The 288,358-nt window shown below is 37.9% G+C and overlaps 7 protein-coding genes across 12 annotated transcripts; 3 read left to right on the forward strand and 4 right to left on the reverse strand.

Moving 5' to 3' along the window:
- Positions 1 to 13,247: 13,247 nt before the first annotated feature.
- RFX6 (regulatory factor X6) lies at positions 13,248 to 136,570 on the reverse strand. Of its 3 annotated transcripts, none has more exons than XM_061427481.1 (19): positions 136,455 to 136,570; positions 65,682 to 65,838; positions 62,850 to 62,973; positions 61,058 to 61,119; positions 47,397 to 47,474; positions 46,301 to 46,328; positions 36,218 to 36,325; positions 32,383 to 32,460; positions 32,152 to 32,265; positions 30,015 to 30,064; positions 27,506 to 27,665; positions 26,208 to 26,352; positions 24,804 to 24,913; positions 23,720 to 23,837; positions 22,151 to 22,273; positions 21,134 to 21,340; positions 19,213 to 19,725; positions 17,707 to 17,919; positions 13,248 to 14,672 (listed from the first exon to the last, which is right to left on the reverse strand). In XM_061427481.1, the coding sequence occupies exons 2-19, from the start codon at positions 65,834 to 65,836 to the stop codon at positions 14,497 to 14,499; spliced, it is 2,562 nt and encodes an 853-aa protein (XP_061283465.1). In that variant the 5' UTR covers positions 65,837 to 65,838; positions 136,455 to 136,570; the 3' UTR covers positions 13,248 to 14,496. The 3 variants fall into 3 exon arrangements, with proteins under 3 accessions (XP_061283465.1, XP_061283468.1, XP_061283467.1); XM_061427484.1 differs by lacking the exon at positions 136,455 to 136,570 and adding an exon at positions 66,101 to 66,609; XM_061427483.1 differs by lacking the exon at positions 32,383 to 32,460.
- Positions 109,546 to 132,726, forward strand: GPRC6A (G protein-coupled receptor class C group 6 member A). Its single transcript, XM_061428712.1, is given in 16 exon segments — positions 109,546 to 109,615; positions 112,649 to 112,879; positions 112,882 to 112,915; positions 115,575 to 115,878; positions 118,724 to 118,850; positions 118,853 to 118,885; positions 118,888 to 119,027; positions 126,834 to 126,873; positions 127,602 to 127,688; positions 127,691 to 127,773; positions 130,601 to 130,724; positions 131,550 to 131,866; positions 131,868 to 131,934; positions 131,937 to 132,005; positions 132,008 to 132,275; positions 132,277 to 132,726. Coding segments are annotated over 16 exon segments (2,343 nt in total). The 3' UTR covers positions 132,626 to 132,726.
- Positions 136,571 to 154,159: 17,589 nt separating the features above from the next.
- FAM162B (family with sequence similarity 162 member B) lies at positions 154,160 to 165,114 on the forward strand. The gene is made up of 4 exons (XM_061427492.1): positions 154,160 to 154,411; positions 154,548 to 154,659; positions 157,004 to 157,112; positions 164,928 to 165,114. Exons 1-4 carry the CDS (start codon positions 154,240 to 154,242, stop codon positions 165,024 to 165,026), a joined length of 492 nt encoding a protein of 163 aa, XP_061283476.1. The 5' UTR covers positions 154,160 to 154,239; the 3' UTR covers positions 165,027 to 165,114.
- Positions 165,115 to 167,077: 1,963 nt separating this feature from the next.
- KPNA5 (karyopherin subunit alpha 5) lies at positions 167,078 to 217,888 on the reverse strand. Its single transcript, XM_061427490.1, has 14 exons — positions 217,253 to 217,888; positions 212,498 to 212,631; positions 211,062 to 211,163; positions 210,852 to 210,951; positions 209,391 to 209,485; positions 204,519 to 204,650; positions 202,541 to 202,629; positions 186,560 to 186,659; positions 181,630 to 181,793; positions 179,268 to 179,346; positions 177,171 to 177,296; positions 176,232 to 176,359; positions 173,044 to 173,222; positions 167,078 to 170,523 (listed from the first exon to the last, which is right to left on the reverse strand). The coding sequence occupies exons 1-14, from the start codon at positions 217,254 to 217,256 to the stop codon at positions 170,336 to 170,338; spliced, it is 1,620 nt and encodes a 539-aa protein (XP_061283474.1). The 5' UTR covers positions 217,257 to 217,888; the 3' UTR covers positions 167,078 to 170,335.
- Positions 217,889 to 218,468: 580 nt separating this feature from the next.
- Positions 218,469 to 243,435, forward strand: ZUP1 (zinc finger containing ubiquitin peptidase 1). 2 transcript variants are annotated; one of them, XM_061427489.1, is made up of 10 exons: positions 218,469 to 218,844; positions 220,811 to 221,386; positions 225,513 to 225,623; positions 227,550 to 227,671; positions 229,527 to 229,695; positions 234,101 to 234,289; positions 234,578 to 234,743; positions 238,331 to 238,482; positions 239,277 to 239,497; positions 243,194 to 243,435. In XM_061427489.1, exons 2-10 carry the CDS (start codon positions 220,825 to 220,827, stop codon positions 243,239 to 243,241), a joined length of 1,740 nt encoding a protein of 579 aa, XP_061283473.1. In that variant the 5' UTR covers positions 218,469 to 218,844; positions 220,811 to 220,824; the 3' UTR covers positions 243,242 to 243,435. The 2 variants fall into 2 exon arrangements, with proteins under 2 accessions (XP_061283473.1, XP_061283472.1); XM_061427488.1 differs by having other exon boundaries at positions 218,567 to 218,896.
- A 2,356-nt stretch (positions 243,436 to 245,791) lies between these two features.
- RSPH4A (radial spoke head component 4A) lies at positions 245,792 to 259,120 on the reverse strand. Of its 3 annotated transcripts, XR_009738438.1 has the most exons (7): positions 258,298 to 259,118; positions 254,174 to 254,408; positions 251,560 to 252,300; positions 250,145 to 250,295; positions 248,061 to 248,178; positions 247,287 to 247,578; positions 246,075 to 246,161 (listed from the first exon to the last, which is right to left on the reverse strand). XR_009738438.1 is itself a non-coding variant. In XM_061427486.1 (6 exons), exons 1-6 carry the CDS (start codon positions 258,981 to 258,983, stop codon positions 245,924 to 245,926), a joined length of 2,169 nt encoding a protein of 722 aa, XP_061283470.1. In that variant the 5' UTR covers positions 258,984 to 259,116; the 3' UTR covers positions 245,792 to 245,923. The 3 variants fall into 3 exon arrangements, 2 of the variants coding, with proteins under 2 accessions (XP_061283470.1, XP_061283471.1); XM_061427486.1 differs by lacking the exon at positions 247,287 to 247,578 and having other exon boundaries at positions 245,792 to 246,161; positions 258,298 to 259,116; XM_061427487.1 differs by lacking the exons at positions 247,287 to 247,578; positions 250,145 to 250,295 and having other exon boundaries at positions 246,139 to 246,161; positions 258,298 to 259,120.
- Positions 259,121 to 270,594: 11,474 nt separating this feature from the next.
- On the reverse strand, positions 270,595 to 274,910 carry LOC133253799 (transmembrane protein 230-like). The gene is made up of 2 exons (XM_061427485.1): positions 274,325 to 274,910; positions 270,595 to 271,640 (listed from the first exon to the last, which is right to left on the reverse strand). The coding sequence occupies exon 1, from the start codon at positions 274,748 to 274,750 to the stop codon at positions 274,352 to 274,354; it is 399 nt and encodes a 132-aa protein (XP_061283469.1). The 5' UTR covers positions 274,751 to 274,910; the 3' UTR covers positions 270,595 to 271,640; positions 274,325 to 274,351.
- Positions 274,911 to 288,358: the final 13,448 nt, after the last annotated feature.

Consider the following 288,358-nt stretch of genomic DNA (forward strand, 5'->3'; position numbering starts at 1 on the left):
ATAAAGGAAATCTCAGTACCTACACAGTGATTATTTTTGACATCTAAAAATCCTCTGAAGCTTCCAGTTGCAGACAAAGTTCCAAAGAGCATATACGTTATATTGATTAACATTAGGTACAAGCAGGAAAAGCCAAAAAAAAAAAAAAAAAAAGCGTTAGAGCCATGCTGATGAGTTTGGGCCCTGTTCCAAGGTCAGAAAGGAGCCAGAGACGACGATCTTGAGTAGTGCAGATTGTGTTGAAGGAAACTCTGTCTGGAAGTGATGGAGAACTGATCAAGTTGGAGCTAATACCATAATCCTATTAAGGATGTAATCTGCTCTGGGATCTTGTCTCTGAGGATGAGAAGATGAGAACTCAGGAAGATAACCAGAAGGAATACAGGGACTGAAAGGGAATTTGGAATGTTTTCTAGGTTTTTGGCTTGCTTTTCTCTATAATGATGAGAGGGAAAACTTGGAGAGAATACAATGACGCCAATGGCGTACATGCTGAGCCTTGGGTTCCCGCAGAACATCTTTGAGGAAATGTTCAATAATTAACAACTGGATGTTCAGCTTAGTAGCTTGGGAGAGTTCTTTTGGCTGGGGTAAAAGTTCTGCTTACAATAATAATACAGACAAGAGAAAGCTTATCCCTAACTTTGCAGTTCTGAAGGTATTAAAAACATTTAACACTTTAATAATTTCTGATTATAAATTTAGCTATTTACATTTTAAAAATACTAATTTAACTGACTTTTAATGTAGAATCAAATTAATCAGTGAAACTATTTTCTTCCTAATAGAAATTTTCACAGAAAAATCTCATTTTTTTATGGCTGCATATTATAGGTCTGAAAACAATCAGACTGAAATATTGACATTGAAAGTGTCCTCCCAGAATTATTGATCAATAGAGGAAGAATCTGCATCATTGTATGAAACTACCAAAATATGTATAAACAAATTATTTTGAAATATTTCTTGTAATCATGTTTTCATATCCAACAATCAGACCATATTGCATTCTGTGGATGTCATTTCTATAAAACCATATTGGAGTAGTTAATGATTTACCACATTTTGCTTTTTTCCTTTACTTTTAGGTACTAAATTCTTATTTAATCACACCATGCTAGGTTATCTTGCTGAACAGCTCTAGCAATAGAGCAGTCTACATTACCGATAAGGACACACAGGAACAACTTGCCTTGCTTTCAATAATACTACTGATTCTATGTGATTTGAATAATAATGACAATTAACCTCAGTTACCATTTACTGAGTCTGTGTAATGTGTCAGAAACCATCATGTTAAATATTTCATAAACATTAGCTGAGTTAATCTTCACAAAAGCCTTTTTGTGGTAGATAATATAATTAAACCTATTTTACAGATGAGAAAAAAAAACTTTTTTAAAAAAACTTTTTACTATGTATTAGGGTATAGCTAGTTAACAAACAATGTTGTTTCAGGTGAACAGCAAAGGGATTCAGCCCTACATACACATGTATCTATTCTCCCCCAAACTCCCTTCCATTCAGGCTGCCATATAACACTGAGCAGAGTTCCATGCGTTACACAGTAGGTCCTTGTTAGTTATCCATTTTAAACATAGCAGTGTGTACATGTTCATCCCCAAATCCCTAACTATCCTTTCCCCCCATCCTTCCCTGCAGCAACCATAAGTTTGTTCTCAAAGTCTGTGAGTCTCTTTCTGTTTTGTAAGTCAGTTCCTTTGTATCAGGGGAAAATGAGTCTTGGAGATGTTATTTAACATCATACATAGCACAGTTGAGCTCTGTGCCTTCAAATACAGATTTGTCTGACTCTGTAGAAAGTGTTTTAAATTGCTACATATTTTCTCTCAACTTTATCTTCATAGTTTAATGAAAACTTGAACAACCAGGTCAAGATAACTCTGTGGTTCCTGGGTTGGTGCCTTTCCTAGGATAATTCAGATCTATCCCACGTTATCCTGATCCTTCTGAGTCCCTGCTGGACTCTCTGAATCTTTGATGGTCATATGTGTTCAAATGTAAGGAGCTCACAAGAAGCTCTACAGGAGTTTCACTAGGGTGAGTCACTTAGCATGGAAGCATGTGCCAAAGACAAGCTATTCTTTTTGGTTTCCAGGATTCACTAGTTACTTCTTGGCCAGTGTGCCCTTATATTCTCTGGGGAGCATCAGGTTGTGAGAGAACGCTGATATGCCAAGGAGTTCTCTTTTACTGAATGATCAGTGTACCCTCAGAGGGGGTTTCTCTGCTAGTTTGATGTCCAAGTGCCTCCAACTTCTTAGGCAACTGAATTCTCAGCTTTCTGTGAAAACACATCAGGAACGATCTTTAGGTACATATTCTAGGTGAAGTTTCTTTGCAGAGTGGAGAGTTAAAATGAATATTATAAATGGTAGCGATACTCAGGCAGTAGTTCATTGGGGTGGCGGGGGGAGGCAAATAATACAAACAAATAATACAACAATTGGGAGGGGAGGTGGAAAATAATACAAAACATTACCTCCAAAATTCAAGACAAGAAATCTTGCCATTTTACGATACAAAATGTGGAAAGAGTTCTGTTTTCCATAAAGGTCATGTATAAAGCATTAATAAGCTAAAGTACACAAAGCCAAATGACAAATCTTGATTAACTAACTGCCCATGGAGCTCATATTTGCCTCGGTGTGTTTAAAGATGCTTGAGGGCTATAAATCTCTGACCCTCATTCTATTGATTGGTAAGAACACCATCCTTGTTTTTAACTAATAAAAACAATGGTTTCTCTTTACTTTAGAGCAGGTATCATATTGAGTAGTTAATTTTTCACCTTTGTAAGTGTGTTCCTCAATTCTTACTCGAAGACTCTACATCTCTTTTAAGAAAAGTCTCCACACCACAGTGAGAAATCTTGGTTTTGACCTTCTCGTCACCTTTAGTTCCCTTCAACTTTAAGGTTAAAATTAATCACATCAGCAATACAGAAAAATGCTACTTAGAAGCATTAACATAGTTTACTTTTCCATGAGATTTAAATATTTCCCTGATAGTTCAAGGGAAGAAGTCTGGGATTGAATTTGTAGAAAAAGAATAGTGAGTTCTGTTAAAACTTGTTTTATTGGCTGAGATTATCATTTTTTAAAAAGAGACCCTCATGAAAACCCTCATGAAGAAAACCAAAATCTAAACCTAATACAATGTTATATGTCAAACATGTTCCAATAGAAAACCATAAGGTTAAGTTCTTTAATTATGTGTTGTTATGGAACACATAGAAGGGGCTAAAGGTTATTTTTAGTAGTGGACTCTAGGAAAGCAATGCTGTTCTCATTGTGAAAATATTTTAGCACTTCAGAGTTTATAAACATCGCAGCTTGACATTCTTACCAGCCTCTTCTTATATTTTATAGATTTTTACAATTTTATGTCTCTCATGCTTTATCAACAAACCACCACAGTCATGAAAGCCTCAGGAGTGCCTTTCTAGCCACTCCTCCAAGCTCTCCATGCTCTGCCACACCTTTTCACCTTTTGCTTCCAGGTTCCTTATGAGCTGGACCTTGTCCTGTCCCGAACTTGTTCTGACTGCTCATCCCTTCCCCACCACAATGTCCTTCCTCAGCATCCCTTCTCACTTTTTCTTCAATCTCAGTATATCACTTTTTTCAAGAAGTTTCCCTGACCAGGTCTTCCCATCATATCCCTGCACTGTATGCATCTCCAGGAGCTCAATTCTTGTTTGAATTTCTCTGAGATCCTTCACTTCTTTTCACAATTTCAGCTAATTACTTCTTAACTGTAACCCGTTGTATAAGTTCCTTGAGGGACGGATCTTGTCTATTCTTGTTACCACCAGTGTGAGCAGACATATTTATCAAAACGTGGGATAAAATGGAGTATCTCTTGCCACTTTCAACACATTATTGCATTAACAAAACCTAACAAAGACTGAGAACACTACCAAGACATTTCATTAAAAACACTTAGTTCAGTTCAGTTCAGTTCAGTCGCTCAGTCGTGTCCGATTCTTTGCAACCCCATGAATTGCAGCACGCCAGGCCTCCCTGTCCGTCACCAACTCCTGGAGTTCACTCAAACTCACATCCATCAAGTCGGTGATGCCATCCAGCCATCTCATCCTCTGTCATCCTCTTTTCCTCCTGCCCCCAACCCCTCCCAGCATCAGTCTTTTCCAATAAGTCAACTCTTTGTATGAGGTGGCCAAAGTATTGGAGTTTCAGCTTTAGCATCATTCCTTCCAAAGAACACCCAGGACTGATCTCCTTTAGAATGGACTGGTTGGATCTCCTTGCAGTCCAAGGGACTCTCAAAAGTCTTCTCCAGCACCACAGTTCAAAAGCATCAATTCTTCAGTGCTCAGCCTCCTTCACAGTCCAACTTTCACATCCATACATGACCACTGGAAAAACCATAGCCTTGACTAGACGGACCTTTGTTGACAAAGTAATGTCTCTGCTTTTCAATATGCTATCTAGGTTGGTCATAACTTTCCTTCCAAGGAGTAAGCGTCTTTTAATTTCATGGCTGCAATCACCATCTGCAGTGATTTTGGAGCCCAAAAAAGTAAAGTCTGACACTGTTTCCACTGTTTCCCCACCTATTTCCCATGAAGTGATGGGACCAGATGCCATGATCTTCATCTTCTGAATGTTGAGCTTTAAGCCAACTTTTTCACACTCCACTTTCACTTTCATCAAGAGGCTTTTTAGTTCCTCTTCACTTTCTGCCATAAGGATGGTGTCATCTGCATATCTGAGGTTACTGATATTTCTCCCGGCAATCTTGATTCCAGCTTGTGCTTCTTCCAGCCCAGCATTTCTCATGATGTACTCTGCATAGAAGTTAAATAAGCAGGGTGACAATATACAGCCTTGATGTACTCCTTTTCCTATTTGGAACCAGTCTGTGGTTCCATGTCCAGTTCTAACTGTTGCTTCCTGACCTGCATACAGGTTTCTTAAGAGGCAGGTCAGGTGCTCTGTTCCCATCTCTTTCAGAATTTTCCACAGTTGATTGTGATCCACACAGTCAAAGGCTTTGGCATAGTCAATAAAGCAGAAATAGATGTTTTTCTGGAACTCTCTCGCTTTTTTCATGATCCAGTGGATGTTGGCAATTTGCAATAAGTAAATTAAAAAAAATTTTTTTCCCTGTAGATTTAATTGATGTTTTAGCTTATGCTATCACTTATAATTTTTATGTATATACTTTTATTTATTTATTTATTTATCACTGTTGATTGGTCACTAAGTTGTGTCCAACTCTTTTGCGACCCCATAGGCTGTCCATGGGATTTTCCAGGCAAGAATACTGGAGTGGGTTGCCATTTCCTTCTCCAGAGGATCTTCCCAACCCAGGGATCAAACTCGCAGTTCTTGCCATGTCTTCTGCATTGCAGGCGGGTTCGTTACTGCTGAGCCACCAGAGAAGCCCAATTTTTTTATTATTGGAGTGTAATTCTGTATGTTTCCTTAGTTTCTGCTGTACAACAAAGACATACAGATGGCCACGGGGCACATGAAAAAATACTGATCATCACCAATTATTAGAGAAATACAAATCAAAACTACAATGAGGCATTACCTTACACTGATCAGAATGGCCATCAACAAAAAATCTACAAACAATAAATGCTGGAAAGGATGTGAAGAAAAGGGAACCCTCTTGCACTGCTTGTGGGAAAGTAAATTGGTATAGTCACTGTGGAGATTAGTGACTGTGGAGAACAGTATGGAAGTCCCTTAAAATACTAAAATTAGACCTACGATATGACCCAGAAATCTCACTATGGGGCATATACAGTGAGAAAACCATAACTCAAAAAAGACACATGTACCCCATGTTAATTGATGCAATAAGTAAATTTTAAGTCTTTAGTGTAAATGAAATATTTGTAAATGTTGAGATAAAGTTTTAATAGGAGCTGGAATCTATAAGTATGTTGTTAGTTGTGCTATTTAGAAATATAACAGTATTATGCTCTTCATGTTTTGATTTTCTTTGATTAGTGAATAACTGTTATTATTTTCCAGAGAAGTAAATAATATGGTATTCTCAAAAAAAAAAAAAAACTTCCCATGCTACTGAATGAGCAGAGAGTCTTTTACCCTGATGTGATAAGTAAAAAAAGGTCAAACTAATGACTGGTCAATTTTATCTTCCTAAACATCTGCATGAATATGATTGAAATTATAGACATTAGAAGAGAAATTTGGGGGAAAATCAGAGATCTCTCCAACTAGATTAGATTCTATAAAAAAAAAACTAAATAAATTATCTTGCTCATTCTGGAAATAGACTATTTTTAAAATAGGAAACATTTCTACCATAGTATTATGTAGCCAAGATCAATGAAAATGGAACAACACTATTTATAAGATTTTGATACTAGAAAACTAACCACAGACATTTTTTACCAATCAGAACAGAGACAAGACCTTATTTTGTAGTCAGAGATCTCAAAATTTAGCAAATAGATTGTTCACTGGAGTCTACTTAAAACTATCAGTCTTTCCCAGCCATTGCTAATGTCTATATCACAGAGTAACTGAAATTTATTTTCTTTTCATTTAATCAGTGTGCTTTTGGAACAGACAGGTTGTGTTCTCTGCCATTTACAAACTCAAGGATTTAATTTAGAATTCAATAATTGAATGAGATAATATAATGACCTTTTATATAAATTCATCATTTCTTATCTTTTCCAAAGCACAAAATGTCCTGTATGCCATTATCATTATTGTTTACTTTTCTGGAAGGTTTTTGTTTAAATTTCTATAACTCACCTAGGATTATAAATCTGCCTTTAAAATACAGTATAAACAGTTTACTCCTCCAGGCCTTATAAGATCTCATAGCTGTTATTATGAGACTTGTATGACAATTAATTTCACTCCCTTTATACTCAGGTTTATAAAGAAATCTGAGTACCTGTAATATCCCTTTCCAGGAAGTTTGAGCATACTCTCATCTGCCTCCTTCTTTTTTGAAAAGGTAGAACTCTGGGTTTGGATTTTAGAATTCATTTATCTCAAAGTTGTTTTCTTTCTTCCTTTTTTTTTTTTTTTCTTGAGGGAGGGAGGTAGAGGGAAAGAGAATGTATCATCTGGGCTGACTTTCAAGGAGTGGCATGATTCTTTGTCCTTTTTTGGTGGACTGCATTTGTACGAGCATGAATTAGTGGTTCAAAAGCACAATCGGTAAGCTTGTAATGTGTTGCCTATCAAATTTTTCTGAAGAAGAGGAAACACGCTGTTGTGGATTTGGTGGTGTGGTCAGAGCAGCTATACTCTGGATGGCTAAATGCAGCCCGTGTCCATTAATAGCTCCCAGCAAATTGAATGGAGAGAGGAGGATTTGGCATTGTTCCCTGGTGGTCAGGATGGCACGGTCACAGAGCCGGGGTTCTACATCAGGTCTGAGGACCTGCCACCTCGATGTCCCATTAGAGGGATCCGCCTATTACTGCCTTCTGAACTCCTGTACCAGCTCAGCTGCTTTCTCTTTTTTTCCTCTGCTTTTAGCTCTACTCCTCTGCCTGTTTGTTTCTGTAGATTAAGTGTATGAGTTTCCCAGTCACTGTTCCTTAAGAGATGATCTGATTGGGTTAAATAACATTTAATGTGCTTAGTTGCTTCAGTTGTATCTGACTCTTTGTGACCCTAGGGACTATAGCCTGCCAGGCTCTTCTGTCCTGGTGGGTCAGATGGTAAAGGATCTGCCTGCAATGCAGGAGACCTGGGTTTGATCCCTGGGTCTGGAAGATCTCCTGGAGAAGGGAATGGCTACCACTCCAGTATCCTTGCCTGGAGAATTTCATGGACATAGGAACATTTAATACCGATTGCCATTATTGGTAAAAGTTTTGGGACAATCCCCTCATAGCCTACTGGTTTACCTCTATTTCTCCACAGTTTGGCTTTTGAAGTAGGACGGTTCTTCAGATCTCTCCCATACATTGCAGAGTATTCATATCCCTGGTCCTGATACTACATGCCAGAGGACCGGCCCTCTTTAAGCATCATGCCAATGAAAAATATTCCCCTCACCATTTCCAAACTATGACCTGGGCTACCTTGAGTGTCTTATGGACTTCTTTTTTGCAAAGGAGAAAGAAAGAGAAAGATTCTATATCACAACTGTAATTGAAATTTAGCTTAAATTATTAAACAAAAAAATTCCTTCTGACCTGAAAGTGTACTTGTATGCATGCTAAGTTGCTTTTGTCATGTCCTACTCTGTGCAACCCTATGGACTGCAGCCAGCCAGGCTCCTCTGTCCATGGGATTCTCCAGGCAAGAATACTGGAGTGGGTTGCCATTTCCTCCTCCAGGAGATCTTCCCAACCCAGGGATCAAACCCAGGTCTCTTAAGTCTCTTGCGTTGGCACGCAGGTTCTTTACCACTAGTGCAACCTGGAAAGTGTACTAGGGAACATATAACTGATGATAGTTCTGACTTTTCTTATGGCAGTGCCACCTGGAGAGAAGATAAACCAGATCCCTTCTAAACCAGACCCCTTCTGATCTGTGGGTCTATGTTAATGATTCAGCTGGGTTTTAGTTTTTCTTCAAGTTGTTACAAAACAGGCCTTTGGTCTCTGAATTGTAAAAGGATCCAGAAAATTAACTAAAACATAAAATTTTATGTTATGTATATGTAGTAACCACCTTAAGACTTCAAAGACAGTACCCCCAAAATTCAGTTATCAGTTCAGTTCAGTTCACTTCAGTTGCTCAGTCGTGTCCAACTCTTTGCGACCCCATGAACTGCAGCACGCCAGGCCTCCCTGTCCATCACCAACTCCTGGAGTTCACTCAGACTCATGTCCATCGAGTCAGTGATGCCATCCAGCTATCTCATCCTCTGTCGTCCCCTTTTCCTTCTGCCCCCAGTCCCTCCCAGCATCAGAGTCTTTTCCAATAAGTCAACTCTTCGCATGAGGTGGCCAAAGTACTGGAGTTTCAGCTTTAGCATCATTCCTTCCAAAGAAATCCCAGGGCTGATCTCCTTCAGAATGGACTGGTTGGATCTCCTTGCAGTCCAAGGGACTCTCAAGAGTCTTCTCCAACACCACAGTTCAAAAGCATCAATTCTTCGGCGCTCAGCCTTCTTCACAGTCCAACTCTCACATCCATACATGACCACAGGAAAAACCATAGCCTTCACTAGACTGACCTTTGTTGGCAAAGTAATGTCTCTGCTTTTCAATATGCTATCTAGGTTGGTCATAACTTTTCTTCCAAGGAGTAAGCGTCTTTTAATTTCATGGCTGCAATCACCATCTGCAGTGATTTTGGAGTCCAAAAAATAAAATCTGACACTGTTTCCACTGTTTCCCCATCTATTTCCCATGAAGTGATAGGACCAGATGCCATGATCTTCGTCTTCTGAATGTTGAGCTTTAAGCCAACTTTTTCACACTCCACTTTCACTTTCATCAAGAGGCTTTTGAGTTCCTCTTCACTTTCTGCCATAAGGGTGGTATCATCTGCATATCTGAGCTTATTGATATTTCTCCTGGTAATCTTGATTCCAGCTTGTGCTTCTTCCAGCCCAGCATTTCTCATGATGTACTCTGCATAGAAGTTAAATAAGCAGGGTGACAATATACAGCCTTGATGTACTCCTTTTCCTATTTGGAACCAGTCTGTTGTTCCATGTCCAGTTCTAACTGTTGCTTCCTGACCTGAATATAGGTTTCTCAAGAGGCAGGTCAGGTGCTCTGGTATTCCCATCTCTTTCAGAAGTTTCCACAGTTTCTGGTGATCCACACAGTCAAAGGCTTTGGCATAGTCAATAAAGCAGAAATAGATGTTTTTCTGGAACTCTCTTGCTTTTTCCATGATCCAGCAGATGTTGGCAATTTGATCTCTGGTTCCTCTGCCTTTTCTAAAACCAGCTTGAACATCAGGAAGTTCACGGTTCACATATTGCTGAAGCCTGACTTGGAGAATTTTGAGCATTACTTTACTAGCGTGTGAGATGAGTGCAATTGTGTAGTAGTTTGAGCATTCTTTGGCATTGCCTTTCTTTGGGATTGGAATGAAAACCGACATTTTCCAGTCCTGTGGCCACTGCTGACTTTTCCAAATTTGCTGGCATATTGAGTGCAGCACTTTCACAGCATCATCTTTCAGGATTTGGAATAGCTCAACTGGAATACCGTCACCTCCACTAGCTTTGTTCGTAGTGATGCTTTCTAAGGCCCACTTGACTTCACATTCCAGGATGTCTGGCTCTAGGTGAGTGATCACACCATCGTGATTATCTGGGTCGTGAAGATCTTTTTTGTACAGTTCTTCTGTGTATTCTTGCCACCTCTTCTTAATATCTTCTGCTTCTGTTAGGTCCATACCATTTCTGTCCTTTATCGAGCCCATCTTTGCATGAAATAGTACCCCCAAAATTGAGTTATAAACCTACCATTTAAAAATTTTAACCTTAATTTTGTAATTCACATAAGCATTAGCTTGAACAGATCACCTCTTTATAATTGATATTCCACAATTTCTAACAGGTTTTGAAGAATAATTTACTTTCATAAACATAAAAATCTAGGCAAGATTCTCTTAACTATGTTAAAATTAGTTAACTACATTAAAATCAGTTCTTTAATGGATCTAAAGTTTAGCTGCTTAAGGCATTTTGTGTGGAAAACAGCCAAACTTTAGATCCATGAAGGATAAAAGTCTTTTTTAAAAAGTTTTTTTTTTAGTTTAATAGGAAGACATTTTTATTGATGGCTTATGAAAATGTAGGAAACTGATGAATACAGACTGACACAAAGCAGAAGTAATGTAGGTTACTGAATTACTACAGACAGGTATTAACATCTGTATTATCCTTAGCCATGCACTTGCTAATGGATTTTGTGATAGCATTTTTATACAACATTTTTAAAATTAATTTATTTTTGGCTGCACTGGGTCTTTGTTGTCGCACACAGGCTTCAGTAGTTGCAGCACACGGGATCTAGAGCTTGGGCTCAGTAGCTATGGCACACGTGCTTCCTTGCCCCATGGCATGTGAAATCTTCCTGGACCAGGGATCGAACCTGTGTCTCCTCCATTGGCAGGCATCCTTAACCACTGGACCACCAGGGAAGTCCCAGGAAACAATTCTTAAACAATAGAGGTAGCTGATGGTATTAAACGTCTCAAGCTCCTTTTGGTAAAATTAAGATGCTGTCACCTGTAATTCATGCTGGAATGCCACTGCCTCTCCAGAGGCATGTGGAGATATGGGAGATGTTTCTGTTTGTCACAAGGCTGTGTTGGGGGAGTGCATTGGTATTTAGTGTTTGAGGTCAGGAATGATAAATCTTAGTAAGATGCAGAATAGTCCTACAAAACCAAGAACTGTCCTGCCTGAAAGCCAACGGTGCTTGCATCAAGAAATACAATTGGGCTTGTAATAGTGATAAGCCTAAGTCCACTACCTAGGGGAAACAGCAAGTTAGTCTTCTTCTTGTCAAAATTTAGCACCTTTTTGATGCACCTGAAACCCAGACACTGTTCCCTTGCTTCTGAACTTCTCCTTGCTCCGATCATTTTCTGTCACCTTAAGAGGACAGTATCACTATACGGTCAACTATTTACACTGGGGGCTTCCCTGGTGGCTCAGACAGTAAAGAATACCCCTGCAATGTGGGAGACCTGGGTTCGATCCCTGGGCTGGGAAGATTCCCCTGGAGAAGGGAATGGCTACCTACTCCAGTATTCTTGCCTGGAGAATTCCATGGCCAGAGGAACCTGGTGGGCTACACTCAGACAGGACTAAGCAACTTTCACTTCAGTTTCATTTACACTGATGTTCTCTGCAAAGTGTTAAGGAAAACTTTAGAGCTGCTAGTGACATAATCCTTTTTATTCCTTCTATCTAGTCAATCACCAACCCTTCAATGCAGTCTTTGAAATGATGTTCATGTTTCTTTGAAATGGTGCTTATACTTCTGTCTCTCCCTCATTATTCTTCCCCACTGCCTTTGCACTTACCAGCTGGGCGTCTGGATGAAAGAAACAGCCTTCTAAGTGGCCCATTCTTACGCTAATTCCTTTCCTAAATCCACTTCCTCCCTGCAACTAAGGCTAGGCTCAGTCTTGTCCAACTCTTTGTGACCATGAATCACAGATGCCAGGCCTCCCTGCCCATCACCAACTCCCGGAGCTCACTCAAACTCACTTCCATCGAGTCGGTGATGCCATCCAGCCATCTCATCCTCTGTCATCCCCTTCTCCTCCTGCCCCCAATCCCTCCCAGCATCAGAGTCTTTTCCAATGAGTCAACTCTTCGCATGAGGTGGCCAAAGTGTTGGAGTTTCAGCTTCAGCATCAGTCTTTCCAAAGAACACCCAGGACTGATCTCCTTTAGGATGGACTGGTTGGATCTCCTTGCAGTCCAAAGGACTCTCAAGAGTCTTCTCCAACACCACAGTTCAAAAGCATCAAGTCTTCAGTGCTCAGCCTTCTTCACAGTCCAACTCTCACATCCATACATGACCACAGGAAAAACCATAGCCTTGACTAGATGGGCCTTTGTTGCCAAAGTAATGTCTCTGCTTTTCAATATGCTATCTAGGTTGGTCATAACTTTCCTTCCAATGAGTAAGCATCTTTTAATTTCATGGCTTGCAGTCACCATCTGCAGTGATTTTGGAGCCCAAAAAATAAAGTCTGACACTGTTTCCCCATCTATTTGCCATGAAGTGATGGGACCGGATGCCATGATCTTAGTTTTCTGAATGTTGAGTTTTAAGCCAAGTTTTCACTCTCCTCTTTCACTTTCATCAAGAGGCTTTTTAGTTCCTCTTCACTAGGCTAGATGTTCCCTAAACATCGTTTCCCCACCTTGCTTTTTAATCAAAAATCTTCAGTTGAGATTTTACTTATCTTTCCTTTCTCATTACATCAGAACTTACTAAAGATATTGGCACTGTCTTTTTCATCTTTGTATTTTCATTGTGTCTGACACACAACAAGATGCTGAAAATATATTTAATTACTATACAGTGGAAATTTGGTTTTAAGTTTTAATATTCATGGCCAAATACTTCTTAAAGCTGTTTTGTTTTCTCTTTCAGTCCAAGCCCTTATTAATTTTATTTCCTTTGTACTCATGATACTACCATAGCAAAGAATAGGACACTTAGATTTCTCATGATTTGTTATTGTTGCAAAATATTTCTGCTAATTAACTAGCTCATAACTACATACTAGCAAATGGTAGCAACACCCCAACAAGTCCACAGATAATTGTTTATTGCTTGCTGAAAACAATTCCACAGTTGGTCTTTACCAAATTACATCATGATGTAAAATGGGTGTTTAGGGCTTACAGATCCTTTTATAATGATGTACCTAGGACCTACAGTATAACCCTATGCTTAATAAAAATAATAGAACACCTGTCATAAGATTATAGGAAAAACCTGTAAAGTTGATAGAAGTTTCGCATTACTATAGGCCACAAGTCTTAACAACAGACTTTTCCAGTTAAGACATATGAAAAGATTCAGCTAGATAAATGGTGTATCAAATTGTATTGGTTTATACTTAATGAATCCTTCATTTCTGTGTTTGTTTTTGCATCTAGATGATCCTTAAATACTCATTCACTCTCAGTTTCTAAGCAAAGTACTCAGTTAAAGACTGCTTCCATAACTGTAGAAGTTCAAACAGTCTACAAGTCCCAATTTCTTTGTATTTATATGCGTGGATCTGATATGCAAATATTCTAGAATTACTGTTTTTAATTTGATATACCAAGGAACTTTGCCTGCAAATCCCAAGAATTCTTTAGAAACAGTACCAGCCCTGAGAGCAACCAAGCCTTTAAAAATATTTCTATACTTTATTTCTTCCTATCTTTTTTAAATAAAGAAGGAAAGCATTTTTAATCTCCATTCAGTTACATAGAATCAGAATACTGCTATGTAACATAAATCTTCATACTAATGCACAGGAATTGAAAGTCAAGCATCTTTGGTTGAGGCTGAATTGAACTAAGTCTTGATCCTGTAAACATTTCCATAGGAGGTAGCCATACACATTTGACTGTTGTCAAATAAGGGATAGTAAACAATGATTCTGTGATCCTAATAAATTAAAAGTATTTTAAAAGCATTAAATAAATGTTTCTCTTTTTATAAAACCAAAAATGAAACAGCACACAGATTTTCAATAAATTAAGAAGAGAAATATTAAATCTTCATGGTTGAAATGTCTGCATCTTCAAACCTCCACTGGTTCATTTGATAATGTTTGATGCTATAATTAATAATGAGACCACATACATTCTAAACAAATTGTTTGCAAGGCAAATTCCACAAGTATTTCCATTCACTATGGAGTTGTCCATAGTTTTATGCCAGTGACCTGCAAAACAATATCCTGCCACTGGATAGTCCATTTTCTTTCTCTGATGGCAGTCTGAGTAGATAGGATGTGAATGGTAGAGATTTTTTAGTTTCACACCCCACCCAACACTGTTGCTTTAAGTGCCTCCAGCCGCTGTTCCCATGAACACAGTGTTGATTGGTGGTAGAGAGGACACCATTTCTCTTCCATTTGCTCCATGGGAGTCCAGGGGTTCTTGAGCTGGATATTGATTGGAAGTTCCGTACATACACTGGGAGGAGGAGGAAGGAATTGGGGTTTGCAGGCTGGATGCTGTAAGGGAAAATATAAATAGCAACTGAAAAAAGACGGACATTTTCTTTTTTCTGTGCCACTCACTTTAAGCCTTCATACTTACTTGTGCATTTAGCATATATATTTGTACTAAATTTGAGTGTGTATGGTTTCTCAGAGCAATTCTTATCTTTTCTATTTCTCCCCTTGCATTTTCCTTCTTCAACATCTTTCACAAAGAAAACTCAATTTCAAACGTAAATTCAGACAACTTTATCATCAAAATATACCCCCAGTCTACTTCCTCTTTCCATCTGCATCTCCACAATTGGAGTTCAAACCACCATCTTCTCTTTACCTGGACTAACACAGAGGCCTCCTAACTAGTCTCAGGACTCTCGCCTTTGTTTGCTTCACTTTTTACCCTGTAGAGAGTGGCTAGGATAATCTTGCCGAAGTGGACATCAAATTGTCCCTCTTCTTAAATGCTACAATGACTTTCCATTACTCTTAGAACAAAATCCAAGCTCCTTGCTCTAGTTCATAATACCCTAGGTGAACTGGCCTCTGTCTTCTGATTTATTTTACTCCCCTCTCTTCATTCACCATGCTCAAAACACATGAGCCTTCTTTCTACCCATTGAAGCCAAAGAATTCTCATTTCAGAGGCTATCCAACTTGCCATTCCTTCTGACTAGAACTTGCACCATCAGATTTTCACATTTCCTCCTCCTCGTCATTCAGCTTTCAACTCAAATGTTTCTGCCTCAGGATTCCTTTCCCAACTATTTTAGCTAAAACAGCTCATCCATTACTGTCTGTCATTTACCTTAGTATTTAATTGACCTGAGAGTATCTGAAATTATCTTTTTTAATGCATTTAAAAAATATTTTCATTGCTTGATCTTTCCCTACTAGAATGTAGACTTCTTACAAGCAGGAACTCTAACCTGATCACTGCTGTAACTGCACATCTAAAATGAGGATTGGCACATCACAGTAGGTTCTCAAAATTGTTCACTAACTGGCTCACTAGCACTACATTTCCTGCATTTTTGGTTGCTGCTTTCTTAGTACTGTTTTTCTTCTTTTTCTAAGTACCATCATCTCTGTCACTAAAAAGCAGGTTCATAACTAAGGACATTTAATTATAGGTCCTAACTCCCCTTGTCGGAGAAGGCAATGGCACCCCACTCCAGTGCTCTTGCCTGGAAAATCCCATGGATGGAGGAGCCTGGAAGACTGCAGTCCATGGGGTCGCTGAGGGTCAGACACGACTGAGCAACTTCACTTTCACTTTTCACTTTCATGCATTGGAGAAGGAAATGGCAACCCACTCCAGTGTTCTTGCCTGGAGAATCCCAGGGACGGGGAGCCTGGTGGGCTGCCGTCTCTGGGGTTGCACAGAGTCGGACACAACTGAAGTGACTTAGTAGCAGCAGTAACTCCTTTGTGGTGCTTCCCGGGTGGCTCAGTGGTAAAGAATCTGCCTGCCAGTGCAGGAGACTCAGGTTCAATCCCTCGGTGGGGAGGATCTCCTGGAGAAGGAAATGGCAACCCTCTCTAGTACTCTTGCCTGGAAAACACCATGGACAGAGGAGCCTGGTGGGCTACAGTCCATGGGGTCACAAAGAGTCAGACACGACTGAGCAACTGAGCACGCACACACACACACTCCTTGTGGTACTCACTCAGCTTACTCTATTCCCTCTTTTCACCTTGAAGTCTTCTTTGCAATTCACTTATAAGCCAGCTCAGACAACTAAAGCTTAGAGTCTCTCCTATATCCAAACTATGTTCCATCAAGGTGTCTACTATCTCTGTAAGTAAACAGAACTAATAGTAACAACAGCAACACGGTCCTTTTAGTCTCACAGCAAGGAAACTTCCTGAAGTGGAATTTTCTGCTTCATTAGAGTAACACAGACGCAATGACCATATGCAGATAGCATGAGATGAGCTGGCAGACTCTGCTCAGGAGCATCTGTAATGGTCATAGGAAGGGAAGAAGTGCTTCCTATTGAATTATTGGAAAAACACACTGAGAGAGGAGAATGGACTTTATTCAGTTTTCCCTTATGCTCTGTTTGGGTGTTGATACCCTCTGCCGCTGCTGCTAAGTCGCTTCAGCCGTGTCCAACTCTGTGCGACCCCATAGACGGCAGCCCACCAGGCTCCCTCATCCCTAGGATTCTCCAGGCAAGAACACTGGAGTGGGTTGCCATTTCCTTCTCTACTTAACACTAATCTGAAATCAATTCCATTGGAAGATTTCAATCATCTCATATAAACATTAACACTGCACCTGCCCTGATACTTACATGGATATATACTTTGCCTGTGTTACATTATTAGTGGGTTTAGAGACTAAATCTATGCCTTTTTTTCTGTTCCCTTTTTTCATTTCACTGCTATATGGAGATCCTACTCCATGGCAGACACTTTGCTGGGGCTGGCGAATCATCTAGTAAAAGTCGTGGTATTTTCTCAGGGACAGCAACTTTGTTGGAATAAGATGCTAGGGGACTTCACGGAAAACATACAGTTTTGCTCATTTTTACTTAAAATGTACATTATAGACTAAGAAAACAACATTTTCTACAGGTTGTCTAATCATATTTTATTTACAAATGAGAAAGTGATAGTAACCTTCCTCACAAGTCACCATTTTTAAAAACCTGGAGTGGTTTTATGATACTGATGGAGATTATGGTGTCCAAAGACAGTTCTTGTCACTGGCCCTGCTTCCAACGGCGAATAAGAAAAAGTGAGAAAAAGATATCATTATTGCCCTTACAGTTTTTTAGACTACTTTTGATAGGTTATATGAAATATTTTCATACAAAATTAGATGCCAGCGATTCTTTTTGGAAAGAATAACAGATCTAGCAGTAGGTTGCATGGTGACATATAAATTGAAAAATGGTAAGACTGTTCCTAACAGATTCAAAAACATAACTTCAGATCTAAACTGATAAACCAAAGGTTGGGAACATGAGTGCCCAGTTAATACTGTATACCTGAGGTTAACAACATTTTAAAAATATTTTCAAAAACTATTAATATATTTTACCTACTACGGGAGTTCGACATGCAACAGAAGGTGGTGTGTCTGCATAAAAGGAGCTGGTCTGCTTTCTGCTACCATCGTCTAAAATGTTGAGCGGATCATGAATGTCGCCATATGGAGGCAGGGAGCGCACACTACTGATGACGGAAACGTGTTGATTCACCAAGGATCCAAGTCTATGAGACTCTGGGTAGTTGACGTTGCTCCCATAGTACCCTATGACAGAAAGTGTTGAGAAAGTAGAGTTAACTTATCGCAAATAATATTCAGGAAGAAAAATGAAAGAACAAGGTAATAGGAGAGATCCCTCAAGATACCCTACTGTAAATACTACATTGACATCAACATTTACAATACAGTTGGATGTGCTTATATATGGATATGGTTCAGTTCAGTTCAGTCACTCAGTCGTGTCTGACTCTTTGCAACCCCATGAACCAGAGCACGCCAGGCCTCCGTGTGCATCAACAACTCCCGGAGTCCACCCAAACCCATGGATATGGTTCACTTGTTGTTTTTTGTTTTTAAAATACGTAGGAGTTATCATATTATTAATTTTGAGATATAAGACTACACCTCTCTCATATTTCCCTTCTCTAAATTAATAAGATCTTATGATGCCTATGAAGAAAAAAAGCACTATTAGCCTTTCACAAAGATTACTTATCAAGTACCAGTTTTATTTACAGATTGATGTTTCTGGGAGGAGGACTGGTCTTTGCTGAGGAGAGGGGGAACAGAGCAGCCACTCTGGTGGCTGAATAAGTCCACAGAGCTTTACGTGTTTTACCAGACCAACAGGAAGCACTGTCTGGGTCCTAATCTTTAAGATCTGCTGCTAGCTCTCTGGAAGAAACATTATTCACTAAAAATATCTTCAAAGGACACAACGTTCTTCTCTGGGGCTAACATACGGTTTGACAATGTTTTCACCCTGTGTGGCATTTAGAAGGACAGCTGTAATAAAGCCACAAGAATTAGGGATATGTTTGTGTTGTGCTGTGCTTACTCACTCAGTCGTGTCTGGCTCTTTGTGACCCCCATAGACTGTAGCCTGCCAGGCTCCTCTGTCCATGGGGATTCTCCAGGCAAGAATACTGGAGTGAGTTGCCATGCCCTCTTCCAGGGGATACTCCCAACCCAGGGATCAAACCCAGATTCTGCAAATGCAGAATCTGCATTGCAGGCAGATTCTTTACCATCTGAGTCACCAGGGAAGCTCAAGAATACTGGAGTGGGCAGCCTATCCCTTCTCCAGGGGAACTTCCTGACTCAGGAATCGAACTGGGGTCTCCTGCATTGCAGGTGGATTCTTTACCAGCTGGGCTACCCAGGAAGCCCAGGGATATGCTTGTACATGGCTGAAATTAGCTCCAAATGTCTAAGATTCCACAATCTTGAGGAAGTTCTACACAGGATGACGTGCTGTTCACCAGAGGTGGAACTCAATGTCTGGTTTTGCCTAACTGTCATCTTAGGAAAGGAAAAATTCTTTAAAAATTTCAATACCATTAGGTGAATTAGGAGGCAACGTTGCTCCTTGGCAGCTGGCAGCCCCTGCATTGCTCAGGAAATTGAAGCCTCCTGTATTTAAAAACTGCAGACTATGTGGATCTTGGCCATGTGGGGATGGTCCATAGCTGGAAGGTGGCCGAGAATTATATGGGGACCCAGCACAGCTGCCACTGAAGAAGTCTCTAGAAAGCTGCTGATCACTCCAGACCATGCATCGACTATGCTCTGGGCGATGAGGATAGAGTCCTGATGGGGTGTGAGGCTGTGTCCTAAACACAGTCTGATAGTTAGAGTTGGTCCCATAAAAGTCATGGCTGGCTTGAGGGAAAGTCGGATAAATAGGCTCTGAGTATGCTGAGCAGTGTGATGGGGCTGACAGTACTGGGCCCACACTCGGGGGTCTCCCTGCCATTGGCCCCTGGTTAATGACGCTTCCTCGGCTCGCCATAGCTGGAGAAATAGGTGGTGTCATCAGATGTCCAGAACTCTGGGAAAGCTCCATTTGACCTGGAAAAAAGTTACCGGAGCATTCACTAGTGGCAGATTAAAAACAGATGGGCTCACAACATTTAAAATTATGCAAAAGATTTATTAATATATCTTTTTTCCAACTTAGATCATTTCTAACCTCCAAAAATAACAGGACTGGGGAAACAACAAAACTCTAGGCTTAAAAATATCATTGTAACATGTATGTATTTCACAACAGTGGCAACTTTTGGAGTTACTGACCATGGAGAAGAGCCTGGGATGGCTTCATCCTTCCATCTGTATAAAGATGATTAGAGCTCAAGCTTGGGAAGGGCAAAGGGTCTGCTGTTTACCTTTCTCTGTAATTAAAAAAACGCACTGAATGCTAAATGATTTGATGTATAGAAGGGACATTGTAGATCCCATCGCTTCAGTCATGTCCAACTCTTTGTGACCCTATAGACTATAGCCCACCAGGCTCCTCTGTCCATGATATTCTTCTCCAGGCAAGAATACTGGAGTGGATTGCCATGCCCTCCTCCAGGGTATCTTCCCAACCCAGGGATCAAACCTGCAACTCTCTCCTGCACTGGCAGGCAGGTTCTTACCACTAGTATCACCTGGGAAGCCAATGTATAGTGTGAAAGAAAAACACAATAATGTCAAAAAGACCATGGCTTCAAAGCAGCCAATTCAAAACTCCATGCAAACCCCACTGGTGAGCAATGAGCTATGAAAGCTACCAAATCCCTGGGCCTCTAGCTTTCCATTGTTGGAATTAGGCCCCTGAACTATAAGGCCCTTCCAGGGTTAAAATTCTGTGTATCCAACAAATAAGGTCTATAGAAGGATTTCAAGGAAGACATAAGGCAAAAAGTGGAGTTAAAGTATTATCTAGTAGCTAGTTTAAGCCATAAACATTCAGACCAACAGGGAACCACAGACCAAAGAGAAAAATTTTTGTGATGGTTATCCTAAAATAGCTGAATCTTAAAAAAATTTTTTTATTTATTTGGCTGCATCACGTCTTAGTTGCAGGTCCCCTGAATCTATTTTATAATGGAGGACAAATAAAGTCTCCTCAAAATCCATAAATAAGTAAGTAGCTCATATTTTTTGACTTTCAAAGCATCTTAAGGATTTTGTGGACACCTAATCTATTTCTTTCTTCCACCAAGTGAGAATAACCAAGTATTTGGACTTCTGATATAACTAGAAGAGTATGTTAAAGTGTGATGTCTATCTTTAAAATAGTGTTGATAAAAATATGAATGACAAATGTTGAAAATCACAAAATATTATAAAGCTTTATTAGAAGTCATTGGAGATAAGCCTTTTTATTCTTGGAACACCTGGAGGTTATTAGCTTTAAGAAAACAAAGGAATAGGTTCCTGTGAGACATATTGAAGCCTAAGTGATGTTCCTGGTTGTCTCACAGCCTACCTGGAAGCGGCATGTTGTCTGTATTCCCAGCAGGGAACGGGTGCAGAGCAGAGGTTAAGCCTCCAGGTTGACTAGATGACAGAGGAAGATACGTTGTCTCCACATGGCTTTCATTCTTCACAGTATCACTGGGAACAGTGCTCCCTTTATTACGGTTGGCCAGAAAGCACGAACTTGGAGAAGCAGTGAAGGCAGCTTTACTTGCATCTGGAAAGTTTTTTTTAAAATACGAACGCTAACATCATTGCCACATTCCTAGTAGATAAGCCCAAGTGAAAAACAAAACACACTGTAAATGTTCCAGGGCTGTGTCATAAATCTGGAAATTTTTGAGAAATGTTTTCCATGGGAAATAAGACAGGCAGACCTTTGGTCTTGGCAGAGGTGCTGGGTTTTGCTAACTATATACTTGTGGGTATAGGTATTTTCTTGTTGTTTTTGTTCAGTCGCCCAGTCATGTTCAACTCTTTGTGACCCCATGGACTGCAGCATGCCAGGCCTTGCTGTCCCTCACCATCTCCCAAAGTTTGCTCAAGTTCATGTCTGTTGCATCAGTGATGCCATCCAGCCATCCAGGTGTTTTCTTAGGGGCACTAAATAATCCACTCTGTAGTGAATAGCCTTCAAAATGCAAATAATCACATGCCAAATAGATGACTTTCCTTCCCTCTCTAATCCCTATAGAACTCATCTCTGCACCATTTATAAGACATGTTATCTTGAATTACAGTTATTTTTGTGTTACAGTCATTTCTCCAATTTTATCTAAGTTCTCGGAAGTTAAGAATATCGATTTTATTCTTCAGAGTTTCCAGTTGACTACTTGACTACTCTATGTACCAATGGAGGAAAGACGAAATAGGGCTCTCTTAGTGTTAGTATCCTGTATCAGTAGTGACAATTTGGTGGGGAAAAATCTGAGTCTACTATCAATCCACTTAACAGGTGTGCTTACAAATTCCTGAAATTAGGTTTCCACAAAGAAAGATGCAAAATAAGATGTACATTTTAAATTACCTGAATTCTTCATATACTTGTCCAATAAATTCTGTAACTCCTGCTCTTTGTCATTATTAAACTGGGTCTCCATGGCGAGCAGAATGTATTCATCAAGAAGCATTCGGATCAAATGGAAAGAACCTTGTTTATGGATGAGGAATGAGCAGAGGGCATTGCGAGATGAAATAAGGGAAAGAAAGAGACGGAAAGAAAAAAGAGAGACGTCTAAGTTATCTTTGTGACCATCTCGCAGCACTTTACAAGGAGCAACTGAAATAAACAAATACTTGTTGGACTTTAAATGACCTGCTAAGACCAACATGCTTAACTGGGGTCTCTAATCTTTTTGTGCACCGCCTGCCCAGCTCCCTGTGTGTACTGTCCTGCCAGCTCTTTGGCCACTAATTACATCAAAGGAAAATACGGATGAAAGTGAGACATGCTTTATGCTTTAAGAGGGCATACACTGGAGTGTGATAAGCTTTAACCCAGGGAGAATGAGCTCTACTCTCCGTATTTCTGTTTACTTTGGACTAAATAATTAGACAATAGCCAACATGGTCTGAAAAAAGTATCAAGTGAGAAGATGTCTTTTTCTCCTGAAACAAAATGTTCTTTCATTAAAAAAAAGAAAAAGTAATTTTCATGTGGAAGATATCCTGGAAAACCTTAAACTTTTATTCAACAGATTTCCCAATGAGTCTTTTTTCATAATAAAGTCAGGATTAAGTATTATATAATTTAAGAAACCTTAAGCATAAGCAACAAATTTCAGACAATAGACAATATGTTTTGTTCATGCCTCAATACAGGTTCACTAATTTAATCTAATTCTGTTGGAAATTAAATGAAGACAATTTACTTAATTGTAACCTATTTTATATGTGAAGATTTTGCAAAATGCAATTACAAAGTACAGAAGTACTGTCCAGTAGATAGCATTATAACTACCAACAAAGAACCTGAGAAATTTTAGGAAAAAGAAGGTATTCAACTTTGAAATAAGGTAACTTGACTCAATTTTTTCATAAGTCATATGGATCAGGAAAGATGGTTCAGAAACATGATAGCATGTCTTCTAATCAGCTCTTTGACTTTTGGAATACAGCTATGTGGGTTCCTGGAAAAGATGCAGACATTTACCATACTGTAATGAATAGTGCCTTTGGAAAGTAATGTATGGATTATTGTTTATTTGCTTGTTTAACAAAGGAAATTTATCCTAGCACTGATGGAACGTAATGGTTACAGCTGCTATTTACTCTGTATGCCAACTGCTGGCAATGTATTTTTATATATATCACCTCACTCAATTGCCCATGTAACCCAATGAAAGAAGTATTCTCCCGTTTCTACAATGAGCAGGTTAGCTTGGGTAAAAGCAAACTCAAAGAAAAGGAGTGTAAGGATTTAACTCTGCAAGTGGTCTGACTCTAATACCCAGGCTAATAACAATCATTGTCCACTGGTTTAATAGTCAGATTGGAGAAGTGACAGTGCCACACGTTTAATAATTGATAGGAAATATGACTCAGGAATGAGTGATGTAATTCATCTAAGAAGAGTTTTATAAAGCACATAAGATACCAAAACTGGATGCATTGTTCAAGGTGAGATTATGCATTACTCGAGCACCAAAAAAGCTCCACTTCAGCAGGAAGTCTTGAGCCCTCTTCTTTAATGATCTCCCATTTTGCTTGCTGGTCTATAAGTAAAGCAACAAAAACGAAAATATAAAATCTCTTATCTCATCACCACATGCTTCGTACATAAGATCAAGAGGTAGATAAACTGACAGATGGACAGATGGCATAGCATGCCTTTTATGTCATCAAATAAAATGATCTGTCCAGGGATTTTACTTTCCATCTGTCTTTGCTGTCATTTCTCAGGCTCATAGATCTTTATTGTGTATGGTTTTGTTACCTAACAGAGTTGGACAACAAAATGAAATAATTTACAAAATATTTTCTCTCAATTTTCCTTTGACAGAGCTTTTAAAAAGAGCAGAAGCAAAGTATGAAGAAAGGGTTATATATTTCTGTGAATGATTAACTGACTTCTCTGGTCCTGAATGTTAATCTGTTTTCCTTCCAGGAGAAAAAAAAGTTCCTCACTATAACTAGTTTCCTTGATATGGAATGGTTAACACCAATTGGTGATGGATATATTTGTTCTTATGGCCTTGTGTGATGGATGACTTGAAGGTTAACTGAAAGAGTTGAAGAAACCACATACAAAACACAAAATACTGAGCTCCTGGAATTAAAAAATGCAAATTACTTAAAACTATATCTTCTGTCACCTTTTATGAAAACATGCTTTTTAAGAAAAGGGCCAAAAAAAAAAGAAAAGAAAAGGGCCAGATCTTTCCAGTTTTATCTTTCACTACTGATGTTACTCAGTTGTAAACTTATTGACTGATAGCGAAGGCACAGTGGCTTGTAGTCTGTCAGAAAACAATAAATAAAATCCAATTCATGTCCAATGCTCTCAAATCTGCTGTATTTCTAATATTGATATTTGATTTAACTTATTGGTAGGGTTTCAAAAGCTTTTCAAAGCATTATTACACATATCCTATCACCACTCCCCACCACTCAAGAAATTATAGTCAGTTTAGCATTTTCTATTAACAAAATCTTATTTTCTGAATATATCTGAAAAATACCTTAATAACTCTCTGCTCCACCACAGTATCCAACCATTCAATGAAAGCCTCCACAGTGGCATTCTTCTTAAGGAGATCTTTCAGTTCTTGAAACACTGTGATAGAATCATCTACCATGGAAAAAGAAAAAAAAAAAAAGAAAGCCTAATATTGTATTCTATTTTGAACCCAAGATAAAACCTAAAACTAGAATAACTGGTAATTTTATAGTATAAAAGGGAAAGACAGGTAGATTAAATTAAATGTGTTAAAGAAATGAATTTCATATCCTGGAAACTAACAAAAAGTCCTTAGTTCTTGACTCTTCAAAATTTTAGTCACAAGTGTATATGTCTTGGTATATACTGAAATGCAGGTTTATATATTATACACTAGGGAGGAATAAGTTGTCAATAGAGATGATAATTCGTTTTGGATGCAATGCTTTCATTAAATGCAATGGATTAGTTGAAAGTTAATGAATGAACTAAGCTAGACTTGTTGATTTCCTGCTTTCTGAAATACCCTTTATCTTTAGCAAAAATTAAATTCTGCCCTGCAGAAATGAGCCACTTAAATGAATAATCTTTTATCATGTAAAAGTTAAAGGGGCAGTTTAGGACTATCATTTTATTAAACAGTTTGAGGTTTACTGAATCCCAAAGGGTAATATAATTTTATTAGGAAACATAAAGCAGGACTAAGGTTGGCCTGTCCCGAGAGAGCAGTGAGTTATAGCCTATAGGAGGCTGCATTTTTTTGGTGTTTTCAGAGAGAAATGGTAGGAAAAACAGTTGGTTGTTATCCCTGGGAAATGGAGCTTGGCTGTGTGGTCACATATACTGGCTTGGTAAATGTCAGACTGTCCAAACCTAAGCAGGGCACGTCTGCTTTGTAAAACATGATTGCGTTGAGATACCATTTTGATATGCATTATACCCCATGTAATGCCAAGAGTGGAAAACATGGAAATGCATATGTGTGTAATATAAAACTGGAAGAAAACTCAAAACCATTTTGATTATTCCTAGGATTTTTTCCATTTGGGTTATTTCTAGACAATGAGATTATAGATGGCTTTTATTTTCCTCTTAACATTTTCTATATTTTCCAGGTTTTTCACAATCAGTAAGTACAACTGTTTTAAAATAGAGAACAATTTTTTCAAATTAAAAGTATTTCTATAAACTAAGGTTTCTCAATGATTGTGTAGTCCAAGGGGACACTTGGGAATGTCTGGAGACATATTTGGTTGTCACAACTTGGGGTGGCTGCTACTGGCATGCAGGGGATAGTGCCCAGGATGCTGCTAAACATCCTTCAATACACAAGACAGTCTCTGCCCCATCAAACAGTTATGCAGTCTAAGACATGGATAGCACTGAGATTGAGAGACCCTGCTCTAAATAGAGAGAGAAGGCTTACATTCAGTGTAGATATCAGATTCAGTGTCTGTGCTGCCCGAAATGGTGAGAAGGGCCTGAGATCCGATGCTATTCAAGTCAACCTTTTCAATATCAGATACCATAGAATTCACAACATGCTGGTCAAAGAGAGCTGGTCTGGCAATCTGCATAAAGAAAGTAAAAAGGATACTAAGTTATGTCATTGATCTTCCATCTAAAGAAAAATTTAGCTTCTAGAGAAATAATTCTCTGAGAGAAATGTATTCTAAATAACTCATTTCTTATTTTAAAACTAAAAGCAGTAGCTGAGACTCATGGTCATCTCTGTTAAAGGTTTGAAAACTATTTTTGGAATAAGAAAATATATTTTTTTTAACCCATGGTCATAAAATAAGAGTTTCACAATGTTATATTTCTTATCTGAAACTATCCTAAGCAAGTCTTTCAAAATTTCAGAGGCTGATGACCTTCATAAAACAAAGGAAAATTTGAGGAGAAGGGAAGTATATTTTAACAATATACAAACACATAACTCTAATTTAGGAATTACTTTTTCCTCCTATTTAAGAGAACTAAATTAGAAGTAGTTTAAAATGACTTCCCTGGTGGCTCAGATGGTAAAGCATTTGCTTACAATGTGGGAGACCTGGGTTTGATCCCTGGGTCAGGAAGATCCTTTGGAGAAGGAAATGGCACCCCACTCCAGTACTCTTGCCTGGAAAATCCCATGGACAGAGGAGCCTGGTAGGCTACAGTTCATGGGGTTGCAAAGAGTCGGACATGACTGAGCGACTTCACTTTCTTTCACGTAAAGTGTGTTGTGGGTTTCAAAATATCAGATGGTCTCATTCCCCACAATCTATTAATTTTATTAATTGGATTTATTTATTAATAGAATTCATGTGGCAAATAAGAGTTTTACATTTTACATTATATTCAAAAGGTTTTTTCTCTTTTTACTTTCTATTTTAAAATAATTTTAAATTTGCAAAAAAGTTGCAAAAAATAGTGTAGAGTATTTCCATATACTCTCTACCCAGCTTCTCCTTATGTCATCATTTTACATTACCATTGTATATTACCAAAATCAGAAAACCAACGTGAGTACAATACTAGTAACTAAACTACAGACATAATTCAAATTTCATCAATTTTCCCACTAATGTCCTTTCTCTGTTCTAGCATTCACTGTAGGATCTCACATTGGATTTAATTGCTGTCCACTTTGTCCTCAGTCTCTTAAAGTTCCTCAGTCTTTGCTAACAAATGATTTAATTTTGATTTGGTGACTCAGATACCCTTGGCTGACTGACGTACCTGTGCAAGATGTAAGAAAGATGTTTGCCGTTTCAGAGATGATACAAATCTTCTCACAATAGGTATTTTCTTGTCAGTTAGAGCTTCTGGCAAATTTTCCAAGGATGAAACAACCCATTGTTCCCAATTCTTAGCAAAATTTCTTATGTCTGCTAATAAGCTATAAAAATTCCCAAAGAACAAAAAACTCTGTATTAAATACTAAATAGTTCACAATGCATTAAATAAATGCAGTTTGATAGAGGTATAGTATTATTCTGTGATTCTAAGAACATGACTGAAGTCAGCCTAGGTCTGCCATTTATCATCTTGATCAAAATACTCAATCTCCTGAAACTCTAATTTCCTCATCTGTTAAGTGGGAATAAGAATAGTATTCATGTCACAGGATTATAATGAGGACTACATGAAATGATTCATGGAAAGTGTTTGGGTTAAAACTTGGACGGCAGAAAGTGATCAATAAAGATATACTTTATTATTAATATTGATAATTCAATCATCTTCTGTAAAATAGTTCTGGGAAAAGGTAAGTGTGCACTTGATTGTACATATCTTGGCTTCTTGAGAGACATGCATTGGGATCACAATGCATTTCAGGTATTTAATATTTGTTTCTAGTAATATATTCCTATAATTCTACATGATTCCTATATTTCAAATTCCTAATAATTCCTATAATTCAAATATAACTATAGAATAAATTACCACAAATTATAGGACCTCATTTAGAAAATTGCAAATGTTGGTTGTATAAATATATTATGAGAATATACAAAAATTTATGTCAGTCAACAACCTACATATGACATCGTAATGAAACTGATCTAAATATATTTAGGATGGGGCATATGTTGGGGAGCAGTGACATGGTAAAGGAATAAAAATAGGCAGAGTTTAGAGTTAAACAGACCTTAATTAAAATCTAGGTTCTGCTTCCTACTAATTTGGGCAAATAAATTAACTTCTTTGTACTCCAGGTTCCTCTTTGTGACTTTGGGATCATAACAGTTTGGAATACTGTAACAGGTTGTTTTTCAAAAAAAAATCCAATTGTTCAATGAAAAGGAATTGATTAAATATAGTATTTTTCAGATGCTGGATGTCTATCCAATCATTTAAAAAATGCTCATCTGTATTTGTTGATATGGGAAGATTTTCACAGTATACTGCAATAGTATGTGTACTATAACTCCATTTTTTAACATTCCTAGAAAAAAGTTTGTGAGATAATAACCTGACATTCAAAATCTAAGATTATCAGTGATTTTTTAAGTGCACTTATGCATGTTTTTCATTTTCTAAATGAATACAAACTACTTGCATACTTAAGAGAGAAATACATAAATAGTACTTTTCAGGTTGGTTGTAGGAATTAGGTGAAATAATTTGGGTAAGATTAAACTCCCACACTATGTTTAATAAAATTCAGCTGTTACTACTTGTTAGCTACATGGCTGAATGGCTCCCCAGGTGGCTCAGTGGTAAAAGATCTGCCTGCCAGTGCAGTAGATGCAGGAGGCTTAGGTTCGATCCCTGGATCAGGAAGATCCCTTGGAAAAGGAAATGGCAACCCATTCCAGTATTCTTGTTGGGAAAATCCCATGGAGCCTAGTAGGCTACAGTCCATGGGGTCACATTGGACACGGCTTAGTGGCTGAGCACAGCACACACAGCCCATGACTGAATGCCTGTCACTAGGTAAGCATAGCCGTTTTGCTGTGACACAGAAGTGTTGTCTACCTAACTCAGAGCTCAGATTAGATGTTTAAAGACTATATAACAATAATTACAAGAAACTATTGACAGACCAACTACTATTTAAATAAACAAACCAGTCTAGAGGAAAAGGTAAATAAAAAATAAAGATTGTTTTATCAATCATCATGTATTTATTGAGAACCTATTATCCCCGCCTATGTATATCTGTATCCCCAAATACTAAAATAAATTTCATTACTTTATTAGAATTTATTGTTTTTTAAATTGGCTTTGTTTTAAGTTTCTATTGTTCTTACATCAGAAAAGACTTTGTGAAAAATCTTCAAGCATCATTTCCATTTGAGATCTTACTCCTTTGTTAAAAAGAAGGTAATAATTCCATTATGTTCCTTTCTGATTTTCAAAATTAAGACTAAAGTATAATAAATATAAAACAATTTTCCTTATGTTTTTATTATTGTGGTTATTTTCCACAAATTATCCCATTTATCTCCCTCTAGCCAGTTTCCATTGAAGAACTTCCTCAAGTATCTTAAAAGTCAACTATACTTAAATATTTATTTTTCACTTGGGCAGCTCTCAAAGGGATTTCAGGATTGTCCCATCAAATTTTGTTCATTGAGGTTTGAATATAAAGATTGGGGCACATCTCTTCAGCTAATACAAACGGGCAGGAGCAGGAAAATAACACTGGTGAATGAATGAATTTCTACTGAATGTTTTGCTTTACTATAATGTATAAGGTTAAACCCTTTACAAGCAAGTATATTTTATTGACTGAACCTACCTTTCAGGCATTTCTTGCATTGTGGCAGGAATAAGTACATCTGTAAGAACCTTAATCACAGCAAAAGAGAGTTAACATAAAACCTTACTCAATATTTCTATAGACACACTTACTCTTTGTCAGCTACTTTTTATTCTGAGCTTTCCAGAGAATAATATATTAACTCGTTTCTGAAAGTTGTACTTTTATCTCTAAAATGAATGTATATGTGAGCTGTGTATGTGTGTTTGTGTGTGTGTAAAAGGCAAGGGGAAGGGTCTATAGAAATATTGCAATGCCAGTTAAGCAGGTGACATGAATATACTGAGTACAGAGTGCTAGTTTTCAGAACATAAGGAACACTGAAAGGAAAGGGCTAGGCTGACTGCACCTTAAACATGGGTGAGATGGGTTCTCATCAAGGATGACCTTGATGAGAACAAGTGGAAAGAAAAAATTAGTGCTAACTGATACCAGCTCAGGAAAAATGGATAAATCAAGGAGATGGGGAATCAGAAGGGTTATGAATAGTACGGACCCCTTGGGCTGGCTCATAAACTGAGTGGGCCAGCCTGGGGACGAGGACCAAGAGGGCTTCAGGAGATATTTCAAAATGAGAGTAAACTACTCATCTGCAAAGGCCTGTGTAGCCTACTAGCAAAACGCACATGTAGTCCACGTATACGAAACACTAAAGCCAGACTGTTGTAGATGCCCAGTATGCTCGTCACCAGTGAACTGGCCTTGGTAATTATGCACAGTTTTAAGGACTAAAAGCTGACCAATCTCTAGAGGTGGGATGAAGGTCTTGCCAAAGCTCATGTTACAATACACTACTCTCTTTACAGTGCTCACTGTGGGAAAAACTTTGTGTATGGAAAGGTACTTAAACTCTGGACTTTTGTGCTGAAGGCAAAGAAATAGACCATTTGGCAATGGGGAAAGCCACGCTTTACGGATATTTTTTGGAGGTCTGAAAGACAGTCGGAACAGCTTTTCCTTGCTGCTGGTAAATGTGCGTGTATGAGCCCAGGTCTCATACCTACTTTTGGAACCACCTGCTTTCACCTTTCCGATTACTTCCTCATGTCTTAAACGTTGCAGATAATCACTTAGTGCAAACTGAACCATTTCTCTCTGGATGATGATATTCTTATTTGATCCAGAGAAATGAGACAATCCTTGCCCTCCTTTGTTTTTCTTCAACTTTAATTAAAGCTAGAGAATATACAGCACTACTCTATTCTCTTATCCTGAAGTAAGGAAGAATGGGACAGAGGATGAAAATATGGACTCCCTCATCCTAGGTCAAGCCCGCCTACTGGTTCTCGACGTGCAAAGTTGCTTCTGGACTGTTCAGTGTTTGCTTCACTTCTCTGCAAAGTTGAAAATGTAATAGCAGCAACTAACTAAGACGGATTTTTCCTCCAAAATACTTAACAGGGCTCCAGCTTGGGTTTTCTTGCTTACCCAAATTATTAATATGTTTTAAAAGGAAAGCTTTTGTTTTTCCTTATGACAATTTAACAGGTTAATGCAGATAGACTCAATTCAAAATACCCAAATTGTAGCACAGTTTTCTCCCTCAGCTTGGACCTGTATCTACTCTAACTTGGGAACAGATTCCTGGGGGAATTAGCTTTACCCTCTTTCCAGCTGAATGGCTGGTTCTGTGGCCAACCATCTCCTCTTTGCTTTCAATATCCTTCCTGATCCTTCTATAGACACTTAGGGACTCTTGTTTGGCTTAAGAACAAAATTCATCATTAATGCATTAACATTAGAGATTTCCAGATTTTTCAAGTTATTAGTCCTATAAGAGTGCTTAATTCTGCTTTTCCCCAAACTCTGATACTGTGAAAAAGCCACTATTTATTCTGAAAACATCTTAGACAGTTAATAAAATTATGTAAGTTTTTATGGAAGTGTGTCACATTTAGAATCATTCTTAGCTGTAAACAGAAACTGATTTTTGTTTTACTTAATATAAATTTACATTAAAATACATTCACTATTACATACTATTAAGCTGATTGCTTTCTAATCAGAAAAAATTAATAGTGCATCTCCAGCTAGAAATAACAAGTTTTACTGAAAACATATTGAAAAGTTTAGATGGAATGAGAAATACATGTTTAAGTCATCCTAAAGAGCTTACCTTATAAAGAATTGAGTCACAAACACAGAAAATGTCAATTATAACTGGGTTTTCAAGCAGGGGAAGAAGATGATCAGGCATTCCTTGCCAAAAGTGTAATAAGAAATGCTGAATCTAGTTGAGAACAAAGAGTATGTACATTAACATTTTTCCTTAACATGAACTTGTATGAAAAACAAGAAAAGAATGTTTATATAATACAGTCAGCAAAGCGTTCTTTGTTACTCTTACCTCCTCAAAGTTCCCATTTATTGCATTGTCCAAGATGCACTGGCAGTGAGTTTTGTACATCATTATTAGGGTATCAACCTATATTGAGGAAGACAAATCTTAACAAAAGCACCCTTTCAATGCTGCCTTCATTTTGTTCATGCATACATTTGTTCATATATTCAAGCACATGGTTAAAATTCCTGTTATGTACCAAGCACTGTGCTCAATGCTGAGGAAACAAAGGTGAAGGTGTAATTCTTATTTTAAGGCGCACACTGCCTTGTGAAGGGACAAAGGCGAGCAAATGGATAGTTGCAGGACAGTGTGATAAGAAAAACAAAAAAAGTGATTGTTTAGGGAACTATCAGTCAAAGTGACATTGTAATTTTCTGCTTAATAAGGAAATCTCCTTTGATTGGAGAAATAAATGTAAAATGATAACATACATGAACTCTTCCCACAGTTTTATTAAGCAGGTGCTTGGGCAGCGTGGTGCAGGGGTTTCCAGTTTCGGCTATGGAGTCAGCTAACACTGAACAGGCTCCACTGCACTGTTTTGCACAGGTTGCTTTGTCTCTGATCCCAAGCTTTATATCTTCAAGTAGTAATAACATATTACTTATAAGGTGTTGAAGAAGATAAAACAAGACATGCTGCACATGGAACCATTTTCCTCATGCAAAGTATAAGATCTGACTGTATTACCTCAAATTACTAATAATATTAAATGACTCGTTGGCCAAAAAAGATTTCAACATTAAATGTCTGTTACAAAAATTCTCTGTTTCCATGTATACACTAATACTTGTATCCACAGATAGAAAATCTTAAACATCTTACAATTTGCAGAAGGTTAGAACTTGTTGGAGAAGGCACTGGTGACCCACTCCAGTACTCTTGCCTGGAAAATCCCATGGACAGAGGAGCCTGGTAGGCTGCAGTCCATGGGGTAGCTAAGAGTCGGACACGACTAAGCGACTTCACTTTGACTTTTCACTTTCATGCATCGGAGAAGGAAATGGCAACCCACTCCAGTGTTCTTGCCTGGAGAATCCCAGGGACGGCGGAGCCTGGTGGGCTGCCGTCTATGGGGTCCAACAGAGTCGGACACAACTGAAGCGACTTAGCAGCAGCAGCAGCAGCAGCAGAACTTGTTAATCTTCTGGGAAACTAGGAACACCCATGTTCAAAACATTTTTATTTTATAAGCTAGAAATATTGCTACCTGTTACAGGTTGTGTGTTCTATGTGAACAGAGGAACAGGCTTAGATGTTAGAGGTGTGAACTCTGCCTGCAGGATACCTGGATTTGAATGCTAGCTCTCATCTGCCACTTAGTAGCTATGTGATGTCGGGCAAAGTACTTAACATTTATGTGTTTTAATTTCCTCATCTATAAAATGGAGATCATAAAAACAGTAAATATCTAATCGGGTTGTTATGAGGACTAAATAAATTAACACATGAAAGTGGCTGGAGTAATCCATAATACAATACTATGGTTAACTATTTTTATCTTTATAGTATCTAGGTGATGATGGTGACAGGGATGTCCTACTCCAATTCTTTGCTCTCCAACCTTTATCCCTGCAGCCCACCGACATCAGACATCTTTGTGGTTTAGTGTAAAGCTGTATAATGATGGCATGCAAATTACCAATCTACCTCTAAGGAGGTATGCTGACTACACACCTCTGCCAGGATATGTCACCACTGATGCAAATGAAATATGCTCTTTACTTTAAGCAACAATTTTCAGATGGGCCGCAAGACATAGTTTCAAATGAAGATAAGAACAGCATGAATGATAGAAAGGAAATAATAACTGTTGTCAAAAATTAACCCTTTGACCCCTGAAAGCCACTAAAGAACAAGTGAACTTTTATCTTCACAAGTGTTTCCATTTATTTGTGTCAATTTTGTTTTCTTCTATACAGAAAGCATCAAAAATTGTAAATCTTATCATTGGTACTTTGCTTATTTAATAGTTACACAGTCTTAGGGTAAGAACTTTTCACTGTAGAATACTTTGCAGTCTTTATAAACATAATTTTGCTCAATTTCCTGAGAACATACATCACATTATAGAGGGTAGAATCAGAGGCAAGTCTTCGCTCTAGTAAAGTCAGTGAGCAAGAGAGGGGGTAGCACCTGTCTTGAGTGACGCTCTGATGGGGGCAAAAAGCAGGTCCCTCAGCTTCAGCAAACACCGTTCACTGGGGTCAGCTTCCCACTAGGCAGCCTCCATCATATCTGCCTCAAGAAAGTAGGTGCTTAAAAGTGTTCCGCTTCAGCCACACCCCTCTTTCTATGAACTGACACGTTGCCTGGGGAACTTGGCTACTGTCTAGGTAGGTAAAAGGCAGGGCCCAGCTGTCCTCAAAGGACAAAGGGAAGTATGGGGCTCATGATGGGGGCCACTGGGAATGAATTTAGAAACCAGAGCTTATTTAAGCATCTTGAATACTGAGTGAGAAATGATCTACAGACCAGTTTTTCAAGTTGACAGATAAGGAATTCCTTGGAGGTTAGAGAAGGCTGAAATAAACTACTGGAACATGTTCCTCACTTCTTTTTTTCTTTGTTACTCTCTCCGTCTACCCTCCTCACCTGGTATATTTACATAGTAAACATCTTCTTGATATGTTTGCATGTGAGCCATCCTCTCCACAAAGGTGAGCCAATAATACCCTCCCCCAAAGAACTGTGTTCCCCAAGGTCCCGCAGATTTCCACAAGTTCCCCCACAAATTGTCACATGTTAACATTTACTGGAAGTGTCTCCAATCTGAAGTGATAATATCATATTATTTCCATAAGGTTAAAAGATGATGTGATGACCTTGAGAAATGTGATGGGAGAGGAGCATAGTAGGAAGTGGACATACTTCAGGAGGCTTGCCTGGATCTGGGAACTACCTTCAATATTTTGCCTGTTCCTAACTGGGAAATAAGTCTGTCAGTATTATGAATTAGAACGAAGTTACTGTGCATCTCTACTTATCTATGAATAGACCTTTTTAACAGCATGTCATTTTTATTTCCAGTTTCTACAAATGCCCATTACTAAACACAGCTGGACATTGTTAATCATATTCATCTGTCTTTGCACCTTAAAAATATGAACTGACTTAAATATACTCTGAAAGATATTTTCTCAAATGCTAATAGAAAATGAACTTTAGTTGAAAAGAATGTAGAAATCTTTATGCTCTGATATAATAGTGGATCCTGCTATTAGTCAGCCAGCAGATACCCAGCAAATGCCTCTAGAAGTTTAGAAATAGGGGAGCATTTAGCTTTAGACTTTAATACATAAGCAATGCAATTTATTTTATAAACTGAATTTCAGGAAACTGTTTCTTCTTTAACTTTCAAAAAATTTTGCAACAGAGCACAAAGTTTCATAATTGAGAAGAATCTTTGGAATCTTCGAGTAAGGTATCACCCCCTCAATGATAGGAAAAAATTCTGTCCTAGAGAAGTGGTTGATGACTAATTACTGAAATGAAATGGTGCTAGTAGAAAATATCACACTTAAAATGAAAGAAATTGCATATGATAGGCACATTCTAGGATTTTCTTCCTTGATACTGAGTTTTAAATAAAAAATAAACTTTAGTCTTTTGAGGTTTATTTTACCACCTTCTGATAATATACTATCAGGGAGATGGTAAATAATTAATTGGAAAGTCCTGAATCAATGTTAGTAAACATTTGTCCCTCCTATAAATCAGTCAATTATGTTTGATTATGCAGATTTCTGTTTCCCACGAGTGCCATGAGATTCCCAGCAAATTGAGATATGGAACCAACATATCAGAAAATCAATAGAGAAGTATCTTTAATTGATACCTTGTCCTTAGAAAGGCATCCTTGGTACACAAGGTGTTGAGCGCTGGGGAATTCTGGAAGAAGTGTTCCAGTTTTTGAGCTAAGTGAATATTTACGAGTGAAGCCACCCTATAATTTAAAAAATGAAAAGAAATAAATCATTATCAACTATTTGATAATGACAGAGAATTCTACAATATACAATTCTAACAATATAGAAACCTACAAAATTTCATTCTTCTTTATCTTTCAAACCATAACAAGTCAGGAGGTTTGAGTAAACTGTTTATTAGATCAAATACCTGGATAAACTAATATTTCAGCAGAATTACTGTTGCCAAATCATACATAGTTTCATAGTTGGGGCCTTTTTCTTTTACTTCGGATTTTAGTTTTAAACACTTTTTCAGTTTTCACAACTTTTAGAAATTTTAGTTCACAAGTTTACATGTGTTAATGACATGTTTTAAAGAGCTACTTTTAGGCTACTGAAATTACTTTACTATGAAAGGGTCAGAAATTGCCAAATTCATCTATGAATTACCAAATCATTTATGGATTAAATAAATGAGATGGTAAGAAGTTTTAATTTATTATGCCTCAGAGATAATTAGTGGTAAAATTGTGATTGAAGCCTACCTCTTCAGATTCCCAAACTAGTACTCAGGATTTTCCCATCTCAACCTCCCTCCCTCTGCCAAATTCAGGTACTTGTTTTATTTTGAATCCTTTGGAAAGCACCCTTCAAAGGTTGGAGAAGGAAATAGCAACCTACTCCAGTATTCCTGCCTGGAAAATCCCATGAACAGAGGAGCCTGGTGGGCTATATAGTCCAAATGGTTGCAAAGAGTCAGACATGACTGAGCCACAAAGCACCCTCTGGTAGTTTCCCGAAAATCAGAAAAAGTGACAAATAAGTAACATATAATACTGCAATTCTAATGTACCTACAAGAAACCCACACATAGAGAGAAAGAATACATAGTCATGGTGGAACCAGAGCCTTAGCAAAGGCTTCCCAGATGGCTCAGTGTTAAAGAATCTGCCTTTAGCACTGTTAGGAGGTGTAGGAGACGCAGGTTGGATCCCTGGGTTGAGACGATGCCCTGGTGGAGGAAATGGCAACCCACTTCAATATTCTTGCCTAGGAAATCCCATGGACAGAAGAGCCTAGCAGGCTACAATCCACGGGGTTGCAAAGGGTCAGATGACTGAACATGCACGCACACACTCATAGGTCGCAACTGATTGTTGCTTTTGTTTGTGGAGAATGCCTACATATACTAACATTGATGAATTACAAAACCTAATGTTGAATGGGCTTCCTTGGTGGCTCAGAGGTTAAAGTGTCTGCCTGCAATGCGGGAGACTTGGGTTCGATCCCTGGGTTGGGAAGATCCGCTGGAGAAGGAAATGGCAACCCACTCCAGTATTCTTGCCTGGAGAATCCCATGGACGGAGGAGCCTGGTGGGCTACAGTCCACGGGGTTGCAGAGAGTCGGACACGACTGAGCGACTTCACTCACTCAATGTTGAATGAAACCAGAAAGTCATAGAAAAAGTGAATCCATTTTTATGTAGGAACAATAATAAATAATGCATTGGTGGTAAATTGGACAATGATAATATATAATATTAACTATTTTAATCATTTTAAAAGATACAGTTCAGTGGTACTAAGTACAATCATCACTACATTGTTTAATAATGATGGTATACACTCATAAGTGATAAACTTCAATGAATGACAAAGGAGTAATTAGCACCAAATTCTGTGAGCAGTAATGTTTGGTAGGGACAGGAAGTGATTATGGTGAGGGCACAAAGAGGACTTTTCTCTTTTAAACAATGAGGTAGGTTATGAGTTTTTATCTTAGGCTTATTTTAAAAACTCCGTGTGTGTGCATGTGTTACAATAATACATTTCCCAATAAAAATGTTGGAGTGCTATGGAAACACATATTAAGGAACAGAGTATATGTCTTTTGACTATTATTTAAAATTCTCATGTTGATAAATAATAGTTTTGTGATAGAAGCCAGCAACACATATGAAACATCAACAGGGGGAAGAGTGCCTAAAGAAAAAAAGTCAAAAATTAAATTTGTCTGGATATGTTAACAAGTGTGTACAAAGCTGGTATAAATCAAATGATAATATTCTGTCTAGAACCTATAACACAAAAAGAAAGGAGAGATTGATAAACTGGGAAAAATTAGATGTTCATTTTAATTCCACTAGTAGGCTTTCTATTTTAATTGCACTAAATGAGGTGCCAAATCTTAGACCAGCTATGGAGGTCTGTTTCTTTTTCTTTTCTTTTTCTCTCAACTGATGACTTCACTACTCTTGAACGATTAGGAATCTTTTTTCCAAAAGAAAACAAGAAGGAACCTACAGAAAAGAAACAATATGATTAGAAGCAAGAGGGTCTGATTTATGAGGAAAGATTAAAGGATTTAAGCTGCACAGTTTGGTTAAGTGATGACTAAAAGAGAGCATGATAACAGTCTACAAATATTTGAAAAGCATATTCCAAGGAGGGAGGATTTGCTATTTATCTTGGTACAAAGTTGTTAAACTGGTCATGAATGGTTGATATTAAGGAGAAGGCTATCAGGGAAACTTCCTGGTTGAAATGTATGAAATCAAGGGACTATTCCCTAGGAAATAATGGCAACTTCATTACCAGAGCCACTGAAAACAAAATTGGACCCACACTGGAAGATTCACAGGAAAAGTTTTCTTCGACCAGGACAAAGTATTAAAACTAGGTTTCATTTGTTTGTTTATTCCTGGCAATTAAAGGGTTCTGAGACTTTCTCTAAGATATTTTTGAAATGTGAACCACTATATTTATGAATAAAACATTTTAAACAATCAAAATTCATACTGCTGGTTGATAATGACTCTTAATTTTCTCTCCATGTTTTGTTTTGCTTTTGTTGCCATTGATTTTGTTCACTTTTAAATTATGAGCCATTTAAAACTTAAAAGAAGGTATATATAAAAAGTAATAAATACTCATACTTACCGTCTTGAGACATCAGACATTTGAAATACTATCGTGGCCTCTTTCGCCCTCTCTAATTTCATTCCCATCCCCCTCATAAGGAATAATTAATGTTCTGGATTTGGTTTATATCATTACTATACAAACCTTTAAAAATTTACCTCTTATGTAAATGCTTTTAAATAACATATACTATTGCTTTAAAACTGGTACCATATAGTATGTATTTTTCTACATGCAATGAGCTTTTTTGCACACTTTACGTATTCAAGATGAACCTAATTTGATTCTTAAGGCTATAGTTCACTCATTTCCAAAGCAGTGTAGTATTTTCTTAAATATATAAAATTTTGTTTTCCTACTATATCATAATGGAATTTTTATTTTTTGGTATTCTGAAATTATAAACAATACTGCAGTGAACATCCACACACATGCCTTCTTGTGCACAGTGTGAAGGTTTCTCTAGGAAGGCAGTCGTAATGTGTGTGAACTTTCTGTTTTATTAGGTATTGCCCCTTCTACCATTTAGAAAAGCTTCTTAGCTCCCATTCTTAACAAGGCTATATTTTAATAGTTTTAATTGCTGCTAGTTCAGTAATAGTAAAATGATTACTCATTAAGGTTTTAATGTTCATTTTCATTTTAAAAATAGATATATTTATTGGCAGGGTGGTATTCAAAATATTTATTGACTACACATTATAAAGGGCTTCCCCAGTGGCTCAGTGGTAAAGACTCTGCTTGCAATGCGGGAGCTGCAGGAGACACGGGTTCGATCCTTGGGTCAGGAAGATCCCCTGAGGAAGGGCATGGCAACCCACTCCAGTATTCTTGCCTGGAGAATCCCATGGACAGAGGAGCCTGGCGGGCTACTGTCCATGGGGTCACACAGAGTCAGACACGACTGAAGCGACTTAGCACGCACGCACGCACGCATTATAGAGCCTGGTCTATCAGAACAGGCACCGTGAGCACCGACACTGTGTGTGTCATTCTTTTTCACCTTGGTGACTTGCCTGTTCACACACTTTACTGTATTTCTATTGGGTGGTCTTTTTATCGGGCTTCTCTGGTGGCTCAGACAATTTTTATTGTTGAGTTGAACACACTCTAAGTGCCATATGATAGAACTTTCTGGGATGATGAAAATGTTTTATTATCTGCACTGTTCAAACACAATATTCACTAGCCAGCACTTGAAATGTAAATAATGTGACAAAGAAACTGAATGTTTTAGGTAATTAATAGTCATTTGTGGCTAGTGGCTGCCATACTGCATAGCATAGTATTTGTAGCTATTAATCCTCTATCACTTATATATGATATATCCCAGATTTATGTTATACATTTTACATATTTGAAGCCATATTTGTTTTTGCATCCTGTTTTACTTCCTAACACTTCTCCATGTCATTAAAAGTCTTTAATAAATGATATGATATTCAGTCCTGTAAACGTCTTACAAATTATGTGACCATTTTTTATTATTAGTCATTTAGATTGATATGTTTCACACCATAGTCAATAACAATTTTGTACATAATATTTTGTTTGCATTTTCTATTTTTTCTTTATGTGAGATTCATACAAAGGTGAAATTAGTGGGAGAAAGAGTATGAACACGTCTAAGATTTGAACATGGATCTTGCAATGATCTTCCAGAAAATTTGTTCTGTCTTCACCAGCAGGATATGAAAGAGCTTATCTCACCATACTTTTACCAGCTTAATAATAATTTTTATATTTGACAATTTCATTATTTAAAATCTAATTTAAATGTATTTGGTAGTTCATTTTCATGCATTTATTGGCCTTTTCTTCCTCGTGTGTTTTGTCTATTCATGTCTTTTTAAAAAACTGTTATTGAGGTCCTCCTATTTTTTAAATAAATTGCTAGTATTTCTTCACGTAGTAGAGATGTTATCCTATTGTCATATTTGCATGTGACAATGGACTAATATCTTCCCATTGTCTTTTTTTGACTTCAGATTTTGTATATGATACTTTGATTTAAAGAATTTTTCATGTTTTCATTTTTTTCCCTTTGAAATCTCTTAAATTGTTTTCATGCTTAAAAAGTTATTCTCCCTTCAGAAAGGAGGTAGATATATTTCCTTCTAATTATTATTTTTTATTTAATAACTTATATGAACTTCATACAGATATAAACTTTAGAATTTTTTTTTTCCAAAATAGAATATTTTTCTAACATTAAGCCCTGAAGAATTTTATTTATTTACTTGGTACTCTCTCTTCTTCCATAAAGGAATTATGACAATTCATTGAAAAATACTTCTTCCTTCATTGGGTATAATGTGTCCTTTCTTACACACTAAATTATTACATACACTTGGGCCTTTTTTCAGGTATCTAATCTCTGCTGTAGATTTGTTCTACCTACATTTGAGTTAGTATAATAGTGTCATAATTTTGATATCTGCCAGACACGGCTCCTTTGAATATTCTTCTTTATACTTCCCTCAACTATTACTTCCTATACACCCTTTGTGCAGGCGTGCATGCTCAGTCACTGAGTCGTGTTATACTCATTGTGACCGCAGGGACTGTAGCCTGCCAGGCTCCTTTGCCCATGGAATTTTCCAGGCAAGAACACTACAGTGACTTGCCATTTCCTACTGCCAGGAATCTTCCCCATCCAGAGACTGAACGCGTGTCCTTGCGTCTCCTGCATTGGCAGGTGGATTCTTTACCACTGAGCAACCTGGGAAACCCCATATATCCTTTTAGATCAAGTTAATTTCCAAAAATAACTGCTCATTCAAATTTTTTTAATATAAATTTTTTTTTAATTGGAGGCTAATTACTTTACAATATTGTATTGGTTTTGCCATATATGCATCAACATGAATCCGCCATGGGTGTACATGTGTTCCCCATCCTGAATCCCCCTCCCACCTCCCTCTCAAATTTTTAAATAGAGTATTAAATGTCTAAATTTAAGGAAGAATTGACACAGGGTAGCCATTCCCCTTTTCAGAGGATCTTCCCAACCCAGGGATTGAACCTGGGTCTCCTGCTTTGCAGGCAGATTTTTTACCATGTGAGCCACCAGGGATGGCTTTTCTTTTGATTACTCCCAAATATTTTGCATTTCTGCTGTTTCCTGAAATTTACATTTTACAATGTTCTACCTTTCCTGTCTTCCCCAGAAACTGTTCCCACCTCTCTCACCCGGGAATCTGTAAGAAAAGTTCTGTAGAAAACAATTTGAATGACCATTTTCTCAGTTCTCCCAAGGAAAGCACTTGGCTAGTACAATTCCAGATGCATAAAAGTACTCATTCCCTACATACAATGGATGCCTTGGGGCATTGAGACTATATTCTGTCTGGAAATCCTGACTAAGAAGAGCTGGGACTTCAAAGTTCTTCAGACTTCTATGACCCCCTACCAAGATTTCACTCACAGAAAATGACCTGACTGCTGGTACCTCAGAGAGGAAACGAAACCCACCAAACTATCTCAATTTCCTGCCACAAAATCTACAAACCTACTCCATCTGAACTAAGCCATTCCTCTTTTCAGTTTTAATGAAATAAATGTCCTTCTCTCTAGGGCCACTTCCTCCACTCCAAAGCTCTTCCTTGCCCATCTCTTCAGTGACCCTGTACTCTCAATTCTCTTTCACATCTTCAGTCTCTACTCTTTACTGACTATGTTTTATCAACGTCAGAACCACAGTTCAATCTTCCTTCTGAACTAATGGTCAAGCCCACCCCTATCCTAAGTTTTCTACATTCAATTCCACTGCCCACTCATTTCACAAATCAGTCAAACCCTAGCTCTCTCACAAATCAATCAAACCCTAGCACTGAAAATGCTCTCCCTGAAGTTATTGTCTGTACTTAACTCATTCCATAGACCTTTTCCAATCCGTGTCTTGATGGCCCTTTAGCTCCATTTGATAGCAGCAAGCATTCCCTTCCCTTGGAAGCACTCTTTTCTCCTGGCTTCTGTGTCACTATGTTCTCCTTTGTCTTCCCTCTCTGGATTCTCCTCTCTTGTTCTTCTTTCCCACTTTTCACAACTCTTTTCTCATAATGTTTTTTTCTTCTCATTTATTTTCTCCCTTTATGTGTTTACCCTTTACCATGACTTCAGTCACCACCAAACTAAATACCTAAATCCTCTCATCCAGTCATATATATCCAACTGCTCACTTCAAGTATACACTGGATATTTTATAAACACATCAAATATTTGTTGTTGTTCAGCCACTATGTCATGTCCAGCTCTTTGCAACCCCACAGACTGCAGCAAATCAGACTTCCCTGTTCTTCACTATCTCTCAGAGTTGGCTCAAACTCATGTTTGTTGAGTTGGTGATGCTATACAACCATCTCATCCTCTGTCACCCTCTCCTCCTCTCACCTCAATCTTTCTCAGGATCAGGGTCTTTTCCTTGGTGGCTTCCCTGGTGGCTCAGACAGTAAAGAATCTGCTTGCAATGCAAGAGATTTGGGTTCATTCCCTGGGTCGGGAAGATCCCCTGGAGAAGGGAATGGCTACCCACTTCAGTATTCTTGCCTGGAGAATTCTGTGGACAGAGGAACCTGGCAGGCCACAGTCCATGAGGTCACAAAGAGTCGGACACAACATAAAATATAGCAAGTTCCAAACTGAGCCCTTCATCTTTCTATTCTTTCTACCCGTTTCTCTTCCAGTACTTCCTGGCTAAAATCAGTCATTTCTCTCCATCCTTTGGGCTTTTATCCTTATTTGGATATTTTCTTATCCAGACTATCCATGTATCTATAGCATGATGCTCCTTTTGTTTGCCTTCCTGTTTGCTGGTTTTTAATATTTGACAACATCAGAGACATTTTTGGTTTTCACAGTGAGGTGGAGGGAGAGCTATTGGATCTGATGGATAGAAACCAGAGACTCTGTGATGTTGAAATATCCTACAAATGCACAGGACATCTCCCACTACACAGAATTATCTGGCCTAAAATGTCAATGGTACTAAGGCTGAGAAATCCTAATCTATGTTCCATCTGTCTGGACCACTCTTCTCCTCCTCCAAAATCCTACTTATCTCAGTTCTGTCTTTAAATGTTACTTCCTGTAGGAAATGTCCTTAATCACTTATACTAGGTTAACCCTCAAGACACTCTTTATGATTAGTTATGATTACTTGCTCAAGGTACATTTTTCTGCTACACTATATAGGATCAAACTTATCCATTCACAATTTTGTTCCCACATACCTATAATACCACATATCTATTAATTAACATTTCAACCATGGGTTTAAAAAATAGAATTTTATTTTGAATTTGTAAGAAAACAAATACATCTCAGTTTCCTTAGCTGTAAATTGGCAATATTATTACCTATTTTCCCTACCTCACCATTCTTAATGCTTAAATGACCTGAAGGATATGAAGATTTGCACTGAAAGTCTCACATCCTAAGCAAACTGATGGTTGGTCACTCCAAATACAAAACAATTTAAAAAATTTTCAACTTTGTTAAACACATATCTTATCATAATTTTTTTAAAGTATTTAGACTCATTGGAAAAGACCCTGATGCTGGGAAAGATTGAGGGCAAGAGGAGAAGGGGGCAACAGAGGATGAGATGGTTGGATGACATCACTGACTCAATAAACATAAGTTTGAGCAACCAGGAGATAGTGAGGGACAGGGAAGTCTGGCACGCTGCAGTCCATGGGGTCACAAAAAGTCAGACATGACTTAGTGACTGAACAACAAAAAGAATATTTTCGAGCTTTTAGACAGCCCTTAACTGTGCTCATTTATATAATAATCACAATAATTATACTCTATTATTGCTTCAGGTAGCTTTAGAAAAATAGGCTGTATAGGCTAATTGAAAAATTATTTTTACTTTATTAACAAAATCTATACCTGAGTTTTTATTGTGCTCTTCTAAGGAGGAAGAAGTAGACATGAGAAAAAATTTTCTTTTACTTGATAAAGCGAGGCTTGCCACCTGCATGCTGTACCAGCTAATGGACTGATGGTACCACCAGCTCTTCAAAACAGTAGAAGGAACACCTGAGAGAAATGATTTAAACTCCCTATTGACATAAACTTCAGTCAACTGAAGTGTATTTCTAAGTCAATATTTTTGCACTTTCACAACTGTTTATCTAATAAAGAGCTATTATTTCATTGATAAAAAAGCAATCTGGAGGATTTTATTATGTAATTAGCCATTAACTGTATTAAAAGCACTTGTGGGAAGAAATTGGCCATTTCAGAAGATTGGGGGTTTTTATATTATTTCTTAATATGTTTGCATCATTTCACCAAACTAATGGAGTTACAATTTACCTCAGGTCCAGATGGACCACACAACACATTGTCATGGGCCCAGGGTTCTGTGGCACCTCCTTTAATGATTAGTTAACTTGAGGATAATGAAGACGTGATCATGTGCCTAATTAGCCATGCAGTCTCTAATGGTAGTTTAAGTCATTTAGATAAAGTCAGTTTGTTGACCTGTTCTTTGGTTGGGAGTGAGAAGGGGGAGGGGAGTCTACAGAGAAAGTGTGTGTTGGGTGAGAAAGTGTGTGCTGTGTGTGTGGTGGGCCCTTTCTCCTTACCTCCCACCTCTGCCACACCCTGCCATCACCCCCAGTGCAGAAGAGAGAAGCAACATCACACACATACACGGTAAAACATCACAGCATAACATTTGGGTTCTTGACAACTATTAAAGGTTTTGTCTAAATAGGTATATATACTCCAAACACCAGTTTTTTCCATATCCTCAGCTTTAGGCTTTTTAAAATTTAAATAAAAATTTTTTGGATCAATGGTGGTCTTTTAAAAAATACTCTTTCTAGTATCTAATACTAGGTGAGAATAATTGAAAAATTCCCCCTGCTAGGTTAATTGGAGGTTCAGTAGGTCCATGTAAAGAATCGTTAATTGCCCCAAATCTAATTTAACTCTGTCTGAAGTGCTCAGCCATTCAAGGGACTCTTAATAAATAACATTTATTTCTATATTTGCTAATAAGGATGAATAACCCTATTGTTAAGCTTGTAATACATGTTATAGCGATATATAATATAAATGAAAATAATTCTTACCTCATTCTTCAGCTTGCTTCCAGAAAACCTTAAAAATAAGAACATTTTTCAGTAATTAAAAATACATATACAGTTATAGCTATCAAGGAAATGCAGAGGACCTACAAAAGTAGTAACTACACCACGACTAGTGAAATAAATCTAGAGAAATGTGTTTGATTTTCAAAGGGACCCAAGCCTCTAAGGGAAAGCAGAATAAAGGATATTGAGCAGTCAGGTAAGAATTGAGACAAGGAAGGCACATAATACGAAGCATTTGTGTGTTCTAGCCTGTATTTTCACTTCACAGCAAGCAGTGGTTAATAAGCTGCCATAATGTTCTCTATAGTATCTGAGTTTCATCTTAGTATGACTTAGGTGACTAAAGTTATTTGCTTTTCCACAAGATATCTTACTTTTAAAAATAAATCATTCTTTTAAGAGTTAAGAGCAGTTCTTGGTAAATCATACCATAAAGAAATTTCGGATGCAGATCTAATCGTTTGGAGTTCTAATTTTTAAAAAATAATAATTGCATATTATCACTGGTTTCATTCAATGCCACCTTACTTGTCAATAACATCCTCCTGAGAGTTGATGGCAGATTAGAGCAACATGTTCTTTATATTCATTTGTATTTTTTCCTTCATAGAGACTCAGTAGCTGGGGTCAGAAGCTTTATCACACTAAAGTAAGCTGGTATATCAGAGCATATGTGACTAGAGATGAATAAGCTTTTCATTCTCATAAGATACTGGCCAAAGCATCTTTAAAGCAGGTTATCACATAGAAAAAAATACATTTTCTGCCTTTATTTTATTGAATCTAGCTTGAAAATCAATTTAGCCTTAGAAGCAAATATTAATTTAAAAGTAATTCTGCTTCCCTGGTTTCTCTTTTACATCTCTCTGGGACACCTGGCTCACCAGTAATTTCTCATTAATGACTGCAAATTATATAAATTGCCCAGTCATTGTAAGTGTCCGTACAAAGTTAAAATTAAGGTCTGATGCTTAAAGGAAAACATTTCAATAAGCAAAGTTAGCAAGTCATTTTATTCAATATATATTATTTAAAGACATTCAGAGAACTTGTCTTGAAGATAGCAGGACTCTACCTTGTCAGGCCTTTTCCAGAATAAACGGAGTGGTAATATGCACTACTCTCTTTGATGCCAATCCCATAATAATGATACCTAGAACAAGAACCAGCTCTGTGTTAATATAGTTTTTTGAAGTGGAAAACTAAAGTAGAATTGAAGTGAATCACAGATAAGAACTGCAGTCGCTTGATCATCATCTTCCTCTCCTGACTTTTTTCAAGTAACATCTTAATGTGTTTAATCCTTCTTTAACAGTAACTATCAGGAAGCAACTGTTAGAACTGGACATGGAACAACAGACTGGTTCTAAATAGAAAGAGGAGTACATCACCCTGCTTATTTAACTTCTATGCAGAGTACATCATGAGAAATGCTGGGCTGGAAGAAGCACAAGCTGGAATCAAGACTGCCGGGAGAAATATCAATAACCTCAGATACGTAGATGACACTACCCTTATGGCAGAAAGTGAAGAGGAACTAAAAAGCCTCTTGATGAAAGTGAAAGAGGAGAGTGAAAAAGTTGGCTTAAAGCTCAACATTCAGAAAATGAAGATCATGGCATCTGGCCCCATCACTTCATGGGAAATAGATGGGGAAACAGTGGAAACAGTGTCAGACTTTATTTTGGGGGCTCCAAAATCACTGCAGATGGTGATTGCAGCCATGATTATTATAAAACGCTTACTCCTTGGAAGGAAAGTTATTTCCAACCTAGATAGCATATTGAAAAGCAGAGACATTACTTTGCCAACAAAGGTCCGTCTAGTCAAGGCTATGGTTTTTCCAGTGGTCATGTATGGATATAAGAGTTGGACTGTGAAGAAAGTTGAGTGCTGAAGAATTGATGCTTTTGAACTGTGGTGTTGGAGAGGACTCTTGAGAGTCCCTTGGACTGCAAGGAGACCCAACCAGTCCATCCTAAAGGAGATCAGTCCTGGGTGTTCACTGAAAGGACTGATGCTGAGAGCTGAAACTCCAGTACTTTGGCCACCTCATGCGAAGAGTTGACTCATTGGAAAGGACCCTGATGCTGGGAGGGATTGGGGGCAGAAGGAGAAGGGGACGACAGAGGATGAGATGGCTGGATGGCATCGCTGACTTGATGGACATGAGTTTGAGTGAACTCCGGGAGTTGGTGATGGGGCCTGGCGTGCTGTGATTCATAGGGTTGCAAAGAGTTGGACATGACTGAGTGACTGAACTGAACTGAACTGAACTGAACCCAACTTATGGTCCTATTTCTGGCTCTAAGCTTGAAAAAGAAGGAAAATCATCTACTGCCAATCCCCTCAAACCTCTAAAAAATTAGGTTTCAAAAGGCATAAAAAGAAAAAAAAATGTAATTGCAGGCATTTAACTGTAGGCACTTAAATTTGTAAATGTAGACACTGGCTCTAAGTATATCCAGTGTAACGATCTACAAATTGCTTGGTTCAATTTGAATGTGGTCAACTGAAACAGAAAACAGTGGGTCCTCTTCGTAGTACATTTATTGAATGGAGAAGAATATGACTTTATGTGTGGGGAAGACAATGATGTCATGTATAAGAATATGTACAAAAGCATATGACCCTTTAAAAGTTATTTTCCTCAGGAGGAGTGAAAAGCCCAATTCACTGTCATTTTCACTTCAAGTTTTTGTGCAACAATGGGGAGAAAACAACTATGTGATGAATCAGTGGAAATATGAAACATGGAATTAACAGTGTGAACAGTTTGTTATCAGTGTCTCTATGGAACCGGCTGCTGCTGCTGCTAAGTCGCTTCAGTCGTGTCCGACTCTGTGCGACCCCATAGACGGCAGCCCAACAGGCTCCACCATCCCTGGGATTCTCCAGGCAAGAACACTGGAGTGGGTTGCCATTTCCTTCTCCAATGCATGAAAGTGAAAAGTGAAAGTGAAGTCGCTCAGTCGTGTGTGACTCTTAGCGACCTCATGGACTGCAGTGCACCAGGCTCCTCCATCCATGGGATTTTCCAGGCAAGAGTACTGGACTGGGGTGCCATTGCCTTCTCCATGGAACTGGAGACACAGGCAAATGTAGCATCCCATGGAATCTCAAGTTGTACCCCATTCTCCTCAACTGCAGAATCCTGACTTACTTTACACTCAAGTACAAATGCTACACACGGGCCACAAACACCATTCGGACAGTGGGTATTTAGTGAGGGTGGCCAAAGTCTGCTCATTTCTGCCTTCACTTTCCCTTCCCTTCTCTGCCTACCATATAGCACCATCAAATATTTGGTTATCTACCATTTCAATTTGCATTCATCTAAAATTAGGGAAGGAATGAAATAAAAGGATAAGGGGGCTTCCAGTAGACTTCAGTGTAATCATATTTAAAAAATTCATTTCTTAGCATTGCCATCTGAGTTTGAAGTGGAGAAGACAATGGAGGATCTATGCTTCAAGGCCCCTTTGCTGACCTCAATAATAAAGATGGGACTTGGCAGAGCAACTCTAACCCTAAATGTTTTCAAGTCTCAGGACAAGAGTACAAATGGAGGCCCACAGGCCTTATACCTAATTACTTAAAATAGATAAATCGAGTGAACACACTGTGAAACAAAATGTCCCTGTCCTGTCGTGACAGCATACCGCCATAATGATCTGGCAGGTAGGTCTGAACGTAGAATGCCTGGCCTCCTGAAGTTCCATGAGGAAACATGGTGGTGTGAGAAGAGCCATCCCCACCTCACTTCTCCCCCAGCCTCTGCTCCTCTGTTCACTGTGAGGGGCTGCTCGAGACCACTCCAACCTCCACATCCAAGTTCCACCCTCACACACACCTGAACAGGTGCCCCCGAGCAGCCCAGTAGGTCTATGTCTCTTGAGGATGGATGAAGGAAGAGGCCTACATAGGCCCAGGAGGCAGGCCTGAGGCGGTTTGGAGTTCTTGGGCCCCATGGACTTAAAATATGGGCTGGAAGGGGCATGTGGTCTCCAGGTGGGCACATCCATGTGGGCTGTGAATTCCTTGTCTCCTGAGGAGACCAGCTGAAAGAGGGCAGAAACAGAGCCCTCTGTAAATGTGAGTCCCAGAGATGGCTTCTCACCCATTAGGTTTCAAGGGCAGTATAATGGTAGAGAAGATGCCTCTCATGACGCTGGGCCATTTGAGATGAAAAAGAAAGTGTTTCTAAATATGAAAAAAATACATAATTATAATAAGAAATGCTTCAGAAAGAGCTGTTCTATTTGATCACGGTAGTGAAGATATTTTATGAGTGTAGCAGACTTGGAATAAGTGTTCAAGCCTTCAGTTTTGGAAGAAAAACAAAATCAGTCTATTAACCTAAAGAGAATAAGCTCCATTTTTACAGTAAGAAAATAACCCTCTGGTAGATAAGGGAAAAGCACCTCTATGGTATATTGGGACAAAGAGAGAAATGAAGGAAATATGAAACAAGCAAACTCCAAAATTTTGAGTTCGTTTGTCTCTAATTAGAAGCTAAAAGAAGAAAACTATTTAAATCATAGATAAAGACATTGCCAAAATCAGCTATAGTAATAGAAAATAATAAGGTAAATACCTAAAAACCATAACAAATGGACATATTTAGATGACATTCAGCCAAGCATATTAGGATTAGTGAACATAAGTCTGAAATAATTATAACTATTTTTCTTTTATTAGGTTTTAGAACTAAGATACCAAAAGAAAATGACTTTGTATTGGGTTAAATAAAGCAAGAGATGCCTGAGAACAAGAGAAACTATTACAGTGAAAATAAACTGCAATTTCACGATCTTTTGCAAAGCTTACTCTTTGCTCTATAGATGCCACAGTTCAAATAACTTCACTAACACAGCATTGTAAATCAATTGTACTCCAATTAAAAATGAATTAATACAAACATCATTGTAGCCACTGTCTGAAGCAATACATAGTAAGCATTGGTTTAAAGCTGATTGATCTTCCAGGTGGTGCTAGTGGTAAAAAAAAATCCCCCTGTCAATGCAGGAGACTAAGAGACATGGGTTCAGTCCCCGGGTTAGGAAGATGCCCTGGAGAAGAACATAGCAACCCACTCTAGTTAGTAGTCTTGCTTAGAGAATCCCATGGACAGGGAACCTGGGATGCTACAGTCCATAGGGTCACAAAGAATCAGACATAATGGAAGCAACTTAGCACTCAGCACTCATTCTTTTATATAATTTGATCTTCTTGTTTCTCATTTATAATCCTTTTTTCAACATGTAAGTAATATTACACCATGATGAAATGTTTTGCCATGTAAACTGAGAAGAAACTACTTGCCTTCACATGTGGTAGACAACATTTGTAAGACAAATCAAAGGGATAACCATGAGTTCAGCAAATATTAGCTGGCACACTGTATCCTGACCACCGTGTGAGCTGTCAACACAATGATTAAAAACCAGACCTGGATAATCAACCAGGAACCTATATGTTTCTGCATTTCACCCTGGTTCATGGCTTCTTGAGCCCAGCTGCCTGCCAGTCACAGAGCAGCGACCACACTGAAAAACCCTTAGGCAAACTTTACTTCCATTTAAAAATATCACTTGATGATCACTTTTTGTAAAAATTGCAACATCCTTTAGGACCCCCCAAAATACTAACGGATTTGTAATTCTTTTTTTACTTTATATTTTTAAGGAAAGGATATTTTTATTACACAATTCATTTGTTCCTTATTTTTATAAAACAGCTATTATTTTGCTTCCTCCCTTCTCATCATTAAGACAGAATATCTTTAAAAATGGGTTTCCCTGGTTGCTCAGATGGTAAAAAATCCACCTGCAATGCGGGAGACCTGGGTTCGATCCCTGGGTCAGGAAGATCTCCTGGAAGAGGGCATGGCAACTCACTCCAGTATTCTTGCCTGGAGAATCCCCATGGACAGAGGAGCCTGGCTCACTACAGTCCATGGGGTCGCAAAGAGTCGGACACAACTGAGCAACTAAGCACACACACATCCTTAAAAATAGAAGTATTTAATACCTCCACCTACAATGAGAATCAAGATGTTATATCTAAAAAAAAATCTTTTAAGTAATGTATTTTATTCATAGGTCACATATAAATGACACCATCAACCAGATATACATTGACACCTGAAGAAGGTAATTGGTCAGCAATTTTCCACTCTAGAAGGGAGAAGCAGCCAGCCCTTTTCTCATTAGCAATGTCTCATAATTGAGACATGTTGATGTACTTGAGCATGTTACATGAGCACAACCTTATAAATATGCTGGCCAACAAGGAACTAGTGAAAGAGTGAACACTCTTTCAAACATATATCCAAGGCTTACTGTGTGCTAGGAGCTAACGATTCAAAAAGATACTGATGAGGGTTTCCGCCCTGGGGGAATTGGGTAGTCTTGTGGGGCGGGGGGAAGCATGCAAAGAAAGAATTGCAAACTAACGTGTTAAAACTGAAGCAGGTGATAGTCAATACGAGTATAAACAGTTACCACTTATTGAGCAACTATTACATGTAAAGAATTTTACCTATACTTCACCTCAAAATTCCACAGCAGCCTGCAGGTAAAGTAATATTTCCATTTCAAAGCAAAGTTCAAAAAGGTTATGTGATTTTTCTGAATAAGTTGTGTGAAAGGTTATGAGTTTGAAGACAAAATTCAAACCCGAAGCTCCACAGAGCACTCTCTGTGAGATCATGTTCCCTCCATACTCATGATACAAAATTACACTGCATCTTAATTTAATTTATAGTTAGAAATTCTTAGATGAAATATAGTTCAAACATGCTTGCACTCAGCAGACACATTCCCTCTCCAACTTCAGCATTAATCATTAAGAATTAATAGCTAACTTGAATCATTAAGAACAATACCATTGGTCTGAATGTTTCATATTTGAAATTCTATATGTAAACAAACATACCCTCTAGAATATAAGCTCCCTATAAAGGTAATAAACACTTGTTGAATAAATAAATTCATCACATGAAAAAAGTTAAAAATAACAATATATCATAAAGAAAATGTTAAAAACAAGAATTTGTTAATAAAGGGCATGCATACAGTATCATACACTTAAAAACACAGCACAATTTAAAATTTGATAGAGATTTTAAAATCTCTTGTCTAATGTGACGTGAGGAAATTGACTAATTCCTTTAACTCTACCACAAGTACTGAATGATTTAGGGAGACCCGGGTTCAATCCCTGGGTCGGGAAGATCTCTTGGAGAAGGAAATGGCAGCCCACTCTAGTATTCTTGCCTGGAGAATCCCATGGATGGAGGAGCCTCGTAGACTACAGTCCATGGGGTCGCAAAGAGTCAGACACAACTGAGAGGCTTCACTTTCACTTTTGTGAATAATAATAATAATAAACTATTACATTTATTGAATATATAGTTTACCTATAAAGTAAAGTAAAATAAATATTACTTTACTTGCAGGCTGCTGTGGAAATTCAAGGTGAAGTATACATAAAGTTCTTTACATGTAATAGTCGCTTAATAGGTGGTAACTATTTATACTGAATAATAATAAAGACAATTTCTCTCTTTCTGAGTTCCTTGCTTTCCTTAAACAATGTGTGCTTTCCTCCCTTCGTGCTTTTATCTTGTTGAGCTCTGCTCTGGGAATGCCTTCTTCCTACACATCCTCACTTGTTATCCATGATTCAAGCAAGTTTTGCACGGTATCTTAGGTAAAATTAATTTCTCTGTCCTTCGAACTCTTGGTCAGTTGTCCCATGTAGCTTTGTATCTCGTACTACTGGTATGAGCACACACAGCTTCTCTCTCCTACTGACCAGTAAGATTTAGAGGAAGGGAATTTTATCTTTCCCTTCATTGTATTCCCCTTTAGAAATTAATGTATAGAAAAATCCTCATTTATTGGACCAGTCAATGTGTTCTGCTAGAAATCTAGAAACTGATAAAACACACATTTTCTTAAAGCCAATAGTTTTCAATAACTGCTTTCTAAGACTGTGCCTTTTCAGGTTACTGGTAAAATACTGGAGTTGAACAAAAGTTGTATATCTGAACAATGTATATAAAGGACATGGCAGTCAGTGTATTTAGGTGAAAAGGCTAGAAATTGCTAGAAATATAAATCTCAATATTTTGCAATGACCATTGTAATGCTTTAGCACACTTCATATCCAGTTTCTTCTAGTGCCAGTAAAATAATCTTTCCCCTTTAATCTTCCTTTTAGTCTAACTAGGAACGTATTATCATCTGAGTGATGATTTAGTGTCTTTGAAAGAGATAATTGAGCAGCTCTCTGTCTTCCTAACAGCTGAAGATAAAACTCATAAACAAGGGAGAGTAATTTCAAACAAAACATATGTGAATTTTTTCATCTCACTTGCAACATTTTATATCATTATTTGTTGTTAAAATATTACCCTAAAATAAATCTTGCTAGGAAATATTTGCCAGAAATATTCTAACATAATCAGAATACATACAGGTAAATGTTGAATAAAAAAGTGAGGTTTGCCTCACTATGGGATAAATAGTTTTTTTAACTTATATACCAATAGACAATGCCTATCCTGTAGGTTACTCTATTTCCAAATATTTCACAGTTCTTTCTCCCTATATGATTTTTATCCATTTTTATCCTAAAAGATATATGATGACTGCTTAAGAATCCTGGGTATGATTACCTAATTTAGCTAATAAAACATTTGCATAATACAAGTAGTCCTTGTGATTAACAAAATTGTGTTCATTCATTAGCATCAACTGTCCTTTGCCTTGTATCAGGTGACAGACATCATTTACATTTTAGGAATGGTGAAAAATTATTCATTAATTTTTATGTCCACATTTTAAAGTGAGTGCGTTATATTTTAATAGGACAAATGAAATTATTGCTCCTCTTTTTAGTACTAAAATATTTACTTTGTGTCCAATACTTTCCTTCATTTGATGATCAGTTTATACCTACACCTATAAGTCTTCTTTTCCATTTTGTCATTATATAGAATTCCTGAAACATATGTTCCCACTGAGCTAGTAGCCCTGATGTTAGTTTACATTAGACAAATGATAACTGATAAGGAAATGATGGGATTAAGCTGTTCAGGGCCTTGCAATAACTTACTATGATAAGAGCAGCTGCCATATCAGTTTTATTAACCCACTAAATCACTACTAATAAATAAGATAATAGCTTTTATCTGTCATGTCTGAAAACCGAGATTTGACTGATCAAAGTCTACAAGAAATTAAAATGTAACTTCAAATCAAACAGTTTACTGTGTGCATGAAGTCTCATGAAATCTGCTCAGTGGGCTCCCCTGTCTTTTCCCTTATCCTGCTGAGCGGTTTTGAGCAAGGGTGGGACACAGACTCTTTTGCTAATCATTGTATCTCTAGGGCTTAGTCAGCACCAGGACACACAGTAAAATGTTTACTGAATACATGAATATTAATAGTGAAAGTTTTTTGACAGTATGTACCCTATTTTACTATTGTCTAAAACTCTTTAGCACCATGCTTTGTAATCAATAAAAATCCATAATATACTATATTCAAAATAATACTTTCATGATATAAAATAGGCAGAAATTACTTTTCATTAAACATTCTTTGTACCTATAGAATTTTGATCCATTTCTATTTATTCAAAATCTAAATTTAAAAATTTTGCACAGGAAAGAAAATCAAAGTATATTATTGACATTGGTGGTGAATCAAAGAGAAGAGAGAAAAAAACCTCAAAAGCGAAGTCAGTTTTTATACTGGTATTGAGAACATGCAGAAACTGCCATTGGGATTGTTAGTTTCCTTGGCAGGAAGGAGATGGTGAGAGTGAATGGAAGGATGGAGGACTGTGTTTATTATTTATTTACTTATAAATAAATTAATACTAAATTTATTCATATGTTAGAAATAATTTAATAGATATTTAGTGATTATACATTCTGGGCACTATTATAAAAATGACAACAAAAAGTTTTCCAAAATTACTAGTAAAATTGGGAGAAATTATAAATCTTGTTTCTCCAAAACATGCTTACTTCTTCATTTATATTTGTTTCATCAATTTTTCACATTTCCAAACACATAAAAATATTTTTTCATAAAAGGCAAATTTTTGAAATATTAAACAGCCAGTAGAAACGATGATTGTAAAGATAATATGCCAACATAGAGAAATTTTGGACAAAAATTCAAAGCATAATGTAAAACTGTTTGTGCTACAAATTTGCTTTTATAGAAAACAAAAATATGTCTAAATAAATATAAAATAATTTTAAATGCCTTATGTTGATGCTTGAGAAATGTTGTTAGCTCTTTGAAGAAGAGTCTAATATATTAATGAACATTTACAACTGCTATATTAGAAAAAATAAATAAAATGTATACCTCAAAATCTCAAAAGTTCAATTATACAACTTTTTGATATGACATATTGGAGAGAAGAAATTTTATCAGTTGTTAAAGCACAAACTTTAGAGCCAAATAAACCTTGATTTAAATGCCAACATTTTTATGTTATAGTACCTACATGGCCTTGGGCAAGTCAGTGATCTTTGAACTGCAGTTTCCTCCTTTGCAAAACACAGTAATTCCAATCTTGTATTGTCATCGTAAAGATTAGAGAGTGAGTGTGTATGTGTGCATGTGTGTGTAGTGCTCGATAAGTAATAACTTTTAGTTGCATTGCTTATTTTTGGATGCACTGTGAATAATATATTATTAATTTCATATTACTATTAATAATAATTCTTTACTATTAAGGATAGCAAGGTTGAAAGCATATTCATGTCTCCATTCATTTCTATACTTTTTTCATTTAATTCTCATACCAAATCCAATAGCTAATGGCATAGCCAATTTCTTGATAAAAAGCTGAACAACTCACCCAGTTATATATGGGAATATGGGATTAAAGCTCAGATTTGTTCAACTTTAAACCTCATAATCCTGACCACTAGGTGACTCTACCTCTTGATATATTATCTTCTAAGATTAAAAAAAAGTCTAAGAGTATTTCTTGGGAATGAAAAAGTCAGGAAAATCATCTCACTAAGAATAATTACATCAAAATATGAACAATGACAAAATATACAAACTCTACAGCTTGCCATATCTTTCAACATACTTAGCTGATACAAAGAAAAAAATGTCCCCATGATATCAAGTACCAAAAGTATAATATGCAATTTATAAAAAGCAAATGGCATATCAGCAAAGTAGGAACAAATTCAAATTGTTAATGCTATGCTCTTGGGCATCAGCTGTTAGATACCAAACAAACTCCCTGAAGTCACTACATATTGTTTTACAACATAAACCTACACACGGGAGCCTCACTGTCACAATGGACAAGGTTAATGATTCATTCCTAATCCTAAAGGCTCCTTCTAGGATTAATTGACTTTCTCTGCAGCCTGCCTGCTTGTCCTCTTGTAGACCCCGTGAAGAGGATTTCTCTGCATTGCTTAGCCTCTTTTTCCACTGTCTATTTACCTCAAACACTATTTAATCTTTTATCTCCCTACACAGTTCAGCAGGAATCAAATTCAGTAGAAATTAGCCAGTTAAACTGATTCAACTTTGAAAAAAAGCTGATTTGGTTAGAAGGAATGAGCCAACTTTGTCTTTTTCAATCTGGCATTTCATTTCTCAGGTCACAATACTATTAACATTAACAGGAATCAGTGAAATAGATATTAATTGATAATCTATTATATTGTTTTTGTTTTGTTGCTAAGTTGTGTCCGACTCTTCTGCTACCCCTTCAACTGTAGCCCACCAGACTCCTCTGTCCATGGGATTTCCCAGGAAAGTATACTCAAGTGGGTCACTATTTCCTTCTCTGAGGGGTCTACCCAACCCAGGGATCAAACCCACATCTCCTGCGTTGGCCAGTGGATTCCTTACCACTGATCCAGCAAGGAAATCCTGGGCTTCTCTTGTGGCTCAGCTGGTAAGGAATCCACCTACAATGCGGAAGATCTGGGTTCAATCCCAGGCTTGAAGATCCCCTGAAGAAGGAGAATACTACCAATTCCAGTATTCTGGCCTGGAGAATTCCATGGACCGAATAGTCCATGGGGTTGCAAAGAGTCGGACACGACTGAGCAACTTTCACTTTCACCAGGGGAGTCCAATCTATTACATAGCAGACCACAGGAAGAATACAAGAATGGGTGAGACAAAGTCTCTATCTTCAAAACACTATCTTTTGAGAGGAGGAGATAAGTTAATTTCCCACTAGGATAGGTATCAAAAACTGCTGCTGCTGCTGCTACTAAATCACTTCAGTTGTGTCCGACTCTGTGCAACCCCATAGATGGCAGCCCACCAGGCTCCCCTGTCCCTGGGATTCTCCAGGCAAGAATACTGGAGTGGGTTGCCATTTCCTTCTCCAATGCATGAAAGTGAAAAGTGAAAGTCAAGTCACTCAGTCATGTCCGACTCTTAGCGACTTCATGGGCTGCAGCCCACCAGGCTCCTCCATCCATGGGATTTTCCAGGCAAGAGTACTGGAGTGGGGTGCCATTGCCTTCTCTCATGAGGGTGCAAAGAAAAAGCCTACAAAATGTCAAGAGGCAAAGAAAAGATTCAAAAGAAGAGGAAGTTCAGGAGACATTCTTTTAAACGGATAGGGGTTCCGTTCCCTTCTAGGGAAAAGGAGATCTTCCATGGAGGAAGACAGCAAGAACAAAACAGTGGCAGTTGAGAGGGAAGCAAAGGGAACTAAGTGATCAATAAACTGGTGAGAGCACAGGCTGCATGCTGAAAAGTGAGGAGCAGATAATAAGGTAAGAAAATGGTTTGGCACTAAATCGTAATGGGCCTTTAATGTCGAGGTTAGAAAAGTTTGTCAAGAGCAGGTGAAAGTGCCTGAGGATGACAGAAGATTGAATCTGAACTTCACAAGGTCAAGATGAGAACTGTACTGAACAGACTAGAAAGACAGGGTCAAGGTCAGGTTTTGAAAGTATGAATGGAGAGAGACACAGATTCAAGAGAATTCATAATAAAATAAGATCTATTTTTTCGGCAAATGACTAAGGCTGAGCTAGCCAAGAGAATAGCCACAGATCACATGTCTATTACTGAGCCATCTGAAATGTGACTAGTCTGAATTGCTATGTAGTGTAGCTATAAAATACACATGGGATCTCAAACACTGGTAGAAAAGAAAGAATGTAAAATATCTCATCAATAATTTTATTTTTTATATGGTCAAATTATCATGTTTTGGATATGTTGGCTTAAAAAAATATTAAAATCAATCTCATCTGTCTCATCTTACTTTTTTAACGTGGCTTCTAGAAAATTTTGAATTAAATATGTGGTCGCATTATATTTTTTTGGACTATGCTGGACTAGATGTTAGGGCAGAAAGAGACACTGGATAAACTGGAAAATAAACGGCAGAAGAGGGAAAAAGACTTGATAGTGGTGTGACAGAAAGGCCATAGAGGAAGCTTTATGCATTTATTTATTTTAAGAGGACATTATCAGTGGATTCAAACTCTAGACAGGTGCCTAGGAAGATCAGCAACAGTAAAAACGAGCCATTGAGTTTTTGTCCAGGTAAAGAAATGGACGAGACAGAGGTATGTGATCAGTGGTAAGGTAAGTGAACAGATAGCTACTCTCAAGAAATAGCAAAGAGAAGAAAAATAACAGCAATATTGAAGAGTATAGCAGGTTTGAGATAATTTTATTTTTATCAACACAGAAGAGATCTGAATATGTTTGTAGACATTAGGAAAGGAAAAACTAAAAAAAAATGGTGGACAAAAGAAATAATGGATGAACAGGAACCTGTAGCTGAAGGTTCTGCAGAGATTGTCACGAGAGATAAGCAAAAGCTAACGTTATCAACAGAGAGAAAACGTGACTGTTCGTTTTATATTTATATTTCCATTGAGTCATTTGTGCCTGTCATTTGTCTTGAATGGAAAACAGGGCGATATAAATAAATTATTCTCTGGGAAAAAAAAAAACAGAGGAAGAACCTGGACCATGTTCAATCCCTCCCTCCCCTTCCTGATCTTTGGAAGTGTGTGGATTCCACCCAGTCACTTAGGCATCCATTTGCATTTCCTTTTCATGATGCTGGTACCTTCAGCCATGGCTTTAAGGTTGTAAAAATGATTCATTTAGATTATTCCACCAGAGGACTTCCCTGGTGGCTCAGTGGTATAGAGTCCGCCTGCCCATGCAGGAGACACAAGTTCGATTCCTGGTCTGAGAAGATCCCACATGACATGGAGCAACAGCCTGTGCACTACACCTATTGAGTCTGTGCTTTAGAGCCCAGGAACCACAGCTACTGAAGCCCATGCACCCTCGAGTCTGTGTTCTGCAACAAGTGAGCCCACTGCAATGAGAAGCCTCTGCACCACAGCTGCAGAGTAGCCCCCACTCGCTAGAGAAAAGCCCGAGAGCAACAAAGATCCTGTACAGCCAAAATTAAATAATAATGTAAAATAAAATAAAGATTATTTCACCAGAAAAAAATGATTTTTCTGTGTAAATTTAGCTTTTTAAACATTATTCTAAAATCCATTTATTTTTTTCTTTTTAGGTCTTAATAGTTAGTAAAGCAGTTCTCTGCTTTATCAAGAAGAGAATACCTAGTTCTATTCACCGATAAAGACAATCCTTGTTTCACACTGTGTTAGTGCTCATGTATAAGGTACCATGTGTACAGATCTGAAATGTGCTTATTCATGTGCCTTACTTTGAATGGCCTCTTGTTCCGAGCCGCCGAGTCGTCAAGAGGGGAAATTTTTGACGAATTGTCTGAAAAGAAAGTCAATTACTTTAGTTTTTAGAAGGTGTGGGGTTCTATTGCAAGCCTCCCATGATCAATTAATTCTAGAAAACAAATGTTGAGCTTTGAGTAAATATTTAGTCTGGAAAAAATAATGTCATACACATATTGATACATAATGACACATCTGCACAGGGAGAGAGGTATTTTTTTTTGATGATATTGTTCCATTGCCCTTTTCTCAATTTCCAAAGCAGATTATACCAATATGTGCTCTTGCTTGATATTATTACTAGAACAATTATTACTTTATTTATATAGTTTGTGGGAAATTTTGAGTTTCTTTATAGTAATTCTTTGCAGAGATTCACCCAAATTAAATATCTATCTCCAGCTCTGAAAGGACATGGAAATTTTCTTTGTCTTACCAGATCTCCACAGCAGTGTTTTAAATTTTTTCTTTTCTTTGGTTTCAAATTTCAGTGTTTTAAATTCTTTTTCTCTAAACTGACTAAAAATTAGCGCTTAAGTCATGAACAAAAATCTTTTCTGCATAAAACAGCACTTTTAACCTGAATCTTAGGAGATCTAGACATGATCTTCTAAAGACTCCATGGCAGACTTTATGCATTAATGTGCATCAATTTCTTGAGGACTGGTTCTGTAGTTCTTATCATATCTTCAGTGTTTCATGGCGCCCCAAACAGTTAAGAATTACTATCATAAGGAGGCCTAGTAAAATATTACAGCTAAAATGGATATTAGAAGTCGTCTTATGCAACCTCCTCATTTTATAGAATGAGTGAACTGAGTTTTCAGGAGGTTAAGTGCTTTTCAGGTCTCCCAACAAATTAGAGCCTAGGCTGGAACCAAAATCACTGGATTACCATGCCCTTATCATACTGTGTGCTATAAACAGATAAGTTTTCAAAATAAATTCATAAATTATTTTATTAAAAAAAAAAAACTGAGAAGCCAGACGATAGTCATCATTATTTTCTAATACAATGAGTCCCTCTACAGGTTAGAATTTGGATTTCAGTTGATAAGAGATGTAATAGTTGAGATCTAAAGTTCCAATTTTTCTGGGATATCTGAGATTTTTTAAGACAATAGAGCAGGACAAGAATCTCAAAAAACAAGACTTTCTCAAGAGATAGATACTGTTTCCAAATTCTTAAAATGAGTCCCATGTATGTAAATACAGTAGCAATCAGTTATAGCGATTCCCATCCTAACCACACAGGTTCAGTAAAAAGGAATGTTTTTAAAGGAGAGAAATTTAACCAATCCTGTCACAACATCTCGGGAGTTTGGGGTATAAATATACATAAGAGCAAATGGAGAATTAAGAGAACTGTTTATGAGATAGAATAAATGCAATCACCAATTATATTAACAAGATACTTGTCATTTCCACTTAATTTTGCTTCTCAGTACAGGCCATATCATTCTTTTTAATGTATCCCTCTTTGAAGGGAATGGAACTTATCTGAAGCTTCTTTTAAGGTCACATTAAATCTGGTAGCCAGGGTTCTAATATTTAAAACATATAGAATTACAGTTCAAGGTAAAACAAATAGTAGGTAAAATCTACATTAAACATAGAGTAGTTCCAAATGCAGTCCTTAAGAGATTTCATTTACAAACAGATTTCTTAATATTCTGTAAGAAAACTTGAACAGTTAAGTTTGTTTCCATACTGTCTGCCTCATATGACTTTAGTTGTAAGGCAGTATAGTCAAAATGTGTTATTTACCTTTCCAAAGGTGGCCGCGCAGGCTGGCTCTAATTTCTCTTTCCTGCAGAAATCTAAATAGTGTGCATAAAGGATGCACCGTGGTAAGCAAACTCCTTCACATACAATGTAATTCTCTTCAAGCCTAAGAAAAAGGGCAAAGAATTAGTTCAAACCTTTTCTTTATTTCTTCTTTCCTTCCCCCTCACATTGTTTTAATGCTCCTTTTGAACACAGACTCTATATAAATGTGTTCATGAGCAGACATAAGTAGACTTCTTTTATTCTGGATAATATTGAAAATATAATCACAAGGATTAAAGTTAGAAGAACAAGAACCTCAATGAACACCTGTTAGTGCAGTTAAAACACCCATGGCTAAGACAAAATCACTTCTGCCTGGTCCACGTGCCCAAATAAGCCTTACTTCTGAGTAAATCTTCACTGTTCATCAGGCTTTGCTCTGTGATAACCAAATATGAATAGTGAAATTGAAGGTGATGGATTTTTCAAATAACATTCTTGAGAGGCTTCAGGTTGGCAAATGCCTACAATCTCTTACTCACTCACAAACTGGCTCTGAACGTTGAATAGTTGGGGAAGTATGGTGACACATTTATTTGCAAAATACATAAGAATACATTAACTTTAAGTTTGAAATAGTACCGATTTATTTCTATCTACCCTTTTTTGCTGTAATCAGTACTTATAATTACCTAAAAGATCCTGTACTCACAAAACATAATGTTATTCTCTATAGATGCCACCAAACATGACACTAAATTCAGTTCTATATTATAAACATAATCATATAATCTTTGAAAATTTAGAAATAATTCCACTTAATTTGGATACCAGCAATTGCAACTGCACACAATTTATATAAATGTAATAACATATATTTAAGCGTTACAAATACCTGAACAGCCATCAAGAAATCAGAACTTGTGGATTCTACTCTCAATTCTTCTACCCTTTCAGTAGATAATAATGGCTAAAATTTACTTACATTCTTTTTATGTACAGTAAAATCATAATTACTACTATACAAGAGCAATGCAATATAGAATATACATTTAGGTTAAAACTGAGTGAAACTCTTCAAGATCTCTGATTTAACATGTTCCCAAGTGCGTGAGGTGAAAGCTACAAGATGAGTTTCCTGGGATTTGGTTCCTTTTATCCTTTGTCACAGAAAGATGGAAATCCAAGTAAAATCTGCATACATAAAACCAAACACCTAGCTAAGAGTGAAAATTGAAGCTACTCAGGCAGATTTTTTCACTTTAATTTTTAATTCTAATTTTTAACATCCCCACTATAATCTATAATCGTAAGGGAAAATTATCAAAAGGTGAATAACTCCACTAGGTTTTTTAAAAACTATATATCTCTTTGGGAGGGGGTGAGAGTATGGAAAGTTCAAACAAAAATGATGACATTTTATAGCCTCAAAACATATGAAAATTACTGAGAAATACTCAACTATTTAAACTATATTTAAATGACACATATAATGTCCACTTTTTCACCCGGTGTTGGCATTGTTTTTGTCTTCAAAATACTGACTAATCCTAGACATAAATACAATCTTAATTTTGGATATGACTTTTTTCTTTAATTGTAATGTATTTATATTTATAAAATAAAAACCCAAATTTGTTTCCATTCACTCAAATTGAATGGAAGTGATCATTCAAAAAACCTTCATAATATATCTGAAGTCAAAACCTTTTTGCCCCAATTAACCTAAAGAAAATAGCTGTTTCCTAAATATTTAAGATAGTTAGCTCAATTATTTATTGCTCTAGTATATTCTTAACTAATAAATGAGATATCAACTTCAATAGATTAGCCGTAATTTTAGAAGGATATTAAGGTTGTACTTCAAATGTTTGGAAGAATTAAGGACACAATCACAAACATTTAGTATATGCAAATTGTAATTCAATGTTTAAATGAAATAAAATGTACTAGTTTTTATTAAGATACTGATTTTTCTATTGTATTTTTCTAAGATTTAGATCACATTTTACATATAAACAGATTGTGTAACTTATCAGCAAATAGACATTTTAACTTATTTGCATCCTATTTGGAATTTGGGAGGAAATTTCTTTACCCTACATAGGGAAGTTTAATATTATGTTTCTACTTTAGATTCCTCCTCCTTTTGAAACAATATTATAAAAGGTTCTGTAGGACCTTAGAGAGCCTATTGATAAACTCTTGGTTTTAGAAGATTTTCCACAAAATCTAATTAGTGATATTCACTGTAATAAATCATATATAAAAGCTACTTTTAAAATAGTTGAATATTTATTTAAGTTAATAGCACCATTTTAACTGATTGATCTATGTCTTCTAGTTCAAACATATTTCATCATATGGCTGAACTGATACACAATTGATACACAATTTTGAATTTGCGCTCTATAGTAAAAGGTAATGTTAAGATCCTTCCTCTTTTTAAGTTATTTTTAAGATTCATGTTTTATAAACATAAAAGTTTATGAGTTGATTGCATGTTGAACAAATAAGTTATTAAAAATTCATTATTGCTTACATTCAAAGAAATTACAATAATGAAACTACAACAAAGAAATTACAAAGAAGTTAGCCAATAGTGAACAAAGTGATGATTTTTATTTGCATTGCAGATCATTTTTCACCCGTACCAGGATATGTCTCTATACGAAACATTCAGTGAAAACAATTTTTGGATGAATTTCTAATTGGTCTTTTAAACTCCTCCAAGAAAGTTTGAAAACCAAATGGAGAAAAGCAAAGAATCTGAATATACTGACTTTAAAAATGCAACAGGTGTTATAGGTACCCTTGAGGGAGCCTTACCACTGCAGGGTGAGCTGGGTCTGCTTCTTTTTATCCTTCATAATCTGCGTGATGGTTTTCTTCTGTGAGAGGTGTGGATCGGTTGCTTTAGTTTTGCTGTCTGGATTATCCGCATCCTCTTCTTCGGAGGAAAAGTTACCATTGCTTAAATGCATTTCTGATTGCCAGTTGAAAAGACGATAAAGGAAAACAGCATATAAAATCAATTAATTAGCTCTAAATGTATCTTGGGGTCAAACGGGGTGGCCTATGGGGGTTCGGAGGAGTTATACAAAATCCCTTTGACTTAATTTCTATTCGACCAGCATTTTCCTAGGGGAAACACATGTACGTTTGCGATGTGTTTATCTTTATTATTGGAGGCCCTTTTAAAACTACATCCGAGTCCCAGTCACGTCCCGGGAGGGCAGAGCACTCACCGGATTTAACTCCCCCGGGCAGCTCCGGGTCGTCCGCTTTCTCCCCGCTGCCCAGCGCGCGCCCCGGCTGCGCTTCGGCCGCCAGGTACACCCGTTCTTCGGGGTAAACGAGCAAACCCTTGCCCAGGAGCTGCACACAACACTCCTGGACTTCGGGAGAAACCGGGGGAGAAGCCTGCGCCTGCAGGAAGGCGTCTTCCAGCTCCGGGAGCTTGGCCATCCTCCTGGCCGCCGAGACTTGGGCGCCCGGCGCTCGACCGGCGCCCAGCGGAGCCGGGAGGCCGGGGCGGGGCGGGGCGGGGCGGGGCTGCGGACCCGGGGCCGCTGGGGCGGAGACGGAGGCCGCGGCTCGGGATCCCCCGGGCGTCGCGGAGAAGGAAGGCCCGGCCCAGGTGCAGCTCTGACCGCCCAGGGAACCGGGTGGGCCGAGGCGGGACTGCCTGTCTCCACCTGTCTGCCATCCTGACAGATGCTCTGCTCAGAACTCACTTCCTCACCTGCGCGAGTCAAGCCTGAGCAATGAAGTCCCTTTCCCCACATCTCCTTCCCTCTGTTTCCTCTTCTCCCATCTTGAGCTGGGACTGAGGACACTTTTCACACCCAAAGCTCTCCAAAGAACCAAGAAAGCGACACTGTCATCTCGGGGGGGCGGGGAGGATGCCGAGGGAGGGGAGAAGCAACTCTCCCCACCTCTATTCTCAGATGACATCAAGGATGCTTCAGGGGACAGCCCTGAATCTGCACGCCCAGGCCGGAAGACGGGGACCTCAGAGCACCGCTCAGTCTTTGCATAACATGGCCTGGGTTGATTTATTCCCAGAGTAATCCTGGGCTGTGGGGGGCGGGGGGTGGTGAGGGGTCTTCTCAGTGACCGGGACAGACGCCATCTCGGCCCACAAGTGGCAAGACTGCCTTGCTCCCCAGCGCAGAATGCCTGCCTCTCTGCCCTCTGGGGATCTGGCTCTGAGCTTAGAGGAAAAGATGCATCCAGTCTCTACATATTTTGTCATTTAAACGCGTCCCTGACGATTCCTCACCCCTCGTACCTGGTGGTAGTGCAATGGACCATTGCGGAAATGAAAAAATGAGATTGCCACATTTCATTTCCAATCTAAAATGCCGAGATAGTCGCGTATGGGGGAAAATATCTTGTTCTCTCTTTAAGAAGAAATCAGTAGACTTGGGCTATGTGTTGCCCCATTGACACAGAATCCTTCCTTCCTTCCATCTTCTGTTCTTTTGACAGATATTGCCCTGTGCTTACTATCTATATGTTTGGTGCTCTCCAGAGAGAGCAAATATCTTGCTTTCATTCACACTTTTTCACCACAACCTGCAGCCTGCCATCCTCGTTTAAAACATTAGTAAGATAGATCACTCCTGAAATTTAACAATATTAAACTATATTATATCCAAATATAACATGGAAAAAGCAAAATGGGACCCAAAGTGGTGGATGGCTGAAGGGTGGATTATAGGTAGGAGTAAAACAATCTAAGAGTATTACTTTGTCAAAGTGGCTAAGATTATGAGTGTATTTGACCCTTACCCATTTTTCAGCATAACTTATGGGAAAGTCACCACTTCTGTGTCAGATATTTTCTTCTGGTACCTCCAGAGCCTGGATCTAGGTTGGGGCAATCCATCTATCCAGGCACCCAAAGCTTTAAGTCTATACCACCATCACTCCCTACAACCTTCAGTATCAGTCTCCTCTACCCAGTACCCCCTCTCTGCAAAGCCTCAGAGTTTTCTCAGTCCATGGGGCTCAGCCCTACAATGCTAAAGTTTAGAATGTCCCTTCTTTACAGAAACACCCTCAGACTCACTCTATAAAGGAAGTCCTAGTGGTTAAGTGTACACAGAAAGACTCTGTCCACTTGTATCACATAATCAGAAGAAAAACATTCAAGGAAAATTACTAGGATTTAAAAATAGCTTTTTAAAAATATCACTTGATGGCCAGGTTGTATGTGTGTGTGTATGTCATACGGACACTAAGTGAATATCTGGCAATTATCCAGTTGAATTGATCAGCGAAACACAAACCATTTAAGGCCCCAAGTGAATTTTTTGCTTTATTTTTAAGTAAACTCTTTCCCCCTAACAAAATAATATGTAAGTTCTGTGTGCTACTGGTCAGAAATAAAAACCTGAAAGACTTATCATAAGTAAAGAAATTGAATCAGTAATAAAAACATTTCCAACAATAAAAGCCTAAGACAAGAGGACTTGAATGCTGAATTATATCAAATGTTTAAAAAAGAGTTCATACCAATCCCTCTCAGATGCAATAAGAGTGGTGCTCTGAGAAGGGAAATAAAAAGCTTTATCATCCTAAATTGCCATTTGTGATTATCATAATTTGAGCTCCTAAGAACAATGATTTAGAGACATAAGACTGATAAGCAAGTAAAAAAAAAAATCCTAGGCAGGAAAATAGGTAAATACAGAAAATGATCTTTTAAAATAATGCTTCTAAACATTTTGTTTTTTATATTCCTTTAAGAAACTTGCATAAGCCATAGATTCTCTTCCCAGAAGATAAAAGCACATGCATACACTCACATACACACACATACAGAATTCTGTATGCATTACAGATCTCAAAGAATACCTGAAAAAGTTTACTGTTTGAATAAAACAGCCCAGCGATATACGAGAAAGAAGATTCTTGGAAGTTCCCAAATGAGAGTATCTTCATAACTGGAGGTACCACATTAAAGGGGAAAGGAATTTGGAGTCAGATACACTGGTACTCATTCTCCTAGTGACTCTGGGCACTTAACCTTTCTGTTCCTTTCTCTCTAAACTGGAAGAAATAGTAACTATCTGTAGCAGACCCATGGGTGCTTTCTCAGATCCTCTTGGGTCCCCCTTACATTTTTGAACCACCCTTTCTCCAGCTTCAACTTCCTTTTGTTTCCAGTAACCAGCTCTACCACCCACCACCTGAGACTCTTCTCTGGAGGAACTGCCCTTGGCTACCAGACCACCTTTGCCCATAGGCAGAGCCCCAGTACCTCAGTGTTTATACATCCCCTGGATAGCCCTTAGCCAATGACTGATGATTAAGGAAAATAAAAGCCTAGCTCATTGACCTCGTGGTGGATAAATACGAGCTGCAGTTTACAATCCAAAGTTCCTCTGTGGGATCAGGCTGAAGCATCATCTGCTGGACTATTTCTGGAAGCCTGTTTTTTTTTTTCCTTTTTTTTATTAGCTTTTTAAATTAAAGGATAATCAGTTTACAATATTATGATGGTTTTTGCCATACTTCAACATGAATCTGCATTAGGTATCCATATGCCCCCTCCCTCTTGAAAGCCTCCCACTTTCCTCCCCATCCCACCCCTCTAAGTTGTCAGAGAGCACTGGCTTTGGGTTCCCTGCATCATCCATCGAACTCCCACTGTCTTCTCTTTTGCATATGGTGATGTATATGTTTCAATGCTATTCTCTCATATCATCCCACCCTCTCCTTCCCCCAACTGTGTCCAAAATGTCCATGTCTTCTTTCCTGCCCTGCAAGTAGGATCGCCAGTACTATCTAGATTCCATATACATGTGTTAATACATGATATTTGTCTTTTTCTGACTTAACTTCACTTTGTATAATAGGCTCTAGGTTCTTCCACCTCATTAGAACTAACTCAAATGCATTCCTTTTTATAGTTGAGTAATATTCCATTGTGTATATGTACCACAACTTCCTTATCCATTCATCTGTTGATGGACATCTAGGTTGTGGAAACACATTCTTATTTGGCTTCTTCCTCTTCTCTGTCCTGCCCCATCCCTTGTTTCTTCTCAAAACTGTGTCTTAAAAATCACATTTATAGATGACTGCTTGACTCATGTTCTGCCAACATAAGATACCACACTATAGCACAGATGTAAGAATTAAATAAAATATCGTGAAAAAGAACCTAGGTGTGTTCTTTATTATGACAGTGACTGGAACAGTTAAGCACAATAAAAGGTATCTAATAGTTTTTTTTCTGAAACTTTAGATCTTTTTTAGCACCATAGGCAAAAAAGAAAAAGAAATTTTCTCTTTCATTGCAGAATGATTCTGAGAAACATTTTGCTCCTTGCCCAGACTCTTTCTGGGCTTTGAATTTGATGCTCTTCTTCACACTTTTAATATATACAAAAATTAACTCAAAATGAATCAGAGACCTAAATATAAGAGCTAAAACTGTACAACTCTTAAAAGGAAATCTAAGTGTAAATCTTCATGACCTTAGAGTAAGCATATATTTCTTAAATAGAATACCAAAAGCACAGCAACAAACAGAAAAAGATGAACTGCACTAAAATGTGTACATCAAGGAACACACTATCAAGAAAGTGAAAACACATGGAATGACAAAACGTTTAAAATCACTTACCTCATAAAGATCTAGTACCCAAAATGTCTGAATAATTGTTATAACTCAACAATGAAAAGATAGTAGCCCAATTTATAGACGGACCAAAGATTTGAATAGACATTTCTCCAAAGAAAGTAAACCAATGTCCAATAAGCACATGAAAGGATGTTCAACATCATTATCCTTAGGGAAATGCAAATCAAAACCACAATGAGATAGCACTTTACTCCCATTAGGATGGTTATAATTTTTTAAAGGAAAAGGAAAGTAAGATATAGAGAAACTGAAAGTCTCATACATTGCTGGTGAGCATGTAAAATGCAGCCATTGTAGAAAACAGTTTGGCAGTCCCTCTAATATTTAAACATGAAGCTACTCTTCGTGGTTGTTCAGTTGCTAAGTCACGCCCAACTCTTTGTGACCCCGTGGACTGCAGCACACCAGGTTTTCCTGTCGTTATCTCCCAGAGTTTGCTCAAACTCATGTCATGTCATATCATGGAGCTACTATATGACCCAATAATTCCATTCTTATATATTTACCCAAAAGAACAGAAAACAGAAAACACCAAAACATAAATACAAATGTTTGTAGCAAAATTATGCATAATAGTCAAAGCAGATACCACCCAGTGTCTATCACTATGGAGTAGATTAATAAAATGTGGCATATTCATTCAAAGGAATCATACTTAGCTATAAAAATAACGAAGAACTTATATATACTACAATATGGGTGAAAATTGAAAATCTAATGGTAAATGAATGAAGTCAAATATAAAGGCCACATATTGTATGAGTCCATCTATATGAAATGTCCAGAATAAACAATTCCATAAAGACAGAAAGTAGATTAGTGATTGTGAGTGACTGGAGGTGGGGTATTGGGAAGTGACTGCTTAACGTATATAGGGTTTCCTTTGTGGGTAATGAAAACATTCTGGAATTAGTAGAGTTGGTTGCACAACATTGTGAATATGTTAAAAAAAAAAAAACAAAACACTGAATCATATACTTCAAAATGGTTAAAATGGTGGATTTTATCTCAATAAAGAAAAAAATTTAAATAGGCAAGTTCAGTGTTATAAGGATACCTTACCAGATAACAATGACTATTTAATCCAATATTTGCTATGAAGAAAACTGAAAGTTTGGAAAAACTTCCCAGGCTTATTCTTAAAATATGAGCTATTTCTTTAGCTACCGTCCTATAGATTTCAATCAATTATGTCTACATATTTCTTCAAGTCTAATTCCTTTGTCCTTCAGTCTTGATTATGCCAGGTTAATCTTATTTCTTCTTTCCTTCCTACCTTCCTTTTTCCCTTCCTTCCCGCCTTCCTTCATCACTTCCTCTCTCTCTTTCTTTCTTGTCCTTATTGCATGTAGGATGAGAAAGAAGTACTAGAAAACAAAGAACATGGAGGAGAGAAAGAAAGAAAAAGAAGGGTCAAGAAATGGTTGAGAGGATTGAGGGAGTCAGTAAAAACAACAAAGAGATAATATGTCCCATTGAGGGCATATACTCTGAGAAAACCATAATCAAAAGACACATGTGCCTCACTGACCATAGCAGCATTGCTTACAATAGCCAGGACATGGAAGCAACCTAAATGTCCATCAACAGATGAGTGGATAAGGAAGATGTGGTACATATAGACAGTGGAATGTTAGCCATAAAAAAGAATGAATTTGAGTCAGCTCTAGTGAAGTGGATGGACCTAGAGCCTGTTAAACAGTGAGGTGTGTCAGAAAGGGAAAAACAATTATAGTATATTAACACTGCTGATGCTGCTGCTAAGTCACTTCAGTCGTGTCCGACTCTGTGTGACCCCATAGACGGCAGCCACCAGGCTCCCCCATCCCTGGGATTCTCCAGGCAAGAACACTGGAGTGGGTTGCCATTTCCTTCTCCAATGCATGAAAGTGAAAAGTGAAAGTGAAGTTGCTCAGTCGTGTCCGACTCCCAGTGACCCCATGGACTGCAGCCCACCAGGCTCCTCCATCCATGGGATTTTCCAGGCAAAGCACTGGAGTGGGGTGCCATTGACTTCTGTATGGAATTTAGAGAAGCAATATTGATGAATCTATTTGCAGGGAAAGGATGGAGACAGAGATGTGGAGAATGGACTTGTAGACACAATAGGGGAGGGAGAGAGTGGGATGAATGAAGGAGGTAGCATCAACATATATACACTATCAGAAATAAGATGGATAGCTGGTGAGAAGTTGCTGTGCAGCACGGAAAGTCCAGTCTGGGGCTCTGTGATAACCTAGAGGGATGCGCTGGGGGAGAGGGGAGGGAGGCTACAGAGGAAGGGGATGTATGTGTAATTACGGCTGATTTGCATTGTTATATGGCAGAAACTGGAGAAGGCGATGGCACCCCACTCCAGTACTCTTGCCTGGAGAATCCCATGGATGGAGGATCCTGGTGGGCTGCAGTCCATGGGGTTGCGAAGAGTCAGACACCAACACAACAGTGTAAAAATTTTTTTTCAATATTTAAATAAAAAATAGAAAAAAAAAGAAAAAGGATATGTACAGTTGGTTAGAACATTGTAGATTACTCCTCTTTACATGTAGGCAGAACCACTTTTTTTTTTCACAATTGCAAATCAATATAAGATGCCAATTAATTGGGAAAAATCCAAGTAAGGGGGTTCAAGAAAACTATAATGAGATTTCATCTGAGCAGTGATCAGGACTGGGAAAGGGAATGTGCCCTTGGAAATAAGGTAAATGGCAGATACTAATGTTATCAAATTGCCAACATCCATTGGATTATAGAGAAAGCAAGAGAATTCCAGAAAAAAACATCTACTCTGCTTCATTGACTATGCTAAAGCTTTTTACTGTGTGGAACACAACAAACTGGGAATTCTTAAAGAGATGGGAATACCAGACCACTTTACCTGCCTCCTGCAAAACCTGTATGCAGGTCAAGAAGCAACAGTTAGAACTGGACATGGAACAACACGCTGGTTCCAAATTAGGAAAGGAGTACGTCAAGGCAATATATTGTCATCCTGCTTATTTAACTTATATGCAGAGTACATCATGCGAAATGCTGGGCTGGATGAAGCACAAGCTGGAATCAATATTGCCGGGAGAAATATCAATAACGTCAGATACGCAGATAACACCACCTTTATGGCAGAAAGTGAAGAGGAACTAAAGAGCCTCTTGATGAAAGTGAAAGAGAAGAGTGAAAAAACTGGCTTGAAACTCAATATTCAAAAAACCAAGATCATGGCATTTGCATTTCAAGGCAAATAGATGGGGAAACAATGGAAACCATGACAGACTTTATTTTCTTGGGCTCCAAAATCACCTCAGATGGCGACTATAGCCATAAAATTAAAAGACGCTTGCTCCTTGGAAGAAAAGCTATGGCCAACCTAGACAGCATATTAAAATGCAGAGACATCACTTTGCTGAAAATGTTCATGTAGTCAAAGCTAAGGTTTTTCCAATAGTCATGTATGGAAGTGAGAGTTGGACCATAAAGAAGGCTGAGGATGCTTTTGAACTGTGGTGCTGGAGAAAGCTCTTGAGAGTTCCTTGCAGAATTACCATAAGGAGATCAAACCAGTCAATCCTAAACGAAATCAATCCTGTATATACATTGGAAGGACTGATGCTGGAGCTGAAGCTCCAAAACTCTGGCCACCTGATGCAACTCATTAGAAAAGACACTTTTGCTGGGAAACAATGAAGGCAGGAGAAAGGGACGCCAGAGGACGAAATGGTTGGATGGCATCACTGACTCAATGGACATGAGTTTGAGCAAGCTTAGGGAGATGGTGAAGGACAGGGAAGCCTGGCATGCTGCAGTCCATGTGGCAAAGAGTTGAACATGACTAAGTGACTGAACAACAACAACAAAATGTTATTTGATCTCCATTTAATTTATTTAATGTCTCCAGGTAGTGGTAGTCATAAAGAACCCACCTGCCAATGCAGAAGACATGAGACATCAGTTCCATTCCTGGGTTGGGAAGAGCCCCAGAAGAGGAAATGGCAACCCACTTCAGTATCTTTGCCTGGAGAATCCCATGGACAGAGGAGCCTAGTGGGCTACAGTCCATGGGGTCACAAAGAGTCAGACATAACTGAAGCAACTTGGCATGCACACACTACTTATTTAAGGGCTTCCCTGGGGGCTCAGTCCATGAAGAATCCTCCTGCAATGCAGGAGACCTCCCACAGTGCGATAGACCAGGGTTCAATCCCTGGATTGGAAAGATGCCCAGGAGAAGGGCATAGCAACCCACTCCAGTATTCTTGCTTGGAGAATCCTGTGGAGAGAGGAGCCTGGTGGGCTACAGTCCATAGGGTTGCAAAGAGTTGGACACGACTGAAGTGACTTAGCACGCAATATTATTTAAAGGAAGGATTAACATTGCCTCGTGACAGGTCTTGCATGAAAAAGAAATGTTATTTTCCTGGTTGCAGTTTTTAGGAACTATGAAGGAAAATAAAAGGTATTTTCTATGTAAAATAGTCACTCAGCTTCTTGTTTGACTCTGAGCCAGAACTCACTGTAGCTACTGCCAAAGACAGTTACCAGACAATTTTGTAAATAACAGTTAACTCTTTTACCACTATCATTCCAAAGATGTGATTAAGCTTGAATTGAGGTCAAGAGCTAATAACTCAGTCCTGAACCAGAAGTGACTCTACTGAGAGAGTGCTTCTCAACCACATTCAAGTGTCTAGACATGTCCCTAGATTTTCCTTAGGGTTGTTCTTCTTGCCTTGTAACTCTCCATACTATAAACCCTGCAAATATGCTTATTTCTTATTCAATATGTAGTTTGGAAAGGTAAAAATGCCAGGATAGACAGTACATAGATACATGTTACGTTACTCTATTTTTTTCTAGATCAAAACTGTTTCAAAAAAAACTTTTTTGAAGCAGGGTAAATTTTATCTTTAGTAAAAGTTGACCTATGTTTTAAAAAAATTTTATTTATTTTTATTGAAGGATAATTACTTTACAGAATTTTGTTGTTTTCTGTCAAGCCTCAACATGAATCAGCCATCAGTTCAGTTCAGTTGCTCAGTCGTGTCCGACTCTTGGCGACCCCGTGAATCGCAGCACACCAGGCCTTCCTGTTTATCACCAACTCCCGGAGTTTACTCAGACTCACGTCCATCGAGTCAGTGATGCCATCCAGCCATCTCATCCTCTGGTGTCCCCTTCTCCTCCTGCCCCCAATCCCTCCCAGTATCAGGGTCTTTTCCAATGAGTCAACTCTTCACATGAGGTGGCCAAAGTACTGGAGTTTCAGCTTTAGCATCATTCCTTCCAAAGAAATCCCAGGGCTGATCTCCTTCAGAATGGACTGGTTGGATCTCCTTGCAGTCCAAGGGACTCTCAAGAGCCTTCTCCAACACCACAGTTCAAAAGCATCAATTCTTCAGCACTCAGCCTTCTTCACAGTCCAACTCTCACATCCATACATGACCACAGGAAAAACCATAGCCTTCACTAGATGGACCTTTGTTGGCAAAGTAATGTCTCTGCTTTTGAATATGCTGTCTAGGTTGGTCATAACTTTCCTTCCAAGGAGTAAGTGTCTTTTAATTTCATGGCTTCAGTCACCATCTGCAGTGATTTTGGAGCCCCAAAAATAAAGTCTGACACTGTTTCCACTGTTTCCCCATCTATTTCCCATGAAGTGATGGGAATCAGCCATAGATATACATATATCCCCTCCCTTTTGAACCTCCCTCCCAACTCTCACCCCAACCCACTCCTCTAGGTTGATACAGAGCCCCTGTTTGAGTTTCCTGAGCCACACAGCAAATGCCGGTTGTCTATCCATTTTACATACAGTAATGTAAGTTTCCATGTTACTCTTTCCATACATCTCACCCTCTCCTCCCCTCTCCCCCTGTCCTTAAGTCTATTCTCTATGTCTGTTTCTCCATTGTTGCCCTGTAAATAAATGCTTCAGTACCATTTTTCTAGATTCCATATATATACATTAGAATATGATATTTATCTTTCTCTTTCTGACTTACTTCACTCTGTATAATAGATTCTAGTTTCAGCCACCTCATTAGAACTGACTCAAATGTGTTCATTTTTATGGCTGAGTAATATTCCATTGTGTATATGGACCACAACTTCTTTATCCATTCATCTGTTGATGGACATCTAGGTTGCTTCCATGTTCTAGCTGTTGTAAATAGTGCTGCAATAAACAATGGGATACGTGTGTCTTTTTCAATTTTGGTTTCCTCAGGTGTATGCCTAGGAGTGGGATTCCTGGGTCATATGGTGATTTTATTACTAGTTTTTAAGGAATCTCCATACCATCTTCCATAGTGGCTGTATCAATTTACATTCCCACCAACAATCTAAGAGTATTCCCTATTCTCCACACCCTCTCCAGCATTTATTGTGTGTAGACTTTTTGATGATGGCCATTCTGACCGGTGTGAGGTGATATCTCATTGTAGTTTTGATTTGCATTTCTCTAATAGTTGGGGGCAGGAGAAGGGGACACCAGAGGATGAGATGGCTGGATGGCATCACTGACTCGATGGATGTGAGTCTGAGTGAACTCCGGGAGTTGGTGATGGACAGGGAGGCATGGCGTGCTGCGATTCATGGGGTCACAAAGAGTCGGACACGACTGAGTGACTGAACTGAACTGAACTGAATAGTGAGCAATGTTGAGCATCTTTTCATGGGTCTGTTAGCCATCTGTATGTCTTCTTTGGAGAAATGTCTGTTTAGGTCTTTTTCCCACTTTTTGATTGGGTTGTTTGTTTTTCTGGTATTGAGTTGTATGAGCTGCTTGTATATTTTGGAAATTAATCCTTTGTCAGTTGTTTCATTTGCTACTATTTTCTCCCATTCTGAGGGTTGTCTTTTCACCTTGCTTAGTTTCCTTTGCTGTGCAAAAGCTTTTAGGTTTAATCAGGTCCCATTTGTTTACTTTTGTTTTTATTTCTGTTACCCTAGGAGGTGGGTCATGGAGGATCTTGCTTTGATTTATGTCATTGAGTGTTCTGCCTGTGTTTTCCTCTAAGAGTTTTATAGTTTCTGGTCTTTAGGTCTTTAATCCATTTTGAGTTTGTCTTTGTGTATGGTGTTAGGAAGTGTTCTAATTTCATTCTTTTACATGTAGCTGTCCAGTTTTCCCAGCACCATTTATTGAAGAGGCTGTCTTTGCCCCATTGTATATTCTTGCCTCCTTAATAAAAAATAAGGTACCCATAGGTGCATGGGTTTATTTCTTGGCTTTCTGTCTTGTTCCTTTGGTCTATATTTCTGTTTTTGTGCCATACCATACTGTCTTGATGACTGTAGCTTTGTAGTATAATCTGAAGTCAGGAAGGTTGATTCCTCCAGTTCCATGCTTCTTTCTCAAAACTGCTTTGGCTATTCGGGGTCTTTTGTGTTTCCATAAGAATTGTGAAACTTTTTGTTCTAGTTCTGTGAAAAATGCCATTGGTAATTTGATAGGGATCTCATTGAACCAGCAGATTGTATTTGGTTGGATAGTCATTTTCTCAATATTGATTCTTCCTACCCAGGAACATGGAATGTCTCTCCATCTGTTTATGTCATCTTTTATTTCTTTCATTAGTGTCTTATAATTGTATACAGTTCTTTTGTCTCCTTAGGTAAGTTTATTCCTAGATCTTTTAATTCTTTTTGTTGTAATAGTGAATGGGATCAATTCCTTAATTTCTCTTTCTGATTTTTCATTATTAGTATATAGAAATGCAATTGATTTGTGTATTGATTTTGTATCCTGAAACTTTGCTAAATTCACTGATTAGCTCTAATAATTTTCTGATACTATCTTTAGGGTTTCTTATGTACAGTATCATGTCATCTGCAAAGAGTGAGAGCTTTACTTCTTTTCCTATCTGGATTCCTTTTATTTCTTTTTCTTCTCTGATTGCTGTAGCTAGGACTTCCAGAACTATGTTGAATAATAGTGGCAAAAGTGGACACTCTTGTCTTGTTCCTGATCTTAAGTGGAATGCTTTCAGTTTTTCACCATTGAGAATAATGTTTGCTGTAGGCTTATCATATATGGCCTTAACTATGTTGAGGTAGGTTCCTTATATGCCCATTTTTTGAAGAGTTTTGATCATAAATGGGTGCTGAATTTTGTCAATGGCTTTTTCTGTATCCATTGAGATTATCATATGGTTTTTATATTTCAATTTGTTAATATGGTGTATAACATTGATTTGTGTATATTGAAGAATCCTTGCATCCCTGGATGAAAGGATGCAACCCAACTTGATCATGGTGTATGAGCTTCTTGATGTTTTGCTGAATTCTGTTTGCTAAAATTTTGATGAGGATTTTTGCATCTATGTTAATCAGTGATATTGGGCTGTAGTTTTCTTTTTTTGTGTTGTCTTTGTCTGATTTTCATATCAGGGTGATGGTGGCCTCATAGGGTGAGTTTGGAAGTGTTCCTTCCTCTGCAATTTTTTGAAAGAGTTTTACAAGGATAGGCATTAGCTCTTCTCTAAATGTTCGATAGAATTCTCCTGTGAAGCCATCTGGTCCTGGGCTTTTGTTTTTTGGGAGATTTTTGATCACAGTTTCAATTTCAGTGCTTGCAATTGGGTTGTTCATAATTTCTATTTATTCCTGGTTCAGTCTTGGAAAATTGAACTTTTCTAAGAATCTGTCCATTCTTTCAGTTTATCAATTTTATTGCCATATGGTTGTTCATAATAGTCTCTTATAATCCTTTGTATTTCTGCATTGTCTATTGTAACCTCTCCTTCTTCATTTCTAATTTTGTTGATTTGATTCTTCTCTCTTTTTTTCTTGATGAGTCTGGCTAAAGGTTTGTCAATTTTGTTTATCTTCTCAAAGAACCAGCTTTTGGTTTTATTAATCTTTGCTATTGTTTCTTTCATTTCTTTTTTGTTTATTTCTGCTCAGACCTTCATGATTTCTTTCCTTATACTAATTTTGGCTTTTGTTGTTGTTGTTCTTTTTCCACTTGTTTTAGATATGAAGTTAGGTTGTCTATTTGATGTTTTTCTTGTTTCGTGAAGTAGGATTGTATTGCTATAAACTTCCCTTTTAGAACTGCTTTCACTGTACTCAAAGGTTTTAAGTTGTCATGTTTTCATTGTCATTTGTTTCTAGGAGTTTTTTGATTTCCCTTTTGAGTTCTTCATTAACTTGTTGGTTATTTAGAAACATGTTGTTTAATCACCATGTATTTGTGTTTCTTACAGTTTTTTTCTTGTAATTGATATCTAGTCCCATAGCACTGTGGTCAGAGAAGATGCATGATACGATTTCAATTTTCTTAAATCTACTGAGGTTTGATTTGTAACCCAAGATGTGGTCTATCCTGGAGAATATTCCATGTGCACTTGAGAAGAAGGTGTATTCTCCTGCATTTGGATGGAATGTCCTGAAGATATCAATGAGATCCATCTCATCTAATGTGTCATTTAAGACTTGTGTTTCCTTATTAATTTTCTGTTTTGATGATCTGTCCATTGGTGTGAGTGGGTGTTAAAATCTCCTACTATTATTGTATTACTGTCAGTTTCTCCTTTTATGTCTGTTAGTGTTTGTCTTATGTATTGAGGTGCTCCTATGTTGGGTGCATAGATATTTACAATTGTTATGTCTTCCTCTTGGAAGAGGAAGACATAACATGTCTTCCCCTTGATCATTACGTAGTGCCCTTCCTTATCTCTTGTAATATTCTTTATTTTAAGGTCTATTTTGTCGGAAATGAGGATTGCTACTCCAGGTGATAAAACAAAGGTCTGGACTAGGAAAATGGCAGTGAAAACAGAAAAGAAAGGAGTGATTCAAGAACATATTGAGGATGCATACATGGTGATGGTGATAGAATTTTTACGGTATTAGCTCCTAATGATTCATGAATTCTCCATCCATGCCTTTGGGAAATCCCCTCCTATGTTGAGTCTGAACATATCTATTAGCAAACATGCAAACAGAGTCTTGAAAAGCACTTAATATATATTGAATCTCCACTTCTCCTGATGATGCTGGAAACCTTAAAACAACACTACATGGCCAAGCCCAGGCTAGCCTGCTGGAGACACGTCAGACCCATCACTCCAGTGACACCCAGAATTAATTAATAACAAGAACCAACTGCTAGACATGTAAGTGATCCAAAAGAAGCCATTCTGAGGTAACTAGTCTCCAGCTAACTTGCCAGTTGAGTGAAGCTTCATGAGTGAGTCTCAATGAAGTCCAGCCCAGCTGAGCTCAACCCAAATAGCTGACCTATAAATTTGTGCACTAATAAACGATTGTGGCTTTAAGCCAGTAAAGTTTGGGGTGGTTTGTTACACATCAAAAACTCGCTGATTTAATGATGGATTGGTTATAGCTTTGCATATCGCCAAAAGTTGGTTGAACTTTTAGATACTTTAGAAGTAGCAGTAGCGCATGGGAAAAGCGATTTGGCTAGTATATGTGGACCAATTTTTATTATTTGGTTTTCATGGGGTTTTGGTTTGTGTGTATTCTTTTTAAGATAGGGAAGAATAGAACTCAAAGGTGAGGGAGATTTTGAGTAATAAAACTTACTTCAAAAAGTTCAAATAAAGATTAAATTCAAAAATATACACAAAAACATCAAATGAAAAATAACCATTACAAGTCTACATATGCAAACTATACATATTTTATTTTTTTACTTGACTTTTTAAGGAAATTCACACTAAACACACAGAGAGATCTACATATGCATCCCATTTTCCAGAGAAACAATATGGAGTGCCCAGTACAGTAAAACAGCTCTGTAAAGTTTCTGGCTACAAGTGGAATATAATTTTCAGAGGCACATCTCCTTCCATCCCCAAAACCAGCAAATTCTGCACTTGCTTCTTCAAAGTGAACAGTCTGTACAGAGACACACTCTATGGATATATGCAGAAAAATATAAGTGTGCACACTAAACCCTCTGAATAAATTAAGCACGTTTGAGGGCTAAACAAACTCTATTCATTTGAAAACTTTTTGTTACAGTATTATACTTACCACACATTTTCCTAGTGGCCTTGCGGCTGAAGTGCCTATTATTTCAGATAAATAAATTATGTAAAAATATGTTATTTAGTCAACATTTACTTTCAAAATATAATGTGTAGTAAATAAAATGAAGACAATAAAGTGCCCCAGGGCAAAAAAATAAATAAAAGCAAAAATAAACAAATGGGACCTAATCAAACTTATAAGCTTTTGCACAGCCAAATAAACCATAAACGAAAAAGACACTCTACAGAAAGGAAGAAAAAATTCACAAACAACGTGAAAGACAGGGGCTTAATTTCCAAAATATACAAACAGCCCATAGAGCTCAATAACAAGAAAACCAAGTAACCCAATCAAAAAATGGGCAGAAAACCTAAATAGACATTTCTCTGAAGAAGATATACAGATGGACAATGGGTACATGAAAAGATGCTCAAAATTGCTATTATAATTGGAGACATGCAAATCAAAACTACAATGAGGTATCACCTCACATTAGTCAGAATCAGTTCAGTTTAGTTCAGTTGCTCAGTTGTATCTGACTCTTTGCGACCCCATGAATTGCAGCACGCCAGTCTCCCTGTCCATCACCAACTCCCGGAGTCCACTCAAACTCATGTCCATAGAGTTGGTGATGCCATCCAGCTTTCTCATCTTCTGTCGTCCCCTTCTCCTCCTGCCCCAATCCCTCCCAGCATCAGGGTCTTTTCCAATGAGTCAACCCTTTGCATGAGGTGGCCAAAGTACTGGAGTTTCAGCTTTAGCATCAGTCCTTCCAATGAACACCCAGGACTGATCTCCTTTAGGATGGACTGGTTGGACCTCTTTGCAGTCCAAGGGACTCTCAAGAGTCTTCTCCAACACCACAGTTCAAAAGCATCAATTCTTTGGCTCTCAGCTTTCTTCACAGTCCAACTCTCACATCCATACATGACCACTGGAAAAACTATAGTCCTGACTAGACAGACCTTTGTTGGCAAAGTAATATCTCTGCTTTTGAATATGCTATCTAGGTTGGTCATCACTTTCCTTCCAAGGAGTAAGCATCTTTTAATCTCATGGCTGCAGTCACCATCTGCAGTGATTTTGGAGCCCCCAAAAATAAAGTCTGACACTGTTTCCACTGTTTCCCCATCTATTTCCCATGAAGTGATGGGACCTGATGCCATGACCTTTGTTTTCTGAATGTTGAGTTTTAAGCCAACTTTTTCACTCTCCTCTTTCACTTTCATCAAGAGGCTTTTGAGTTCCTCTTCACTTTCTGCCATAAGGGTGGTGTCATCTGCATATCTGAGGTTATTGATATTTCTCCCGGCAATCTTGATTCCAGCTTGTGCTTCCTCCAGCCCAGTGTTTCTCATGATGTACTCTGCATAGAAGTTAAATAAGCAGGGTGACAATATACAGCCTTGAAGTACTCCTTTTCCTATTTGGAACCAGTCTGTTGTTCCATGTCCAGTTCTAACTGTTGCTTCCTGACCCGCATATAGGTTTCTCAAGAGGCAGGTCAGGTGGTCTGGTATTCCCATCTCTTTCAGAATTTTCCACAGTTTATTGTGATCCACACAGTCAAAGGCTTCGTTATAGTCAATAAAGCAGAAATAGATGCTTTTCTGGAACTCCCTTGCTTTTTTCATGATCCAGCGGATGTTGGCAATTTGATCTCTGGTTCCTCTGCCTTTTCTAAAACCAGCTTGAACATCTGAAAGTTCATGGTTCACGTATTGCTGAAGCCTGGCTTGGAGAATTTTGAGCATTACTTTACTAGTGTGTGAGATGAGTGCAATTGTGCGGTAGTTTGAGCATTCTTTGGCATTGCCTTTCTTCGAGATTGGAATAAAAACTGACCTTTTCCAGTCCTGTGGCCACTGCTGAGTTTTCCAAATTTGCTGGCATATTGAGTGCAGCACTTTCACAGCATCATCTTTCAGGATTTGGAATAGCTCAACTGGAATTCCATCACCTTCACTAGCTTTGTTCGTAGTGATGCTTTCTAAGGCCCACTTGACTTCACATTCCAGAATGTCTGGCTCTAGGTCAGTGATCACACCATCGTGATTATCTGTGTCATGAAGATCTTTTTTGTACAGTTCTTCTGTGTATTCTTGTCACCTCTTCTTAACATCTTCTGCTTCTGCTTCTTCTATGAAGACCTACAAAACTTTTAGAATTAACACCCCAAAAAGATGTCCTTTTCATTATTGGGAACTGGAATGCAAAAGTAGGAAGTCAAGAAACACCTGGAGTAACAGGCAAATTTGGCCTTGGAGTACAGAATGAAGCAGGGCAAAAGCTAATAGAGTTTTGCCAAGAGAACGAACTGGTCATAGCAAACACCCTCTTCCAACAACACGAGAAGACTCTACACATGGAACTCACCAGATGGTCAACATCAAAATCAGATTGATTATATTCTTTGCAGCCAAAGATGGAGAAGCTCTATACAGTCAGCAAAAACAAGACCGGGAGGTGACTGTGGCTCAGATCATGAACTCCTTATTGCCAAATTCAGACTTAAATTGAAGAAAGTAGGGAAAACCACTAGACCATTCAGGTACGACCTAAATCAAATCCCTTATGATTATCCAGTGGAAGTAAGAAATAGATTTAAGGGACCAGATCTGATAGACAGAGTGCCTGATGAACTATGGACAGAAGTTCGTTACATTGTACAGGAGGCAGGGATCAAGACCATCCCCATGGAAAAAAAATGCAAAAAAGCAAAATGGCTGTCTGGGGAGGCTTTACAGATAGCTGTGAAAAGAAGAGAAGTGAAAAACAAAGGAGAAAAGGAAAGATATAAGCATTTGAATGCAGAGTTCCAAAGAATAGCAAGGAGAGATAAGAAAGCCTTCCTCAGGGATCAATGCAAAGAAATAGAGGAAAACAACAGAATGGGAAAGACTAGAGATCTCTTCAACAAAATTAGAGATACCAAGGGAACATTTCATGCAAAGATGGGCTTGATAAAGAACAGAAATTGTATGGACCTAACAGAAGCAGAAGATATTAAGAAGAGGTGTATTCTTATACATAGAACAACTGTACAAAAAAGAGCTTCACGACCCAGATAATCAGTCAGAATAGGCATTATCAAAAAGTCTACAAATAATAAACACTGGGGAAGGTGTGGAGAAAAGGGAAACCTTTTACACTGTTGGTGGGAAAGTAAGTTGGTGAAGCGAGTATGGAGAACAGCGCATGTTCCTTAAAAAACTTAATAATAGAGTTACCATATATGATCCAATAATCTCACTCCTGGGCCTGTATCCAGAGAAGATGAAAATTAATTCAAAAAGATAATGTACCCCAATGTTAACAGCAGTATTATTTACTAATAGCCCAGGCATGGAAACAACCTAAGCACCCATCAACAGATGAATGGATAAAGAAGATGTGTTATGTGTATGTATGTGTGTGTATATGTATATGTAGTGGAATATCACTAACCATAAAAAAAGAATAAAATAATGCCATTTGCAGCAACATGGATGGACTTAGAGATGATCACATAAGAGAAATATGTTGGGCAGAGAAAGGTAAGTATCACTTATATGTGGAATCTTCAAAAAAAAAAATGATACAAAAGACCTTATTTACAAAACAGAAACAGACTCACAGACACACAGAACAAACTTATAATTACCAGAAGGGAAAAGGGAGAAGGACAGATAAATTAGGAGCTTGGGATTAACAGATACAAACTACTATATATAAAATGGATAAACAAGGACCTACTGTATATCACAGGGAGGTATATTCAATATCTTGTAATAACCTATATGGAAAAGAATTTGAAAAATATATGTGTTCAGATATATATATATATTCAGATATATATATAAAATATACGTATTCAGATACATATATATCTGAATTGCTTTGCTGTACACCTGAAACTAACACAGCATTGGGAATCAACTATACTTTAATTCAAAAAAATCCAAAAATGAAGACAGTAAACAACTTCATGTCATATCAGTGTTTACTTGGGAGAAATGGGCAAAACCAGAAATGCTTTTTAGTCCTAATATTCTCATCAAAACAAGACAAATAATTAAAAGATTACATTGTAAGTATGAATTTTCAGTCATGTTATATATACTGTCATGGACAATTTTGAAGAAATTAAATGATCTAAAATTTAAGGTAGGATACATGATATATCATAATTTTGTCCTTATATTTTTTTAAAAAATCAATAGTATACTTAGTTCAATAGTATACTTAGTATTGGAGAAGGCAATGGCACCCCACTCCAGTACTCTTGCCTGGAAAATCCCATGGATGGAGGAGCCTGCTAGGCTAGAGTCCATGGGGTCTCGAAGAGTCGGACACGACTGAGCGACTTCACTGTCACTTTTCACTTTCATGCATTGGAGAAGGAAATGGCAACCCACTCCAGTGTTCTTGCCTGGAGAATCCCAAGGATGGGGGAGCCTCGTGAGCCGCACAGAGACATGACTGAAGCACCTTAGCAGCAGCAGCAGCAGCAGCAGCAGCAGCAGCATGCTTAGTATACTAGGTATACTTTCTGTTTATCATTGCCCAGTTGTGACATACAAACTAAATGATTCCTTTACTTAGAATTTCTGTTCCATGAATATTGAAGATTGAGGCTTTTATTTTTTCTCAACCTTTCCATTTTTGTATTTTATAAAATTAACATGTGAATATATTGATTACAATAACTTTATTGTATATCATCATTTGACTAACAATCACTAGTACTTTTGATGAAATACATTGCTGTTTAATGTAATACTGAAATCAATAACTCTTTTCAGAACTCATGTAATTTCCTCAAGTTAAACAAGATTAGTTTTGCTTAAATCACTAATTTTGTAACTTGTCACTGAGTGGAGTGGATACTATGCCTACTAACTGCAAGTTGTGGTTCTAAGACTGTGTGTACAATATATTTATTCCTCATCCCTCATTCTGTTTGAAAGCTTTTGAGACCAATACATCATCTTTACGGAACAATCTATCAATTGGAGGAGCTGAGTAAATGTTGCTCTTTCCATGACACATTGCTTTTGGGTGCCAGTAAAGGATAAATAACAATGGGATAACGTAATAAGTAAGTAAACATTAGGCCAAAAGAAGAGATAGGTTGTTAGATCTAATGTAAGGTTTAAAATGGCACTTCTTGAAGTTGGACCATCTGCACCAGGATTACCTGAAGTATATGTGAAATATACAGATAACTGGGGAATCACTGCATGAAATAGATTTATCGACATACTGTCATAAATTTCTCACATCAAGACAAGGAAGATTTGCTTTGTGAAGATATGAGGGAGGAAAATATCTCTCAGCCTAAGCCACAGTCTAAAACCTTAGAGACATAACAAAGGATCTGTGAACTGGATTTGATTTAGCACCAGCTCATTTAGAATGGCAATAGGGAGGAGAGAGTTGGAGAAAGGAGACGGGAACACATATGGAGGAATAATAATATAATAATAACACATATGGAGGCTGAAGAATAAGAAGGTGATCACAATCTCTCAATAGTCTCAACAGTGCTTTCCTGTTTTTTTCACACCATGGTACATGTAGAAAATGATAATGTTATATCCAACACTCTAGGGTAAACAGGTGAATCTTCTCACAGACAGAAGTAAGCAGACAAGACACTCTGAATGCCCTAAAAGAGACTGAGGGGAATCAATACTTTCCCTTGGGGACACTCTGTTGGAAACAGTCTGTCTGTTAGCATGTATATCACTATACACTGTTACCAATGCCTGGCACCGCCTGCATGTTCTCTGCTTTGAAGAATAGAAAAGTTAGTACCAAGAAGTTGCTAGATCTTTCTCTAGCTCCTTATGAAGTCATGGGATAATTTCTTCATTTCCATAGTCAACTAGTGAATGCTATTAAATGAATAGAATACTACATGTGGAGTATTTTTGATTATTATAAGACATAATTTAAATTTGAATGAAATAATTTAATAATTATTATACAAACCTGGAAGAAATGGAAAAGTTCTTAGAAAAGTACAACCTTCTAAAACTGAACAAGGAAGAAACAGAAATCATGAACAGGCCAATCATAAGCACTTAAATCAAAACTGATAAAAAATCTTCCAACAAAGAAAAGTCCAGAACCAGATGGCTTCACAGGCAAATTCTACCAAGTTTTGAGATGAACTAATACCTATCCTGCTCAAACTCTTCCAGAAAATTGCAGAGGAAGGAAAACTCCAAACTCATTCTATAAGGCCACCATCACCCTGATACTGCCATGCTCCTCTGTCATGGAATTCTCCAGGCAAGAATACTGGAGTGGGTAGCCATTCCCTTCTCCAGAGAATATTCCTGACCCAAGGATTGAACCTGAGTCTCCTGCATTGCAGACAGATTCTTTACTGTCTGAGCCACCAGAGAAAACATATCATCAAAAAAGAAAATTACAGGCCAATATCCCTGATGAACATAGATGCAAAAATCCTCAACAAAATTCTAGTAAACAGAATCCAACAACACATTAAAGGGATCATACACCATGATCAAGTGGGATTTATCCCAGGGATACAAGGATTCTTCAATATGTGCAAATCAATCCCATCAACAAACTGAAAGATAAAAACTATATGATCATCTCAAAAGATGCAGAGAAAGCCTTCACAAAATTCAAAGCCCATTTATGATAAAAACTCTTCAGAAAGTAGGCATAGAAGGAACCTACCTCAACATAATAAAGGCCATATAAGACAAACTCACAGCAAACTTTATTCTTTATGGTGAAAAACTGAAAGCATTTCCTCTAAAATCAGGAATAAGACAAGGGTGCCCACTCTTGCCACTATTATTTAACATAGTTTTGGAAGTCCTAGCCATGGCAATCAGAGAAGAAAAAGAAATAAAAGGAATCCAGATTGGAAAAGAAGTAGTAAAACTCTCGCTATTAGCAGATGACATGATACTATACATCAGATCAGATCAGTCACTCAGTCGTGTCCGACTCTTTGCGACCCCATGAATCGCAGCACGCCAGGCCTCCCTGTCCATCACCAACTCCCGGAGTTCACTCAGACTCACGTCCTTCGAGTCAGTGAAGCCATCCAGCCATCTCATCCCTTGTTGTCCCCTTCTCCTCCTGCCCCAAATCCCTCCCAGCATCAGGGTCTTTTCCAATGAGTCAACTCTTTGCATGAGGTGGCCAAAGTACTGGAGTTTCAGCTTTAGCATCATTCCTTCCAAAGAAATCCCAGGGCTGATCCCCTTCAGAATGGACTGGTTGGACCTCCTTGCAGTCCAAGGGACTCTCAAGAGTCTTCTCCAACACCACAGTTCAAAAGCATCAATTACTATACATAGAAAATCCTAAATGTTCCACCAGAAAATTACTGCTGCTGCTGCTGCTAAGTCACTTCAGTCGTGTCCGACTCTGTGCGACCTCATAGACGGCAGCCCACCAGGCACCCCCGTCCCTGGGATTCTCCAGGCAAGAACACTGGAGTGGGTTGCCATTTCCTTTTCCAATCATGAAAGTGAAAAGTGAAAGTGAAGTCGCTCAGTCGTTTCCTACTCTTAGCGACCCCATGGACTGCAGCCTACCAGGTCCCTCCGTCCATGGGATTTTCCAGGCAAGAGTACTGGAGTGGGGTGCCATTGCCTTCTCCGAGAAAACTACTAGTTATTCAATGAAAATAGTGAAGTCACAGGATATAAAATTAACATACAGAAATCCCGTGCACTCTTATACAATAACAATGAAAACTTGGAAAGAGAAGGAAACAATTCCATTCACCATTGAAACAAAAAAGAATAAAATACCTAGGAATAAACCTACCTAAAGAGATGAAAGACCTATATGCAGAAAACTCTAAGACATTGATGAAAGAAATCAAAGATGACACAGCACATGGAGAGACATGCAATGTCCTTGGATTGAAAGACTCAGTATTGTGAAAATCACTATATTACCCAAAGCAATCTACAGATTCAAGGCAATCTCTATCAAACTATCAATAGTATTTTTCACAGAATTAGAACAAAATTTTCACAATTTTCATGGAAACACATAAGACCTCAAATAGCCAAAGCAATCTTGACAAAGAAAAAAATGGAGCTGAAGGAATCAACCTTCCTGACTTCAGACTGTACTACAAAGTTACAGCCATCAAGAGAGTATGGTATTGGCACAGAAAGAGAAATGTAGACCGACGGGATGAGAGAGAAGGTCCAGAGATAAACTTATACACCTATGGGTGCTTTATCTTTGACAAAGGAGTCAAGAATATACAATGGAGAAAAGATTGCCTCTTCAATAAATAAGTGGTGCTGGAAAAACTGGACAACTACATGCAAAAGACGGAAACTAGAACACTTCTAACACCATACACAAAAATAAACTCAAATGGATTAAAGACTTAAGTGTAATGTCAGACACTATAAAGCTCTTAGAGGAAAACACAAGCAGTATGCTTCTCATCACAAATCACAGCAATTCCCTGTGACCCACCTCCTAGAGTAATGGAAATAAAAACAAAAATCAACAAATGGACCTAATTAAACTTAAAAGCTTTTTCACAGCAAAGGAAACAATCAGTTCAGTTCAGTCGCTCAGTTGTGTCTGACTCTTTGCAACCCCCTGGACTGCAGCACGCCAGGCCTCCCTGTCCATCACCAACCCCCAGAGTTTACTCAAACTCATGTCCATTGAGTCAGTGATGCCATCCAGCCATCTCATCCTCTGTCCTCCCTTTCTCCTCCCGCCCTCAATCTTTCCCAGGATCAGGATCTTTTCCAATAAGTCAGTTCTTCCCATCAGGTGGCCAAAATATTGGAGTTTCACCTTCAGCATCAGTCCTTCCAAGGAATATTCAGGGCTGATCTCCTTTAGGATGGACTGGTTGGATCTCCTTGCAGTCCAAGAGATTCTCAAGAGTCTACTCCAACACCACAGTTCAAAAGCATCAATTCTTCGGTGCTCAGCTTCTTTATAGTCTAACTCTCACATCCATACATGACTACTGGAAAAACCATAGCTTTGACTAGATAGACCTTTGTTGAGAAAATAATGTTTCTGTTTTTTAAAATGCTGTCTAGGCTGGTCATAACTTTCCTTCCAAGGACTAAGCATCTTTTAATTTCATGGCTGCAGTCATCATCTGCAGTGATTTTGGAGGCCCCCAAAATAAAGTCTGTCACTGTTCCTACTGTTTCCCCGTCTATTTGTCATGAAGTGATGGGACCAGATGCCATGATCTTAGGTTTCTGAATGTTGAGTTTTAAGCCAACTTTTTCTTTTTCACTCTCCTCTTTTATTTTCATCAAGAGGCTCTTTAGTTCCTCTTCACTTTCTGCCATAAGGGTGGTGTCATCTGCATATCTGAGGTTATTGATATTTCTCCCAGCAATCTTGATTCCAGCTTGTGCTTCCTCCAGCCCAGCGTTTCTCATCATGTACTCTGCATAGAAGTTAAATAAGCAGGGTGACAATATACAGCCTTGACGTACTCCTTTGCCTATTTGGAACCAGTCTGTTGTTCCATGTCCAGTTCTAACTGTTGCTTCCTGACCTGCATACACAGTTCTCAAGAGACAGGTCAGGTGGTCTGGTATTCCCATCTCTTTCAGAATTTTCCACAGTTTGTTGTGATCCACACAGTCAAAGGCTTTGACGTAGTCAATAAAGCAGAAATAGATGTTTTTCTGGAATTCTCTTGCTTTTCGATGATCCAGAGGATGCTGGCAATTTGATCTCTGGTTCCTCTGCCTTTTCTAAATCCAGCTTGAACATCTGGAAGTTCACAATTCACGTACTGTTGTTCACCCCACGTCCAAGGTCAGAGAAGCCCCAGCAAGATGGTAAATGCTGGAGTGGTGGCTGCGCAGGGCTGGAGCAACTTTGAGGAGATATCCCACTTCCAGGGGCTAAGGAGATGCCCCAGTAAGATGGTAGGAGGGGTGAATCTGTGTTTAAAATCAAACCCCATTCCCACCAGAAATGCTCAGAGAGCTCAAACAAACCTTGCACACACCAGGACCCAGAGACCCCACAGAGACAGACAGAACTGCATTTGAGCATCTGTGTGGGGGTACAGGTCAGCAGTAGACTGCCACAGGGGCAGGGGCTCTGGGTGCAGCAGACTTGGGTATGGCATAAGCCCTCTTGGAGGAGGTTGCCATTAATCCCACCATGGAGCTGCCAGAACTTACACAGGACTGGGGAAATAGACTCTTGGAGGGCACAAACAGAACCCTGGACCCAGAGTGCACCAGGACCCAGGAGAAAGGAGCAGTGGCCCCACAAGAGACTGACCCAGACTTGCCCAGGAGTGTCCAGGAGTCTCCAGTGGAGGCGTGGGTTGGTGGTGGCCTGCTGCAGGGTTGGGGGCAGTGAGTGTAGTAGTACATGCATGGGATCTTTTGAAGGAGGTCCCGATTATCTTCACTACCTCCACCATAGTTTGGCCCCAGGTAAATAACAGGGAGGAAACAAAGCCCCACCCACCAACAGAAAATTGGGTTAAAGACTTACTGAGCATGGCCCCACCCATCAGAACAAGACCCAGTTTCACCCTTAGTCAGTCTCTCCCATCAGGAAGCTTCCATAAGCCTCTTATCCTTATCCATCAGAGGGCAGTTACAGTTCAGTGTGTCCAACTCTGCGACCCCATGAATCACAGCACACCAGGCCTCCCTGTCCATCACCAACTCCTGGAGTTCACTCAGACTCACGTCCATCAAGTCAGTGATGCCATCCAGCCATCGCATCCTCTGGCGTCCCCTTCTCCTCCTGCCCCCAATCCCTCCCAGCATCAGAGTCTTTTCCAATGAGTCAACTCTTTGCATGAGGTGGCCAAAGTACTGGAGTTTCAGCTTTAGCATCATTCCTTCCAAAGAAATCCCAGGGCTGATCTCCTTCAGAATGGACTGGTTGGATCTCCTTGCAGTCCAAGGGACTCTCAAGAGTCTTCTCCAACACCACAGTTCAAAAGCATCAATTCTTCGGTGCTCAGCTTTCTTCACAGTCCAACTCTCACATCCATACATGACCACAGGAAAAACCATAGCCTTGACTAGATGGACCTTTGTTGGCAAAGTAATGTCTCTGCTTTTCAACATGTTATCTAGGTTGGTCATAACTTTTCTTCCAAGGAGTAAGTGTCTTTTAATTTCATGACTGCAGTCACGGTCAGCAGTGATTTTGGAGCCCCCGGAAATAAAGTCTGACACTGTTTCCACTATTTCCCCATCTATTTCCCATGAAGTGATGGGAACAGATGCCATGATCTTCATTTTCTGAATGTTGAGCTTTAAGCCAACTTTTTCACTCTCTTGTTTCACTTTCATCAAGAGGCTCTTCACTTTCTGCCATAAGGGTGGTGTCATCTGCATATCTGAGGTTATTGATATTTCTCCCGGCAATCTTGATTCCAGCTTGTGCTTCATCCAGCCCAGAGTTTCCCATGATGTACTCTGCATATAAGTTAAATACACAGGGTGACAATGTACAGCCTTGACGTACTCCTTTTCCTATTTGGAACCAGTTCCATGTCCAGTTCTAACTGTTGCTTCCTGACCTGCATATAGGTTTCTCAAGAGACAGGTCAGATGGTCTGGTATTCCCATCTATTTCAGAATTTTTCAGTTTATTGGGATCCACATAGTCAAAGGCTTTGACATAGTCAATAAAGCAGAAATAGACGTTTTTCTGGAACTCTCTTGCTTTTTTCACAATCCAGCAGATGTTGGCGATTTGATCTCTGGTTCCTCTGCCTTTTCTAAAACCAGCTTGAACATCTGGCAGACAGACTGAAAACCACAATCACAGAAGACTACCAATCTGACCACATGGACCACAGCCTTATCTAACTCAATGAAACTATGAGCCATGCCGTGTGGGGCCACCCAAGATGGGTGGGTCATGGTGGAGAGGTCTGACAGAATGTGGTCCACTGGAGAAGGGAATGGCAAACCACTTCAGTATTCTTGCCTTGAGAACCCCATGAAGAGTATAAAAAGGCAAAAACATAGGACACTGAAAGGTGAACTCACCAGGTCAGTAGATGTCCAATATGCTACTGGAGATCAGTGGAGAAATAACTCCAGAAAGAATGAAGAGATGGAGCCAAAGCAAAAACAACACCCAGTTGTGGATGTGACTGGTGATAGAAGTAAAGTCTGATGCTGTAAAGAGCAATATTGTATAGGAACCAGGAATGTTATGTCACAGATCAAGGCAAATTGAAAGTGGCCAAACAGGAGATGGCAAGAGTGAATGTCGACATTTTAGGAATCAGTGAACTAAAATGGACTGGAATGGGTGAATTTAATTCAGATGACCATTATATCTACTACTGTGGGCAAGAATCCCTTAGAAGAAGTGGAGTAGCCATTGTAGTCAACAAAAGAGTCCGAAATGCAGTACTTGGATGCAATCTCAAAAACTACAGAACAATCTCTGTTCTTTTCCAAGGCAAACTATTCAGTGTCACAGTAATCCAAGTCTATGCCCTGACCAGTAACGCTGAAGAAGCTGAAGTTGAACGGTGCTATGAAGACCTACAAGACCTTCTAGAACTTACACCCCCAAAAGATGTCCTTTTCATTACAGGGAACTGGAATGCAAAAGTAGGAAGTCAAGGAAATAATAAACAAAATTAAAAGCCCTCAGAATGTGAGAAAATAATTGCAAATGAAACAACTGACAAAGGATTAATCTCTAGAATATATAAGCAGCTCATACAGCTCAATATTAGGAAAACAGCAGGATCACAAAATGGGCAGAAGAGCTAAACAGACATTTCTCCAAAGAAGACATACAGATGACTAACAAACATATAAAAAGACATTCAACATCACTAATTATTAGGGAAATGCAAATCAAAACTACAATGATGTATCATCTCACACCAGTCAGAAAGGCCATCATCAAAAAAATCTGCAAACAATAAATGCTGGAAAGGATGTGGAGGAAAGGTAACCCTCCTATACTGTTGGTGGGAATGCAAACTGATACAGCCATTATGGAGAAGAGTATGGAGATTCCTTTAAAAAAAACCTAGGAATAAATCAACCATATGACCCAGCAACCCTACTACTAGGCATATACCCTGAGAAAACCATAATCACAGAAGACACATGTACCTCAATGTTTATAATAACATTGTTTACCATAGCCAGAACATGGAAGCAACCAAGATGTCTGTCAACAGATGAATGGATAAAGAAGATATGGTACATATATATATAATAGAACATTACTCAGCCATAAAAAAGAATGAATTTGAGCCCATTCTAATGAGGTGGATGAACCTAGAGCTTGTTATAAAGAGTGAAGTAAATCAGAAACAGAAAAACAAAAAATATAGTATGCTGCTAAGTCACTTCAGTCGTGTACGACTCTGTGCGACCCCATAGACGGCAGCCCACCAGGCTCCCCCGTCCCTGGGATTCTCCAGGCAAGAACACTGGAGTGGGTTGCCATTTCCTTCTCCAGTGCATGAAAGTGAAAAGTGAAAGTGAAGTCGCTCAGTCGTGTCCAACTCTTAGCGACCCCATGGACTGCAGCCTACCAGGCTCCTCTGTCCATGGGATTTTCCAGGCAAGAGCCGGAGTGGGGTGCCATTGCCTTCTCCAAATATAGTATACTAACACATATATATGAAATCTAGAAAGATGGTACTGATCAATCTATTTGCAGGGAAGAAATGGAGACACACATGTAGACAATGGATTTGTGGACACAGTCAGGGAGGGAGAGAGTGGGACAAATGGAGAAAGTAGCATCTCTCTCTCTCTCTCTCTCTCTCTCTCTATATATATATATATATACACACACACACACACACACATTATCAGATGTAAGATGGAAACGTGGAAAGCTGGTGAGATGTTGCTGTATAGCACAGGAAGCCCAAGTCTGGCTCTCTGTGATGACCTGGAGGGATGGGATGCGGGGAGAGGAGGGAAGCTAAGGAGGGAGGAGATGTATGTATAATTACGGCTGATTTGCTTTGTTGTATGGCAGAAACCAACACAACATTGTAAAAAATTTTTGTAATATTTAAATAAAAGATAGAAAAAAATTATTGTATCAGAAAGCATGTTACATATGTTATCTTTTTGATAAGCCATATATAGATGATTTGAGGGTTTCCCAGGTGGCACTAACGGTAAACAACCCACCTGCCAATGCAGGAGATGTAAGAGACACAAATTTGATCCCTGGGTTGAGAAGATCCCCTGGAGGAGAAAACGGAAACCCACTCTAGTATTCTTGCCTGGAGAATCCCATGGACAGAGGAGTCCATGCACACATGCACAGATGATGTGAAGTGAAATTTCAAGAGAATTTTTACTTTCTACATAAAATAAAGAAGTATAAACTATAGCGTTAAAAATGCAAGATTCATATAAAGGTGATAGAACCCATTTTTATCCTTGGATGAAAACTGCTAATCATGTTGGCAAACAAACAAAGAATCATGCATTTCAGGTTAAAATAAATAAATAAAGGTGAAGGGGAGGAGGAATTAATCAGAGAAAGAGAAGCAAAAAAGTGGCTTTGATATTAACTTTATAAAATCAAAACAGCTAAAAACATCAAGTGATTAATGTTTCAAATACAAAGCCTTATGGATCATTTTCCTAAACTCTGTAGTACTAAAAATGTATATCTATATACACGGTAAGTCAACTATGTTGAATTTTAACAATATGTCTTTCAACATAAATTGTATGCATAAAAGTAAATCAGAAAATCTACCACTTTGAAAATAATACAACTTAAAAAATTAAATGGCACAGTAGTAAAGTACACTACAGTAACATTTACACTAACACGGAAAACACACAATTACATACCATTACACATCTTAGGTTGATCTATCTGTAATTTCTGTTTGTTCACATCTCTAGAAACTTAATTCATTAACAAGTAAGGCAACATAAAATCTGACGTAAAAGCAAAGTGTATATTAAACCTAGTCACAAACTTAGAGTAAATGTGAAATAAGCGTCACTTTTATGAACAGAATAAATAGCCACTTCATCCTCACAGCATAGCTACTGTAACTACTAAAAAGGTGGTTGATTATCTGTTTCTAATCATGAGTTAATTCTGAAGGGAGACATAGGAGACATAAAAGTCAATTGGTCCCTCCAGAAATTCTAGGCAAATCGTCAAGGTCATTATATGACTTGGTGGAGGATCACGTAAGGAGAATTAAACTAATGGAAAATTCTCCTGCAAAGAGTTTCCATTAAATAATCTATGAATTACCAGCTGCCTTCAGCATTCACTTAGTTAGAAATAAAAGGATCAAATAAGACCATAAATAAAAAAAGAAATACCAATAGTTGAGACAGGAAGTGATTAAGGTAAAAAGATGGACTTGAGTAGAGTCAGGGTCATAGTAAGGATGATTTCTGTTTTGACCCTGTTCCGGTATGTTGATAATTACAAGCCTATAGAGTGAAAAAGTAATTCCATGGTGCCAACTGCAGGCATATGTTAGACTTTCAATTATTTTATCATCCACTTTGATGGGAATGAACCCAAATTTTTAAGCTAGAAAATGAAAATCTGTAGGGATATGAATACATGTCCTGGATAATGTAATCCTGAGTTTAACTTAAAAGTTAAGATTGTGAAGTCATTTTTTTCAAATTCATGACATTCTGAAGTTTTCAGATTAATTGTGCCAGAGAATGGAAGGATATGATGTTTTCCCTGCTTCATTCTATGAGCAGCAGGCATGAAGCCCTCTCTGTAGGGGTAGCTTTGTGAAAAACCCTACCCTTTTGTAGGAAGCAAGGCTCCCTCCTTCTCAGGGATGCACTTTGATTCTTGCCTTAAGAGGACACACCCAGACTTGCTGAGGAAGCAGGCTGCCTAGCCTCACACAACAGAGTGATCTCTTCTGTGCACAGACTGATGACATAGAGAGCTGAACCTCACATTCACCTGTGTGTAGTCCTGATGTCCAGCAGGGAAATAAGAGATGCTAATGAGACTATGGAGAATGAGAGAAAAGGAAATACAAAAAAATCCCCAAACTAAGATTTTGATATATTTGAATGCAAATTCAAGATCCAGAAGAAATAACTAGGATAAACTGAAAGGGGTAGAATTGTTTGTACTTGGAAAAAAAACAGACAGTAGAAGGACAGCACGTTGAATCCTTTAAGCCAGAATGGAGACACAGGTTCCTCGGGAATGAAAGAATAAATACAAAACATTTGTCAATATCTGTATCATTAACAGTACATAGCATTTTGCTTATAATTGGTATTCAGTATTCATTATAGGGATTAATAAACTTTGGGAGTTTTAATAATACTACATTGTATACCAGGGCTTCCCTTGTGGCTCAGTGGTGAAGAATCCGTCTGAGACGCAGAAGACTCAGGAAAGCTGGATTCAATCCCTGGGTCGGGAAGATTCCCTGGAAGAGGACACGGCAACCCACTCCAGTATCCTTGCCTAGAGAATCCCATGGATTGAGGATGCTGGGGGGCTACAGTGCATAGAGTCTCGAAGAATTGGACCCAATGAAGCAACTTAGCACACACAAACATGCATACCAAACACGAATGTGGTGACCACTGTGTTAAGTACTTTGTTACATGGTTTTATCCTCACTGATCCTATGAGATAGAGGAAAACATGAGTTTTTTACAGATGAAAAAACTGATATTCAAAGAATTTAAGTTACTTGCCTGAGGTCTCATGGTTAGTAAATGAGGAATCAGGATCGAATCCAGCCTGGCTTGATTTAAAGGTTCACAGTCTTATCAATACAATAGCAAGCTTGCTAGACCTCCTACCAGCAAAGGGTCTGTGTTGTACACACTTGTACCAGTGGCTCTCAGCCCTATGAACCCATACCTCCACATCCCATTGTTATAAGAAATATTTTGTAATACTCACTTTACTAGAGAAGTTCAGAGATAAGTACACACATATTTAAAAGAAAGATAATTAATAATGTATTTCAAACTAGATATTCAACAGATACGCTAAAATGCTTTGTTAAGAAATCTGGTGCTTGTATCGAACCATAGAATCACCATGAAAAGAACAATTATACATATAGGGTAATATTGGTGTGAGAGTCTTACATGGAGCCTCAGAGCTCCCTGACTATTCCAAGAATCAAGAAGTGCCCATTTCTAAAGACTTGGGCCTGGAAATTTGCATTGTGTCACTTCTGTGATATTGTATCAATCAAAAAAATTCTAGAACCAGCCAAGATTCAAGGAGAGGGGCCATGGATCTCACATGCCATCTCTTGGTGACAAGTGTCAAAAAATGTATGACAAGCACTACAGTCCATTCTGTGACCAGAGATTACTTACATGCCTCTCACTTGTAAAATACACTCCCTCTCTTCCCAGATTCCAAAATGTATCATCCCCTTACAGCACCAGGCTCAGGCTAAGTTCCAGGGTCTCATTATCTGCATCACAATCTTTCCCTATCTCCCATTTCCCCCAGTCTATGAGCTCTTATTCTAATCAGGATGGAATGCTGCTGCTGCTGAAAGTGTCTATCCAGTAGCTTTTTTCCTTTGTTTTTAATCTGTATGAGAAAATACATGTCACAGTACAGCATGGATACACCTGGGGAAAAAACTGGAGGCTGAGAGGTCATTTAGGAGGCTGTGTGGTTTTGCACACATAAGATGATGTGGACCCAAAATCCTGCTTTGGATTGAGTCCGTGATTTGTCCTCTTGCCTAATGATAATGTTGAAAATTATTATTTCTTCCTTAGGTTATATTGACTCAATCCAAAAAATAGTTTATTATTCTATCACTTGCCCTTTCATAAAATTCTTGATAAGTTCTCCACGACCTTACAGCGCTTAGTATATGTTAATCATTATTATTAGTAGTAGTACTTTATATCTTTAAAAGTAAGAATTTTCAGTTTTCACTAATTGAATAACATTATTTAGAGTTACCAGCAGGTGGGGATGTTGAACAATATTTTTCTAGGATGTCACAAGCCTTGTTCCTGACTTAAAAAAAAAAAAAAAAGCCTACGAATAAAGAACTTCCCTACTGTATTACAAAATCTCTTATTAATGGAAAATTTTTTTTCAAAATTTACAAATAACTTTTTTTAAGTATTCAAAATAACCATTAAAAAAAAAAAAGATTGGGTTCAGCTTAGAATATGAACTTTAGAGCTCCAGGAGGAAGGTACAGTCACTGGAAGGTCAGTGTCTTGCCTCTGGGCTGCTTAGTGGACTTTAACTCAATGTCTCATCTCAATTTTGGACCCAGTACTTTGACAGTGGATTACAAAATAGAAATAAAGAAAAAGTGCCTGTGTCTGATCCACATGTCAAAAATACGATAGAATCTGACTCTACTTCTTTCACTAATAGTAGCTATTTAGCAACTACAGGCGGAGAAGGCAATGGCACCCTACTCTTGCCTGGAAAATCCCACGGACGGAGGAGCCTGGTGGGCTGCAGTCCATGGGGTCACTAAGAGTCGGACACGACTGAGCGACTTCACTTTCACTTTTCACTTTCATGCACTGGAAAAGGAAATGGCAACCCACTCCAGTGTTCTTGCCTGGAGAATCCCAGGGACGGGGGAGCCTGGTAGGCTACCATCTATGGGGTTGCACAGAGTCGGACACGACTGTAGTGACTTAGCAGCGGCAGCAGCAGCAACTACAAGTGCCAGGTGCTAAATTAGGTGCTCTTCAAATTTGGTAAGAAGGCTGAGCGTTAAAGAATTGATGCTTTTGAATTGTGGTGTTGGAGAAGACTCTTTAGAGTCCCTTGGACTGCAAGGAGATCAGTCATAAAGGAAATCAGTCCTGAATATTCATTGGAAAGACTGATGCTGAAGCTGAAGCTCCAATACTTTGGCCACCTGATGTGAAGAGCTGACTCATTAGAAAAGACCCGGATGCTTGGAAAATTTGAAGGCAGGGGAAGAAGGGGACGACAGAGGATGAAATGGTTGGATGGCATCACTGACTCAATGGACATGAGTTTGAGCAAGCTCTGGGAGATGGTGAAGGACAGGGAAGCCTGGCATGCTGCAGTCCATGAGGTTGCAAAGAATCAGAAACAACTGAGCGAGTGAACAACAACAACAAATTCTCATAGCAACCCTCAGTTCATTTCAGTTCAGTTGCCCAGTCGTGTCCGACTCTGCTGCCCCATGAATCCCACCACACCAGGCCTCAACTCTTCTCATGAGGTGGCCAAAGTACTGGAGTTTCAGCTTCAGCATCATTCCCTCCAAAGAAATCCCAGGGCTGATCTCCTTCAGAATGGACTGGTTGGATCTCCTTGCAGTCCAAGGGACTCTCAAGAGTCTTCTCCAACACCACAGTTCAAAAGCATCAATTCTTCGGCACTCAGCTTTCTTCACAGTCCAACTCTCACATCCATACATGACCACAGGAAAAACCATAGCCTTGACTAGACAGATCTTTGTTGGCAAAGTAATGTCTCTGCTTTTGAATATGCTATCTAGGTTGGTCATAACTTTCCTTCCAAGGAGTAAGCGTCTTTTAATTTCATGGCTGCAGTCACCATCTGCAGTGATTTTGGAGCCCCCAAAAATAAAGTCTGACACTGTTTCCACTGTTTCCCCATCTATTTCCTATGAAGTGATGGGAACAGATGCCATGATCCTCGTTTTCTGAATGTTGAGCTTTAAGCCAACTTTTTCACTCTCCACTTTCACTTTCATCAAGAGGATTTTTAGTTCCTCTTCACTTTCTGCCATAAGGGTGGTATCATCTGCATATCTGAGGTTATTGATATTTCTCCCGGCAATCTTGATTCCAGCTTGTGCTTCCTCCAGCCCAGCGTTTCTCATGATGTACTCTGCATAGAAGTTAAATAAGCAGGGTGACAATATACAGCCTTGACATACTCCTTTGCCTATTTGGAACCAGTCTGTTGTTCCATGTCCAGTTCTAACTGTTGCTTCCTGACCTGCATATAGGTTTCTCAAGAGGCAAGTCAGGTGCTCTGGTATTAGGTCGATATTATTAGCTCTGTTTACAGATAAGAGAAGTGAGGAATTAAGTTACTTAGCTAGTTTCATTCAACTATTAGATGGTGGAGACAGAATTTCATCTCTGCCTTCGTTGATTCTTATGTTTTGCTTGCAAGCCTGTGTGTGTGCTAAGTTGCTTCACTTGTGTCCTACTTTTCCACTCTTTTTGACGCTATGGACTATAGCCCTCCAGGCTCCTCTGTTCATGGGATTTTCCAGGCAAAAATAATGAAGAAGATCCCTTCTTCCCCACCCAGGGATTGAACCTGTGTCTCTAACATCTCCTGCATTGACAACTGATGGTCTATGTTTTATCCTAGGAGTCAATTCTGACTAAATATCCTAAAGATGAAGTGAAACCAGCAAATATCTAACCCAGTGCCAAACTACAGCGTTCAAATAAATCTGCAGCTTCAGTCTCATTGTGGCATTTATGGAAAATGAGACTTCATTTTTGAAGTTGGTATCTATGGAAACTTCAGTTTAGCAACAAAAGAACCATCTTTTCCTGACTTACCCATGAAGTTGTTTCCTTGAACTCATCATTCTAACCTAAATGGGACATTATTTTTCTCCAATATTCTAGAGACTAACAACAGAGAGAGGTTTGAGAAGACAAGATATAGAGTGTTATAAAATAATTTTAACTCATATATGTAGCAGAATTTATAAAGAAACCTTAAGAAAAAGAACAACCCTATTTTCAAATGGACAAAGTACTTAGCAGGTGTGTTTTATAAATGATATCTCTGTATGTCTGTACCTCTCTAGGGTAAAGGCTGAGAAATCAGAGAACTTGGCTGGGGCAAGGGAGGAGAAAAGGAAAGATATAAGCATCTGAATGCAGAGTTCCAAAGAACAGCAAGAAGAGATAAGAAAGCCTTCTCCACCGATCAATGCAAAGAAATAGAGGAAAACAACAGAATGGGAAAGACTAGAGATCTCTTCAAGAAAATTAGAGATACCAAGGGAACATTTCATGCAAAGATGGGCTCGATAAAGGACAGAAATGGTATGGACCTGACAGAAGCAGAAGATATTAAGAAGAGATGTCAAGAATACACAGAAGAACTGTACAAAAAAAGATCTTCACGACCCAGATAATCACGATGGTGTGATCACTGACCTAGAGCCAGACACCCTGGAATGTGAAGTCAAGTGGGCCTTAGAAAGCATCACTACGAACAAAGCTAGTGAAGGTGATGGAATTCCAGTTGAGCTATTCCAAATCCTGAAAGACGATGCTGTGAAAGTGCTGCACTCAATATGCCAGCAAATTTGGAAAACTCAGCAGTGGCCACAGGACTGGAAAAGGTCAGTTTTCATTCCAATCCGAAAGAAAGGCAACGCCAAAGAATGCTCAAACTACTGCACAATTGCACTCATCTCACAAGCTAGTAAAGTAATGCTCCAAATTCTCCAAACCAGGCTTCAGCAATATGTGAACTGTGAACTTCTTGATGTTCAAGCTGGTTTTAGAAAGGGCAGAGGAACCAGAGATCAAATTGCCAACATCCGCTGGATCATGGAAAAAGCAAGAGAGTTCCAGAAAAACATCTATTTCTGCTTTATTGACTATGCCAAAGCCTTTGACTGTGTGGATCACAATAAACTGTGGAAAATTCTGAAAGAGATGGGAATACCAGACCACCTGATCTGCTTCTTGAGAAATTTGTATGCAGGTCAGGAAGCAACAGTTAGAACTGGACATGGAACAATAGACTGGTTCCAAATAGGCAAAGGAGTATGTCAAGGCTGTATATTGTCACCCTGCTTATTTAACTTATATGCAGAGTACATCATGAGAAACGCTGGGCTGGAAGAAACACAAGCTGGAATCAAGATTGCCAGGAGAAATATCAATAACCTCAGATATGCAGATGATACCACCCTTATGGCAGAAAGTGAAGAGGAACTAAAAATCCTCTTGATGAAAGTGAAAGTGGAGAGTGAAAAAGTTGGCTTACAATTATGTAAAGTTTAAGAATAAAATAAAATTAAAAAAAATAATAAATAAAATAAAATAAAAAAGTAAATGAAAAAAAAAAAGTTGGCTTAAAGCTCAACATTCAGAAAACGAGGATCATGGCATCTGTTCCCATCACTTCATAGGAAATAGATGAGGAAACAGTGGAAACAGTGTCAGACTTTATTTTTGGGGGCTCCAAAATCACTGCAGATGGTGATCGCAGCCATGAAATTAAAAGACGCTTACTCCTTGGAAGGAAAGTTATGACCAACCTAGATAGCATATTGAAAAGCAGAGACATTACTTTGCCAACAAAGGTCCGTCTAGTCAAGGCTATGGTTTTTCCTGTGGTCATGTATGGATGTGAGAGTTGGACTGTGAAGAAGGCTGAGTGCTGAAGAATTGATGCTTTTGAACTGTGGTGTTGGAGAAGACTCTTGAGAGTGCCTTGGACTGCAAGGAGATCCAACCAGTCCATTCTGAAGGAGATCAGCCCTGGGATTTCTTTGGAAGGAATGATGCTGAAGCTGAAACTCCAGTACTTTGGCCACCTCATGCGAAGAGTTGACTCATTGGAAAAGACTCTGATGCTGGGAGGGATTGGGGGCAAGAGGAGAAGGGGGCGACAGAGGATGAGATGGCTGGATGGCATCACTGACTCGATGGACGTGAGTCTGAGTGAACTCCAGGAGTTGGTGATGGACAGGAAGGCCTGGCGTGCTGCGATTCATGGGGTCACAAAGAGTCGGACACGACTGAGTGACTGAAATGAACTGAACTGAACTGAACTGATGCTTACTTAGTCTAACTCAAAGTTTCCCATTTAATTAAATAAAAATCCTTTTATCAAAGGACAACTATTAACATCTTAAGTAAGTTTGGGAAGCATTGACCTGGAGATTTTATTTTTTCTCTTCCTCTGCTGCTGCTGCTGCTGCTGCTAAGTCACTTCAGTCGTGTCCGACTCTGTGAGACCCCATAGACAGCAGCCCACTAGGCTCCCCCGTCCCTGGGATTCTCCAGGCTCTAGTTGCTCACATAAAATTCTCCTCCCGATCTTCCTAGTACTTGAACTAGGAAGTCATCAGACACCTCTCTTGCTAGCATTCTATTATTCGTTGAAACTGTAACTCATAAGCATTTTGTTTTTCTTGTATCTCCTGGAAGATAATTTTCTTAAGTGGAGTTTAAATTTTTGGTTTACTTCATAATCAAAAGAAAATGCTTTTATCATGTCTTGTTTACTAAAGCAAGTTCTAGTAGTTTTAAACTAAGCATGAAAGTGATGTGTGGAAACACACCAAGTAAGAGAGAGTGACAGAGTTCAAAAGTTGCAAACTGTCAATGATTGTTCTTTTCCTGTTTGTCCTTTACTGTCTTTGAAGCCAAATGTTTGATCTTTTGCATTTTCCAAGATGGACATATTATGCTATTGTTAGGTAAACACCAAGACAGAACCATGAAGCTCAAAATAAATGTTTCAGCTACACTTCATTAAAAATAATATTTACCACATACTTAGTGGTGGTAAGAGAAAAATACAAACTGTGTTTTATCTTTTATCTCATTTTATCGAATATTTTAGGAAAAATAGTGATAGTACAAAATATAGAGAAATATTATGTAGTTTTTCTTGAACATTTACCTATTTCAATATATAGGTTCTATAGCCAAATAATTTGACTTCCTGAATCTATACCCACATCCTTAGTGTAGTTGTAATAGAAATTGAAAAAAGAAAAAAAATTGAATTTTAGAGCTGGCAATTTTTCTAAGTAAGTCAGCAACTTCTGTTGGCTGTGGTTTTTAAATACATCTAAAACTTGACTACTTCTGACTTTCTCTGCTACTACTAGGCTCACCAGAGCCACCATCATCTTGCCTAAATTATTGTAATGACTACTAACTCTCTTCCGATCTACTCTCAACACAGAAACAAACTGACCCTTTAAAAACTTAAATCAGGTAACACAACTTTGTAAACCAACTATACGCCAATAAAAGCTTTTGAAAAAGAACATGAAAAAGCAATGAAGTGATCTAAAAAATGTAAATTAAGATATATATCACTCTACTATTCACAACCTTTCAATAACTTCTCATTTAAAGTCAAAGTCCTTACAATGATCTACAAGGCCCTCATATATGGTCCCCAGTCATTTCTTTAATTCATCTCTTACTGCCCCCCTCCTTACTCCCTTTACTCCAAATGCTACTCTTTGCTATTCTGGATGCTCTCTATTCAACTTTTTTTTTTTAAGTCTTTATTGCTTCTGTTTCATGTTTTGGTTTTTTGACCACAAATCATGTGGGATCTTAGTTCCCCAAGCAAGGATCAGACTACATGCACTGCAAGGCGAAGTCTTAACCACTAGGCTGCCACGGAAATCTCCCTCGTCAAGCCTTTGTAACTGGATCACTCTTTCCTCCCATATCCACAGGCTCCTCTCCCTCACCTTTTTAAAATCTTTGTTCAAATGTCTCATCTTCTCAGCAAGCCTTTGAACGACCAACTTGCCTTACCAACTCTGGAACTTCTATCTCCCTTTTTGCTTCTTTATTCTTTACAACCTTCTTATACCTTCTAATATATTATAAAACATACATTTTCTGTAATTATTGGCCTTCTCCATTACAGTGTAAGCCTCACGAGAGATGGATTTATTTTTCTGTTTTGTTCACTTTTGTTTCTCCAGCCCCTATGCTAGAGACATAGAAGACACTTAAGTATTTATTGAATACAAATATAGTGTGCTGCTGCTGCTAAGTCACTTCAGTCGTGTCCAACTCTGTGCGACCCCATAGACGGAAGCCCATCAGGCTCCCCCATCCCTGGGATTCTCCAGGCAAGAACACTGGAGTGGGTTGCCATTTCCTTCTCCAATGCATGAAAGTGAAAAGTGAAAGTGAAGGCGCTCAGTCATGTCCGACTCTTAGCGACCCCATGGACTGGAGCCTACCAGGCTCCTCGGTCCACGGGATTTTCCAGGCAAGAGTACTGGAGTGGGGTGCCATTGCCTTCTCTGACAAATATAGCATAGGCACAGTTTAATATGCCTTTTAACCAAGAAAGGAAAGAATGTATAAACAAATGAAAAGTAACTTTGATCAATGGCCAGGCAACTGAGACTATTTCAGATAAATTATACCTGAGAATAGAATTGTAAGTATAACTGACCCAAGTTCTCTCTACATTTCTCCTAAAGCATTGAGTTGCTACATGATCAGTTTTCCTTTTATAGAAATGGATAGTAGTCTATCAGCACACGAATGTTTATGTTTCAATTTTATTCTTGTTTCCAACTCTCATTTTCCACTTTATACATTTAAAGAATTATATACATTTATTTCTACAATACTTGAGGACAAATTGAATGGATTCAGAGCTAAACAATGCTGGTCAATCTAACCAACTAGGATTCTATATAGTAGTCATAAGTATAATTATTATCTTTCTTAGTAAGATATCTGTTTTACTGTCTTTTGTAATCATAACAGAGAAGATTTTTACCTGTTTGTTTTCAATAGTTCTGTTATCTCTTTCTATAAGTAAACTTTGAAAAAACCCTTCAGTGATTGCTTGCCAACAGAAGCAGCTAGATCTGCAATAATTCACCAACCTGGTTTAACCAAATTTGTCTGCCTTTGTTTGAGGGATTAAATCTGTTGATTATCTGAAATCTCAAGGGCAGAAAAGTTGAGCTTGTCTCTTACACTGGGTCCTATTTCCCACTCAAACTCACAACATCTTTACTTCTGCCTATGTTGATGGGAACCTATAAAGGGAAATACCCCCATTCCTGAGCAACTTTGCTGTTTTTCCACTGATGAGCTGTTCATATGACAGAGTTCTGAGTTTCTTGTCTACTTATCACTTACTTCGGCCTGTTCCTGTTAGTGATTTGAATTGAACAGCTGTATGTGTAGCACATATAAAAAGTTATTTATCCTTAAAACACTCACATGTGACATTCACAATGTGAACTGTGAACCTCATGGAGTATGTTGAAAACAAATAACAGGTCAGTAGTGAACAGTCTGTTGGGGCTACAATCAGCCAGGTGCTCACTATTTAGCTCATTAGGAGTGGAAGGTGGAGAATGAATAAATAGGGGAGCAAGTATCATTGACTTCAATACAAATCTTCCTTCTGCGATCACAAACCAGAGAAAACCAATGTGAACTTGGGAGTTTCTCTTTTTAGCTTTTTAGCTGCTGTTTTTTGGTGGGATTCACCAATATTCAGCTTTCAGAGTTTCTATGGGTGTTGTAGATTCCCAAAGCTATGTGCACCCAGTCAAGAACAGCAGTCTAAACTGTAGCCATTCATTTTTGTCCTGTTTCAAAGTATTCATTCACTTGTCCAACAGCTTATTATTGAGTGTCTACCATGTGCTGGGCCCTGTATGAGATACTGGATACAGTCAAGTAACCTTATGGACATAATCTCTATCCTTGCAGAGTTTTAAAATATAATAGAGGAGGTGGACAGTAAACAAAAAATTAATGGTGAGAGATATTAATAAGCGCTGTGAAGAAAATGAATAAGTTCTCTAAGGAACTTACACATTTAAAACCCAAACCAAATACAAACAGGTTGAAAATACTCTAGTATCAACATCAGTAGGGTAACATAAAGTGATCTTTAGACTTTTTCAACTTTGGGCTCAACAGAGTAACCCAGGTAAGAAGGAACAGGCTTGTCACTAACATAAGCATTGTGTGCAGAATGTTTACTAGGGAATGTGGGGATACAGGAACACAGTTTAGAAATTTCTGAAGAAAGTTTATTTTATAAATTAAGCATTACTTATTCATCATTGAGAAAAGAAAGCTTAGCGCTTGTCTTGGACTATATATGTGTACATCAAAAAACTGAAAAGTGAAACATTCAATCAGCCAATTGTATCAACAACTTGAAAATAGTGATTCAGCAGATTTGTTTTTTCAAGGAATTTATAATTTAGCTTGATACTGAAAATGGCTTTCAAGTATGTGCAACTTAGACAAAAGATGAAAGCCTTATAACTTTTTTATAACTCCACTGAAGATAAGTGTGGGAGATTCAATTAATACATAAAAAGAAGGCTGAGACAATGATTGGATACTGAGGTTAATCCTTTGGGATTTTTATTTCCTTGCCTAATTTACAATTAGGACTGAGCTGGGCAAAAGAAGTATTTGTATAACTGGAACAGTATATCAGAGTTAAAAGAGAAGATGATGAAATGCTATATTACCATTCCATGTGAGACTGTGAAAGGTAGATCTCAATGGCAACCTAAATTACTAAAGTTCTCCTCTTAGAGAGGGGAACACACACACACACCCTCAAATTATAACAAAGTATTTATTTTAATAACAGCATTTTTGCATGACTGGCAAAAAAAAAAAAAAGAGAAAATGAAAATAGCTTTGCAACATGAATACTTGGTCTGTTCTGTTTTGAACTAATGAAACAGTATAGACTGTTTCTGCTGCTTAACTTCACTGGGAAACAGCAATCCTTCCCTTCATTTTATGGTCAGTAAGGTAAGTAGGTTTTCTTAGAGTGGTGATCTAGTTGTGATCTGCTTTGCAAGTGATGAGAAGTACTTTGTGGGTCTTTTGACTGGTGGCTTTAAATGACGACTGGATATCAAGCAAATGATGAAGTTGTTAGTGGAAGATTAGTGAGAATGATTGGAGGTACAAATGGATAACAAAGGCAGTATCATTATCTTGGAAAACATTCCCTTGTTTCCTGGGAAGCAAGGCTCCAATCAGTTCTAATAGACAGTAGTGCTTAACTTCTCTGTGGGAAACAGACTCTGAGAATCTGATAAAAAGCACTGCCTGCTCTCCCCCCCAAAAACACACACATGCATGTCCACTCAAAATTGTTATACAATTTTAAGGGATTCACAGACTTTCATGGGTATACTAGGGTGGCCTGAGTAGGATAATGTCCCCTATGTTGAACATTCAAGAACACTAACTTTCAAATGCTAAATCTATATATTACACACAAACAAAATGCTAGGAGAGAACTTTCCATTACAGGCAGGAGTACAGCAGATGGTGTATGATGGGGCAGAAGTGTTGCAGTGATAACCGACAATTCAGCGAGGAGTACACAATGATGGAAGACAGACAAGGTGAGTAGACAAAGAGGAACAAAGGAACTGGCAGATGAAAAATTGCAAGAACACCAAAATTTGACTCAATTATTTTATAATCTTCTTAAGAACCAACTCTAAAATTACTTACATATTTGAAATCCAACTACTTTCAAAATTTGAAATTCAAATACTTACATATCTGAAACCGCTCAGTCTTGTCCAACTCTTAGCGACCCCATGGACTGTAGTCCATGGATTATACAGTCCATGGAATTCTCCAGGCCAGAATACTGGAAAGGGTAGCCCTTCCTTTCTCCAGGGGATCTTCCCAACCCAGGGATCAAACCCAGGTATCCTGCATTGCAGGCAGATTCTTTACCAGCTGAGCCACAAGGGAAGCCAAGGATACTGGGGTGGGTGGTCTATCCCTTCTCCAGTGGATCTTCCCAATCCAGAAATCCAACCAGGATCTCCCGCATTGCAGGTGGATTCTATACCAACTGAGCTATCAGGGAAGCCCAGAAATCCAACTAAATGAAATCAATTACTTAGCTTTGCAGCTAACTAGTTCCATTGGTGATTTGGGCCTCGGCCATCTAATTTTACCTCTGCTAAGTCGCTTCAGTCGTGTCCGACTCTGTGCAGGCTCCCCTGTCCCTGGGATTCTCCAGGCAAGAACACTGGAGTGGGTTGCCATTTCCTTCTCCAATGCATGAAAGTGAAAAGTGAAGGTGAAGTCGCTCAGTCGTGTCCGACTCTTCGTGACCCCATGGACTGCAGCCTACCAGGCTCCTCTGTCCATGGGATTTTCCAGGCAAGAGTACTGGAGTGGGGTGCCATCGCCTTCTCCAAGCTGAAGTTTGCTGTACTTTGTGATGTATGATACAGTGGTATCCCTCTAGCATCCAATGCTGCTTAAACATCATATGCATTGATAATTTGATTATTGCAAGTGGGCAATAGTAGTAATAGCCCATTTGAGATGCTGATCATATCTAGGAACCACTGTAGCTCAGATTAGCTCACTGGGCTGCAGCAACTCACCCTACCAAAGTGCTGTAAACTAATGATAGTGCAAAGCACACTTACTCATTGATTTTACATCCCTTACTGTACTTGTCCAAGCAGGGTAATGGTGTCTGTATGAGAATTACTTGGCTAGTGCTATCACTTCTGTGCTATCACTTTTAAATGATACTAGCCAGATATGTCTTCACATAAAGAAAATTTCAAAGAAATATAGAACCTTGAGATCAGAGGAGGAGCAAGCTAGTGCCATCAGTAATTCATCTCACTGGAAATTTTTTTCCAATTTTTATCTTTCAGAAGCAGTTAATTAAAAAAAATTTTTTTGAAATAGCAATTATTATTGTAATTTTTAAGTCTTTTAAAATTGCATAAAATGTATAGTAATTTTAGATTCAAAATGATGGCTAAAACTTTTGTCCCTGGTCCAAAATTAAATCTTGATAGTAATAGAAACTACAACAGTGAAGATAACATGCCCAGTGAAATTCCAAAGTAATTAATATACATTTATCTTTCCTTATGCTGAACTTAGTAATGGATTTACATTGTAGGGAGACTATAGCCAGCTAATGGTTCTATCACAAACATCATCATTTCCACCAGGCAAGCATTTAAGATGTTTGAGAAAGAGGTTTGAACAATGATTTACTTAGCCAATTGTGGAAAACACTCCACATTTAGGAATTAATAACTTTCAGTTTGGTTTTAGGAAAGAACAGGAGGGAACTACTATGTTCTGAATGTTTATATCCTCCCAAAATTCAGATATTAAAGTGAAGTGAAGTGAAGTGGCTCAGTCGTGTCCGACTCTTAGCGACCCCATGGACTGTAGCCTACCAGGCTCCTCTGTCCATGGGATTTTTCAGGCAATAGTACTGGAGTGGATTGCCATTTCCTCCTCCAGGGGATCTTCCCGACCCAGGGATCAAACCTGGGTCTCCTGCATTGTAGACAGATGCTTTACTGTCTGAGCCACCAGGGAAGTACCTATCAGATGTTAAAACCTAAGCCTAAAGGTGATGGTATTAGGAGGTGGGGCCTTCCGGAGGTGATTAGGTCATGAGAGCAGGGCCCTCCAAGTTGGGTTAGTGGCTATATGAAAGCAGCCTTGGGAAAGTTCCCTTGCCCTTTCTGCCATGTGAGGTTTATAGCAGGCTCTCAGTAGACACTGAGTCTGCCAGCTCCATGATCTTGGACTTCACAGCCTTCAGTCCTGTGAGAAATGAGTGTTTGTTGATTCTAGGCCTACCAGTTTACAGTATTTCTGGGACAGCAGCCCTGATCAATTTAGACAGGAGCCGATTACTGAGTGCCTACTAAAATTTAGGAGCTTTACAAATCGATTCAGCTCAAGTTTCAGAACATATCCATGAGACAGAGTATCTTACCTATTTTATATATGAGAAAATTATTGTCCAGAAAAGTTCAGTAATTCGTTCGTGGTCATATGCTAAGTGGTAGGCAGAGTCAACCAATCTGTCAGTTTGCAAAGTCTGAGCACTTCCTGCCACATGACACTGAGTTTTATAGCACAAAGTCTTTTGAAACTTTGTTTTTCTACCTTTGTAAGGCTCCTTAATAGTAATAGATTTTCCAACTTAGATTAAACTGAAAATCACAAATATCGAAATTTAACTGAATTTCATTTTTTACATAGAGTTTTTCTGGGAAAATAAATTTGGGATGCTATTTTTTATAAACTGCTTTGCAGCTTTTGTGCTTGAATTTGATACCTTTGAAAATGCATAACTGTCCATTTCCAAAGTGAGAAAATGTTCCCAAACTGCCCCCTCTTAAAGATTCTATATCCCACTTCAAAAGAAATACCAACATGACTCAAAGCCTTTGACATGTCAGAAGAGTAAAAGATGCTATCACAGTGAGGAGCTGTATTTAAACACACATCACACATCAACAATGGGGTGTGAGAGGGTCTGATATGTTCGTATTGGTGAAGAACTGTTTTGACCATCATCAGCTATCTGAACACTGGGTGTTTCTGGCCCTTGACAGTGTCCCATGCTGTATATGTGTTTACAGGTGAAATAGGAATCATGTTCCTGCCACCTGTGAGCTCAGAGATTCCTAAGAACTCTCAAGAAGTGAGCAAATTAGACAGAAACATGGCACTACTGATGACCTGTTTTGTGATTGTTTTTGCTGCTTCTCAGCCTTGCCAGACCCCTGATGACTTAGTGGCTGCCGATTCTCCAGGACACATCATGATTGGAGGTTTGTTTGCCATTCATGAAAAAATTCTGTCCTCAGAAGAATACCCAGAAGGCCAGAAATCCAGAAGTGTGCCAGGTGTGTAAAGCCTCAGAGAACACATTTAGATTTCAAACTTATACTGTGAGACTAGGGCATGTAAATGTTTACTTGTATTAACATCTAAATCATTTTAATAAAATTTAAACTCATACACTTTTAAGTTGCATATAATTACATCTTGCTATTCTTCCTTAAAAGAAAACCATATTAGTACTATATGTATAATCAGCCTCCAAGTACAGAGGCTATGAATGCTTCCCATTAATGTATTTATTTGGATTTTGCCTAAAAAGAATGACCCCAGAAGTTACACGAGAAAACCAATGAGAAGGCACAGTAGTAGCCTGTCCACTACATGCATGCATAGCACATTTATATTTCTATCACCCACAAATGCAGGTTGTTCCAAACATGAATTTAATTCTTCAAAATAGACTGCACTTAAAATTTTTCTCTACACTAATGTTTTTGTCAACACTGTACTTATTTCATTCTTGAAATAATCTAATTCTTTCATAATAAATTAAGATCCCACTTCAACTCAGAGTGTTCATTTGTGAACACTTTACATTGTGAAAGCTGGACTATAGAACAGACATTTGTCATGGTGTATTATAGAAAAGTTAAGCTGAATGGAGGATATTGCAGATAGCTTTCTTTAATGAGAGCAGACTATTTGAATTCCAATTTAAGTTTGGGGACAGTGATTTTGTAGATTTAGGCACATCATTTAAACTCTTTGAGTTCCAGCTTCTGATTTTTCTCTTCTGTAAAACAAGGATCTGGATAACTTTTAAAGGCAGACAGCATCAGCTTCTGCTGCTCTGGCAATGTGATTCCAGTGCTTCCTGCTAACTCTCAAATCTTGCTTTTTTTATCTTGATATTTTTGGATGCAAATTTAATCTCATCTTTTCAACTCCTTTTTTTAAAAAAAAAAAAGCTTTTTATTTTGTATTGGGGTGTAGCCCATTAACAATGTTGTGGTAGTTTCAGGTGAACAGCAAAGGGACTCAGCCATGCATACACATGTATCCATTCTCCCCCAAACTCCTGTCCCATCCAGGCTGCCACATAACACTGAACAGAGTTCCATGTGCTGTACAGTGGGTCCTTGTTGTTCATCCATTTTAAATATACCAGTGTGTACGCGTCCATCCCAAACTCCCTAACCATCCCTCTTCTTCCATCCTTCCCCAGCAATTATCCGTTTTTTTAAAATCAAAAGTATTTAGCATGTCCTATATGAATGCTTTCAGGTAAAATGTGTTCCCATGTCACTCTAATATTCCTTCCTATCATTCTCTCCAGAAACTAGATATTTTGAGCTACTGTCATCTTAATCATTGATTATCAGTAATACCAGTGAACACTGCAAAAACCATTAATGAGGATTTTTCAGAGCACTAAGCTGGCACCCAAAGAATGACTATAGATTTAAGGCCACAATCATAGGCCAACTAATAAGGATGGAAAATGTTTAAAAAAGAAGTCATCTTGTCTAAAAAAATTTATTACCCAAAAAGGTCACTGAACATCCTTTGGTCTTATTGTCACTCCTTGAGAGAAAACGGTATTCACTCAACACTGAACAACTCTTATTAAATGCCTACATTACCTCGTCCCTATTCTAGGCATGGGTGATACTGAGGTGAACAAAAGAGATTCAGACTCCCATGGAGCTAACGTGTAGGGGACTCTGAAAATAGTATGCATTTTATTTGCCAGACAACTCATTACTTTAACCTCTCTCTCTCTTTTGTATCTTTCTTTAAGTTAAAAACTTAAAGCTCATTGCCAAACTTCACATTTAGATAGCTGCAGTGACAAACAGCATTATCCAAATATTATTCAATTTATGTTAACTAATGAATTAAAAGAAACCTGAAAATATCAAAACCCTGAAAAAATCCCCTTTTATTCATTCAAAAAATGTCTTGAATTCTTACTATATATTAGGCACTGTTTATAACCTTTTGTATATAGTGGCGGGTGAAGTAAACATAACAGTATGTCAGTAATCAAACAATTCAGTGCTCTGGAATAACTACAAGTCCCAAAGTCAACTGGAAAAACCCACTAAATGAGGAAATACCCATGCCTCAGAACTAAAATATTGCACTTTATCTAGGAGAAAGCTTCTGGGCTTTTACCCAGAGCCTGTTTTGTAAGTAATTCTTAAGACTCTTATTCATCTGTTTTCCAACCACAATAGCTTAGCATCACAAAATTAAAAAATGGGAAGTGAGTCAATAAGAGCAGATTCTTGAACAGCAATAAAATGCTGACATCTAACTACAAAAAGGAACAGATATCAGATATCAGATACATCTTCACACTGTAGAATACTAAATTGAGTATTCAAAATCATCCTGAATAATCAAGAAAAGATTAAATCCTGTTATACAGACTCCATTAGAGAAACTATGGGTTCCTATATACATTAAAAACATTTTTTTTGGCTGTGCCATGCAGCATTGGAAACACTGGACTGCCAGGGTAATCCCACTATATACTCTTGAGAAAGGTGTCCATCAAAACCTGTTTTTAAATAAAGAAAGTTTAGATCCTCCGAAAGGTAAACTTCAGTGATTCAGGAATTGTCTGTCATAAGGCAGAAATTAGGATAAAATTGGATATTACCATGTCTGAAGAAGAGCTATGTTCTAATTTCAAAAACACTTGCTTCTCAACAGCTTTGAAATACCAACTTTTCTTCAAACTCTTGCCATGATACACAGCATTGAGATGATCAATAATTCAACACTATTGTCTGGAGTCAAACTAGGGTACGAAATCTATGACACGTGTACAGACATCACAGTGGCAATGGCAGCTGCTCTGAGGTGTGTTTCTAAGTTCAACAGCTCCAGAGAAATCGTGGAGTTTAAGTGCGACTATTCCAACTACGTGCCAAGGGTTAAGGCTGTCATAGGTGCTGGCTACTCAGAAATATCCATGGCTGTCTCCCGGACGTTGAGTTTACAGCTCATGCCACAGGTGGTTTTGTTCTACTACCATTGGGTGGGTGTGATCATATTCTTCATCCTAAATGGATCAGGGTAATCTAGGAAACTAGTTGAGGAGATACCTCTACTTTAACTTTTCTTTCTCTTCAGTAAAAAATAAAGGATGTGCCCTAATATGGATAGTATAGTGATCAAAGCACTAAGGAGTAGTCACCCCCCAATCTGTCAGGTCTAGTTTCTGACAGCTTTTAGCATGATTTACATAAGACAGATGCCTCTAAGCAACTCGACTGTCTTGTTTCTAAAGTTACATCAGTTAGATGCCATGAAGAAAACTGAAAAGGAGGTGAGAGGTAGATAGGCCCAGAAGTCAAGGAATACTCTCAAGGAAATGACGATTAGCCTGAAACTTGAATGAGAAGAGACAGCCTCTTGGGCGGTGGCGGGGGGAGGGGAGTGGAAAGCATCTAGGCTGAGAAAACAGTAAGTGCGAAGATAAAATGTCCAAACAAAAGCAAAAGATCAACAGGGCTAGATCAGTCTGAGCAGAAAGGTACAGAGTAAGAGATGCATTCCCAGAGATGTGTAGGGGCCGGGCATGTAGCATCCTGTAAGCTACGGTGTGCTTGGTATTTCATTTTGAGTATTACGGAAGGGCTTTGAGCACAGACTGGAATTACTGAGCTTCCTATGATGTAAGCCCTTACCAGGAAGTAAGCAAATGGTCTCTGAAAGACCAAAGCACGTGTTTGAGAGCCCTGCACTAAGTTCCTGTGCATTACTCAAACAAGTACCCCCAACTTCAATTTTGAACTAACTAACCTTCATATGGAGAAGGCAATGGCACCCCACTCCGGTACTCTTGTCTGGAGAATCCCATGGATGGAGGATCCTGGTGGGCTGTAGTCCATGGGGTCGCTGAGAGTCGGACACGACTGAGCGACTTCACTTTTCCTTTTCAGTTTCATGCATTGGAGAAGGAAATGGCAACCCACTCCACTGTTCTTGCCTGGAGAATCCCAGGGACGGGGGAGCCTGGTGGGCTGCCGTCTATGGGGTTGCACAGAGTCGGACACGACTGAAGCGACTTAGCAACCTTCGTATGACATCACTTTATACCTCAGTAGATCACTGCTTTCTAAGCTCAAGGAAGATCAGAAGCCAAAAGTTAGACAATGCTTATGGTCAGATTATCAAGAAGTGACCATCTGATAGAAGTGAACAGATAAAAACATATATGAATAATATAATAAATATGCATAAGAATTCAAATTATATAACTTTCTGGAGCCAGACTAAATAAGTGTGTATATCCCTTAAGACTCTGGAGAATCCCAGGGACGGGGGAGCCTGGTGGGCTGCCGTCTATGGGGTTGCACAGAGTCGGACACGACTGAAGCGACTTAGCAACCTTCATATGACATCACTTTATACCTCAGTAGATCACTGCTTTCTAAGCTCAAGGAAGATTAGAAGCCATTATATATATATATAATATATATATAATGGAACTCTGAGAGTTCCATTATATTGTAACCTAGTACAGTCGATAATGAAAAGTTTAGATTAAAAAAATAAAAAAGAACAGTTCCCCCAAATATCTCAGAGATAAGGCTTTGGCCCAACATTTCTAGACTATGTATAAAACTAGTTAGGTGACAAGTAAGAAAAGCAGAATATTTTTAACAATGGATGTTTAATGTAAAAATGTAATTTCCATGATAGCACAACAGTAGAGAGGACTCTCCATGGTAACACAGATTTCACAGAAGCCCAGGTAGCAGAGTGAAGCTGAGCATAGCAATGTCTCCTGAGGCAATTAAGGTTTAGTGAATGAATGTCCACTGTGTGCCAATACCCATTTAAATGATTTACATTTTCTCCTTCAGTCTTCACAAGAATCCTGTCATTTCACAGTGAAAGAAATGTTAACTAACTTTGTTAAATTTATTGCAGTCAGGATTCTAACAGTTTGTTTGACTTTAAAGTGAATTGTCTTTCCCTGCATACCAGTAGCTGCTATAAATAGTAAAAAGAAAAGAAAAAAATTCACTGAGCAAGTGGCATGGTGCAATGGCCGCTGTGGAAGGTAACCACTCTCCCTAGAATAAAATCAACAAAGCTGTAAATTAGGCAAAACTTTGCACACAGTAGGGAGATTTTCCAAAATGCTACTGCTCATTTGAGTAGATTAGGAGTCAGAAATCTATATAGCCTGTAGATCAAATGTGGCTCTCAAGGTCTTGAGTTCTCAAACTAAGAACGATTTTTACATATTTTTTTGAAAGGTTGTTACAAAAAAATACAAACATAATATATGACAGAGACAATATGTGACCAACAAAGGTTAAAATATTTTACATTTGGTCCTTTACAGAAAAAAGTTTGCTGACCCCTGGACAGATGATTCTTTGTCTTGATGATTTATCTAGAATAAAAGTCATCAAAGTTGCCATTTATACAAATTTTGAACAAACAAGGAGTCCCAAAAGTCATGGTGCTTATTTGACTGGTTGCGTTTTCCCATATTTATTTCTAAGGATTTAAATCATATACACTGGTAGCCCTGACCTGAGATATAAGATAGATATAAATAAATACAGGCATGTAGACAGAGTTATAATGTAGAGCCTGAACCCTTGCTTATACTATACACAGACAAAAAAGTGAGACGCAATGACTCAACAATCATCAGCTCCTAACTATCATGATTTAAGCTATTTATAAAGTAGTTCATTGAAGGGGAAGGATAGAAAGGATCAAAGAATTTAGAAAACTTTATGGAAACTCATAGTAATCAAAGAGAAGAACATCTACTATGAATAGCCACCTGCAGCTCATCAACACCATAACTAAAATATTCTGTCCATTTCCAGGTGAGTTATGAATCTACTGCAGAAACCCTAAGTGACAAAATTCAGTTTCCTTCATTTTTATGCTCAGTGTCCAGTGACTTCTACCAAACTAAAGCAATGGCCCACCTGATTCAGAAATCTGGGTGGATTAGATTGGCATCCTAACCACAGATGACGACTATGGACTCTCAACACTCTTGCAGTTCAAACAGCAGCAAATAATGTGTGCATAGCCTTCAGAGAAGCTCTCCCAGCCTTCCGCTCAGATATTACCATCGAAGTCAGGATCAATCAGACACTTGAGAGAACCATAGCAGAAGCCAAGGTTAATGTCATTGTGGTATTTCTGAGTCAATTCCATGTTTTCAATCTCTTCAGTAAAGCCATTGAAAGGAATATAAATAAGATCTGGATTGTTAGCTAGAGCTGGTCAACATCCACCTAGATTGCTACCATTCCTGATGTTAAAAGGATTGGCAAAGTTGTGGGGTTTACCTTTAGAAGAGGGAATGTGTCCTCTTTCCAGTCCTTTCTTCAAAATCTGTGTGTGTTTCCCAGTGATAACAACAAACCCTTAAATGAACATGCCATGCTCTAATCTGCTTGTGCACATGCTAAAGACAGTGATCTGAGTCAATGTGTCTCCAACTGTTCTCAGGGCACTTTGGCCACTAAGGACTCAGAAAGGAACTTCTTCCTGAGAACTGACTTCCTGTGGGATTACACTGAACTGGGACTTGTTCACAGTATTCAGCTAGCAGTGCTGGCCCTCAGTTATGCCATTCAGGATCTGTGACAAGCTTGAGACTTTCAACCATGGGAGGTAGTAGCTCACACATACAAGAAAATTCCCCTACCATCATTTCTTTCTTTCCTTTAATTTGCAATATTGCTATAAGCTGCTCTAAATTTTATTTATTTTGTAAGTAGATACTGTCAGTGTTGAATAACCTTCATTTCTATTATTAGTTCTTTGTTCTTAAGCATAAGAGTTGTTTTACCTTCACCTTCTATTCTTTTCCACCAAAGTTGTATTCTCTTATTTTCCAAGAAGATTCTGCTGATAGTGTTATTTTCCTTTAGCTTGTGGATTTATATCTGATCTTGCAGTTTTTCAAAATTTCATACGAATTTATCTCTTTTGATGCTTTTAACAACACAAGACCAGGTATGTTTAATGATCCCTTTTATTATCGCTAAATATTGTGGGTAAGGAAACTAAAGCCAAAAGTACTAGACTCCAGTCTGGGTCTTCTGATTCCATACCCTTTGCGTGATTACAGCCCAACACCTCCAGTTGGGACTCTTTCTTAGGGCAGTCTTTCTAGGACTCCTGTCTTCTTCAAAAGAATGTTACTAGGTCAATCATAACAAGTCCTGTTATCTCAGGTTTAAATGAACCATTATTTGTGTAAAAGAAGTCTTTCTCTTTCTTCTCTTCGATTAGTTTGTAGAAACTCTAATTAGAGTGGCCCTATTTAGTGAAGATTATCCACTTGTGTCTTTGAAATGTCCATAAACAAGGCATTTAAAAGCAAACTGCTGCTTTATATGATAAATTTAACTCATCAAAAACAAATTTCTCAGCATTCAAACTTGTCTGTCTTAAGGAAGAATCATGTTCCAAAAATTTATTTCTTTTAAATTTGTTAGGGGAAAAAGGTAAAAGGGAATAAGACCCAGTATTTTCTGATCACATAAGTGATCAGAACAGGGCTGGATCAGTCCAGGGCTGTTTCCACTTGTGTCATTTTACTTTAAACACCCCCAACCACAAGCTCCGAGGTTTGAGGTGATCAGCTTACATTTGGGTGAATCATGTGATGGTCAGAGGGTGTTTTAGGTTGCTCATATTAAAACTAGTTTTCACTTTGTAAATGCAAGGCAAAATTAAAAACAAAAACTAATGAAGAGGTATGACTAGAGATTAGGGTTTTTATTTTTAACTAAAAGTCTCTTTAAAATATACATTACTACACACACACACACATGCATATTTATATGTCTAGTTATGTTAAGGTGGCTATTTGAAAGCATACTCTTTGTAGTGAAAAATTTTAATGATGGATTGGTTTTTTAAAAGAAACCCCTATACGTTAAGTGGACCAACATAATAAAACATACTAGATGAAATTTTAAGAGTGAGAGCTAGTAATGGAAAGAAAACAGACAATCAGAGACAGATGGGATAAAGGGGAGGAGCTATAAAGAGACCCATAAGAAAAAAGAAACACAAATAGCAATAGTTACTTATCTTCTGGGAAAGTATTTAAAATCAGGAATAAGTCTCAAACATTCTGAGGAAAGCTCTTGAGAAAGTATAATCGAAGCAGCTCTTCTAAAATGTTTTATTTAAACACTGGGAGCCTGGGGTCATTCTTTATTCACCCTCTGGGACATGGTTATCCAGAAACAGACAGAAACAGCCTGGAAATGAGGAGTAGAGGAGTGTCTTGTTCCTTTGATCACCAGTGAGCCATGTCCCTGCCAGATCCAATAGGACAAATACAATAATGCAAACGATTGTCTTTTTAGGAAAAAATCTCCACATAGATATTAAATTGAAAAGATCAGCAATATTTAGGGTCACTAATCAAGGATATATTCCTCAAAATTATTTTGTCCCCTGGAAAAATTCACTAATACTTAAATAATACTTTCTGAGTGATTTTAGATTCAAATAACTTCAAAAGAGTTAGTTTTCTCCAGTGTTTGAGGATAATCCTTACTCTGGCTCCATATTTGGTGATATCTGTGAACAGTATTCAGGGAGAGTGCAATCATATTTGTTTTACTGCAACAGATTATTTTATATTCCTCAAATGTGTGTGAGGACTATTTACCTCCTTGTCCCGAATAGTGATTATGGTTTCCTTGTTTATTTTCCTTTATTCTGGATCAGGTACAAGGTAGTGAGTGATGTATGTGGGACAAGAGAATGTATAAGAGTCAAACTACTATTCACACAATCATTTGCCAAATATTTATTGGATGTCTCAGTATTCCGGCCATGGTGTTGAATTTTGAAAATATCATGGGCAACGAGATAATTCTCTTGCTGAAGGAGTCATGTGTCTAGAGGAGTAAACAGTCAAAGAATTAAGGAGCTGATTACAGTGAAGAATAATGCATTACAATGTTTCATATAAATACAAGATGGCAGAGAATATTCTCCAGAGATCATGACATCCCTGGTGAATATGATAGATGAGTGAGAGCTAGGCAGGACAGAAACACTCCAGCAAAGTCACAGAGAGAGAAAGTGTGGCATCTTCAGGGATCAGAAAGTAGCACCACAGAATTGGAGTCTTCTGTGGAAATTACAAAGTGGAGGATTAGTGAAGTATCCATCATTAGGGCTTGACAATCAGAGCATCTCAAACTCTGCTGGAGTGTTAATTACCTGGTAATCTTATTACCATGTTGATGCTAATTCAGTAGTTCCAGTAAGGGGGACCTGAAAGACTGCACTTCTAACAGCCTCTCAGATGATTCTGATTATTGCTGGTACAAAGGCCACCCTTTCAATGAAAAGTCTGCAAGCTATGTTTAAAGGTTTGGACTTGAGAGAGCAAAAGGGAACCAATTAGAGCTATTTTTAGACAGGAGAGTGATGTGACCTACCATTGTAAAAATGGTATTTCTACTGCAATGTGCATTGATTAGATGAACACAGCACTAGACAGAGAAACTTTGTTAATCCAGGCATACAATAAGTATGCCTTATACGTCAGGTATAAGTACTATAGGCACTAAGAATGTGACAATGAGGATGGAGCGATATACGCTTGAGAAGAAAGATGAAGAGTCTTTGGAGATAGATTGGATGTAAAGAATGACAGGGAAAAGCAAAGATGCTGCAAATGATTCTAAATTTTGGCAACTGGTGCCATTTATTGAGTTGAAAATGCAAAGAAAAGTGAAGGTCTGGTAGAGAGAAGAAATATTAAGCATTCCATTTTGGACACGTTGGGTTTGAAGAACTTGGAGAAGGAAACGGCAACCCACAGCAGTGTTCTTGCCTGGAGAATCCCAGGGACGGGGGAGCCTGGTGGGCTGCTGTCTATGGGGTCACACAGAGTCGGAAACGACTGAATCGACTTATCAGCATAAGACATTCAAGTGCAATGGTCTGGAAGTTAGAGGAGACATTGGGACTAAGGGAAAGATTGTGAAGTGATGAGGCCAATAATAACTAATAATATTTAAGGCTTACTAAACTAAGCCTTGGGGCTTCCCTCACAGCTCAATTGGTAAAGAATCCGCCTGCAATGCAGGAGACCCCAGTTCAATTCCTAGGTTGGGAAGAAGGGATAGGCTACCCACTCCAGTATTCTTGGGCTTCCCTTGTGGCTCAGCTGGTAAAGAATCTGCCTGCAATGTGGGAGACCTGGGTTCGATCCCTGGGTTGGGAAGATCCCCTGGAGAAGGGAAAGGCTACCCACCCCGGTATTCTGGCCTGGAGAATTCCATGGACTATACAGTCCATGGGGTCACAAAGAGTCAAACACGACTGAGCGACTTTCACTTCATTTCACAAACTAAGCATTAACATACCTCATCTCTAATCTTTAAATATTATGATAGATCCACAGATTCATGTTCACTACACTTCATCCTAAAGAACTGGCAAGAGGAGGTTTTACTGGTGACTGAGACTTGCAGCAGTTTAGAGATGGAGGGACCTCAATTGTAAGGATCTGGGGCCCATCAGTAGCCATAGAGTTAGCAGCAAAACTCTCCTAGTCTTAGTCATGTGCTTTTGCTACACCATGGAAAACTTTACACAAGTAAAAGACATAGGTTGGGTACCAGATAGAGATGCAAGGGTGCTTCCTCGGCAATTCTCTGCTTGACATACATAGATATCTCTTTTCCCAAGCACAGCTCACTTACAGAGTTGCAGTGGACAGCAGAGCGGCTGAGGACACGGAAAACAACATCAACCACAGCAGCTTAATGGGAGTGGCCTCCTGACCTTGTGTTCTCAAAAATAGGTCATTACCATACTGAGGTGAATTATATAATCATGGAAATGCAAATCCTACTCTCTAAATATTTTTGGGTCAACTTATCATGAGGGTCAGAGTCTTGATGAAAAACAAATGAATAATGGATGGAAGAAGTCTTTAACAGCTTAATAATCGTAGCATTAGTGTTCAGAATTTAATTCAGAGCAAACATTCAAAAGAATATTTAACAAGTAATGAATGCACTGGTTTGGTTCCATCCTCTTTCCTGTAAGAACAAATGTGGAATTGTGCCATTTTATTTACATCATACAATGTTATCATTATTTACGGAACATATATGTGTCAGAAATTTACCCTGTAAAACCTAATTAAATACAGGAAAAAAGCTCGTGGAAATTATAGTTCAAACAAGAGAATGGAAGAGAATTTATGAAATAAGAAACTAAGGCTTACATGTGTATATTGCTTAAGGAACGAATGGAAGAAAAATCAATACACAGGTAGAGTTGGGAACACTGAAAGCTTTTTTTTGCCCATTTTTGTTTCCTCCATATATTTTTTTTTCTTCCAGGCAACTGCTGCAATAAGACTTTTTTGGTTAATTCCACCATGTTAGATCTGATACTCTGCTTCTTTAAAGTAATACTAATTAAAATTTGAATTAATTAAAAGAACTAGAAGTCTGTGAAGACATATAATAAAATCAATACACATGCTTAAAGATTTTGCTAAAGTTATATTTGGTCATTGACCTGACTATTGTAGCTAATATATTCACTTAAAATACAACTTGATTTTCTTACACTGTATTTGCCAAAGGGGGAAATAACTGAAGGAAGGAAACATTCATGAAAGATTAAATGAGAAAAAACAGAGGAAGAATAACTGTATTCAAGTAGAATAACTTCTGCCTTGTTCCATAGATTATATATCACATTAACGGTGGAGCCAGAACTCAAATGTTCTCCTCCTTCTCAGTCTAGTATTCTCTCCTGCACCACAAGTTCAATATGGCTGCCTCATGTGTCAGTAAAACATTTTCTGTTCTAGCTGTACTGCGTACAAGTTCTCACTGTACAAACTGAGTAGTAAGAAGAGTAATTTTTCATTACATTTCTTTCTTCTCAGGTTAAAAAAATCATTTTCTGAACTAAATTGGAAATAGAATTTAGAGGTCTCTTTATTATATCCTGGGGCTTCCCAAGTGGTTCTGTGGTAAAGAATTCACCTGCAATGCAGGAGACATGGGTTTGATCCCTGGGTTGGGAAGATCCTCTGGAGGAGGAAATGGCAACCCACTCTGGTATTCTTGCCTGGGAAATTCCATGGACAGAGGAGCTTGGCTGGCTATAGTCCATATGGTTGCAAAAGAGTCAGACACAACTTAGCAGCTAAACAACAATTACTATACCCTCTGTTACTGAAACAGACTTAAAAACCATTAGTGATAGTAAGATTCCCCACCTCCCACCCAATGAGTATGGACTCAGAGGGAGGTCACTAGCAGTTACTCTGTGCTCAGTTGTGTCGGACACTTCTGTGACCCCATGGACTGTAACCTGCCTGACTCCCCCGTCCATGGGATTTCTCAGGCAAGAATGGAGCAGGTTGCCATTTCCTTCTTCAAGGGCTCTTTCTGACCCAGGGACTGAACCCATGTCTCCTGCTTTGCAGGTAGATTCTTTACCATGAAGACATCTGGGGAGCCCTAGAAGTTACATTAGGTCCACCAGTTAAACTTCTCAGGTAGGGATGCACTCAAGAACAGGGTGCATTTGTTACTGAACCCTCTCTGGGTTTGCAGCTCTGTCGCTTCAGCCTTCATTTTTGGGGCTGGTGAGCATGACAATTCCTGGCTTGGATCACCTGCTGAAACTTGGGTCAAAGACCCAGGCTGAGTGTGACTCTAGAAGGAAAGGATGAATTTTCCTGCTTCCAAATGGCACCTTGATTATGGCTTTGAGTCAGAAGAAAAAAAAAAAGAAAAACACAGTGAGGATAATTTAAACTAATATATCATTAGGTGCAACAGAAAGACCCCATAATGAAAGTCAAGATGTGTATCTTCAGAGAAGGTCTTTCACTCCTTGGCTGGGGTCCTCCTCTGAGAAAAGAGGACGATGATCCCTGCTAAGTGTGCTTCGCTGAGTTGTTATGGAATAAAAGGGCATCACAGATTTGAGTATTAGAAAGTAGCATATGAATGTCAGGTGACTTTATTACTTGATAGACTCAAAGCATTTTCATTTATTTGCACATCATCCCTGTCAGCTAATTATAGGTATTTAAAAGTATTAAGCTAATCTTTATTAACCCTTAATCTGTTCCTGCTGCTGCTAAGTCGCTTCAGTCGTGTCCGACTCTGTGCGACCCCATAGACCGCAGCCCACCAGGCTCCCCCATCCCTGGGATTCTCCAGGCAAGAACACTGGAGTGGGCTGCCATTTCCTTCTCCGAATCTGTTTCTGATGCTAGGCTAAAGTGTTCATATACATGTGTTTGCTCAGTCGTGTCCAACTCTTTTGTGACCCTATGGACTGTAGCCTGCCAGGCTCCTCTGTCCATGGGATTTTCCAGGCAAGAATATTGGAGTGGGTTTCCATCTCCTTCTCCAGGGGAACCACCCAATCCAGGGATCGAACCCACATCTCTTATATCTCCTGCATTGGCAGGCAGACTCCTTATGCTGCAGCCACCTAGAAATAATTACATTTAATTCTTACAATAGTCCTATTAAGTATAATAGGTTTCATTTATCTCAACTGAGGCCTAGAAAGAAGTTGTAAATGTCAAGATCACACCACTAATGAAATTTGGAACCAGGATTAGAGTGGCATCTGCTCTAGAGGACCCATTCTGAAATTATGCAAAGTGGAAAACATAAGGGTGCTCAGATTTCAGTTCTGTAAGTAAGAGAATCTATCTCCATAAACATTAACTTACTTTCTCAAATTCACAGAGCAAGACATCAGAAATTCTCAACAGTTCTCAAATTGTTGCCTAGTAGTTAAGAACTACTAGTCCTTAAGTAGTTCTCACACTCATTGATCCAGAATATCCTTTTTTCTCATTTTTAAGTGATATTCCTTGCAAGGGTAGTGTTATAATTGGGATAATGGATACACTTAAAATATTTCTATCAGTCTTATTTTTCATAGTTACTTGCTGTACTGAAAAATGTCACATTCATGGAGGGCTGCTGCTGCTAAGTTGCTTCAGTCATGTCCGACTCTGTGCAACCCCATAGACAGAAGCCCACCAGGCTCCCCTGTCCCTGGGATTCTCCAGGCAAGAACACTGGAATGGGTTCCCATTTCCTTCTCCAATGTTTCCAGTGGTCATGTATGGATGTGAGAGTTGGACTATAAAGAAAGCTGAGCACCAAAAAACTGATGCTTTTGAACTGTGGTGTTGGAGAAGACTCTTGAGGGTCCCTTGGACTGCAAGGAGATCCAACCAGTCCATCCTAAAGGAGATTAGTTCTGGGTGTTCATTGGAAGGACTGATGTTGAAGCTGAAACTCCAATACTTTGGCCACCTGATGTGAAGAGCTGACTCATTTGAAGAGACTCTGATGCTGGGAAAGATTGAGGGCAGGAGGAAAAGGGGACGACAGAGGAAGAAATCTTTGGATGGCATCATTGACTCGATGGACATAGGTTTGGGTGGACTCCGGGAGTTGGTGATGGACAAGGAGGCCTGACATGCTGCGGTTCATGGGGTCACAAAGAGTCAGACACGGCTGAGCAACTAAATTGAACTGAACTGAATGCATGAAAGTGAAAAGTGAAAGCGAAGTCGCTCAGTTGTGTCTGACTCTTAGCAACCCCATGGACTGCAGCCTACCAGACTCCTCTGTCCATGGGATTTTCCAGGCAAGAGTACTGGAGTGGGTTGCCATTGCCTTCTCCGATTCATGGATGGAGGGAGTTCATTTCATTTTTATGCCCATGGAGCTATGAATACTGGATACAATATTGTGCTCTGGAGGGAGATCAACGGCCACATGTCTATCACAAGATGGCACAATATGACCTGAAGAATGATGTCTTCATTGTCACAAATCAAGAAACAAAAAATGAGCACAGGAATCTTAAGGTAATTTTGTATTGGCTGCTTTGTAGCATTCAAATCAATTGATACTTCAACTGCAAAAGTCCTTGTCCCCACCAGACCCCTCAGTGGCCCTACTGCCTGTTCAATGTTCCCAACTTCCCTCCTTAAATTCCATGGTCAACTTGTATATTACTGCCTTGTACACACCCTCAGTTTCCATGCCCAGCTCTCTATCCATCATTTATTGGACCAAAGTATAATCCTGATTATATTAAACTTTGTCTAACCAATACAGCTGATCTTGGCAAAAACAAACAAACAAAAAACCCCACCTACTTTGCTAACTGTTCTCACTTAAAATTCATGATCTCTAACTTCCACTGGGTTCTAAATGCTGTTGGGAAATCAGACGAGTATCCCAGCGCATTCGTTTGTCTACCACCCTAGATGGTTATTTATACTTTCTTGTCTGTCCTTTTACTCCAGCACACCTTTCCCATCTTCACTTTCAGTGGACCCTGCTTTCTATTTGACTGACAAAACTGAGACAATCGCAAGGGACTGACTGCCTCCACCACATCTATGCTGTGTCGCTGCTTTCCATCTGGCACTGTGCGTGGGCTGTCCATGCTTCAAGCCAAGGTCAGCTCCTCTGAATCCCAGCGCCTTTTACTTGCTCAAAGATGTTTCTCTGGCAATTCTCCACTCTCTTCTGCACCCTCAAGTATTTTCTCTTCTATGTTTTCTAAATAGTGATACAAATAAGTTGTTCTTCCTTCCATTTTAAGAAAAAAAAATCCAAAGAACTGTATTGATCCCCATCTTCCTCCTTTGTATACTGACCATTCCTGTTTCCCTTTACAGCAAAACTCCTTGAAAAAGTTGAATATATTCACTGGCCTCAGTTTCTCTCCTCCCATAATTCTTTTAAATTCTTTTCAGTCCATCAAAATTATTTGTCTCTGGTTAATAAATACAAACATCATCTTACTTCGCTTACTGGCTAATTATTCTCCCCTCCATGAAACGCTTTCTATATTTGCTTCCATGACACCACACTCCCTGGGTTTTCTTCTTCTGTCTCTAGCCACAACTTCTCAGTCTCCTTTGCCCTTTCCTTACCATTCCTGCTCCCTCTGAATATTGATAGACCCAGAACTCCGAACTGCTCCTTTTTAAATTTTTTTTTTTTATTATTTTGGCCACACCCTGTGGCATTTGGGATCTTAGTTCCCAGACCAAGGATCAAACCTGTGCCCTATAAACTCAAAGTGCAGAGTCTTAACCACTGGACCACCGGGGAAGTTCCCTGCTCTTCTTTTCTATCTGCACTTTTCCTTAGTGATCTCATCCATGCACTTAGACAATGTCATTATATAGAAGGCCGATGATGCCAACATTTTTATCTTGTGAATTTCAACTCAAGTAAATATACAATTGTCTATCTGACATCTCTACCTGGGTGCCTAATAGTTTTTCATCTTAGCTGATTATCTCCAAGACCGACCTCCAAAACCTACCTTCATCCCAATAAATGGTAACTCATTTCTCCTAGCTGCTTATGAAAAAATCCTAGTGGGATTCTTGTCACTTCTCTTTCTGTCACACTTCATAGCCATTCTAGGTTACACTTTCAAAATACACAGTCTACACTTTTGTCCTCTACTCCATTGCTACCACCACCCTGATCCAAGCTCCAGTCACCTCTCACCCAGATTCATTTTCTTATTTCTATCTTTTATGTGGGGAAAGAGAAAAAACTGTACAGCTGGGAAGAAAGGTTTCACTTTTATCCCCATAATGATGTTCAGCTTTATCTCATAGTTCAATCCTTTTGTGTCTTCTGAGCATCCTTTAGGAGTATGGATACTCTGGACTAAGTTTTCCCTGGGGAATCTACAGGGCAGATATCCTGCCTGCTGAAAACCCAGATCAGACATAGCTGTAGTGAAGACAAGAAAGCCAGCATCTGTGAACACAGAGCTACTAACCTTGGCTACTTTTCTTTCTCACTCAGATCATTTTCATGTCCCAAAGAAAAGACTAGTTAGCTAAGGGCTTAATTTTCCAGGCTAGGAATAGCTGTTAAGACACTCTAGAGAAAGTCTTATTTACTTGTTCAGCTTTGGCTTCCCAAGGTAAGAGTGAGACAAAAAAAAAATTTATCTCACAAGATGTGCCATGAGAAAGGGATTAGGAATGAAAAAAAAAAAAAATAGCTGAAATGCAAAGAGTTACTAGCTATATTGAAAAGAGATGGTTCCATAAAAGTAGAGTAGTATGTGTGACTCACATCATGACATGCAGAATTAAAACTGAAATTCTCAAGATGAATTAAATATAAAATTTTATTTATGTATCAAGGGTTATCTTTTTAACTAATACTTTAATGGGTTTAAATTATAATTTTCAATTATTTTGTTTTTCAAGATTAGATACGGCATGCTCCTTGGACGCCATGATTAATAACCTTCATCTAAAGTATATAAAAGTCCAATGATTCTTATATAGTTGAACTCTTCATATAGCACAGGATTGAAATTTTCCAAAACATCATTTCCTCCATTAGTTCCACCACTATACACTTTTATGTCTGCTAGTGACTTTTTAAAAGAGTTAATTTCCTTATTTGCTTACAAAATTTATTAATGTGACAAAAACTGTATTCTTCCTGAGCAGTTTCACTATCTGAAATACTTTCTATTTAAGTTGTTGAAATTCCTCCAGATAACAAAAGAATTCTTTTACACTATGAAGAAAAAAAGACCAAAATACTATTTTGTAAATAAATCTTTAAATTAAATCAGAGATATTATAGTTAGGATAAATCTTTTTAAAAACTTATTTGGAATTTCTTTTCACTTTGCAGAAAATTCAATCTAAATTCTTCAAGGAATGCAGTCCTGGGCAAATGAAGAAAACCACAAAAAGTCAACACACTTGCTGCTATGAATGTGTGACCTGTCCTGAAAATCACTATAGTAATCAGACAGGTAATTAATTACACTCCCTACAACATACATAGTGATACACCTGAACCATTTCTCTTTAAGCTGATTTTTTAACATGGATTCTATTTGGTTTATTTTTTTCATTTCAAAAAATAAAAAGTGTTTTATGCTTCTGCAGCAGATGAATACTCAATACCTAACAGATGTAAAAGTAACTTCACTTCCAAGGGAAGCTGTTGTTCCTCTACTGGACTTCCTCTCCCAGCACCTCTTAAAATAATGCAAGTTCTCTGTGAATTTTTGTCTATGTATCCCACACAGACATGTCTGATTTGTAACTGAGGCACAATAACTATAGATAAATAAATGCTGAATTAACTAAACTGAGTATGATGAAAACCCAGAGGTGTGCATACTCTAGAGATCTCGTTATTCCTACCAAGAGGCACTAGTTCAATCAGCTTGTTCAAGATTACAGGACCCATAAGGGATAAAGAAAGGGCTTGAAATATGTCTGGTACCAAAGTTCTTATTCTTGACAGTCCCTGAACTGCCGCCTATCATAGCAAGTTCATAAGAGGCTAGCATCTATCTTGAGTATATTAATTTTCTAAAGACTCATGGCCCAGATGAATTTTTCTCTTTTTCTTTTTTTCTCTTCCACTCTTACTGTTCCCTCACTGTCACTCTTTCTTTCTCACCTTCCTGGGTCATGTGCATGCTTTATTTTAATAAGTAACCAATGTGACAATTATCTATATCCATTTTCCAGTCAGAACTCTCACTGAGGAGTCTCATTTGTAGCATTTGGGGACAATCACCTGGTTTAAATATTTGCAATGTAACCAAATCTGCTGTGTCTTTTAGATACGGATCATTGCCTTTTATACAACAACGAAACTCACTGGGCCCCTGTAGGGAGCACAATGTGCTTTGAAAAGGAAATGGAGTACCTTGACTCCTTGGCTATCTTGCTCCTGGCCCTCTCTCTGCTGGGAATTCTGTTTGTTCTGGCCATTGGCATAATGTTTACAAGAAACCTGAACACACCCGTTGTGAAATCATCCAGGGAATTGATGGTCCGCTACGTAATCCTCTTCTGTCATTTCCTCAACTTCGCTGGCACAGCCTTTTTCATTAGAGAACCACAAAGCTTCACGTGTAAAACCCAGCAGACACTAATCTTGCATGAGCTTTACTCTCTGCATCTCCTACATTCTGATGAAGTCCCTGAAAATTCTGCTGGCCTTCAACTGTCCAAGCTGCAGAACTTCCTGAAGTGCTTCTATAAACCCATCCCCATCATTTTCACTTGCACGGGCATCTGGTTGTCGTTTGCACCCTCTAGCTCATCTTTGCAGCCCCTGCTGTGGGACAGAATGTCTCCTTGCCCAGAGTCATTATCTTCGAATGTGAGGAGGGGTCCATTCTTGCATTTGGCTCCATGCTGGGCTATGCTGCCATCCTGGCCTTCATGTGCTTCATTTGTGCCTTCAAAGGCAGGAAATTCCCTGAGAATTACAATGAGGCCAAATTCATAACATTTGGCATGCTCATTTACTTCATAGCTTGGATCACCTTCATCCCCATCTACCACGTTTGGCAAATATATGCTGGTTGTGGAGATCATCATTATTTTAATATCTAACTACGGGATCCGATGTTGCATGTTCTTCCCCAAATGCTATGTTATACTTTCCAAGCAAGAGACTAACACAAAATCTGTCTTTCTCAAGAGGATTTACAGTTACTCTCCCCACAGTGCAGGCTGCCTTGCCATGAGCCACAGCAACATCACAGTAACCAGCCGCACCTCTGCTGGTGGGTCTGCAGTCCAGCAGAAAAGCAGAGATCTTCAGGTATAAGGCTTTGCACACATATGCAGAGAAAATGCTACGTGCAGACCTAAAGCTTTGCCTCCAAAAAGAATCTCAAGTATATGAATGAGTCCTTAAGACATGGTATGTTTCAGAATGAAATGTTTTCTAGGGTCTTTGCATTTAAGATGTGCATTTACTTCCTGAACAAACATACACTATGTGACTTCACTACTACTACCTGCACCAAATTTCCCCCTGTTCAACCACCTGTGTAACAAAGTAAATAGAGCCCTCAGCCTGAAACTCCTTTCATTCCTTAGCCACCCCCATCAGCCTCCATCTTTACCTCCTTCTTTTTCGGCACAGAGCCAAAGGTATCTTTTCTATTGAAATCAACCCGTAATGCATCATCCTTATTCCATTCTCTATAACCTCTTCTCAAACCTCTTTGTATGGGTTCTCCTCCTCTCTTGAGCATCTTTACCTTCTAGCCTTGTCTGCTGAACAGACAGTTGATCAATTAAGGTCAGTTAAATAAGAAGTTGAGCAGTTACCATGTTCGGGTGATATGCTAAATACAAAGGAACAAAAAGGATTGAGGCATCATTTCAGACTTTAAAGAGCTCAAAATCCTGGGGAAAACAGTCACATAATCATTGTTCAGTCACTCAGTTGTGTCTGACTCTTTGTGACCCCATGGACTGCACCATGCCAGGCTTCCCTGTCCTTCACCATCTCCTGGAGCTTGCTCAAACTCATGTCCATTGAGTTGGTGATGCCATACAACCATCTTGTCCTCTGTCGACCCCTTCTCTTCCTGCCTTCAATCTTTCCCAGCATCAGAGAAAGATTCATTTCCCTGATTCATTCATTCATTCATTTCTAATGAATAGGCTCTTTGCATCAGGAGGCCAAAGTAGTGGAGCTTCAGCTTCAGCATCAGTCCTTCCAATGAATATTCAGAGTTCAATTCCTTTAGGACTGACTGGTTTACACTCCTTGCATCCAAGGGACTCTCAAGAGTCTTTTTGAAAGCATCAATCAATTCAGAGCAGTTGTGATTGATGGTTGTAATGTGAGTAGGGCACTATAATCATATAGTGAAGTAGCACTTAGCCACCGGGGGAATAATGGGAGGGTTTTAAAGAAGGTTAAATAAAGAATGTGATATTTAGTTGAAATCCTAAAAAATGAGTAAGAGTCATGGCTAATCAAAGAAAGTAGAGAAAGCTGTTCCAGATAAAGGGGGAAAACAGCAGCAGAAAATGTATCAAGAGTATGTACCCAGGGAAGGAGAGTCATTTCGTATGACTAGAGAGAAGTCATCAGCCATATGTAAAGATGAAATTATAAATGAATGTCACAGACCAGAGTTCTTTTATGAAAACCTTAGGTCTTTATCTTGTGGGTAGAAGGTGATCATCAAAGAAAGATAACAGGTTCAAAGTCCTGTTCTAGCAATTTGAATGTACTTCATGCCACTGAATAGTGTACTTAAAATGGTCAAAACAGTAAATTTATGTTTGTGGTTTAGTCATAAAGTCGTGTCTAATTCTTTGTGATCTCATGGACTGTAGCCCGCCAGGCTCCTCTGTCCTTGGAATTCTCCAGGCAAAATTACTGGAGTGGGTTGCCATTTCCTTCTTCAGGGGATCTTCCCAACCCAGGGCTCAAACCTGGGTCTCCTGGATTGCAGACAGATTCCTTACTGATTGAGCCTCCAGGGAAGCTCAAATTTATGTTATACATATTTTATCACAATAGAAAAAAAGTATGCAAAAAGAGTCCTGTTTAAGGCAGATCACTCTGACACAAGGCGATGGATGGAGTCTAGTTAACAGAGGATTAAGATCTATGACAGGGAATAGAAAGAAGGATGTGGTGTGTGTGTGTGTGTGTTTATGTGTGTGTTTGTGTCTGTGTGTGTGTATTCAAGCTACATAGGAGGTGGAAATTTATTTTGAAGTAGTTGTTGAAGGTTAAGGTAATAGGCTTCTAGCTTGGTTCATTGAAGGGTGGCATAGAATACAGGAGAAAGACTAGTTTAAAGTAAACGAAGACTATTGGACTTGCCTGGAGCCTAATATTGGAGGTGCCTGGAGTCTTCTCAAGATGTAACAGGCATTAACATGGATATAAGACTCTGAGCTCAGGGAATAGGTCAGGCTGGTGATAAGGATTTGGATGCATGTTCATATCATTTCCATCCTTATACAATAGATAAATGTACAAAATAATATCTCCCTCCTTTTCCTAACTGAATGCTTGAGGGAATAGTGTCATAAATGACTTGTGATCCATTAACTCTGAGACCACTAAAATCTGGCTTCTAGTTGCACCACTCTGCAAAAAAGATCTCAGAAAAATGAAGCTTTTTAATCTATCAAATTCAATGGTCATTTTTAAGCATCTCCTTTGAATCTTAATGGCCTTTGTGGTATAATTCCTCCTCCTTGAAATTCTCTTTCTTCATAGTTTTTTTTTAAAGCTTTCCATTATTCCTCAATCTAATGCAAAGGCTCTTTTGGTTCTACTCTGACATCCCTGATCATTCAGATTTGGTCTCCATTGCTGATATGTCTTCCTCCTTTTGACTCTAAATGTGGTCATTCCCCAGAGTTCCTCCCTCAGTATCAATCTCGCTTCTTCCAACACCCTTTCTCACTACAATATTATCTCATCTTCATGTCTTAACTCTGATGCAGATAACTCGCCAACTCTCTGGTCCAGGTCATTCTTTAATCAAACTACCTGCTTGCTGCTCTAACACTTCAAAGTCAGGATGCCTAAAATTTATTCCATTATTTCCTTCTCCTCACTCCTCCTCCTGCTGTTTTCCATTTCTCAGCTTGTTGTACTACCACTGGACTACGTGGAACCCTGGAATTCATCCGAGTCACCTTTAATTTCACTATTTCCTTCATTCTTCTCCATTTTTAATTCATCATCTATATATTTTTAAGTCTTTATTGAATTTGTTACAATATCATTTCTGTTTTATGTTTTGGTTTTTTGGCTCTGAAGCAGGTGGGACTATTATCTCCACGACCAGGGAATGAACCCACACACCCTGCATTAGAAGTAAGTAAGTGTTAGCTGTTCAGTTGTGCCCGACTCGTTGCCACCCCACGGACTGTGACCCACCAGGCTGCTCTGTCCATGGAATTCACCACGCGAGAATACAGGAGTGGGTTGCCATTCCCTTCTCCAGGGGAATCTTCCTGGCTCAGGGATCGAACCCGGGTCTTCTGCATTACAGGCAGATTCTTTACTGTCTGAGCCACCAGAAGGCAAAGTCTTAACTACTGGATAACCAGGGAAGTTCCTGGCTTTTATTTTCTAATTCCTGCATTTTCTCAAAATCTTGCCAAGATCTCTACCCCTGTCTTTAGTTCCTTAACCTAGGCCTTCATCACTTCTTACTTAGGTTATTACAATAGGCTTCAAATTGACTCTGGTCTCTCAATGTTTTATTCTAAACATAGAGAAGGACTCACTAAACTTTCCACTCATTTATGATATACATATTTCTATATTAAAGACCTCTTTGCTTTACTCATTTGTTTTTAAACCTGCAATTAGTCAAAACTCCTTATCCAGATGCTCAAATTCTGCAAGTCCAGCTCCAGCATGTAGGTAATGTCTACTGCCTCACCCTTGGGAAATGGCCAACTGCTGGAGATTGTCTGTTCCCACACCTCAGAGCCCACCTCTTCCCCCTGCCTTAATGCCTTCTGTCCTCCTCACTGGTCCATCAGATACAATTCAACCATCTCCTCTTCTACCAAGATTTTCTTTCTGCTTCTGTCAAAGCACATATTACATTTTACTGCATTTATCTGTTTTTATTCTAATTTATTCTACTGACATTTATCAAATGTTTTACTATACACAGGCATACCACTCTATGCAAGGGGAATATAGAAATGATAAAAGACAAACAAGTTCTCACCTCTTGAGGAGTTTACATTCTAGTGTTTTCATCATTTTGCAGTGAGCAGTCAATTCTTCTTTAGAAAGAGCTCTTTCAACTGCCCTTTCCTCTCTGTCATTATTACTGTTGTCATCACAATTTAAGCCCTTATGACTTTATCTGTCTCTTGTTGGAAAATTCCATACTAGTTACCTACCCCAAGATTCCCCTTCTGATGCACAGAATGCATCATTACAGATGAACCTCTAACAAGTTTGTTCCAATATTATCATTTTCCTATTCAGAAAATTGAATAACCTCCTATTGCCTTCAGAATTAAATTCCCCCACCTTGCTAAGCAAGACCTTCCACAGTCTTATCTCAGCATGGACTAAATAGTAAGATAAATAAATAAATAAGCAAATGAAAAGAACAAAGATATTAATCTTAGGCGACTGCTTAGCTTAAATGTATTTACATACAATATGGTGATAATATCTCATAAACTTGTTAAGGGTATAAAATATTCTGATGTACATGAAACTGTTAAGAAATGAATATTCTGTCATTTCATTGACTCATTGTGCTGTTGACATGAAAACAGCTTCTCCTGTTGACATGGGAGCAAAGCTGTGGGAACGCTTTCAGATTCTCAAGTGTAATCACACAAAACAGAAATCCCAGCACTGCTGTGCCAACAGAACGATTAAAGAAATATTGTTTCATAGGAGTTGTGAGTTTTACTTCAGTTACAAAGCTTTCAACAGTTATTCCACAAGAAAATGCTATTCAACCTATGAAATTAAGTTCTGAATCCTTTAAACCCAAAGCTATCTCCTTGCTTCCATGTAAAACGAACAACTAAATGAATGATTATTGTACCTTTCATTTTGCTGTTAACTTTTGAGGTTTCTGAATTCAACTGGGTATAAATTCAATGATTTTCTTACTATTTTGTCATAAAGGGCTTATTTTTTATTATAAAGACAGTATACAATATTATAAAAATTATAAAATAAATTTATTATTTCTTCCCTGGTAGCTTGGACTGTAAAGACTCTGCCTGCAATGCAAGAGACCTGGGTTTGATCCCTGGGTTGGAAAGATTCCCCTGGAGAAGGGAATGGCTCCCCACTCCAGTATTCTAGCCTGGAGAATCCCATGGACAGGGGAGCTGGGTGGGCTACAGTTTTGGGGGTTGGAAAGAGTTGGACATGACTCAGCAACTACTACTACTAAGAAAATAAAAATAAGCAAATGAACACTCAAAAAAGGACCCATATAGTCATCTCTTTACTCTGTTTGTGGAGACACACTAATAGATTTTATTGCTAAAATGCAGGGGTGGGGAAATAATACACATCGTACCACCACTTTTATTGGCAGGATGAAATCAGAAGCCTATCAGCCCAGGTTGTGAGGATCTCAAGAGCAAGGTCCAAGTGTAATTGTGCATTCTGGGCTTTGTATAAGGCCACCTCAGAAACTGGCATTCAATAAATGTTAAATGAGCGAATTTAATGTTCTCACCAATTTTCCTTATATCTTGGTCAGCACAATAACTCAATGTTTGTGTTCCCAGCTTTCTCCACAGTTCTTGAGCTATCTTTAAACCAGTCCTTCAGATAGGCCCTTCACTGCCATGGTCAACAAAATTAGACTTTCAGAGCAGAAATTATGAATTGCATAACCTTCAAAAGATGGCCTAAAATAAGGTGGCGTATAAGCATGTGAACAATGAAATATGGAAGTAAGTGGCACTTCCACTGTGATATTAAAAGGAAAGGATATGCCTCTCCCAGCTTCTTTTCCCTTCTTGATGCTTCTATGGAACAACGGAGCTATGATCTCAGACCATGAGATAGAATCTGCAAGTTGAAGACAGTAAAGCAACAAGCCTGAGGAAGACTTGGTCCCCAACACTCTAGCACTGTTTTTTCAGCCCTGGATTACTTATGCTTAGAGAATGTGTAAGAAACACCAACAGTCTGATAAATTCATGTATGGGCTACTTGTCTGCTTTAATGAGTGGCCAACTACAAAATTGATGTCAAGTACTGGAAGACAAAACACACAAACAGATGTATACATCAAAAGCTCTTTGGAGGAAAATCTCAATTGACATTTCTTGCATTTCATAATTTCTGCTGTTATATAATTTTTCTAGTATTATATTTCCAGCCAAAATCAGATTATAGGAAAATAAAATTTTGAGAATGCCAGACCTAAAACAAATTAATCAAAGATCTTCTCATTTTTGCAAATAGCTATTCCTTCACATCTATAAATATGTGAACTTGATCAGTTTCTTGCTTGTTTGAAATAGAAGGCAGGACTATAAGATGTACAAGCTGACAGTGTGAAATCTAGTCAGCAGTTAACCAGTGGGCCTGTGTTAGATATTTCCCATCTAAAGAGCTATCAACTGTAAATACTTTAGATAAACAAAACCTGGAGGTCAAATTCTGCAAGTTACCAATGTAAAACTAATGGAATCCAGGATATTAGTCCTTACATGCCACTCTATAGACATAAGAACTGATAGTAAGAGATGCCCATGTTGGTAAAAAGCACAAGAAAAGTGAAGTGTTGAAGGGTGTGAGTTATTTATTATATTTGCAACCACCTATTTCCAAAAAGAGATCTGAAGTGTATTTTTTAAAAGGAAAATATATATAATAGAATTCTTAGACATTCTAGAAGGCAAATAATAGAAAGGCATTCTAGAAAGGCAAATAATAACTGAAATTGAAGTGAGGAGTAGTGATTGCTTTTGTGCTAAACTTAGCTCTGGGCATCTTGGCAGACAAGGGAAGTGGACACCAGCGCCCTCAAGCAGGCATAACCTGCAGTGCCGTTGGGAAGTTCATTGTCTCCAAGGCTTGTTTTCTGGTCTCAGCTCCTTCTGCATTTGCTGTGTTCCAAGTCTCCATCCCTCTTTATAATTCTTTGAGGAACTGTCTACTCCATGCGACACTGAAAGGACTGTCAATCCTGGAGCACTACAAGGGTGGAAAGCATCCGTGACTGAGCCAGCCACAAGAGTCCTGGGTCCTCTCTGCACTGGGAAGGAGACAGAAGACCCTCCTTGATTTCAGTTTGTGAACCATAGGGCTATCAACCTTCACCTTTCTTGAAGGAAACTTATTTGAGACAGAAGATAATGAGTTCAAAATGAAAAGGAAAACTGAGCCAAGTAATACAGAAGAGGGAAGCGGGTAGAGGGGAAGAAGAAGAGGAGAGGGAAACCAACATTTGAACACACAGCAGTAACTAAAGCTAAACTTTCTTTAGACTATTGGCTATGAAAGCAAATAATTTTCCCGTTTTCTTCAGTTTATTTTTCTTGGATGTCTACTAATTGAAATTAAAGAAGCATGACTAAAACACTTGTGTCTCACATCACTGGTTACATGTTCTCATCTGTAAAATGAAAGACATGGAATAAGTTGATTTCAAACTTTCCTTTCCAATCTAAAATTCTATAGTTCTGACTAGATTAATATGTGAATTCCTTCAGCACAAGGATATTATCTCATCAACTTTGGTATCAAGAATTTGTGCCACTTAGAAGACTCTCAATAGCTATGTCTGGGAATCAATTGAAAAAAAAAAATAAGTGAGCCACTTTTCAAACCTATTCTATAATTATTTATCTCTAATTTTGCTTACTTATTCCCCATCTGTATCCCCAAATAAAGCAGTATCAGATATATGCTCATAGGTTCTCTTTCCTGGAAAAAGAGCTAAATAATGTAGCTAAATAACTGAATGTGTTTACAACCCAAGTGAGAAATACACATTGAACTATAAGTCTGATTTCATGGGAAATATAATATTCCAAGAGAGTTATATATTAGTGACATAGTTCAAGTTAGGGAGAAAAATTATTAATCATTCCACTCATAATGAACTTTTAAGATTTGAATCAGGGGGAGTATAAAAGCATTTACTGGATCAGTCGTTTTAAAAAGTAGGAGCCAAATTTTGGAACTCTAGCTCATGAATCTGTTAATGTCAAGACTTTCTTTTCTTTCAAGTATCTACTCCTACTCCTCAGAAAGAAATAAAAATGCATATTTACATACACGTCCTCCAGGATGGGGAAGAAGATGACAAATCTCTGCTAAGCCACATGAGAGAGGGTCCCTTTCTGGTTCACCTCTAAGAGCCTGTGTGTATTTTGTTCTGGGGCTATTCCTAATAACCTAGCGTGTGGAAGGCTGCAAATCAGTGCTTGTAATGAAGCTCTAGTGGAAGCTGAGAAAACAGTAGGCGCAAATTAAATGCAGAACCAAGGCTTCCAGGGGTGGAAGAAACAAGAGGAAACTTGCCTATTCTACTTCCAGTGGGCATAGGTGAGTGAATTGCTATACAAAAGCAATGGCTGTCTAATAATTCATAGTATTTTTATCACATACACATTTACAAATCACACACACACATTTCTATTTTTTAGTAATTAAACTTTTCTCCATAACTATATTCAAAGAGTTTTGGCGGGAAAAGCAGAGGGAGACCTGTTGGTCACAGACTGGTCTTCCCATAGTAAACATCCTTAGGAACATTGGAAGAAATGCCATACACACACAGGAGCCCCTGAAACGCTTTGCTAGGAATATTTATGTAAGTGTCCTTGTCCTTGGTATTAACTTTGTGGAGTAAGATTAGCTTCTCAAAGAAACATTCCCTGATACTGTTACCACATCTTAACTGTGCCTTACTTTTCTTATGTGAAAAAATGATGATCAAAATGCATATTCCACCTGCCATATAGGGTTACTATAAAGATCTTCCCTGGCAGCTCAGCTGGTAAAGACTCTGACTGCAGTTCAGGAGACCCTGGTTCGATCCCTGGGTTGGGAAGTTCCCCTGGGGAAGTGATAGGCTACCCATTCCAGTATTTTGGGGCTTTTCTGGTGGCTCAGATGGTACAGAATCCACCTGCAATGTGGGAGACCTGGGTTCGATCCCTGGGTTGGGAAGATCCCCTGGAGGAGGCCATTGCAACCCACTCCAGTATTCTTGCCTGGAGAGTCCCCATGGACAGAGGAGCATGGTGGGCTACAGTCCATGAGGTTGCAAAGAGTTGGACATGACTGAGAGACTAAGCACAGCACAGCATAAAGATCTAAAGAGATAAGGCACCATTAATGTGTTTTGAAAGCTACAAATCACTATTCAAAAATATTATTATTATCCTCATCACTGTCATTACTAGTTTTCACAACAATCTTGTGAAGCTGGTAACTATTACCAAGGAGGAAATTATGGAACAATAAGATTAAGCATCTTGCCTGAAGTCTACAGCTATTTAATGTCCAAACAGATGTGAATTCAGACACTTCAACTTGCTGCTAGACCATACAAATGTACTCTGCAAATTTCAACCAGAAAAGGCTTCCAGAGTCATGTATCAACACTTTTTTCATGCCTTTGACCTAAAAATGTTTAAACTTTTAAGGAGATACATTAGATGAATCTACCGACATCCAAGTATCAGGTTAGAATCATAAACCTGTTTCTCCAGTGAGTCAATCAAAACCAGATACAGAACAAGAGGGAAGCATGTGTTGAACAGTGTTTACTCAACCAGGAAAAGATATTCTTGGAACCTTCAAATTGTGTTAAATTTACTAGTTTGGAAATAGGAATTATTATATACTGTAGATGAAACAGTAATTCAAGACAACTTTTTGAAGGTCTATTTGTCAGTATTTATCACAATTAAAGAACAGTCTCTGACTTAGCAATTCTCCCGCTAGAACATTCATATCTCAGAAATAAATTCTCAACTACACAGAAATATATTTATTTACAAGATATTCCTTGTAAAAAATCATATAAGGATAAATTTATTTTAAATACATCAATTTAATAGCAAAACAGAAAATAAACTTTTTTTAAATTTCAAATAAGTTAAATGTCTATAAAGAATTCACTAAATAAATTACGGCACATTTGTTCAATAAATGACTGTTCAGCCACTTGAAAAAGTGAAGTAAGTTTATATGAGCAGGTATTGAAAGCCCTGGCTTCCATTCTGAATGTTGAAAATCAGTTGCAGAATAGTAAATTTTTTGCGTATATAATATATATAAAGATTGGAAAGATAAGAATCTAACAGAAAACACTAGTTTTCCCTAAAGAATACTTGATCGAGTAGACTCATTTCCTATGCTTCATTACTATTTGAATTTTCATTACAATAAGCATGTTTCATTTCAGAATAAAAATTTTAATAAAAATAATTTCTCAATTTAGCCCATTCACTTTTTTTGTGTCATTGCAATGAAAATCATAAAAAGCTGTTTTATATAATAAAAATGGAAAATAAATGGCAAAGAATATTCTAAAAGAGAATAAGAATGATAAAGGTGGGAGAAGTACCAGGAGTCAGTAGTGCTTCCAGATAAAGTAACATAATTAAATGATGCAATATTGAAACAAAAACAAACATAAGTAAAACAGAACTTTAAAATCCAAATTAACCCATTTATATATTATAGTTAAGCAGTCAGTAAAATAAGAATCACATAATTCCAGGAAAGTGATTATTATGTAACAAACAGAGAGGGATATTGAAGTACAGTTTAGAGAAAATTGATTTAGATCTAAAACTTACACCCTGAACAAACTCTCTGTCAATTATTTAATCATAGAAAAGTGAAAAAAAAGTAAAGCATTACTTACAAAAAACAAAGTTATGATAAAATTCACAGAATTTAAGTGAAGTCTGAAGAAATATCATAACATTGTATTACTTGGACATTTTTGTTTGTGTGAACTGTTTCCTTAAAACTTCCCAGAGTAAAACTGTTGGTGCACGCACACATGCACACACACACACACATGATTCTTGACATGTGTTGGGAATCAAATTCAGAATATATGTTTTGAAAAATATGAGAGTACATATTTATAGACAGAATTATACAAAATATCTGAACTAAAGCCCATCCAGGACAACATATATTCTATAATTAATTACAATAGGTAAAGTTAGAAACCAGTGGCTGACTATTTTTTTGGGCTCCAAAATCACTGCAGATGGTGACTGCAGCCATGAAATTAAAAGACGCTTACTCCTTGGAAGGAGAGTTATGACCAACCTAGACAGCATATTCAAAAGCAGAAACAATATTTTCTCAAAAAAAGGTCCGTCTAGTCAAGGCTGTGGTTTTTCCAGTAGTCATGTATGGATGTGAGATTTGGACTGTGAAGAAAGCTGAGTGCCGAAGAACTGATGCTTTTGAACTGTGGTGATGGAGAAGACTCTTGAGAGTCCCTTGGACTGCAAGGAGATCCAACCAGTCCATCCTAAAGGAGATCAGTCCTGGGTGTTCATTGGAAGGACTGATGCTGAGGCTGAAACTCCAGTAATTTGGCCACCTCATGCAAAGAGTTGACTCACTGGAAAAGACCCTGATGCTGGGAGGGATTGGGGGGCAGGAGGAGAAGGGGATGACAGGGAATGAAATGGTTGGATGGCATCACTGACTCAGTGGACATGAGTTTGGGTGAACTCTGTGTTGGTGATGGACAGGGAGGCCTGATGGGGTGAGTCTCAGTGACCTCCAGGAGTTGGTGATGGACAGGAGGCCTGGCGTGCTGCAATTCATGGGGTTGCAAAGAGTCGGACACGACTGAGCGACTGATCTGATCTGATCTGATAGCTAAATATTAAGATGCTGCATAAAAAGATAAATATAAAGATTAAGCTGCAAAATGGAAATGATTTATCATCTAATAAGTGAAACATTTTAAGATATTATGGATACTCTAATTAGAACTCTATATAAATGTAGATATGCTTGCTGATGCAGGAGACATAAGAGACACGGTTTCAATCTCTGGGTCAGGAAGATCCCCTGGAAAGAGAAAATGGCAACCCACTCCAATATTCTTGCCTGGAGAATCCTATGGACCAAGGAGCCTGGCAGGCTATGGTCCATGGGGTTACAAAGAGCCAGATATAACTAAGCGGCTGAGCACAGTACTTTAAGAAAGCATAAGAAATAGAAAATATTTGTGTTCAGGATGTGAGAATATGGAAATTTTATGTTACCTTTAATATGACTTTCAGTTCAGTTCAGTTTAGTCGCCCAGTCGTGTCTGACTCTTTGCGACCCCATGAATCGCAGCACGTCAGGCCTCCCTGTCCATCACCAACTCCCGGAGTTCACTCAGACTCACGTCCATTGAGTCAGTGATGCCATCCAGCCATCTCATCCTCTGTCGTCCCCTTCTCCTCTTGCCCCCAGTCCCTCCCAGCATCAGAGTCTTTTCCAGTGAGTCAACTCTTCGCATGAGGTGGCCAAAGTACTGGAGTTTCAGCTTTAGCATCATTCCTTCCAAAGAAATCCCAGGGCTGATCTCCTTCAGAATGGACTGGTTGGATCTCCTTGCAGTCCAAGGGACTCTCATGTAAATAATGTAATGGAGTACAGTGAAATATGGAGATGAAAAGAATGGGATTGTTCCCATCAATTTGCAATTCTATTGCCACTAGTTAGAGCAAAAGTAGACTATGAAGTAAATATAATAATCGTGAACTGAATGCCCTAAAGCACAGCTGGTTTCTAATCATAAATACTAGTTTTAATTGTCTGGAGGCTGAGAAAAATCATGAAAAAAAAGCAATGCCTGAAACCAAATCCATTTTAGTGGAAAAACTGTCAAAGAATGTCTATTAGGTTAACCTTTAGGGAGCTGGGTTTATAGCACACAAATCTCATATTTTCTTCCAAGCACCTCACATAACCACTTGGTTGCTCAGAATCCACACTGGCAAAAAAAAAGACTACAGTAAACTCAGTTTCTTTTCTGATATTTGAGAATAGTCTGTATATAGAATTTTTAGCTACAAAAAGGGAAAAGGAAAAAAACAGAAGGTACACATAGAGCTGTGGAAGTCAGACTGTGAGCTAGCTGAGGGCAGGGACAGAACTCATCCTTTTCATACCTATCATGAGAATTTAGGAAGACTCTATTTTGTAGGTGTGTATTCCTAGAACCTGAGAAGGCAATGGCAACCCACTCCAGTACTCTTCCCTGGAAAATCCCATGGACAGAGGAGCCTGGAGCAATTTGGAATTCCGCTGCCACCTAGTGGGCAATCATATTTTTTACTATTTATAGCCAATAGCATAATAGGAACTAGGACCGTTATGGAACGATTTTAGAACGACTTCATGATAAAAACTTATATTTATGTTTCTGTTTAATTCAATACTAACAAGCATTAAATGAAAATATATATTTTGTTAGTTTACAAGATAAAGTATTTAAGAAATGGCAATGGCTAATAGAGTTTTGCCAGGAGAACACACTGGTCATAGCAAACATACACTTCCAACAACACAAGAGAAGACTCTACACATGGACATCACCAGATGGTCAAGACCGAAATCAGACTGATTACATTCTTTGCAGCCAAAGATAGAGAAGCTCTATACATAAGTCAGCGAAAAGAGACTGGGAGTTGACTGTGGCTCAGATCATGAACTCCTTATTGCCAAATTCAGACTTAAATTGAAGAAAGTAGGGAAAACCACTAGGCCATTCAGGTATGACCTAAATCAAATCCCTTATGATTATACAGTGGAAGTGAGAAATAGATTTAAGGGACTAGATCTGATAGACAGAGTGCTTAATGAACTATGGACAGAATTTCGTGACATTGTACAGAAGACAGGGATCAAGACCATCCCCATGGAAAAGAAATGCAAAAAGCAAAATGGCTCTCTGAAGAGGCCTTACAAATAGCTGTGAAAAGAAGAGAAGCGAAAAACAAATGAGAATAGGAAAGATATTCCTATTTGAATGCAGAGTTCCAAAGCATAGCAAGGAGAGATAAGAAAGCCTTCCTCAGCAATCAGTGGAAAGAAAGAGAGGAAAACAACAGAATGGGAAAGACTAGAGATCTTTTCAAGAAAATTAGAGATACCAAGGGAACATTTCATGCTAAGATGGGCTCGATAAAGGACAGAAATGGTAGGGACCTGACAGAAGTAGAAGATATGAAGAAGAGGTGGCAAGAATACACAGGAGAACTGTACAAAAAAGATATTCACGACCCAGATAATCACAATGGTGTGATCACTGACCTAGAGCTAGACATCCTGGAATGCGAAGTCAAGTGGGCCTTAGAAAGCATCACTACGAACAAAGCTGGTGGAGGTGATGGAATTCCAGTTGAGCTATTTCAAATCCTGAAAGATGATGCTGTGAAAGTGCTGCACTCAATATGCCAGCAAATTTGGAAAACTCAGCAGTGGCCACAGGACTGGAAAAGGTCAGTTTTCATTCCAATCCCAAAGAAAGGCAATGCCAAAGAATGCTCAAACTACCGCATAATTGCACTTATCTCACACGCTAGGACAGTAATGCTCAAAATTCTCCAAGCCAGGCTTCAGCAGTACATGAACCGTGAACTTCCAGATGTTCAAGCTAGATTTTGAAAAGGCAGAGGAACCAGAGATCAAACATCTCTGGATGTTGCCAACATCTGCTGGATCATGGAAAAAGCAAGAGAGTTCCATAAAAACATCTATTTCTGCTTTATTGACTATGCCAAAGCCTTTGACTGTGTGGATCACAAGAAACTGTGGAGAATTCTGAAAGAGATGGGAATACCAGACCACCTGACCTGCCTCTTGAGAAACCTATATGCATGTCAGGAAGCAACAGTTAGAACTGGACATGGAAAAACAGACTGGTTCCAAATAGGAAAAGGAGTACATCAAGGTTGTACATTGTCACCCTGCTTATTTAACTTATATGCAGAGTACATCGTGAGAAATGCTGGGCTGGAGGAAGCCCAAGCTGGAATCAAGACTGCCAGGAGGAATATTAATAACCTCAGATATGCAGATGACACCACCCTTATGGCAGAAAGTGAAGAAGAACTAAAGAGCCTCTTGATGAAAGTGAAAGAGGAGAGTGAAAAAGTTGTCTTAAAGCTCAACATTCAGAAAACTAAGATCATGGCATCTAGTCCCATCACTTCATGGGAAATAGATGGGGAAACAGTGGAAACAGTGTCAGACTTTATTTGTGGGGGCTCCAAAATCACTGCAGATGGTGATTGCAGCCATGAAATTAAAAGACACTTACTCCTTGGAAGGAAAGTTATGACCAACCTAGATAGCATATTCAAAAGCAGAGACATTACTTTGCCAACAAAGGCGCATCTAGTCAAGGCTATGGTTTTTCCAGTGGTTATATATGGATGTGAGAATCGGAGTATAAAGAAAGCTGAGTGCTGAAGAATTGATGCTTTTGAACTGTGGTGTTGGTGAAGACTCTTGAGAGTCCCTTGGACTGCAAGGAGATCCAACCAGTCCATTCTAAAGGAGACCAGTCCTGGGTATTCATTGGAAGGACTGATGCTGAGGCTAAGACTCCAATACTTTGGCCACCTCATGCAAAGAGTTGACTCATTGGAAAAGACCCTGATGCTGGGAGGTATTGGGAGCAGGAGGAGAAGGGGATGACAGAGGATGAGATGGCTGGATGGCATCACTGACTCGATGCACATGAGTTTGGGTGAACTCCAGGAGTTGGTGATGAACAGGGAAGCAAAGAGTTGGACATGACTGATCGACTGAACTGAACTGAACTGAACTGAATGTAAAGATATATCCTTAGGAGCAAAGAATTTGCTTTTAAACTGACTCAAAAAAATTACAAGTTTTCATTTTGTCAGGGCAATGATCCCTTATTTTCAACTTTTAAACATTTTTTTCTTTGGGGATAACTGGTTATAGAAATTGCTTTTTTTCCCTAAAAAGTCAAACTATAACACATATGAACAAAATCTTCACAATTTTTTTTTAAAGTTTCCCACCATTTATTCATTCACTCAGCATTTCTTGTTGTAGCCTTTCTTTTTGTATTTAAAGAAGCTCTTTTTTAACGCTTCTATAAAGTTGGTTCAGGATTGATGAACACTCAGTTTTTTCTGCCTGAGAAGCTTTCTCTCCCCTTCAATTCTGAATTACAACCATCCTGGGTAAAGTATCCTGTATCATAGGATTATAGTTTGTTTGGTTTTTTTTTTTCCCCCTTGAGTACTTTAAATATATCATGCCACTCCCTTCTGGCCTTATAACTCAATTTTTAAATACAATGCTTACACAACTAGTAAGTACTTTAATGGCCTCTTAGAGCAGTCTAGCTTTTTATGAACCAGCTTTCAAGATTTTAGATGACTACTAGAGGAAGCCTGGAGAAGGCGATGGCACCCCACTCTAGTACTCTTGCCTGGAAAATCCCATGGACGGAGGAGCCTGATGGGCTGCAGTCCATGGGGTCTCGAAGAGTCAGACGCGACTGGGCAACTTCACTTTCACTTTTCACTTTCATTCATTGGAGAAAGAAATGGCAACCTACTCCAGTGTTCTTGCCTGGAGAATCCCAGGGACAGGGGAGCCTGGTGAGCTGCCATCTATGGGGTCACACAGAGTCAGACACGACTGAAGTGACTTAGCAGAGGAAGCCAGGAAACCTTTCAAACTCAGAACATGATGTTTGTAATAGAAGTAAAGAGTATTTAACATTCAGGTACCTCTGTCTCTGCTTCCATTTAACTTTTTTTTTTTTTTTTGCATGATCTAAACAAAACTTTGTTATTGAATCAATATATTTCAGCCTCTCAGTGTCATAATTTTTTTTGTTTTAGAACTTCCATTTAGTCAAAATACACATGGAAATTCCAATAACAAGTATGTATTCAAGGAGATAGCTTTTTTAATATTATTAATGTTTTATTTTTGGATAGTCTAGTAGGGTTGACTCTCGGATGTTTAGTAGTATTAAGCTTTTGAGAATAGATGTTTAATCTATACTTTTTGGTTGAGTGAAAGAATGAAGGAATAATAAACAAATAATAGCTGATTTTTAACCTATATAACATTCTGTATCCTGGGCCATCTAGTTTTGACCTTAAAATATTTCCCTAGATTTTGATTTTTTTACCTAGCTCTCTTGTAGGAGAGCTCTGATAATTTAAATGACTTGTGGTATTAGTGTCCTGTCAATTACCTTTAACAAATTCTGTTGTTAATCTTCATTATCACAATCATAAATAGTAAATAATAATTTAGTGTGAATTTGTAGATGGTGGTGTAAGGAGAAATATGAAAAAAAAAAACAAAACTCTTGAGACTCTACCCTTTTAAAAATTAGCTGTGCCTGGATATTATTAGACTTCACATTGGAAATTAGAAATCGGTATGAGTAGCCCCAAGAAAAAAGATTCACAATAGCAAAATGAAAATTATTCTGTTAAGCTGATCTCTTTATCCCTGAATAGGGAAAACATTCAAATAGGCCAATTCCCCATTTCCTAGAAAATATGATCACATGAACCAAGAGAGAGAAAAGCAGCTGAGAGAAGCTGAAGAACTGAATAGATGCATGTAGGGAAACAGGCAGTTGTTTTAAGAGAACGTGAGATGGCATCATTCACATCATGATTATGAAGAAAAATCAAACACCTTCTTCAATTGTAACTGTATAAGTAAGGTATTATATCATACATTTATAATGGACATCATTAACTTTTGCAAGAAGAGGTTGATGTGGGGCTCGGAGCTGGAGACGTACTGGCAAGTCATTATAAATTTCTATTGCAAGATACAGATTTGAACCACATAAAGGCATGACTGTGCCTCAAGGGTGTGAAGTCTATAGCAAATTCAGGGTAGGGGACCATAAAATCCTCATTTTTGTCATAAAAGATTGTTACTAGGAATTCTGGAGTTTGAAATTGATCATGGGTGCCAGAGGCTGCTCCGCCAAAAATGATTAGCAATTACATAAAATCTGACATTTATGTGTCTTTATAGACATTCAAGTAGGCTACAAAAATAACCTTTCAGCCAAAGAAAGTGAGAGACATGACCACTACAGATGCCTCTTCACTGCCCTAGGGGACAGTTTGCATAAATAGTACTTCATAAATATGCTTATATCTCAGACTTGCTATTTCTAGAAAAAAATGCAGGCTATGTATTACTGAAAATATAAAAGGCTTTGATTGGTGCAGAAGCAGCTAATGCAGCCTGGTTTCTTCTGAATGTATTTCTCAGACTAATGTTTAGAACAATGGGACAACAAGCAACTCAGCCAGTCAGAACTCAGCCGTGCCCTGATGAGTACTGCGCCTACCCAGCTATATAAGCCAGAACTAAACCGTGATGTTAGTTGATTGCTGTTGTGCATCACTATTAGCACAGAGTAATTCAATGTAATCTACCTACCTGTGCTTAGTAACATTTTAAATGTCTAGGAATATGACAAGGGCATAGATTTGAATCAAACTAGGCAAAATATCAAAGCAGAAGACTTTAAAAGAGTCCTCCCTGCCTCGCTATAAGTTTTTTCAGGGTCCTTTTTGTAGTCTGGGGATCGGGATGTGGGGAGCAGGATTAGAAAAGGAATAGGGAAGAGACTGGCACCATGAAAGTTTTACACGATAACATCCATGTTTTAGAAAACTATTTCCGGCAACTAGGCAGAGAAAGGACTGGAGATGGAACTGACCAGAGATGGGGAAGATACTTTGGAGGTCCTTACAATAGGATGATTGAAAGAGAATAAAAGACTGAACTGCAGCAATGAAAATGGAAATTAAAAGGAATAACATGAAGAGAAGTACATAGATCTTTTTGGTTTTCGAGATCTCATTTTGAACTTTGGCTGGTGTCCTCAGCACACACGTAGTACAGAGCAGGTAATCCGACACTTTACCACCGACTTGGCAAGGCTGTGTGAACCAGTGGAGACCACTGTAACCTGGGCCTGCCAGGAAACTGTCACTTTAGAACTTTCCCTACAGAGGGACTAGTAGGGGATTGGAAACAGATTAAAGTCCCTCCCAGCTCCTCCTTTGGGAGCAAGGCATTTCCTGATGAGGGAATATCATCCCAGCCAAACTGGGAACTTCTGGGACTGTGGCAGTCTTTGCATTTCCTGCCTTAGCCCTGTACTGAGCACACACTAGCTTTTAATAATAAAAAAATGATAATAAGTTAAAATTACCCACACTTTCCACTTACTTTATGTAATAACTTTATTCTAAAAAGTTATATATCTATAACACAAGTAAATTAACTGTAGGAAATGGGAAAGTAAACTATACTAATTCAAACAAGCTTTGAAGGAGCAAAACTGAAAACAGTACATGCAAATTAGATGAACCATTGGACTGAGAAATAATATTGTATGGAATGGGTAAACTGAAAGCACCACGGATGAATAATAAGCTCTATGAGAAACAAAAATTGTGTATATTTACCTGCTATGCAATGACCTCAAAGCCCAGAACAGTACTCAGCGCACAGGAGACACTCAATGAACATCTGTGGAATGAAGAAATGAACTGTCCTGGTTTAGAAGAAAGAAAGAAATATAATTGGCATTTTTTTTCTATTAGGAGTTGATTTGAGTTTGTTTGTTTATGTTTTTGTTTGGTTGCCCCAATTCTAGAGCTAAAGAAAATATCTCTCATGCAGCTGTAACTTTTTAAAAATGGAGAACACTGCCAAATAGTGGTATTTTAATCCCATCAGTAACAGAGAACAGAATGCAAACTGTTCTCTCATGACATAAGCCACGATTCTCTTGCCCTATGGTTCTGCAATGCTAGAGAAGCCTGAGATAGAAAACCATGTGTCGATGCCTGACATTTGGTTCTCTCCAGGGAAATAAATTTATATAACTAGTTTAATATTTCTTGGTGAACTATTAATGACCGGCTGATTCACAGAGATGTTTTTCTCTAGCTCTATGGATATTCTCGGTGACGTGAAGAAAAATAAAATAATAAAGGAAGAAACACATTTGAATAATGGGAGAATTTTCAACTGGCATATACTTGCAACCATCAAATATTACCTATGGCAACATAATTTTTCAGGTAGGAATTCATTCTGTTTGTCATGCAGCATGTCCTAAGTATCCAGTCTCTTCTTAAACTAGCCCAGATGCAATCCATTTTATTATTGAAGATTCACATTAATTTTTTCATTTGTGTAAGATTAAAATTAAGTATCTATTAAAAGCCAGTGTTTGGGCTATACCCTCAGAGAGCTCATAGCCTCCTACAGTTCCCTAAAAGGGATTTCATGAATTAAAACGCACTTGTGCTTGGGAACTAGTTAAAGAATGTGAAGGGAAGGAAACATCTTTGAAAGGTTATTAACATGCCAGGGACATTTAGAAGGGTATCCTTAACCATCCTCTCTAAATAGTTTCTACCTCATGTCTTCTTACTTTTTCTCATCCTGGTCTTTTTATCCCTCTTCATATGCTAATCCTCACTGGACATTGTTCACTGCTCTAAGTCCAGCTCTGAGGAGTAGCTGGCATAGATAGAGCAGGGTTGTTTTTTTTTTTTTTTTTTTATAGCTGTTGCATGAATGAACTTGAAAGGAAGCCATTCTTATTTTACAAATGAGACCAAGACTAATGACTTAAATGATTTGCTAATAATCGTGCAACTCTTAAATCACAAATTAGGGGTTTAAACCTTGGTGTGAAAGCAAAGCTCATGGTTCATTCCATTATCACATCTCTCAATGCATGTTTCTTTAGGGAGATATGAATGTTTTCTTTTGTTGAACATACTACACGAAAGATGCAAAGTTACAGAGATATTGCCCTCAAGAGCTGGACACTTCTAGTTAGGAAGGAAAGAAGTATCTGGAGACCCAACTAAAAGTAGCTCAGTGTCTGGGTTCAGAAAAACCTCAGAGACAGAAAAAGCCAGAGGGTGAACTGGCCTGGGGCTCCCCCCAGGGGAGCACTTTAACTTGGATGAGGTCTGTGGTCCCTTGAATCTGAGGAAGTTGTGTTGTTAGTGGCTCAGTCCTGCTGGCTCTTTGCAATCCCATGAACTGTAGCCCTCCAGGCTCCTCTATCCATGGAATTCTCCAGGCAAGAATTCTGTAGTGGGTTGCCATTCCCTTCTCCAGGGGCTCTCCCCACCCAGGGAACCCAGGTCTCCTCATAGCAGGCAGATTCTTTATCCTCTGAGCCACCAGGGAATATGAGGACATAGAATAAGTATATTTCTTTAGAGTTGACAGTTTTCCTACAAGCCCTTTTTTTTCTGAGTTCCTATCCTCATTTAGATGCCAAAGAATAGAGGATTCTCCCCTCTTTTTGAGAGGGAAGATGGTAGAAATGTAGAAAAGCTCATTTTGAAGAGTGTTTGGAGAGTTTGCGATCTAAGAAATGAAGAGGTGGACAAAAACTGTGGGAACTGAGGTTGTTTTGTCTGGAGAAGACGAAAATATGGGAGTGGAGGGTGAGGTGAAGAGCTAACTTCAAAAAATCGCCTGATGGGAAAGTCAGAAGTTTGTTGAAAGCCCTTACTCTCGCTTGGTAAACAACTGAAACGACCTGCTCTTGAAGGTCTGATTGTTGGCTTCCCCTGGAAGAGAGAGCGGTTAAATTTATTCTCTTAAGCACCAAACAGTGAAATTAAAAAAAAAACAAAAACAAAAACATGTATATATATATGTGATGGAAACACATTTCTATTCAATACCAAGAATTGCCTTTAAAAGGCATGGAGCTGTTTCGGGAGGAAATTCGTCCGCGGCGCGCCAGGGGACCGACTCTGCCCCAGGGTCGAGACTCCCCGGGTCGGGGGTCGCCGGCTGGGGGCGGGGACCCGGAGCCCAGGGGTGCGCACGTCAGACTCCAGCTGCGCATCCCGGGCTCCCCTGGGAGCGGCGCGGGGCGGGGCGGCAGGGGTCCAGGGAGCTCCGGCCCTGGCTGGGCTGAGGGCGCTGGACCAGGGCTCAGCAGCATGCTGGCCACGGTCGGGAGCCTCCTGCGCCTCCGCCTAGGGCGCATCCCCTGCTGCGCCCCGGGAGCGCCCCCAGAAGTCGAGCGGCGGCCGGTCGCGTCTCTCTGGCCCCGGGGTCACCCCCAGTACTCCAGTGGCGGGAGCCCCGGCAGCTCGGAGCCCCCAGGTTCTGGTGAGCAGGGGCTGGGAACGACCCGGGAGGGACGGGTCCGTTGAGTGCTGAGGCTGGGGGATGGAGGCGTGAGTGCGCCCCGATCACTGGGCCGTCGGTCTCTCCGTCACTATGTATGTCCCTGTCGCTTTCGCAGCCGAGAAGGTCCATAGGGTCCCCGCCGAGCACAAGCCGTCGCAATTTGACAAGAGAATCCTGCTGTGGACCGGGCGTTTCAAAGCAATGGAGGATATCCCGCCTCGGATTCCGTAAGTGTGGCCCGTGCCGGGACGGGTTGAGGGAGCCCTCGAGGGTCCGCTCCAGGCCTGGAAGGCTCGGGGTCCACCGACTTCCCGACCTGGGCGCACAGAGGTCGGGAGAGGTGTGCAGAGCCACACGGGTCTTCACAGTACTACTTACCACTCTATAGGGAATTACTCACGCGCCCCTAGTGCGGTTAAATGCCAAGCTCCTTCACTGGACTGTGAGAGACAAGCTAAGCTTATGGGGAGATTGTTGAAGTCGGGTGAAAATCCCCAAGTTCAATGGATACTTCCACGGTCGCTCAGATAACCGCCCCTGGCGAGCTCAGGGGCCGGGAGGCAGTGGAACCCTTAAGCCAACCAAACAAAAACTAGGGTCCTCGCATATGCCCGGCTGGCTGAGAGGCGGAGGGGCCCTGGCCTGGGCTGGGGAGGGGAGGAGTTGCGGCTCCCTAATCCACCCAAGGAAGGATCATAACTCATGGTGTGGCCGAAGAGTCTCTGGGAAGAAGCCACATCCATGTGACCTCCTCTTCTGGGGCAGGAGATGCCTGGTGTACGCGGTTCTGCAGCCCTCTGAGCGCGGGTTTTCTAGGACTAGGAGCCAGGGCGCATCTGTGTCTCTGGCCTCCTCATCCCATATCCATGACAGACGTTCGCTTGATAAAACCTAAACTGACAACTTCAACTCCAGGGTAAATGTAATCTTTTACGAAAATAAAAATAAAGTAAAGGTCACCCGTAAAAAACATTTTTTTACAGCTTCAGTTTATGCAAAGCCCAGAAATCTTCCCAGCACTTTACAAGGGAGTGGTTAAAAGGGGAAGGAAGGAAACTAAAGACAAAACCAATCTACCACTTTTTAAACTGATGTCAAAAAAAAAAAGTGAGACTAGAACTATAAAATCAAATAAGGATTTCAGATGTTCAAATATTATTTTATATGATGTGATCGATGCCTGTTAGAATGGATGATGGAAACTGGGTCTACACCTTGTTCTGTGCATATTGTGCACACTTTTTATTGATTGTCAACTTATTAGTCATCAAAAGCATTTCAAATGGGAAAAATATGGGAAAATGTTCAGTAATGAATTCTCAAACATTTTTATTCCTTTCTTGGATTAAATGATTTAATGAGGAATGGACATGGAATTTGAACTCTGTTTTCAGCACTTATTCACCATGGAGATTTTTTTTCTAATATTACAAAACAAATTTTGTTTTCCTTGAGATCTATAATTTAGCCCAGAGCAGAAATTAGCCCCAGAAAAGCTTAAAAAGACCACCCTCAGTGTTTTTGGATTTTGAATTCTAGGGCTATATGACAGAGTAATCAAAAATGTAAAGAACCTGCATTATTGTAAATTAACGCATGTCTAGAGATTCTAGACCCAATATTATAGCAATATAGCTGTATATGTGAAGAGACCCATTTTACAGAAATAATTCTTCCCCACGATCACAAAGAAATATCGTAAAAAGGAGAAATTCTGTTAAATTAACTTTGAGCAAGGTGCCTAGGAAAAGTATTATAGTTTGGGGTTGGAGACATGAAAGTATTTGAATATTTTTTATTGTTTTCTATAATTTTCAAATCATTGCTATTTAGGAGAGATATGCCTCCTAAGCTAAGTGTTAGATTTACAATGTAAACAGCTTTCACTTTTATGCTTTTAATGGACATATAATGAACAACTGACCTATAATTTTTGTACCATACACTAATGATATTTAATAATGACTGTACTTTTTCCTTTCTTTTCAGTGTTAAACTAATTTGGTATAGCAGTTCAAAGCCAGATGGATGGGTAAAAAAGATCAGATCTTTCAGGTTCCATCTGGAACAAAAATTAACAAGTGTAATCTAATAATGTGCTAATATTCACCTGTTTGCAACTAATATCTTAAAACTTACTTTAATCTGCCTAAAACCTGAGGAAAACAGGCTAGATATTGGTTTTCTGTGTTCTTTCAACTAGTGTAAAGTTAAAGATACATTTTTTAATTTTTAAGAGGAATTACTTCCTAGAATTATTTTTTTATGTTACTGCATTCTATTCAAATAACATAGATAAGAAAAAATACTGCTGAATACTTTCTCAAAAATCATTCTTTACTTATATCTATTTATAAGCTGCCACTTCATATTACTGCAGTAATATAAATAATAAATACCTGTTAATTTGAAATTAGTGAGATAATGTACTAGAATTTGTAAGGCTTTCACATCTGCTAATTGCATTCAGGGCAATTTTTTGAATATTTACATAAAAAATCATTGTCTATTATGCCAGTCAGGAAATCATATTGCTTTAATGTAATTAATAGAATACACATCTTGGTTTAGGCCAGAAATGATAGATGCTGCAAGAAACAAAGCTCGGGTGAAAGCTTGTTACATAATGATTGGACTCACAATCATCGCCTGCTTTGCAGTGATAGCATCAGCCAAAAGGGTGAGTACCTCTTAAAAGTAAAAATAGACTTGTGAATTTTAAGAAAGATTATAGCTTTGTTCTCATTTGGGGGATTATTGCTGGTTTTCCAACGTAAGAACAGTCTCATCTCAGACATCTTGAGCCATCCGCATATATCAATTGTACTGAAAACAACACTGTTCATGGAAATTTGAGTCAACAAATTAACTATCTGGACAGAAGGGACAGAAGCTTGTTTCCATTTATAAGACAAAGAAAAATGAGAAATTACAGTTTATAACCTGGTTAAAATTGGCAAAGGAAGAACTTTTTTGTATGAAAGTTATCCAAACTACACCCTTCCTTAAATCATGAACTGTTTAGCTATGGCATCAGTTCAGTTCAGTTGCCCAGTCGTGTCCGACTCTTTGCGACCCCATGAACCACAGCACACCAGGCTTCCCTGTCCATCACCAACTCCTGGAGCTTACTCACACTCATGTCCATCGAGTCAGTGATGCCATCCAATCATCTCACCCTCTGTCGTTCCATTCTCCTCCCACCTTCAATCTTTCCCAACATCAGGGTCTTTTCCAATGAGTCAGTCCTTCGCATCAGGTGGCTAAAGTATTGGAGTTTCAGCTTCAGCATCAGTCCTTCCAATGAATATTCAGGACTGATCTCCTTTAGGATGGACTGGTTGTATCACCTTGCAGTCCAAGGGACTCTCAAGAGTCTTCTCCAACACCACAGTTCAAAAGCATCAATTCTTTGGCGCTCAGATTTCTTTATAGTCCAACTCTCACATCCATACGCGACTACTGGAAAAACCATAGCCTTGAGACTATGTAAAAGATATTGCAATAAACTAGGCAACAGATTATCTCAGACAAGGGTGATATCAGGAGAGATGATGTGGAGTGGTCCAACCGGGATATATTTTTAAGCAGAGCCAACAGGATTGCTGGTGTATAGTGACTTACTTATGAGTAGCTCGGAAGATAATAAAATAGTACCTGAGTGAGAGTGTTTCAGATGTGGTGGTCAGGGAAGCTCACTCTGAGAAGAATGAGAATAAGTCATTTAGGGTAAGGCCAAGATAAGTGAGGAAAACCTATAGAGAGTAAAGTGTCTAGTATATTAAAAAAAAAAAAAAAACAACGAACTAATGTGGCTGAAGTATAAAGGGAAGACAGTTTGAAACACGAAGCGTCCAGGCAATATCAGAATCCAATCTGTCATTTAGGAGCTAGAGAATCACCAACTGGATAGGCAGGTTACTAAGGTAGGTTAAAAACTAGAGATGACTGAATTTCTTTATTTCTATGTTTAAGTGTTCATTCCAATAAACATTTACTAAAATTTCCATTTGATAAGAATAATTTCAAAGCCTAAGTTCTTTGCCAAGCCAACAGAAAGAAATAGATATGTATAGGGACTTCCCTGGTGGTCTGGTGGTTAAGACCATGCTTCCACTGCAGGGGCAAGGCTTCACTCCCTGGTCTGAGAACTAAGATCCCCATATGCCACGTGGCATGGCCAAAATAATAGACATATAGATAACATTAGAGCTTCCTAGATGGCACTAGTGGTAAAGAACCTGCATGAGAGTTCAGGAGACCTAAGAGACATGTAGGAGACAGGATACAAGGGTTCAGTCCTTGGGTTGGGAAGATCCCCTAGAGGAGGGCATGGTAACTCACTCCTGTATTCTTTCCTGGAGAATCCCAGGGACAGAGGAGCCTGGCAGGCTACAGTCCATAGCATCACAGAGAGTCAAAGATGCTTAGTTGGTTCCAGGCAAACTATTCTGTGTGATGAGGCTACCAAAATCCAGTTCCACCCCTGGCTATGTTACTAAAACATAGTTCTAAAACAAAGAAGTTATAATCACACTCAAATGGGCTCAGTTGTAGGTACCACCATGAGAAAGTACACCGATAAACTGGAGTGTGTCCAGAGGAGAGTTCAACACAGAGGAAAGTTGTTAGGGATGGAGAAATTCAGACTAGAGAAAATTTTCACAGAGATATCAATATTTGTGGGGCTGCATTTCATGGTAAAAACTGATCAGCAGATGCAAGAATTGGGGAAAAGCAAGAAGCAAAATTAGGAAGTTATTACCTCATAATTTCCCTTCAGAAACTACATATTAGAGATGGCAAGGAAAAGGGCTCATATACAGGACACAGGCAAACTAGCCTCTGTGGTCATCACTTCCAAATTTTGCACTTCTAACTATTTCGTGATTCTATGTCATAGACGGAGAAGGCAATGGCAACCCACTCCAGTACTCTTGCCTGGAAAATCCCATGGACAGAGGAGCCTGGTAGGCTGCAGTCCATGGGGTCGCTAAGAGTCGGACACGACTGAGCGCCTTCACTTTCACTTTTCACTTTCATGCATTGGAGAAGGAAATGGCAACCCACTCCAGTGTTCTTGCCTGGAGAATCCCAGGGACGGGGAGCCTGGTGGGCTGCCGTCTATGGGGTCGCACAGGGTCGGACACGACTGAAGCGACTTAGCAGAAGCAGCAGCAGCATGCCACAGACATCTTGGAATATGAAGTCAGGTGGGCCTTAAGAAGCATCACTATGAACAAAGCTAGTGGAGGTAATGGAATTCCAGTTGAGCTATTTCAAATCCTGAAAGATGATGCTGTGAAAGTGCTCCACTCAATATGTCAGCAAATTTGGAAAATTCAGCAGTGTAACAGGACTGGAAAAGATCAGTTTTCATTCCAATCCCAAAGAAAGGCAATGCCAAAGAATGCTCAAACTACCACACAATTGCACTCATCTCACACGCTAGTAATGTTCAAAATTCTCCAAGCCAGGCTTGACAAATATATGAACCATGAACTTCTAGATGTTCAAGCTGGTTTTTGAAAAAGCAGAGGAAGAGATCAAATTGCCAACATCTGCTGGACCATCGAAAAAGCAAGAGAGTTCCAGAAAAACATCTATTTCTGCTTTATTGACTATAATGAAGCCTTTGACTGTGTGGATCACAATAAACTGTGGGAAATTCTGAGAGATGGGAATACTAGACCACCTCTTGAGAAACCTATATGCAGGTCAGGAAGCAACAGTTAGAACTGGACATGGAACAACAGACTGGCTCCAAATTGGAAAAGGAGTACGTCAAGGCTATATATTGTCACCATGCTTATCTAACTTATATGCAGAGTACATCATGAGAAATGCTGGGCTGGAGGAAGAACAAACTGGAATCAAGATTGTCAGGAGAAATATCAATAACCTCAGATATGCAGATGACACCACCCTTATGGCAGAAAGTGAAAAACTAAAGAGCCTCTTGATGAAAGTGAAAGAAGAGAGTGAAAAAGTTGGCTTAAAGCTCAACATTCAGAAAACTAAGATCATGGCATCTGGTCCCACCACTTCATGGCAAATAGATGGGGGATCAGTGGAAACAGTGGCTGACTTTTTCTGGGCTCCAAAATCGCTGCGGATGGTGATTGCAGCCATGAAATTGAAAGATGCTTGCTTCTTGGAAGAAAAGTTATGACCAACCTAGACAGCATATTAAAAGGCAGAGACATTACTTTGTCAACAAAGGTCCGTCTAGTCAGTTCAGTTCAGTTCAGTTGCTCAGCTGTGTCCCACTCTTTGTGACACCATGAACTGCAGCATGCCAGGCTTCCCTGTCCATCACCAACTCCCGGAGCCACCCAAGGCCATGAGTTGGTGATGCCATCCAACCATCTCATCCTCTGTCATCCCCTTCTCCTCCTGACCTCAATCTTTCCCAGCATCAGGATCTTTTCAAATGAGTCAGCTCTTCACATCAGGTGGCCAAAGTATTGGGGTTTCAGCTTTAGCATCAGTCCTTCCAATGAACACCCAGGACTGATCTCCTTTAGGATGAACTGGTTGGATCTCCTTGCAGTCCAAAGGACTCTGAAGAGTCTTCTCCAACACCACAGTTCAAAAGCATCAATTCTTCAGTGCTCAGCTTTCTTAAGAGTCCAACTCTCACATCCACACATGACCACTGGAAAAACCATAGCCTTCACTAGACGGACCTTTGTTGACAAAGTAATGTCTCTGCTTTTTAATACGCTGTCTAGGTTGGTCATAACTTTCCTTCCAAGGAGTGTCTTTTAATTTCATGGCTGCAGTCACCATCTGCATTGATTTTGGAACCCAGAAAAATAGTCAACCACTGTTTCCACTGATTCCCCATCTATTTGCTGTGAAGTGATGGGACCGGATGCCATGATCTTCATTTTCTGAATGTTGAGCTTTAAGACAACTTTTTCACTCTCTTCTTTCACTTTCATCAAGAGGCTCTTTAGTTCTTCTTCACTTTCTGACATAAGGGTGGTGTCACCTGCATATCTGAGGTTATTGATATTTCTCCTGACAATCTTGATTCCAGCTTGTGCTTCCTCCAGCTCAGCATTTCTCATGATGTGCTTTGCATATAAGTTAAATAAGCAGGGTGACAATATACAACCTTGACGTACTCCCTTTCCCATTTGGAGCCAGTCTGTTGTTCCATGTCCAGTTCTAACTGTTGCTTCCTGACCTGCATATAGGTTTCTCAAGAGGTGGTCTGGTATTCCCATCTCTTTCAGATTTTTCCACAGTTTATTGTGATCCACACAGTCAAAGGCTTCATTATAGTCAATAAAGCAGAAATAGATGTTTTTCTGGAACTCTCTTGCTTTTTCGATGATCCAGCAGATGTTGGCAATTTGATCTCTTCCTCTGCTTTTTCAAAAACCAGCTTGAACATCTGGAAGTTCACAGTTCACATATTGCTGAAGCTTGGCTTGGAGAATTTTGAGCCGTACTTTACTAGCGTGTAAGATGAGTGCAATTGTATGGTAGTTTGAGCATCTTTGGCGTTGCCTTTCTTTGGGATTGGAATGAAAACTGACCTTTTCCAGTCCTGTGGCCACTGCTGAGTTTTCCAAATTTGCTAACATATTGAGTGGAGCACTTTCACAGCATCATCTTTTACGATTTGAAATAGCTCAACTGGAATTCCATCATCTCCACTAGCTTTGTTCGTAGTGATGCTTCCTAAGGCCCACTTGACTTCACATTCCAGGATGTCTGGCTCTAGGTGAGTGATCACACCATTGTGATTATCTGGGTCGTGAAGATCTTTTTGTACAGTTCTTCTGTGTATTCTTGCCACCTCTTCTTTGTATCTTCTGCTTCTGTTAAGTCCATACCATTTCTGTCCTTTACTGAGCCCATCTTTGCATGAAATGTTCCCTTGGTATCTCTAATTTTCTTGAAGAGATCGCTAGTCTTTTCCATTCTATTGTTTTCCTTTATTTCTTTGCACTGATCACTGAGGAAGGCTTTCTTCTCTCTCCTTGCTATGCTTTGGAACTCTGCATTCAAATGGGAATATCTTTCCTTTTCGCCTTTGCTTTTCGCTTCCCTTCTTTTCACAGCTATTTGTAAGCCCTCCTCAGACAGCCAATTTGCTTTTTTGCATTTCTTTTTCCTGGGGATGGTCTTGATCCCTGTCTCCTGTACAATGTCACGAACCTCCATCCATAGGTCATCAGGCACTGTCTATCAGATCTAGCCTCTTAAATCTATTTCTCACTTCCACTGTATAGTCATAAGGGATTTGATTTAGGTCATACCTGAATGGTCTAGTGGTTTTCTCCACTTTCTTCAATTTCAGTCTGAATTTGGCAATAAGGAGTTCATTATCTGAGCCACAGTCAGCTCCCGGTCTTGTTTTTGCTGACTGTATAGAGCTTCTCCATCTTTGGCTGCAAAGAATATAATCAATCTGATTTTGGTGTTGACCATCTGGTGATGTCCATGTGTAGAGTCTTCTCTTGTGTTGTTGGAAGAGGGTGTTTGCTATGACCAGTGCATTCTCTTGGCAAAACACTATTAGCCTTTCCCCTTCTTCATTCTGTATTCCAAGGCCAAACTTGCCTGTTACTCCAGGTGTTTCTTGACTTCCTACTTTTGCATTCCAGTCCCCTATAAAGAAAAGGACATCTTTTTTGGGGTGTTATTTCTAGAAGGTCTTGCAGGTCTTCATAGAACTGTTCAACTTCAGCTTCTTCAGTGTTACTGGTCAGGGCATAGACTTGGATTACTGTGATATTTAACGGTTTGCCTTGGAAACGAACAAAGATCATTCTGTTGTTTTTGAGATTGCATCCAAGTACTGCATTTGGGACTCTCTTGTTGACCATGATGGCTACTCCATTTCTTCTAAGGGATTCCTAGGGTATGGTTTTTCCAGTAGTCACGTATAGATGTGAGAGTTGGACTATAAAGAAAGCTGAGCTCCGAAGAATTTATGCTTTTGAACTGTGGTGTTGGAGAAGACTCTTGAGAGTCCCTTGGACTGCAAGGAAATCTAACCAGTCCATCCTAAAGGAGATCAGTCCTGGGTGTTCATTGGAAGGTCTGATGTTGAAACTGAAACTCCAATACTTTGGCCACCTGATGCAAAGAGCTAACTCATTTGAAAAGACCCTGATGCTGGGAAAGATTGATGGCAGGAGGAGAGCATGGGATCACCAACCCAATGGACATGAGTTTGGGTAGGCTCTGGGAGTTGGTGATGGACAGGGAGACCTGGCGTGCTGTGGTTCATGGGGTCGCAGACTGAACGACTGAACTGAACTGTATCCATCTTCCTTCTCTCCAATTCATCTGTCACTTTGAATAATTAATATGTTACCTTATCTAAGATGCTGTCAGATAGAGATGGAGAAATGGGTAGCAATTTGAGATGTGTTTGGAAAGGTAAAAAGGATAGACCTTTATGGTAAGTTCAGTGTGGGAGGAGGAAACAAAATGGAAGAACGACATCAAAAAAGCCTGGATTTCTGCTTGAGAATCTACGATGGATGGTGTTGCCATTCCCCATGTTTATGGCTAGGGAAAGAACTGGTAGCCCTGACAGACAAAATATATCAAGTCCTCTATTTTGGATATGTTAAATGTGAAATGCGTATTAGGCTTCCATCAGTATCTATTAGATTTTTATTTTTTTCCTGCAAATGACTTTGTATGTTCTTCAGTCTGAGGGACCTATAGCTTTGCTCACTTCTGAAAAAGTGTAAGCTGTTATTACTTCAAATATGACCTCTCCCCTCATTCTAATAACTCACCTGTTGGGAATATATGTTGGAATTTCTAATTCTATTCTCCAAGTCTCTTCTCTATTTTTTTGTACTTATATCTCTGTGGCACATTTAGATTATTTCCTCTGATCCATTTTCTAGCTAGAGTTCTTTCCTCCTGATCACAATGCTAATTGTCTTCTCTTTTTACAAGTAATTTTTTCTCCCCCAGGTAAATGCCTAGTGTCCTTGCCAGTTCTCAGGCTGGTAAGAGTTTTAGTTATTCCACAGGAATACCTCAGCTCCATGCCCATGATCTAAATCCTGAACTTGCCTATTGGTATAGCGATTCAACTTCTAGCCCACAGCTGTTAAAGCCATTATTTTCCCCTAATAAAGCCACTTCCATCTATCCTGGCTTTTGTCCTTCTCATTCCCCATTAACTTATGCCTTTTGCATTCTTTTCATAAAAGGTACCTGAGGATTTCCCTTTCTTGATTTTAACTATTTGAAAGTGATTTATGTTTTGTCCAACAACTGTATCTTTTGTGTGCCAAGAGGAGGTGGGGGCAGATTTCTGATATAGCGGTACTGTTGTCTAGAAGTCTAATGACTTAGGCCGATTTTTTCTGTATCAAAGGATCGTTTATCTTAAATGCTACATGTGATTGACGCTTTGTTATTTTTCTTCTTTCATGGAGTCTGCTGTGTATCTCTAAAACACAAATTTTTCCAGAGCGTCAAAATGCTTTGCCTTTTGCTTCTGCAGGCTGCAGAACGACATGAATCTTTAACAAGTTGGAACCTGGCAAAGAAGGCAAAATGGCGTGAAGAAGCGGCACTGGCTGCACAGGCCAAGGCTAAATGATATTCTAACTGACAAAGTATTCATCGGAATATCATCACTATGACCAGCAACAATAAATGATAGGTAAAAGAGAATATTTGACAAAGTACTTGTCAAGGCTTTATTTGGTAACAAGAATGGCGAAGTCTTTTTTTATTTCTACTTTTAGTAAATTTTTGCTGAAGTAGAACATACATTTAGAAAGTGCACAAAAGTGTACACGGTTTGATAGAATTTTAGTGAACACAACCGTATAACTGTTCAGATCAAGAAGTAAAACATCTCCTTTCTGCCTCATTTCTGCCCTCAGTCAGTCATTACCACACAGATAAAAAAACATGTTGTTTTATCACCGTAGACTAGTTTTGCCTGTTTTAACTTTATATACATAAGATTATATAATATACACTTGTATAAATTCTTATACTCAGTATTATACTGTGAGATTCATCCACAGACTGTGAGTAGCAGGAAGTCATTCATTTTCATTGTTATAGTATTCCATTGTATGAATATGCCAGTTTATCTCATTATTTGGTCCAGTTTTTGGCCACTAGAGATGATGCTAAAATGAGCATTCTGGGGACTACCTTGGCGGGCCAGGGGTTGAGACTCTGCGCTTCCACCGCACGGGGCACAGTTTTCATCCCTGGTTGGGAAACTAAGATCCCACATGCCTCGGGAACAAAAGTAAAACAAACTTCCCCTACCAGACATCACGATGTAGTCACAAAACAGAATAGTAAACAGCAAAGAGAATGAGCAAACCACACATATATGCATCAACATGAATCTCAAAAAATGTTAACATTGAGCCAAAACCCCAGATTCCCAGATACAGAAAATATATGTAAACTTCCAGTTTATACATTTAGAAAACAGATAAGTAAGGCTATATTTCTTAGGGATATATATACACATGAGATGAAACAATGAAGCAAAGCACAAGGATTATTAATAACATCCAGAGTAATAGTTACAAGGGACTGATAATAATTAAATTGGATGGTGAATACACAGGTGTTTTATTATTCAACTGTCTTCTTACACATTATTCTCTTTGTGTATTTTATAGTAAAACAATTTAGAAGGTGGAATGCTCAGAAAATAATGAGTCATGTTAAACCCCTAAAATTTTGCCATACTTTTTTAGACAGCAGTTTAAAAAAAACAACCATGACTGAAAGGGAACAAGAGGGATCCCTCAAAAGTAAAGCTGTCCAAAGTTTAGAACTCCCAATTTTTAAATAACAGGTACTTTTGAGCATTACACATTAAATTCCCCAAACTGCCTACTGCTTCCAAATTTAAGTGTTTATGCAAAAGCTAGTGAGCATTTTAAGCTCTTTACTTGGTGGGGTTGCTCCCAACCAACATTTTAGTTCTGGTGGTGCTGTACAGCAATGCTTGCAAGTGCAACTATTTGAAAATTTTATTTCATAAGAATGGAAAATTGAAATGTTAAAGTGACTAATAATGATATGATGTACATGTCTCTTAAAATTGCAGACTGCTTTACTGGGAGCAAGAAACCCTAAAAATAACTGACATAACTACTTTTACTACTCTGTGATTAACAAAGTTTCAAATACTGAAGGAAATGAGGCCAGATGAAGCAAAAAAAAAAAAGGTAGTAGAATAAGAAAATAAAAACACTAAACTAGGGGGGGAGGCTAAGCTTGGCTACTGTGTGATTTTGTGTTTCAGAGCACACTAAGAAAGTTAAATCAGATATTCCCTTCTATTTCCAAAACTCTAAGCCTTAAATAAATGCACTGTATTGCATTAAAATAATAGAAAAGGAAAAATAATCTCAGCTGAACATGTGAATGTTCCATTAATTGCCAAGGCATGAGATACAAACATAAATTAGATACATCCTCCATTACAGTTGAATATATGTTCTAAAATAAAAGCAACATACTACTTTATCAGATAGTCCTACCAACGAAATCGAAATCGTACTGGTTCTAGAAAGGGGATGGAATTTTAATCATTGAGGGCATCTATTTTTGCTGTTAGGAATACACAATCCTAAGTGAGAACAAATGATACAGACACACTTATATAAATGCAATTGTAAAATAGGATTTTATTGTTTTTAATATAGTGCTGTAACATTTCATAATATTGCATATTACTCAAATGTTGATTTTTTTTTAGTTAGTCAAGAACATCTTCCCCATCCCACTTCCCAACTTAAAGACACATTATCCTTCTAGAGCTCTATCATATGGGCTCCTAATATGTTACATTCTATAAAACAGTAATGCTATGAACTAAAATGAGTAAAGGTTAACAATTACTTTGATTTCACAGTTTCACAAAGCAGCAAGTAGACTGCTGAATTTAGAACAGCAACAAAAATCCACTAAGACTTTGTATTTTAATTACTTTTTCCATAATGCTCCTTCTTAAGAGAAGAAAAAATATGAAGGCAAAGGTAATGTTTTGTCCAACAAAAGTCCTTTATCAACAAATCAATCTTTATCTGCAAATAGGTTTTACAGTTACCGAATGATATGCTGTTTCTGTGCCAGCAGATTTTATTACATTTTTTTTGTTTTTATTTTTTGCTTTCCTGTTCTAGTGCTACCAATAAGTGAACAAAACGACACTAAAAATTAAATTCTAAAAACAGTTTTCAAAATAAAACTGATAGTAAAAACACCCAGGTCATTGAGTCAAGTACTTACAAATATAAAACAAGTAAGCATAATTGCATAGGTTAGCTGGTAAAAATTCAAATTCAGACAAAACTAAAACACCAAATTTAATTAAACGTAAAGGACTCTTTCAAGTATTTTTTTTTTTATTTCTGCATTAATGTTGCATGCATTGCCCTTTAGAACATGTTTTCTTTTCTTTTTTTTGGCACAGTTTCTCTCGGATTTAAATATAATAAATCTTAGGAAAGCAAGTTGAAAAAAGAAAAAAATTTCGCACAAGGGCCAATGAAGATTAAGGAAAATACATTTTGGAGCATTTAAAATAGTACATTTGAAAAGAGTAGTCATATTAAGAAAAATTTTAGAAACAAAGTATTTGCTAGTATTGGTTCAATAAAGTTATTACCACACCAATAGCTGGTCCCAACAATTAATTATATATTGCCCCTTGCATTCAAATCTAATCAAATCAATTATCCTAGTAACAGATCCAATGAATTAAATATAATTTTTGTATATAAATGCCTAAAATATGGTCAAATTCTATACTTAGAAGTATAATGCTTGCTTTACTGGCAAAAATTTAAAATTAAAGGCCATTCTATTATTTCCATTATTTTTCCTTCTGTAAGAACTATTTTGTTTGAAAGACGTGGCTTAGAGATTTATTAATCTAAATCTCCTAAACTGACTACAGGGTCCTCAAAATAAAAGCAGGCACAGCTGGTTAGTTTATGAATTATGCTGCATTATCAAGTTCAACTGATTAGAAAGAGTGGAATACCCTGTCACCTGATACTTAGACTATCAGCATCACAAAAAAGTGTTGATCTGATAAATTCACCATCAGTTTGGTAATCTTTAATATAACTACCCTGTTCTTTTGAATATACATATACTGAACTTCATAACTTCTACTAAAATAAAAAGGGCACAGATACAATACTCTACTTAACAATATAAAGAGGTTTGGCAGATGCAGTCAGCATTACAGACACCATTTAAACCTGTAGTCTATAGCCTGTAGGTTTTAAGTGTCTTGCCAAAAGCTTAGTTTCATGATATATAATTTTACAAAGTGTCATACTATTTAAAAGTACCTCTGTTTACATTTTCTTCTTGTTAACATGCCTCTGATTTCCAGCAGAAACATTATAAATGATACCATAAATGAAATCTTTCTTTACAGAATAGACTATGAGTCATATCAAAAATGCTTTTAGTTTCTATCTTAAAACAGCAATAAACTAATTTTTAAATAAGTATTTTAGATATATAACTGGAAATGTAAATAGCCTGTATATAACTATAAATGAAAAGACTGAGCTCAACAGTACCATATCTGCTTAGAAAACTACTGAATATAGTACCGTGAAAAAAAACACATAAGACACATGCATATATATGGATCTATAAATAAATATATATATAATTCTCTATTGAAACTTTTTTAAAAGTTTCACAATATGAAGAGGTTTTTGCTGTTAATACATAAACACTTACATTATATTAACCAATCTGATACAAATGTAATCTAATACAATGGTACATTGACAAGCAGCAGTATGACCCTCTGAGTATTACCAAAGGGAAAAAAAAATCCTAATATAGGTTTCAACCAATTAAAGAATCCTTAGTAATTTTCATTAATATCATCCTTTTGTGTCCAAACATTAAGTACATTTAATAAAATTTAATACATAACAAGGTGATTTCTTCAGGACAATTTTGCCATTCAAATACCTAAGTTCATTATTACACAGAAAGTGAAACTTTTCAATTACTGCTCTGAAAAATCAGAGAAAGGAATACAGTATTATTTTTGCTATGCAGCACTACTTTAGATTCATAATGGCATCTCTATCATGATGCTCTCTAAAATGAGCAGTGAAAAAAAAAAAAAAACTATTTCAAAAATGTTAGCATATTTGGTCAAAATATAAAATATAGCATTTATATGTTAAAAACACAAATATTTAAATGTTGTGTAATTATTTTAATATGTTCAATATGAAGAACAGCTTCTCTCTTCACAATTGCTACATTTTAATTGATTATCAGTACAATATTTTTCCTATGTTTTATAAGTAACTCTTACTGGTTTTGTTAAACCTTTTTATTTTTTTGCAAAGTATAACCTATAGCACAGTGATTTATAATTTCTGGTAACATCTGTCTTTACATTCTAATTTAGCCTTTTCTCTATTTCATGCTTCTGAAGCTTTTTTGTTTTGCTTTTGCTTTGAGAGGTAGATTTAGTAGAGACCGGGAATGTCAGACACTGCCAAAATGCAATGATCAACAGCTGTGCTGTTGATGTGCAGTTTCCACAAGTGCTAGAAAAATTCAGAACCATTATTGTAATACTTTACCAAAATTCTCCTTCTGAGGCTTAAATTATTAAATAGTGTATTTAACTGTTCTCAAATAGATACAAAAAAAGATAAAACAATGAAAGACATATATACAGGCACACCAACATAACAACAAAACTATAATAAAAGGTTGCATATGAATGGAAACTTGTTTTGCTTTCTAAAAGTGCATCTTCTTTCTTTTTTTGTTCTACACAAAAACACATCAAATATTCCTACTGACAATGCAAGAAAGGGGAGGTATATAAAGCTACCCTTCTTAGCCATTAATTTACCTCCTACCAAGTTAAAGTTGGAACCCTTCCATTGGTGCTTCCTGCTGCTGAAATACAAACTGTTGCTGATTTTCATCCACTTGGGGTACAATACTGGGGTCGTCATCTTCTACACCAAAGTAATGTTCAATCAGATCAAAAGCCTTTTGGTAAATTTCCTGATTTTCATGGCTTTGCAGAAATTCAATTTTATCTAGACCTATTATATAAAGCATATATATAAAATCAAAGTTATTACTCAGATTTCAACATGTATTTAAATCAAAATAATGAATCAATAGTATCACCAGTCCACTGTCAATGGAACTATTATTTTTAATCTAATTTTAAAAATTAAAACATAATTTTTAAAGGTTGTATTCCATTTACAGTTATTACAAAACATTGGCTATATTCCCTGTGTTGTACAACACATCCTTGAGCCTATCTTACCCAATAATTTGCACTCCACCCCCACTGGCTGCACTGGTAACCACTAGTTTATATGAGTCTGCTTCTCTTTTGTTATAGTCACTAGTTTGTAGTATTTTTTAGATTACACATTTAAGTGATTCTGTAGCTTTTATCTGATTTTTGCATATAATGACAGTCAATACTTATGCTTTATAGTTCAGGAATAAAAATATTGGGCAATAGGGTATGAAGAGTAAGCATAGGCTGGGCAGTAGGAAGATCATAGAATCCACCCTTCTAGTTGTATGATTTTTCCCAAATAAGTTTGATTCCTCTGTACTTAAGTTTCTGAATTTTAAAATGACAGTTTTAGATCATGTAAACTCCACAAGTTGTTTCCAGAGTAATCATGCTAAATAAAAAGCACAAAAAGGGAAAGCAACAAAACAAAACAAAACCCTAAAATTAATGAGCAAACTAACAATAAGTTCTCTCACAGAATAAGCCAAAGTGTATCAATAAGGAATAAATGAATACTATTTGTAAATCCAATACAGTTTATAAGTGAAACTGAAAAAACCCATTTGCATAGTGTAAAGAGAATCTACAGTGCTTTATTTTACTGCTTACAAGAAAATAATCCACATGTAAGTCTGGATGATGCTAAAAGTATTTTTCACTTAATTACAGATAAACCTCTTCAATTTGTTGCAGGATATAAATATATCAAGAATCATATCTATATATACTCATAGAATAGCTCAAACTCTAGTATAACTTGGGGCCAAAATAATAATTATAGTAGGAAATATTCTTAAATCAGCGATTAATATCTTTTGTTTATATGATGTCTTAACCAGTGACATTATATAATTTGAAATAAAGGCAAAGTGGTCTACCAGGCTTGGTTGAATAGCAAATAAAAGCTTGAGTGGATATAATAGGACTTAAGACAGAAAGTGAATATTTAATGGAAATATACTGAGAGGAAAAAGAACTGACTTAGATTCATGCCTCATCTGGAAATAAATTCCATGGTCTTGATGACAGTTGTTTGAATTCTGGATCTGATGCCAAACACAAAGGACAAAAAAGCAAAAATAAACAAGTGGGACCACATTAAACTAAAAAACTTCTGCACAGCAAAGGAAAGCATCAGCAATATGAAAAGATAACCTAGGAAATGAGAGAACGTATTTGCGAATCATATGCCTAGTAGGGGGTTAATATCCAAAATATATAAAGAACTCATATAACTCAATACTCAAAAACCAAACTACCTGATTAAAAAATGGGCAGAAGATCTGAATGAACATTTTTTCAAGGGAGATACACAGATGCCCAACAGGTATATGACAAGATGCTCAACATCATTAATCATTAGGGAAATGGAAATCAAAACCACAATAAGATATCACCTTACACCTGTTAGAATAACCACCATCAAAAAGATGAGACAGGAAGTGTTGGTAAGGATGTGGGAAAAGGAAACCCTTGTGCACTATTGGTGGGAATGCAAACTGGTGCAATCCCTATGGATAACAATATGGATTATATGGTAGTTCTAGTTTTAACTTTTTACATTTTTTTAAAAAATATAATCCAGCAATTTCACTTCTTGATATTTATCTCAAGAAAATGAAAAAAAAAATGAACTCCAAGATATTATGAAACCCCATGTTCATTTCAGCATTATTTACAACAGCCCAGACATGGAAGCAACCTTATCTATCAAAGAATGAATCAATAAAGAAAATGTGGTACATACACACACAACACATACACATACAGAGGAATATTATTCAGTTTTTTTGAAAAAGAAGAAAACCTTGCCATCTACAACAACCTGGATGGACCTCGGGGGCATTACACTCAGTGAAACAAGTCACAGATACAAATACCTTATAATCTCACTTATATGCAGAATCTAAACAAACAAAAACAAAGAGCTCAGAGTGAGCACATTGATACAGGGTATAGACTGGCTGTTGCCAGAGACAGGAGGTGAGGGGGTGAATTAAACGGGTGAAAGGGGCTGTCAAAAGGCACCAACTTCTACTCTATATAAGCTTTGGGGAAGTAATGTACAGTGATGGGGACTACATTTAATAATACTGTAATATATATATGAAAGCTGCTAAGAGGAAATCTGAAGAGTTCTCATTACAAGAAAAAAAAATTTAACTATGGTGACATGAACTATAATTATTACATTCATTTTGCAGTATACACAAATATTGAATTATGTTATATACATGAAACCAATGTGTCGCTTGGATCTCAATTAAAAAATTGATACCAACTATAAATTTTACTGAATGCTCACCATATGCTTCTTCAATGAGGGCACAGTATGGATTAATGCCTATTCCATTCTGCTTAGATTCTTGTTCTCCAAGCCGTAAAATATTTTCAAGTCCATTTAAAGCCACTTGAACTATTTTTGAGTCCATAACAGTCAACAGATCACAAAGTGGTTTAATGCAGCCTAAGGCTACCAAATACCTTTAGAGTAATTAAAAAAAAAATGTGGGGGAGAAACATTTTAAAAGATTTAAATATTTATAGCAATGACATGAAAACATTCTTCAATGAAATGTTACATAAACACTTAAGTATTCCTAAACAATCTCAAACATTAAAAATACTTAAATTTTTACTTATATAGGAACCTGAAAATTCTTACTCTCTTATTTTCATAATTTAACATAATTAGCAATTAATGGTATTACAAATATTACAAAAAATACATATAAGCAAATTGGTACTTATAGTTGTTTTTGCATAGCATATGAGTGCAGAGAATAGTTGGCTCAAGGTTTGTTTTTGTTTTAAAGGTTGGTTAAAATGGCAATCCACTCCAGTATTCTTGCCTGGAGAATCCCATGGAGGGAGGAGCCTGGTAGGCTACAGTCCATGGGGTCGCAAAGAGTCAGACACGACTGAGTGACTTCACTTTCTTTCTAGCCCGTGTAACACATGAAGCCACATCGGGGTAGGTAGAAATGAAGACCGAAAAGAGACACCTAAATCAAACTGAAAGAAATTTTCCACAGAAACAATCGTAGTTAATGTTCTAAAATATAGGCTGTGTTTCAGAAGCACAGAAGGCTTTTAGAAGCAGAACAGGCCATGTTGTGAATAATCTTAATAAACAACGATCACAAAAATTATTCTACTCATTTCCTAATGCTTTTTCCTTTTCTAGTTGTTATTAGATCTTTAAAATAGCTAATTTCTTCACCTGGCAAAAGTCCATATTAAGCATGCTCTAAAGTCCATATTAAACATGCTCTGAAGCCAAACTGCATGGTTTCAAGTCCTAATCCCACTCCTTATTTAGTTGTGTGATTTTGTGTAACTTCTCTGTGCCTCAGTTTCCACATCAAAAGTGGAAATAATATAGTACTAAACTAGAATGTTGCTGTGAGAATACTGCAAACATTCAGTAGAAGTTAGTTTTCATCCCCACCTCTTTTAAATGTGCATATCTTCACTGGAATACTTGCTTGCCATATACTAACCTGTGACTGATCAAATGTAATTGCTGAATGAATAACTATCTCATAGTTATAAAGTTAATGGAAATATGTGAAAGCATCTGATGTACTGCTGACGCTCAATAACTGAAATGACTTAGCATAACAACTAGCAGTCAATAAATATTAGTGATATGAATGTTGAACCTTATCTGAGATCAAGTCTCCTTCCCCTATATGTAGAGTTAATGAAATGGTGGAAATGGCTAGAAAAATAATTATCTCAATTTGGACACCTGATTCATATTAATACATTTTAAGGAACAGACACAAAGATGAAAATAAATTGAAAAAGAAAATACAACTGTTTATAAACTGTTTACAAACTTTGGGCCCCAAAACAGAAAAAATAACATCAGCATCAAAAAAATATACAAGTTAGAACAAATGAAAGATTTTATTACTGTTTGTATTCGTGACACAAATGAAATGGAAGTAATACTGATTAAATCAAAGAGGAGGAATAGAAAATAAAAGGCAGAGACAGATGGTATCAACATATCTGAGAAAAGAAAATAACAGTAGAAATGAAGGCAATAATAGACAATGATCTCCCAAAAAGTAGATTTCAAAATCCTCCTAGTTATTTATAAATTGGCATAGCAGCCTAACTTCTTTTGTATAAATTAATAATTAAATCAAATATGTATTAGACAATTATTTCCTAAATAAGCACATCAAGAAACCAAAGAACTTTCGAGTTTCATGAAATGATCCTCAGAAAAAGAAGATTCTGTAGATAGAACGGCAAAGTAGAACTTTGCTATGGAGGAAAAAAGTAAGCAGGACATTCTCTGGCAGTCAAGTGGTTAGAATTCTGTGTTTCCACTGAAGGGGATATGGATTTGATCCCTGTCCAGGAACTAAGATCCCGCAAACCACCAATGCAGGAAAAAAAAAAGGTGACAGCAGAAAAGAGAATATTGATAATAAAAATTATGATGATTACAAATAATAATGATAATAGCTAATCTTAGTAGAGAGCTTAATGTTTAGGCACCATGCTGTAAGACTGGAAGTGTACAAATTACACTACCATAACATACTATCCATTTAAAAAAATGAAGACAATCATGGATTAGAGAGACTAAATGACTTTGGAAGGTCATGCATCTTTTACTGAATAGGATTTGAAAGCAGGCTAACTTCAAAGTCCATATACCTATTATTTACGTTGTTAGGAAAAGAAACAAAAACAATAAAAATCCTAGAACCAAACAAGTATCCTGAAAAAAAATAAATTTTATTTATGAAAGAATAAAAGTGAGATAATATACACAGGTAAGGCTAACAACCCAGAGAAGGCAATGGCACCCAACTCTAGTACTCTTGCCTGGAAAATCCCATGGACAGAGGAGCCTGGTAGGCTGCAGTCCATGGGTTCGCTAGGAGTCGGACATGACTGAGCGACCTCCCTTTCACTTTTCACTTTCATGCACTGGAGAAGGAGATGGCAACCCACTCCAGTGTTCTTGTCTGGAGAATCCCAGGGACAGGGGAGCCTGGTGGGCTGCCGTCTATGGGGTCGCACAGAGTCAGACATGACTGAATCGACTTAGCAGCACCAGCAGCAAGGCTAACAACCAACTAGGAATGTCTATTTCAATTTTGTTTTAAATAAGTGGATATTCGAATTTATTAGCCATTTTATAAAGTTACACGCATGAGATTTTAATGGTCAAAAAAATACTTAATGCCCATAATAATATAGTTTTCAAATTAACATACACTTTTTTTTCAGATTTTTAATCTCTGATTTTTCATAGTTTGCCTAGGAGAATATCAATTATACTTTGACAAAAGTAAACCACTGTGAATGAATAAAAGATGTAACAAATGCTATCATTTCACATTAGAAATGCTTATAAAACTAACTTAGAAATAATGTTTTAGTTTTATCAACAAATAAAAAGTATGTATTATTCCAAATTTTGTCCTATTTATATTAAAAAAACAACTAAAAATTTTTTTTCACCTGATCTGTTCTGGAGTGCCTCCTGATGTTGCATTAGTTATAGCCCAAGCTGCTTCTTTCCTGGTGCGAAACTCTGCTTTCTGAAGAATCTCAATTAAAACAGGAAAAATATTTGCATCTATAACAGCCTGAGGAGAAAAAATGATATAGCATAATCAATGCAAATAGTGTCTTATAAATATTATGAAGTAGAGGAATCTTGAAACTCATTGGCTTTAAAATGTCAGACTTTTTGGAAACACCTTTAGAAATACTTTATTTCTAAATTTTCAACAAACTTTCACATACTTTCTTTTAAAGATTGGAAAATATATTAGCAGAATATAAATTTTAAAGATGATAAAGCACAGGCTGGTCATTGATCAAGATGAAATTAGTATTAAATGACTCAAGGAGCTTGATGGGACACTAATAAATCATTATTTAAAAGCATTGAGAGGAAGATTATTGCCTAGTGTGTTAGTTGCTCAGTCGTGTCTGATTCTTTGTAACCCCATGGACAGTAGCCCGTCAGGCTCCTCTATCCATGGGATTTTCCAGGCAAGCACACTGGAGTGGGTAGCCATTCCAAGAATACTGGAGTGGGTAGCCACTCTTTCCAACCCAGGGATCAAACCTGGGTCTCTTGCAGGCAGATTCTTTACCATCTGACCCACCAGGGAAGCCTGATCATTGCTGATATTGAAACCTAATGAAATTCAAGCTCTTCTTAATGACTAACTGTTATGTGTCAGGCACTGTACTAGAATACCTACAACAAGTAAATGTTATTATTTTAGAGGAGGAAAATTCAGTTCTATAAAAAACTTTTCAAGGATCTTTTAAGAAAATATTTTCAGTAACTCACTAAAAAAAAAAAAAAATCACTGATAAAATGCTGACCTTTGTCCAAAATAACTCCTGAGATCTCCTGTTTTTTCAGATATGAAAGCGATTTACCTGAATCTGAGCTCTGTTTCCAGCAGTGATGTTTGAAACAGTCCAGCAGGCTTCTTTTCTGATTGACTCCTTTGAGCTACTCAATAAGTGTAAAAGACAGGGTAAAGCAGAGCAATTTAAAATTACCTAAAACAACAATAACAAAATGAAAACAGTTTTATTGGAAAAGAACTATACAAAAATATACTATTTAGAAACACAATAATAATTCTGGAAAACTGTATTAAGAAAAAAGAAATTTCTCTCAAAGTAAAACTTAGTTACGTACTTGCTGTCTTCTACGCTCCCAATCTGCCAAAACTTGGTGTAGTGAAGTGCCCTGTTCTCAATCCACTCATTTGCAAATATGCAGAATACAGAGGTGTGCCCTTCAAGTTTACAAATACATTCAGAGTTCAACTGACACAACTATTTGAACAGAGATTTAGTGATTGGTCAGGATCCAACCACTTAAGTTTTGCCAAATAAATTAATGGGGGAAATGTATCTATATCTATACCTCAAACAGTTTCAATGTATCCAATTCCAAAACTGTTAAGAAATAGTGTCTATTAAGAAACTGTTAAGAAATGTGTATATTAAGTCTATTTGTTTCATTAAAATTTATACTGTCCTATTTTCCTTTTGTAAGTAAGTACAGTTTGCTTCCCTGGTAGCTCAACTGGTAAAGAATCTGCCTATAATGCAGGAGACCCTGGTTCAATTCCTGGGTCAGAAGATCCCTTGGAGAAGGGAAAGCCCACCCATTCAAGTATTCTTAGGAGCTTCCCTAGTGGCTCAGACAGCAAAGAATCCGCCTGTAATGCAGGAGACCTGGGTTCGATCCCTGGGTTGGGAAGATCCCCTGGAGGAGGGCATGGCAACCCACTCCAGTATTCTTGCCTGGAGAATTCCATGGACAGAGGAGCCTGGTGGGCTTCAAGTCCATGGGGTCACAAAGAGTGGGACATGACTGAGTGACTAAGCACAGCACGGTTTGCTCTGTCTCTTTACATTCTTTATTTCACGGCAAGATTAATTATGCTCCATTTTCACAGTAACCACAATGATTTACATTATGTTTACTTGGTGAAGAACATATGAAGCAGTGCACCAAAATTCTGCTGAAAACAGTGTATGTGTGGAAGTGCATTTTATTTTAAAGACCTATTTTAAATTAATAACTATCAATTACTAAAGATCTACTGTTTAATAACTAAATAAATATGACTTCAAAAGACTAAAACTGAAAGAATGTAGATTAGAATATACAGTTCATGATAGCAATGGATAATTTAATGTTTCTGAGTTAAAGTTTGTATCTTTAAGAAAGAATATTCCAGATCTGAAATCAGTTTGACATCACATCTTTTTTTTTTAAGTCTCACCATCATCCAAGACAGGCAAACACACATGTAGACACACACAGACACACACACATGCAGACAGAGACACACACAGTTAGTTACCAAAGAGGGAAAATGTTTCCTTGCTATCCTTCCTTCAACTCTCATAATCTAGGTTTTCAATCTATTACAAAGACCCTTGCATTTCCAACCCAACTTTTAACCTGTTTATAATCAATCACCATCTCCTAAGCAGTTTCTTTTCCAGCCAAGTTTAACACCTCTTAATCATAACTCACACATGTGTGCCTCTACCTCATACCACATAAATTTCTTCTAGTCTACTGAAATTCTCCAGCTTTAATTCCAACTCCTTTATGGAATCTACAAAGATTTCTCAGCACACCGATTTTTAAAAAAAAAATTTTATAGTATTTAAGGACAAATCAGTTCTCAGGAAACATACTACCTTAGGTAATTTGCTTTATTTCATTATATATTGTCTCCTCAATTGAAATGTAAACCCCTCAAGAGCCAAATTCCTATCCTATACTTCTTTACATTGATATAGGTCTAGGATAGTGCCTTCATATAGAGGTATTTGAGATGGATTACTTATTACTGAGAATATGCTTACTGACATATAACAGATGCCTGCACAATTATGGTAATACTAACATCTTGATTAACATGTAATTGAGTCATATGAAAATGATAAACTTCTTAAAAGTTCCTTAAGTTACCAATTTATCATATTAAAGTCTGAACTCACCTGTGTTTGAATATCATCACCAGTCACAATATTACCAACTGCTCTTAATGCAGGTGATACAACTTTATAATCATTGTGCCTAAAAGTAATAAAAATATGAACTTACATTCTATATTAAAATTTACAAAAAATTTGCAAAAATAGTACAAAAAATTCCTCCATACTCCACCCAGAGATCCCTTTCAAGTTTCACTAATTTTCCGAGTAATATTCCTCTAACAAAGAAATCTAACCCAGAATCATGGGTTGTACCCATGTCTTTCCAGTCTCTATCAAGTCAAAAGAATTCCTTCGTTTTCCCTGTGACAATCAAAAGCTAATTATTTGGTTTTGTTCAGTGATTAAGATGAAGTTACATGCTTTTGGCTGAGATATCAGAAATGCTATAGTCTTTTCATTACATGGTATTGTATGGCATATGGTATCTATTTTGTCCATTATAGTGGCACTGACCTCTGTCACTTAAATAAGATGGTGTCCACCAGATTTCTTCACTACTGTTTTTCCCTTTATAATTAGTGTTTTGTGAGAAAATAATACTTTTAGGCTATGTAAAATACCATTCCTTAATCCACTTTCACCACTAGCTTTAGCATATTCTGATATTTATTGTCTGAATTAATAATAATCATCAGTATTGTTGCCAACGATGACTTTCTAATACTATCACTTACACTATGTACCTTCTTTTTAATCTATTGATCTATCTACTTATTTAAGTGTGGACTTATGGACTGCTATTTTATTCAAAAAAGTTGTAATATGTTATTACAATTTATTTCAATGTTCAAATCATTCCAGGTTTAAACTGTAGGAGTCCCTTCAAGTGGCCTTCTGTGTCCTTTTGATACTTCTCTCTTCTTTGAGCCAGAGAAGGCAATGGCAACCCACTCCAGTACTCCTGCCTGGAAAATCCCATGGATGGAGGAGCCTGGTAGGCTGCAGTCTATGGGGTCGTGAAGAGTTGGACACGACTGAGCGACTTCACCTTCACTTTTCACGTTCATGCATTGGAGAAGGAAATGGCAACCCACTCCAGTGTTCTTGCCTGCAGAATCCCAGGGACGGGGGAGCCTGGTGGGCTGCCGTCTATGGGGTCGCACAGAGTCGGACACGACTGAAGTGACTTAGCAGCAGCAGCTTCTTTGAGCTCTCAATATTTTCTGGGTTCATCTTGCCTTTTTTCTTTTTAGGCCCAGCCCTGGTATTAGTCATTTCTTCAAGAACCCATGACTCTACTTGATGAGAGTAGTGTTTAAAAACCAAGATTTGTGCATTCGGTGTGCTCATCTTGTTAGTATAGGTTTGTCACTGCTCTCAGGCCCTCTAAGAGGACACATACACACATACATGTACATTTACATATATATTTATTTCTATCTCTTTATGATGAAAGCCATGAGCTCACATTGATACCTTTACTTCTGATCTAGCACCATAAGATTATTCCGGCTTTTCTCCTTTCCAGACATATATCTCCATTTTCTAAGAATACGAAGCTGGCTTCCATTATCACAACCTCCCTATGTATGACCGGTCTTCTGATTCAGCTAGACTGCTATCGTGTATTGGTTCCAATTCCTGCTCCAGCCTGCTTATCTGCTCTGCTCTAGTGGGTGTCATCATCAGTGTGGGCCCTGATCTGATCCCTCTGTTGCACTGTGTTCCCCTCTTCCTCAGATGCTGTCTTCAAGCTAGGGCCACAACCTCTTACTGAACCTCTCTTTTGTACCATCTTCCTTGTTTGAGCCTACCTGATGACTTTTTGACAAAAGAAAAAAGGCAGAAAAATAATACACTTTTTTAAAAGAAGAGGATGAGGAAGCTAAAATAATCTTTTTAAAACAAGTTTTCTTACAAGTTTTTAATTTCTTTTATAGAAAATCTGTTCTTTTTAATGAAAGTAGCAACAATAGCCCAGCAAAGAAAAACATGATCTTTAATACAAGTGAAATACTAAATGTTTTTCACTGCATGGACCCATACACAAATTGATTATTGTAACGAACAATTAACTAGATTATTGGTTCTGTGAGAGCAGAACTGTGTTCCATACATTATTAACATATTGCACAACACTCTAGCAGGTAATAGGCATTCAATAAATACTTGCTGAATTAAGCCCCGCCCATTCATGAAGAGATTAAACTAGTCAAATTCATTAACAAACTGACTAGTTCCAAATAGAGGATATAAAAGCTAAGTTTAAGGGTCAGATTCTCAGTATTTCAGCTATTCTGCAGAGTGGATTTGGTAGCTTTTCAATCCTTCCTGAAGTTTGTAACTCGAGATGCTTAGAAGACCATTACTCTGCTAAACTTAAAACACAATCATATACTTATTAACCATAAATTATAGTTACATCAAAAGTTCCACCAATCTTCGACAGACTCCAGAATCAATGACTGCTTGAATTTTATCATTGGATCCATCAGAAAGATAAGAAAGGGCCCAACACACATCTGCTAATACATCTGGGTCACTGCTAAATAACAATCGTGACAGGACATTTAAGCAAGGTGAAACCTGGAAGGGAAGAAAGAACCAGTTTTTTAAATTTTTCTCTATCCAAAACAGTTTCTTTAGGAAAATAATTTCTAAAATATTTAAATAAAAATATTTAATATTTTAAATAAAAATAAAATATTTAAATTAAAATAAAAATTTTAAACACAAAATTTAAGCTAGAAAAATAACAGAGAAATTAAGACATTCCACTGTTTTAAAACTATGATCATGAAAACTACATATAAACATGAAACTGATTATGATTCCTATTTATCTTATACTGAGTAAGTTATTTGGCAAAGTTTGTAAAAATAATTATGTATTAGGGATCTCCTATGTCTGAGTCATATACACACACCCCCACAATGATTTAAAAAACAATGAAGTCCTACAGAGTTCTAGTTTTAAGAAAACAAAATAAAAACATTTTTGCCACACTGTCTTCTCAGAAACTAGAAAAAGAAGAAATAGAAATACAAATTCTAGCTTTGAGGAGTCCAGTAGACATTTATAATCTTGACTACAACTGGTGAGCTACAGAAACTGAACTTTGGGATACAGTTCATAGAAGAAGCTGAAATGAAACACTGGACTGTAAACTAGAGAGATTAAGTAAAAGTTACATACTGATTGAATTGAAAACTTGCAGCCCTCTTGCAATTCCCAGGTCCTAGACTCTAATGGTATTACCTACTCAACCTAATCTACCCACCTTCCAACAGGAGAGTAGAAAATCTGTTCCTAGAGAAACAAAACGGTTTCAGAAAACATACTGAAGTTTGGAGTTCCTCAAAGAAAACATGGTTTTGCTACCCAATTAGTCTATAGTGAAGCTCATAAGACGATGAGCCTATATACCCATCTTTCAATCAGCTTCTTAGTGCCTGCCTCTGGAGTATTTCCAGAGTGTCAAGGATCACCAGCTGTATGAGAGCCTCTGCTACTGCTGCTGCTAAGTCGCTTCAGTTGTGTCTGACTCTGTGCGACCCCAGAGACGGCAGCCCTACAGGCTTCCCCATCCCTGGGATTCTCCAGGCAAGAACACTGGAGTGGGTTGCCATTTCCTTCTCCATGAGAGCCTCTAGTAGGGAAGAAATCAAAATAAACAGACCATAAACAAAATGAAGGAGACATCAGAAAAAAAGAAAAATTCAAAAATTACAAACCTACACAGATAAGACAGTTTGCTGAAATTATAAAAGAATAAAAAGAATAAAAATATAAAGATGAGCAATCAAAGAACAAAAAATACTATTCTTGAAGAAATAAAATGATTGTAAAAATAAAATTTTTAAAACTAAGCATGATAAAAGAATTTCTCTCATAGAAAATCACAAAAAATTTACTTAACAAAAGTCTAATGAAAGAAAAAGACTCCTAACTTTAAGAATTTTATACTTTAGAGGAAGAAAGATTTTTTTTAAATATAAAAAAATCAACAAAAGGACACATATTATATTAAAAGGTATTGACAAAAAAGAGTAAAATGTGGAGGTCAGTGGCTAGGGATGGTATCAGATCAGATCAGTTGCTCAGTCGTGTCCGACTCTTGTGACCCCATGAATCACAGCATGCCAGGCCTCCCTGTCCATCACCAACTCCTGGAGTTCACTCAAACTCATGCCCATCGAGTTGGTGATGCCATCCAGCCATCTCATCCTCTGTCGTCCCCTTCTCCTCCTGCCCCCAATCCCTCCCAGCATCAGGGTCTTTTTCAATGAGTCAGTCTTCACATGAGGTGGCCAAAGTATTGGAGTTTCAGCCTCAGCATCAGTCCTTCCAATGAATACCCAGGACTGGTCTCCTTTAGGATGGATCTCCTTGCAGTCCAAGGGACTTTCAAGAGTCTTCTCCAACACCACAGTTCAAAAGCATCATTCTTCGGCACTCAGCTTTCTTTACAGTCCAACTCTCACATCCATACATGACCACTGGAAAAACCATAGCCTTGACTAGACGGACCTTTGTTGGCAAAGTAATGTCTCTGCTTTTTAATGTGCTATCTAGGTCGGTCATAACTTTCCTTCCAAGGAGTAAGCGTCTTTTAATCTCATGGCTGCTATCACCATCTGCAGTGATTTTGTAGCCTAAAAAAAATAAAGTCTGACACTGTTTCCCCATGTATTTCCCATGAAGTGATGGGACCAGATGCCATGATCTTCGTTTTCTGAATGTTGAGCTTTAAGCCAACTTTTGCACTCTCCTCTTTCACTTTCATCAAGAGACTTTTTAGTTCCTCTTCACTTTCTGCCATAAGGGTGGTGTCATCTGCATATCTGAGGTTATTGATATTTCTCCCCGCAATCTTGATTCCAGCTTGTGCTTCTTTCAGCCTAGCATTTCTCATGATGTACTCTGCATATAAGTTAAATAAGCAGGGTGACAATATACAGCCTTGACATACTCCTTTTCCTATTTGGAACCAGTCTGTTGTTCCATGTCCAGTTCTAACTATTGCTTCCTGACCTGCATATAGGTTTCTCAAGAGGCAGGTCAGGTGATCTAGTATTCCCATCTCTTTCAGAAGTTTCCACAGTTCATGGTGATCCACACAGTCAAAGGCTTTGGCATAGTCAATAAAGCAGAAATAGATGTTTTTCTGGAACTCTCTTGCTTTTTCGATGATCCAGCAGATGTTGGCAATTTGATCTCTGGTTCCTCTGCCTTTTCTAAAACCAGCTTGAACATCTGGAAGTTCACAGTTCACATATTGCTGAAGCCTGGCTTGGAGAATTTTGAGCATTACTTTCCTAGCATGTGAGATGGGTGCAATTGTGCGGTAGTTTGAGCATTCTTTGGCATTGCCTTTCTTTGGGATTGGAATGAAAACTGACCTTTTCCAGTCCTGTTACACTGCTGAGTTTTCCAAATTTGCTGGCATATTGAGTGCAGCACTTTCACAGCATCATCTTCCAGGATTTGAAATACCTCAACTGGAATTCCATCACCTCCACTAGCTTTGTTCGCAGTGATGCTTTCTAAGGCCCACTTGACTTCACATTCCAGGATGTCTGGCTCTAGGTCAGTGATCTCACCATCATGATTATCTGGGTTGTGAAGACCTTTTTTGTACAGTTCTTCTGTGTATTCTTGCCACCTCTTCTTCATATCTTCTGCTTCTGTTAGGTCCATACCATTTCTGTCCTTTATTGAGCCCAACTTTGCATGAAATGTTCCCTTGGTATCTCTAATTTTCTTGAAGAGATCTCTAGTCTTTTCCATTCTGTTGTTTTCCTTTATTTCTTTGCATTGATCACTGAGGAAGGTTTTCTTATCTCTCCTTGCTATTCTTTGGAACTCTGCATTCAAATGGGAAAATCTTTCTTTTTCGCCTTTGCTTTTTGCTTCTCTTCTTTTCACAGCTATTTGTAAGGCCTCCCCAGACAGCCATTTTGCTTTTTTGCATTTCTTTTCCATGGGGATGGTCTTGATCCCTGTCTCCTGTATAATGTCACGAATCTCTGTCCATAGTTCATCAGGTACTCTGTCTATCAGATCTAGTCTCTTAAATCTATTTCTCACTTCCACTGTATTTGCTGCTGCTAAGTCGCTTCAGTCATGTCCGACTCTGTGAGACCCCATAGACGGCAGCCCACCAGGCTCCCCGTCCCTGGGATTCTCCAGGCAAGAACACTGGAGTGGGTTGCCATTTCCTTCTCCAATGCATGAAAGTGAAAAAATAAGTGAAGTCGCTCAGTCGTGTCCGACTCCTAGCGACCCCATGGACTGCAGCCTACCAGGCCCCTCTGTCCATGGGATTTTCCAGGCAAGAGTACTGGAGTGGGTTGCCATTGCCTTCTCCTCCACTGTATTTAGGGGGTCTTTAATGCCAAAACTCGGAGAAGGCAATGGCAACCCACTCCAGTACTCTCGCCTGGAAAATCCCATGGACAGAGGGGCCTGGTAGGCTGCAGTCCATGGGGTCGCTAGGAGTCGGACACGACTGAGCGACTTCACTTTCACTTTTCACTTTCATGCTTTGGAGAAGGAAATGGCAACCTACTCCAGTGTTCTTGCCTGGAGAATCCCAGGGATGGGGAGCCTGGTGGGCTGCCGCCTATGGGGTCGCACAGAGTCGGATACGACTGAAGCGACTTAGCAGCAGCAGCAGCAATGCCCAAACTATTTTCATAGTTATTATGTGTTAGCTTATACTAACACAATCAGCCTTTTTTATTTTGTTGACATTTACACTAAAAGTATAAAAACAATAGTGGGTAGTAAAATTATCAGCACATTTACACAAATAAAGGCAGTGATACCAAAATGTACCACAGATCACTGTAGTCTTCACATCCACATACTTATAGTTAATAGTGGGGAGGGAGAATAATCCCAAAGAAGCAGTAAATATTACTAATTTTATTAAACCTCAACTCCTGAATACATGTCTTTTGAATATTGTGAGATAAAATGGAAAGTACACATCAAGCACTTCTGCATATCAAAAAACTATGATGATTATCTCCAGAAAATATATACATTTGAGTTACAAGCTGAATTTGCTATTTTATTTTCCCTATAGTAATACCATTTTTACTTAAAAGACTGACTCTTAATTGTTATTCAGTCAAATATTTCTCAGACTTTTTTATTTGGGAAAATAAAACAAGTGAGCCTTTTCATTATGCATCTTTTGATTTTATGTATGTGCAAACACTGTCCAGTCAATTAAAAAATAATTACTAAAAAGATAACAGTCCCTTCAATCTCTAAAAATCTATTACAAGGAGACTTAAAAATTTTTGTACATAGATTCCTTAATTTGTGTACTTTACAAATACCTTACTAAAGTTTGGAGGAGGATTTTTGCCTCTACATAAATTTGAGAGGGCCCATACGGCATTTCTGGTTGTTGTAAGTCTGTTTGAATTTGTTAGTAACCTGCCAAGAAAAAGAAAAAAGGAACTGTCACTTTATATTCATTTTTCCTTTTCAGCTAGCTTCTACTATCATAACACAAAAATTCTTAATATATCTTATAAGGAATCAAACTGATGTGGTAAAAGGAAAAGTGAGTTTTAAAGATTCAGTATATTTCCAGAAAAAAAGAAAAACATTCAAAATAAAGAGTGCCATGGGAAATTGACTTAGTTATTTCTATATATTTTAAAAAGAATCCAGAGGGATGGGATGGGGAGGGAGGTGGGAGGGGAGTTCAGGATGGGGAACACATGTACACAAGTGGTGGATTCATGTCAATGTATGGCAAAACCAATATAATGTTGTAAAGTAATTAGCCTCCAATTAAAATAAATAAATTTATATTAAAAACAAAAGCAAAACCAAAAAAAATTAAAAGAGTACATTATTAGATTACTTGTTTTTTACCATGAAAATAATACACAATACAAATTCATTAAGTAAGGAATACAGAGTCAAATTGAATGAAGATCAGATATTAAGAAAAAATAGTTTTTGTTTTGTTTTTAACAGACTGCCTGTCTTAGTACTTCCATCTGCAGCCTGCTAGCAAACTGCAAGAAGTACAGAGAACCTAGATTCAGGAAGAATTCTTATTCTAGAGTGACTTCAGCAAAAATGGTACAGAAGATAACCCTGGAGGCCTATCCTTCCCCAAAACACCAATTTTTGCAAACTCTGTTAGTATTAGCTTAATTAGAACTGTCCAAGATTGTAAATGTTCATAGTAAGGAAGTAAACTTTTAATCAGGAAGGGACTGAAATGTGGAAGGAGAGCTTTCTGGCAATATCTTATCTTTTTGTCCAGTCCCCTCCCTAGCCTGGAAGCAGCCTTGAAGACAAAAGCTGGAGTTCCCACTGTGAGTTCTGTTTCCAAAAGGGTCTATGGAGACTTGTTTCCAAGTAATTATTGTATTTCTCTGTTTTAACCTATCTGGGTACTCCCTGAAAGATTGATGAAGGGGGCTTGCCTTTGTTTTGCCTAACTGGGAGTTCTCTCATTATGATCAATAGCTGATTTGTCATCAAAAGTCATGGAGAACAGAGGCAATAATATACTTAAACTGCTGAAAGAAAACTAATCAAACAAGAATTCTATATCCAGCAATATTACCCTTCAAAAATGAAGGAACAACAAAAGCTGAGAAAATTCCATCATTAGTATATTTACTTTATAAAAATAACTAAAATAACTAAAATGTCCTGAAATAAGATAGCTGGTGATGGACAGGGAGGCCTGGCGTGCTGCAATTCATGGGGTCGCAAAAGTCAGACACGACTGAGTGACTGATCTGATCTGATCTGAATAACTCAGGACTGTGTGAAGAAATAACAACATTAAAAATAACTACACAGGTAATTATAAAAGACATTATTTAATTTTTGGTTTATAATTTCTTCTATGATTTAAAATATATACATTTACAGCAGTAGTTACAAATCTATGATAACAGGCACACAATGTAAAACAATGTAATCTGTAATAACAGTAACTTATTGTAAGAGATATAAGGGAGCAAAGCTTTTGTATCATACTGAGACTGTGCTATGCTAAGTCACTTCAGTCGTGTCCGACTCTGTGCAACGCCATAGACGGCAGCCCACCAGGCTCCCCCGTCCCTGGGATTCTCCAGGCAAGAACACTGCAGTGGGTTGCCATTTCCTTCTCCAATGCATGAAAGTGGAAAGTGAAAGTGAAGCCGCTCAGTCGTGTCCGACTCTTAGCAACCCCATGGATTGCAGCCTAACAGGCTCCTCCATCCATGGGATTTTCCAAGCAAGAGTACTGGAGTGGGTGCCATTGCCTTCTCCGCATACTGAGACTAAAGTGGTATAAATTCAAAGTTATTTTAAGTTTAAGATGTTCACTGTACTCCTTAGATTTAAAAAATACAACCAAAAAATATACTAAAAAAGAAATGAGAAAGGAATAAATACAGTATATTATTTTTAAAAAGTTAATAAATGCAAAAGAAGGCAAGAAGGAAGGAAGTGAGGAACAAAAAAGGTTTAAGGCATAAGATACATAGAAAACAACAAAATGGCAGAAGTACTTTCCCATGAGTAGTTACACTGAATGTAAACAGACTGAACTCTTGAATTAGAATTAAAAGGCAGTGACTAGCAGCATGCATTAAAAAACAAATTAAAAAACAATAATTCATGAGCCATCTGTAATGCATTCTACAAGACACTCATTTTAGATTCAAAGATACAAACAGGTTGAAAGTGAAAGGATGGGAAAAATATTCCGTGCAAATAATAACCCAAAGAGAGCCAGGGTAGCTATATTAATATTAGAAAAATAGACTTAAGAGGAAAATTGCTTAAGAGATAAAGAATAACATTACATGCTGATAAGAATGACAATCCATCATGAAGTTTTAACATTTAGCAACAAAGCAAATTGTACAGAGCAAAAACTGACAGAATTGAAGGGAGAAATAGACAGCTGTACTATCACAAAGGCCTTAATATAGCTTTCAGTAATAGCTAGAACACTTAAACAGAAGATCAATAAGAAAAATAGTGGACTTGATCAACACTATAAATCAACTAATAGTTAGACACCTAACAGTTTATGGGGACATAATGAGGTGGACATGACCAAGCACAGCACATACCACATTCTTCTCATTAACAGCAGAACATACATTCTTTTCAAGTGCACATGGGATATTCTCCAGGATATACCATGTATTAGACCACAAGGTAAATCTGATATACTTTTAAAGATTGAAATTATACAGAGAACAACGGAATGAAGCTAAAAATCACTAAAAGAAGAAAAACTGGAAAGTTCACAAATAAGTGGAAATTAAGTAATATAATTTTAGACAACCAGTAAGTCAAAAAAGTCACCAGGAAATGAGGAAATATTTCAGAATAAATGAAAATGAAAACCCAACATACTAAAACTTACAGAATTCACTGAAAGCTCACAGAGAAAATTATAACTGAAAACACCTACATTAAACAAGATATCAAATAAATAACATAAACCTTCATCTTAATTAAGAAACTAAAAAATCTGCATCAAACTAAACCTCAAGCTAGAAGAAAGAAGGCAATAATAAAGAGCAGAGATAAATAAAACAGAAAAGAGAAAAACACTAGAGAAAATGAACTCCATCAAGAGTTGATTCTTTGAAAGAAAAATCAACAAAATAAACATTTACCCAGACTGACAAAGTAAAAGACTTATATCAGGAATGAGAGTTAGGGATATTACTACTTATCTTTCAGAAACACAAGTAATTATAAGAGAATACTATGAACTCTAAGCCAACAAATTGGATAATGCAAAGAAAATGAACAATTTCTCAGAAACACATAAACTACCAAACTGATTCAAGAAGAAACAGAAAATCTAAATAGATATATAACAATTAAAGATACTGAATGAATAATCAAAACCCTCCTAATAAAGAAAAGTCAAACATGAAACAATTTCACTGGTAAATTCTACTAAACATTATAGAAGAATTAAATCCTTCTCAAACTCTTCTAGGAAATAAAAAAGAACATTCCTACCTTATTTTATGATGCCAGCATTATCCTGATACCAAAGCCAAAGATATGACAAGAGTGTATGTGTGTGTATTACTAACAGATACAAAAAAATCTTCAACACAATTCTAGGAAACTGAATCCAGGAACATATTAGAAGAATTATACACTATGAACTACTGAGAATTATCCCAGGAATGCAAAGATGGTTCAATGAACAAAGACCAAGCAATATATTCACCACATTAACAGCATAAAGGAAAACAAAACAAAACAAAACATGTGATGATGTCAACTGATGCAGAAAAAGCATTTAACAGATCCCAACACCTCTTCATGATAAAATCACTCAGCAACCTAGGACAAGGAAACCATCTCAATAAGATAAAGGATATTTATGAAAAACCCACAGCTAACATTATTCTCAATGGTGAATGAGTGATAAAAAACATAATGTCGCCACTTTTATGCAACATTATGGTGGCTCACTGGGTAAAGAATCTGTCTGCAGATTCAACTCACACATGGATGGTCAACTCCTTTCCACCAAAGGTATCAAGATCATTCAACAAGGAGAGAATAGTCTCCAAGCAACCATGCCAGAACAAGTGGATGTCCACATGTATCTCAATTAGAGTCACACAAAAAAATTAGCTCAAGATGGACCAAAAAATGCAAATATAAGAGGTAAAACTCTTAGAAGAAAACATAGTGTTTCATGACCTTAAATTTGGCAATAGTTTTTTACATATGACACTGAAAACATAAGTAACAAAAGAAAAAATAGATACTACTGGACTTCAAATTCAGAAATTATGTGAATCAAAGAAATTATCAAAAGAGTGAAAAGAAAACCCACAGAATGCAAAAGATCTTCTAAAATCATCTATCTGATAAGAATCTATCCAGAATACATGAAGAATTCTTACAACTCAACAACAAAATGACAACTGAATTTAAAAATATGCAAAGGACTTAGATATTTCTCCAAAGATACACAAATAGCGAACAAATGTATGAAAAGATATGCAATGTCATTAGGAAATGTAAATCAAAGCAAAATTAAATACCACCTCATATCCATTAAGATGGCTTTAATCAGAATAATGGACAACAGAAGATGGCAGAGGAATAGGATGGGGAGACCACTTTCTCCCCCCATAAACTCATCAAAAGATCCTTTGAATGTTGTGCAACTTCCACAAAACAACTTCTGAATGCTGGCAGAGGACACCGGGCACCCAGAAAGGCAACTCATTCTCTTTGAAAGGAGGTAGGATAAAGCATAAAAGAAAAAAAGAGAGAAGATTTAGGGATGGATATCCATCCTGGGGAGGGAGTTGTGAAGGAGGAGAAGTTGCCACAGTAGGAAACCCTCTCAGAGGCAGGTCTGTGGGGAGTTTTGGAATCTCAGAGGGCAACATAACCGGGAGGAAAAAAACGAAAAAACAAAAAACCACACATTATGCGCCTAACCACCACTGCCAGTGGAGAAGCAGCCCAGGGGCTTGCTGAGGCTGGGGTATATCATCAGACCGGGCCTGAGTGCCCTGAGGACAATCTGAAGGATCTAACATGAGATAGCAACCAAAACTGTGGGATCTCCAGAGAGACAAAAAAAAAAAGGAACTTTCCCAAGAGGGGCTCTAAGGCCTGCGTCCTAGACAGCTGCAAATAGGACCCTCCCCACCCCTACCCAGCCTGGAGGTAGAGAGGCAGCCAGAAGGCAAGGGGCGGCCCCAGAGACCAACATTTCAGCATCTTCCACCAAACTGAGCAGGCACCCAGTTGCTAACCATGTCTTCCTGGGATCCTGGGTGGTTGACATCCGCCAGGAGGGTTGCAGCCTGAGATCAACTCCCCAGAGGAGACACATGACACCTGAAATGGTGCCACTGCAGCGTACCCAAAACACCAAGCGCCTGGGACCAGGGAGGTGATTCAGACACACGCACGGCCAACTTGGGACAGTACACTCGCCAAGCACCTGGTCACCTGAGCTGCTCGGACCTGGGAAGGGCACAAAACGCATGCCCATCTGGGTCTGTGCCCTTGTGGAGTACCCAAGAACATGCGTGGTTTAGACCTGGGAAGTGCATGAAATGCAGGGTCCACTTGGGACAGTGACCTTGCAGACTGCCCTGGAGCCTGAGCAGTGTAGACCCAGGAAGCACATGCTGCTTTGGGTTGTGGCAAGCTCAGTGTGGTCCATACGCTGAGACCACTCCCCCAACACCAGATATCTGTTTGCAGTGTCCCTTCCTCCCCACAACTGAACGAGTAAGCCTAAATAAGTGACCACCTTCGCCCCCTTGTGTTAGGGCAAAAATTAGACACTAAAGAGACTTGCAAACAAAGGAAGCCAAAAGAAACAAAGAGGGAACCGCTCTGTAAGTGACAGGTGCAACAGATTAAAACCCTATTCAGTTCAGTCGCTCAGTCGTGTCTGACTCTTTGTGACCCCATGAATCGCAGCACGCCAGGCCTCCCTGTTCATTACCAACTCCCGGAGTTCACTCAGACTCACATCCATCAAGTCAGTGATGCCATCCAGCCATCTCATCCTCTGTCGTCCCCTTTTCCTCCTGCCCCTAATCCCTCCCAGCATCCGAGTCTTTTCCAATGAGTCAACTCTTTGCATGAGGTGGCCAAAGTACTGGAGTTTCGGCTTTAGCTTCATTCCTTCAAAAGAAATCCCAGGGCTGATCTCCTTCAGAAACCCTGTAGTTAACATTAACTGTGCATTGAAGGGGGCCTACAGACCTTGAGAATAAGTTGACCTTGAGTAAAAGCTGGAACAAGGAACTATCTGAAACTGAACTGACCCACACTGCCCACAACAGCTCCAGAGAAATTCCTAGATATATTTTTACTATTATCACTTTTTTTTTTCAAGTTCTTTATTACGCCTTTAATTTTCATTTTTATAACCTACTATTACCTTGCAAAAAAAAGACCTTATTTTTAAAGCAAATTTCACATATATATATTTCTTTTAAAATTTCTGTGATTGATTTTGTTTTGTAATTTTTATATTACATTTTTGAGAGTCTAACCTCTATTCTAGATTTTTAATCTTTGCATTTTGGTATTTGTTAATCAATTTTGTACATTTAAGAATTTAATCTTCAGTATACATTTTCACCTAGGGATGTAATTACTGGCTTGACTGCTCTCTCCTGTTTTGACTCTCCCTTTTCTCTCCCAGGTCACCTCAATCTCCTTACTCCCTCTCCTCTTCTCTACTTGTTCTGGGTGTTCTGGGCTGTGAAGAACACTTGGGGAACTGATTACTGGCTAGATTGGTTTCTTCCATTTTGACTCCCTGTCTTCTCCTCCTGGTCACCTCTATCTCCCTCCCTCTTCTCTTCTCTATGTAACTCTGTGAATCTCTCTGGGTGTTCTGGATTGTGGAGAGCACTTAGGGAATTGATTACTGGCTAGATTGCTCACTCCCTTTTTGACTCCCCCTCTTCTTTTCCTGGTCACCTCTGTCTTCCTCCTACTTCTTCTCTTCTCTATGTAACTCTGAATCTCTTTGGGTGTCCCTTGCTGTGGAGAATTGTTTCACCATTAACCTAAATGTTTTATCATCTGTGCTTTATGGATGGAGAATCTTGAGGCTACTGTAAGAGAAGGACTGAAAGCCAGAGGCAGGAGGCTTAACTCTAAAACTTAAGAACATCAGAGAACTCCTGATTTCAGGGAACATTTATAGACAACAGCTCACCCAAAAGTCTCCATACCTACACTGAAACCAAGTTCCACCCAAGGGTCAACAAGTTCCAGGGCAAGACATACAGTGATAATTCTCCAGCAAAGCAGGAACAAAGCCCTGAGCATTAAAAAACAGGCTGCCCAAAGCCATGCCAAACCCACAGATACCCTAAAACTCACTACTGGACACTTCATTGCACTCCAGAGAGAACAGATTCAGCTCCACCCACCAGAACACAGATATAAGCTCCCCCAACAAGGAAACCTTGACAAGCCACTAGTCCAACCCCACCCACAGGAAGCAGACTTCACAATAAAGAGGAACCATGAACTTCTAGCCTACAGAATGGGCACCCCAAACACAGCAATCTAAACAAAATGAAAAGGCAGAGAAATACTCAGCAGGTAAAGGAACATGATAAATACCCACCAAACAAACAAAAGAGGAGGAGACAAGGAGTCTACCTGAAAAAGAATTCAGAATAAATGATATTAAAGATGATCCAAAATCTTGAAAACAAAATGGAGTTATAGATAAACAGACTACGGACAAGGATTGAGAAGATGCAAGAAATGTTTAACAAGGACCTAGCAGAAATAAAGAAGAGTCAATCAATAATGAATAATGTAATACTGAGACCAAAAGCACTCTGGAGGGAACCAACAGTAGAATAACTGAGGCAGAAGAGAGAATAAGTGAGGTAAAAGAATTGTGGAAAAATGAAGCAGAGAGGAAAAAAGGAAAAAGAATTGACATGAGGACAACCTCAGAGACCTCTGGGACAATGTTAAATGCACCAGCATTCAAATCACAGGTATCCCAAAAGACAAAGACAAAAAGAAAGGGCATGAAAAAATACTTCAGGCGATAATAGTTGAAAACTTCCCTAAAATATGGAAGGAAATAGGCACCCAAGTCCAAGAAAGCCAGAGAGTCCCAAATAGGATAAACCCAAGGTGAAACATCCCAAGATACATATTAATTAAACTAACGAAGATCAAACACAAACAATAACTATTAAAAGCAGCAAGGGAAAAGCAACTAGTAACCCACAAGGGGATCCCCATAAGGCTAACAGCTGATCCTTCAACAGAAACTCTTCAGGGCAGAAGGGCATTGGCAGGACATACTGAAAGTGATGAAAGTGATGAACCAGTGATGAAAGAGAAAAAGCCAGATTACTGTACCCAGCAAGGATCTCATTCAGATATGAAGGAGAAATCAAAAGCTTTACAGGCAAGCAAAATCTGAGAGAATTCAGCACCACCAAACCAATTTTTCAACAAATGCTAAAGGATGTTCTCTAGACAGGAAACCCAGAAAAGGTTTATAAAATCAAACCCAAAACAACAAAATGGCAACAGGATCAAACTTATCAATAATTACCTTAAATGTAAATGGGTTGAATGCTCCAACCAAAAGACAAAGACTGGCTAAATGGATACAAAAACAAGACCACTATAAATGCTATCTACAAGAAACCCACCTCAAACCAAGGGTCACAAACAGACTGAAAGTGAAGGGCTGGAAAAAGATATTCCATGCAAATGGAGACCAAAAGAAAGCAGGAGTAGTAATACTCATATCAGATAAAATAGACTTTGAAATAAAGACCATGAAAAGAAACAAAGAAGGACACTACATAATGATCAAAGGATCAATCCAAGAAGAAGATATAACAATCAAATATATACGAACCCAACATACGAGCACCTCAACATGTAAGGCAAATGCTAACAAGTATGAAAGGAAAAATTAACAGTAACCCAATAATAGTGGAAGACTTTAATACCCTACTCACACCTATGGATAGATCAACCAAGCAGAAAATTAGCAAGGAAGCACAAGTTTTAAATGATACAATGGACCAGTTAGACCTAATTGATATCTATGGGACATTTCACCATAAAATAATGAATTTCACCTTTTTCTCAAGTGCACACAGAACATTGTCCAGGATAGATCACATCCTGGGCCATAAATCTAGCCTTGGTAAATTCAAAAAAACTGAAATCATTTCAAGCATCTTTTCTGATCACAATACAGTAAGATTAGATGTCAACTACAGGAAAAAAAAAAAAACCTATTAAAAATACAAACATATGGAGGCTAAACAATACACTTCTGAATAAACAACAGATCACAGAAGAAATCAAAAAGGAAATCAAAATATGCATAGAAATGAATGAAAATGAAAACACAACAACCCCAAACCTCGGGATTCAGTGAAAGCAGTGCTAAGGGGAAGGTTCATAGCAATACAAGCTTACCTCAAGAAAAAAGAGAAAAATCAAACAACAACCTAACTTTTCACCTAAAGTAACTAGAAAAAGAAGAAATGAAGGACCCCAAAGTTAGCAGAAGGAAAGAAATCACAAAAATCGGAGCAGAAATATATGAAAAAGAAACAAAGGAGATACAGCAAAAACCAACAAAACTAAAAGGTGGTTCTTTGAGTAGATAAATAAAATAGACAAACCATTAGCCAGACTCAACAAGAAGAAAAGGGAGAAGAATCCAATCAATAAAATTAGAAATGAAAATGGAGAAATCACAACAGACAACACAGAAATACAAAGGATCATAAGAGACTACTATCAGCAACTATATGCCAATAAAATGGACAGCTTGGAAGAAATGGGTGAATTCTTAGAAAAATATAACCTTCCAAAACTGAACCAGGGAGAAATAGAAAATCTTAACAGACCCATCACAAGCATGGAAATTGAAACTAATCAAATATCTGCCAACAAACCAAAGTCCAGGACCAGATGGCTTCACAGGTGAATTGAACCAAAAATTTAGAGAAGCACTAACACCTATGCTACTCAAAGTCTTCCAGAAAACTGCAAAGGTAAACTCCCAAACTCATTCTATGAGGCCACCATCACCCTAATACCAAAACCAGACAAAGATGCCACACAAAAAAGAAATCTACAGGCCAATATCATTGATGAACATAGATGCAAAACTCCTCAAGAAAATTCTAGCAAGCAGAATCCAACAACATATTAAAAAGATCACAAATCATGACCAAGTAGGCTTTATCCTAGGGAGGCAAGGATTCTTCAATATTTGCAAATCAATGTGATATACCACATTAACAAATTGAAAGAAAAGCCATATGATTATCTCAATAGATGCAGAGAAAGCCTTTGACAAAATTAAAAAACCCATTTATGATGAAAACTCTCCAGAAAGCAGGCATAGAAGGAACATACCTCAACATAATAAAAGCCATATAGGATACACCCACAGCAAACATTATCCTCAATGGCAAATAATTGAAAGCATTGCCCCTAAAGTAAGGGATAAGACAAGGGTGCCCACGCTCACCATTACTATTCAATATAGCTTTGGAAGTTTTAGCCACAGCAATCAGAGAAGAAAAAGAAAAAAAAAAAGGAATCTAGATGGTAAAAGAAGTAAAACTCTTACTGTTTGCATATGACATGATCTTCTACATAGAAAACCCTAAAGACACAACAAGAAAATTACTAGAGCTAATCAATGAATATAGTAAAGTTGCAGGATATAAAATTAATACACAGAAATCCCTTGCATTCCTATACACTGAGAAAACAAAGAGAAATTAAGGAAACAATCCCATTCACCACTGCCAACAAAAAGAATAAAATACTTAGGAAAACCTCGAATAGCCAAAGCAATCTTGAGAAAGAAGAATGGAACTGGAGGAATCAACCTGCCTGACTTCAGACTATACTACAAAGCTACAGTCATCAAGACAGTTTGGCACTGGCACAAAGACAGAAATATAGATCAGTGGAACAAGACAGAAAGCCCAATAAATCCACAAACCTATAGACACCTTCGGAGAAGGCAATGGCACCCCACTCCAGTACTCTCGCCTGGAAAATCCCATGGACGGAGGAGCCTGGAAGGCTGCAGTCCATGGGGTCGCTAAGAGTCAGACACGACTGAGTGACTTCCCTTTCACTTTTCACTTTCATGCATTGGAGAAGTAAATGGCAACCCACTCCAGTGTTCGTGCCTGGAGAATCCCAGGTACAGGGGAGCCTGGTGGGCTTCCGTCTATGGGGTCACACAGAGTCAGACACCACTGAAGCAACTTAGCAGCAGCAGCAGCATGGAAACCTTATCTTTGACAAAGGAAGCAAAACTATACAATGGAGAAAGACAATCTCTTTAACAAGTGGTGCTGGGAAAACTGGTCAACCGCTTGTAAAAGAATGAAACTAGAACACTTTCTAACACTGCACACAAAAATAAACTCAAAATGAATTAAAGATCTAAATGTAAGATCAGAAACTATAAAACTCCTAGAGTAAAACATAGGCAAAACACTCTCTACATAAATCACAGCAGGATCCTCTATGACCCACCTCCCAGAGTAATGGAAATAAAAGAAAAAATAAACAAATGGGACCATATTAAACTTAAAAACTTTTGCACAACAAGGGAAACTATAAGCAAAGTGAAAAGCCAGCTTTCAGAATGGAAGAAAATAATAGCAAACAAAGCAACTGACAAAGAATTAATCACAAAAATATACAAGCAGCTCATGTAGTTCAATACCAGAAAAATAAATGATCCAATCAAAAAACGGGCCAAAAAACTAAACATCTCTCCAAAGAAGACATACAGATGGCTAACAAATACATGAAAAGATGCTCAACATCACTCATTATCAGAGAAATGCAAATCAAAACCACAATGAGGTCCTATCTGATACAGGTAAGAATGGCTGCTATCAAAAAGTCTAAAAACAGTAAATGCTGGAGAGGGTGTGTAGAAAAGGGAACCCTCTAACACTGTTGGTGAGAATGCAAACTAGTACAGCTACTATGGAGAACAGTGTGGAGATTCCTTAAAAAATAGGAAACAGAACTGCCACACGACCCAGCAATCCCACTGCTTGGCATACACACGAAGGAAACCAGAACTGAAAGAGACACGTGTACCCCAGTGTTCATTGCAGCACTGTTTATAATAGCCACGACATGGGAACAATCTAGATATCCATCGGCAGATGAATGGATAAGGAAGTTGTGGTGCATATACACAATGGAATATTACTCAGCTATTCAAAAGAACACATTAGAGTCAGTTCTAATGAGGTGGATGAAACTGGAGCCTATTATACACAGTGAAGTAAGTCAGAAAGAAAGACACCAATACAGTATATTAATGTATATATATGGAATTTACAAAGATTGTAACAATGACCCTATATGTGAGACAGCAAAAGAGACACAGATATAAAGAACAGACTTTTGGACTCTGTGGGAGAAGGTGAAGGTGGGATGATTTGACAGAAAAGCATTGAAACATGTATATTACCATATGTGAAATAGATGACCAGTCCAAGTTCAATGCCTGAAACAGGGCAATCAAAGCTGGTGCACTGGGACAACCCAGAGGGATGGGATGGGGAGGGAGGTGGGAGAGGGGTTTGGGTCAGGGGCGGGGGGACACATGTACACCCATGGCTAATTCATGTCAATGTATGGCAAAAATCACCACAATACTGTAAAGTAATTAGCTTCCATTAAAATATCAATTAAAAAAAATAACAGACAACTGTTGGTAAGAAACTGGAACTCTCACACATTGCTGGTAGAAATAGAATGGTGCAGCTACTATGGAAAAAGTCTGGTGGTAAAAGGTAAAGACAGCATTAGCACATTCCAGCAATTCCACTGGTAGGTATATACCTAAAAAGAATTGAAAACACTGGTGTTCTAACAAAAACCTGCACACAAATGTTCACAGGAGTACTGCATATATACAGTAGCCAAAAGGTGGAAATAACCCAAATGACCATCAAGTGATGAATGTACCACAAAATGTGGTATATCCATATAATGGAATATTATTTAATTATAAGAAGAATGAAGTATTGATACATTCTATGATATGAATGAACCCTGAAAACCATATGCTAAGTGAAAGAAGCCAACACAAAAGGTCACACAGTATATGACTTCATTTATGTAAAATATCCAGAATAGGCAAATCCACAGAGACAGAAAACAGATTAGAGGTATCCAAGTACTTGGAAAAAAGGGTATTGGGGTTTCTGTTTGGGATGATAGAAAGTTCTAGAACTAGATAGTTGTTATGGTTGAGAAACACTATGAACATACTGAGTGGCAGTAAATTGTAAACTTTTACATGGTAAATTTTTTATTGTGTATATTCTGTCACACAAAAATATGCTCTAAAAGTTTTGCTATAAAGAATATTTGAAACCTCCTAAAACCATAACTCATTTAGAAATAAGGTAGTTACACTGACTTACTACATCAGGAAATGACAAACTTTTCAGTAAATACTTTTGGCTTCACAGGCCTTCCTGTGTTGCAGCTACTGAACTCTGATGATACAGCATGAAAGCAACCACAGACATTAAGTAAGCAAATTGATGTGATCCAGTAAAATTTAATTTTCAAAAACAGGGGACAGGCCAAATTTGGCATGAAGACTGTACTTGGCTAAGCTGTGATGTATATTATCCTCCTTGTATTAATGGGAATATTATGAGAAATTACAAATCTTTTCTTATCCAAATTTGCTGTATTATAAATTAAAGTTGCATTAAATTAAAACAACAAAGCTATAACAGTATATTGGGATCTTCTCTAGTAGCTCAGTCAGTAAAGAATCTGCCTGAAAGGCAAGAGACCCAGGCTCGATTCTTGGGTTGGGAAGATCCACTGGAGAAAGAAATGGCAACCCACTCCAGTATTCTTGCCTGGAGAATCCCATGGACAGAGGAGCCTGGCAGGCTACAACCCATAGGGTCACAAGAGTCAGACACGACTTGGTGACTAAATCACCATTTCAGTATATAAAGTCCATAATAGTAAAAGCTTTACATTTACTGAAAATCAAAAGGCAGAACTGATAAAACTGTATTATATTAATAAAAATTTTATACACACTTAACACATTAGCTAAATGTTAATTTAACTTCAATGTGAACTACAGATTATCCATAATCTTCTTAAAGGTAATACCATTTTTCCTTTTGACCAACCATGGTGAGAACATCTTGACATACCTTCCTTCTTATCACCTTTCTCAATTTTTTAATGAAACTTTGAAAACTTCTAAACCTACTCTTTTTCTGAAATTTATTATGTTTATAACCATGATTAGATAGCTGGGTACTGTTTGTTTTTCATTAGACCTTTGTTTTTTAGTTTGGTTTCTTTAGTCATAATTAAAATATTGCTAAGAGTTGGGCACAACTGAGCGACTTCGCTTTCACGCACTGGAGAAGGAAATGGCAACCCACTCCAGTATTCTTGCCTGGAGAATCCCAGGGACGGGGCAGCCTGGTAGGCTGCCGTCTATGGGGTTGCACAGAGTCAGACACGACTGAAGTGACTTAACAGCAGAACATTTAGAGTAATTAGAACTAAGAAATGCTTACTTATTATTTCATAAACCATTACCAACTTTAAATATTAACAAATAATAAATGACCCAAAGACAGACAGCAAAGAATATGGCCTAGAGACAAAGTAAAAAGAGAAACAAAGTGCTCACAGTTAATCTACAAACCATAAAATCAGGCCAGAAAAACCCTAAGTTGAAAATTTAACAGATACTTTTAGTAGTATGAACGTCAAAATAATTCTGATATTGAATGCTAAATCAGTATTTTCCTTTATAATTGGACTAACTGCTCAGATATTATTTTGAATAAGCCCAAAGTAAATGAAATCACAAGTGGTTCAGTGGCCTGAACATAGTTAAGTACTCAGTGTGAGTTGAGTGAAATGATGCTGAGAAATCCATTTTGTCCACGGAAAGTTACACATTCTAAAACAATAAAATATATTTTGCAAAACTGTATCTAAAAACATATTCTTTGTATCTAAAAACAAAACAAAACTGTATCTAAAAACATATTCTAATTTCTAAGCTTGGAAAGGATGGCAAATGGCACAGAAATGGTAAGAGTAAAATTTTCCCTTTCAAAATATCTCAATTACTTTTTCCTTTTTCACTATTTGCCAATGGTATTCAGCCTAAATAAAAATTTTCTCAATAAATGATAACCAACTTGGATAAATAAACCTATCTTTCAAATAATTTTACGTCATCTTTGTAAAGAACCCTATATTATAGGGGAGCTTCTTTTCTTAAAAAAAGTGTAAAGTATTAGAAAAAGAAACCACTAGCTAAGTCATTTTAAGTAAAATTCTAATTCTGAAAAAATCTCTCTGTTCTCTGAACATTTCAAAATCAAATATGAAAATCTGACAAGTTCAACACATCATCTGTTCATCAACTCAATATCATCTGCTTTAGTAACTTTTAAATTTTTAGTGTATTAAAAACTACTACTTATCCTTGTTCTCTAGAATAATTGTTTTAGCACAGTAGGCATCAAGTAAGCAATGAATGCTGTGAAGTGTGGCTTAAGGGAACATAAAAGATATGATACAACCAGAAATTTTGTTAGTTTTATGTAATTTCAAGCTATTTCAGGCTTGGCCAAACATAAGCAAAATTTAAAAGTATCACTGAAGAAGTAAATGTGTACGTAGAAATATAGTGTAAATAGTTTGCTTTTCCAAAAGTTAATAGTATTTAATTGTGATAAACTTAAAGTACTTACTCTAAAAGAGGTGGAAGTATTTCACAATTCAAAACAAAATCTCTGCATTCTGCATTGTCACCAGCAATATTACCAAGTGCCCAAACAGCCTTCAAAAAACAATAAAAAATATTCTTTTACGACAATATCTTAAATAAGATTCTCTCTTAAGAATGAAATTTTATTGTAAAAGGAAAAAACTGGTAAGTTTTCAAGATGTTAAAAAAAAACATGCTAGTAGACAAGAAAGGAAAACTTCAAAAATATCTTTAATAATATTTTTAGTCAAATTAAAACACAGGGCATTTAAAAAATTTTTTTACATGATAGTGAAATGTTTATTCTCTTTAAGAAGGAGATAGTTTGTCTACTTTGAATCTACATGGAGAGACAAAATATAGTTGACCTTTGAACAATTTGGCAGTGAGGGGCATCAACCCCTGCACAGTCGAAAATCCATGTATAACTTTAAAGCTGGCCCTCCTTACCCAAGATCACTTGCAGACTCAACCAACTTCAGATTGTATAGTACTGCAGTATGTATGTATTGCAAAAAAAAAACTGTGTGTAAGTAAACCAACACATTCAAACCTGTTTTGTTCAAGGGTCAACTGTATATCTATTTAGGGAATTTTACAATTACCTATGCTAGAAGTTTGCTACTATGCCAAAGAATCCACTCACTGGGAAGGAACTAACTTGTAAAAGAAAAAAGGAAGGAGAGATAAAGCATAGTAAACTATAAGGTAAAGCTAATGTGAGAACTGTCTTGAATTAATGCTTAAAAATAAGCTTAGAGATAGTCCAGATTAAATAAATGACAGTAAAAGATCAAATTATTCATGTATTAAATTTCAATTTGATAAGAAATTACACAAATGCAAATGATCATTATATTTTCATTTCAAGTTTCTCATAAGTACAAAAGTAGACATAAGTTAATTTTTCAACTGAGAAAATTATATTTTAACATTTAAAATTTACACTAATATTTTTAACATCTACTCTAGACCTAAGTTTATTTTTCACATTTTTAAGAAAAAGTTTTTAAAGTGATGACATTTTTCACCCTGTGAAGTATTTTGTTTGTGGGATATCAATTTTTATAACATTTTGGAAGTCAACTTTGAAATAGTAATAGCACTTTAAAAGCTTTTCTTTGAGTATAATCATTTTTCCCTAATGAAATAATCAAGGCATATATGAATGTCAAGACATATTACTATCAAGATTGATATATAATGATGCTCACCACAATATTAACACCAACAAGCTAGAAATAACTCAATTGTACAACTACTGAGGAATAAATTATGTAGCTACCTGAATGGATAATGAGTAATCAGTAAAATTTTCTTCAAGAATAATTAATGCCATAAGAAAAAGCTCTCAATACTATTGTTAAGTGGGAAAAAATATAAAAATATATATATAAACAAACAAATGGAATGGTAGTGAGATCTATGGATCAATTTGCATGAACATGAATCAAAACAAAAATAACAAAACATTTGACTTTCTCTAGATGGTAAAAATTATATGTGATTAAATTTTCCCTGTTAAACAACTATGATAATTTATTTATAAAGTCTAATCTACAATGGTTTATTAAAAATAACATGACATATTAAAAAGAAACAATAAAATAATCTACATACAAGTAAAGAACAAGGAGTCAGACTGTTCCAGGTTTAAAACCTGGCTCAGCCCTTCACCGTGACTTTGGGTAAATTACTATCTTTTCTGGGTCTCAGTATGCTCTTCTATAAATGGGAATAGTAATTCTCAATAGCTGAAATCTATATACAAAGGAGCTAGGATAATACCTAAAACAGTTCATTCTTCCTTCCAATTTGACACTAAACAGAAATTATTATATTCTAACAAATGTAATGCACAGGCAACTTGGTAAAAATGAATTTCAAATCATAATCACAAATGGCACTTTCAAGAGAAAATTAAAATCTAGTAGATATAACAGTTCAAGTTAGAAACTTACCTGTTCTTGAACATCTTCATGCTCTGAATTAAGAAGTTTGATAAAAATTGGAACAGCCCCAGTTTCAATCACTACTTTGGTATGCAGAAAAGTTCCAGATGCTATATTAGTTAATGCCCACGCAGCTTCAAACTAAGGAAAAATAAAAGCAAAATAGATGAAAGCCCCAAAGAAATGCCAGAAAGAGGAAGAAAGGAAGAAGAGAGGGAGTCAAGACTTAGCTGACTAAGTCTGAGAGAAAGATTCACTTACGATTAATAAGATTCAATGTGAAATCAGATTTGATAGGTAAAAAAAATTTTTTTTAAAAAGGACTCTTCAATCTGGAAAAATAAGAACTGAGAAGAATAAAAATTTATAAAATCATGAACAATAAATGAACACATCCGAATTTATATTTCATAAAACCCCTGATGTTTACTATTAGGGAGCCAGGTATTCTAAATCAAGCAGTTTAAAACAAAATGATACACACTACTTAATTAATAGAATATTTATGGAACTTAGAATCATAAATGGAGAAGGCAATGGCACCCTACTCCAGTACTCTTGCCTGGAAAATCCCATGGGCATTGGAGCCTGGTGGGTTGCAGTCCATGGGGTCGCTAGGAGTCGGACACGACTGAGCGACTTCACTTTCACTTTTCACTTTCCTGCACTGGAGAAGGAAATGGCAACCCACTCCAGTATTCTTGCCTGGAGAATCCCAGGGACGGGGGAGGGCTGGTGGGCTGCCATCTCTGGGGTTGCACAGAGTCGGACACAACTGAAGCAACTTAGCAGCAGCAGCAGCAGAATCATAAAAGGTTACTTTTGTTTCCCTAAGGATCATCTATTCTAAACCTTCTCACTTAAATAAGAAAAACTAGAAAGCCATACATTTAGGTGGTTAGTTCAAGGTGAAAGAGTTCATTATTAGCAGAGCCATAAGAACTTGTGGTATTCTTTCAAGTAGCAGTGCCTCTGGGAAGTTACTCATATCAATCAGATTTCAGATATACTTATCTGTGATGGATTTATAATGATGCAATTGAGAAAATTTTAACTCATGGTTCTCTAACCAACTAGCAAATTAGACCTGCAAATTAAGGAGTGACAATAATGACAATGGCTTTAAAAATATTTGGCCTAGACAACTTTTCACATTAAGGTAGGTATTATTATGATTAATAAAAGTGTAATAAAAAGCATTAGTGAAAGGCATGAAAAGTACAGATAAAACTAGAGAAAATGGTTATATTTTTTAAAAGGAAAAAAAAAAGAGGCAGAGTTCCTATTCAACTCCACTAGATCTTCAGTATGTGGCAACAATGCCAATTCTTCTGATTTGTAAAAAGAAGCCCCAAATCTAGACTTCCATTTGAAATTCTTCAACTTTTGAAAGCCTGATATCTGAATTCATACATTTTAAAACATGTGCAGGCCAAACATGTAGGTCCCCAGTTTGAGGCCTCTCAATTACAGTAAGTCCCCTACATATGAAGCTTCAAGATACAAACTTTCAAAGATGTGAACGTGTGTTCCATCAACATCAGGCAAGAGTGATACAGATATACTGCATATATATATACTGATATATATCTGCAGCCTAACCTCCATCTCCTATTGTTGACGATCCTTCAGCTCTACCATCCCCACTTTCTCTCCCTCCTCCAGTCAGTAATTCTTCTCACCTGGCATGCCAGCCCCTGCCTGCCAGCTGCTGTACTACACTACTATACTTTTCAAGGTAGTATACTACGAGATTAAAAATGTTTTCTTTATTTTTTGGTTGTTTTTTATGTATTATTTGTGTGGAAAGCATTATAAACCTTTTACAGCACGGTACTATATAGCCAATTGTGTTAGTTGGGTACCTAGGGTAACATTATTGGACTGATAAATGCACTCTCAAAACAGAACTTAGTATAGTTCAGTTCAGTTCATTCGCTCAGTTGTGTCCGACTCTTTGCAGCCCCATGAACCGCAGCACGCCAGGCCTCCCTGTCCATCACCAACTCCCGGAGTTCACCCAAACTCATGTCCATCAAGTCGGTGATACCATCCAACCATCTAATCCTCTGTCGTCCCCTTCTCCTCCTGCCCTCAATCTTTCCCAGCACCAGGGTCTTTTCAAATGAGTCAGCTCTTTGCATCAGGTGGCCAAAGTATTGGAGTTTCAGTATCAGGCCTTTCAATGAATATTCAGGACTAAATTCCTTTAGGATTGACTGGTTGGATCTCCTGGCAGTCCAAGGGACTCTCAAGAGTCTTCTCCAACACCACAGTTCAAAACATCAATTCTTCAGTGCTCAGCTTTCTTTATAGTCCAACTCTCACATCCATACATGACCACTGGAAATACCATAGCCTTGACTTTACTGATAAAGTAATGTCTCTGCTTTTCAATATGCTGTCTAGGTTGGTCATAACTCTTCTTCCAAGAAGCAAGCGTCTTTTAATTTCATGGCTACAATCACCATTTGCAGTGATTTTGGAGCCCCAAAAAATAAAGTCAGCCACTGTTTCCCCATCTATTTCCCATAAAGTGATGGGACTGGATGCCATAATCTAAGTTTTCTGAATGTTGAGCTTTAAGACAACTTTTTCACTCTCCTCTTTCACTTTCATCAAGAGGCTCTTTAGCTCTTCTTTACTTTCTGCCATAAGGGTGGTGTCATCTGCATACCTGAGGTTATTGATATTTCTCCCGGCAATCCTGATTGCAGTCTGTGCTTCCTCCAGCCCAGCGTTTCTCATGATGTGTTCTGCATATAAGTTAAATAAGCAGGGTGACAATATACAGCCTTGACGTACTCCTGTTCCTATTTGGAACCAGTCTGTTGTTCCATGTCCAGTTCTAACTGTTGCTTCCTGACCTGCATATCGGTTTCTCAAGAGGCAGGTCAGGTGGTCTGGTATGCCCATCTCTTTCAGAATTTTCCACAGTTTATTGTGATCCACACAGTCAAAGGCTTTGGCATAGTCAATAAAACAGAAATAGATGTTTTTCTGGAACTCTCTTGCTTTTTTGATGATCCAGTGATTGTTGGCAATTTGATCTCTGGTTCCTTTTCCTTTTCTAAAACCAGCTTGAACATCTGGAAGTTCACGGTTCATATATTGCTGAAGCTTGGTTTGGAGAATTTTGAGCATTACTTTACTAACGTGTGAGATGAGTGCAATTGTGCAGTAGTTTGAGCATTCTTTGGTATGGTTCAAGAATATATTGAACAATATATTTCATATTAACTTGGATAATATGGCACACCATATAGCTGCCCCAAGAACACACTGTTGAATTTCACTAGGTTTCAAGTATAATGATTAATTGGAGAACAAAATGGCAACTCACTCATTCTTGCCTGGAGAATTCCATGAACAGAGAAGCCTGAAGGGCTACAGTCCACAGGATTACAAAGGGACACGACTGAATGACTAACACACACACAATGATTGATAAACTCTCAAATCCCCAACGTTCTTGAATACTGTGCTTTCTACACATGCTATTTTCACAACCTGAAATTACTTTTCCTTTTATTCAGCCTGTTAAACTCTCATTCCCCCTTAAGACTAGCTGTGTAACATTGTAAACATAAGCTGCTATGTTCTCTCTGCTCTCAAAGTACTTTGTATAACAATTTTCTATTAGCACTAAGTGTACTATAGTATCATCTATAGTACTATAGATCTGTTTAGGTGTTTGTCTTCCCCAACAGAGTGAAGAATTTCTGCAAAGAGAGAAATATCTTACCAATCTGTAACTACAATGCCTTATACAATGTATTGTTTAAAGTAACATTCAATTTTATCCATTCACTTCTTCTTTCAATCACTTAGAATCAAAGAGCCAAATAATAAACTGCTATCAGGAGGCTTAGGTTTTAGTTTGGACTCAGAGCTTACAAATAAAGTCAATGACCAAACCATGATTTCCAGCCCTTACAGCACTATTACATAAAGACCCCAGTTGATAGATAGATTTTAGGTGATTAATAGTCCTTATAGCATTATCACTTAATTGACATAAGACTATCCTTATTGTAAACATTCTCAGCATTTTTTATAAAGCTCATGATGGGTAATATTCAGAAGTGCAGCACATTTCTTTGCTTATACCTAGAGAGAGGATCTTTCCCAAGTTACTCAGATTAAATGGAACACTATTCTAAGATGTAATTTCAAATTATTCAAATACCAGGAACAGTTCTCCTATACCAATAAGAGCATTAAGAAAGTAGGTGTAGGTTATATATATATAGCAATGAAAGTCAGGAAGAACAATCCTAAACAGTAAAATATTTGCAAACTTCAATATTTTTAGTAGCCAATTATTTGGAAGACATCTTTAAATTTTCACTATAACTGAGAAGCAACACTCTTTAAGACACACTTAACTTTGGTCACATTTTAAGTAGATTATACTGATTTGTTCTTTCTTAAAAAAAAAAAAAAAAAGGAACTGATCAATCAGATAAAAATGTTTTAAGAGGTACAAGAGTTTATACTAAAAAGTCACAACTTTAGTTAGGAGCCAAAATAAATTTAACTATTAAGTAGGTTAACATTTTGATTTATGATTTTCTAAAGCAAAAGTTATTAAAGGTTGACAACTATAAAATTTTTCTTAAAATTACAAATGATTTTAAATATATTTTTCAAAAAAAATTGCTTAATGATAATAGTTTCTAGAGAAAGTAACAGTTCCTAGAAAAAATTAGCACTGTAAACTTGACCAGGGCAAGACAGGTAGCACCACCTTTAATCGCCACCTACTGATATTTACTGAATGCTTACAATATATTCAGTACTGTAGAAGTTGCTTTCACTAGAAACTAATCCTATGTCATTTCTGGAAAGATAATTAAGAACGTAAACTACAGAACTCACTTGTAATGTACAATTTTCATTTCTTTCAAGAAATTTCACAAATCTCTGCACCACTCCTGGTTTCTGTATAACTTGATCAATTGGTGGATTAGGTTCTAAAAATTAAAAAAGAATGAAGCTATTATGCAGATACAAAAGCACAATGATCTGGACCCTGTGTCAGTTAACAGGACACACAAAATAACTCTTTCCTAGATTTCACTGCCCAGACTTGAAACCCTTAGCTGGACGTAACTGAAGAAAATAAATGCTCTCATAACTGCAATGTATGCTGCCAAAAAAAAAAAAACAACTACAAAAAAGCAAATTATTTTTCATTAGTGTAACAGTAAGAAAATTTTAAAATATTTCCTAAACAAATATTTAAAATTCATAAATTAAAGGCTATTTAGCAGGTCACCTTTACAGTATGGGAGTATTTCAGTCCAATACTCAAAACACCAATCAAAGGATAATAACCCTCCTAAGGATAACAGTCCTTCTAATTCTTCATAACCATACTCCAATTTCCAGGGATATCCCTTTCACTACAACCATGAACTGCCTAATGTCTTTCAGCCAGACAAGTCCTATCTTCTCAAGATGTTATTTACAAAAATGCTATTGAACTATGTAGAATTCTTGATAAACTCTCACAATAGGTGAGGACTTAAGAGAATAATAAAATCTCTAAGAAGTTTAAATGCAAATTAAAATAAGTGCAAAAAGTAAATGCAATTAAAATAAATGCAAACTTAAAGATATTTCTGGGATTTCCTGGCAGTCCAATGCACCTGCAATGCAGGGGGCCCAGGTTCAATGATTGGGAACTAAGATCCCACAAGTCAAGTAATGTGGTCAAAAGAAAAAAAAAAGGAATAGACATTTTTCCTTTTCTTTTTTCTACAAATTTGCTATCCTAACTTTTTCAAAAATTGGGAGATTTCTGCAAAGCTAGTAAAATACTACAAAGTTTTGTTTTGATGTTCTACATGAAAAGTCTGGATTCTACAGCCTAAACTGCTCTTACAGTTATAAAACATCAACAAGATAATACATAATATTAATGCTTTTACTCCCACCCAATATAAAATAGAAATTAAATTTTTTAAAATTTGTAAAAAAAGAAATATCTGATTAAATTATTTTACATTCATGCTCTGCTGTCATGCTGCCATTTTAAAAAAGTCTGAAAAATATTTCTGTAAGAATTTATAAATATGTATCTCTAACTTTCTTAGCAATGGGACTGATTTGGGACTATTTTGCTTCTTTAAATTCTTTTACATTTGCAGATATTCTACAATCAACATGTGTTACTTTGACAGTATAATGGTTTTAAAAAAGAGATTATAGAAAAAATTAAGACGTACTGGCAAAGAGTCTTAAAATTTAAAAAAAAACTAACAAAATTGCACTACAAATTCCTGTAACATCAGGAAATAAGTAACATCAAATAAGCACACTGAAAATAATTCTTGCCTTTAGAAAGCAGCTTTCTAAATTTCTGTGTAGCTGTTAGCTGTTGATCAGCATTATTAGAAAAAATCATCTGAACCATATCTGAAGTAATAACTTCTTCCTAAAACACAGAAAATATAATTATTATCCAAACATTTTAAATTAATAATTTTGCAGTACATCTCTGAAATACTGAAGAAATATAATTTGAAATACATTTGTAATATCTACCTCTGGAATGGGTACAGTGGAACTGATGTCTGGATCCTGGATAGGATTTTCTAACATAGATTCATCATTTCTGGGCAAAGAGACATTTCTGCGTTTGAATAACTATAATAAAGAGAAATAATACATTAAGTTTTCCATAAAACCCTAAATTCCCATAGAATTATTTTTTCCTTTAAGTGAACAAAACAATCATTTTATCACTTAAAGTTCCGAATATTTTAGTATTTTGTAATCGCCATACCATAAACACCTAAATTATTCAAGAGAAGTTAAACATCTGGGGCTAGATTAGCTCTTGTCCTATAGACTGCTTTGGGACATTCTTAATCTCAGGTCTTTTAACCAATTTCCAGTACCATAAACAGAACACACATTTATATTTTACAGCACTTAGAAAAACACATATGCCTACACTGAATTATGAGATATCTAAGAAGAAAAGCAGATCTGTTATATGAGTGAGATAATGTGATATATTAACAGAGCCAGTATATCAGACTAACAAGTAACAAGAACAACTCTCAGGAAAGATGACCCTATGCTTAATAACTGAGTGAACATAAAGAAAAAAAAAAAAGAGAGGAAGAGAGAGACATGGTCAAGTCGCAGAGCAAGATTTACAGGTATATTTCGTAAATCAAAACTGATAAAAAATCTGGTATCATAATCTTTTTGATAGCTAAATAAAATTCTGCTCTTCCTCAGTCTCTACACAGTTCTTTTCCTATTCCTTTATTTAACAGACTTTTTTTTCTTAAGTACCTACTGTAATATAGTAGAGACTATGTTAGATGCTATAAATAGGGGGGATAATCATATTTCTAAAACAGGCCTTTTTTAACTTTCTACATTGCTAGTCCCTTTTACATAGTGGTTCTAATTCATGTATGTGAGGACCATACCCTTCTACTTATTGATGAATACTTCTAAATTTCAGTGTGTCTTGGAATGAAACATGTGGAGATGCATTCTTTTAAATGAATTTTTCTATTCCTTATGTTCCATATATAAAGCTCAAACAGAGAAGGCTAAGAGGTCTGCCTGATGAGACTATAGGAGAACAGTATGAGTAGCATAGGAAAATGATTATAATTAACTTAGGGGCAAGGGTTATGAAAACCACAAAGTGACGAATACAGTTAATGTTTTTCTAGGGGGCAAATTTTGCAACACTGAGTGGAAGTGATACAAATAGGCTCAAGAGTAAATATGTCTTAGCGCTGGGGTAGAAATATTGACATAAAAGGTTCATCAATGGACTAGAAAAGTCATTCTTGTCAGTGATTAAAATAGCACAGGATTCTGATTCATGAATTTGCTAATATTACTGGATTCTAATAAAAATATATTTATATTCAATTTCCTAGAAAAAAATTTTTCATTTAAAATTATCTAAAAATTAGCAATAACAGAATTAAATATTTTAAGACACCTACCTGTTCTTCTCTTTTTTGTTTTCGAAGCTGTATTCCTTCTTCTTCTCTTCGTCTACGCATCTCCTGGGGGTTTAGGGCTTTATTCTTATAACTTTTCATTCTATAGTTATCTTTCCCTGGACTAGCCATGGCATCTTAAGATTAGGAGTGAAGAAAATAGGTATCAATTACTTTCAAAATAACATGAGATGTTTACTCTGGGGCAATAAATTCAGGCTCGTGGATTAAATACACCAATAAAACTCATCCTGAAAATTATGTACAATGAATACATCCTCTCACCTCCACATCAAAATTGGAGGAAAATAATCAAATGTTTTAGGACTTCACTATCAAACAAATAATAGATTTTGGTCTAAACACAAAGTCATTACCATAATTTCACTGATTCGGAGAGGCACTCTCCTATCCCTGGTATTTTAACCTTTCTATAAGTGAGGTGCATCTTAAAATAACTGTTAGCCAGGAAACAGTCATGAAAACAGTTGGATAAAAAACTTCTAAATCACAGCTTCTGGAAAGATCAAGAAATAATCAGCAATGAATTGTCTTATTTTCAATAAAATACAGCATCAAGTTTCAGTAAGCACACCGTATGTATTTATTGGTGTCTGGCTTCTTTCATTTACTTAAGGAACTGCCTAAAGAACTAAAACCACACAGGTCAGGACTTGACTTATGACTACAATACCAATTTTCAGTACTAGAGTATAATCAGTTCATTTAAAATACTGAAATATTTCTATATTTTAAGTAGTTTTATTATACATATTTTTAAAATTAACACATAAATATTTTATAAATATACAAAACATATAAACATAAAATATATTTTAAAAGGGGCAGGAGATAAAACCAGAAAGGTAGGTAAGGTTGAAATATATAGTTCCTGCAATCTAGCTGAGAAATCTGGTCTTGATCCTAAGGAGAAGAATTAAGAAATTAAAGAGAAGGTTGTTTCAAACATTGATGATAAAAGACCTAAAGTAAATTAGTAGCTGCACTGAAAAACACAGAAGACAGACTGATTCCAGAAATATTTCAGATACTGATTCAATAAGAATTAGAGGCCAAGTGAGCATAAGAAATATGTGCTAAGAAAGAGAAAGGAGTTGAGGATGATTTCATGGTTTCCAGCATGAACTCTTTCAGAATAATGACAAAATAACCCAAGAAGGGAATACAGATGGAGGACTGGCGTAGTGGTTTTGTTTTCTTGCCTCCTTGTTTTTGAGATGAAAACAATGAATTCAATTATTTTATTTTTCACTTACACACAGCAAAAATCACTCAGTACACAGTTCTACGAACTTGACACAATGCTCAGGCGTATAACCAACATAATTAAGATACAGAACAGCTTCATAATTCCCCCCAAAACTTCCTCATGCTGCTCCTATTTAGTCCTTCTCCTACTCCTAAAACCTGGCAACCACTATTTCCATAGCTCTGCCTTTCCCCAAATTTCACATAAATGAAATTACAACAGTATATAGTCTTAATTGTCTTCATTTAACATAGTGTATCTGTGAGTCACCATAGTGTTGGCATGTATCAAAATTCATTCTTTATTGTTTAGCAATATTCTATTGTACAGATATACCACAGTTTATTGATTCACTAGCTGAAGGACATTTAGGTGGTTTCTAGTTTAGTGAAGGTGAAGTCGCTCAGTCGTGTCCAACTCTTTGCGACCCGGTAGACTGTAGCCCACCAGGCTCCTCTGTCCATGGGATTCTCCAGACAAGAATACTGGCGTGGGCTGCCATTTCCTTCTCCAGGAGATCTTCCCAACCCAGGGATCGAACCCAGGTCTCCTGCATTGCAGGCAGACACTTTACCCTCTGAGCCACCAGGGAAGCCCTGGTAGTTTTCAGTTTCTAGTTTAGGGCAGTTACAAATAAAACTGTTATAAACACTCATGTACAGGTTGTGTAAATATAAGTTTTCATTTCTCTCAGGTAAATATCTAGGAGTAGAATCTATGGATAACAGGACAAGCATATGCTTCACATTTTATAACTGCCATTCTGAAAAGTAAGTATACCACTTTGCATTTCCATTAGCTATTATTGTTGCTCTGTATCCTGGCTACCCTTGTTAGAATTTTGTTATTGTTTACTGCAGCAACTCTAATGATGTATAGTGAATTTAATCTTAAATGTGTTAAATTTATAGTACATAGAGCACAAACAGAAGGTTTTGATTTATAAATGGTTAAAAATTATGAGTCAAACTCAGGAAAAGAGTATTGAATGATCATACAAGAGCACTAGAGCTATAAAAGAAAGACGCCCAAAGGATGTCTTAAGGATGTTCACATTTCCATGGAAAATGGAAAACAAAGGAAACCAAACATAAATAGAAGGATCAGAAGAAAATAAGAGTCCTGAAAAAGAAGGGAATTTAAAAGATAAAGAAATATTTCAGTTGCAGTGACCCTAAAAAAAAAAAAAGTCACTCAATTTATTCATTCATTGATTTATCCCGCAAATATTTAAGTGTCTACAATAAGTCAAGTGCCACAGGAAGGTAGACTTGATAATCAGGTCACTGGTAAAGTAAGAAAAATTTCTTTAGTGGTGGAACTAAAGGTAGAATGGAAAGGGCTGAGGACTTTACAATGATTTAAAAAGTACTTTGCACCTCTTAACACATGTATATAGTTGTGCAATTAAAATACATGTATAATCAACCAATATCTCTTTATAAAATAGTCAATAAATTAATTTTAGCAATATTGTGTGCACCTACAAATACCTATGTCTAGAAACAGTTCAATCTAACTTTCTTAATAACAATGTTTAGCATTATTCTCTATTTTATATATAAAAGCTCTGTTGCACTAATAAAAGCTTAGGCTCTTGGAAGGGAAAAACAAAGTTAATTACCGAGCAAATGGCTTCATATTTATTGTTGAATTACACTCAACAGTATAAAATATCTTAGCAAAATGAAATGTTCGCAGCAATAAACCTCTTTACAATATTTACCACCTATGCATTAGGCATCTTCTAGGCCACTGGCTTCTAAACTTTTGATCACATATCCTATGCACACAAAATACATTTGGGAATTCACCCTCAATATGCTTGTTTATTTATATATGCATATTACTAACTTAATAAACTATCCACTTATAAATTCACAGTTTATTAAAAAAAGAAAAGTTTTAAAATATAAGCAGAAGTTCTAATATTTTCTCCCCACATCTGATTGAATCACCTGTGCCTCCCAACACACACAGCAGACAGTACTCATAAGACCATCAATCTAGGCAATGACAAATTAAAATCTTTCAGTATAAATGCTAACCAAATAAAATCTCGCCCCAGCAACTCATATATTGTTTGTTTTCCTTCTATAGTACTAACTTCTTGTCCCTTATTTAACATCTGCATCCTCACTGCAGTTGCTTTAAAGGGGGTAAGTTCAAGGAAAATGATTTTTTAAAGCTGCCTCACCCAAGGGGATTTTCTTTCTCTGGAATATAGCTTAAAAGACAGTACTTCAAAGCCTGCTGTCTCATACAAGTTATTTCAAATATAAGAAATGCCATTCAAACACTATAAAGTTGCCAGAGGATTTTTTTCAGTCATAAGCTTGTTTTTGACTCCGCTCTTTGAAAAAACTGTGCGGAGGTTGGGCAAATAACTGGAATCTGAACTTTTTCTAATACATATTAACGGAATTTCTTGTCTCCATAAAGCCTGCGTTTCTATGGGCTTGGGTGTCTGTTAGTAAAATGACAAGATCAGTACAAAGGGGAAAGTGCAGCAACCAGAGCCCCTACAAGCAAACAAGCAGTACTTGAAGATCTAAAGGACAGAGCCATTTCCTGTTTACCATGAGAGAAAGTCACTTTTTAAAATAAAATATAAATCATGGAATGCTGTAACTAAGAGACATCAGATCAGAAGGTTTTTTTAAAGAAGTGTTCAAAAAGACAAAGAGTAAATGCCAGTGTCATATTCTTCTGAAGTAGCACTATCCTTTCTCACAGCTTTCAATTCCTCTCATCTCTCATGTCTTGTGCATTAGTGAGGAGACACTATTAAACTGTCACCTTGGAAGTGAGCTAACTGAAGCATCTAACCCGCGCTGGCCCGCGTCAGGACTGAGCCCTTCCAGGCATCTGCGCCAGGTGGACGGCAGCGCTGGCGGTAGAGGGTGCGACACGTAGGCCCCTGGGGCTGAACCTGCCTTATTCTGGACACGAAGGAACTTCTAACAAGCTGAGCTGCGGAAAAGACTGCTGAGCCCCTGAAGTGACAGGCAACGTCTGTTAAGACCGTGTACCGAAAAAAAAAAAAAAAAAGAACTGCCGAGAGACAGCGGAGCAGAGCGGCGAGAGGATCCTGTGCCTAAAGCTCCTGAGCATCAGCCTGGCTCTCGGAGAGGCTCTGAGCTCCCTGCGGCTTCGCGTCCTCAAGGGAAAGGTCTGGCCGCCACGCCCCCGCCACTGCTGTCTCCCTCTGGAAAAGCTGAGAGAACCCGGCCCGGCCCTGAACCCTTTGTTGCTGCTGCTACTGCTGCTAAGTCGCTTCAGTCGTGTCCGACTCTGTGCGACCCCACAGACGGCAGCCCACCAGGCTCCCCGGTCCCTGGGATTCTCCAGGCAAGAACACTGCAGTGGGTTGCCATTTCCTTCTCCAATTGTAGTGGAAGATAAAAACAGTGGCCTCAGGAACTAGTAGCTCCCGAAAGGACCAAACCCGAGGCTCACCCCACCTGGTGTGTGTCACTCCCACTTACCCATTAATGTGGCACTAGCCGGCGCCCTGACTTCCCAGTCCCCGGCTGTGGTGGCTGCTGCGGTAACTGTGGGGTCAGCACTCCGCCCCTAGCGATGAGTACAGAGACCAGGCTCACAACTCAAGATGGCGGCCTCCTGCGCCCCTTACTCTAGACCCCTAAGTCTGGGCTCCCAGAAGCCCTTGCACGCGGCAGCGGCGGCGGCGGCGGCAGCGGCGGCAGCGAAGCTGCAGCACCGACAGGCAGGGGGGCGGAGAGAAGCGGACGCCCCAGCCCCACCCACTCATGGAGAATCCGGCGACTCTGGACTCTGGGATTTTAACTCTGTGCGTTGCTGTGGCAGAAGTGTGTCCTACTGCCCTGCCAGCAGTAGCGCTCCCTGCCAATTCTGTCATTCACCCGTTCGTTCTTTTGTTCATCCATACATCCAAGCTTCCATCCATTCATTTATTCATTTTACAACGTAGTATTGACGGAGGGACTAATCTGTGCCAGACTTGATTTGATGTTGGAGGTACAATAGTGTACACAACGGATAAAAATCCTGACCTCGTGGAGCTTCATTTTCTTCAACTTCATTCACTTCTTCCTACCTTCTCTGCTCATTTGTTTCAACCTTTCAGTTGAAAAATTTTGGATGCCGTAAATCTGTGGATTTTTTTTTTTTTTTTTGCAAAATAGTAGCCACTGATGTATGAAATAAATAACTCCAAGTAAAGTATTCTTAATTTATTATAACACACATATAGCCTTGTTCAACACATGATTCAACCTTGGGGTTGAACAAGCAGTATTGAAAACAGATTGTTTATGTAGTGCAAGGCACAGAATATGCAAGATAATTAGCACATGATTCCTTCCCCAAAGAAGCTCCTGTTTTCCATCTCTTGTTCTTTTTTGTTCTCTTTTCTGAGAAAATTTTTGGGTTACCTTACAGCTCTCTATTGATACGATTTTTTAAATTCTGATATTGTATTTTTTAAGTACCAAGAGCTGTTTCATATTTTTAATCAGGGGTCAAAATAGCGTTATCTTGAAACCTTGAGGCAAAAACAGGTCTTTGCCACCCTCCATAGTTCGCGGAGTTTGGCACGCTGTAACATTATAAGCCCTTGATTGATGATGTATTAGAGTGCTACTCAGTCAGGCCCTAGACAGTGGGTATTGTGGATTCGCGTAATGCCTTAGGACCCAACCTGGGAATTCATTTATAGAGACCTTTGAGTCTAGTGTCTCCTCTTAAATTAGGCGTTGGAACCTTGACGGGAAAACGACTACGACTCCCACAATGCACTACGACCCAGATTAGCATGCAGAGGTTCATGCTGGGATTCCTTCTCTTCCGGGGAAGAGAGGAAAAGCTTTTTTGAATTTGCGTCTGTGGGTTGAGGCTTTTCAGAGTCGCCGGTTCTCTTCTCGGTTAACCGTGAGTCTCTGGGTAAAAATAAGGGCCTACCTCAGATTTTCAGGCCGGGAAAGGTAATCGACACCGGGCAGCACTCCTTTGCCCGCGAGCCAGACGACATCTGCTGCGGGATCCGAAGAGGAAGCCAAGCATAGGAAAGTGTGACAGCGGCCGGCTCTGCAGGCCGGTAGGAACTGACCGTCCCAGCCCCGGATCCCTAGGCCCAACGCTTTGACCCAGTTAGTATCGGGACTGGTTTCACGTCCTGGCCTTGGGACGTTGGCATGGACCTTTGGGCAGGCTCCGGCACCTTTCGCCGACCTCCACACATCTGTCATCCACTTGTTCTGATCTAAGTGTTGGGGAGCTCAAGCACACTCTTCTGGGTCCTGGCCCGGGAAAAGAAGAAACTTCTCTGGGTGTCACGTTCTTTGCACTGATGGTTTGGGAGAATTTACATCAAAATCAGAGACTGTTTTCACTTGTCTGAGGAAAAGGGGTGGGGGGGAGGAGAGACAAAGTTGGGCGATCTTATGAAACTAAATTTACTTAAATGGTGGGGATAGTTTCCTTATTTTCACTTTGTTTGTTTTAAAACAATTTCTAGCTGAAAGATAGTCTAGATAGTAGAAAGGTTATGACTGTGCTTGCTTTTAAAAAACGTCTTAGCAAAATTTGTGTCATAGCCAGAACTTTGTAAAACCCAGAAGTGACTGCTGATTCAGTACAGCTCATTTTGTAGGCCGAACCTCAGAAAGGTGAGGTGTCTCATCTAAAATTATGAAACCTGAGATTATAACCCAGTTCTCTTGGCTCTGGAATCGGTGCTCTTTTAAACTGCGTTTGCTGCTGCTGCTGCTAAGTCGCTTCAGTCGTGTCCTACTCTGTGTGACCCCATAGACGGCAGCCCAACAGGCTCCCCCGTCCCTGGGATTCTCCAGGCAAGAACACTGCAGTGGGTTGCCGTTTCCTTCTTCAATGCATGAAAGTGAAAAGTGAAAGTTAAGTCGCTCAGTCGTGTCGGACTCTTAGCGACCCCATGGACCGCAGCCTACCAGGCTCCTCCGTCCATGGGATTTTCCAGGCAAGAGTACTGGAGTGGGGTGCCATTGCCTTCTCCGAAACTGTGTTTACTGTGCTTTTTTTATATTTTGGGTGGAGAGTGCAGCTCTGGAGCCTGACTGGGTTAGCATTTTGGCTAATCATTTTCTGGTGCTGGTGACTATGAGCCAGTTTCCTTCATTTAGAATGATCGTGTGTGCCCAGTCAATTCAGTCCTTACAACCTCATGGACTATAGCCTGACAGGCTCCTCTGTACATGGGATTTTCATGGCAAGAATACTGGAGTGGGTTGCTGTCCCCTCCTCTAGGGGATCTTTCCAACCCAGGGATCCAACATTGCAGGTTGGATCCTGCACTGCAGGTAAATTCTTACTGCTGAGCTATTAGTGAAGCCCAGAATGATAGTAATGGTGCTTAAATTAGTTTGACATGTAAAACTCTTCAACTGTTAACTGCTATTATGAAATTTATTTGTGCAACTCATTGTTAATAACTTTAAAATTTTTGTATTTAGATATATTGGTTGATAAGGTTTCTTCTCTTTGTTTTCTCTTACTTGGCTTATTTTACCTGGGCGAGTTTATATACATTATTTTTTCTTCACCTCAGTCCAGACACACTTTGAAATTTTTGAAAAATTTTTTATTTCAATTTGCTGTATCATTGCCTTTGTTTAGGGATTCCTTGGTGGCTCAGACAGTAAAGAGTCTGAGCCAGGGCTCCATCCCTGGGTCAGGAAGATCCCTTGGAGAAGGAAATAAGAACTCACTCCAGTATTCTTGCCTTGAAAACCCCATGCATGGAAGAGCCTGATGGACTACAGGCCATAAAAGTCAGACACTACTGAGCAACTTCACTTGCGCTTTGCCTTTGTTTTATCCAAACCATAAACTTGAAATACAGTAGTGAAGTTTTGGTTGAGATTTATAAATAGTATATTTGAGGAACAGTAAGGACATTGAAAATTTCTTCATCTAAATAATCTAGTTATAAATAACAAATATAGTTGTTCCAAATCCTTTTATAAAATGTATTTTCTTTTTCTTCAGCTCTTACTTTCTAACATAAATAACATTGTATTCTTTTCTAGTTACCGGCTCTACCATGCTATCTTGTGATATTTGTGGTGAAACAGTATCCTCAGAACCAGACATGAAGGCTCACCTCCTAATTGTTCACATGGAAAATGAAGTTATATGTCCATTTTGCAAGTTGTCAGGTGTGAATTATGATGAAATGTGTTTTCATATTGAAACTGCTCATTTTGAGCAAAATGAACTAGAAAGAAACTTTGAGAGGATTAATACAGTACAGTATGGAATTTCCGATAACAGGAAGGACAGCAGCCTACAGTGCAGAGCAGACATTAATTCAAGTGTTCATTCAGCTTGTGCATCTAATCAGCTGAAGATTTCAGCTCAAAGCCTGCCTAAGGATGGTACTTTAAAACATAAAGACTTTTATTCAGAGAACTTAACTGAATCTAGAAAATTCCTGAAAAGTACAGAAAAACAGTCTGACCGAACCAAAATTAAAGAATCAATTTATGAAACAATGTACAGTCCTCCTGAATGTCCATTCTGTGGAAAAATAGAAGATAATAGTCAAGATATGGAAACTCATGTGAAAACAAAGCATGCTGATCTTTTAGACACTCCGTTAGAAGGTAAAGTATTCATTTTATATAATAAGTAGCATAAGTCTCAATTTAATATGTAGTATCCCAAAAGTTGGTTTGTAAATAAGATCACTACAAATGTGTTTTTAATTTAAGTTTATAGCATTGCTCATTTGCCATTATTATAATATGAAACTACTATAATGGAAAAGAGTTTTGATGCAAACAATAAATGTTTCATCTACTTCAAAAGTAGCTGTAGAAACTTTCTGAGGAGAAGTAGACTCACAATCTAGTTTCCAGAGGAAGAAAGTGAAAATGAAAGTGTTAGTTGCTCAGTCCTGTCTGACTCTTTGTGATCCCATGGACTGTAGCCTACAAGGTTCTTCTGTCCATGAAATTCTCCAGGCAAGAATACTGGAGTGGGTTACCATTTCCTTCTCCAGGGGATCTTTTCAACTGAGGGATGGAACCTGGGTCTCTTGCATTGCAGGCAGATTCTTTACTATCTAAGCCACAGGGAAGACCAGTTTCCAGAGGGTATTCTTTTATTTACCACCAGGCCAGTGGCATCTGGATTGTCTGGGATTCTGATTTTCTGTTAACTGAGTTCTACTTTGATTCGTTTTTGATCAGAGAGCAAACTTTATGATTTAAGTTCCTTTGAATTTGTTGAAGTTATTGAAATTTGTTTCATGGCCTAAGATATGGGATATGGTCTGTCTTAGCACATGTTCACATGTTCCATAGACATTTGAGGAAAAAAATGTATATTCTGCTGTTGTTGCATCAAATGTTCTATATTTGTCTATATTTGTGTGTTGTTTGTGTTCAGATCTTCCATGTCCTTACTAATTTCCTGTCCAGCAATGCTACCAGTTTTTGGAAGGAGGTTAAAGTTCCCAATTATGATCTATATATATCTATATATCCCAGTATATTTGTCTGTTTTTCCTTTAGGCTATATCAGACTTGTTTCATGTATTGTGAGGCTCTCTGTTGTTTGTGCATACACATTTAGAATCATATGTCTCTTTGATACTGTTGAGTTTTAAGAATAATTTATATATTGTGGATACAAGTCCTTCATTGGATTTTGCAAATATTTCACAGATATTTTCTCCCAGTCTGAAACTTGTCTTTTCATTCTCTTAACAGTGTCTTTCACAGATCAGAAGTTTTTACTTTTAATGAAGTTTGTCTTATTTGATTTCTTTTTCATGGGTTGGTGTTTTTTCATGTTTTGGTGTTGTATCAAAACTCTGGCAAACCCAAGGTCACCTTTCCCATGTTATCGTCTAGAAGTTTTGAATTTTACATTTAAGTCTGATTCATTTGAATAATTTTTATGAAAGGTTAAGGAGAGAAACCTATATTCAGGTCAGGAAGCAACAGTTAGAACTGGACATGGAACAACAGACTGGTTCCAAATAGGAAAAGAAGTACGTCAAGGCTGTATATTGTCATGCTGCTTATTTAACTTATACGCAAAGTACATCATGAGAAACGCTGGGCTGGAAGAAGCACAAGCTGGAATCAAGATTGCCGGGAGAAATATCAATAACCTTAGATATGCAGATGACACCACCCTTATGGCAGAAAGTGAAGAGAAACTACAAAGCCTCTTGATGGAAGTGAAGGAGGAGAGTGAAAAAGTTGGCTTAAAGCTCAATATTCAGAAAACGAAGATCATGGCATCCGGTCCCATCACTTCATGGGAAATAGATGGGGAGACAGTGGAAACAGTGTCAGACTTTATTTTTTTTTAGGCTCCAAAATCACTGCAGATGGTGATTGCAGCCATGAAATTAAAAGATGCTTACTCCTTGAAAGGAAAGTTATGACCAACCTAGATAGTATATTCAAAAGCAGAGACATTACCTTGCCAACAAAGGTCTGTCTAGTCAAGGCTATTGTTTTTCCAGTGGTTATATATGGATGTGAGAGTTGGACTGTGAAGAAGGCTGAGCGCCAAAGAATTGATGCTTTTGAACTGTGGTGTTGGATAAGACTCTTGAGAGTCCCTTGGACTGCAAGGAGATCCAACCAGTCCATCCTAAAGGAGATCAGTCCTGGGTGTTCATTGGAAGAACTGATGCTGAAGCTGAAACTCCAATACTTTGGCCACCTCATGCGAAGAGTTGACTCATTGGAAAAGACTCTGATGCTGCGAGGGATTGGGGGCAGGAGGAGAAGGGGATGACAAAGGATGAGATGGCTGGATGGCATCACCAACTCAATGGAAATGAGTTTGAGTGAACTCCAGGAGTTGATGATGGACTGGGAAGCCTGGCGTGCTGTGATTCATGGGTCACAAAGAGTCGGACACGACTGAGCGACTGAACTGAACTGAAGGAGAGGGCATATATTCATTTTTTGAATTTTAATAAATGCTATTTTTTAGGAAAGTTTCAGGTTCACAGTAAGATTCAGTAGAAAGTACAGGGAGTACCCAAGTACCCTCTGTCCATACGGACATCCTCCTAAACTCCTCCAGCATTCAACAACCCATACCAAGTGATACATTTGTCAAAGTCAGCGAATCTACATTGATGTCAATATCACCCAAAGTCCATGTTTATATTAGGGTTCACTCTTGGTGATGTACACAGGTTTTGACAAATGTATAATGACACGAACCCACCATTTAGTATTTAGTATCATACAGAATAGCTTCACTTTCCTGAAAATCCCCTGTGCTCCACCTGTTCATCCTCCCTTTCTGTGGCCACTGGCTACCATTGATCTTTTTATACTGTCTCCATGTTTTTGCATTTCTTAGAATGTTGTATAATTGGAATCATATGCCATGTAGCTTTTTCATATTGGTTTATTTCACTTAGCAATGTGCATTTAAGATTCCTCCATGTCTTTTTATGGCTTCATAGCTTTTTTTTTTTTTTTTTACATTGAATAATATTCTTTTGGATGTTTCACAGTTTATCTGTTCACCTACTGAAGGTCCCTTTGGTTGCTTCCAAGTTTTGGCAATTATGAATAAAGCTGCTATAAACTGTACTGGCTTTTGTGTGGACAGAAGTTTTTGATTCATTTTGGTGAACACAAGGGAATTCGTGATTTTGGATCATGTAGTAATAGTATGTTTGGTTTTATAAGAAATTGCCAGACTTTTTCAAAGGGATTGGACCATTTTGCATTCCCACCAGCAGTGAATGAGAGTTCCTGTTGCTCAAGTCTTTGCCAGCATTTGGTGTTGTCTATGATTTTGTTGTTGTTGTTCAGTCACTAAGTCACTCCAACTCTTTGTGACCCCCATGAACTGTAGCACACCAGGCTTCCCTGTCCTTCGATATATCCCTGAGTTTGCTCAAACTCCTGTCCATTGAGTCAGTGATGCCATCCAACCATCTCATTCTCAAAGTATTGGAGCTTCAGCTTCAGCATCAGTCCTTCTAATGTATGTTCAGGGTTGATTTCCTTTAGGATTAACTGATTTGATCTCTTTGCTGTCCAAGGGACCCTCAGAAGTCTTCTCCAGCACCACAGTTTAAAAGCATCAATTCTTCAGCACTCAGCCTTCTTTACGGTCCAACTCTCACATCCATACATGACTAAGAAAAACCAGAGTTTTGATCATACAGATTTTGACTATCCAGATTTTGGTCATTCTAATATATATGTAGTGTTGTTTTATTTTAATTTGTAATTTTCTAATAACATCTGTACCCAGTATCAGCTAGGTCTTGGTCTTATAGAAGTACCATTTCTCTCTTGGGCAAGTTGTACCTGTCTGTCTGCAGTGCTGGTTAATGGATGCAGCTCTTTGATCTTATGCTGCAAACTAGGGCATTTGATCCATGTCCAGCTTTATGCTAAATGCTTGAATTCTGCACATCACTACTTAGTTTGGAGGGTACTGAGAATCCAGCCCCCAAAATCCATGTCTAGACTGACCACTATTTACCATTTGATTTTCCTTTCTCCTTTTCTTATTTTGACTACAGAGCTGAATATTTATTATTAATATTTCCTTTCACTGTAGTGATAAGAGGTTTGTGCTCAGTCTTTCATCTAGAAGTAGAAAATTGCTTTAAATCCAACTACAAAGAGTTTTTACTTAATATAGTTAGTGAGTAGTAGACAGTCTTTGACTTGATGTGAAAAATCTAAAGATTTTAAAAATAAGACCAACTAAATTATATCTCTAATACAGACTGTAATCAACTACTCTATGACTGCCCTATGTGTGGGCTCGTCTGTACAAACTACCATATTCTGCAGGAACATGTTGACTTGCATTTGGAAGAAAGCAGCTTTGGACAAGGTATGACTATATGTTTAAAGATAAGGATGTTATGATTTAATTTCTACTTCCTAGACACTTATCTACTTTTTAGATTAGTGTTATAGAGGGGAAGAAAACACACTGGTTAAAAATAAATCTGTCCCTTAAAAAAATTTTAATACAGCTTCAACTTGTCAAAGATTTTTCACAGAAAAGATGTAAAGGATTAACTGGTGTGACCAACAATTGAATTAGGGGTGTGCATCCAGGGTTTTGACCCAGAACATCAGAAGATAATGAAATATTGTACCATTAAGTTGAGGCCATTCTTTCAGCAGCCGGAAGTAATTGAATTTAACATCTTAACAGTAAAAATTGTTTATGAACTCAGAAGCTGCCATATGGCACATGTAATTTTAAAAAGAATGTGAAGTATGTGACTTCAAAGTTTTTCAAGTACATTTTCAACTACTCTTCTAGCTTCTTTATTACCACTGACTAGTTTTATAAGAGATTCTAAAGTTTTCTTCTGTTTCCCTATCTTTTTTGCTAGTGGCATTGATTAAGTAATCATGATGGTGTCTTAGAAGTGGAAAGATCCTATTTGAGTTTCACAATTCCATTGAAACAAAATATAAAGTAGACAAAAAGAGAAACCAGTTGTGTTCTACTGGATATCAGTTTCTTAAGGTACATAGATATCTCCTGTTACTGCAGAGGTTTCTAGTATTCATTAGCAGCGATCCTGATACAGTTAGTGATGTCCATGGACAGCATTACCTGATCACTCAGCCTAATACCAAGACGAGAATTGCTGCAGTAAAGATGGGACAGTTCTTTACTGTGTTGGTTCTTTACTAATTACTGTGGAAGAATAACTCTGAAGTTGAGTTTCTGATAATTCTTTGTTTATGATAAGCTTTGTATGCTGCTGCTGCTACTGAGTCACTTCAGTCCTGTCCAACTCTGTGTGACCCTATGGACTGCAACCCACCAGGCTCCTGTGTCCGTGGTATTCTCTAGGCAAGGGTACTGGAGTGGGTTGCCATGCCCTCCTCCAAGGGATCTGCCCAACTCTAGGATCTAACCCGGGTCTCAGGCAGATTCTTTACCACTGAGCCACCAGGGAGACCCAAGCTTTGTATGGGTACATGAGTTATTCTGTAACCTCCATAGGCTTACACATAGGCTATGTGTACTCCATAGGCTGGAGTCTGAGGTGAGTCTGAGTGAATCACTGTAGATAGCCTTATAAGTATGCTAAAAATCAGTTTTGGATTGTGTATTTCCACCAGTAAAAGTGGGGACCAATTAGGAAGAGGTATCAGAGGCTGAGAGATTTGAAGGAAAAGAAAGAATATTTAGATACATAATTAAACCATCAAATTGGGAGGTCAAGGAGATGCTAGCCAGAGAGCACTGAATAATGGATGTGTAGCACACTGGATAGAGAGCAAAATGGGCAAGTTATACTCTTTGCTTGAGGTCAGACATTAGGTTGTGATCTAATAGCTGTACTTTGCTCACTTGTTTTTTTATTCCTTAATTATTTCCACCATACCCACCCCAACCAAGTATTTCTCTTAAAAACCAATCTGCCTTATATGTATTAATGAGGGGCACCACTCCAGGGTGCTACTTAATTTCTCTTGAGTTCTGATTTCTTCAATAGATAATAATACTTAACTTCCTGTTATGAAGATCCAAATGAGATAATTAATGATAATTAATGAGAAGTGTTTGTCACAGCCTAAACACTCGGTGAATATTAGTGATTTAAGTGGAGGTTGTACCCTTACAGAGGCAGTTTAAGTTCTGCTGGATTTATACTCAGTGTTTCTATGACATCATAGTCATGAATAAATGGCAAAATAATAGCCTTTACTCCATTTTAAAAATATGTACTAACATATAAGTGAGCCTTGATTTCAGTCTTTTATTCTAAATATTAAAAATATATAATAGGTGTGAATAGAGTCCAGTGTTCTAGAGATCTAGAGTTGGCTCAACAGCTTCAACAAGAAGAAGACAGAAAGAGGAGATCTGAAGAATCAAGACAAGAAATGGAAGAATTTCAGAAGCTGCAGGTACAAAGATTAATAATAATTATATTATTTTGGTTTAGTTAGAGTTCTTATTTTTCAAACATGCTGTTAAGACTTCAGCTTATTATTTTTGTCTTTATTATAATACAAAATATTTTTTACATATATTTTTTATTGTTCATAACAACCACCATTCATAAGTATGCATTTGCATACTGGAGCAAACACTTGTTACAAAGCGGCAGTCCCCAGCTTTTTTGGCACCAGGGACCAAGACAGTGTTTTCATGGGCCTGGAGTGGCAGGGGAATGGTTTCAGGTTGATTCAAGTGCATTACATTTATTATGCTGCTGCTGATCTGACAAGTTTCAGACAGTAATGCAAGTGATGGGGAGCGGCTGTAAATACAGATGAAACTTTCTTCACTCACCTACTGTTCATCTCTGGCTGTGCGGCCTGGTTCCTGATAGGTCATGAACTGGTACCAGTCTGTGGCCCTGGAGTTGGAGACCCTGATGTAAAGTATCTTACAGTCTTCCATACTCCATAAAGTTATTTTAGATTTTTTTTTTTTTTTTTGAACAGCAGAGGAAGAAATGAAAACAAAGAGTGCTTATGTAGCTTAACTTGTTCAGGATTGGGCAGTATTAAATGGTGAAGCCTACTTTTAAACCTATGTTAATGGAGAAAACTAAGAAATTGAGACTCAGAATTTTAAATGTTTGCATAAATACTTAAAACAGAAACTTAGAATTAATGTCTCCTGAGTCTTAAATTCTTTTAGTGACTGCAGTTCAGGAATTTAGAAAGAACCATTTTTCATGGAAAATGCTTTTTTATGAAGTTTGAGCCTATTTTAGGTGAATGGTAGTATCTACTGAACTAAACTGGTAGCTTCTTTTATATTTTAACAACTTTTTCTACTCTTTTCAGTCCTAACTTGCTGTAGACTATGTAGTCATTTGCTAATAATGCTGATAGATTTTAAATGTTTTTTCTATGTGCTTATAGGAAAATGTGTGAATAAAAAGGATTTATGAATGAATAGGTTTGAAAATGTTCAATTAAACAGGTTTGTGTACCTGATGTCTTCTTAAAGCCTTTAATATACTAATATGCATTGTACATATCATAATCTTCCTGAACTTGTTTGACCTCTAACTTTTTTTCCTCTGATTTCTTGCACATGGCTATTCTTTCTTTAGAATATCTAATTTAGGCTATTTTTCTCATCTGTGGTTCATCTATTTGCATAATTATTTTCCCACCAAGATTCAGAGGAGAAAAAAGTTGACTTTTCCTATATCTTCTCTACCTTATATTATCAATACAAAAGTTTTCAATGTTTAAGGGAGTATACGTTTATTATGTAACTTTGCAGGTTAGTTGTTTAGATCTCAGAAATATTTTTGTAGGGGCTGTTTTAACATATTATTTTAGATTTTCTGTCAGTATGCAAAAACATAGTTCATTTACTGCATAGAGTGAATACCTGAGTGAATTGTGGATTAAGTAGGCCTTTGTAGGCTAGCCTAGGAACCAGGGAAGAAGTACAGGCTCCTTGATAGGTTGTCTTCAAAAAAATCAGCAGAATGGTCAGAACTCATCTGCTTTTCACATTACCATTAGTAGGAAGACTGGATTCTCTACTTTCCCTACTTCAAGGAAAAGAAGTTTCTTGCCGTAATGGTTGTTTGTAGAGAAAGGCTGTTATTAACTCAGGGATTTTTTTGTTGTGTAATTATTTTTCATAAAAATCTGTAAGTTGACTTATATAGAAGTCAATAAACCAGAATGTTTCAAAATATATTTCCAGATATATAAAATAGTGGTAAATTTCTCACCTCATTGATGTAAAGGGACATAAAAATTAAGTCATTTGTTTTTATGTTCAAAGAGACAATATGGTTTAGATAATTCTGGAGGGTACAAACAACAGCAGCTACGAAATATGGAGATAGAAGTAAATAGGGGAAGAATGCATCCATCTGAATTTCACAGAAGAAAAGCTGATATGATGGAATCATTAGCTATTGGTGTTGATGATGGAAAAACAAAAACGTCTGGTGAGTATTTAATCCAAATCATGGTTTTAATATTTCATACATCACTGAAGTAATAGGATTATTTGAATTGTGCTTGATTTTCACAGCCCACAGTTTATATAGTTTTAGGTGAGACCATGTATTCAAATAATTTTTTTGTGTGTTGTTTTAAAACTCCTGATCTTTTATTTTTATAGTAAATGATTCACTTTTATCTTGTATCAATTTACTTGACATTTGAAAATGGACCTTTGAGAATAGTTTTTATTGAGAGCTTACTATTTTCCAGACAATTGCTGTCCAGTAGAATGTAAGTGAGCCACATAAATAATTTTAAATTTCCATTAGTCACATTAGAAAAATAAGACTAGGTGAAATTAATTTTAATATTTTTCCAATATGTCCAAAATATATTTCAATGTGTAATCAGTATTAAAAATTATCAGTGCAGTATTTTGCAATCTTTGTACATTCTTTAAAATGCAATGTGTATTTTAGTTTGCAGAACATCTGAGTTTGGACAAGCCACATTTCAGATGTTCAGATAACCATATGCAAATAGTTTCTGCCATATTGTTCAGTATAGTTTTAGACATTAAGACCTTATATATTGTATCATGTAACTCTCAAAAGAAAAACCTTGTGTATTATATTTTTCTGGATGAGAAAATTGTGACTTAGAGAGATTAAATTACTTTCCTAAGGTAAGGTTGGGCTTCCCAGGTGGCGCTAGTGGTAAAGAACCTGCCTTCCAATGCAAGAGACATAAGAGACACAGTTTCAATCTCTGGGTTGGGAAGATCCCCTGGAGAAGGGCATGGCAACCCACTCCAGTATTCTTGCCTGGTAAATCCCATGGACAGAGGAGCCTGGAGGGCTACAGTCCATAACGTTGCAAAGAGTCAGACATGACTGAAGCAAAGTAGCACAAGGTGAGGTTGCATAGCCCATTTGGTATTCACAATCAGATCTGCCTTGTTCCAAAGAATGTATTTTTTCCTGATATTTTCCACATTTAAAAAAAACATATCCGTTCAGTTCAGTTCAGTTCAGTCGCTCAGTCGTGTCTGACTCTTTGCGACCCCATGAATCGCAGCACGCCAGGCCTCCCTGTCCATCACCAACTCCTGGAATTCACTCAGACTCATGTCCATCAAGTCAGTGATGCCATCCAGCCATCTCATCCTCTGTCATCCCCTTCTCCTCCTGTCCCCTATCCCTCCCAGCATCAGAGTCTTTTCCAATGAGTCAACTCTTTGTATGAGGTGGCCAAAGTATTGGAGTTTCAGCTTCAGCATCATTCCTTCCAAAGAAATCCCAGGGCTGATCTCCTTTAGGATGGACTGGTTGGATCTCCTTGCAGTCCAAGGGACTCTCAAGAGTCTTCTCCAACACCACAGTTCAAAAGCATCAATTCTTCGGCACTCAGCCTTCTTCACAGTCCAACTCTCACATCCATACATGACCATCTGTTAGTATAGTTAAAAAAGATTATATGGAAACAGCTTTGTTCCTGCTACCCAATTTTTATGAAACTTAATGTTTTTAAGCTGTAAAACCTTTTATATGTATTTTAGACCCCTTGTATACCCCTCTTTGATTTCTAATTTCTCCTCCTCCACAAAGGGAATCATTATCCTGAATTTGGTATTTATCAATCTCATATATGTTTTAGTAATTTTATCTTGTATGTAAGTTTCCATAATAATATATAATCTTTTATATTTTAAACTATGTGTAAGTTGGTATACAATATGTATGCTCTGATTGAATTTGCTTAAATATGTTGATTATTAAACTGTGCTGCTTTCACTTTGCTGAACAGAATTTGCTTTTATGACTTACATTGTTTCCAGTGTTTTATTCTTAAAAATTATGAACAGATTTCCTCCTCAAAAGTTTCTCTAACATCCAGACTAGAAATACTAGATTAAAGGGCATTTGCATAATTAATTTCATTGAGTATTATGAAATTGTTTTCTAGAATGGTTGTAACCTACATTAGGTCATTGTGTTTTTGACTCACACTTTATTTATATTGTGACTCTTTAAAGTTTTTGCCATTTAATGGTAAGATACACCTCTTAATTGTATTTCTCTGATGTCTCCTGAGTTCGCTTCTTCTGTAAATAACCTAGTCCCTTTTCTCGTCTTTGTTGGATTTTTTGTCTTTTTCTTATTGATTTTTGGCAGTCCATTAAGTATTCAAGATATTAATTATTCATTGATGATATGAAGAGCAGTTTTCTTCTTCAAATCTATAATTTGCCTTGAACCCAGGTCTCCCGCATTGCAGGCAGATTCTTTACCAGCTGAGCCACAAGGGAAGCCTGAGAATACTGTTGGGTAGCCTATCCCTTCTCCAGAGGATCTTTCCAACCCAGGAATTGAACCGGGGTCTCCTGCACTGCAGGCAGATTCTTTATCAGCTGAGCTATCAGGGAAGCCCAAATTTTGTATATGGTGTCTTTAATTAGGCAGAATTTTAAATTTGAATGTAATCAGACTTCTCAATCTTTCCCTTTACTTGTGTCTTTTAAGTGTCTTATTTAAGAAATTCCTGCATCTTTAATATCATAAACAAATCCTTTTATATTCTTTAAATATTTATACCCTTAAAATGGATAACCAGCAAGGACCTACTGTATAGCACAGGAAACTCTGTTCAATATTATATAATAATCGTAATGGGAAAAAGAATTTGAAAAAAAACAGAATTATGTATAACTGAATCACTTTGCTGTATACCTGAAACTATCACATTGTTAATGTTAATCAACTATACTCAATATAAAATAAAAAGTTAAAAAAATTATATATATACATGGAAAAAGCAAGAGAGTTCCAGAAAAGCATCTATTTCTGCTTTATTGACTATGCCAAAGCCTTTGACTGTGTGGATCACAAGAAACTGTGGAAAATTCTGAAAGAGATGGGAATACCAGACCACCTGATCTGCCTCTTGAGAAATTTATATGCAGGTCAGGAAGCAACAGTTAGAACTGGACATGGAACAACAGATTGGTTCCAAATAGGAAAAGGAGTTCGTCAAGGCTGTATATTGTCACCCTGTTTATTTAACTTATATGCAGAGTACATCATGAGAAACGCTGGACTGGAAGAAGCACAAGCTGGAATCAAGATTGCCGGGAGAAATATCAATAACCTCAGATATGCAGATGACACCACCCTTATGGCAGAAAGTGAAGAGGAACTAAAAAGCCTCTTGATGAAAGTGAAAGTGGAGAGTGAAAAAGTTGGCTTAAAGCTCAACATTCAGAAAACGAAGATCATGGCATCCGGTCCCATCACTTCATGGGAAATAGATGGGGAAACAGTGGAAACAGTGTCAGACTATTTTCTGGGCTCCAAAATCACTACAGACGGTGACTGCAGCCATGAAATTAAAAGACGCTTACTCCTTGGAAGGAAAGTTATGACCAACCTAGATAGCATATTGAAAAGCGGAGACATTACTTTGCCAACAAAGGTTCGTCTAGTCAAGGCTATGGTTTTTCCTGTGGTCATGTATGGATGTGAGAGTTGGACTGTAAAGAAGGCTGAGCACCGAAGAATTGATGCTTTTGAACTGTGGTGTTGGAGAAGGCTCTTGAGAGTCCCTTGGACTGCAAGGAGATCCGACCAGTCCATTCTGAAGGAGATCAGCCCTGGGATTTCTTTGGAAGGAATGATGCTAAAGCTGAAACTCCAGTACTTTGGCCACCTCATTCAAAGAGTTGACTCATTGGAAAAGAGTCTGATGCTGGGAGGGATTGGGGGCAGGAGGAGAAGGGGGTGACAGAGGATGAGATGGCTGGATGGCATCACTAACTCGACAGATGTAAGTCTGAGTGAACTCCGGGAGTTGGTGATGGACAGGGAGGCCTGGCATGCTGCGATTCATGGGGTCGCAAAGAGTCAGACACGACTGAACTACTGATCTGATCTGATCTGATGTACATAAAAACAATTCCTTCATGTAGATCTTGGTATTTTTTTATGCCAACCGGAAGTAGTTATATCACATAAAAATCAACCCTCTGTGATAAACCATAATGAGGTTTTTAAATTGGGAGCAAACTGATTAGAAGTGAGCTTGAGAGAGAATGATATCCAGCATAATGTATAATAAAATGGAGAGATAACATTCGTTCAGCAGTGTACTTTTATGTGCTAGGCCCTGTAGATGCAGAAATGAAAAATGCAAACAATTTCAATTCAGCATAAGTAATATGCTAGTATTAGGAACCTTGCATTGTGTAAAACAAGCAGGACAATAACTAAGACTATGTCAGTAAAAAGGTAGAAGATGGAATTGGCAGGATTTACATGTGCCCTTGAAAAAGAGATTGATACTGGAAATGTATGAGACAGACATAGAAAGGTGATACCCTTCTAAACCTTCTATATCTCTTTTCCACTTTAGGAATTATGGAAGCACTTTATAGGTATTATCAGAATGCTGCCACAGATGTGAGACGTGTGTGGCTTTCTGCAGGAGTGGATCACTTTCATTCATCTTTTGGTGATAAAGGTTGGGGTTGTGGTTACAGAAATTTCCAAATGCTGCTTTCATCATTATTGCAAAATGATGCTTATGATGATAGCTTGAAAGGTATGTGAAATACAACTCTGAATTTACCATCTAATAAATACATATGATGTGGAATGAATTAATATATAATATGCGTATTAAAATTGATAGCTTTAATAAAGATGTATTTTAGTGGATATTTGCATTAAAAGTCTTCATTCTGGTTGTAGGAAGAGAAAATGATATAGTAGATGTCAGAAATAACTGTCTTATAAATGTTAGGTTCTTGTAGAATATATGATGTACTGCTTAGTATTATTCAGTACTTTAGTAACTGTCATATTACATGTTTGCTTTGTATAATTTTAGGTATGTCAGTTCCTTGCATTCCAAAAATTCAGTCTATGATTGAAGATGCATGGAAGGAAGGTTTTGATCCACAGGGTGCCTCTCAGCTTAATGACAAGTTACAGGGAACAAAGGCCTGGATTGGAGCATGTGAAATATATACCCTTCTCACCTCCCTGAGGATAAAGTATGTACCTAAAAAGCCAAGTTAATGTTATTGTTATGTCTAGGAAGTTTTTGTTGTTTGTGCTTTTTATCAAAGGGATAGTTTAAAAATAAAATTTAAGTAGCATTAATAAAATTAAAGACTTATAATGAAAACCAACCACACATACCCTGTTTCTTGCTCTTCTCTATTCTCAAGTTTTATTTCTTAGAGACAGCTGTCACTTTCATTGTTTTTAAATAATATGCTTTCATGGCTTTTTCTTGGTTTGTCAGCTTTAGACATTACCTGTTGCATTCTCCTTATATCTCCCACCTGTTTCTCCTCACTTTTTATAATATGGTTAAATCTCCAGTTTTTATTAAGTTAGAGTCATAACTATGTAAATATTATTCACTAATGATTTTGTATCTTTCCTGAAAAGCTTTTTAAAGTTTTCCTTAAGAATTGCCTTACCTTTTCCCTTTTACTATTTGACTGCATCATGGTAAAGTTTTTGCAGAAACTCCATTTATGTAATCTGAGGTACTCCTTATTCCTGGAGACGTTTTTCTTGAACCCGATTGTCCTCTTCTCTAGTCTGGATTGTTTGCTTCTAGATCCTTTCCATAGCTCTAATCGTGTTGCAGTTCTTCATTCTGTTGCATTAGATCCTGGATTTTTTTCCTGGCTTCCATGTCTTTCTCGTTTTTGGATTATTCTCTTTTACTTGAACACTTCCTTTATTAGCTTCCTAAGAAAGGATGCCTAGTCTTATTACTGAGTGATAGTTTGTGTTGCTATATTATTCTTAACTCAAAATCATTTATGGATTAGATTAAGCTTCCCTGGTGGCTCAGAGGTTAAAGCGTCTGCCTCCAATGCGGGAGACCTGGGTTCGATCCTTGGGTTGGGAAGATCCCCTGGAGAAGGAAATGGCAACCCACTCCGGTATTCTTGCCTGGAGAATCCCATGGACGGAGGAGCCTGGTAGGCCACAGTCCACAGGGTCGCAAAGAGTCAGACATGACTGAGCGACTTCACTTCTTCAAGTTGTTCCTCTACTAGCTTCTAACAATAAGTATTACTTAATGAGAAGGCAAGATGTACCTGGAGAATCCCATGGACAGAGGGGCCTGGTGGGCTACAGTCCATGGGGTCACAAAGAGTTGGATATGACTGAGGGACTAAGCACATAGTGGTTAAGAGCTTAGACTTTTTGGAGTAAAATTGCCTACAACTGATTCTAGCTCTCTGCTTATTAACTCTATGACTTAACTTGTTCGTACCCTAGTTCCACCGTTGAAAAAAGAACACATAAATAGTGACTGCTTCATAGAGTTGTAGTGATGATACAGTGCTTAAGACTGTGACTGGCATGCAGTAAGAGTTTAAGGGTTCACTGTTGTTTGATGAATATGATCTCTCCAGTTTATTTTTTTTTTTTTTCTGGCACTCCTGTTTGTTGGCCCCTGAACTTTTTTGACTTTTTGAGTTCACTGGTCATGTCTTACTTTTTGATCTTTGCTTTTTGTTTTACTATCTGGAGTCTCAACTTTATCTCCTCACTACTGTATTGAAATTTTTATTTTAACAATAATGTTTTTTGATTTTAAGGAGTAATTTCATAGCATCATAGCCTTTTATGATTGTAAAATTTTTCTATTCCTTGCATTTTTCTGTTTCCTCCATGTTAAATTAGTTTCATGTCTATTTATTTTAGTCTGTTCATTTAGAAGACTTCCTTCTAACTTTTAAAAATCCTTACTGTTTTTCCTAAAGTGAAGAATGAGGCACTAAAAAAGCTGATTGGCAGTCCTGTAGGGTTTCTGGCGCTTGTAGTTGAGAAAACTTCATTTCTTAGGTGGAAGTTTGCTGTGTGGTTGGGGACTCTCCAATATTAGTATAAGAGACAGCTCTTTTCTCAGAGTCCATTCTTGCCTATAGTTCCTCCACTAGGTGAGGAGTTGATTAGTGATTTGCTCTATTTATTCAACCTTCGAGTTAATCTCTGTTTTCAGCCTCAGTACTATTCTACCCAATACCTGGTGTTCATTAAACTTCTGTCCTCTTTTGGGTTTTAAGAAAGTTGTCTCTATTTCTTTGCAGTCACTTTTATGTTTACTCTCTCCTGCTATCCATTTTCCAGAAATGTGTGCCAGTTTCTTGTTGGACCCTATTCTCTTTCTCCATAGGTGTTTAAATCATTTTCTCCTTCAGTATTATGTTGTTGGGCTTTCAAGAGGCATCAGAGATAAATGCTTATGATCATCTTTAATAGAAAGTTTGCCTTAAGCTTCATGACTGTATATTTCCTTTTATGTTTGTTTCCAAGTCATTTTGCCAGTGTTTTACATCATTTCTATATATGAGTTATATTCAGAGATAAAAATACTTCTTGAATTTTAAATAGAAAAATGACTGTGTATATAATAACTTTCTTGAATTATTAAATTCAAAGGACTGTTTTAATGCCCTTTAAATTTTTCTTCTTTTCCTTTTTGCCAGTCTGGTCACACCTTCAGATTGTTTATACTATATCATGTTTTGAGCTTTTAAGTCATTTTTAAGGAAAGGAAAATTTTTGTTTAAAGTACCTGATATATCAAGCTGTTTTCTTGGTACCTGTAATAAGTTAGTTCTTTGTAAAGCCTTTTTATTACTATACCCTCAATTTGTTCACTAGTTATTTAAATGTCTTCCTTTTGCTCTCTGTGAATTTATCCATAGAATACTATGCAAATTCTCAATCTAAACTTGTAGTCAACTGCTAACCCAAGATCACTGTTCTTACTTTTTGATAGCTTTTCCAGAAGTTCATTTCAATATTTAAAGCTCAGGAGTAATCAGCTGAAAGTTATCAACATTAAACTTGGTGAGGCTGAAGATAGCAACCAGTGCAATGTGGGTGTGTCTGGAAACTTTATGGCCAAGAAAGACAAGAATAGGATATCTGTGCTATACTTTAAAGTGAAAATAAAGCTTTTAATTGTTTTTCCTTTCCTTTATACTCAGTCTTTTTAAACTAGTTGTTGAGAAGTGTAAATAATGCTCCTGGTTAAAATAATTTGATTTATTCATGGTTGACTTCCTCTTGAGGAAACAGTACCAGTATGGTCTATTGCTAAATAGAGGATAGATAGATGTATAGATGGGGGTACACACAGGTTTTCTATGATCTTTACAGGTATTCTTTTCTTGTCTATTATTGAAATTTGAGAGAACTGACAGGAAAAATATTTGGGATATTTTTGATAGCTCCTCATGGCTGCTGAGGAATTAAAAATCAACTTCTAAGTAATCGTCAGGTTTAGAGACTTTAGAATAAAAGTCCCCATGTCTCAGGTTATATGTAGACTCTTTAAAATCAGGTATGATCCTCATTTACTACAAAGGGAGATTTTCTGTGTGAGAAAATTTTTGTAACTTTGATAGCTGTCATCAACCTTAAGTTATTAAAGAATTTCCTCCTAAAATAACAGTTTTCAGATAAATAATAAACTTTATTTCTTCTTAGGAAAATAATGATGAAATAAAATTAATTTAAAATGTTTGCATTTTATAACTCCATTTATAGAAAAGTTTTTAAAATATTTTCTAAATAATCCATTTTGTAAATTATTTTATAGGTGCCGTATTGTTGACTTTCACAAGTCAACTGGTCCTTTGGGTACACACCCTCGCTTATTTGAGTGGATATTGAGCTACTATGCTTCAGAGAGAGAAGGAAGTCCAAAAGTAGTGTGTACATCTAAACCTCCTATCTATCTTCAGCATCAAGGTTAGTATAATTTATAGATACTGAGTGTAACTTATAAGATGATTTATTTATTTAAGACAACTAATTAGCTTTTGCTTTAGAGTATGTTAAGATTCTGATAATGAGAGGAGAGAAGTACACTGACATTACTCTGATTTTTAGAGCTATAGCATCATCATAATACATTGCAGTAATAGATGATATCCTTGATATCTTTGGGGCTACCTGATTCAGGGCTACCTCTTCCTTTATTGTTCATCATTAATTTTTTTCAGGGCTTTTCCTTACTTCAATGAGACCTTCCCTGGCCACCCTTTAAAATTTTTTAACTCATTACTCATCCCTCTCTAGCACTGGCATTTCCTTTCCCTCTTCCCTGCATTACTTTGCTTAACTTTTGTTTACCTCTTGGAACCATGAGTTTTTGTCCCCCAGCAGTTAAATTTCAAATCCTTTTATCTGAGATCACTTAAATAAAAAGGACTATGGGATTAGGAAAAGAAACTAAAATATTTGGCATAGTAGAAGTAGAATATTTTGCCATGAAGCCTTTGGAAAACTAAAATTGAACGAAAGAAAACTGGAGGTTAGGAAGTAGAACTAAAGTTTTGTGTCTGAGAACTGAAAGAACTCAGATAAGCAATATGTCAGAGGGACTGACTGTATTTATATTTGAAACACACATAAAAAGTATATATAAGGTGTCTATATATATGTGTGTGTGTGTGTGTATAGTAACTTACACCTGTATGTACCTGCTCAAATAAGTGTCTCTCTCACATTTATATATGTACTCTTTTTTGATATTTCTATAGGTCATAGTCGAACAGTTGTTGGAATTGAAGAGAAAAAAAACCGAACATTGTGTTTACTAGTATTTGATCCTGGGTGTCCTTCTCGAGAAATGCAGAAACTCTTAAAGCAAGACATGGAAGTTAGCAGTCTCAAGCAACTACGGAAGTTTGTGGGGAATTTAAAACATAAGCAATACCAGATAGTGGCAGTAGAAGGTGTGCTTTCTTCAGAGGAGAAAATTGTAAGTATCTAAATATTTTTCATGTGACGCTTGGACAGGTTGAACTTCAAAGTGTAAAATTTTTAAGTTAAAAATCAATGTTATTCCTTTGTAACTCCTAACACCTCATTTTATAATATTAGATTGGCAAAGATATGTTGTTGTTCATTTAATTCCAGAATGGACATCTTTAAATTTCAGATGATACCCAAATATTGTCAAATACTTTGCTGAGAACTTCATAAAAATATTTAATTTTATAATACGTAATTTAATTTTGATTATCAGGGAGTAATGAAAATGGCAACAGTATGATAAGAAAGTCTAACTTAATCAAGGAGTTCCAGCTCATATTGGTCTTGGTTGATTAAATGTGATTCTAAAGATTCCTGAGGCTCTATGTTAGGCACTTGGATGTATTGGATGTACTATTGGAGATATAATTATCAAACTATTGAGAGAGTTAAGTATTCTGAGGGACATGTTTTTCTTTCAGATTCAAGAACTGTTCATACACATAATACTTACTGGATATATACAATTCCAGAAATTAACTCCAGTGGTGTTGCCTCTTTATCCCTTGCATTTAAGTGATGAGCAGTACATTATAGAAAAATTCCTAAGAAGTGGATCCCCTCCATTTGTATAAACAGAAGCTATATGGTAGCATATCAAGTCTAGAAAATGCACAATTCTCTAATCTTGAAGAAAAAAAGTCCCTTTTAAGTACTCCACATTTGTTTCCCTCTAAAGAGAGAAGGGCATCCCTTATGGCTCAACTGGTAAAGAATCCTCCTGCAATGTGGGAGACCTGGGTTCAATCCCTGGGTCGGGAAAATCCCCTGGAGAAGGGAACACTTACCCACTCCAGTATTCAGGCCTGGAGAATTCCATGGACTATATAGTCTGTGGGGTCACAAAAAGTTGGACAAGACTGAGCAACTTTCACTTTCAAAGGGAGAAGAGACACCGCAGTAGAGAGGAGCATTTATGAAGAATAATAGGATCATGAGGGAAAGGACTAAAGTTGTTTGAAAAGAGAGAGAGCTAGAGTAATCTTTTTAGCCTCACAACTTGGGATATAAAGGCAAGGATTGTTGAAGAAGTTCTTCAATTTAATTATGATAAGTTTCTTTGCAAATGTTTGTGCAAAGAGGTTTCTTTGCAATGACTTAAATACCAAAATTGCATTCCTTTTTTTTAACCCTATCATTTATTTGGCTGAATGAAGTTAGAGGTTAATTTTAACTGTTAGAAAAAGCAAGATGCTTGCTCACCAGTATACAGATAACTTGAGATCATAGATGAGGTTAGATACTAAGATGGAGTTTGGCTGAGTATTTTATTTGGCTGTTATCTTTCTGGTCTTGAAAGTGAGGCATTGGTGGTATTTCGTTGCTCATAGTCTCATCTTTATCTCTCCTTCCCTGTTTTTACTTGTCTCTCTCTGAATTTCAGCCAGATTTTTACTTTTGATTCATTATTCCATAAAAAGGTGATATTTTCTTTTTAATTTTTTGTGTTTTATCTTTGTCTCAAATTTTCTTAATTTTTTTTTTCAAATTTGCTTTGCATTTTTACTTGGTATTACTTCTCATTATATTTTTTTAATATAAATTTATTTATTTTAATTGGAGATTAATTACTTTACAATATTGTATTGGTTTTGCCATACATCAACATGAATCTGCCACTGGTGTACATGTATTTCCCATCCTGAACACCACCCCCCCCCTCCCTGTACCATCCCTCTGGGTCGTCCCAGTGCACCAGCCCCACGCATCCAGTATCATGCATCGAACCTGGACTGGCAGTTCATTTCACATATGATGTTATACACGTTCCAATGCCATTCTCCCAAATCATCCCACCCTCTCCCTCTCCCACAGAGTCCAAAAGACTGTTCTATATATCTGTGTCTCTTTTGCTGTCTCACATACCAGGTTATCGTTACCATCTTTCTAAATTCCATATATATGCATTAATATACTGTATTGGTGTTTTTCTTTCTGGCTTACTTCACTCTGTACAATCGGCTCCAGTTTCATCCACCTCATTAGAACTGATTCAAATGTATTCTTTTTAATGGCTGAGTAATACTCCATTGTGTATATGTACCACTGCTTTCTTATCCATTCATCTGCTGATGGACATCTAGGTTGCTTCCATGTCCTGGCTATTATAAACAGTGCTGCGATGAACACTGGGGTACACATGTCTCTTTCAGTTCTGGTTTCTTCAGTGTGTATGCCCAGCAGTGGGATTGCTGGATCATAAGGCAGTTCTATTTCCAGTTTTTTAAGGAATCTCCAGACTGTTCTCTATAGTGGCTGTACTAGTTTGCATTCCCACCAACAGTGTAAGAGGGTTCCCTTTTCTCCACACCCTCTCCAGCATTTATTACTTGTAGACTTTTGGATCGCAGCCATTCTGACTGGTGTGAAATGGTACCTCATTGTAGATTTGATTTGCATTTCTCTGATAATGAGTGATGTTGAGCATCTTTTCATGTGTTTGTTAGCCATCTGTATGTCTTCTTTGGAGAAATGTCTATTTAGTTCTTTGGCCCATTTTTTGATTGGGTCATTTATTTTTCTGGAATTGAGCTGCAGGAGTTGCTTGTATATTTTTGAGATTAGTTGTCTGTCAGTTGCTTCATTTGCTATTATTTTCTCCCATTCTGAAGGCTGTCTTTTCACCTTGCTTATAGTTCCCTTTGTTGTGCAGAAGCTTTTAAGTTTAATTAGGTCCCATTTGTTTATTTTTGCTTTTATTTCCAATATTCTGGGAGGTGGGTCATAGAGGATCCTGCTGTGATGTATGTCGGAGAGTGTTTTGCCTATGTTCTCCTCTAGGAGTTTTATAGTTTCTGGTCTTATGTTTAGATCTTTAATCCATTTTGAGTTTATTTTTGTGTATGGTGTTAGAAAGTGTTCTAATTTCATTCTTTTACAAGTAGTTGACCAGTTTTCCCAGCACCACTTGTTAAAGAGATTGTCTTTTCTCCATTGTATATTCTTGCCTCCTTTGTCAAAGATAAGGTGTCCATAGGTGTGTGGATTTATCTCTGGGCTTTCTATTTTGTTCCATTGATCTATATTTCTGTCTTTGTGCCAGTACCATACTGTCTTGATGACTGTGGCTTTGTAGTAGAGCCTAAAGTCAGGCAGGTTGATTCCTCCAGTTCCATTCTTCTTTCTCAAGATTGCTTTGGCTATTTGAGGGTGTTTTTTTTGTATTTCCATACAAATTGTGAAGTTATTTGTTCTAGCTCTGTGAAAAATACCGTTGGTAGCTTGTTAGGGATTGCATTGAATCTATAGATTGCTTTGGGTAGTATACTCATTTTCACTATATTGATTCTTCCGATCCATGAACATGGTATATTTCTCCATCTATTGGTGTCCTTTTTGATTTCTTTCACCAGTGTTTTATGGTTTTCTATATATAGGTCTTTAGTTTCTTTAGGTAGATATATTCCTAAGTATTTTATTCTTTTCGTTGCAATGGTGAATGGAATTGTTTCCTTAATTTCTCTATTTTTTCATTGACTTTAAAAATTATTTCCTAATTTCCTAAATTTAAGTTGTACTATTCCTTACAGAATTTTCATTATCTTGAAAAAAATCCAAGATTTTAGCTTTTTTGATATTAGATGATAATGCATATTTTAATTAATTGACTTCTCACTTAACATTTTAAAAATTTCTTTTCAAGGCTAGGAGACAAGCTTCTCAAGTCTTTACAGCTGAGAAGATCCCTTGAAGAAGTCAGCATTTCAGTGATTGTGGAATTTTTCTTTGTTTTCCAAATTCCAGTATTAACCTTAATACAACATATGAATCTGTGAATTTTCTAAATACTCCATTTATATTTTAATTTCTAAAATGTCTAAATTATACCTTTAGTGCTTCATTGTTTAGTAATTATTCCAATAAAATATCTTGTTTGCATTGTGAGTTTTGTATTTCTTGATTTATCCATGTTTCAGAAACTAGTTTTGTGTTATAGTCATATGACTATTTGTTGAGTTCTAACTTGTGTTAGGTATTCTCAGTATTTTGCATGTATTAATTAGTTTGATTTCCAAAATATTTTATATTCTGTGAGACAAATACTGTTATTAGCCCTATGAGGAAGCTGAAACTTTGGAGATTAGTAATTTGCCCAAGAAAGTGGCCCTAATCCAAGATGTGAACCCAGACTGTCTCACCTCCAAGCTCTTACCATTATAGCATTCTGCTTTATTCTGTTATTATATATGTAATGAAATTCCCTCCTCACTAGATAGAAAGAACCTTAATACTTCATAGGCATAGTTCTGAAAAGAGTAATTTGCTTTTGTTAAATATTTGCACTCTTATATAACTGTGAGAGTCATATGTTTAATGTGTCCTGTAAGAAGGAATCTTTCAGTTTCACGTTAGATTTGCCAGTTAAGGTTGAAGCAAGAATCTTATTCTGGCCAGTTTTAAGCAGAAGAGAATTCGTTCAAATTATCAGAATCCACAGGTAACTAGGGAACTATTCTAGAACAAAGGCAACAGTTGAGGCTAGAATATGGCCTAATATTATAGCAAGAGCAATCAAGTTAGGAGTTGAGGTAGAATGTCTGTGTAGATTTCAGATTCCATAGAGGGCACATCTGATTAGCATGTGACCATCTACCATGGGTCAGAGGCACTTTCTTAAAAAGAAATCTGGGTAGATGAAAAAAGAGAAATTAAAAAGGAGAAGCAGTAAGGGGCTGCTACCCCATTAAAAAACAAACAAGAACTTACTTGAATGAAGTTCTATGAATATTATCTATTATATTAAATACTAAGTGTTGCACTCTTGGAATGAATAGTATTGCCAATTGGAAAATTCTGGAAAACCTCCTTTCTAATACTGTCATTCAGACTGGTAAACAGGTTTCCACTCTATATCCCCATGCAGTTATGGTGCTTCATGCTATCCTTATCTCTTACCTAGACGGTGTAATATCCTTCTAACTGGTCTGCTTGTCTTGATCCTCTGTCAGTCCATCTTCCACACAGAAGCCAAATTGTTCTAAAATACAAATACGATTTTGTGACTGCCTAGTTGAGTCCCCTTCATTGCTCATGATTAAAATCCAAACGTCCTATACAATCTGGGCTCTGCTTACCTCTTCAGTTTCATCTCTCACCATGCTCAAAGTTTCACTCTTTCAGCCTAAAGTCCTTTGCCAAAATACAGCTGGCGCTGCCTAGGATCCTTTCCTCCTTAGTTCTTCTCTTAGAAGTGCTTCCTGAACTGCTCAAGTTTGGATTAAATGTACCTTCTAACCCACTCCAGTACTCTCGCCTGGAAAATCCCATGGACAGAGGAGCCTGGTGGGCTACAGTCCACGGGGTCGCAAAGAGTCGGACACGACTGAGGAACTTCCCTTTCTAAGGGTTTGATAAGCAATGTTGCTTGAAGGTAAGATCACTCATCTGCAAACTGCCAGTCTATGACAAGAAAATTACAGAAACTACAATTACTGATACTTTCATTTTACACATAATAACCATGGAGTAGAAGGGTTTTTTATTTTTATTTTTTAATTGGTTCTTCACCACAGGGCTTGACATTGTACTATGACATAATATTTGTATCACAAAATATTTCCCTCATTGAATGTAAACTCCTAAGATTTCTGAAGCAATGCCTAGTTTTTAACAGTAGCCTTGGAGTGCCAGGGATATAGGACTTAAAAATACTTTCTTAGTGAATAAAAATAACTAGTTTTAGAAAAGCAGTGATAGAAAATATCAGTCTGAAGTCTTTTGATGTCCCAGCTAGCCATCTCTGCAAATAGTTTTTCCCCAAATCAGGTAAAACCAATTTCTATAGGATGAAAGAAGTTACATTGAGAAGATTCTTTAAGAAGTAACAGGTAAAAGCTAAAAAATTTGAATGTTCCTACAGTCTTGAAGCAGGTAATAGAATTGTATACCCTCTGTATACAGAGGGTTGGGGGGAATATATATAGATAGATAGATAGATAGATGTATATACATACAGTATTTGCAAAAGTATCACAAATTGCTGAAGAACACATGCTCTAATTTAGTTATCAATATTTTTGATCTCAGTATTCCTTGACACTCAAAAAATATTTAAGCCCCCCAAGTAGCTTTTGTGGAGTATATATTATTTGCCTATTAGAAATTCAACCTGAGGCTTAAAAAATACAGAAGTACATATTTGGTTAGCTGAAGCCATCAAAACTAATTAAGAAAATGTCATTTAGCCTCTGAAAAATCTGTTGAGCATCTTTCTAAAAGTACATAATAATAGTTCCAAATGTGAAATTCCAAATTTTTATTTTCAGGGAATGATATTCTACACATGAATAGTTGTAATTTATATATATAAATCAGTCCCAAATAAGGAGTATGTGTGTATCAGTCTCATGAGACTGGGCTAATTCTACTTGTATCAGTCATAATCATCTTCCTCATCTTCCTCTTCCTCAGTTTCTTCATTCTCCTCCGTTGAATTTGCTGCTGCTTCTTGTGCAGCCCTGAAAGCCTGCTCCTCTTCCACAGTAGGATCATCCATTTCCGTAATTTCTGGTCCACTGGGGTACTCTTGATAAACAGGTGGTGGAACTGGAGGTGTATAGCTGTCTGGACTATATTTATGACCCCAGCCTATGTAGAAATTTTCAAACTTTCTGTAAGTTAAAAATAAAATGTAGATCATATATAAGTTTTCAGTAAGAAAAACTTACCCTTTTCTGAAGAATAAAGTACTTAAGAGTATCATAGCCCCATAATGTTAAAACAGTACAGTATATTTAAAATGCATTAGAGATGAACTATCTCTAAATGATTCTTCTACCACAGGGAGGTGTGTGTGTGTGCTCCGTTGTGTCCGACTCTTTGCGACCCCGTGTACCGTAGCCCGCCAGGTTCCTTTCTGTCCATGGGATTTCCCAGGCAAGAATACTGGAGCTGGTTGCCATTACCTCTTCCAGGGGATCTTCCTGACCCAGGGATTGAACCTACATCTCTCACGTCTCCTGCATTGGCAGGTGGATCCTTTACCACACACAGCCTGGGAAGCCCACAGCGGGTTACTATGACCCAAACTGCTCAACCTGGTTAAGAAAACATAGGGCCAGACTCTCAAAATGAACCCTACACCTGGACTGGACCACAGCCTTTGATCTTTTAATTATTTTCAGAAAAACAAAACAACTAAGTTAAAGGTTGCATACATTCCTTAGTGTTAGGAAGAATTAAGAAGTTGCCAATCTAGCAAACTTGGCTGCATGAGGATTTGGGCTTGTGGTTAGAAACCTATGCATGATTTTTCAGGTCCAACCTTGGGCATTCACAAAAGCTTTCCCTGGTAGACCTCATGGAGAAAAGTGCTCTCTCCGCAACAGACTTGGTGCAGAGCCAGTGCACTGCAGTCTCAGAGGAGTTGTGGGCAAGGACTCTGGCCCCTCTGGCCTGACATGCTCTTGATAGAATTGTATTTTTGGCCCAGGTGCCTTTTATTCCCAAGCCTCTTCATCTCGCGCCTTCAGCAGAAGTCTTCAGGCCCCTCTGCCAAGGCTTCCTAATGGGGGTTGAGTAAGAGAAGAGGAGATCTTATAGATGCTTTCCCTTACTCTGACTCAGTACCCAGTAGTTTTTTTGTTTTGTTTTTGATTTTTGGCATTATGGCACGTGGGATCTTAGTTCCTCGACCAGGAATCGAATCTGCATCCTCTGGAGTGGCAGTCAGAGTCTTAACCACTGAACCACCAGGCAAGTCCCAGTACCCAGTACTTTTTCCTAGTCCTCCCTACCTTCCTCTGGTAGCAGGTCCATAAAACTGCAAAAGCCTTATGTTGAGGACTTCCTTGTCAGTGGGATGCCCTCACATCTGTGCTGACCCATCTCGCCTTCCACCAGTGTGCTGTTCCACGCAGGCAAATGGAATGAGGCGGCGGACAGCGAGTAGAATCAGTGCTTCAACTTGCTTATGCCATCACAGCAAGTGATTAACTGCTTGAAAACACTTTCATTTTTGGCTTGTTGATCTCATAGCTACTCTGACATTTGACCACTCAGTTCTCCAGCTCAGCCAAGCTCCTGACCCTAGGTTATTAAGTAAGGAATGGAAGCATAAGACAAATGGAAGTATATGCTCTGGGTGACAGATGGACATTGACTATCCTCTTATCCTAATTCTCTTGAAAGTGATAGCCTAAATCATACATATTTTAAATTATCTTTTCTCAAGATATCTAACAAAAATGATAAGACTCAATTTGACACTGCTTAGAATTACCTCCATGAAATGATTATCAATTACTCAAATAACCATAGAATAAAAAACATTTTAGCTCCGTTAATTGGATAATTCAGATGAAAACACAGAAGTCTGAATTATTCTAATGTTCTGAATTTGATGCTTTGTTGCATAAGATGGATGTTGTTTGAATTCATCTTATGCCATTACAGACTTGACATGCCAAAGAAGAGTGAAAACAGTAGTAACTTCACATTCCAGTGATAACTTATACTTTCTAGAAGTTAAATCATCAAAATAACAGCCTTACAAGTGGGCACATACTTACTTGCCATTGGAAAAGGCATATGCTCCAGGCCAAAGGTTGGATCTAAGGACTGCAATCGCATATTGAGGAATGAGATTTGAGGATAACCGTGTTGTCCAAGGCGATATATTCTGAATCTCTGTAAACCAAAGAGAAATTCAAAATAGATTTAACTCCTAAATAGACAAGCATATACTGTGTAACTGAAAAGCTATATTTATAAACCTTAAAACATACACACACTTGACATAGAAAGGTTAAAACATCTGTTTAACATAGAATCAGGAGGATATCATTTGAACATTGTGGAACAATGAAATTTGAAAAAAATGTGTGTTTATATATATTTGTCTTGTGTTTATTTATGTGTGTACATTTGAACAACAGAGAAAATAAGTTTTACCAAGGGAGAGGAGGCCTGTGTGGTAGAGGGAAAAATATGTGATGACCAATTCAGTATTATGAAAGAGAGCTACGGTTTGGAGCATGAACACTCCAAAACTGAACAGGAAGAAAAGAAGAATATGAGAACAAGAGTATACTGGAAAAAAATAGTACTTCATGATATTTTACTCTATGTCATGTGTTTATGATCTGTAGAATGCAAAACAAGTATGAAAAAAAAAAGATAACTGTCAGCATTTCTAGTAAGAGAGCCAACTTATGTTTCCCCTCTGCAATACACTCCTGCAACCTCTGTCTTTACTCCCACCATTAACTACAGTGTGTGTGTGTATGTGTGTGTAAAGGTTTCCCCCACTATCCAAAAGTAGGGCGCTCCTATGAAACATTTTGTAAGCCGAAATGACATAGAGCAAAGAAGCAATTACCTTAGGACACACCTTGCTAATAGATTGCCAAGATAAACTGAGATAAAGCACGGAAGCTCCAAACACAATGCAAAGCTATGACAACTTGATGCTGAGTGTAGTTCCTGGGGAAGGAGCTTGGAGGTGCCGCTCTGACAGCCTGAAGTGTGTGCTGCCCTATAACTGCTCACTGCAAAAAATGCTGAACATTACTTTTGTTTTGCCTTTTTATTTTTTTAATTTCTATCAGTGAAAATTTGTACTAATGTACTTCTCTCATAAAAGCAAAGTGCTGTAAATTGATTTTTTGAAAAGCCAGAAATACCTGTGTATATATTCATATATGGGTTTCCCTCATAGCTCAGTTAGTAAAGAATCAGCCTGCAATGTAGGAGACCCCGGTTTGATGCCTGGGTCAGGAAGATCCCCTGGAGGAAGGCATGGCTACCCACTCCAGTATTCTTGCCTGGAGAATCCTCATGGTCAGAGGAGCCTGGTGGGCAGCAGTCCAAGGGGGCACAAAGAGTCGGACACGACTGAGCAACTTAGCATGCAGCATGTCACCATGCCAAGATCTTATGTTATTTGGACTATATTCCCCACACTCTATATTTCATAGCCATAAGTGATTTATCTTGTAACTAGAAATCTGTCTCTCCTAATCTCCCTCACCTAATTCTCTCATCCCCCAACAATATAGTATTTTCTAATTAAGGCATGTACATTTTTTAGATATTATATTATTGTACATTTAATAGACTGTAGTAAAGTGTAAACATAATTTTTATGTGCACTGGGAAACCAAAAAGTTGACTCATTTTACTATAATATTCACATTTTCTGCAGTGGTCTGGAATCTGTCTTACAATGTCTCTAAGGTATGCTCGTAAATGGGCTTCCCTGGTGGCTCAGAGGGTAAAGCATCTGCCTGCAATGAGGGAGACCGGGGTTTGATTCTTGGGTCAGGAAGGTCCCCCGGAGAAGGAAATGGCAACCCACTCAAGTACTCTTGCCTGGAAAATCTCATGGACAGAGGAGCCTGGTGGGCTACAGTCCATGGGGTTGCAAAGAGTCGGACATGACTGAGCGACTTCACTTTCACTTTCATGCTCGTATATACACATGTACATATTTATGTATTCCTGTATACACACACACACAAAACACACACACACACACACATACACACACACACATATATATATACATGTGTACATATATATATACACGTGTATATATATATATATACACACACATCTATGGACACACATATATATGTAGGATATGTAAAATTACCTAAATCTTCAGAGATTGGTGTCAAGAGTGGAGGCCCCACTTCCTGTTCTGTGTCGTCAGGCTCTTCTCCTTTTTCTTCGTCTTTTTCTTCATCTTCTTCTTCCTCTTCCTCCTCACTTTTTTGTATGGGGTTGAACCAATTACAGCGACCCTAGGCAAAAATACTGCAAGATCTAGAGGTCTAATGAGGACCTTAAAATGCCAGAATATTCCTTTGGATTGAAATGATTAATCTGCATGGTGTTCCACTGTGTGGCATATTGACCATTCATTCATTTGATGTATATTTACCAAATGCTATTTTGATCTATGTTATTTCAAGCAAAATATTGTTACAGGGTATTTATATATTAAAATTATTCAAACCTTAGTGAAAAAGGTAATAATGCCTTTTACTCATTTATATGATGGTAAGGTACTATTATTATTAATAGAAACAATGTGATAATAAGATTAGGTATGGAGTTTTGAGGTTATAATTTCTCATTTAATTAACTCATCTAGAAATATTTAAGACTATCTCTTATCTATATCAAAGTATAGTGAAGATATTCTACCTGCCAATGAGACCGTTTACCGGATTTTTTGAGTGTGGACTCTGGATCCATTCTGCTCATTCACATCTGAAACTTATTAGATCTGTTTCCCTTGTGACATTTCCTAAGCTTTCTGCCTTAGTTTCCTCACCTGTACAATAAAGAAATTAGTCTTTTATACAAGTGTGAGTCTTAAATGAGCTACTATATATAAAGTGCTATTAAAAACAGGCAGAAAAGGTTCTATGTAACTACTATATGGCACTTTACTTGCTTTTGTTAAAATCTTTTATTGTTCATGCAAAAAAATTTCCTTGGCTAATAAGAATGGAATAAAAGAACTCTTCCCAAAATTAATGTACCCATTTATATTTAACATATAAAAATAATTTCACAACACACCTAAACCTAAATTCTTCCATAACTTGCCAAATACTCCATGTGTGTTTAGTCACTCAGTTGTGTCCGACTTTTAGCGACCCCATGGTCTGTAGCCCACGAGGCTCCTCTGTCCATGGGGATTCTCCAGGCAAGAATATTGGAGTGGGTTGCCATGCCCTCCTCCAGGGCATCTTCCCAACTCAGGGATCAAATCCAGGTCTCCTGCATTACAGGCAGATTCTTTACCATCTAAGCCACAAGGGAAGCCCAAATAAAATAAAGCCCATTTTACTTTCATTTGGAAATAAAATCTGTTTGAAGATCCTGGGTCTAAATGACTTGGCAATTATATACTACTTTGTGTTTAGATTTTTTAATTGTCTCTGTCTTTGTCTACAGTCTGAAGGCCTTTGTCTTGAATATACTGTGTGCATTATAGACAGAATTTAATACATATTTACTGACTAGCTGATAGGCTGAGAATTGCAAAACCCCTACCTGAGGGAGGATATGCTGTACATGATGAACCCAATTGGATAGGGATTCCACTAGATCGATCACTTGGATGCCTTCAAAATCAGGGTTTTCTTCAAAGCTATCTCGCCCACTTTCTATTTCTTCTTCCTCTTCTCCTTCTTCTTCACCAAAATGATAGAATCCTAGTGGGCTGACATGGGTCCCTGCTGAAATTCTGGCAATTTGTGCTCGTAAGTAATTACTCTCATTTCCTGGGAAGGGTGGGTAGCTTATAATGGGGGTATCCAATCGCCCAGTGAAAAACTTTTTGATTTTCCTTGCAATAACGATTTGTGCAGGTGTCACTGCTGGTAACTTCACCCATGGTCTTCCTGGTTCATTGCAAACAAAATAGACATATTTGTTGGCACCTGTTCTGCTTTCTTCTTTTGGAATAGCCTGTGGGGCCTTGTAAAAGGGCCTTGGTAATTCATCTTCATCGTCTTCATCAGCTTCACCATCTCCGTTGTCCCTCTCTTCAGGTACATCTTCCTCTTCCACCTCCTCTTCATCTTCTCCCTCACGGAATTCCACTTCAGCTACAATATAATTCATTTCCAGACCTAAGATCTTGCCCCAGAAACGACATTTTTGGATTGGGTGGGTGTCAGTAAGCTGCTTGAGGGCAAGAAATATGCGGTAAGTCTCATCTGTGCCCAAACCAACTCCAGCTTGTTCAAAATAAAAAGCTGATTCCATTATGTTTGGAAGAGCGTGTTCTGCCTGGGAATACAAGCACTGTGATTAATATTTTATCCATAAGAGAACTGCTTTCAACCCAAAGACTTAATGCAATCCTTATAAAAATGACCTTTTTCATAGAACTAGAACAATTAATACTAAAATTTACTTGGAGCTACAAAAGACCCAGAATAGACAAAGTAATCCTGAGGGAAAAAAAAAGTTGGAGGTGTAACCCTCCCAGACTTCAGACAATACTACAAATGCTACTATAATCAAAACAGCATGGTACCGGCACAAAAATAGACATATAGATCAATGAAACAGAATAGAGTGCCTAGAAATAAACCTGTGTACCTGTGGTCAATTAATCTACAACAGGGGAGGCAAGAACAGTGTACAGTGGAGAAAGGACAATCTCTTCCACAAGTGGTTTTGGGAAAGCTGGACAGCTACATACAAATAAGTGAAATTAGAACATTCCCTCACACCATCTACAAAAATAAACTCAAAATGGCTTAACAACCTAATTATGAGTCATGACACCATAAAACTCCTAGAACAGATCATAGGCAAAACATTCTTGGACATAAATCATAGCAACATTTTCTTAGATCAGTCTCCCAATGCAAAAGAAATAAAAGCAAAAATAACAAATATTTGATCCCCACATGCTGTTTGTCCCCAGACTTGTCAATGCTATATACAGCTCCATAACCAAGTGTTTTGAGTAAGATATTTTTAGAAAAGATCAGCTAATGTCAAGTCCTTGACACCTATCACTTGTCCCTTCTGACTCTTCTATATCTCACTGTGTCATTTGTGTCTCCTTATGAAGGCTACAGAGCTCTAGAGGGTTTGCGTGTGTGTTTACTAAGTTGCTTCAGTCATGTCCAACTCTTTGTGACCCTGTGGACTGTAGCCCTCCAGGCTCCTCTTACCATGGGATTCTCCAGGCAAGAATATTGGAGTGGGTTGCCATGCCCTCCTCTAAGGGATCTTCCCGACCTAGATATCTAACTCGCGTCTCTAACTCACTGGCAGGCAGGTTCTTTACCATTAGTTCCATGTGGTATATCCCTACCCCTCCTATCTTTGCTTGACTGAACTCTGTGTCCTTTTTTGAACGTGTCTTACTCCAAACATCAAATTTGTAAGTATGTAGACAGTTTTAAATAGCCTAAGAGTAATGGAACATAGAAGCTCAGTAGATGTACAGTATAAATTACTCAGTAGAATAAATTGCAAAAATGCAGGCATTAGGAAACAAAGCAGATACTGATTTGAAATATTTGAAAGTAAAATTTCTGTAATACAGCTGATTTCATTCTTGAATGATAGCTTTTAATCTCTGTCACCAACTTTCTCGGTAAATATTCTCAACAATTTATCTTTGGGGATTAAAAGAAATCTTTTATTTCTCTCCTATTATGTCTCATTGATATACATACTGTCAAGTTACAATATGAAGAAGTAGCCTTGGAAGAAAATGCAAATGACATTAGAAGCTATTTTAATTTTTCCAGTAAATTAAAGGGAAAAATATGCATCTTGATTTAAAGCCAAATTTTAAATTATGTGCCATTTATTCATTCATTCAACAATACTCAATAAGAAATAGCTATGCACTCAGGCTGTCCCAGGCACTTTGGAAAATATAAAAGATGAAGAAACCATTTTCACTGATACCAAGGAATTTAGCCCCACAAACATAAAATAGCTAAATCTGTGAAATACTAAAACACAATGTGAAAACATAAGAAACTCTAACCAAGGAAATGAGTGGTGTGAAATGAGGTTGCAAATACTATTTAGTAAGCTATAAAAAGGCAGTGGGTATGAATTTAAAGCCACACCCCATTCACCTCAAAAAAACCATTAAGATTGACCTATTCAAATTTACAGAGTGACTTACTATTTCATCTTCCAGTTCTTGGTCAGCTCCTTCTACATTTCCCTGAAGAAAAAGAGTTTTCTGCTTCTCTGCCATTTCATAGGTTGGAAGCATCTCATTCTCATTTTGGAGTGTATCTAATTTTTTACTAAAATGTTCCATCTTGACATCTTGGCTAATATTTTCAATGATGTCCACAGCATTTTCAGGACGCTTATCTAAAACCTTGGTCAGCATTTCAGAAAGATGATCATATCTACCCGAAAAGAGAAAAGTCCAGATAATATCCCTGTCTAAAGCATTTGAAGAAATATTTCATACATATTCAGTGAGTTTTTAGGAAACTTCAACAACCTAAAGACTTGAGAGATTTTTAGTGGAAAAACTCAGTAACTTTTACCATTGTCAAGAATAACTTATCCTAGAACTTTTTAAGAAATTCCTTCAATATGATATGAATATTTAACTTAATAAAGAAAAACACGTTACAGCAAGATACATGTTCTACATCAGCTACAATTTTTACTTTTTATTTCAGATCAAAATCTCTCAGTTATATATTTAAAAGTGACTAAGCTTATTTTTCATTCTTTTAACATAACTTCTTTTCCATCCCCCTTTCCTACCCCTCATCAAATCCAACTTGATTTTTAAATCCAGCTGACTCTTTTAAGATCAATTCTCTTTTCACATTTCCTAAGCCAGTTATATACTTCAGTGTTTTTAGACCTACAAGAAATACATTTCATATTGCAACCCCAACCCACCCCACACACACAAATGGAGAGAAAAATGTCATCTGATGTTCTCACGTTTATTAAAATGTGATGCACTCTAATATTTTTTGTCCTTTTCTGTTAAAACCACTGCTGTAGCTTTTTATTTCATAACTGAGTTAGTGAAGCTGCCTCTAACCTCTCTATTGATTCATTAATTAATCTTTAAGCTCTCATTAATTCATTACATTTTACACATAACTGCTAGGAGGTGCTTTTTAAGATACCAGTTTTTCAACGTGAAATTTACTACTGAAGAACCCAAAATGCCTGTCAAACTGCTCTCAGGAGAGATAGAAATTCCTCTGTCCAGTGTGAGGACTTGCATAAATTACCTCTCTGGTGGATAAGCACTATATCTCTCCATTTTCATTTCTAACAATTAGTTCAGTTAGAATGTCTGCCCAGCAAGGTAAATGTCTGTCCAGCATCTTGTTGCTGTCTGACTTGAGAGCCTTTGCTTGTGGTGTCCTATATATATTTTTCTCAAGAAATGATTTACTATACACTTAATCTTCAAAGCCTTACCACTCAGGTTATTCCTGAAACTGTTCTTCCTCAGTGTGGACTGGGCCTTTCTAAGACCACTGATACACTGTGGTGTGATTGTGTACATTATGTATTTCTCATTCAGCAACTGCAGTAGGTTCTTCCAGGGCTGAAATTAGGTTTTTGTTTGGTGTTTTAATACATCTCCTTCCTTATCATAGTGAAACAAAATGGATGTTCAATAAATTCCTACTATCTTTACCCTGCCCTAGTTATTTAATTCTTTCTTTAATATCTGTATTTGTCTAATGGATCTTAAGAATGTCAAAGGAAAATAGGTAAATTATATGCACGACAGATGTGAAGGACAGTTTGCAAATATTATATATGAAGAATATCTCCTTCTTTCTCCAAAAATTGCTATTTTTATAAATGAACAGAAATGTTATGACTGGCAGAAAAGAAAGAAGCAGTCTTTTTTGCAGGCTTTTTATTCCACAAAATGAAAACCAATTTTGTATTTTAGTCAAAATTGTTTTAACTTCAATAAAAAATAGCTTTCATGGTTGTTAAATAATAGCTGTGTATAAGATATGGAGTTTAGTTCATCTTTAATGAGCCATTTTTAACTACAGGCTATAAAGCCCTTAGAAAGTAATAGTGAATATTATGGACGGAATTCATTTACCACCTCAGAGACTTAGCATTTGGACACTAAATTAAATTTAGCTATTTAAGCAATGTCAGCTATAAAATAATTCAGTAAAAGAAAATTTCCCATTTTATGTTTTGTATTCAGTTTTAAATTGTGAACTTTCAAGTATTTATAATGAACTTTTTTGACATTTTATCAAAGTTTGTAAATTCTTGCTTGTTATTTAACCCAGGGAATTGTGACAAGAAGTTTATATCAGCAATTCAAGTAGAATCCAGCAAATTACATACCTGAAGTTTAAGTAAATTGTAATTAAAGACAGTAATTTATAAATAATATTTTAATTTGGGTTTTGTGAAGACTCCTCACATTATATATTAACTGATATCTTATTCTTCAGACTATAAGATTATACTTCACATTTTTAAAAGCCAAGTAATAGTTACAAGCTTTTGCCACATACGTATATTGAATGGTATTAATGTTTGCTGAGTAATCAGTAGGGATCTCAGCAAATTATTTTGAGGATTGTTGTCATTGTTTAGTCACTAAGTTGTGTTCAACTCTGTTGTGACCCCATGGTCTGTAGCCCGATAGGCTCCTTCTGTCCATGGGATTTACCAGACAAGAATACTGGAGTGGGTTGCCATTTCCTTCTCCAGGGGATCTCCAGGAGATCCCAACCCAGGAATTGAACCTGCATCTCCTGCATTGCGAGACGTGTTGTTTACCGCTGAATCACCAAGGAAGCCCCCATTTGAGGATTAACTATATTCAAAAGGTCTAAACTGTGTCTCCTGTACTGTCATTAATTAATTAATTAATTAATTCTTTAGTCAGTAAATAGCTGATAACACTGTGCTAGGCATTAAATATATGCTGCTGCTGCTGCTAAGTCGCTTCAGTCGTGTCTGATTCTGTGTGACCCCATAGATGGCAGCCCACCAGGCTCCCCCATTCCTGGGATTCTCCAGGCAAGAACACTGGAGTGGGTTGCCATTTCCTTCTCCAATGCATGAAAGTGAAAAGTGAAAGGGAAGTCTCTCAGTCATGTCCAACCCTCAGAGACCCCATGGACTGCAGCCTTCCAGGCTCCTCCGTCCATGGGATTTTCCAGGCAAGAGTACTGGAGTGGGGTGCCATTGCCTTCTCTGAGGCACTATATATATATATAAATATATAGTGGCGTTCAAAAATCAAATGGTCCCTGTACTCTGGGGACCTGCACTTTAGTGGGAGAGTCAAACATTAAATATAAGTCTGTAAGTCTCTATACAATTATAAATGACCTTAAGTACTATGAAGCAAAGAGCAGGCAGTTATAATACAGTTCTATGGAAGCTGATTCCTAAGATGTGAAGACAGCCAGCAAAAACTAAGGAGGACTTAGGGAAGAAGCCATCTGGGCCAAGGTAGCAACACTGGAACTGACAAGGCCATGTGGCTGAAGCAGAGTGATGGCGGAAAGGTAAGAGTCAGAGAGTGTTGTAGCCAGAGAAATGTTGAGCAAATTAATTTTTCCATGACTTAGTCCCCTCATTTAAAAAGCAAGCGGATTATATTAGATGTTTTCTCAAGTCCCTTCTAGCCCTGTAATTTTGTTGACCCTATGATTATGTAATCCTGGAAGCAAGAACCTCTAGAAATCTGGACTCAATGATGAGATCTGAATCTTAGCTATAATAGGATGGTCAGAATATTCCTGGGTCATTGGTTATTTTAAAAGAGATCTGGATAAAATGGCATGTACTTGGGTGGCCTGTATAGCAAGGAATTCTCCTGATTTGCCTCGGACTGAGAAGTTTCTCAGGATGCCATGCTTAGTTGGGACAGTCCCAGGTGAAGCAGGTAATTTATCCCTCCAGCACTGGCCTGGGTAGGGACTTGAAACCACATCATACAAGCACTGAAAATGCTTAGATTTTGGTAGACAGTCCTTTTAAATAAGCATCCTGGAGAGATACTTAATGGTTTCTTTCAAACCCCAGATTCCATAATTCCTAGATTTTATTTCTGTGTATCTAGGACCTTTAAAGAAGCTAAAAGAAACTCCACCAGTGACCTGTCTTGAGTCCTACAATACAAAGAGTTATGAAGTTACTCTCTCACTAATTCAGACTTTTCAGATATATTTTCATTCACCCACAGAAGCACATCCTCACACAAAGATAATCATAGCCCCTCCCTTTGCCAAATTTTCCTCTCTCTTTTCCTCCAAGACTTACAGATTTAAGCCCGACTTGCTACTGGTCTTCAGTAGGTAAGCCTTAGTATTCTGAATGGCAATCTCAAGCATGCTGGGGGCCACTTGAGAAGCCCCAGACTCAGGCTGATCTAGATGACAGTTACTGTCTGAGTCGTCTTCTTGAAAAATGTCAAATCTCAGCTCTTTCTGTTTAGAGGTGTGGTCGCTCACATCCCTCAGTTCATACAGGGGATATTTAGTTTGCTGAGATTGATGAAAGGTGTTTCCCTTTGATTGACATGTTTGATGAAGAGTTGATCCACCTTTATCAGATAATTGTTCCAAATGGCCAAAATGAGGTGTCTCAGCCTCAGAAATAACACTAGTGGTCTTGTCTGACTGCCATGGTGCCATAAAGTCCTGCCTGGCCAGAGCCAGGGGAGAAAGAGTGGAAGGGAGCTCCTGAAATGCGGAAGATGGAAATGATGCGCGTAGTCCTACGAGGTCATCCACAGGTCGATCCGGCGTTCTGGCTCCAGAGAGGGGCATCGTAGGAGGGCTGCTCCTGGGCTGGAGTCCAGTTTCTGGCCCCTGCTCCAACTCTAGGGCCTCGGATAATCCAAGCTCAGGAGCTTGGGAAGTAGTTACCGTTTCTTCCCACGGCCGCCCTGTTTCCCCAAGTTCTTGGTGTTCTATTTTTTGGTTGACGGGGATGGAATCTTCCATGGAAGGAGTTAAGAGAAAAAAAAGTTTTGGATGAAGAGGGCGTGCAGATATGGAAGGCAGCAACGCAGGGCACTGGCTTTGCTTAGGTTTGCTAGGCGATATCTGGGTCCTAGTTGTTCTGCAAGTCGCAGCGTCATGTCTCCATAGCAACCCCAGGCTGGGTTCCCCTAAGAGAAACGACGCACGCCTGTTGCCAGGAGTCTAGGGAGGAGGCCGAGAAGGATGAAAATCCTGGGTTTGTGATTTGGTGGAGCCTCTGCTTCTCCAGTAGCTCAGCCAATCTAATCTGCCGTCCATCAGGCCCGCCTGGAAACCTGAGAACTGGGCCGACGCAGAGGAGGAGCCCGGGAGAATTTTCAGGGTCTGATACTAGTATTTTTATTCAAGTTGAGCGTTGAGGAGGGAGTCTTACATTAATGGGGGCGGGGGAGAATGCATTTACAGAGCTTGTGTGTGTTTGAGAGAGAGAGAGTCTGTGTGTGTAACGGAGAAGAGACTGACAGGGGTCAGGGCGAGGTGAAGACCTTGGAAATCTGGAGGTTCAGGTGACAAGGAGACTACAGTGTGCAGAACATCAGAGTCCAAAACTCAGAAATCAAAGGTGTCTCGTTTGTGCCAACCAAACTGGCAACTTCTGGACAGTAAACAAAGGAGTCCTGATTTTCCTGTTCTCCCTCCTGTGGAATCTGCCAGATAAGTAGGCAAAAAACTACCTTCAAGGGAAGGCAATGAGAAGGTTACCCTATGTAAATAGATAATTCATGGGTTACCTGTTTTCTAATAACTGCTAAGTTGCTTCAGTCGTGTCCGACTCTGTACGACCCCATAGACGGCAGCCCACCACGCTCCCCCATCCCTGGGATTCTCCAGGAAAGAACACTGGAGTGGGTTGCCATTTCCTTCTCCAATGCATGAAAGTGAAAAGTGAAAGGGAAGTCGCTCAGTCGTGTCCGACTCTTAGCGACCCCATGGACTACAGCCTACCAGGCTCCTCCATTCATGGGATTTTCCAGGCAAGAGTACTGGAGTGGGGTGCCATTTAGTATTATATCTTTAATTTTTGAATTAGTAATTGCAACTTCTCTCCTTTTTTTCTTTTACTTAACCTTGCTAGAGGCTTATTAATTGATTGACTCTTTCATAGAAATAGTTTTTGGTCTTGTTAATTTTCTGTTTTCAATTTCATTAATTTCTGCTCTAATTTATATTTATATTGTTTCTCTTCTTTTGCTTACTTTGGATTTAATTTGCTCCTTTTTTCTAGTTACCTAAGGTGGAAGTTTAGATGATTGAAGCTTAGATGACTTACATCTTTCTTCTTTTCTGATATATGTGTTCACTTCTATGAATTTTCCTCTAAATACTAATTTTGCTGCATTCCCCAAATTTTGATGTTATATTTTCATTTATTTCAAAATATTTTGAGATTTCCACCTATTTTTCTGTTATTGATTTATAGTTTAATTCCATTCTGGTCTATATGATTTTAATATTTATTTTCTTATATCCTTTAAATTTGTTAAAATGCTTTTATGGCCTAGAATGTGGTCTACCTTGACGAATATTCCATCTGGGCCTAAGCTGCTGCTGCTGCTGTTAAGTCACTTCAGTCGTGTCTGACTCTGTGCGACCCCATAGACGGCAGCCCACCAGGCTCCCCTGTCCCTGGGATTCTCCAGGCAAGAACACTGGAGTGGGTTGCCATTTCCTTCTCCAATGCATGAAAGTGAAAAGTGAAAGGGAAGTCTCTCAGTCATGTCCAACCCTCAGAGACCCCATGGACTGCAGCCTTCCAGGCTCCTCCGTCCATGGGATTTTCCAGGCAAGAGTACTGGAGTGGGGTGCCATTGCCTTCTCCGCTGGGTCTAAGCAGAATGCCTGTTCTGCTATTGTTGTATGAAGTGGCCTATAGTTGTCAATTACAGTCTGTTGATTAATGGTATTGTTGACTTCAACTATGTGCCTATTGATTTTCTCCTTACTGTATCTGTCTATTCTGATAGAAAAGTGTTGAAGTCTACAACTCCAATAGTGGATTCACTTATTTATCCCTGTAGTTCTATCAGTATTTGCCTCATGTATTTTGACTTTTTGCTTATAGGTGTGAAGCCACTAATGATTGTTATGTTTTCTTGCCTGGCGTGCTGCAGTCCATGGCGTCGCAAAGAGTCAGACACAACTGAGTGACTGAACCAAACTGAACTGATGTCTTCTTGGGGGCTTTCTAGGTGGCTCAGTGGTAAAGAACCTGCCTGCAATGCAGGATATACAAGAGATGCAGGTTTGATCCCTGGGTCAGGAAGATCCCCTGGAGAAGGAAATGGCAACCCACTCCAGTATTCTTGCCTGGAAAATTCCATGGACAAGAGGAGTCTGGTGGGCTATCGTCCATGGGTTGGATATGACTGAGCAACTGAGCACATGTCTTCTTGGACGACTGATCCCTTATTATGTGATACCCCTCTTTGTCTCTGATAATTTTCCTTGCTTTGAAGTTAGCTTTGTCTGAAATTAATATAGCTGCTCTGAGTTTGAGTGTTAGCATGGCATTCTTGCTCATCCGTTTACTTTATCCTGTGTGTGTCTTTGACGATGTTTGTGGCATAAGATTGCGGAGTAGAAGGACGTGCACTCATCTTCTCCTGCGAGAACTCCAAAACTACAGTTCGCTGCTGAACAACCATTGACTTGAAAATGTTGGATCCCCCACACACAAAAAAGATATGCAATGTCCAAGGGAAAATGAGAAGCCCTAGCAAGATGGTACGGGGGTGAAATTGTGTTTAGAAATTTCAAACCCCTTACTGGCCAGAGACGCTCAGATGACTCAAACAAACCTTGTGCCCACCAGGACCCAGAGACTCCACAGAGACTGAGCCAGGACCGTGTTTGAGTGTCTCCTGCAAACGTACGGGTCAGCAATGGCCTGCCGCAGGGGCAGGGGCTCTGGGTGCAGTAGATCTGGGTATGGCAAAAGCCCTCTTGGAGGAGGTCACCATTAATCCCACCATAGACCCACCAGAACTTACACAGGATTGAGGAAACAGACTCTCAGAGGGCACAAACAGAACTTTGTGTGCACCAGGACCCAGAAGAAAGGAGCAGTGACCCAACAACAGACTGACCCAGATTTGCCCGTGAGTGTCCAGGAGTCTCTGACAGATGTGTGTGTCCACAGTGGGATGCTTCAGGGTCAGGGGCACTGAGTGTGACAGTGCGTGCATGGAACCTTTTGAAGGAGGTCGCCATTATCTTCCTTACCTCCATCATAGTTTGGTCTCAGGTCAAAAAACAGGGAGGAACACAGCCCTGCCCATCTACAGAAAATTGGATTAATGATTTACTGAGCATGGCCCCACCCATCAGAAAAAGATCCAGTTTCACCCTCAGTCAGTCTCTCCCATCAGGAAGCTTCCATAAGCCTCTTATCCATAACCATTTGAGGGCAGACAAAATGAAAACCACAATCACAGAAAACTAACCAAACTGATCTCAAAGACCACAGCCTTGTCTAACTCAATGAAACTATGTGCCATGCCCTATAGGTTTCTCCAAGATGGACCGGTCATTGTGGAGAGTTCTGACAAAACATGGTCCACTGGAAGGGAATGGCAAATCAGTTCAGTATTCATGCCTTGAGAACCCCATGAACAGCATGAAAAGGCAAAAAGATAGGACACTGAAAGATGAATTCCCCAGGTGAGTAGGTGTGCAATACGCTACGGGAGATCAGTTGAGAAATAACTCCAGAAAGAATGAAGAGATGGAGCCAGAGCAAAAAGAACACCTAGCTGTGGATGTGACTGGTGATGGAAGTGAAGTCCGATGCTGTAAAGAGCAATATTGCATAGGAACCTGGAATGTTAGGTCCATGAATCAAGGCAAATTGCAAGTGGTCAAACAGGAGATGGCAAGAGTGAACATCAACATTTTAGGAATCAGTGAACTAAAATGGACTGGAATGGGCGAATTTAACTCAGATGACCATTATATCTACTATTGTGGGAAAGAATCCCTTAGAAGAAATGGAGTAGCTATCATAGTAAACAAAACAGTCTGAAATGCAGTACTTGGATGCAATCTCAAAAATGACAGAATGACCTCTGTTTGTTTCCAAGGCAAACCATTCAATATCACAGTAATCCAAGTCTATGCCCCAGACAGTAATGCTGAAGAAGCTGAACAGTTCTATGAAGACCTATAAGACCTCCTAGAACTATTACCCCTAAAAAATATCCTTTTCACTATAGGGGACTAGAATGCAAAGGTAGGAAGTCAAGATATAACTGGAGTAACAGGGAAACTTGGCCTTGGAGTACAAAATGAAGCAGGACAAAGGCTAACAGAGTTATGTCAAGAGAACACATTGTTTATACCAAACTCCCTCTTCCAACAACACAAGAGAAGACTCTACACATGGACAGCACCAGATGGTCAGTACTGAAATCAGATTGATTATATTCTTTGCAGCCAAAGATGGAGAAGCTCTATACAGTCAGCAAAAAAAAAAGAAAAGAAAAGAAAAGAAAAAGACCGAGAGCTGACTGTGGCCCAGATCATGAACCCTTTATTGCCAAATTCAGACTTAAATTGAAGAAAGTAGGGAAAACCACTAAACCATTCAGGTATGACCTAAATCAAATCCCTTATGATTATCCAGTGGAAGGAACAAATGGACTTAAGGCATTAGATATGATAGACAGAGTGCACAAAGAACTACGGACAGAGGTTCACGGCATTGTACAAGAGGCAGTGATCAAGACCATCCCCAAGAAGAAATGCAAAAAGGCAAAACGGTTGTCTGAAGAGGGCTTACAAATAGCTGAGAAAAGAAGAGAAGCTAAAGGTAAAGGAGAAAATGAAAGATTTACCCATCTGAATACAGAGTTCCGAAGAACAGCAAGGAGAGATAAGAAAGCCTTCCTCAGTGATCAGTGCAAAGATATAGAGTAAAGCAAAAGAATGGGAAAGACTAGAGATCTTTTCAAGAAAATTGGAGATACCAAGGGAACATTTCATGCAAAGATGGGCACAGTAAAGGACAGAAATGGTATGGACCTAACAGAAGCAGAAGATATTAAGAAGAGGTGGCAAGAATACACAGGAGAACTAAACAAAAAAGGTCTTCATGACCCAGATAACTATGATGGTGTGATCACTCACCTAGAGCCAGACATCCTGGAATGTGAAGTCAAGTGGGCCTTAGGAAGCATCACTACAAACAAAGCTAGTGCAGGTGATGAAATTCCAGTTGAGCTATTTCAAATCCTGAAAAATGATGCTGTGAAAGTGCTCCACTCAATATGCCAGCAATTTTGGAAAACTCAGTAGTGACCACAGGACTGGAAAAGGTCAGTTTTCATTCTAATCCCAAAGAAAGGCAATGCCAAAGAATGTTCACACTACCGCACAATTGCACTCATTTCACACACTGACAAAGTAATGCACAAAATACTCCAAGATAGGCTTCAACAGTACATGAACTGTGAACTTCCAGATGTTCAAGCTGGATTTTGAAAAGGCAGAGGAACCAGATATCAAATTGCCAACATCTGTTGGATCATCAAAGAAGCAAGAGAGTTCTGGAAAAACATCTACTTCTGCTTCACTGACTTACGCCAAAGCCTTTGACTGTGTGGATTACAACAAACTGTGGAAAATTCTTTAAGAGATGGGAATACTAGACCACCTACCTGTCTCCTGAGAAATCTGTATGTAGGTCGAGAAGCAACAGTTAGAACTGTACATGGAACAAAAGACTGGTTCCAAATTGGGAAAGGAGTACATCAAGGCTGTATATTGTCACCCAGCTTATTTAACTTATATGCAGAATACCTCACGTGAAAAGCCGGGCTGGATGATGCACAAGAAGTAACCAAGATTGCTGGGAGAAATATCAATAACCTCAGAATGCAGATGACACCACCCTTATGGCAGAAAGTGAAGAGGAACTCAAAAGGCTCTTGATGAAAGTGAAAGAGGAGAGGGAAAAAGTTGGCTTAAAACTCAACATTCAAAAAACTAAAATCATGGCATCCAGGGTCATCACTTCATTGCAAATTTATGGGGAAACAATGGAAATAGTGAGAGATGTTGCTGTCTTGGGCTCCAAAATCACTGTGGATGGTGACTGCAGCCATCAAATTAAAAGATTCTTGCTCCTTGGAAGAAAAGCTATGACCTACTTAGACAACATATTAAAAAGCAGAGATATTACTTTGCCAACAAAGGTCCATCTACTCAAAGCTACGGTTTTTCCAGTAGTCAGGTATGGATGTGAGAGTTGGACTATAAAGAAAGCTAAGCACCAAAGAATTGATGCTTTTGAACTGTGGTATTGTAGAAGACTCTTGAGAGTCTCTTGGACTGCAAGGAGATCCAACCAGTCCATCCTAAAGGAAATCAGTCCTGAATATTCATTGGAAAGACTGATGCTGAAGCTGAAACTCCAACACTTTGGCCATCTGATGTGAAGAGATGACTCATTGGAATAGACTGGGAAATCTGATGCTGAAAAGATTGAAGGTGGGAGAAGGAGACGACAGGATGAGACGCTTGGATGGCATCACGGATTCAATGGACACAAGTTTGAGTAAGCTCTGGGAGTTGGTGATGGACAGGAAGCCTGGCGTGTTGCAGTCCACATGGTTGCAAAGAGTCAGACATGACTGAGCGATTGAACTGACTGATACGTCTTTATATTTAAAGTGGGTTTCTTGTAGATAAGATATAATTGACTTTGTTAAATCTTTTATAATTGAACTGACATGTCCAGTGTACAAACAAAACCTTTGGTATGTACAGGAAGCTAACACCATAACTACTTGAGCTTAGTTCGGCATCATTATTCTTTGTCCATGGTATGGAGTATGAGTATCAAGTAGACAAAAAATGGACATATCATTATCCTCTTGCTTTCCTGTTTCCACTAACTGCCAATTTAGTAGACCAATTTCATTGCAGAATAAAAAATACTGGAAGAATGCAAAAAAGACAAAAAGAACTAATATAGCATCTCAATAACCTCTGACATATATAATAGTCTATCACATTAGCTCACTCAGACTTCACTGTTATCTCAGACTTTAGAAACAAACCAATTGCTCCCTGATAGTGATATGTCTTTCTATGAGAAATTCTCGTGAGTTACAGACTCTCAAATTAGGGCCAGATTACTGTTTAACTCTTGAAGGGAGGCTTCTAATTCTTTTGTAATTCTCAAATTACTCTGAAAGAAACACCTTTGCAATGAATATACAACTTGATACCAGGTTATTTTGGGGAACTTCTTATAGAAATAGGTTCCTGGCTCTCAAACTTTTTATTGAGAGCCACTTTACACTTTTACAATTAATAACTCCCTGAAATAGCTCTTGCTAATGTGGGATATAGTTTATACAATATAGTCACAAACTATTTCCATTTTAAAGATATGCTTTTTCATTCTGCCCACTGTCCTTCTCTACCATGTCATTACTATCATTTTAGACAATGCTAGCAATTCTCAAGATGAAGTGTGGCAGAGACATTTGGGTTTGTTCACAAGATAAAAATCTATCGGGTATTTATGTAAAAACAGGATGAATTGAATCTATTACCTGAAAAATGTTGTTAGCCCTCTAAACTTAGAAAGCTGTCCAGTTTTCTGTTTAATTTTCTGGCACAGACCTGGTGATTTTGGTTGTGATTCCACTGCCATCTTTGGTATTCCTTTTTTTCTTTTTGCCAGGACTTAAACACATAGAATTGTGAATTCCAGTCCTGGCTCTCTACTTACTAGTTACGTGCTAAACATAGGTAAGTTTTTTGAAGACTTCTTGCCTCAGATTTTATCCATAAAAATGTTGGACTAATATCTATAAAGGGTTGTGGTAAGAATTTTAGGACGTGTGGTCAAATAGTGGTATTATGATTAACATTATTTTTAATGCAGTTAGATATTAATCTTATATTGAGTTTAGTATTTGGAGACATTCTCTAAAGTACTTTCACCTGATTGCTTTAATGACATAAACTACTATTATTTCAGCATTCTCACATCGTTATAGATCTAGTTCAGTTCAATTCAGTTCAGTTGCTCAGTCGTGTTCGACTCTTTGTGACCCCATGAATGGCAGCACTCCAGGCCTCCCTGTCCATCACCAACTCCCAGAGTTCAGTCAAACTCACATCCATCGAGTCAGTGATGCCATCCAGCCATCTCATCCTCTGTCGTCCCCTTCTCCTCCTGCCCCCAATCCCTCCCAGCATCAGAGTCTTTTCCAATGAGTCAACTCTTCGCATGAGGTGGCCAAAGTACTGGAGTTTCAGCTTTAGCATCATTCCTTCCAAAGAACACCCAGGACTGATCTCCTTTAGGACGGACTGGTTGCATCTCCTTGCAGTCCAAGGGACTCTCAAGAGTCTTCTTTCTCCAACACCACAGTTCAAAAGCATCATTCTTCTGCACTCAGCCTTCTTCACAGTCCAACTCTCACATCCGTACACGACTACTGGAAAAACCATAGCCTTGACTAGCTGGACCTTTGTTGGCAAAGTAATGTCTCTGCTTTTCAATATGCTATCTAGGTTGGTCATACCTTTCCTTCCAAGGAGTAAGCATCTTTTAATTTCATGGCTGCGATCACCATCTGCAGTGATTTTGGAGCCCCCCAAAAATAAAGTCTGACACTGTTTCCACTGTTTCCCCATCTATTTCCCATGAAGTGATGGGACCAGATGCCATGATCTTCGTTTTCTGAATATTGAGCTTTAAGCCAACTTTTTCACTCTCCTCTTTCACTTTCATCAAGAGGCTTTTTAGTTCCTCTTCACTTTCTGCCATAAGGGTGGTGTCATCTGCATACCTGAAGTTATTGATATTTCTCCCGGCAATCTTGATTCCAGCTTGTGCTTCTTCCAGCCCAGTGTTTCTCATGATGTACTCTGCATATAAGTTAGATAAGCAGGGTGACAATATACAACCTTGACGTACTCCTGTTTCTATTTGGAACCAGTCTGTTGTTCCATGTTCAGTTCTAACTGTTGCTTCCTGAAATGCATATAGGTTTCTCAAGAGGCAGGTCAGGTGGTCTGGTATTCCCATCTCTTTCAGACTTTTCCACAGTTTATTGTGATCCACACAGTCAAAGGCTTTGGCATAGTCAATAAAGCAGAAATAAATGTTTTTCTGGAACTCTCTTGCTTTTTCGACGATCCAGAGGATGTTGGCAATTTGATCTCTGGTTCCTCTGCCTTTTCTAAAACCAGCTTGAACATCTGGAAGTTCATGGTTCACGTATTGCTGAAGCCTGGCTTGGAGAATTTTGAGCATTACTTTACTAGCATGTGAGATGTGTGTAATTGTGCGGTAGTTTGAGCATTCTTTGGCATCGCCTTTCTTTGGGATTGGAATGAAAACTACCTTTTCCAGTCCTGTGGCCACTGCTGAGTTTTCCAAATTTGCTGGCATATTGAGTGAAGCACTTTCACTGCATCATCTTCCAGGATTTGACACGTAGTTTATTTTTGATAGGATAAAATTTCATTATTCAGGGTACTTAAAAGTAGTTCTCAAACACAGAAATAATATGTGCTCATAATAAACATTTAAAAAGTATTAGTATAATGTAAGAAAGTTTATGCACATACAATTTTGAATCCATTAATCAAATATGAATGTTGTAATAGTATACATTTCTAAGCCAATTGATAAAAATGAATGAACTTAGAAAAAATATTTTCCCACTGTTTAGTTTATCTTTTTTGTTAAACTGGGAGGGAATATATGTATTTGTGAATTTACTTTGTAAGGAAACAAATGGGATAATGCTAGGCACTATTCTAGAAATGTTTATTACATTCAATAATTATTCAACACATTCTAAAATTTGTACATATATGTTTGTATAACATATTTGATATTAAATATGTTCTATAATTTATTTAACCCTAATGGCTATTGATGGAGACTTAGTTGTTTGATTTTAATATTTGATTTTAATATTTGAAACAGTTTAACACTAAACATCTTACCACAATTATGTTTGTTCAGATCATAAAGTATATATTATAAGTGTGTATATGTATTTATATATATGTGATAAATTCTAAATGTGAAATTTCTGGATCAGAAGTTATGTACATTTAAAATTTTTATTTACATTGTCAAATGATAGCTAACAAGATTCATAATGACTTTCCTGATGAATCTGCCTGCCGATGCAGAAGACAAGGTTTCAATCCCTGGGTTTGGAAGATCCCCTGGAGAAGAAAATGGCAACCCACTCCAGTATTCTGTCCTGAGAAATCCCATGGACAGAGCAGCCTGAAGGGCTACAGTCCATGGAGTCTCAAAAGAGTCAGACATGACTTAGTGACTAAATAACAAGAACAAAGATTGATAATCTACTATAATTGTTACATTTTTAAGATGTCTGAAAAATCTGGGGCAATATATTAATTGACAAATTATTTGAGTTGTGTAGATATGAATGGCTTGTGCTCATATTTATAAATTAACCTCAATAAGGCAAGCTCCGGGAGATAGTGAAGGACAGGGAAGCCTGGTGCCACAGTCCATGAGGTCACAAAGAGTCAGATACAACTGAGTAACTAAACAAGTCAGTTGGTTAAATAATATGTTACCTGAAATATTCTGATTCTGTATAAAGAATTTTCTATTAAATTGTATTTATAAATGCTTCATTTTCCAGTTAAATTTTTATATGGAGAAGCAGCAATACAACCATCTTAAAATGTCAATATATCAATTACATTGATACATCACAGAAAATGTGATGCAAATACAAATAAATACCATGATCTAGTATTTTGGCTATTCAAAACAAGTTTGTACTTATGTACATGCTATGTGATATACTCTTTATAACTTAGCACTCAGGTAATGCACTTAAACATCTAACGAACCATTTAAAATGAGAAGCTAAATGTATCTGTGTAAGAATATCGGGCTTTAAAGCACCTTATTGGCTGGTAGTAGTGCCAAGAGTCCAGACTGTCTTGTTTTTATTCCCCATGTAGTGCCCAGTTACACAGTGAATAGTAAAGAAATTAAGCTCACTTTTTCTAAACTGCTACTCTGCTTTAGTAGCATTTCACTGAACAATGGCAGATCAAAACAAAGGCAGTTGATAATCAGTGGTAGACTTTCAAAGCTCTAGCTTTTCATGCTCACTTTTGAACCCAAATTTTCTAAATGTGCTGGAAGACTTTGAAATCCACACCATTTATCTTTACTGATTCTTATCTGAAATATAGTAAGTCATATAATTATTTTTATTTTAAAAACATTTTAGTGTATATATCGGGAGAAGGCAATGGGAACCCACTCCAGTACTCTTGCCTGGAAAATCCCAGGGACGGAGGTGCCTGGTGAGCTGCAGTCCACGGGGTCTCGAACAGTCAGACACGACTGAGCGACTTCACTTTCACTTTTCACTTTCATGCATTGGAGAAGGAAATGGCAACCCACTCCAGTGTTCTTGCCTGGAGAATCCCAGGGATGGAGGAGCCTGGTAGGCTGCCGTCTATGGGGTTGCACAGAGTTGGACACGACTGAAGCGACGTAGCAGCAGCAGCAGCAGTGTATATATCAATAATCACTAGAAAATATTGTTATAAATATTTATTATCATTTTTTAGGGATAATTTTTTCCCAAACGTGTCCCAAGAGAGGAAAGGTGTAAGAAAGTATGTGTATCCTGATCAGTTTTAATGGAATATATCACTTCATTGTTAAATGCACAAACCATTCTTTCTTAACTTGAGGGAGCCCCAAAATTCCCAATCACTGATGACTAACTTGAAAGATCTTAGAGTGTGAGCTGGATCTACTCAAGTCTAGAAACATTTTCTTCTACTTCCCACTTCCTTTTTCCAGGTATAGCTCTATATGATCCTGTTTTCTGCTTTTTTGTTTTGTTCTGTTCTTGTTTTGCCAATACTTTTACTTGACGACTTTGTCAAATAGAGCCTTTCATAATGTATTTTGAGGAGGGAAAGGCAGAAAGGAGAAGGCATAGAAAAAAAACTCATTTGACTGCTGCACTAGCACCTGTTCAGCAGGACCAGTGTCTTGTTTTTCCCCACATTCATTTAAATGATATATTTGAAGCTGAACGTGCTGTCACAGGATAGGTGTTTGTTTTTGTGTCTCCCACACAAATCTTGATGATGGGACCCAAGTTTACTGGGCAGGTGCATCTAGTCTGTTTAAAATTTTGACAGGTAATATTCTCAATTCAGTATGGGTTTTAAGACTTGACATGTTCCACAAATTTCTTGAAAAGCAGCTGATGAATGAGCTTGTGGAATCCACCGTGACACAGGCTACTTTCAAAACCACAGAAGAAGACCTCAGAGTAAATTATGAGTTTGTGGCCCACACTCTTGGGAGGACAGAGAAATAAGACTTTCTTCCAAAAATTAATGAAGTACTGTGCCCTGTTTCAAAATCAGAGATAAGCTCCTACTCTCAGAATGTTGTTAGAAATATCCTTCTGTCTGAAGATGGGTTGTGCTTCTTACACTCTCTCATCTCTTGTGTCCAATGACTCAGCTTGGTGAGCCAATTAACTGTTATCAGATGGCTGTCAGGCACTGCTTGGAAATCTAGTCGTTTCAAAAGGATGTTGTTCTAGGAAATTTGTCTCAACTCTGTATAACAAAAGAAACGACACATAAATATAAGTACAATTCAAGAAGAGTTGTTAGATATGTGACTTGGTGAACTAAAATGATAAAGTTACCACATATACTATCCATACCATGTGGAGTTAAGACAATGTTTGGATTTCTAGTATCATCTTCTGGGGTATGATCATGCTCTCATAGCGTGTCTTTACTGGCCTAACTGTGTTCTTTGGGATAAGGTTCATCTCTAAACAAAGGTTTGCCACTACTGACTTTATTTGGATCTTTGATTTCATGAATTGGCATTCCTTAACTAACGTTGCACAGATTTATTGTTCTTTGATATTAATTACTTATATTGAAGCTGTGGTGAACTTTTTACCAGTTACTTTCCCAATATACTCTTCTGTATATTCTGTGGTTTCTAATAAGAGAGTGGATTATGATGATGCTATCCAGCCCAAACAAATTACATTTCATCTTATCTCTGTTTATTTAGCACAATTTGATAAATATCAAACTAATATTTGGAGCTTTATTTGTTTTTCACATTCATTATGTATATGTCTAGGTATGAACAATAATATAATACTCATGGAAGATCACCAAATTCTTTTTTTAAACTTGACTACATCCTGTTTATTCTAACAGTAACACATCTGAGAGTATCTTCCTTCTCTTCTATGAATTGACAATATTCTTTGTCCAGAAAATATACTCCTTTCCTTATCTTTCACAAATCTATGTTCTTTATTATAACACTTCAAAAAGTATTTGTTTTTATATGATGATATACTTTTCTCTAGAAAATATTACTAGTTTGTTCAATATTACCTTTATTCTGGAGCCACAGCCTTGACTCCATATTCAGTCCTCTTCTCTAGATCCTTTCTTCACTTTCTCTAACAGCCAAATTTATCAGGAAGCTAATGAGACTTACCCATCAGGGCCCCACCCTTGTATATGCCCCTTGATAAGCCCTCTATTTAATTCTGAATTCACAAATTTGCATTCTATTTCTAAAGAGGACCCCCCCCCTTCATCCAAATTATAGAAAATTTAGGCACCACAAAGCCTTGATCTGCCCTATTCCTTTATAGGAATCAAGAGAAGGTTCATGCAAATAAAAAGTAACGCTGTGTCTGGATTTAAACTTGTAACTTTGCAGATTAGCAGTCTAATTCTCTCTGGTGGCCAGCTCTTCTATGTTGTTTGAGGTGAATAGATGTAATTCATTAATGGCTTAGTGCATTCTTCTATAGAACCCTATTTTACAGTGAGAAACTAATACTTTTGAAAACACGTATGTGCTATGTTGTTGATATGGAATTTTTTATTTAACCCCCACTAGAACGCAAAACTTAAGATCATGGCATCCAGTCCCATCACTTCATGGGAAATAGATGGGGAAACAGTGGCTGACTATTTTTCTGGGCTCCAAAATCACTGCAGATGGTGACTGCAGCTATGAAATTAAAAGATGCTTACTCCTTGGAAGGAAAGTTATGACCAACCTAGACAGCATATTAAAAAGCAGAGACATTACTTTGCCAACAAAGGTCTGTCTAGTCAAAGCTATGGTTTTTCCAGTGGTCATGTATAGATGTGAGAGTTGGACTATAAAGAAAGCTGAGCACTTAAGAATTGATGCTTTTGCACAGTGGTGTTGGAGAAGACTCTTGAGAGTCCCTTGGACTGCAAGGAGATCCAACCAGTCCATTCTAAAGGAGATCAGTCCTGGGTATTCATTGGAAGGACTGATGTTGAAACTGAAACTCCAATACTTTGGCCACCTGATGTGAAGAGCTGACTCATTTGAAAAGACCCTGATGCTGGGAAAGATTGGGGGCAGGAGGAGAAGGGGATGACAGAGGATGAGATGGTTGGGTGGCATCACCGACTCAATGGACATGAGTTTGGGTGGACTCCGGGAGTTGGTGATGGACAGGGATGCCTGGCGTGCTGTGGTTCATGAAGTTGCAAAGAGTTGGATACAACTGAGCAACTGAACTGAACTGAACTAAGAACCTAAAACTGTAGGAATTATGGTCCCCAACTGTGCCTCAGAGTATTAATTTGTCCAAGCTTATACACAGCTGGCAAGTTTGCCTCTGGGATTTAAACGGAGCTTTGTGTGACCCTAAAACTTGTAGGGCCTCCATACAACACAGCTGTAGTGGTCTTAATTTTTCCTCAATTGGTATTTGGTTTTATCAAGATCATCCATAGAATACAAAGTTAGAGATTAATATGAGGGATAAAATAAAAACTTTTCAAATAAATCACTTGGTAATAAATTTAATATAATGTATTGCATTTTTCTATTTGCCACAAGATATAATAAAATTGTCCATGAGGACTATTTAAAAGAAACATTCAGCTCTAAATAGGTGGCGGTGGCAACATTTTGCTTTCACAGAACAACTTTTCACTTCCTCACACAATTAACATTGCTATTCCTCCTCCATACATATCCAAGTGGAAAAATTTGTCATGGGATTCTGCAAGGGCCAGGAAAAGAAAAAAAGAACACGTCCTCTCTTAACTTTCTAGTTGGCTAACTGTAAACTCAACATTTGGAGGATGGATTTATAAAATCTGGCCATAGTTGTGCCAAATATTTATTTGCAAAACGGTAGATTTCCTTAATTCTTAAGCATAGATTTCTACAGCTTCTGTCCAATGCCTCCAACTCTGCTCACCCCTACCTGTGACTCCTCTGGCTGGGGTGGGGGCTAGTGATCAAAGTCCGGAAGGTCACGGAAGGAGCAGCCGGGGCAGCCTCGGTAGGCTCTGTAGGCGACGATCAGGTAGTAAAACCCCGGGAGGAACACCAGGATGCCGACAGTCAGGACTGGGAAGGCTCGATTGGCGCCCACTTTGCTGATATAGCCTGCCAGCAGGAGGCAGCCCGTAATAATGAGAAAAGCACCAACCAAAAACTGTGAGAAGGCGCAGGCAATGGCCTTAAAAGGAATGTCAGTACGGCTTTTCTCCAATACATGAGGTCTTACGACACCTGGGCATCTTTTCGGCTTTAAGCTCTCTTTGGCAGGTGAAGTTTCCTTCTGACGGTTAATATGTCCGCCGCCGGGGCTGGAGAGCTTTGCGTATCTCACTTTGCCGCTGGGCATGCTAGCAACCACGTTGGTGCGAGTGGGCAGGATAACCCGCTGAGTGGGTGCGGAGCTTGCCGTGGCCACACAGCGGGCGGAGGCGCCAAGGCCAGGGCGTCCACCCAACGGCCGCCTGACCACGCGGTGGGCTGCCCCGGCACCTCTCCTTCATCTGCCTTCTCCTTCTGGGAGACTGCCCTGTTTTTGATGGACTCTCTCTTTTAACATATGCGTTTGCCATTGTTTTGATAATCACCAGATTATTGGCTGTATTTGTTATTTTCTTAAGCCAGTTCTAGTAAACTCCCAAATCCTTTACCATTAAAACTATTTAGATTGAGCAGATTAGATTACATTCTTTGTTTTCATTTAGTCAATTTCATAGAATTTCCATTTATACTTGCTTATAGCAGGTGGCCTCAATAAAGCTCAAATCCTGACATGATGATCAAGGGCAAAATATGTTCAAAGACGTCAAGGCATTTCACTCCTAAATTTTGGCTCATTTTACAGGGGACAGCTCTCTTGTAGGTTGCGTTGTCTCAACACTGATTCAGTGCTTTTGGGAGTGATAAGCTCTTTGGAATGTTAGAGTTTAATGAGAAGCAGTGTGATGTTTTAGGAGATTGCAGAGGGGGGCAGTTCCTACTTTATGAGAGTTCAAACTGGAAACCTCTAAGTTCTCTCTCAATATCTAGAATATCTAGAGAGCTTGGTCCAGAGCTGCAGCCTCTGGTCATGGTTCTTTACTAACCAAACGTTTGACTCCTCCTTTTCTGTGTTCTATATCTAATTCTTACTGACCTGTGTGTCTTATAAGTTTATAATTCATCTTAAAATTTATTACCTACTACATTCATCATCCTATTTAATTCAGTTTGACCTCATTTGGAATGTGCATTCTAAATTCACTCACAAAGTTCTGCTTTTTTAAAACATATTCTTTTATATTTGGGATTACCTCATTATCCTAACTAGAGTATAAATTTTTTTTGGAAGTAATAGTATGACTTCCCCATTCTTTTAACCACAGAGATCCTAGCAGTGGGCCCTTGACCTTCTGCAAACCTAGTGTTTGCTGGTTAAATTTGCTACAAAATGCAAATATTGTTGTTGTTGTTGTTCAGTTGTTAAGTCCTATCTTCTTTGTGGCCCCTTAAACGCATGCTTAAACTCATATCCATTGAGTCGGTGATGCTGATAATTTTCCCTATAGCTATTTAAAGTTAAATTATAATCTTACTTTTATTTACATGAATTTTATAATGTACATCTCTTCTTCCTAACATATCTCAGAAATGTAAAGTTGGAGTGGTACATTTGACCCCAAGGTCACACAGCTGGTAATTAATGATATGAAGAACATCTCCCAACTAGTAAGAGCTAGAGGTGAGTCATTTGTAATGGAGATAAAGCTTAATTTCATTCTAGTTTATTGTGTTATATGCATATGATCACATTTGGTATGAGCCAAATGAGAAAGATAATGTTTCAGACCTGTACGTTATGGGCTGTTGAGAGGAAATCTGTGCATTATGAAAGAACAGAGCATTCAGAAGAGATATCTTTGAGAAAAAAGAGTTGAACTGAGTCCAGGGAGGACATTCTTATTTCAAACAGGCCAATCTCAGAGAGGCTAACCACTTTCAGTGAGATCCTGCTGGCACAAAGGAGACCCCTGTCTGATGTTGAAATTGTGCTTCTGGGAAACAAGAAGAAAAGGTATAAATCAGAGAGCATAAACTGTAGGGCAACGCTGACATAGCAGAATACAGAGGAGTTTGGTAATTCATTGTAGAAATGTATTTCAAATATCTTAACATTATTATTTTATTAAATTGATTTTATCAACTAGGATGATCCAAATTATGTTTTGTTTGCTTAAATAAGGCCGTAAAGTTTATTTTGTGCATATGTAGGTATATGAACAATTTTGAAGTTTAAGAATATAGTAGATATAAATCTCAGTACTCATTTAAAATAATTTAGGGTCCAGACTTCGCTGACATTATGTGACAATTTGGCCAGTTGTTAACTTGGGATAATTAAAATGAAGTGGTAGCTTTATAGACTTGACCCAGGTATCACCTCATGTGTGTATGTGTTAGTCGCTTAGTCGTATTCAACTCTGCAATCCCATGGACTGTAGCCCTCCAGGCTCCTCTGACAATGGAATTCTCCAGGCAAGAATACTGGAGTGGGTAGCCATTCCCTTCTCCAGGGGATCTTCCTGGCCCAGGGATCGATGAACCCAGGTCTCTCACATTGCAGGCAGAATCTTTACCATCTGAGCCACCTCACACTTCTCTAAATTAAAAGTGGTCAGGATGCAGTAAATTATTCAGAGATTTGAAGCTTTCAACAAAATATGTGTTATTTGTGCAAAACTCACTTGCAGCTGACTTTTTTACTATTTCCTCCTCTGTTACATGTGGTTATTGGCAACTGACAGCAACAAAATCATGACTTTTTTTTCAGGAAAAGATGAAAAATATTCCTATTGAGTTTATCTGGGGGTAATAATGAGCTTTAAATTCAAGGCAACAGAAAATCACCTATGATATTTGTGCATTAGAATGACACAGATATGTAAAACAATGCAGGTACTTTCTAAATTTTTTAAATATTTTGCTCTACATTGCTTCTTTTAAGCTTTGAATTTAATTTTGGGCCTAGTTTTTTCCCTTAACTAGATGGGGTAAATTTTGACCTTGACTACTTAGAGGAGACACGTTTCCTACTGCTTAACTTACAGACTATTTTAAACTCTCATACCTCTGTTTACCAGGAGAGAAAAATGGGACTGGTGGAAAGAATATTTCCATAGGATCCTTTCATGAATACGGTCCCTCAGTTACAATTCAGTCTTCTCTCTGGTAGTATGCTTCCCAATGATTCTCTTTTCTCCTTTGATGAGAAAGAAAAGATTGTCACAGTGAAGTAACTCCAGGATCAGCAGCCACTCATGTTTACCATCATTCTAAGCTGGTCCCATCACTTTATAGGAAATAGATGGGGAAACAGTGGAAATAGTGTCAGACTTTATTTTTTTGGGCTCCAAAATCACTGCAGATGGTGACTGCAGCCATGAGATTAAAAGACGCTTACTCCTTGGAAGGAAAGCATGACCAACCTAGATAGCATATTGAAAAGCAGAGACATTACTTTGCCAACAAAGGTTCGTCTAGTCAAGGCTATGGTTTTTCCAGTGGTCATGTATGGATGTGAGAGTTGGACTGTGAAGAAGGCTGAGCGCCGAAGAATTGATGCTTTTGAACTGTGGTGTTGGACAAGACTCTTGAGAGTCCCTTGGACTGCAAGGAGATGCAACCAGTCCATTCTGAAGGAGATCAGCCCTGGGATTTCTTTGGAAGGAATGATGCTAAAGCTGAAACTCCAGTACTTTGGCCACCTCATGCGAAGAGTTGACTCACTGGAAAAGACTCTGATGCTGGGAGGAATTGGGGGCAAGAGGAGAAGGGGACGACAGAGGATGAGATGGCTGGATGGCATCACCGACTCGATGGACGTGAGTCTGAGTGAACTCCGGGAGCTGGTGATGGACAGGGAGGCTTGGCGTGCTGCGATTCATGGGGTTGCAAAGAGTGGGACACCACTGAGCTACTGAACTGAACTGAACTTTGCTATACAATACCTATTTTCTTCTTGTGGAAAAGCTTCAATTAAATGGTTGTATTACTGAATCATTAGACTTGGACTTGGTCTGGTTATTCCTCTATGTATGTCTGGTTTAATGGAATTAAATTGTTTACAATAGTTACCTACCCCTCCCCCACTCCTCACTCCCCACCCCTACCCCCTGTCACACACACATTAGTGAACTTTCTATGGGCTACAGCAGAAGCTGTTCTGTCGGGGCAAGATCAGAGAAAGACAATAGATTCTCCTTTGTCCAAGGTTTTGAAGAAATTGTCTATTTAGTTAAATGATTCCTGTTTAGAAATAATTGTTATGAAGATCACAAGTGATTCTATACATCAGCAATTTTGATTTTGATTTATTTTGATTAAAAACATTTAACAGTACTCTCCATTCATATACACATGCACTTTTCATGGTCTGTTGTTCACTTGAAGATCCATTCATAATTTAGAAAACAATAGTGGAAATATTAGTATTTCCTTCTTTTTAAAAGAATTAGATGCACTACTGGACATGCTTATGTGTTTACTAACTTTTCTTATCCCTTTCCTTTTATCCTGTAGTCCTTAGGTGATTTTCTGGGAATTTGTCCTCAAATACACCTTTTCTGTATATTGTCTGTCCTTTACTGTGTGCGTACTGACCTCTGGCCACATCAAACTATTTGGCGATTCACAAAAGCATCAATACTCTTCTCATCTTGTGAGTTTTCATACTTCCTACTTGTTTTCCCAGGAATAATTTCCCTCTTTTGTCTGCCTAGTTACTTTTATACTCCTTTGAGAGTTAAATCATTAAACAATTTTTATGTGTGTGTGATTGCTATGTACCAAGCCCTGTGAAATAATACAAAGTAGTCAGTCCCTTTTCTCACAGTGTATTTATTTCTCCCAGCATAAGAGTGGAGAGTGAAGTGAGACTTCCCTGACCCAGGGGTTAGGACTCTGCACTTTCACTTCATGGGGCGTGGATTCAATCCCTGGTCAGGAAGCTAAGATCTCACATGCTGCAGGCAGTGTGGTCAAAAATAAATAAATTTTAAAAAAAGAAGAAGAATGGAGAGAGAAGAAGTGTTAAATAAAATACACAAATATAGAACTGTAGACTGCAATAAATGTAATATGAAAAAGTAAATGAATCAATAATACTAATTGTGTGATCTACACCACATTAAGAAATCAGGGAAATCTTAGAGGGAATATAGATGTGGGTGAAAGAACTATTGGTCAAAGAGACTGTGGCTCTGTAGAAACTGATAGGAGACAAAGAGGCTGTAGAATAGCAAATGAAAATCTCAGCAGTGTAGGCTGAGACTGCAGTTAGACATGGACTAGCCACACTAGATTTTTAAGGCTATAAAGGTACTGAGGTAAAGGATGCGTGCTCGATTAGTCAGTAAGTTGTGTCTGACTCTTTGTGACCCCATGAACTATAGCCCAGCAGGCTCCTCTGTCCAGGCAAGAATACTGGAGTGGGTTGCCATTTCCTTTTCCACAGGATCTTCCTGACCCAGGGATCGAACCCACATCTCCTGCATTGGCAGGCTGGTCTTTACCACTGAGCCACCAGGGAAGCCATATACATACGTGTATACGTATATATATATACACACATATGTACGTACGTATGTACATACATATATGTAAAAAGCATTGTAAATCAGTTCAGTTCAGTCTCTCAGTCGTGTACAACTCTTTGCGACCCCATGGACTGCAACATCCCAGGCCTCCCTGTCCATCACCAATTCCCTGAGTTTACTCAAACTCATGTCCATCGACGGAGAAGGCAATGGCAGCCCACTCCAGTACTCTTGCCTGGAGAATCCCAGGGATGGGGGAGCCTGGTGGGCTGCCGTCTCTGGGGTCACACAGAGTCTGACACGACTGAAGCGACTTAGCAGCAGCAACAGCAGCAGCGTGTCCATTGAGTCAGTGATGCCACCCAACCATCTCATCCTCTGTCATCCCCTTCTCCTCCCACCTTCAATTTTTCCCAGCATCAGGGTCTTTTCAAATGAGTCAGCTCTTCGCATCAGGTGGCCAAAGTATTGGAGTTTCAGCTTCAGCATCAGTCCTCCCAACGAATATTCAGGACTGATTTCCTTTAGGATGGACTGGTTGGATCTCCTTGCAGTCCAAGGGACTCTCAAGAGTCTTCAACAACACAGTTCAAAAGCATCAGTTCTTTGGCACTCAGCTTTCTTTATAGTCCAACTCTCAAATCTGTACATGACTACTGGAAAAACCATAGCCTTGACTAGACAGACCTTTGTTGGCAAAGTAATGTCTCTGCTTTTTAATATACTGTCTAGTTTGGTCATAACTTTTCTTCCAAGGAGCAGGCATATTGTAAATCAATTATATTCCAATTAAAAATATATAATAAAAAATAAATTGTAGAAATCAAATTTTGTCCATACACTGCAAGGCTAAAAATAAAAAAGAACTGAATACCAATACTGTAATCCAGTTGGTAAATTTCTTTTCACAGAAACATAACTTAGCAATTGTTATACTACTTACATGTGTACTAGTGTTGAATATATAAGCAAGTGGATTGTAGAGATCACTTTTTCATTGTAAGAGAAAGAGGGAACATTGGGACTATAGACTGTCTTTGAAAAACTGTTATAGATCTACTTATTTAAAAATAAAGAGGTTTGAAAATAGATCTTGATAACTGTCTAGGATGAATTCTTCAGCTTTGTTCTTCTTTAAGGACTTTTAAACTGATGTTCTATTTTATAATTTTTATTTGGAAAGAGTTTGCTCCATAAGAACATGTAAAAATAATACAGAAACTCATGGAGAAGTTCCCTTCTCCATGTTTCCTCCAATAATAATATCCTACATAACCATAATACATTATCAAAAGCATGAAGTTGATTTTAGTAAAATATTAATTCAAAAACAGACATTGTTAAGATTTCACCAGTGTTTACATGTACTTGTTTTGGGGGTTGAGGTAATTATACTCCTATGAAACATTATCTCATGTAGATTCATGTAAACTTCAGCACAGTCAGGAGATACAAAGTGCCCCATCACCACGAAGAAAGCTCCTGTCATTGCCCATTAGTAGTTATACCCACCCACCTACTTAAGCACCTGGATTTTTCTTAGCTGCTTTGCATCACTATAATTTTGTCAGGTTGAGAATGTCATGAAAACAAAATTATAAACTATGTTACCTTTTGAGTTAATCTTTCTTCAGTTAGGGAAATGCCCTTGAAATTTGTTTAAGTTATTGTGTTTTGTACATTTCTTTTTATTCCTGAGTGAAATGCCATTGTATGGCTATACTATGGTGTCTTTATCTGTTCACCTACTGAAGGGACATTTGAGATACCATCTAGTTTAGGTTATTACAAACAGGTGTAATAAATTCATGAACAACTTTGTGTGTGAATAAAAGTTTCATTCTCTAGGATAAATCCACAACAGTGGGATTGCTTAATTATGCCGGAGACCAGCTCCAGCAGCCAGGGAATCAGCCTGAAGGGGTTAGCGGTGTCGGAGGACGAATGATATAGTCTCTGATTCATAGTACAGAACTACATCAGCGGACGATGATGTAGTCTCTGACTCATAGTACAGAACTACATGTTTATTTCAAGCTTCAGTTTCTCTTTTATACTTTGACTAAAGCATTAGGTCAGAGGTTTGACATTTTCAGTTTCCCCCACCCAGATTTACTGTCTCCAGCCACATTCCTCAATTTGTATCTTATCTTTCTAAATCCTGTTTGCCCCTAGCATCTTAAGATCACTAACTCCTAAAAAGGCTTCTAGTTATTCTTGATTATTCCTAAACCCGAAACTCAGCAAACTTCCTTTGCCAATAAACATTTCCCTCACAAACAGGTCTCAGATAACAATCCTTCCCATGGCCTCAAGCTGCGGACTGCATGCTCATCCTGGGACATTCTTTGTAAAGATCCTTGAACAAATGTCAATGGTTACTTTATAGATTATTTTCTGGGCACAGCTGCACAAGGCTTTGTGCTTTCTCATGCTCCTCTCAAGAACAATAAGCACCTTGACATTCTTTCCAGCCAACTCAACCAAAGAAAGGAAGAAACAAGTCAGAATCACAAGAGCTAACTCCTTCATCCTGGGACCGTGCCTGCGGAATGAGGAGAGGGGTTTGGGGCCATGCCTCCTTTTTGTCAATAATGACTAACATGGCTCCTGACATAATTACATGGTGTTGTTGCTGTTGTTTAGTCCCTAAGTCATGTCCAACTCGTTTGTAACCCCCATGGACTATAGCCTGCCAGACTCCTCTGTCCATGGGATTTCCCAGGCAAGAATACTTGAGCGGGTTGACATTTTCTTCTTAGGAGATCTTCCTGATCCAGGGATCTAACTGACATCTCTTGTATTGGCAGGCAGATTCTTTACCATTGAGCCAGCAGGAAAGCCCAATCATATGTTAAGTATATGTTTAATTTTATTAGAAATTTCCAAACTGTCTTCCAAGTGGCTGTGACATTTTGTGTATTACTCAGCAGTGTAAGAGAGATCTATTTGCTCCATATCATTGGCAGCATCTGATGTTGCCAATAGTTCATAAAATCGATTCAAATAAGTAAGCAGTGATATCTCACAATTGCTTTATTTTCTGTTTCTCTGGTGACTAATGGTGGCACATATAGTTGGAAATGTTCACCGTTCCTTTGTCCTCTATGATAAAGTGTTTTTCAAGTCTTTTGCTGATTTTCTGATTGGACCGATCGTTCCCTGACTGTTGAATTTTAGAGAATTCATTTTCTCTGGATATAAGTCCTTCAGGAGATACTGTATGTGATTTGAAAATATTTCCTTCCAGTCTATGGCTTTTCTTTCTGTTTTGAAAATAAACAGCTTTATTAAAATAGGAATATTCAGGAATACTACATTAATTAAAAAGCTTTCTGCATCTCCTAAGAAAATAATTTGCAGTGTGAGTTTTTTTCTTAATTTTAAACAAGTTCATTATATCTTTTGAACAGATGATGTCTTGATTTCATGGCTAAGAACTTTGTGCCGAAGTCATGAATATTTTATCCTATGTTTTCTTCTAAAAGTGTTATAGATTTCTTTTATATTTATATCCACAATGAACTTTGAGTTAATTTCTATTAGATGTAATATTTAAATCAAATGTCATTGTTTTTGTTTATGAATGTCCAATTATTACAACATCATTTGCTGAATAATCTATTTTTCTTGATGTAATGGCCTTTGCAATTTTGTCAAAATTCAGCTGTACTTCTGTAATTTTATATGTGGGACATTTATTCTGTTCCATTGGTCTGTGTGTCTTCTGTCAATATGATGCTGTATTGATTAATGGCTCCTCTATGGTCTCTTAAAATTAAATTTTGTGTCATAATTTCTGTAAAGAACATTTGAACTGATTACCATTTTCACAAAAATGTATGAGAATGTTTATTTCACTCTACTCTTTTAAACATTGAGCATTACTCAGTTTTTAAAATTTTGCTAATTATGAATTGGGCTTCCCAGGTGGCGTTAATGGTAAAGAACCTGCCTGCCAAAGCAGGAAACATAACAGATGTGGGTTCAATCCCTGGGCCAGGAAGATTCCCTGGAGGAGGGCATGGCAACCCACTGCAGTATTCTTGCCTGGAGAATTCCATGGATAGAGGAACCTGGTGGGCTACAGTCCATGAGGTCACAAAGCATTCAACATGACTGAAGCGACTTAGCATGCTTGTATGCAGTTATGAATTAATGTTTTGTCTTTTCTATAAATGGCAAGCTTTGTGTTTAGTATACAAAATGTTTTCATATTTGTTATTTATTTCACATATTTATTAAAATGACACAAATACAGGAAAATTAAAAAATTATTGCAAATAATAATATTTGCAAAATGACTAAACCTATGGAACTAGCACTAAGATCAAGAAATAAACTATTACTAGGACAAACTAGTGGTTACCAGTGGGGAGAGGGAAGAGAGGAAGGGCAATATAGTAGTAGAGGAATAAAAGGTACAGCTATTATGTATAAAATAAGCTACATGGATATATTATACAATACAGGGAATATGGCCAATATTTCATAATAACTATAAATGGAGTATAATCTTTAAAAATTGTGAATCATTATATTATATATCTATAACTTATATAATATTGTACAGCAACTATAACTCAATTAAAAATATTACTAAGACCCTAAGGCTTTTCTCATTTACCTAATCAGTTACTATACCATCCTCAAAAGGTAATTACTCTCCTTTTCAAGCCATAGATTAATCTTACTGTTTTTTAATCTTTTATAAAGAATTGTGTGATGTGTCTATTTTTTCCAGTGAATATTATATTTCTGAGATTCATACATGTTTTCCATGTAGTTGTAATTCATGCATTCTTATAGTGTTTCTTTATACAAAGCCACACAATTTCTTTATTTCTATTGCTGTACATGAGTATTGGGTTATTTCTATTCGTTGACTGGATAAGAAAGAAAGAAAGTCGCTCAGTCGTGTCCAACTCTTTGCGACCCCATGGACTGTAGCCTACCAGGCTCTTCCGTCCATGAGATTTTCCAGGCCTGAACACTGGAGTGGGTTGCCATTTCCTTCTCCAGGGGATCTTCCCGACCCAGGGATTGAAACCGGGTCTCCCGCATTGTAGGCAGACGCTTTACCATCTGAGCCACCAGGGAAGTTGACTGGATAGTAGTCTTCAAAATGTTTTTGACTGTAAATTTACTTTTTTTTTTTTTTTAACTGTTTCATTCCACAGCCTGGTGGCCCGGTATGGCCCGGGCCCCACAATGCGGTGCTCCATGGGCCCGCACGCCACGGCGGCGACCAGCGCCCTAAATTTACTAATTCTTTAAAGTTTCTTCCACTGCTTTATGTTTCACAAGTTTTTTGCAATTTGAAAATTATGATCAGATTCACCTATACTTTTCTAGCTGTTCAAAATGGTTTTATCTTAAATATTTAAGTATTAAATATAGCCAGAGTTAGTTGTTAGTGATGTGTTATGGACATAACTATGTTTTTCATCCAAATAGTTAAATGATTAATCTACTTTGAACTTTTGATCTTTTGTGAAAACTGTGACCTGGTAAATTATTAATAGATGTGTGTATTTACATGTGATTTCTCAATTTCAATAGGTACATTGATTGTAAGCCAAAGCATTACAGTTTAATTAGAAGGATGAAAAGACTGTTTAACATGTGATTGATCCTAAATTTAATTGAGATAAATAAAAAGTGTACACTACAGAAAACTCAAGACATTTACAATTTATGTTGTACGCTTTTTGTCTTTCCTTTATCATTCAGGCTAACAATGCAGACCATCATTTTATTTTTTGAAATTTCAAAGTGTTCATCAAATTCATGACAACTAACCCAAGCACAGTTTACTGATTTTGTTAATGTTATAGTTAACATTTGTATTAGAAATACAAATGAATATATATATTAAAATATGCTCTCTAGTTAGTAGAGTTTTTATCTGATTCTTTTGTAAATTGTACTCCTCATTTATATCCCTGATGAACTTAAAGGAAAATATCTCATCTCCCTTTGGAATACTCTGTCAGATCTTTCATTTTGCTGCATTGTCAAGTGATGCTTCCAGTTTCCAACATACCTAGTAAGACAAGCACATGTGTGTAGTTTCATGTAGCCATCAGCACAATCAGGATACAAACTGATTGCTCAACAGGAAGAAACACTTCTTGTGTCACCCATTAGTATTCACAACCACTCCCCAAATTTAACACCTGGAGATCACTGATCTGTTCTCCCTCACTATACCTTTGTTGCTTTGAGAATGTCATAACTAGAAGATAATGAACTATGTAACCTTTTGTGTTTGGCTTTCTTCACTTAACATAATGCCCTTGCAATCCATTGAAGTTATTCTGCTTTGTTCATGCCTGTTCACATCCATCCATACATTCCATTGTATGAATACACTAGAAATTTTTTAATCCATTTACCTATTATAGGACATTTTTAAAGGTTTCTTCACTGCTCTTATGCTTCACAATTTTTCCCCCATTTGAGATTTGTGGTCAGATTCACCTATATTTCTCTAGTTATTTGAAATGATTTTATCTTAAACTATTTAGCTTATTAAATACATGTGGAATTAGTTCAGCGAGTGATATATATTACAGATACAATTATTTTTTTTCATGCAAATAGTTAAATGTTTGAACCATTAGATGATTACTTCACTTCTGAGCCTTTGATCATTGGTGTAGACTTTGTGATCTGGTAACCACTTCAGTATTCTTGCATTGAGAACCCCATGAATAATATGAAAAGGCAAAAAGCTATGACACTGAAAGATGAAAACCCCAGGTCATTAAGTGCCCAGTATGCTACTGGAGAAGAGTGGAGAAATAACTCCAGATAGAATGAAGAGGCTGAGCCAAAGCGAAAACAACGTGCAGTTGTAGATGTGACTGGTGATGAAAGTAAAGTCCAATGCTGTAAGGAACAATATTGCATAGGAACTGGGAATGTTAGGTCCGTGAATCAAGGCAAATTGAAAGTGATCAAACAGGAGATAGCAAGAGTGAACATCAACATTTTAGGAATCAGTGAACTAAAATGAACCTGAATGGGTGAATTTAACTGAGATGACTATTATATCTACTACTGTGGGCAAGAATCCCTTAGAAGAAATGAAGTAGTTCCCGTAGTCAACAAAAGAATACAAAAGATTTCCATATTTGGATGCAATCTCAAAAATGACAGAATGATCTCTGTTCATTTCCAAGGCAAACCATTCAATGTCACAGTAATCCAAGTCTATGCCCCAACCACTAATGCCAAAGAAGCTAAAAGTTGAATTGTTCTATGATGATGTACAAGACCTTCTAGAACTAATACCAAAAAATGATGTGCTTTTCATCACGGCGGACTGGAATGCAAAAGTTGGAAGCCAAGAGATACCTGGAATAACAGGCAAGTTTGGTCTTGGTGTACAAAATGAAACAGGGAAAAGGCTAACAGAGTTTTGCCAAGAAAACACACTGATCATAGTGAACAGACTGATCATAGCAAGCACCCTCTTCAAACATCACAAGAGACAACTCTACACATGGACATCACCAGATGGTCAATAATGAAATTAGATTGATTATATTCTTTGCAGTCAAAGATGGAGAAGCTTGACACAATCAGCAGAAACAAGTCCGGGAGTTGACTGTGGCTCAGATTATGAACTCCTTATTGCCAAATTCAGACTTAAGTTGAAGAAAGTAGGGAAAACCACTAGACCATTCAGGTATGACCTAAATCAAATCCCTTATGATTATACAGTGGAAGGGATGATTAGACTCAAAGGATTTGATCTTGTAGAGTGCCTGAAGAACTATGGATGGAGGTTCATAACATTGTATAGGAGGCAGTGATCAAAACCATTCCCAAGAAGAAGAAATGCAAAATAGCAAAATGATTGTCTGAGGAAGCCTTAAAAATAGCTGAGAAAAGAAGAGAAGCTAAAGGCAAAGGAGAAAAGGGAAGATATATCCATCCGAATGCAGAGTTCCAAAGAATAGCAAGGGGAAATAAGAAAGCCTTCCTCAGTGATCAGTGCAAAGAAATAGAGTAAAGCAATAGAATGGGAAAGTCTAGAGATCTTTTCAAGAAAATCAGAGATATCAATGGAATATTTTATGCAAAGATGGGGAAAGTAAAGGACAGAAATGGTACAGGCCTAAAAGAAGCAGAAGATATTAAGAAAAGATGGCAAGAATACAAAGAACTATACAAAAAAGATTTTAATGACCCAGATAACCATGATGGTGTGATCACTGACCTAGAGCCAGACATCCTGGAATGTGAAGTCAAGTGGGCCTTAGGAAGCATTACTACAAACAAAGCTAGTGCAGGTGATGGTATTCCAGTTGAGCTATTTCAAATCCTAAAAGATGATGTTGTGAAAGTGCTGCACTCGATATGCCAGCAAATTT

Source organism: Bos javanicus, chromosome 9, assembly GCF_032452875.1.
Source record: "Bos javanicus breed banteng chromosome 9, ARS-OSU_banteng_1.0, whole genome shotgun sequence".
In the NCBI taxonomy this organism is placed as follows: Eukaryota; Metazoa; Chordata; class Mammalia; order Artiodactyla; family Bovidae; genus Bos; species Bos javanicus.

What these genes read in the sequence shown, in the direction of transcription:
- RFX6 (XM_061427484.1), bottom strand. Translation starts at nt 66,320, where the DNA reads ATGGCCAAGCTCCCGGAGCTGGAAGACGCCTTCCTGCAGGCGCAGGCT. An exon ending in ATGCAAGAAATGCCTGAAAG is followed by an intron (nt 27,666 to 30,014) that starts GTAGGTTCAGTC and finishes GAATTTTTATAG; the next exon opens with CTTATTAGCAGACATAAGAA. An exon ending in GAACAATGCATCCAGTTTTG is followed by an intron (nt 22,274 to 23,719) that starts GTATCTTATGTG and finishes TCCATAAACAAG; the next exon opens with GTTCTTTCCATTTGATCCGA.
- FAM162B (XM_061427492.1), top strand. Translation starts at nt 154,240, where the DNA reads ATGCTGGCCACGGTCGGGAGCCTCCTGCGCCTCCGCCTAGGGCGCATC. An exon ending in CTCGGAGCCCCCAGGTTCTG is followed by an intron (nt 154,412 to 154,547) that starts GTGAGCAGGGGC and finishes TCGCTTTCGCAG; the next exon opens with CCGAGAAGGTCCATAGGGTC. An exon ending in GATATCCCGCCTCGGATTCC is followed by an intron (nt 154,660 to 157,003) that starts GTAAGTGTGGCC and finishes ATCTTGGTTTAG; the next exon opens with GCCAGAAATGATAGATGCTG.
- KPNA5 (XM_061427490.1), bottom strand. An exon ending in CCACTGTACCCATTCCAGAG is followed by an intron (nt 210,952 to 211,061) that starts GTAGATATTACA and finishes TCTGTGTTTTAG; the next exon opens with GAAGAAGTTATTACTTCAGA. An exon ending in TAGAAAGCTGCTTTCTAAAG is followed by an intron (nt 209,486 to 210,851) that starts GCAAGAATTATT and finishes TTTAATTTTTAG; the next exon opens with AACCTAATCCACCAATTGAT.
- ZUP1 (XM_061427489.1), top strand. Translation starts at nt 220,825, where the DNA reads ATGCTATCTTGTGATATTTGTGGTGAAACAGTATCCTCAGAACCAGAC. An exon ending in AAGAATTTCAGAAGCTGCAG is followed by an intron (nt 227,672 to 229,526) that starts GTACAAAGATTA and finishes TTATGTTCAAAG; the next exon opens with AGACAATATGGTTTAGATAA. An exon ending in TATCTATCTTCAGCATCAAG is followed by an intron (nt 238,483 to 239,276) that starts GTTAGTATAATT and finishes ATATTTCTATAG; the next exon opens with GTCATAGTCGAACAGTTGTT.
- RSPH4A (XM_061427486.1), bottom strand. Translation starts at nt 258,983, where the DNA reads ATGGAAGATTCCATCCCCGTCAACCAAAAAATAGAACACCAAGAACTT. An exon ending in AAGAACTGGAAGATGAAATA is followed by an intron (nt 252,301 to 254,173) that starts GTAAGTCACTCT and finishes TTGTATTCCCAG; the next exon opens with GCAGAACACGCTCTTCCAAA. An exon ending in ACCAATCTCTGAAGATTTAG is followed by an intron (nt 248,179 to 250,144) that starts GTAATTTTACAT and finishes TTTGGTTTACAG; the next exon opens with AGATTCAGAATATATCGCCT.
- LOC133253799 (XM_061427485.1), bottom strand. Translation starts at nt 274,750, where the DNA reads ATGCCCAGCGGCAAAGTGAGATACGCAAAGCTCTCCAGCCCCGGCGGC.